Here is a 288,358-nt window from a genome sequence, read left to right as displayed (position 1 = left end):
CGATTCAATTCACATGATAGTATACATGTTAGAATGTCATTCTCCCAAATCATCCCACCCTCTCCCTCTCCCTCTGAGTCCAAAAGTCCATTATACACATCTGTGTCTCTTTCCCTGTCTTGCATACAGGGTCGTCATTGCCATCTTCCTAAATTCCATATATATGTGTTAGTATACTGTATTGGTGTTTTTCTTTCTGGCTTACTTCACTCTGTATAATCGGCTCCAGTTTCATCCATCTCATCAGAACTGATTCAAATGAATTCTTTTTAACTGCTGAGTAATACTCCATTGTGTATATGTACCAAAGCTTTCTTATCCATTCATCTGCTGATGGACATCTAGGTTGTTTCCATGTCCTGGCTATTATAAACAGTGCTGCGATGAACATTGGGGTACATGTGTCTCTTTCAATTCTGGTTTCCTCGGTGTGTATGCCCAGAAGTGGGATTGCTGGGTCATAAGGTAGTTCTATTTGCAATTTTTTAAGGAATCTCCACACTGTTCTCCATAGTGGCTGTACTAGTTTGCATTCCCACCAACAGTGTAGGAGGGTTCCCTTTTCTCCACACCCTCTCCAGCATTTATTGCTTGCAGATTTTTGGATCGCAGCCATTCTGACTGGTGTGAAGTGGTACCTCATTGTGGTTTTGATTTGCATTTCTCTAATAATGAGTGATGTTGAGCATCTTTTCATGTGTTTGTTAGCCATCCGTATGTCTTCTTTGGAGAAATGTCGATTTAGTTCTTTGGCCCATTTTTTGATTGGGTCGTTTATTTTTCTGGAGTTGAGCTGCAGAAGTTGCTTGTATATTTTTGAGATTAGTTGTTTGTCAGTTGCTTCATTTGCTATTATTTTCTCCCATTCAGAAGGCTGTCTTTTCACCTTGCTTATATTTTCCTTTGTTGTGCAGAAGCTTTTAATTTTAATTAGATCCCATTTGTTTATTTTTGCTTTTATTTCCAGCATTCTGGGAGGTGGATCATAGAGGATCCTGCTGTGATTTATGTCTGAGAGTGTTTTGCCTATGTTCTCCTCTAGGAGTTTTACAGTTTCTGATCTTACATTTAGATCTTTAATCCATTTTGAGTTTATTTTTGTGTGCGGTGTTAGAAAGTGATCTAATTTCATTCTTTTACAAGTGGTTGACCAGTTTTCCCAGCACCACTTGTTAAAGAGATTGTCTTTACTCCATTGTATATTCTTGCCTCCTTTGTCAAAGATAAGGTGTCCATATGTGTGTGGATTTATCTCTGGGCTTTCTATTTTGTTCCATTGATCTATATGTCTGTCTTTGTGCCAGTACCATACTGTCTTGATGACTGTGGCTTTGTAGTAGAGCCTGAAGTCAGGCAAGTTGATTCCTCCAGTTCCATTCTTCTTTCTCAAGATTGCTTTGGCTATTCGAGGTTTTTGTATTTCCATACAAATCTTGAAATTATTTGTTCTAGTTCTGTGAAAATGTGGCTGGTAGCTTGATAGGGATTGCATTGAATTTGTAAATTGCTTTCGGTAGTATACTCATTTTCACTATATTGATTCTTCCAATCCATGAACATGGTATATTTCTCCATCTATTAGTGTCCTCTTTGATTTCTTTCATCAGTGTTTTATAGTTTTCTATATATAGGTCTTTAGTTTCTTTAGGTAGATATATTCCTAAGTATTTTATTCTTTTCGTTGCAATGGTGAATGGAATTGTTTCCTTAATTTCTTTTCTACTTTCTCATTATTCGTGTATAGGAATGCAAGGGATTTCTGTGTGTTGATTTTATATCCTGCAACTTTACTATATTCATTGATTAGTTCTAGTAATTTTCTGGTGGAGTCTTTAGGGTTTTCCATGTAGAGGATCATGTCATCTGCAAACAGTGAGAGTTTTACTTCTTCTTTTCCAATTTGGATTCCTTTTATTTCTTTTTCTGTTCTGATTGCTGTGGCCAAAACTTCCAGAACTATGTTGAATAGTAGCGGTGAAAGTGGACACCCTTGTCTTGTTCCTGACTTTAGGGGAAATGCTTTCAATTTTTCACCATTGAGGATAATGTTTGCTATGGGTTTGTCATAGATAGCTTTTATTATGTTGAGATATGTTCCTTCTATTCCTGCTTTCTGGAGAGTTTTTATCATAAATGGATGTTGAATTTTGTCAAAGGCCTTCTCTGCATCTATTGAGATAATCATATGGTTTTTATTTTTCAATTTGTTAATGTGGTGAATTACATTGATTGATTTGCGGATATTGAAGAATCCTTGCATCCCTGGGATAAAGCCCACTTGGTCATGGTGTATGATCTTTTTAATGTGTTGTTGGATTCTGATTGCTAGAATTTTGTTGAGGATTTTTGCATCTATGTTCATCAGAGATATTGGCCTGTAGTTTTCTTTTTTTGTGACATCTTTGTCAGGTTTTGGTATTAGGGTGATGGTGGCCTCATAGAATGAGTTTGGAAGTTTACCTTCCTCTGCAATTTTCTGGAAGAGTTTGAGTAGGATAGGTGTTAGCTCTTCTCGAAATTTTTGGTAGAATTCAGCTGTGAAGCCATCTGGACCTGGGCTTTTGTTTGCTGGAAGATTTCTGATTACAGTATCAATTTCCGTGCTTGTGATGGGTCTGTTAAGATTTTCGATTTCTTCCTGGTTCAGTTTTGGAAAATTGTACTTTTCTAAGAATTTGTCCATTTCTTCCACGTTGTCCATTTTATTGGCATACAACTGCTGATAGTAGTCTCTTATGATCCTTTGTATTTCTGTGTTGTCTGTTGTGATCTCTCCATTTTCATTTCTAATTTTATTGATTTGATTTTTCTCTCTTTGCTTCTTGATGAGTCTGGCTAATGGTTTGTCAATTTTATTTATCCTTTCAAAGAACCAGCTTTTGGCTTTGTTGATTTTTGCTATGGTCTCTTTTGTTTCTTTTGCATTTATTTCTGCCCTAATTTTTAAGATTTCTTTCCTTCTACTAACTCTGGGGTTCTCCAACTCTTCCTTTTCTAGTTGCTTTAGTTGTAGAGTTAGGTTATTTATTTGACTTTTTCTTGTTTCTTGAGGTATGCCTGTATTGCTATGAACTTTCCTCTTAGCACTGCTTTTATAGTGTCCCACAGGTTTTGGGTTGTTGTGTTTTCATTTTCATTAGTTTCTATGCATATTTTGATTTCTTTTTGATTTCTTCTGTGATTTGTTGGTTATTCAGAAGTGTGTTGTTCAACCTCCATATGTTGGAATTTTTAATAGTTTTTCTCCTGTAATTGAGATCTAATCTTAATGCATTATGGTCAGAAAAGATGCTTGGAATGATTTCGATTTTTTGAATTTATCAAGTTTAGATTTATGGCCCAGGATGTGATCTATCCTGGAGAAGGTTCCATGAGCACTTGAAAAAAGGTGAAATTCGTTGTTTTGGGGTGAAATGTCCTATAGATATCAATTAGGTCTAACTGATCTAATGTATCATTTAAAGTTTGCGTTTCTTTGTTAATTTTCTGTTTAGTTGATCTGTCCATAGGTGTGAGTGGGGTATTAAAGTCTCCCACTATTATTGTGTTATTGTTGATTTCCCCTTTCATACTTGTTAGCATTTGTCTTACATATTGTGTTGCTCCTATATTGGGTGCATATATATTTATAATTGTTATATCTTCTTCTTGGATTGTTCCTTTGATCATTATGTAGTGGCCTTCTTTGTCTCTTTTCACAGCCTTTGTTTTAAAGTCTATTTTATCAGATATGAGTATTGCCACTCCTGCTTTCTTTTGGTCTCTATTCGCGTGGTATATCTTTTTCCAGCCCTTCACTTTCAGTCTGTATGTGTCCCCTGTTTTGAGGTGGGTCTCTTGTAAGCAGCATATAGAGGGGTCTTGTTTTTGTATCCATTCGGCCAGTCTTTGTCTTTTTGGTTGGGGCGTTCAACCCATTTACGTTTATGGTAATTATTGATAAGTATGATCCCGTTGCCATTTACTTTATTGTTTTGGGTTCGGTTTTATACACCCTTTTCGTGTTTCCTGTCTAGAGGATATCCTTTAGAATTTGTTGGAGAGCTGGTTTGGTGGTGCTGAATTCTCTCAGCTTTTGCTTGTCTGTAAAGCTTTTGATTTCTCCTTCGTATTTGAATGAGATCCTTGCTCGGTACAGTAATCTGGGCTGTAGGTTATTGTCTTTCATCACTTTAAGTATGTCTTGCCATTCCCTCCTGGCCTGAAGAGTTTCTATTGACAGATCAGCTGTTATCCTTATGGGAATCCCCTTGTGTGTTATTTGTTGTTTTTCCCTTGCTGCTTTTAATATTTGTTCTTTGTGTTTGATCTTTGTTAATTTGATTAATATGTGTCTTGGGGTGTTTCGCCTTGGGTTTATCCTATTTGGGACTCTCTGTGTTTCTTGGACTTGGGTGATTATTTCCTTCCCCATTTTAGGGAAGTTTTCAACTATTATCTCCTCAAGGATTTTCTCATGATCTTTCTTTCTGTCTTCTTCTTCTGGGACTCCTATAATTCGAATGTTGGAGCGTTTCATATTGTCCTGGAGGTCTCTGAGATTGTCCTCGTTTCTTTTAATTCGTTTTTCTTGTTTCCTCTCTGATTCATTTATTTCTACCATTCTATCTTCTAGTTCACTAATCCTATCTTCTGCCTCCGTTATTCTACTATTTGTTGCCTCCAGAGTGTTTCTGATCTCATTTATTGTGTTATTCGTTATATTTTGACTCTTTTTTATTTCTTCTAGGTCCTTGTTAAACCTTTCTTGCATCTTCTCAATCCTTGTCTCTAGGCTGTTTATCTGTGTTTCCATTTTGATTTCAAGATTTTGGATCATTTTCACTATCAATTGTTTTAAAGTACGTTTGAGGTCAGCAGTCTCTCTGTAAACCAGTCCAGTGTAGGGGCCCTTTTTAAGTGGGAAATATGAATCTAAGAGTGAGTTCCCTTTAGTTTGCTGTACATGAACTAGTTAAGAGCTCCTGATGAGGGCCTTTCCACCTGGGTTGTTGTGGGTCCTTTAATTGATGTCTTTTCTGATATACACAATCTTCAGCTTGTAGATCATGGAGTATATGATCTTCATCCAAAGACAGATTACTTTTATGAGCTTCAGAAACAAGCTTAAATGCTCTTTTAAGAGTTTGCTTAAGCTTTTACATTTGTAACATGTCCCCTTTTAATAACACAGGTTCATACAGTCCCTTATCTAGTCTCATTCGTCTTGCTTGGGAGACAAATGATATTTCTTAGGTTGAGGAGGACCAGTGGAAGGGCCTTTGGCCAGGGTAAGGAATAAGCATCTACAGTTTCAGCCAAATGACTTTTAATTGTCCCATTTGTTCTTTCTAATAGCCCAGAGGACTGGGGATGGTAAGCAGAACAGGAATGCTGCATAATTGGCCAGGTTTAGCAAATTTCCTGACAATTCATCCAGTAAATGGGTTCCCCTCTCACTATGCATTTTTGCAAGAACTCTCCAAATGGGAATTACCTTTTCTAATATTAATTTGCCTAATGACTAGCACAGTGGCTCTTCTGCATGGGAGTGCCTCAACCCAATGTGGAAACATGCCACCATGACAAGTGCATCCTGGTAACCTTGAGTGGGGGGCATATGGATAAAACCAGTCTGCCAAAGTTCAGAAGGGTGGCCTGAAAACTATGTAATGGCTTTCCTGGGTTGTGTTTTAGACATGTGGTGCATTTAGAATAGATTTTCTGAGCTTTGATGAAGGAAAGCTTCCAGAAATATTGTTTACCCCATGGTACCACTCCAGTATTCTTGCCTGGAGAATCCCTCAGATGGAGAAGCCTGGTGGGCTACAGTCCATGGGGTCGCAGAGAGTTGGAAATAACTGAGTGACTCAACTTTCACTTTCACCGTCTTATCTGGGTTCTAGTGAGTTAACTCATGAATATATTGTAAAATGGGGATATTGAGCTCCAAACGGAAGCATAGGCTTTCCATTTGGGCCTACCCAGAGCCCTTTGTTGGAGTCAAATATTCTTCCTTTTTGTTTCCACATACCTTTTTCTCCATTTGGTGCCATTTCCTAAAAATTTAACAGGGTGTCAGTAAGGTTACTGGGAGACTGAAGAAAACAGCTGTTAGTTGACTGTTACCATTCTGCAGAGCTGCTGTCTTGGTGGTGCGATCAGCTAAAGAGTCCCCTTTTGTTTCTGTGGTCTCAGACTTTGAATGACCTGATACCCTAATAATAGCCAAGGCACTTGGTAACAGAATTGCATGCAGTAATTCTGCATCTTGTCTTCCGTTTTTAACAGGCTGCTCTGAGGTTGTTAAAAATCCTTTGTTTCCAAAGCACGCCAAAATTAAGTGCTGCCCCAAAAGTGCAGCGGCTATGGGTATAATTCTTAGTGTATTTCCCTTTGGGCACTGGCAGGCTCTTGTTAGTGCTATTAATTCAGCCTGTTGGGAAAAAGAGCCATTAGGTAAGGGAACTTTCTCAAGGACTGATAATGGAGGAATGACAGCATAACTATCCTGCTACTTTCTATGAGATCTCTGCAGATACAAACCATCAGTAAATATTATAGAAGCAGGATTATCCATAGGGCTTTCTTGAAGATGGATCCTGGGAGATAAGACTGTGTCAGTTAAAACAATACAATTGGGGACTTCCCTGGTGGTCCGGTGGCTAAGACTCTGAATTCCCACTGCAGCAGGCCTGGGTTCAATCCCTGGTCAGGGAACTAGATCCTGCAAGCTGCAACTAAGGGTTCACACGCCGCAAACTAAAGATCCCCGTGCTGCAACTAAAACCCAGAGCAACCAAATACTTATTTTTTAAAAAAACCAATACAATCATGTTTTTCATCATTGACATCTGATTCCTCTGGTAGCAAGGTGGCTGGATTAAGCTTGTATCCATGAAAAGTTATATTCAGTGAGAACAATACAGTCTCATGGGAAGTTAATCGACCTGCTGAATAATGAGTGTGTGTGATGAGAGTTTAGTAGGGCTTCCACAGAATGAGGAACAGAGATAGTAAGAGGGTGACTCCTGACTATCTCCGGTGACAGCCCAGAGGCAGGGGGAAGGCCCCTAGCTACCAACTCTAGCCATTGGCTATAATATTCTATTGGTCGATAGTAACCACCATGTTGCTGGGTTAGTCTTCTTAGTAAGTCCCTCTTTTTTCATGAACAAAGAGGGCAAAGGGTAGATCATAATTTGGATGCCTCAGGACTGCGGCCTTGGCCAGAAGTCTTTTAAAGGTCTCCATGGCTTCAGAATGTTCTACATCTCAGCAAAGAAGTTCAGGTTGGTTTTGTTTGAATAAATTATACACCATCTCCTGGAGTTTGCCCAAGTTCATGTTCAGTGTATTGGTGATACCATCCAGCCATCTGACGCACTCTTCTCCTCCTGCCCTTTATCTTTCCCAGCATCAGGGACTTTTCCAGTGAGTTAATCTATTTGCATTGGATGACCCAAATACTGGAGCATCAGCATCAGTCCTTCCAGTGAATGTTCAGGGCTGATCTCCCTTAAGATTGACTGGTTTGATCTCCTTGCTGTCCAAAGGACTTTCAGGAGTCTTCTCCAGCACCCCAGTTCAAAGGCATCAATTCTTTGGCACTCTGCCTTCTTTATGGTCCAGCTCTCACAACCGGACATGGCCACTGGCAAGACCATAGCTTGTGAGCTTAATTCCTCTAGGCATCACCCTAGAATCTCTTCAGGCTCTAGCTGTTTCAGTCTCTCCCTTTAGCAGTCTAAGAGCACTGCAGGTGCTTGAATCATGAATGACCAATTCTTATAATGACCCCCAGATAAGCAAGGACTCTGCCTCCACAATTCCTGTAAATTTCTTAGTTGCCTAAGATAGCTGTAACCAGCCTGAAGGAGTTCTGTCCCTTTCCTTTGGAGCAGAAGTTCTCAGGTAATATCTTCACTTTTATCCTGACAAATTCTACTAAGGCAATTGAGGCAAAGCATCAGATCAGCCTCTTAACCTAACCACTCAGCACAGACCACTCAGTCTCCTATAACTGAGCAAACTCCAATATTTCTCAAGCAGGCTCCCCCAGCACTTTTGACTGCTTGGGTATTCCCTGGTCTCTTTCAACCAGGCCCCCCACTACCTTTTAACTGGGAGGTTATGTAACTGTTGTACACTGCCAAATAAAAACCAGGATCATCAACCAGTATGGGAGATCCGAGAACCAGGAGAGTCTCACTGAAATTCATTTGGACGCCCTGAGGAGATAGACAGTGCAGGGGGCCTCTGCTGATGCCAAGGCTCCAGATTCTTGTAGAGCTCAGACACAGGAGAGAAGTCTGCTCTGGGTCCCTTTGCGGTCACCAAAACTATCAACTCAGAGGGGGAAAAGCACAATATGAGAGTTGTGAGTTAAGTTTTATTTCGGGGCAAAATGAGGACTACAGCCAAGGAGATGGCATTTCAAAGAGCTCTGAGAAACTGCTCCAAAGAGGTAGGGGAAGGTCAGTATATATATGTGATTTCAGTGAAGGGGGAATTCATGCAATCAAGCACATACAATTTTTGCAGAGGGTTGCTGCTAGTCACAAGGAACAGGTGTCACCATTTATGATTTTAGTGTTTTTCTAGATATGAGGAGATACAAGAATTGGGCTTGGGCTTTCCTGGTATTCCAGTGGTTAATTCAAACCTTGCAATGCAGGGGGCATCGGTTCAATCCATGGTCTGGGAAGATCCTACATGTCACAGGGCAACTAAGCCCGTGCGCCACAACTACTGAAGCTCGTGCACCCTAAAGCTCACGCTCCACAATGAGAAGCCACTGCACTGCAACTGGAAAGTAGCCCCAACTCGTCACAACTCGAGAAAGCCTGCACGCAGCCACAAAGACCAGTGCAGCCAAACTGAGCAAATCAGATTTTTATAAACCGGGCTTATCTTCTTCTGAAATATCTTAACTATCTGAAGCCCTCTTCCGCCAGTTTTTCCCAGAGCACAGTGCCTCATTCCTGATCTCCACCCTGAACTCCTTTCAGGGTGTGTTGAAGGTCAGCAACTGCAGTGGCTTCATCCTTCTAGAGGCAGATGGCAAGTGACAAGTTTCAGTTGGCATTCTAGGCCTTGAAGGCCTCCTCGACCAATGCTGACAGTGGTTTGGGGGGGCTCAGCCTCAAGCTTTGGCAACTTTCCCCTGGTATCTGGGGTGGCCTAGATGAGAAAACGCAGAGCCAACAGAGACCTCACTTCGGCAGACTCAGGGTCTCTACTGGTGGACTTCCTGAATGCCTCTGTCACCCGGTTCATGACGACTGCCAGACTCACCTTTCTTGGACCTTATTGTTTACAGGCTTCACCATACACCTTTTCATTCCTTCTTACAGACAAGTAATATAATGTCACATCCCAGCCTGGCCTACATGATCTTCACAGCCCCAGTTGTGAAGTCATGGGTCGTGTTCTGGGATTGTATCCCCACTTGCCTGATATATTTGGTGGTGTGGATTGGTAGCCAGTAGGCCATCTATGTGGTCCCTGGCCTTTCTCAGTATATGCTTCTTTTCATCCAGGATGGAACAGTGGGCCAGAAAAACCTTTGTGGCCTGCCAGGTGAGACAGACTGCCAACCCCAGCCTGATCCATTAGACCCTAAACTTGGCAGTGTTCTCCAAGAACCTACCAAACCTATCCTTACAGACTCCTAACTCCCCCATTGAGAAGGGGAAATGCACTCTAGTAATCCCTCCAATTCATTTGAACTCCGGGAGTTGGTGATGGACAGGGAGGCCTGGCATGCTGCAATTCACGGGGTCAAAAAGAGTCAGACACGACTGAGCGACTGAACCGAACTGAACTGAATCCCTCCAATCACATAAGCTAATTCCAGAGCGAGTGAAGGCCTGTGGGGCCAAAGTCAGTCTAATTTTGAACCTAATTGGAGCTCCACTGGGGAAAACACTGGGGGTTCTGATATGAGGGATTCTGATTGGACAGGGTAAGGGGCGCGGTGTCCCATGGGCTAAAGAAGATGGTGAAACAGAAGAAATGAGGGCCTGAGAAGGAGGCTCAGTAGCAGTTGAAAGAGGGGGTCCATGAGGAGGTGTGGCTCCGAATCTCTTGGGGGCATCACAGGAATAGAGGCTACATACACACATGACAAGAGTCCCTCAGACCAGATTCTTGATGAAGTCTCTACAAGCCTGCACACATGGGACCTCTCTCCATTTTGGACACTGCTTACAAAATAGGTCCAGTTGTAAAATGGTGTGAAAATTAATAGAATCCATTCTGTGTCCACCTCTCCTGGTCACCGGAGGCATGTTAGGGCTGGGCTGCAAAAGAAAAATCAACTTTTAAAATTGTTTAAACTGTCTCTAATTGTTTTTTATTTTAATTGAAGAACAGTTGATTTACAGCATCACGCTAGTTTCAGGTACAGCGCACTGAAATATAATATGTATATTCTTTCTCAGATTTTCCTATAATAGGTTGTTACAAAATGAGTACAGTTCCCTGTGCTGTACAGTAGCTTCTTGTTTATTTTCTATGCATTAATTGCAGTGTGTATATGTTCATCCCAACCTCCTAATTTAGCCTTCCCCTGCTTTCCCATTTGGTAACAATAGGTTCATTTTCTGTGTCTCTGAGCCTCTTTCTGTTTTGGAAATAAGTTCATTTGTATCTTTGTTTCACACATAAATGATATTATATGGTATTTGTTTCTCTCAGTCTGGCTTACTTCACTTCGTGTGATAATCTCCAGGTCCATCCATGTTGCTGCAAATGGCACTATTTCATCCTTTTCATGGCTGAGTAGTGTTCTGTTGTGTAAATATTACCGCATCTTCTTTATCCATTTTTCTGTTGATGGACATGTAGGTGGCTTCCATGTCTTGACTGTTGTAAATGGTGCTGCAGTGAACCTTGGTGTGCGTGTATCTTTTTGAATTATGATTTATTGCAGATAATGTGTCCAGGAGTGGGGCTGCTGGAGCATAGCTCTGTTTCTAGTTTGATAAGGAACCTCTGTATTGTTCTTCACAGGGGCTGTATCAATTAACATTCCCACAGTGTAGAAGAGTTCTCTTTTCTCCACAGCTTCCCCAGAATTTATTTATACATTTTTGATGATGGGTACTCTGACTGGTATGAGGTGATAGCTCATTGCAATTTTGGTTTGTATTTCTCTAATAATTAGCGATGGTGAGCATCTTTTCATGTGCCTGTTGGCCATCTGAATGTCTTTGGAGAACTGTCTGTTTAGATCTGCCCATTTTTTGATTGGGGTTTTTTTTTTTCATATTGCGCTGTACATGCTGTTTGTGTATTTTGGTGATTAATCCCTTGTCAGTCACATTCTTTGCAAATATTTTCTCCCATTTGTGGGTTGTCTTTTCTTTTGTTTATGGTTTCCTTTGCTGTTCAAAAGCTTTTACGTTTAATTGCATCTCATTTATTTATTTTTGTTTTTGTTTACATTACTCTAGGAGACAGATACAAAAATACTTTGGTGTGATTTATGTCAAAAAACGTCCTGATTCTGTTATCCTCTGGATGTTTTACAGTATCCAGTCTTACATTTAGGACTTTAGTCCATTTTGAGTTTATTTTTGGGTGTGGTGTAACAAAATGTTCTAATTTCATTCTTTTACATAGAGCTGCCCAGTTTTCCTTGCCCCACTTATTGAAAAGACTGTTTTCTTCATTGTATATTCCTGCCTCCTTTGTTGTAGATTAATTGATCATAGGTGCATTGGTTTATTTCTGGGCTTTCATTTCTGTTACACTGATCTATATTTCTTATTTTGGGGCCAGTACCATACTGGCACTGTAGCTGTGTAGTATAGTCTGAAGCCAGGGCGCTTGATTCCTCCAGCTCTGTTTTTCTTTCTCAAGATTGCTTTGGCTATTTGGGGTCTTTTATGTCTCCATACAAATTTTAAAATCTTTTGTTCTATTTCTGTGAAAATTTCCATTAGTAATTTCATAGGGATTGCACTGAATCTACAGATTGCCTTGGGTAGTATAGTCATTTTGACAATACTGATTTTTTTCAATCCAAGAACATAGCATATCTCTCCATCTATCTGCGTCATCTTTGATTTTTTTCATCAGTGTCTTGTAGTTTTCAGGATACAAGTCTTTTGTCTCTTTAGGTAAATTTATTCCCAGGTATTTTATTCTTTTTGATGTGATGGTAAGAGGGGTTGTTTCTCTTTCTGAGCTTTCATTGTTACTGTATAGGAATGCAAGAGATTTCTGTGTATTAATTTTGTATCCTGCAATTTGACCGAATTCATTGATCGCTCTAGTAGTGTTCTGGTAGCATCTTTAGGATTTTCTACGTACAGTATCATGTCATCTGCAAACGGGACAGTTTTACGTCTTTTCCAATTTTGATTCCTTTTATTTCTTTTTCTTCTCTGATTGCCATGGCTGGGACTTTCAAAACTATGTTGAATAATAGTGGCAAGAGTGGGCATATCCTTACCTTGTTCCTCATCTTAGAGAAAGGCTGTTTTTCACCATTGAGAATGATGTTTGCTGTGGATTTGTCATATATGGCGTTTATTATGTTGCCAAAAGTTCCCTCTATGCCCACTTTCTGTAGAGTTTTATCATAAATGATGTTGAATTCTGTCAAAAGCTTTTTCTGCATCTATTTAGATGACCATATGGTTTTTATTCTTCGATTTGTTAATATGAGCAATTTGCATATACTGAAAAAGCCTTGCATCCCTGGGATAAATCCTACTCAATCATGGTATATGATCCTTTTAACATATTGTTGGATTCTGCTTGCCAGTATTTTGTTGAAGATTTTTGCTTCTGTACTCATCAGTGATTATTGGTCTGTAATTTTCTTTTTTGTGTGATATTTTTGTCTAGTTTTGGTATCAGGGTAATGGTGGCCTTATAGAATGAGGTTTGGAATGTTACTTTCTCTGCAATTTTTGGAAGAGTTTGAGAAGGATAGGTGTTAAGTCTTTCCTAAATGTTTGATAGAATTTGCCCATGAAGCTATCTGGTCCTGGACTTTGGTTTCTTGGAAGTTTTTAATCACAGTTTGAATTTCATTATTTGTGATTGGTCTGCTTATATTTTCTGTTTCTTCCTGGTTCAGTCTTGGAAATTTGTACTTTTCTAAGAATTTGTCCATTTCTTCCAGGTTGTCCATTTTATTGACATATAGCTGCTTGTGGTAGTCTCTTATGATCCATTGTATTTCTGTGGTGTCAGTTATAATTTCTCCTCTTTTCTAATTTTATTGATCTAAATCCTCTCCCATTTTTCTTGATGAATCTGGCTAAAGGTTTATCAATTTTATCTTCTCAAGAACCAGCTTTTAGTTTCATTGATCTTTGCAATCTTCTTTTCTATTTTCTTTACTTCTACTCTGATATTTATGATTTCTTTCCTTTTACTAATTTTAGGTTTTGTTTGCTCTTCTTTAGTTGCTTGAGGTGTAAGGTTAGGTTGTTTATTTGAGATTTTTCTGTTTCTGGAGGTAGGATTGTGCTGCTATAAACTCCCCTCTTGGAACTGCTTTTACTGTATCCCATAGGTTTTCTGTTGTGTTTTTGTTGTCCTTTGTTTCATTGTGTTCTTTTACTTCCTCCTCAATTTCTTCAGTGATCTCTTGGTTATTTATTTTTGTCTGTGGTGGGTCTTCACTGCAGTGTGTAGACTCTCTGTTGTGATGTGCTGGCTTTCTGCAGTTGTGGCGCATGAGCCCTGGAGCATGTGGGCTCAGCAGCTGCAGTGTGCAGGCCTAGTTGCTTCACGGTATGTGGGATCTTGGTTCCCTGAACACAGATCAAATCCGTGTCCCCTGCATCAGAAGATGGATTTTTAACCATTAGACCACAAGGGAAGTCTTCCTCTCTTGGCTGTTAGTTGCATATTGTTTAGGCACCATATGTTTGTGACTTTCACAGGCTTTTTCCTGTAATTGATTTCTAATCTCATAGTGTTGTGGTCGGCAAAGATGCTTGATACAATTTTCAGTTTTCTTAAATTTACCAAGGCTGGATTTGTGACCCAAGATGTGATCTATCTTGGAGAATGTTCCATGTGTACTTGAATTTAGGTGGGCTGTTTCTAGAAACTTGTCCATTTCTTCTAGATTGTCAAATTTGTCGGCATTTAGTTGTTCATATTATTCTTTTATTTTTTTGTATTTACATTATCAGTTGGTATTACTCATTTTTCATTTGTTTACTTGGGTTCTCTCTCTTTTCTTCTTGGTGAACCTGGCCAGAGGTTTGTCTATTTTGTTTACCCTATCAAAGAACCAGCTCTTGGTTGTTTTATTGGATTTTTTCTTTTGTTTTCAAAATCTCTATGCATTTCCTCTCTGATCTTGGTTTTTTCCTTCCTTCTGCTGACTTTTAAGTTCTGTTTGTTCTCCATTTTCTAATTCTTTTAGGTGGGAGGTAAGGTTAAGGTTTTTCTTGTTTCTTAGAGAAGGCTTATTTGGTCCCATAGATTTCGCATGGTTGTTTTCATTGTCTCAAGGCATTTTTAATTTCCTCTTTGATTTTCTCATCAATGCACTGGTTTTCCTAGTAGCATGTGCAGTCTCTTGTAGTCATTTCTTCTCATTTCTTTTTCTGAGGTTGATTTATCACCTCCCCATTGTGGTCATAAAATATATTTGAATTAATTTCTACATGGTGCCCTAGTATGTAGTCAATTCTAGAGAATTTCCCATGTGCACTTGAAAAGTATATATTTTTATTTTGGATGTAATGTCCTGAAAAATGTAAAAAATCTACCTGTTCTAGTGTGTCATTTTGGGTCTCTGTTGCCTTGTTGATATTCTGTCTAGAGGGTCTCTCCACTGGTATGAGTGGGATGTACCAGTCTGTTACTGTATTCCTGCCAGCTTCTTCCTTTATGTCAGCATTTGTTTTATGTCTTTGGGTGCTCCTATATTGGGCGCGTGTATATTGACACACATAATACCCTCTTCTTGTATTGATCTTTTTATCATTATGTAGTTTCCTTCTTTATGGCATATGTGTTAGTCTGTTTTGTCTGATATGAGTGTGTGACCCTGTTTTCTTATCATTTCCCTTTGCATGAGCATCCTTTTCCCACCCCCTCACTTTCGGTCTGTGTCTTTTGCCCTAAAGTGAATCTCTTGTAGGCAGCACGTTGTAGACTCTTCCATTGACATTTAAGGTAATTATTGATAAATACATTGTTTATTGCCATTTCAACCTTGTTTTCTGGTTGATTCTACATTTCTTCTTTGTTCCTTTCTTCCTTTTGTGGTTTGATGTCATACTATGTTTGTATGTTTTTTATATTATGTTTGTGTTCTTCTTGGTGTTTGTCAATCAATTATATGTTTTTCATTTATGGTTATGCTGTCTTTCAGGCATGTTAACTCCTTCCTATATCCGCTTGATTTAGACTGATAGTTGTATAGACTAAAACACATTCTTTTAAAAAATCTACAAATTTTCTTACTCTCCTCCTCCACATTTTATGATTTGATGTCTTCCCTTACATCTTCATATTTCTTTTTACTATTCATTGTGCTTATCATTGCTTTCACTAGAATTCTGATTTTTTCCTTTTAATCTGTATACTGGCTTTTTAAGTGATTTTTCAGTTGTGAGTTCCTCTTTCCTATAGCTTCTTGCATCTTTTCTATTTAAAAAGACCTTCCAATATTTCCTTTAGGAATATTTTAATATTATTCTTTTTAGTTTTTGCCTTCTGAGTTATCTCTTCTTCCAAATGATAATCTTGCTGGGTAGAGTATCCTAGGCTGCACATTTTTCTATTTCAAGACTTTGAATATATTTTGCAATTCCCTCTTTGCAACATTTCTGAGGCGAAATCAGCTGACAGCCTTATGGGCACTTCCTGGTAATTAACCGTTTGTTTTTCTGTTGCTTCCTTTAGAATCCATTTTAATTATAATCTGTCTTGGTGTAGGCATGTTTGGGTTCATCTTGTTTGGGGCCCTCTGTGCTTTGCAGGTTCAATCCCTGGGTTGGGAAGATGCCCTGGAGAAGAGAATGGCAACTTACTCCAGTATTCTTGTTTGGAGAATTCCACTGACAGAGGAGCCTGGCAGACTACAGTCAATGGGGTCACAAAGACAACTAAGCAACTGAGCACAGACTGCTTTCTGTACCTGGATATCTGTTTCCTTCTTTAGGTCTGGGAAGTTTTCAGCCATAGTTTCTTTAAAAACATCCCTATCCCCTTTTTCTCCTTCTGGAGTCCATAATACACATATATTGGCACATAGGTCTCTTATATTAATTTTTTAAGATTGGCTTTCTGTCTGCTGTTATGATTGGGTAATTTCTATTATTCTTTCAGATCACTTATTCCTTTTTCTGCATTATTCAATCTGCTCTTCATAGCCTTTAGCTCAGTTTTCATTTCAGTAAAATTTCTAGTTTTTCTTGACTCCCCCGTGTAGTTTCTAGTTCTTTTTTTTACAATAATATGCATTTCTATTGGTTACCTTTATTAATCCCTTCAGTATTTTCATTATCTTTTTTGAACTCAGTGTCCAATAGACTGAAAAGATGTTTCATTGTTTGTTTTTTCAGGCGCGTTTTCTTGATCTCTTATCTAGGAGTGTTTCATCTACTTCCCCATTTTACTTACATTTCTCTTACTCCATAAATTTAGGAGAAGCAGTTACCTACCATGGTCTTGGAAGGGTATTTATATGCAGGGGAGTGCCTGTGTAGCTTGTGTGGGTTTAGCACTTTTGGCACCAAGGCTGGTTTTAGTGTGAATGCCTGCCACCTCTTAGAAGGTATGACACTTGTGGTTAGCAGGGCCTTCTCTTTGCTCTGTGGTTGTCACAGCCCTGTCAGTGGCAGGATCTGCTTCTACCGTCTAGTTGTTGGAACAGAAGCCCCGAGACTGGTTTCTGAGCTGTGATGGGAGGTGGGTGGGACTGGAGAGCTCCCACTGGGAGAGGAGCCACTGAGTATCCCTCCACTGGAGCTGCTCGCCTGCAAGTGTCCTGGGTGTCACCTTTCACGTGCTGTGCAGGCTCACAAGGTACACTGTTATTGGTGCTGCTCTGAGTCCCACCTCAACTCTGGGTACTTCCCCACTGTTAATACTTATCCATGGTTAAGCTTCTATAGTATTATAATACCGTGTTTAGACCAATAGAGGGGAATTTTATATTGCAATGTAAATTTACATATCCTTTTCACCTAAAGCATCCTTTTTCCCCCATGTATTCATGTCATTGAAATCAGGATGGATTCACACGATTGGCAGGCTTTTTTCTTAGTGGCACATAGATTATGGTGATGTCTTAAAATCAGTGGTATATGATATCTGATGAACTAGGACACTTGTAGGAAATTGATATGTGTGGGTATTTTTCCTCTACACCACTTTATGGAGCTATAGCCTGTTACACCTTTTTCTGCTACTCTGCCACTCATTACACTGTGGCCATCTGCTGGTCTTTGGGGCTTCTTCCTGAGTACCTTATGACCTCTGGACCAGCTGCACCCGAGCCTCAGGGCCTAAGTGGCTCATCTGGGTCTCTTAATGAATGTAGTGACATTGCACAAACTTGTTGACCATCCCAACTGAAATCAGCTCTATGTCCCAGAAACATTTCCTTTTACCCAGTTTTATGGTCATCAGAGCTATGATAGTTTCACTTATTTGTTTCTTTCCTCACTAAAGCATAAGCTCCAGGAGAATCAAGCTCTGGCCTATCTTGTTCAACACAGTATCTCAGCACCTGGGGACAGAGCCTGACACCAAGTAGGTGCTCAGATATGTCTAGAAGGAAGACTGCAGGAAAATGAGGTTAGGCTATGGATACGGTATCTAGTTGTTTAGCAAGGTTTCAAATTTATAAATAACATTACTTATTTTTCTATGAGAATCTCATCTATAAAAATTATTGTGTTGGGAAGATCCATTTCTGACCACTGTCCCATTAAACATAATTTCAGAAATATACTATTGGCATACACCAAGAATAATTTCCATAGGATGCAACAATTCATACCACATTTAATTAGCACATGTTCCAAATCTTCCTACTCTCGACTGGAACTAATGTCAAAACGTGGCAAACTATGATGAAAAGAAAAAGATGGTTTCAAAAAATTCAACAATGTGATTACCTTCAACTTTTTTCCATTTTAAGAAGTCATCTCTCCCAAAGGAAAGATTTAGTTAAAATTACTGTGTATATCAAAAAAATTATTTCCCATAGCACAATTCAAAACAATAATTGAAATAAAGTTTGTAGAACATCTAATAAGAAAAATAATGAATAATTTACAGTCAATTTGTTTAATACTTATATTTCGCATGTATGACAAAAGGATAAAATAAAAAGGCTGCAATTCTGAAAAACTCTGAATTTCTGCTTTTTTTTAATTGAAAAAAGCCCATGATTCTTTGGGAGGTGATAACAAGGTTGTTTTCCAGTCAGATCATAATTTCTACAATTTCTGTAATAACCATATATTCCAAAGGTTCCCATTCTCCCCACCCCAATTCACTTTTGGCACCTATGTGAAATGTCACTTCTGAAAAATGGGGAAAAATATGCCGAGTGCTAGGTTTTTATCATAGTCTTTTCCTGATGAAAAACTTTCTGATTGCTGAATTTAGAATACTGACACAAAAAAGACGAATGATACGTCATCCATAAAAATCTGGTTTTTTTAACTAGATGGTTGACTCAAAAACAAATTTATATTAGATACAGCAACCAGCTCTCAGATGTGAAGGGGCACTGGCTTTTCTTATCCTGCTCCACTTCTTCTGATTTTAAATTCAGCATTTACTGAGCAATTGTATGAGAGGTAGCCAGGTGTGTGGCACAGCTCTGGCTTCAGGAGTTCAGAACAGTTTTAACTCATCACGTACTTCAGAAGAACTGAGGATACACTGAAAGAAAACAAGAGAAAAGGTCCTCTCAGCCTCTGCAGCAAGGAGATGGTCAGGATGGAGTGTGCTGGTTATGGGTAGAGGAGCAGGGGCAGGACCTTACAACTGGCAATGAGGAGAGGCTTTGGCCAAAGGATTTTTTTTAAATTCTTATTAGAAAAGTATCCTTTATAAAGTATACTGATCTTATATCTTCATTTATTATAAAGTATTGTGATCTTGAATCTTCCTTTATTAAAAAGAAGCTCCTTCACAAAAACCAGGATGCTGCAGAAGAGGAACCAGCACAGCCTGTGACTGGCTGATACTCAACTCTGAAGAATGCAACTTTCATATTGAGAAGGGTTTCTGAGCTTGATATTGACCTGCTTGGCCCAACTCAAAAATTTCTTTTTTTAGCTCTGCTTCCAGTCCGCAGGGTATGGCCAAAAGACTTATCCAAAAAGTCTGAATTTTCCAGCATCATTAGAACCTAATGGGTGTTTCTGAGAACTACTGTGGAGCTGACAAGAGTTGGGGGAGTCTCACCCCACTCCTTGCCTCTCAAGAGCTAATAAAATAAGACATTTTTATTTCAAAGCAGGAGATACTACTGTTATCAAACTGGGGGAAAAAAGAAGAAACAAGGACAGTCTTTTTAACTACACTTGGCTAACCCCTGCACTACATTCATGGTTAACTTTAGGAAGGAAAAGAGAGATCAATCTCTGCAACCTCCTGACAAAGGAGCCGTCCCACGGCAGGGTCAAGGACTTATTTCTTCTGCCAGCCAACGATTCACAGATATTTTCCCCCATTTACAGAAGTGTGTGTGAAGGAGGTTGGGGAGCACAGGAACAGGCTGAGAGGTCAACGGAAGTCTTGTCTCAAGGAACCCGCCCTCGGTCCTCAGTGGCGACCCACTTGGTCCAGCACCTGGGACTTCACAGCAAGCAACATCTTTCTTTAAAACTTTTCTTGTTCTTGCTGCTTTTCTTGCCATTCTTATCTTTGTTTTCTGATGTCTTCTTTGTCCTGATCTCTCTCATGAGGTCAAAGAATACCTGGGGTGGGGAGGAAAAGCCGTTCCATGATGTAATGAAGCAGTTAGACCGAGCAGGGTATGTGACTACATTTCAAAGCATCAAGCCAAACGTACTCTTAGGAACCACGGGCCACCGAAGACAAAAGGTTTAAAGAAAAGGAGAACAATTAACATTAAAAGCATTTTCTGGCTCTACAAAGGAGATCTCTCTGCTCACATCACATGGACAGAAGCATCACGCTGTTCTTGCATCCAGTGGCTTATTGCAGAATGATAAAAGCTGTTCTCAGGAGAAGTATGATGAGGGATAAAACATCACCAGACAGAGCCACAGCAGTTTGTGAAACTTACAGACACTGAGAATGATAACAGTCATCAAACTTCCCAGTACCTCCCAAGCACCAGGAGATGGAAAGAAGGCGTGAATACCCACTCCTAAAACAATGAACCCTAAGGGCAGGAACAGTGGAAACAGTGTCAGACTTTATTTTGGGGGGCTCCAAAATCACTGCAGATGGTGACTGCAGCCATGAAATTAAAAGACGCTTACTCCTTGGAAGAAAAGTTATGACCAACCTAGATAGCATATTCAAAACCAGAGACATTACTTTGCCGACTAAGGTCTATCTAGTCAAGGCTATGGTTTTTCTGTGGTCATGTATGGATGTGAGAGTTGGACTGTGAAGAAGGCTGAGTGCCAAAGAATTGATGCTTTTGAACTGTGGTGTTGGAGAAGACTCTTGAGGGTCCCTTGGACTGCAAGGAGATCCAACTAGTCCATTCTGAAGGATCAGCCCTGGGATTTCTTTGGAAGGAATGATGCTCAAGCTGAAACTCCAGTACTTTGGCCACCTCATGCAAAGAGTTGACTCATTGGAAAAGACTCTGATGCTGGGAGGGATTGGGGGCAGGAGGAGAAGGGGATGACAGAGGATGAGATGGCTGGATGGCATCACTGACTCAATGGACCTGAGTCTGAGTGAACTCCAGGAGTTGGTGATGGACAGGGAGGCCTGGCGTGCTGCAATTCATGGGGTCACAATGAGTCGGACATGACTGAGCAACTGAACTGAACTGAACTGAAGGGCAGGAACTTCATCACAAGCCCCAAGCAGCAGACTTGCGTTTGCAGGGGTCGGGGAGAAGCAGAAAGAGCAGCCTGTCCCCTCCTCCCCACACCTGCACCCCCACTTCCCGATGTCAGCTCAAGGGGCTTCATCAGGAACTAATGAGACCTGTTGTGAATGCTAGTGTGTTACTTAGATATGGATTGTCACTCATCACAAGGTTTTTGCCCTCTGCTCCCAGCAGCCATGCCTGGGTATTGACTATACACCTCCTACAAAGAAATGTTCGTGATTTCTCATGGAGAAGATGGCAAGTGAGACTGAGAGCAGGCTTTCACCTTTGGACACTTGCACAGAACAACAGGCTCCTGTTACTTTCCTAGGGAAAGTGAGATCAAGCTTTCTGAGTGAGGGCTCCACAGGCACTCACCACCAGCTCAGGGTGCAGTGAAGGATCCCACAAACTGGATCAGGCTAACCTAAGTATCCCTTCCTTCCCTTCAGTCTCTCAGGAAAGCACACCCCCTGCTCTGCCCAAGAGTGGCTGAAGTGTCAGTCACTCAGTCTTGTCTGACTCTTTGCTACCCCATGGACTGTAGCCTGCCAGGCTCCTCTGTCCATGGGATTCTCCAGGCAAGAATACTGAAGTGGGTAGCCATCTCCTTCTCCAGGGCAATCTTCCCAACCCAGGGGTCAAACCCAGGTCTTCTGCACTGCAGGTGGATTCTTTACCAGGGAAGCCCAATAGTGACAAAGACAGCTTCAAATATCACAGGTTTTTCTAACAGCAAAAGGCAGAAGGGGGAAGGGTGCATGTCCAACGTCAAATGTTGACATAGCTGTTCACCGGCCAGTCTTATCAACAATCCCCTTTCCTGTGAACTGTTGACAAGTGAGTTCAGTGCTGCCTGTTGGTCATCAGTTTCTGCTGGTTCCTGTTTGGCAGGTCCAGCAGGTCAGGGCAGGAAGGGGAGATGACAAGCCACTCTGTGACAGCCCCTGCAGACCACGCCCACAGTTCCATGCCCGGCAAGTCATCCTGATTTTTTTTAAATGAATTATGTGACTGGATTTCCTGTGTGTTGTAATTCTATGGCTAGAAAACTATTTGATAAAAATGGAAGGATCTGGAAACACAAAAGAATCAACATAAGAGCTAACAAAGAAAAAGGAGCTGACAAAGGAACCTGCTTCACACTCCAGACACAACTAAACAGATTTATGTTGCTGGAGAGGCTTCCAGGGTGAACCCCTTCTGACACCAACATCCTAAATCTTCCAGCATCACTGGCTACAGTAGGGCTTCATATCAGATTTCTTGCTCTTCAGGAAAGAAGCAAAGGAGAAGTGAGAAGGAAGTAGGGGGATTCAGATGCTGTGCAGATGGAGCAGATGTGTCCACTACTTGGCTGCAAAGTGATATGTGCAGGTTTTACGGGAGCCAGGTCATGACGTCAGAGCTAAGGAACAGGGTGACGGCAGAGAGAAAGTCTCAGCTTTAAATGCTCTGGGGTAACCACTGTGAACTTTTAAAAACAAAAACAAAAATACATTATTGACAATACTAAAGTGGGTAGCCATCTCCTTCTCCAGGGCCATCTTCCCAACCCAGGGGTCAAACCCAGGTCTCCTGCACTGCAGGTGGATTCTTTACCAGGGAAGCCCAATAGTGACTGAGACAGCTTCAAATATTGCTGGTTTTTCTTTGTAGAAACTAACGCCTGTTGCCGTAATATGTCTCTAGTCAATAATGTGATAAAGGGCTTCCCTTGTGGCTCAGTGGTAAAGAATCTACCCCCCAATGCAGAAGACATGGGTTCAATCCCTGATCCGGGAAGATCCCATATGCCAAAGAGCAACTGAGCCTGTGTGCACCACAGCCATTGAGCCTGTGCCCTATAGCCTGGGAACCGCAACTATTGAGCCCACACACCGTAGAGCCCATGCACAGCAATGAAGAGTAGCCCCCACTCCTTGCATCTAGAGAGAAGCCCACACAGCAGTGAAGACCCAGCATGGCCAAAAAAATACAGTATTTTAAAGGCCTTGCATCGCTGCAAGGCGGGTTTCAACTGTTGGTGTTTATCGTTGTCAAGGTCATCTTTTCCTTAGCTACAGGTATTTGAATGAGAAAGTACTCTGGGGCTGAGGAAGAGAGAAGAGCTCCCTAGAGTGCCAATTCCTGGGAGAAACTATGATGCAGGGACTAAGTTATAAAGACAGGACTCCTGGGCTCTGCAGGGGGACAGGAAGGTGAAAAGAACAAATCTACCCAATTTGTGAAAGTGAAAAGTGAAAGTCACTCGGTCATGTCCGACTCTTTGCAAACCCATGGACTGTACGGTCCATGGAATTCTCCAGGCCAGAATACTGGAGTGGGTAGCCCTTCCCTTCTCCAAGGCATCTTCCCAACCCAGGGATCGAACCCAGGTATCCCGCATTGCAGGCGGGTTCTTTATCTATCAGCTGAGGCATAAGGAAAGCCCAAGAATACTGGAGTGGGTAGCCTATCCCTTCTCCAGCAGATCTTCCCAGCCCAGGAACTGAACCAGGGTGTCCTGCATTGCAGGTGGATTCTTTACCAACTGAGCTATCAGGGAAGCCCACCCAATCCATCAATGAGCGCAAAACCAAGAGGACCCCTGGCACGGCCAGCCCTGCCCCCAGAGGATACAGGCCACAAAGCGTGCAAGGACATGGCCTCCACAGCCACGGCCTCACCCGCTGGGCTTCCATTTGGCCAAAGGCGCGCACCTGACAAAAGCTGGTGTGTGGGTCGGACCATCCCTGTGCTTCTCGTCCTGATGGTAGGATCCATTCCCAACCCTGCCACCCTGGTCTCCCCAGAACAGCTCCCCCAGGGCAGCAGGTGGCGGGCGGGGACCGACCCACCTTGTCCACATTGGCCCGTGTCTTGGCCGAGGTCTCCACGTACTGCACGCCCCACTCCTCAGCCTTGGCCCTGGCCTCCTCCACTAGCACCTGCCTCCGTTCCTCCAGGTCAGATTTGTTCCCCACGACGAGCAGTGGGATTTTATCTTCTTCAGCTTTAACGCGGAGGATCTGTTCCCTGTGGTGGTGGATCAAGAAGAAAGCAGCTAAGAAGGCTGGATGAGAAGCCCAGTTCTGCCAACCCATGCAAGACAGCAGGCATGGCGGTGGGAGCTGCCACTTACAGCCCCTCCTGAGGAAGCACCCCCTTCACCCTGTGGTTAACTGGAGTTCCTCAAGTCTGGTTTCAGTTTGCTGCACTAGACTTACTAGGGGTGTGCATTACAAATGCAGGTTCCTGGGCCCATAAGTAAATGTCTGGGTAGGAGACCAGGATTTTGCACTTCAACAGCATTCCCAGTTTATGCTTTGCAAAAACAAAACAAAAAAAGGGAAAACTTGGGACCCTCTGGGATAGAAATCCGATAAAAGAAATATCTTCATATACAAAATGTTTAATAATTACGTTGGGAGAAAAAAAAGTAATTTCTTTGTAAGAATATAGAAAGTTCAAGTGGTAAGTTGTAAAGAGTCATGTCTCTGTGATCCCATGGACTGCTGCTCTCCAGGCTCCTCTGTCCATGGGATTCTCCAAGCAAGAATACTGGAGTTGATAGTCATATTTCCTTCTCCAGGGGATCTTCCCAACCCAGTTGAAATTCCCTTAATTCCAACCCAGGGATGGAACCCGGGTCTCCTGCATTGCAGGCAGATTCACTGCTGTCTGAGCCACAGGAATATAGAAGGGAATAGTCTATCAGCAGACCATGAAATCAGTGTGGCAAGCACGACTGGTAATTCTTTTTATCTCAGCGAAATAGAATATTAGAGAAAAGCAAAGAAACACCAGAGAGACACTCAAGTATTAACAGAAAGTATGGTTTGTAAAACTCTAGCTTCAATCCTAATCTGCATGTGTGGGCCTCCTGCCCTTCCCCCTAGTTCTGTGAGGCAGGAACCCTACTTCAATGTGGTAATTTTTCTACTATAAAGTGGTGGGAGAAAATGAGATACTCCAAGGCCTACGGAAAAGTTCTTCAAAAACATCTTCTCTAAAGTAACTGTTACCTTTATGTAGCACATCAGACTTGATCGCTACTAAAAATAACCAGTTTTCTAAATTTTTTTTAAACCACATATTTAAAAAAAGTAAATATTTCACTTCCATTATTTTGATCCAGGGGGAACATGTCTACTTCTATAAAAGACCCCTTCAAAAACATTTTGTGGAGATCTGTATTGATTTTTATATAATATAGGGTGACATTTCATAATAATAAAAAATACTTAAATTTTTTCCATACAGTCAATTTAAGTACCAGATATAACATTTTTTTTGTTGAAGCACACTTGATTTACAGTGTTGTGTTACTTTTAATTGTATGACCAAGTGATTCAGCTGTATATATATATTCCTTTTCATATTCTTTTCCTTTACAGGTTATTACAAAATGTTAAATACAGTTTCCTGTACTATACAGTAGATCCTTGTTGTTTAATTTATATACAGTAGTGTGGATTCCAAACTCCTAATATATATATCCTTCCCTTTAAGAAAAATGAAAAAGAAAAAAAATAAGCAGATGCTTGAGAATTGCCTCTAAGTAGTTTTGCCACATCCTGCATTGCACAGGGTCAAGGAGCACACTGTGTTTAGAAGTTATGTCAGTCTACACAATGAACAATAAAAACTGCTTTCTGGCTCATCAGGCTTACAGAGGCGTGACTAATTATCTCATTGATAAACAAGCACCAAGTTCTGATGTAACAAAACTACTTCTCTAGTTTATGGATTATGTCCAGGAAAAGTTTCAAGGAAAAGATGGTATATTAATGTTTTACTTATGTTGGGGCTTTTCCATTTGGAAGATAAATGCAGAAGTGCTGTTTTTAAACTGCTAACAGGCGCGAAGGGCCTGAGTTTAACCATAAGGGCTCAGATAGCCCACACGCATCCTGTGCACTGTGGGAACCTGGGCAGCTCCAGGGCTTTTCTTTAACTGCCCAGAGTTCAAGCCACAAGCACTAACTTATCCTTTCCCTTCTTTCCAAACAAAGCCTTTCTTCCAGGCGGAGGTACCTGTGGTGACCTGGGGACAGGACATGGTGGCCCTGTTACTCTTGGAGGTGACCTCTACTGTCAGCACATCCTTTCTTGGGGAGTCTTGGGGCCGATGGGAAAGCAAAGACTCAGGACCGGGGCGGGGGGGGCGGGGGGGGGGTGGAGAGAGACAAGCTGGTGCGTGCGCTGCCCTGCTCTGCCTCAAGGAGGCATCGCAGCAGGACTGTGCAATGCAGGCCTAGCTGTGAACATGGGGGCTACTTTCGGAAACCTCTGGCTACGTCAGAAAGAGCTCCAAACAGGATTTCTCCCCAGGAATCCTAGCCATTTAAGTGCTCACAACACGCACACCTTGGTTGCCGAGAACTGTTGATATTCACCCTCGGGAGACTAGAGACCAGGAAGATGACAAGTGAGGCTCTACCTGCCCCCCTTCCCCTTGCTCTGCCAGGGTCCCCAAGGCCTCCCTCCCAGCTCACTGATGCTCATTCCACACCTTGAGGGGATTTTTGGCTTCCTCCATTTCCTCTTTGGCTGATGGCCTTCATTTCTGACCAGAACTTGCTAAAGAGTGAAAAAACAAATCCCTATTTTCTTTTCCCCTTCTAGATTTGGTTCTTAGAATAAAAATTCATCTCAGAATCCCCTGGCCATCCAGTGGTTAGGACTTGGCCCTCTCATTGCCAAGTGACTGTGGGTTCAGTCCCTGGCCAGGGAACTAAGATATCCTGCAAGCCATGCCTAGCAACCAAAAATATGAACAGTCATCTGGAGAGGTCTGCTTGCAAGGAGGGGGATGAAAAACCACAGCTGTGTAAAAGATGGCAAGGGGATGGGGCAGAGAGAGATCTTACCTGCTAGAATCCCTGGAGCACTGAGCCCGCACACTCACTATTTCTTTATAGCAATGAATTTCACGATTTCAAATAAGTGATGGCAGTGAACACTCGCCACGTGCCCACATGGTGAGAAGATACGGGCCACCACACAGTGATGGTTCCACTTGGGAAATATAGCCTAACACAGCATTCCATTTCATCAGTAAGAGATTTTCAGGACAAGAAACAGAACACTAAGTACACTTGCCCTGAGTCACAAGACTGTGACAGGGCAGGGACTCAGACCTGGCTGTGTGTGACCGGAAGCCAGCGCTTCCCGCTCCATGGGTCACGTGTCCCCTGGGAGCAGCACACAGTCACTCTGACCCTGGCGTCCATCTCCTGACATCGGAGGTCTCAGAAACCTCAAAGTAGAGCAGAACTGTTCACTTTTTAGAAAAATTATGAAAAGAGGTAAAGATCGTTAACTCTTACCAACCCCTGCCTCTCAGGATTTACATGAAAACAAAAACAACAGGTTCCTGACTGTATGGAATGGCTTTGTCCTCTTTAGGGACAACAGATCCTTCATCAAGATCATTTATATTTGGAAATTATAAACCGAGGAAGCCCAAAGAGCATATAACAAACGATGAGCTATAATGTGCCAAGATCCATAAAGCCCCAGAAAGTTCTTTAGACAGATTTCTTCCTGATAAGAAGGCTCAACCCCAGAGGTGTATGCTTAACCCCAAACTCCTTCCAAGGCTGAGACACGACCAAGGGCACAGGGCTTGCTGGAGGCGATTTCTCGTCAAACACACCTGAACTCGGCAGTTGCTGTGAATGACTCGTGCTCAGTGATGGAGAACACGAGCAGGAAACCCTCCCCACTCCGGAAGTAGTTGTCACGGATGGCCGCATAGTCCTCCTGTCCTGCCGTGTCCAGGATGTCTATCTGCACTTCTTCCCCATCGAGGACCACTTTCTTCCTGTAACTGTCAGCCTTGGTAGGTTCGTAGTCCTCAACGAACTGAGCAAACAGACAACAGGATCAGTAATTAACAAAGTTCTAAGAGAGAAGAAAAGCTGCCAAAAAAATAAATTTCAGTATATGGGCACTTTGCTTGTTATCAACTGAGTACTGAGTGTGGACAATTATCATACCATGTGTAAGGCACTATAAAATAAACATGATCCCTTACGTAGTATTTCTGTTCTTTGCTCCTTTCAATTCTACCATTTAAAAATTTTGTTTAAAAACAGTAAGAGCAGATATTCCCATTTTACAGATGAGGACACCAAGCAGAGAGCAGAATGCTTGGCAATATTCTTGTTAGTATACAATTATAATTAAACACTAGTGACAGTAAGAAATGGAAGCTCTTGTTCATAATCAACAGAATTATAAAACTCATCTGAAAAGTAATTGGTCAAGAGGCACCAAGAGGCTTAAATAACTGTACAATAAGATAAACTCCAAATGGGTCAAGATTAAACGTTAACAACAAAACACTCGAGAACTAGAAGAAAACATGGGTGAAATCCCTTTATTACCTTGAAGTGGGGAAGGCCTTTTTAACTATGACTCAAAATCCAGAAGCCATGTAAGAAAAAATTGATAAATTAGACTACATAAAAAAGTTTAAAACTTCTGTATGGCACAACACTATAAACAAAGACAAACGACAAACAGGGAAAAAGTATTTAAAACCACATCACAAAGAGCTATATGTTAACTAGAAACAGGGAGAGACAAAAGACCAAGCTGACGGGGAAAAGTGGCAACAGACAAACAACACGCAAAAATAAACATATATGACGCTAAACACAGGAAAAGATGTTCATACCCACTAATAAAATAAAAATGGTAACTACATAGAGATACCATTTTTCACCTACCAGACTGGCAAAAAATCCCAAAGTCTGACAACATACTCTGGGGAAAAGCCCCTCTTGCACATTGCTAGTGGGAGGAGACAACAATATAGTCTGTATGGCGACAAATATGGCAACACCTAATTAAGCTAGAGAAGGTTCGTCCTCCTTCCAGGAATCTAATTTACAGACACACATGCACAGGAGCACACAAGGTTATTCACTGTGGTACCACACGTAACAACAAAAGGTTAAAAACCACCCCACTGCCCAGGCCAGGGGTCTACATAATGGAATACTATGCAGCTACTGAAAAAAAGAGAAGAAACACCCTGGGAGGACAAAGCAAAATAAAAGCTGTTAAACAGGAAAACTGAAACAAACAAATGTAAATGAATATTAAATTGGTAATGTAGCCCAGCAGAGAAATAAAGTAATTCAAGAGACTTTAAAACAGAATATCTGGATAGAATACATCCCACTAAAAGAGACTAAAGACAAAAAAATTTCAAAGAAATGTTAAACTTCCCTCACTGGTTACATTATTTAGTAATTATGACACAGAGCTATTTTCTTTATATTGCATCATTCATAAAATAAGTATTTTAATGTTATAAGTCAGGATATTCAGGGGATAATTTTAATGACAGCAATGTACTATTAAAATTGACTTCATGCTGGTATAACTGGATATCCACATGTGAAAAAATGAACTTGAGACCCTTATTTCACATCACATACAAAAATTAACTCAAAATGGAGTAAAGATTTAAATACAAGAGCTAAAAATATAAACTCTTAGAAGAAAACATAAGGTAGAAATCTTCATAACGTTGAATTTAGCAATGCCTTCTTAGATATGACACCGAAAGCACAAGCAGCAAAAGGGAAAATAGATAAACTGGACTTTATCAAAATTTTTAAATTTTGTGCTTTGAAAGACACCACCAAAGTCAAAATACAACCCACAGAATGGCAGAAAATATCTGTAAAGACTGTATCTAATAAGGAACTAGTATTCAGAATATATAAATAACTCTTACACTCAATAAGAAAACAATTTTAAAGTTAAATACCAATTTTAAAATGGGCAAAGGAAGAAAAAACCAAATGAAATGAAAAAAAAAAAAAAGACAAAGGATCTGAACAGACATTATCCAAGGAAGATATACAAATGGCCAAAAAACACATGAAAAGATGCTCAGCCTGACTAGTCATTAGGAAAATACAAATCAAAACCATGAGCAACTACTCCATACCCACTAACACTTTGGCCACCTCATGGGAAGAGCTGACTCACTGGAAAAGACTCTGATGCTGGGAGGGATTGGGGGCAGGAGGAGAAAGGGTGAGGATGAGATGGCTGGATGGCATCACGGATTCGATGGACATGAGTTTGAGTGAACTCCGGGAGCTGGTGATGGACGGAGAGGCCTGGTGTGCTGTGATTTATGGCATCACAAAGAGTCGGACATGACTGAGCGACTGAATTGAAGATGCTGTAATCAAAAAGATGGACTATAACAAGCATTGGTGGGAATATAGAGAAATTATAACCCTCATAAATTGTAAAATGGTGTGGCTGCTGCAAACAGTTTTGCAGTTCCCAAAAAGTTAAACAGAGTTACCATATAATCCAGCAAATTTCACACCAAGGTACACACCCAAGAGAATGTGAGGTGTCCACACAAAAACCTGTAGGTTAATGTTCACAGCAGCATTACCCGTAATAGCCAAAGGTAGAAATAACCAAATATCAACTGACAAATGAATATACAAAATATGGCATATCCAGACAATGGAATATTATTCAGTTGTAAAAAGTACGGAAATAGATTCATGCTACAACCTGGATGAACCCTGACAAATTTTGGTAGGTAAAATGAAGCCAGACACAAAAGATCATATATGAGTCTGTTTACATGAAACGTGTAGAACAGACAAGTCTGTGGAAACAGAAAGCAGATTCCTGGTGGCCAGGGCTGCGGGAGGGGGTGGAGGGTGACGGCCAGTGGGTGTTAGATTTCTTTGAGGGGAATGGGAACTTTCTGGAATTACATAAGTGGTAATGGTTGCACAGTTTTGTAAATAGACTTTAAAAACCACTGAATTGTACACTTAAAAGGGTCAATTTTATGGTATGTGAATTATACTGCAATTTTTTAGAAAAGAAATGAAACGCTGATACAACTGTAACACTGGATGAACATCAAAAGGTGATGCTCCTTGAAAAAAACAGCATAAAGGTCACATACTAACTCCATGTATATAGAATGTCCTGAACAGCACCTCCATAGAAACAGAAAGTAGCTGCCAGGCTCGGGGTGGGGGGCGATAATGAGGAATGGCTGCTACTGTGCAGGGGGCACTTTTTGAGGTGAAAAGTATGTTCCACAATTACATCATGGTGATGGCTGCACACCCGTGTGAATACCCTAAAAATCGCTCAGTGGTTCAGTTTAAAGGGTGAGTTTCATGGTACATGAATTCTTCATAAAGCTATAATTTTTAAAATCTTGGGGTTCATGTTTGGGAACACATGTAAGAATTAAAGATTTTAAAATTTAAAAAATAAAAACTAAAAAAAAAAAAATCGAATTGAGGGACTTCCCTGGTGGTCCAGCGGTTAAGAACCCTCCTGCCAACACAGAGGACACGGTTCAATCCCCGGTCCAGGAAGACCCTACATGCCGCAGAGCAACTAGGCTTGTGTGCCACAACTATTGAGCCCAAGCTCTAGAGCCCACATGCCACAACGCAGACCCGAAGCAGCTGAATTACTAAGAAATGAAATTGAAAATATCAACATGAACTGATGGACCCCTTTGCAGAACACTGAAAACAAGCCTTGTGTTATCAATCAACAGCTATTAATCCAAATGATTTTAATAAAAGTTTTAGTATTAATTTCTCTTACACTCATATAACAATCTTAAAATAGAGAAAATATGAAAATTTGCCCATGCTTCATAGCAGTATCCTCCTGTTAACATCTTTCCAAAGGGACAAATATATGACTCCCTCAAAAAAACCACCCCAACACCCAGTGTGAACTCAACACCACTGTAAAGCCCCTCAGCTGCTTATTTCTGAACTTTCAAGGATAAATGCAGCAGGAGTTCCACTGAGTCCTCTGACCCTAGAGTCCACATGTCCCCATGTGGCTGCATGGAGGCGCCTCAGTGCCAGGGAACAGTGCTCATTATGAGAACATGAGCTTCATCCTGAGCCACAAGCTGACTACCAGCCACTGCCAGAAGTCTCAAAGCAGTTGCCACCAAAATCTCCCCATTGCCAACCTCACTTATCAGCAAAGCAAATAGCTAAAAGTCTTCACATACATTAGGCTGAGGATTAAAAAGGTGGCTCAGTTGCAAAGAACCCAGCATCCAGGGCCCCTCAGTCACCCATGTGGTAAAGGAACCTCCCCGCACTGAGCTGTCTCTGGCATGGCCTACTATTTAGGCTGGATGATTCCCCGTGTGGGGTCTCCTGTGCGTGTTTGGCAGCAGTCCCGCCCTCTACCCAGTGGGTGCAAACAGCTCCAGACACCGCCCATTATTCGGAGTTAGGAGGGGGCACAGAATCCCCTCCTTCATCTCCACTAACAGCTGCTCCTCTAACCCCTTCTCCTTAAGGAATCTTAATTCCTCTCCTCACCATCTCTTCTTCCCTAGCCTCTGTTACACAAGAAAAATAAGGAGTCTTTAGGAAGCAAATTACATTTTTAAGCAAAAACATAGACTTCCATAGCAGATCCTGAGATTTGCCTCTCTCATGCAAAAATGTTGTGGGTAAATTAAAGAGATTCTGCTAGATTTCCCTAGGTTAGCCTCTAGTATATAATAAATAAAAGCAAGTGTCAGAAACAAAAGTATACAAATGCTGAAGAGGGTGTGGAGAAAAGAGAACCTTCCTATACTGTTGGTGCTGCTGCTGCTAAGTCGCTTCAGTCGTGTCCAACTCTGTGCGACCCCATAGATAGCAGCCCACCAGGCTCCACCGTCCCTAGGATTCTCCAGGCAAGAACACTGGAGTGGGTTGCCATTTCCTTCTCCAATGCATGAAAGTGAAAAGTGAAAGTGAAGTCGCTCAGTCGTGTCCGACTCTTGGCGACCCCATGGACTGCAGCCTACCAGGCTTCTCCGTCCATGGGATTTTCCAGGCAAGAGTACTGGAGTGGGGTGCCATTGCCTTCTCCAACACTGTTGGTGGGGGGAATGTAAATTGGTGCAACCACTATGGGGAACACTACGGAGGTTTTTCTGGAAACTAAAAATAGAACTGCCACATGATCAGGCAGTCCCACTCCTGGGCATGTATCCAGACAAGACAATACTTCAAAAAGACACATGCACCTCTTTGTTTGCAGCAGCACTATTCACAATAGCCAAGACACGGAAGCAACCTAAATGTCCATCCACTGACGAATGGGTAAAGAAGATGTGATACGCATGTAGAGTGGACTGTTACTCAGCCATAGAAGAGGATGAAATAATGCCACGTGCAGCAACATGGATGGACCTAGACATTATCACACCAAGTGAAGTCAGAAAGAGAAAGATGAAGACCATATGATATCGCTCTTAGGTGGAATCTAAAATACGACACAAATGAGCTCATCTATGAGACAGAAACAGACTCACAGAAATAGAATGGACCTGTGGTTTTCACGGGGGAGGCGGGCTTGGGGAGGGATAGGCTGGGAGTTTGGGATTAGCAGATGCAAACTATTATATATAGGATGGATAAAAAACAAAGTCCTACTGTATAGCAGCACAGGGAACTATACTCAATATCCTGTGATAAACCATAATGGAGAATAATATGAAAAAGAATATATGTAGAATTGAATCACTCTGCTGTACAGCAGAAATCAACACATTATAAATCAACTATACTTCAATTTGAAAAAAAGAAATTGGTCATGCAAAAACATACAAACAAAAAGTTTCTCATGATAAGGTTCAGGGGAGTATGACTCAGGAGGTGATGGAGGTTTTGGTCTGAAGCTCATTCACTGAAGGGCACGCTTTAAAGAAACAAATACAAAATCACATACATAATATTAAATACAAAAATGATTATCTCAAAGGAGAAAAGGAATCACAATTCATTATACATTTTATTAAAAGTAAAAATACTCTGGTGAACCCACCGTCGGAGTCCTTTGTGTGACATTCTCCCCTTGACTGTAGGGGACCCCGAGACTGGCTTCGAACCAAAAGAATATGGCAGCTGTGATGAAATGACCTCATGACTACATTTCTATGTAGGAGGATCTGTCTAAACTACCAGAGATTTGCCTGCTGGCTGGGGAAGAGTTGTCTGTGGAATGGACCACACAACAGAGAACTGGGGGCAACTTCCAGGAGCCAAGCATGCCATACTGCATCTGCCAACAGCCAGCGAGCTGGCAGGAAGCTGGATACCCTCCCTGCAGCCTGAGACCCTAGGCAGTGCCCTCAGCTCAGCCAGCCTACACCCCTGACCCCTGGAAACTGGAAGTGATGGCTGTGTATAGTTTGAAGCTGCCGAATGTATGGTAATTTATTACACAGCAACACTACAAATACCACTGACTCCCCAAATCTAGTACAATAACAATCTTGTTAATTAACTGTCTGGCATACCTCTAGAATACTGTCCTATGTTGTATACACTTGCTGGATATGCTTGAACTATCTTGTCATATGCCAGTGATCCTGAAATATTTCCTATAGAGCATTAAAAACTCATGTAGTCTTTCTTCTAGCATAGTTGATCTAAGTTTCCCTTTGATGATGGTTTACAACTTCACAACTACGTGACACTTTTAGTAATGAAGGTTTGAGGACTCTTGGCAAATTTTAGCGACCTCTATCCATCTTCCTTGTAAGAGGCTGTAAGATCTGGAAGAATCTTCCAGGCCAGTTTCTGACTCCATGTTTCGAGCCCATTCCTCCTCTGCTTCCCACACACTTTCCGTGCCTGCTGCATTGGACACACTCGTGCCAGGACATACCCCTGGCCCCGCACCTCCCATCACGATGTCAGGTTGAATCAGGTGGGCGGTAGGAATAATCCTGGTGGGCAGCAGACACTGGGACAGCTGTTGATAATCCAACCACAAGCCCAGTGATTCCAAACCACACAAATGTGCCTCACTGGTCCTCTGCTAGGTGTATCCTTAATCTCACTTCCCTCAGCCATATCCCAAAATGTCACGGCCACCCAACCCCACGCTACACAGGAGGCGGCTGGACAGGGGGTCAGAGTCTAGTGAAAAGAGAGGATGATCTTAACTGACTGTGGTGACAGTATCTTTGCTTACAAATTCTGGAAATCATGTGTCACACAAACACACTGCCGGCAAGAGGCCTCGAGGCTCAAACTCTGGTCTGGGGGCTCTGCTGCAGGACCAGCAAGTGGCCATCAAGCAAGGACACTTGCTGCCACAGGAATCAAGCCTGTGTTGTCACAATGGACTTGCACCAGCGCCGTTACACTCAGAAAGTGATGGAAACTTGGAACTTTACCCTGACCAATGGGACAACTAGCGCACACGTGATGTCTGTCACTTGAGAAAAGATTAATTTCTTAACGACAACTCCTCTCTCACTGTCAGTATGTCCCCCAGATCAACGGTCACAAAGCTAAGCACCTGGCTCACTCTTCAGATACACCTGTGCAAAGGCGCCCCCTATGCTCCTGTCATAATTCAATCATGGGCATAATGGGAGCAGGGACCCCAAATACCCTGTGCCAGAGCTGAAATCATCACCTAACATCAGCAGTGCAGAGCTTACTCTGGTTAGAACCTGCTGGAAAGCTGTTCAGAAGCCACTGTAACATAATTTACCCCATGACTCTAATGCGCACGGGGGAACAGGAACACGAGGGATGGGGCAACAGGAGACCCGGCAGGGAGGCAGCGTGTGCTGGCGTGTCTTACCTCATCGTACATGAACTGCAGAGTCAGGGCCGACTTGCCAACCCCTCCACTGCCAACCATGATCACCTTGTGAAGGGCCAGGGAGCTCTGGCTCTTACTCTTGTTTGCAGCCATCCTGCTGGTTTTCTGCGAGACGCGGCTGGAGGACCCAGTGGAAGAGCTGCCAAGAAAACAAACAGAGACTCAGAGGCGGTTTGGTTTCCACCCAAAGAAGTCAAATGAAAACTCTATGCTCCGTAAAAGCCTAAGCCAGATGTCCCAACAGAGAAGTCACTCATCCAGGTTCCAGGCAGAGATAAAGCCCCAACCACTCCGCAGTCATGGACAGGAGTAGAGTGAAGGCAAGACACAGAGAAGAAATGAGTGTGCGCAGCTGATGGCCCATCACCAGAGAGGCAGGGAGGAGAGCCACCATCAAATCCGTGGAGGGGCCAGACAGTGACCCCGCACCATCTGTGCCCTGGGAACTGTGCAGGGGCCTCAGCCTTGTTCTCTGTATCCTCACGACCCTGCCCCACCTCCAGCACACACATGCACACAGCCCACCCAGGGACCAGGAGGGACTCTGAAAAGGGTGAGTAAACCTGCTTTTAACAATCAGCATCCCTTCACAATACAGGACAGTTAAAAGGAGGAAAACTCAATTTTTTACTCCACATTGATTTACACTGATGAACTAAAGTGAGTTAAACTTTTTTAAAACAACTATTACTCAGTATCAGTTTAGTCTCATCAGAAGTGAGATGACATATGTAGAACAGAACAACCTTGGTGGTGTGGGAAGAGAAATTATTCTGAATAAGTACACTTAACACACAGCTGAAACTTGGGATCTAGTTAAACTTAAAAGCTTCTGCACAGCAAAGGAAAATCATAAACAAAACAAAAAACCTACAGAATAGGTTGAAAATAGGAGAAAATATTTGCAAATGAGGCAATCAACAAGGAATTAATTTCCAAAATATAGAAACAGCTCACACAACTCAAAATCAAAAAACAATCCAACTGGACTTCCCTGGTGGTCCAGTGGTTCAGAATCCGCCTGCCAAGGCAGGGGACACAGGTTCAATCCCTGGTCTGGGAAGACCCCACATGTCATGGGACAACTGAGCCCACGTGCCACAACCACTGAAACCCGAGAGCCTAGCGCCCGTGCGCCACAGCGGGGAAGACAGCACAATGAGAAGCCGAACAGCTCGCCGCAGCTAGCCCAAGAAGAGGCCTGCAGCCAACAACAGAGACCCAGCACAGCCAGAAATAAATACATCTTTAAAAAAAAACCCAACCGAAAAATGGGCAGAAGACCTAAACAGACACTTCTTCAAAGAAGACACACAGATGGCCAATAGACAAAGGAAAAAATGCTCACTATCACTAATTATTAAAGAACTGCAAATGTACAAAAGTACAATGAGATACCATCTCACCCTGGTCAGAATGGCCATCATCAAAAAATCTACAAACAAGAAAAGCTCGAGAGGATGTGGTGAAAAGATGCAGCCACTATGGAAAACAGTATGAAGGCTCCTTTAAAAACTAAAAATAGAGTCACCATATAATCTACATAAACCAAGTGCCCGTTTTTATTTTGAAAGATCTGTATGGAAAATCTCTTTCACATCTGCCAAGGCATAAGGAAAAAGGGTGTGGGCTTGGGCATGTCATGGACCCAAGTCTGGTTCTGTCATTTGTGAGATGTGGACCCAGATGCTTGTTACTCACTTTCTCCAAGCCAGTTTTCTTTTCTGCAAACACAAGTAAACCATCACCCACCCTACAGGATTTTTCTGAGTCTTAAATGAGATAACATGTGTGAAAGACCAAAGCACTGAGCCTAGCATGTAAGAGGAACTTAACAGCTGGCTTCCTTCCTACCTCATTTTAAGAGAGTTCTTTTTTCTAATTAGACATGATGGAAACCTACTTCTGACAAAGTAATTTGAAAATACCCCCAGCTGAAAAATAAAATATGTCTAAACACACATATCATTGGGTAACATAAAACATCATGTTAAATCGGTGGTTCCTAACCTCAGTGGCAAAAGGGAATCCCTGGGGAGCTTTACAAACATCCCTGGAGATTCTGATTTTGGTCTGGGCTCCCTGGGAACATCTAAATGCTTCCCAGGCAATAACAGTAGATGCCGAGGTTGAGAACGTCTATTAAACGCACAGGTGAGCTCAGTAGAAAGTAAGAAATCCCCAAGTCGGGGAGAAAAAAAATCAGAGCAGTAAGAGCTGGTATTTCCACAGTTCTGGATGGCTGCTGCTCTTGTCTGTATAGTCAAAGCTATGGTTTTTCCAGTAGTCATGTATGGATGTGAGAGTCTGGACCGTAAAGGAAGCTGAGCCCTGAAGAATTGATGCTTTTGAACTGTGGTGCTGGAGAAGATTCTTGAAAGCCCCCTGGACAGCAAGGGGATCAAATCAGTCAACCCTAATGGAAATCAACCCTGAATATTCACTGGAAGGACTGATGCTGAAGTTCCAATATTTTGGCCACTTGATGGGAAGAGCTGATTCATTGGAAAAGACCCTGATGCTGGGAAAGACTGAAGGCAGGAGAAGAGGGCAAGAGAAGAGGGCAAGAGAGGATGAGAAGGTTGGATACCAACTCAATGTACCATGAATTTGCGCAAACTCTGGGAGATAGTGAAGGACAGGGGAGCCTGGCATGCTGCAGTCCGTGGGGTCACAAACAGTCAGACACAATTTAGTGACTGAACAACAAGTACCACCACACAGGGCTTGGAGGCCAGGCGCCCCTGCCAGGTGGGCATTAGAACTAAGACTCTTCTCAGGTGGGAATTGAGAAGCCAAGACCCCTAAAGGAATGGAAGAAGTTCCCTCTACCCTTCTGGGTTCTTCTGACTGGTCTGAGAATTAACCTGATGTGAGACAGATTAACAGAGACAATCCAACCAAGTTTAGCAGCACAGAGACCTAGGAGAGACCCACACAGACTGAATCCCTTGTTCAAATGGCCAAGGAGGATGTTGAGGGTGGGGAGAGTCAGCTCAGGCGGTTACCAGGAAAGCCCAGTAAACAAGGTAAGGTTGCCATGCAGGTTGAAATCCTGCCTGCTTCACTGATAAGACATTCTAGAGATTCCATCATCCTCTTCCTGGTACAGCGACGGAGACGCCCTTACAAATGGAGCTGTATTGATAGCGTCAATGTTTCCTACAGAAGTTTAGCTCCTATACGGTTTTTGGAATTTTTTCCATGTCTGTTGTTTCCTGGAAAACAAGCATTAGTATGCCAAAGAGACATATCTGGGGGCAGTAAATTCTGTTCCCCTACAGCAACAAGAGGGGAGGATGACAAGGAAGTGTGTCTGCCTGAGCCCTGGCTGAGGAAAGTGTGCCCTGACACTCTATAATCACAGCACTCCTGCAATGCCAGAAAGAAAAAGTAACCCCAGGCTGGTCAGGGGGCTAAACACAATCCCTGAGAAGCAGGGACAGCATGCAGTGAAGATAGCTCAGGATTGCTACAACCAAAGGCCAGATAGGAGCCCACAGCTCCATCCTATGAGACAGTTAAGAAACTAACCACTCAGGAGAGCTGGCAACTGTGACAAGCAGGACTTTGCAGACAGCCATTATAAAGAGTGTATTTGATCATTTTTCACAAAGACAAAACTAAAATGTGAGGAGGACTGCATTATCAAAAGGCCAAGAGTTGAAGAGAGTTGAGGTTGTCTACAGTATTTTGAAAGTATTTACCACAGAAAGTAATAAAAATGTATTGGGCGGTGGGGGTGGGGGGGAAACAACCCCATCTTAGTTCACTGGCTGGGTCCCTGAAAATCAGACTGACGAAAAACAGATTAAGGAGGAAAAACCAGACGGGTGCATCTTGCACACACACAGCAGAGCTCAGTGGGGGTGGCTCCAAGGGGACGCTTAGAGCCTGGGCTGAGAGCATCTGAACCTGAAAACAATGAGCATTGCAGGGAAGCGACGAGACAAGCATCAGGGGCCTGTACTTCCAGGAGTGGGAAACCCGGGCAAGGTGAACACAGGGGGCCTAAGGCACGGTGCCAGCTCTAAGCAGCGCCTTCTCTGGCTGATTAGGGATCACCCCGCCCTTCCGGGTACAGAGGGGAAGGTGCAGAGTTTTTCTTTGTGTCTGTCACTTTTCAATTGCCTTCAGCTCAAATAAGCATGTCAAAGTGGCATCTCTGGGGGAGGCATACCCTGACCCCCTTCAATGCTCAGCAGAAATTTAGAAAATACACAAAACTGTCTTTAAAAAGGAAAAACATCCTGTCATCCAGAGATAGTCGCTATTATCAGTATTATTTCCTGCTTGTATTTTAATCAATATATTCTTATACTTTAATCCATATATCTGTATATAATCATATACTTTAATTCTTATATTTAAAATCTTTCTAAGATCATATATATATGTAGGTTTTCATTTTACTTTTCATGTATCATATCTACCTGTCTCCTTAAGCAGAGAAGACTGAACATAATCATACCTTTTCTGGATGATTTAAGGATCACAATCTCTATGGAAACCAGCTGTGTGACCAACCTTGGGCTGCTCCAGGTGGGATCACATGTCTGCTTGCTCCCTTCAGGCTGGATCCTCAGTCCACTCCTCCTTTTCTTTTTTAAAAAAAATATATTATTTATTTGGCTGCTCCAGGTCTTCTTGCAGCATATGGGAATCTAGCTCCCTGGACCAGGGATCGAACCTGGGCCCCCAATGTTGGGAGCATGGAGTCTTAGCCACTGGACTGCCAGTTCAGCTCAGTTGCTCAGTCGTGTCTGACTCTTTGCGACCCCTTGAATTGCAGCATGCCAGGCCTCCCTGTCCATCACCATCTCCCGGAGTTCACGCAAACTCATGTCCATCAAGTTGGTGATGCCATCCAGCCATCTCATCCTCTGTCGCCCCCTTCTCCTCCTGCCCCCAATCCCTCCCAGCATCAGAGTCTTTTCCAATGAGTCAGCTCTTCACATGAGGTGGCCAAAGTACTGGAGTTTCAGCTTTAGCATCAGTCCTTCCAATGAACACCCAGGACTGATCTTCCTTTAGAATGGACTGGTTGGACCTCCTTGCAGTCCAAGGGACTCTCAAGAGTCTTCTCCAACACCACAGTTCAAAAGCATCAATTCTTCGATGCTCAGCTTTCTTTACAGTCCAACTCTCACATCCATACATGACCATGGGAAAAACCATAGCCTTGACTAGATGGACCTTTGTTGGCAAAGTAATGTCTCTGCTTTTGAATATGCTATCTAGGTTGGTCATAACTTTCCTTCGAAGGAATAAGTGTCTTTTAATTTCATGGCTGCAGTCACCATCTGCAGTGATTTTGGAGCCCAAAAAATAAAGTCTGACACTCTTTCCATTGTTTCCCCATCTATTTCCCATGAAGTGATGGGACTGGATGCCATGATCTTCGTTTTCTGAATGTTGAGCTTTAAGCCAACTTTTTCACTCTCCTCTTTCACTTTCATCAAGAGGCTTTTTAGTTCCTCTTCACTTTCTGCCATAAGGGTGGTGTCATCTGCATATCTGAGGTTATTGATATTTCTCCCAGCAATCTTGATTCCAGCTTGTGCTTCTTCCAGCCCAGCGTTTCTCATGATGTACTCTGCATAGAAGTTAAATAAGCAGGGTGACAATATACAGCCTTGACGTACTCCTTTTCCTATTTGAACCAGTCTGTTGTTCCATGACCAGTTCTAACTGTTGCTTCCTGACCTGCATATAGGTTTCTCAAGAGGCAGGTCAGGTGGTTTGGTATTCCCATCTCCTTCAGAATTTTCCACAGTTTGTGATCCACACAGTCAAAGGCTTTGGCATAGTCAATAAAGCAGAAATATATGTTTTTCTGGAACTCTCTTGCTTTTCCATGATCCAGCGGATGTTGGCAATTTGATCTCTGGTTCCTCTGCCTTTTCTAAGACCAGCTTGAACATCTGGAAGTTCACTGGACTGCCAGGGAAGTCCCAATTTCCCCTTTTCCAATTATGTGCTTTTTAATAAGCGTTCTAAGCAATTAACTAGATAATTAAGCACATTTGAATTGTGACTAAAATAGGGTAAGTGGGACGAGGAGCAGGCCTCCCCAAAGGCTCAGGTGGTGAAACTGCTTTTGACCGAATGAATTTCTGGGCCACGACCGTCGCTCACTACAGGGCTGAGGCCGGTGCCTGAGGCTGGAAACTCTAGAACACCAGCCTGCCACATGATTTCTGTGAAGGAACCTTGCTTCCATGAATTATTATAGTTGTATGAAAATAGAGAAATCCTTTTCCAGATTAGAGGCAGGGGTACTTTCAAACACATGTAGACATCTAATTCTGAGCTGTTATTTTCAAAATGCAAAGTCAGTTTCTCTAGAAGAAACAATAATAAATGGATTGAGGACTGGTTTGACAAATCCACAGGTAATGCCAAAGTGTCTGTGCTCAGAGCTCAAGAACTGAAATAACCATGGTGGCTATACAGTCTGTATGACCTGTGAGCACCTGACATGAAGAGGGAGAGGGCAGGAGGATCAGCAGTGTCCCCCGCCCTGGACCTGACCCGGAAATGGCAGATGCCAACCCTCCAGACTCCTGTCCCTGGAGATGATAAACCCCTATTTGTTTAAGTCATTCTGAGTCTCTTTATTGTTACTTGCACTGAAAGCATTTCAGAAGGACTCTCTGCACTCAAGAAACAAAGTCTAGTGATTAGTTACAGAAGCTGAGTGAATGATTCTAGTGCGGGGTGACAGATTCTACGGCAGAAGTACAGAGGAGGGACTTCCAAACCAGAGAAGAAGGTCAGGGGACATGACCCTCAGTTCTGCAGGAGAACTGAGCCCTGAAGGAAGTGGCCACAGAGGCTACAGAAGTATAGAGGAGGGACTTTCAAGCCAGAGCAGAAGGTCGACGTGACTCTCAGCTCTGCAGGAGAACTGAGCCCTGAAGGAAGTGGCTACAGAGGAGGAGAAATACCAGGAAGAAAACACGGCAGTGAGGCTCAGGAAGGTCACATTGATGATTTCATGTTTATAACAGATAAGCTTCACCAATAAATGTGTTCTTAAAAAATAACAGCAGTCTTTTCCCCCAACATTTTATTATGAAAAGTTCCAAGTTTTCAGAAAAGTAGAAAGAGTTGCATGGGGAACCCATATTCTTATCACCTGGATTCTACAGTCAACATGTTGCCACTTTTGCTTTATCGAATACCCGGTCACCGGGCATCCCTCTCCCCATCCATCAGTCCACTTGGCTTTCTCACGTGTTTCCATGGAAGCTGCAGACATCGGCACCTGCCACCCCTAACCAGCAGACATCTGTTTTTCACAAAGCAATTATACCTCTCCCAGAACTCTTAATCTCTTTTCATGAACTGTTTGAGTTCGTCACCAATACCCAAAAGCCACAACACAGACTTTCCTTCAGAGCCGGGCCCATAACACCAAGTCCTAGCAAGTTCACACCTTAGAGTAGGACGTCTTTTACTGGGGACTCAAGAAACACACCAGCAGACACCCTTTACTATGTCTCTACCCACCAACAGGAAAGCTCTAAAGCAGGCTTCATTTTTTGTCCAAAAAACATGTAAACACGACTCTGTGCTAAGCTGTGTATCTCTGCCCTTAGAAAACTCAGTCTAAGGGAAGATATATAAACAGGGCATGGAAACAGAACTGCCCACATGCAGTGATAAAGATGGGCCAAGGTCTGATGGAAAGTGTAATGAACTCTGGGAAAAGAAGTAGGGAAATGTTCAACACAGAGTCTGAGTTCATTCAGCAGTGGGCGTGAGAGAGGGATGCTTTCCACTTGGAACAGAGGGCGCGTGCCAAGCACTGGAGGCAGGCAGCATCTTGGCGGGTCCTGATGTCACGTGACAGTGAAGCACAGGTGTGAGGCAGCAAAGTGCCAGGTGTTGTGTCTCAAAAGCTAGATTGTTCATTTACACACGTGTCTGCTGTCTCTTCAGTTGTGTCTGACTCTTTACGACCCTATGCACTGTAGCCCGTCAGGCTCCTCTGTCCTTGGGATTCTCCAGGCAAGAATACTGGAGTGGAGTTGCCACGCCCCCCTCCAGGGCATCTTCCCAACCCAGGGACCAAACCTGCAACTCTTTCGCCTCCTACATTGGCAGGCAGATTCTTTACCACTAGTGCCACCTGTGAAGCCCTGTTCATCTACAAATGAACCTAAAACACTGTCTTTAGAAGCATATCCTACAGAAGCAGGGAGCCACTGCAGGGCGGGTCCCCCGACCCAACCTCACTGTAAGGCTTTGGGTCAGTAAGAATGAACATGTACCCTCCCATACAGAAAATCAAGACACCTGCATTTAGACGGCTTGGCAGGGAAGCAGAGAGCTGGGCAATGCTTGTCCTATGTAATGTTCTATAGGATTCACTAGTATTAGATTGGCCTCGCTACCACTTAGTGTTGATTCAAATACAAGAACACATATTTATCTGAGAAGTAAAATTCTGAAAGTAAATCATGATATACAAACATAAACCAAGCAAATGTGTGTTATGAGGAAGGGGTGGTTTCTACTGCACCCCAGTCCCCTGGACTAACATGGTCATGAGTCTTTCCTAGGCTGGAAGAAAACAAATTGGAAGGTAGAGTCAAAAGGAAAAATATAGTACCTTGCCTGTATCATACGGTTGTCATAAAAATCAAATGAGAATTTGAAAATTCAGGAACAAATTCACTCCTCAGTCCTCATAAAATTCAAGTGTCCTGGGTAACATGGTGCACAAACGTGCACAGGGAGTGATTCAACACTTTACGTGTGCCAAGAACGGCATTTAGTACTTTTTCTTCAGATAGTAACCTGGATATTACTAATAGGCCATCATAATATTTCAGTCTCTCAGAATATTATTCATGTTTTTAATCCTTGAGATAATCAAAATGGGGGAGAATCCTAAACCTGGGACACTTTAAGCACCAAAATAATTAACGGGCAGTAAGGAAAGCAGACACTAAAAAATGAGGAATTCACGAATCCATACCTATAAAAAATATTAAACAAGGGAGACAGGAGGGCCCCCCCTTAGGGAAGAACACCAAGAGCAGGCAAATCAACATAGGGGTTCAGTTCAGTTGCTCAGTCGTGTTTGACTCTTTGCGACCCCATGAATTGCAGCATGCCAGGCCTCCCTGTCCATCACCAACTCCCGGAGTTCACTCAGACTCACATCCATTGAGTCAGTGATGCCATCCAGCCATCTCATCCTCTGTCGTCCCCTTCTCCTGCCCTCTATCCCTCCCAGCATCAGAGTCTTTTCCAATGAGTCAACTCTTCCCATGAGGTGGCCAAAGTACTGGAGTTTCAGCTTTAGCATCATTCCTTCCAAAGAAATCCCAGGGCTGATCTCCTTCAGAGTGGACTGGTTGGATCTCCTTGCAGTCAAGGAACTCTCAAGAGTCTTCTCCAACACCACAGTTCAAAAGCATCAATTCTTCGGCGCTCAGCTTTCTTCACAGTCCAACTCTCACATCCATACATGACCACAGGAAAAACCATAGCTTTGACTAGACGGACCTTAGTCGGCAAAGTAATGTCTCTGCTTTTGAATATGCTATCTAGGTTGGTCATAACTTTTCTTCCAAGGAGTAAGCGTCTTTTAATTTCATGGCTGCAGTCACCATCTGCAGTGATTTTGGAGCCCAAAAAAATAAAGTCAGCCACTGTTTCTACTGTTTCCCCATCTATTTCCCATAGGGGTGGGGAAGTGAAAAAAGCAAAAAATCAACATTTTGCAGCTATCAGAGTAAAGACTGATTCAGGCAAGAATGGTTAGTAGATGCTAAATCTAAAGGGGAGATTGAGATAAGGAACAGGATATATGCAGGGTCTTCAAGTGTCTCCACAGATTCCTTATGAATCCGGCTCTGCACTTTAGTATAGGAGCACTATTCTAAGTGTCAAGACAACTCCCAACTGTTCGTACCACTTTGTTACAATCCAAACTAGGAACAACCTGATCTAAATTAGGTCATGAAGGGCCCTCCCCCAAAAACAGCATTCTCAGACATGAAGGAGCACAGGAAACAGATGGATTGCAGGGACAGTCAATGCTGAACACGAAAAAAGAAGAGCGCAGTGATGCCATCTCTGCAGGCAACATCATTTCCATTAACACTGAAAATCCTATCTCTCGGCACCTAACACCTATTATTACATCTGACACAAAATATTACATCATTGTGACAAAATGACTGTGTATGTGGGTACTCGTGAGAATAGAAATTGACAGCACTGAGTGCCTACATCACTGTCTTTTTAATGATATGACACTAACTTCTGATTTGTAAACAGTCTCACACACATTCCCTGGACAGAGAGGTAGGTAGTATCTTGTTCATGTGTGTGTCTCCAGGGCCTACAGAGAATCAGAGACCTAGACAGGCCCAGAGAATGAATAAAGAGTGAATGAACGATGAGAGAAGAGTTCTGAAAAATAAAAATGAGGACACATTTTAAACAATTTTCTGTAGTAAAAGTACATTTCTCATCTACCTGTCAAGGAAACATTGGCTCGAATGCTACATTGTGAATACAGATTCTAAAAGGTAAGCAATTAAAGCAGCAGCCCTCGCCAGAGGTTTTTATTATAGTTTAGCAATAAATGTTGTTAGCTACAAAAATCATAATTTTTAAATGCACACATGTGCACATGTACACAAACATGCTCAGCAGCCAATCTGAAGAGATGAGTCAAAGATGAATAACTATAGATCAGAAAGATAACTGCAATAGATTGAAACATATCTAGTTTGTTCACAATGATATTATACCAAAAAGCACCTTATTCATCACCTTCGGAGGACTAGTGAACAAGTCATTATTTTAAAAACTGGTAAAGGAAAAGAATTAAAAATGTTATCTTGCTTGTTTCATACCAACTGTACCAAATAATAGATGAGGCAAAGATTCCCTTAACAAAATATTCTAATTAATCAAGAACAACAAAATTTGGGATATCACCACTTTGCAGCTCCTCGTGAGTTAAGAAATCAAGGTATCAGGGGGAATTCCCTGAAGGTCCAGTGGTTAGGACTCTGTGCTCTCACTGACAAGAGTGCAGGTTTGATCCCTGAAAAGGGAATTAAAATCTCACAGGCTGTGTGATACAGCCAAAAAATAGGAAAAGAAGTTGAGTATCAATGGCTGCTAACATTACAAAAAAGATACAACTTGACATCTTGAGAAAGACCCAAAACCATGAAAGATGTAGTCTTTCAAAAAAAAAACAACAACAACAACAAAAACTTCTAAATCTAACTACGGAAGTGCAGGACACAGGAATATGCTGAATATACCACAGACACACCATCAGCAACACAGAAGCTATAGAAGCTCTATGCAATAAGTCACCCAATTTTGTCAACAAACTTCAAGAAAAAAAGATGAAGAGGGAACCTATAAATTATGAGACCTAAGAATCATATCAACTGATTAAAATATATGGACCTTATTTGGAGCCCAAGTTGAACACACAAACACACACATAAGTAGACTAGAGAATTCTGAACATTTGGCTGGATTGGATAATACTAAGGAATTTTTTTTTTTTTTAAATTTCAAGTGACTACATTTAACTTCATTACAAATGAAGCTAAATGAAATATGGAATTTGCTTCAGAGTTATCAAGGGGAAGAGAGTGAGTAGGGATGTAGAGGAAATAAGATTAGCCATAAATTGGTCAGAAACTGTTGAAGCTGATTGATAAACACAAGGCAGTTCATTTTATTAGTCTTTGCCCTTTTGTTTAAATTTGAAAATTTCCACACTAAACAGCTTTTTAAAATAACGAGGACAAAAATATAGGTGCCTGGGTCCCACTCCCTTAGAGATCCAAATTAGGCACACGGAAACCTAGGTTCTTTGTGTCCAGGTGATTCCAATTCACACGTAGACTGAAAACCACCCCATTAGACTGAGTTCTTTGAGAATAGAGTCTGTATTTCGTTTACTGCAATGTCACCCATTACCTATCACAGAAAGCATATGTAAATACTAACTGAATGAACTAAGATCGGAGCCAATTTGTCACCTTAAATTTTATTTTATTTATTTTTTTTTTAATTTTAGTTTTTTATTTTTTAAATTTTAAAATCTTTAATTCTTACATGCATTCATCTGGGTGGAACCAATCTGGAATTCCCACTTTCTAATAACTGTTAGCTGACAATCTCACGGTTAACAGTATGCGACCACCTTCGTTTTTTTCAAGGGCCATGGTTCATTGCTTTCTTAAGAAAATTGATTCACTTTTCACAAACTGATTCAAAATTATTTTCCTGATTTTTCTAGTATCCTGGTGGAGATGAGAAATACCATCACTCAGCTCTTTGATGTCATCCCTAGAGATGATCTCTTTTTCATTCAGCCCATCATATGAATTCTTTTCCTCTTCATATTCACCACCTAACCAGAGAAGCTTATTCACCATACACTTTTCTATTGAACTTCTGTTCTTCAAATTCAAGTACTATAATCATTTCCATATATTCACTCTGCAGTTGTAAAGCCTATTAGAAATAGAGGATCCCTGAGTGAAAAAGAAAGTTTTTAAAAGACTGTCTTGGGAAAGTGTAGAATTTTACCAAGGATCGGGCAAAATCATGAAGGTTTAGAACAAATGCTCACTTCCAAATAATGAAGTAAACTTAAAGAAACAAAGTGATTCTGATTTGAAAATTCATTCTTGAACTTTCACAATTAGAACAGAGTAGAGGAGACTTCCCTGGTGGTCCAGTGGTTGAGAATCCGCCTGCTAACGCAGGGCACATGGGTTCAATCCCTGCTTGGGGAACTTAAGATCTCACATGCTGTGGGGCAGCTAAGCCCAGGCACCGCCACTAGACAGCCCACAGGCCATGAAAGAGAGGGCCCTGAAGACCGCAGAGCCAAAAAAAGGAACAGACAGAAACTCTACACACCAGGAAACATGTCTGTTAACACTTTCAAATTCTATCCATACCTAAATTTTAATTTTTACTAAATCAGGTTTGGAACATTATTAGTGTATTTATAGCAACATTTTGGAATCCTACCTTAAATCATTCATAAAAACAAATGGATAAGCCATGTTACATCATAAATTCCAATTTATGTTTCAATTTTTGATGGATACGCTCCCAGGACTAAATTATTACTTTAGTTTCTTAATGATGGTCTGCTTATCAATCTTTATATTGAGGGGAAAAAAGTACAAATTGCTTCATCTTCTCTCAGCGAAACCTAGAAATTAAATTCAAGGCAGTATTTTACAGATTTGCTTACACACTCAAATCTTCCATATGATATGTGTGGTGGCAGAACATGTCTACGGCAAGACTGCATGTCTCCAGAAGCAATGGTGTCAAACCACACATTTAATCACCCAGTAAAACAATTGGTGTGTACTTTCATATGCTATTTTATTTCTTTCCATAAATCACTAAACTTCTCCAAAGGTCTCCCAACTCTCCTCCAAAATAAAACAAGCAGAGAACTGCTTACAATAACAACACATTAAGAATAACAGGCCCTTTGCGTAATCCCCAAAATATTCAAAAAGCTCATACAACTCAACAACAACCAACCTGATCAAAAAATGCGCAAAAGATCTTAATAGACATTTCTGCAAAGAAGACATACAGAAGGCACATGAAAAGATGCTCAGTGTCACGAATTATTAGAAAAATGCTAATCAAAACTACAGTGAGATACCATCTTACACAGGTCAAAACCACCATCATCAAAAACTCTATGAAGAATAAATGCTAGAGAGGGTGCACAGAAAAGGGACGCCTCCTGTACTGTTAGCGTTAGTCGCTCAGTCGTGCCCGGCTCTTTGCCACCCCATGGCCTGCAGCCCACAGGCTCCTGTGTCCACGCGATTTCCCAGGCAAGGATACTGGAGTCAGTCAGCCATTTCCTTCTCCAGGGGATCCTCCCAACCCAGGGATCGAACGCGGGTCTCCTGTACTGTTGGTGGGGATGCAAACAGATGCAGCTAGTATGGAGGTTCCTTAAAAATTTACAAACAGAACTACCATATGATCTAGCAATTCCAGTCCTGGCCATATATCCCAACAAAACTTTAATTAGAAACAATACATGCACCCCCACTATGTTCACAGTAGCACTATTCATGATAGCCAAGACACAGAACCAACCTAAATGTCAATTCGCAGATGAATGGACAAGGAAGATGGTACATATATCCAATGGAATACTACTCAGCCATAAAAGGACAAAATAACGCCATTTGCAGCAACATGGACGCAAGTAGAGATGATCAAACTAAGTGAAAAAGATAAATACCATATAATATCACTTATACATGGAATCTAAAATACGGCATAAATGAACCTAACTACAAAACAGAAACAGACTCACAGGCGTAGAGAACAGACTGTGGCCGCCAGGGTGGGGAGAGGGAGAAAGAGGGACTGGAAGTTTGGGGTTAGCAGATGCAAACTATTACACAGGAAATGGAAAAACAATAGTCCTACTGTATAGCACAGGGAACTATATCCCATCTCCTGAGATAAATAATAATGGGAAAGAATACAAGGAATGTGTGTGTGTGTGTATACACATGTGTACATTTGTATGTGTGTACTTTGCCATGGCAAAGTACAGGTGGTAAAATGAATTTTAAAAAGATTTCACTATGTAACACACAACATACACAATTAAAGTACTGTCTGCCTAGCATCCTTTTCCAGAGACGGCTCCCCTCCGCCAGCCTCATGGCTATTACAGGAGGAGGACAGGGCTGAGGCAGATGAGAGATCCATGTTAGTATCTGGCCCCATCCCGGGCGGGATGCTGATTCCAAGGAGGGCACCTGACCCAAGTTTGGGTGGGAGGCTGAGAGGCTGGGTCCCTGGTGGCTGCAGCTGGGAGAGGAGCCCTGGGGCAGCTGAGAGAGAAGCAGGAACCACTGAGGCCCTTCAAACCGTGCACTGCTCCTTCCAAAAGGAGGGCAGTCTCCCAGCTGGGATTTGGGAATGTCAGTCATCTGATTTTTTATGAGGCACCAGAAATCTGGGTTTTTATATGCAATCTCCCTTTTTTCAACATCAGTAACTCAAATCTGTTTTTAAAAGCACTGTGAGCAAACAAAGCATGTCTGCAGGCCACCCAGTTTCACAAACTGACAGCTGTCCTTTTTGCCACGTAGTAGAAGCCGATCTACAGCAAGAAAGAGGGACAGAGCCACACACGGCGAGGAACACTGGCCAGGCCCAGCAACATCCGGGGCGGTGGTTCCAGCCGTGCCCGAGCCCTGCACATCCTCTGCTCCTTCCTGTGGCTTCACTTTCTCTCTGAGTCAACGGCAGACACTTGTACCCTCCCAGTGTGCCCTCCTTTGTGAAAGCAGGGGAGGCGTAAGTTAGGAGTTTGGGGTTAACATATATACTCTACTACATATTAAACAGATAACAAACATGGACCTACTGTTCCAGCACAAGGGAACTCTACTGAACAAGTTCCAGCACAGGGAACTCTACTCAATATCTATCCTGCAATAATCTATAACGGAAAAGAATCTTCAAAAGCACACACCTGAATCACTTGTGGTACACCTGAAATGCAAATCAATTATACCTCAATTTTAGGGAAAAAACCCTCTGTGGCATGCTGCTGCTTACCTGACATCTCTGTCCCTTCTTGCCAAGGCTCCAGGTGACAGCACACAGAGCTTGGAAGTGTACAAAGAACTCAAGTCCAGAAACTGAGATCCAGGCAGGGACAGGGGAAAACACACAAGAACACTTCCTCCTGAAGGACTAAAGCATGAACTCCAACATCAATTCCGCTGAAGGAGCTTCCAGGGAATCCCAGCACTCTGCCCCTGTATGTCAGGACTCTTGTCCACGATGGCAGATGCTCCCAGGTGAAAGCAGCTTAAGCAAAACAGTCCTGGACTGACTCACACAGCAGATGTTCAGGAACAGAGATCGCTCCAGGGACCCAGACAGCAACTCTGGGGTCCAAACTTTCTCTGTTGCTGGTCCCCACAACCATCGCACCCACCGCCACCCCCAGATCCCTCGCCATCGATGCTCAGACCCGATGCCTCCTCCTGCGGTTTTCCACAGACACCTCACGTGCTCAGAGAGGCCTCCCAGACCTCACATCCCCCCACTCTGCTCTTTACGTCTTTCGTTGCCCTGACTGCAGCCTGCAGTTCCTTTTTTTTTTTTTTTTCCTCTACTTCCTTGTTTTTTGCTGTCTATCCCACTACAGGTGAAGCTCCATGAGGCTGGCCTCAGGGCTGCCTTTTCCCTCTCATATCCTGCCACTGTAGGGATACTTCCCTTTATCATCAAATAAAGCATGCTGCAACCTAAGTAACATGAACTTTACCCAAACTACGGTCATCATCGGAGAAGGAAATGGCAACCCACTCCAGTATTCTTGCCTGGAGAATTCCCATGGACAGAGGAGCCTGGTGGGTTATAGTCCACAGCAGTGCAAAGAGTCAAACATGACTGAGCAACTCACACTACATAATTATGGTCATCATGAAATCTGCTGCTGCTACTGCTAAGTCGAGTCAGTCGTGTCCAACTCTGTGCGACCCCAGAGACGGCAGCCCACCAGGCTCCTCTGTCCATGGGACTTCCCAGGCAAGAGAACTGGAGTGGGGTGCCACTGCCTTCTCCTCATGAAATCTAGCACATGGCATATATATGACATTTGGGGATTCATCCATATCTTATTTCTGGTCAGTCAGTTCAGTTACTCAGTCGTGTCTGACTCCTGCGACCCCATGAATCACAGCACGCCAGGCCTCCCTGTCCATCACCAACTCCCAGAGTTCACTCAAACTCATATATTTATTATGACTATAAGTACCATTATTTCTGGTACCTGTAGTCAAAAGCCTAAAAACTGTAAGCCACTACTTATTTTAAAAACAAAGGTTGACAAATGAATAATATTAATATATTGTCTCAGGTTTGAGAAGTTGCCACTAAAAATTTTTAATCTCTTAAGGTTGTTATTTCAGTCTTCTTTGAACTTATTCTGAGGCCGTTGTTATTAGTGATGAGATACCCACAAAACAGATTACCAGTACCAGGTAAAGTAAGTTTATTTATTTGCCAAGTCTACACGTAAACAAAAAAACTGTAGCCTCAGTGGTTGGGTGTTTCAATCCAATGTGCAAACTCCCTACAATTATACCAGACATACTCTAAAAATTAGAGCACCTAATTTTTATAGGAATCTCATCATTTCACCCACTGCTTTAAATGAGGATTTATGGTCACTTGATTGCTATCTGATTGGCAGTGACCTTTCTGACTGGCCATCTCTTATGTGACTTTGCCTCTTAAAAGGGAGCCAGGGCCCCTGCAGGGGACAACTGAACCTGAATGGTCAGGTGACAGGAACACCCGGACAGCGGCTCTGAGCTCCAGGGGCTGCTGCTCACCCAGCCAAGGGTCTCTACAACCACAGGTTCATGAGGGCCACTGCTCAGCCTCCAGTAAATCTTTCTAGCAAATGAAGGTGCTCAGACTGGACCTCTCTGGTTGGTAGGTTTGTACTGTCTTATTGCTTTTCATGATACAGGGATTCCAGGAGTGATGATCCTGGCAGTAAACAACTGAAGTCTGAGTCTTTCTGTAGTCTTAGCCTTTCCCACATGGACTGACTCAGAGAAGGAAACTCGAGTATCCCCTCCCTGTGTGTGGCTGCTATAGCCATCAGCACCAGGGAACAGAATATTTTTATCTTCTCATACAGAGAGACCGTTCCCATTTCTATGAAAGTAAGGAAGCTGAATTAAATGATCAAAGCTCCTTTCCAATTTTTTGCAGTTGTGTGTGTGTGTGTTTTTTTTTCCCCCTGAAATTAGGTCTGCAAAACAAATTAGTGCTCCCCTGTGCCTAAGGAAATTTCTTTTAGGTGTTTCTGTTGCCTAAAGCATATCTCTAATCTGTTCTCCTGAGTGGCAAACAAACAAAACTAAATAAAAACAAACTCAATTGACTAAAACAAAAGCATGCTCTGAGTTGCTCCTTGTAAGCCTCTGGTCTATGCCTCTGGGCACAGGTTATTCCTTCCTCTTGATGAAAGGTCCACCTGAATATCACCTCCCTGGGCCCCACACCCCACTGTAGCTGACCCTCCCAGTCCCTGTGGGCCCCCATACCCACCACCACCACCCACAGCTGCACTGAGATGAACAATGTTTTCCTCCTGGATGAGGTCTGTCCCTCCCACTACACTGAGAGCTGCCGTGTGCCTAACACTTAGGAGAAACTCAGACGCTCAGTCCTTGATTTAAAAAAGGCAAGTTCTCCATCTGGGTTGAGAGTCCTCAAAAGGACAAGTGGTAACTAGTAAGATGTGAAAAGTTAATTCGCTTAAAGGGTGATGTTGGTGAACTACAAGCAAAGCAAGGAACAACGGGAGGTAATTTTCAAGCTCTGATATTTTTTTAAAGACTGTGTAATTACTTCTGAAATAAATACCTCTCCTACGAGACTCTCACTCCCAGTAGAATCTGGGGATCTCACAGGCCTTGATGAAGGCCACCTATTGAGACAGACGTAAATTCCTTCTACCTGCAAAGGAGTCACGAAAGCTACTTCACTTCCTGATGGCTGAATGTCAAGTCTGGAACTAGCACACATGGCCCTGTCCTGAATGATGTATCCAAGTAAGACCCTGTCTAGAGGTGTGCTACCACCGTTTCCATTTCTGCATCATCTACTGGCACATCATGTGCACACAAGCAGAGCTGTGTGACCTGGAAGGTCTCTTAACTGGTCAGTGCAGGGCTGGGAATAGCTGCCCACTGTCCTGCCTCAGGGTCCCCACTCTGAGCCCGAAACTGTGTGGCTCCATTAGTGGACTGGGGTAGGGCAAGAGAGACCTGCAAACATGGTGTGAAATCCTGGAATTGATGAATCAGAAAGCTCAATGAGCGGCAGAAATGCACGGGCAACTAGAGTACAAGTTCTCAAACAAACACCTGGGAGGAAATGTACAGTCCCTGGGACAGTCAGGTTCATAGAAATGAAAAGTAGACTCATGGGGGCCAGACTGGGGGCCACGGAGGATGGGGTGAGTATTTAATGGGCACCAAGTCAAGGCTATGGTTTTTCCAGTAGTCATGTATGGATGTGAGAGCTGCACTATAAAGACAGTTGAGCGCCAAAGAATCGATGCTTTCAAACTGTGGTGTTGGAGAAGACTCTTGAGAGTCCCTTGGACTGCAAGGAGATCCAACCAGTCACTCCTAAAAGAGATCAGTCCTGGGTGTTCATTGGAAGGACTGATGCTGAAGCTGAAACTCCAATACTTTGGCCATCTGATGCGAAGAACCGACTCATTGGAAAAGACCCTGATGCTGGGAAAGATTGAAGGCGGGAGGAGAAGGGGACGACAGAGGATGAGATGGTTGGATGGCATCACCGATTCAATGGACACGAGTTTGGGTAAACTCCGGGAGTTGGTGATGGACAGGAAGGCCTGGAGTGCTGTGGTCAATGGGGTTGCAAAGAGTTGGACACAACTGAGAGACTGAAGTTTCAGAAAGGGATGACAGAAATGTTTAGGAGACAGAATAATACTGATGATTGTACAACAATATGAATGTAGTTAATACCACTGAACTATACATGTAAAAACTATTAAAATGGTAAATTTTATGTATATTTTACAATTGTCTTTTTGTTGTTTGTTGTTGCAGAGTGGATCAGGAGGAAAAAACTGCTCAGCTTGAAGTCTGAAGCCTGCCCCAAGGGAGTTAATGACCTTGGTTAAGTTGCCTTTTTCAGCCTCAGTCTGATACATAAAATACACAGATCTGTATCCTCGGGGTCATTATGAAAAAATGAGAAAATACCTATCATGATACCTGGCTCTCAGTAAGCTCTTTGCTTTCTGAACATCCCTCTGATATTCTAGAAAAATTTTGAGAGAGAAATTAGCCAAGGAGCCAAAGCTATGCCATGGCCGGGCATCGCCATCATCAGTGTCCTCTCCTCTACCCGTCCCGCCCCAGCCGCCACCTACCAGCTCACTGGCTCATGTGCCCGCTCGCTGCCACCTCCACCTCTGAGCTTGGGTGCGCTGGACTCCTGCACCTTCCCCAGGTGCCCCACCCCGCCATGGGCCCATTCTCCTCTTCCTGGGCTTGAGGCCCCAAGTCCCTCCCGCAAACACGGTCTCCTCCCTCCCCCAGCTCACGATCCTTCCCAGCACCTGCGCCTGGTGTGCAAATGTTGCTGGAGCGGGAAAGACAGTCACACAGCCAGCCTTAGGAAGCATCACCTTCAGTGTGTTTATGATCACACAGCAGGAGCCAGCGTTCACTCTACACTCCCAGAATCCCTGCGAGGCTCCCCAGGCCCTCCCTATGCTAGCTCTCCACCAGTGACCTTGCCTTATCTCCCCAGACAGAGGCCACTGCCCACCTCCAAATCTACCAGAGCCTGTGCCCACCCCCTCCTCATCTCCTGCTCTCAGCAGAGGCCAGCCTTGCACACAGATTTTGGACACCGTGCTGCCCCCACCCCCACGCCCAAGAATGTCATTCTGCCATCATCTTCTTTCTTCTGCATCATTAATCATTTTCTCCCTACAGGGTCCTCTCCAACAGCACACAGACACATTCTGTTTAACCTGCATCCTAAACACACCCCCTTGGTCCCCATCTGTCCCTCTAGGCAGTGACACAAGTTCTCTGTAGGCCTAGTTATCTGGACCGGTGCCTCTCAGGCAAATTGCCAGGGAATCTTGTTCAAAGGCACATCGGATGCAGCAGGTCTGGGGTGAAGCCCAGGCTTCTGTACCACTGGCCCCCCAGATGCTGCTCCCGCCACAGACCCCACTCTGAACAGCAGAGCCCAGTGTTTCTTCCCTCAGACCTTCATGTACGAAATCCCTTCTAATCCGCCCCAGCACAGCTTCAAGGAGACCTGTCCCATCAAGGTCACCAATAAACTCCACATTGCAAACTCAATCAAAGCATTCCTTCCTCCTTTCCAATCCTCTCCAGTTCTTTTAAAATGAACTGTAGCAACTGGAATAAAACCGTGCCCAGAAGGGGAAGGCCCCTGGTGGATCACCCACAGACCCCTCTCCGTCTCCCTCAGGCCTCTGCACCCTGCACCTCTCACGGCACCTGCTGTTCCTCTGGCAGCAGTGGCACCGGCAGAGGCTCCTACCAGGCGTTCCTTCCGTACCTGGCTTCCTAGTGTTAGTTGCCCCCAGAGCTCAGGCTCCCCCTCACCTCTCTAGACTCTCCCCTCGGGGATCCCATTCATCTCAGCAGCTTCATCAGCAGCCCCAAACTCTCAGAACACGGGCCAGAGAGCTATCCTGACCTCCAGATTCACCCATGCCCCTCTGCCTTGTGCTGCCTCTCCCAGGGAGGGTGTCTCACAAGAATCTCAAACTTAACATTCCCAAAGTACAACTCTTGATTCCCTGCCACGTTAAAACCTACTCCTCCTCCATTCCCCATATCCAATCATATCCAGGTCTCATCACTAAAGCCAAATACATGAGAGCCACCTTTGATTCCCCTGCTCCTTCCCCAATTCAGTCCACGACCAGTTCTACTGACTCCACCTCCAAAGCCACCTGCTTCCTCCACCTCCTCTGCCACAGCCTGGCCTGCCCACCAACTAGTGACCAGTCACAACCTCCCAGCTGACCTCTCATCACCACTTCAGCCCTCTGCGACATCTTCTCCACACAGTCCCTGCTATAAACAAAAGCCCCACAAGTGAACGTGTGTCTACAGCCCTTTAATGGCTCAGTGTGAATGAAATTCAAACTCTCCACCCATCAGGCCCCCAAGACCCGGAGGTACCTTCCAGCAGGTGTGCCTTCTTCCAGTTTGCAGGGTCTGCCATGTGCTGCCCTGCAGGATCCCTCTCATACACTCTCCGCTTGGCATCCTGCTTTTAGGAGGACCGGAAGCAAGAAGAAACACAGTACTGTCGGGAAACTGAAGAATGGCCCTCGGGGCTGCCTGGAGCAGAAAGGAAGAGGCGGAGCCTGGCATGAGATGAAGCTGGAGCGGAAAGTGGGACCAGGGCTCAGCAGTTTAGAGATGTTAGACCTTCTGCCGAGAGCACAGAAAAGCCGTCCAAGTGTTACAAGCAAACGGGCGGCACGATTACTCGCCTGCTGAGGTTCTTGTAGCGATAGTGTGGAAAAGCAGAGGGGCCCAGAGTCGAGGAGCAGGGGCCGGTGGGGCCGGCAGGCCTGGCCTGAGGGAATGACAGTGGACACAGGAAGGTGACCAGACTTTAGGACTGCTTAGGAGGTTATGATATCGTGAGTTATAAAGGATATATATTCGCTCATTCAGACGACCTAATTAAAGTGCTCATGTGTGACAGTGTTAGTCACTCAGTGGTATCCAACTGTTTGCGACCCCATGGATTGTAGCTCACTAGGCGCAGAGTCTTTCTAGGGAAGAATACTGGAGTGGTTGCCATGCCCTCCTCCAGGGGAGCTCCCTGACCCAGGCCCAAAGCTGGGTCTCCTGCACAGCAGGCAGATTCTTTGCCCATGTGCACGTGAAGCTCGTCTTTGTCCACAGTTTCTGGCTCATGCTCCGACTCTTGGAGTCCCCAAGTGACGAGTGCAGGGGGAGCATCTGTCGTTATGTCTGGTCCTGTCCTTAGATCCTGAAGCCAACTCAGAGGGGTAAAGGTGAGATGGTCGCCTCATTGCTCACAAGTCCTTTATGACCACAGCTGGGGCACACCTACAGGCTGATTTTGGGGCTCCACCTCAGGATAAGGGGAACTGACCTGGCAAAGATGGTTGGAACCTTCAGCCCCACCCCGATTCCTGGGGAGGAGGGGTTGGAGGCTGAATCCACCACCAGCAGCTGATGATGTGACGAGCCATGCTTATGGAATGGGACCTCCATAAAAACCCAAAAGGTGAGGTCAAGAGAATTTCCAGGTGGCGGAGCAAGTGACCACGGGAGCCTCCAAACTCCATAAGGACCCTGTTCTGTGAACCTTTTCACTCGGCTACTGATTCATACTTGCTAACATCCTCTGTGATAAAGTGGTAATTTAGTGATTAAACAGGTTTGCTGAGGTCTATGTGCCACTTCAGCAAATCAACCAAACCCAAGCAGAGGGTTTTGAGACCCTGTAGTCGAAAGCCAGTGGGTCAGGCGTACAGATGATAACTGGGCTTGTGACTGGCACGTGAAATCCAGTCAGGGTGTTGTGGGTACCTCCAAGTCGTAGGCGGCTGGGCAGATACACAGCCTGGACCTGTGACTAGTGTCTGAAATGGGGCCAGTCCTGTGGGAATGAGTCCTTGACTTGTGGTGTCTGATGCTGCCTCTGGGTAGCTAGTGTCACGGGTGAGATGATCTGCAGGACACCCCGCTGCAGTCAGAGAATTCCTCAGTGATGTGACCCTACACACAACCCACATTGGAATTGGGTGTAGAACCCTTTTAGGAGTTAAAAAAATGGCACAGTTAGTGAACGAATATATATAACTTGAGATTTTTAAAAGGCTTAATATGCGAGGGCGAGCAGAGGTACCCCTCTGGCTGAAATCCATCCCTACGATGGGATCAGCTCATGCACAGTGAATGACTGGCCACAGATCTTTTCCTGTTTTTACTAGCGGAAGGGGGTGGGAGGAAGGAGGGGGATGATGGGAGAGGCAGGATAAGAGGAGACGAAGATACTAGCTCATAAATTAGGGCAGCGGATGGGAAAGGGGCCAAAAACAGGAAGAAAGGCAAGGCAAACTGTGCTGACTTCTCCAGTCTGCCTCCCAGTGACTCTTAACAGCCTTGAACTGGGTTGGAATGAACAAAAGCAATTCTCAGAGGACTTCATTTTCTGAAATTACAATTTAACATGATTTATGAAGCTTCTTGTTATAAATATGCTTGAGGATATTTGTCACATGAAAGTATTAGAATCATAGAATTTTTAGAGACAGGAAAAATCTGCAGATCACAGGCTTCTGGCTCGGGGTCCCTAAATCCTTGTCTCCACATACAGACACTCCAGAAAGACTTCACTGAGAAACTGAAAGAATGAGGCCCTTCTCTCCAGGTGGATAATTAAAACGTGTTAGGCTTCCCAAATGGCTCAGTAGGTAAAGAATCTGCCTGTGAATGCAGGAATCAAAGGAGACACGAGTTCAATCCCTGGGTCAGGAAAAATTCCCCAGAGGAGGAAATGGCAACCCGCACCAGCATTCTTGCATGGAAAATTCCATGGACAGAGAACCTAGCTGGCTACAGACCCTGGGGTCACAAAGAGCTGAGCATGATTCAGCAGAGCAACCACAGGGTTTCAAAGAGAAATGAAGAATTGCTAGGCAAATACTGTCCAAAGATTTAAGGTAATTGGAAGAGTGGCTTTTTTTTCCCCCCCTGGAATGTCATAGTTTGTTTATTGGTCTTAGTGTCTCTATAAGAGACCAAGGGCTCTATAAGTACTTTTTCTTGTGATTATGCCTCTTCCCTCCCCCCTTAAAAAAAAAAAAAAAAACTTTTTATTGTGGAAAGTTTCACACATACGTAAGGGTAGGAAGAAGTGTTTAATAAACAGCCTTGTACCCATCACCCAGGTTCTCTGAGACTTTTTCAGCTACTTTGCCAGTAAGTTTTATGTTTAAAAAATACACAGATGATTAATGACTAATTTTATGCTGTTTATCAAGATCATTTTGGCAATCATTTTTAACCAATTTGTTTTAGGGTTTAAAAAAATAAAAAAACAACCTCAGCTGTTCCATTTGGTTTAGGAACTAGCAAGATTTTAATTTCTAATTTCCAAAGCTACTGAATATTTGGCTAATTAATCCTAGCATCTGACAATGAAGGACCAGAAGAAAGAACATAAAGTTTCAAGTATAACATTAAAAGTTCTAGAATAGTAATCCAGCTGCATTTTAATCTCCTGTGGCACAGACTTCAGGAAGCACATGAAACAAAACCTTCAAAAAGAAACCGCTGTAGCTAGTGTCCAAGAATGCTAATGGTCCTTAAGCTTCCCCAGGGCAGTCCACTCCCATGGTGCACCAGGCTGGTCCCTGTGCTGGCAGAAGCGACGGTATACTTCCAGATTAGGTACCAGGATACCACACTTCCAGCCTGATCATCCTCCCTTTCCCTCTCAGATCACCTGCTCTCAAGAGAAAGTGAGCTCCCATGTAGTGAAGAGTCCTGTGGAGCGGCCACGTGGTAAGGACTGAGGCCTCCACCCAACAGCCATGTGAGTGCCCCACCCTGGGGCAGTGACTCTGAACAAAAGCACCCAGCCAGGCTGTTCCCAGATTCCAGAAACTGTATGATTATGAATGTCTGTTGTTTCAAGCTGCTAAGTTTGAGGCAATTTATTACACAGCAGTAGAAAATTCATTCAAAAGATAAACTTTAGAGGTAGGCAGTCACACAGGGCCAAACTACTCTATTTCCTTCAACTCATATACCAAGCAAAATTACATAGCCTGGAGTATCAGTATTTTAATTTGGATCAGATCGAACTTAATATTCTGTATGTCAACTACCTATCAGTGGGCCTAAAACATACTACATAAAAATTGCCCACAAGGCACTGACAAAAGCAACAAAGAACAACGTACTAGCAATCACCTATTTTTTTAAGTTTTTTTTTAATGTGGACCATTTTAAAGTCTTTATTGAATTTATTACAATATTGCTTCTACTTTATGTTTTGGCTTTTTGACCACGCAGCATGTGAGATCTTAGCTCCCCAACCAGGGGAGCTGCATTGCAAGGATAAGTCTTAACCACTGGACCACCAAGGAAGTCCCTAACAATTATCAATTAATAGCACCTGTTTCTGCATTTAGGTTTCAATTTTTCTAATGGCAAAAACTCAAAGATCTGTCTATAGCAGTAACAGAGAACACCCAGGAAAATGACAAGCACTTGCTTTTTTTTTTTTTTTCAAGGGTAACATAAACATGACATTGAGACCTGGCTGGTATTCTGTAGTTGCTATGGTAACCACAAGCACCTGCCCTCTTTGACAAGCAGCATTCACATTCTCTCCCATCCTTCCTACTCTCACCCACCCAAAAGCTCCCATGTCCTCCTGCCTTCTTTGCCCCTCTACTCTTTGGAACATCCAAGAATATGTACATATGCACCCATATTTGCATTCATAGGAACCAAAAAATGAGGAGCAAAATGAGACAGCTCATGGTCAAGTGTCCAAGACTAGATACTCAGCTGCCGTTAGTCAGATCAGGGAGTCTGTGTAAGCAGACAGCTAATGCTCAATGAATACCAGTTTCCTTCCTCCTCCTCACCTCCCAGCCAGGCTTCCCGGTTTGGTGAGAACAGCTTCATTTTCTCTGTTTCTTGCTCAGTTCTCCTTCATTCAGACTCCTCAGCAACTTGCACTCACTTTAGAAAAACATCCAAGGGGCTGTCTGTTGAGAGGTACAGGCAGCCCCCAACTTAGGAGGTAACCTACGATTTCTCAACTTTATGATAGTATAAAAGCAATATATGTTCAGTAGAAACCATACTTCAAATTTTGAATTTTGATCTTTTTCTGGGCTAGCAATATATAGTAAGATACTCTCTTGTGTATAGACAACCTATACAGACCTATCTCCCCAAAAGATATACAGATGGCCAACCAGCACATGAAAAGATGCTCAACATTGCTAATCATTAGAGAAATGCTAATCAAAGCTACAGTCATCTCACACCAGTCAGAATGGCCATCATTTAAAAGTCTACAAATAAAATGCCAGACAGGGTGTGGAGAAAAGGGAACCCTCTTACACTGTTGGTGGGAATATACATACATTGGTGCAGTCACTATGGAAAACTGTACGGAGGTTCCTTAAAAAGCTAAAAATAGAACTACCATATGATCCAGCAATCCCACTCCTGGGCATATATCCAGAGAAAACTAATTCAAAAAGATACAGGCACCCCTATGTTCACAGCAGCACTATTAACAACAGCCAAGACACGGAAACAAGCTAAATGTCCATGGGAAAATAAATGGATAAAGCAGATGTGGCACATTATACAGGGGAATACTACTCTGCCATGAAAAGAACGAAATGACGTCATCTGCAGCAACATGGACAGACCACGAAATTATCATACAAGTGAAGTCAGTCAGACAGAAAAAGACAAACACCACATGATGTCAGATACAGGCGGGATCTTAAAGAATAATACAGATGAACTTATATACAAAACAGAAATAGACCCACAGACATAGGAAACAAACTTATGGCTACCAAAAAGGAGGGTGAGGTGGGGGAAGGAGGGGGAAGGGGAGACAAATTAGGAGGCTGGGATTAACATATATACGCGACTATATATAAAGCAGATAAACAACAAGGTCCTACTGTATAGCATAAGGTACTTACATATCCAATATCTTGCAATAATTTTTAATGGAAAAAATCTGAAGATGAATATATATAGACATGTATGTATATGTGTATGTTAGTCACTCAGTTGTATCCAACTTTTGCAATCCCATAGTCTGTAGCCTACCAGGCTCCTCTGTCCATAGAATTCTTAGGCAAGAATACTGGAGTGGGTAGCCATTCCCTTCTCCATATATGCATGTATATATGTGTATATATTTTTTATGTGTGTGTACATATATATGTATCACTGTGTTGTACACCTGAAATCAACACAACATTGTAAACCAACTATACTGCAATAAAAAAAAAAAAAAGACCCTCTCCTGTGATGATGGGCCACAGCCCCATTCAACACGGGATCATGAGGGTGAACAACTGATACAGGAACAGTCCCTACCCTCCAAACCCACAGAGCTAGTCTGCCTTCCACTCTGAATACAGACTTCAATAAGTTACATGAGATATTCAACACTACAAGACAGGCTTTGTGTTTTTTTTTTTCCAAATGGAGGCTGAGGAGTGCTCTGAGCAGGTCTAAGGTGGACCAGAATAAGCGATGAGGTTCAGAAGTGTATTAAATCTTTGACTTATGATATTTGTAACCTATGATGCCATTTGGTAAACCTCCATTTACCAGGACATACCTCACCCTAAGTCAAGGACGATCTGTAATTGGAGCCAGTGAAAAGCGGGCCTCTTGCTATCACCCTGAGACATGTTACAGCTCCTGGGACTACTCAGTACTGTCCTTCTAGGTCGTTACACTGTCTCCACATTTAGCCTTCAGAAAAGAGCTCCAATTATGTTTCTAATATCCACAAATCCACTAAGTGGATAAGAATTTAGTAACTGAATGCAAAGAAGTATTATGGGATGGGGTAATGTAGCACAAAGAATTGTCTCAACTGGGTGATTTAAAAATTTCCAGCATCTCAAGCCAATCTTGGGCCAAGGCAAGAACCTTGAAGAATTAAGGCAAGAAATCAGAACTTTTATGCTTCTTCCACCTTCTATCAAGACTCACTGAAACCCGATTTACAGCTCTAGTTCTCTTTTCCTATCTTTAGATATCCAGTCCTATATCCCCCACCACACACACACACCACAAATAAAGTATCTAATTAACTTTTCCCTCCACTCTTTTTCACATGAAATCTCGGGAAAGGTTCTACTCCTTTGGCATAGTTGGGAAATCTTGCTGATATCTCAGATCAGAATACCCACTGTTTCCAGGGGGAAAATAACATAAATAGAAAGGAAGGAAAGACCCAGATGGTGTCAGAAGACAGACTAGCTGTCCCAACTGAAACCACACAGAAGAGATGTGTGTCCGTGGCCTTTTTCCCACCCCAACAACCATCTACCCTCACTACCACAAACAGCACCTCAAACATTCCTTACTTTGTTTAATACTAACAAGTAGGTCAGCTATTATCACCTTTTCACAGGTGTGGACTCTACAGCACAGAGAAGGGCAAAGCCCTGCTCAAGATCACACAGCGAATGGAGTTTCAGAATCTGGACCCTCCTGTTCGTCCCAATATTCAATGCTACCTTTCATGCTCAGCCCATATCTGATATTTCAATGATACTGCTCCAGGCTGAAGGACCATTGCCTTAAATTGTTTGAATTCTTACATCCGAGAATCTTACTGCCGTGCTTATAACATGAAAAGATACCCTATCCCCTCGGATCATTAGTACCCACTATCCATCCTCAAAACCTAATCCTCCCCGCCGAGCCCGCCCGCCCCAAATGAGGTTAGGAGACCAGGACAAAGTAGAAAGTTCACTGTTCTACGAGGGTTGAAACCAAGTCACAGATAACTCCAATGAGAGCAATCAGCCAAGTCTCCCTCACTGGCAATTCTAAATGAGTCCGCCAGACAGGAGAGCTTCTCCACAAGAATCACCTGAACGCAAGGAGTTCATCGTTTCTACATTTACCTGAGAACCAACACGGATACGAGCCTGGGCGCAGCTGTTGCTGCCACTAGCCGTCTGAATCCACCGCGGATGACCTCCTAGACCTACCGGGGGCGAGAAGAGAAGCACGGGCAGGTTCAGGTGCGCCCAAGGAGGAGCCGCCCAACGCCGGCCTCTCTCGGGAAGGAGCCAGGGGTAGGGGGCAAACTCGAGCTCGTCTCCAACACAGGACCAAATCAAGTCCGCAAACAGACCACACGACTTCCGAAGAGCGGCCCCGGGTCGGTCCACGGCCAAGTTCCTAAGGCACTAACAAGTTTTTGCAACATTCACAGACTCGCCCAGACCACAGCGGCGACTAAGGGCCTGAGGAAGTGGACCTTCCTCGGCAGGAGGCCCGAAGGGCAGGAAGTGGAGGCAGAGGCCACTTGCGGGAAAAGGGAAGAAGTGGCACACTCGGGGGTGGGGGGAGGGGGGAAAAGCGGGGGGCCGCCCCTTTTTCCTCAGCCCCAAGCGGGTCTGGGAGGACACCCACCCCAATCCACGCCCGAGTGGGGCTGCTACAGCCAGGTCGCCCTTGGGCCACAGACCTGCGCGGAACTGGGGGTAGAGGCCACTGGCCCGGGACGCGCACCCGCTCCCCGCGCGCGCCCCACTTGGCCTGAGCGGGGCCCCCCTGAGCACGGACACCCTTACCTGGGACCCGTCCCGCGTCGCCTGGCCGTCCACACCCGCCCCTGCCCTTAAACCGGCTCCGCCCGCTTCTTCGCCTCCTCTGGGGGCCGGACCCCAGCCTTGCCCCGCCGATTTGTCATTGAGCAGCCTGCCGGCTTCCCCACCCCTGAGCGCGCGCCCGGCGTCGCCTAGGCAACCCCGCCCCTCCAGAGCGCGCGCTGCCTTTCGCTCCTGCCCGCCCCCCGGAGGCCGCGCCCCTCGCTAGCGTAGTAGCCAATCTGAAGCGGAACTTCCAAGCCTAGGGCGGGAAGAGCGGGCTCGACACCCTGGCCCCGCCCACCTCCGCTTCTTCCTGTCCGCGACGGACGCGGTGCACGTAGCCGCTGCTGCAGTGAAGGAATCCCAGCCGGTGTGGGCACGCTGGGTGTGGTGGCCAGGGTGTTCCCCGTGGGTTTAGGTCAGGGCGAGGCCAGAGCCCTGGAAAGCATAAGGGAAGGTCAGGCCTGATATAGAGAAACCAAGGTAAATCACGATCCGGCGGCGCGGGACGCGCGGACCAGGGCCTCCCGAGGCGGGACCTCCAACTGCCCCCGGGACTCGCCAAGCTGATAACACCCCATTAACAGTAATGCGGCTGTCGGTGCCAGCAGTAACTTGGCCCAGGTCACGTACAGAGGCTGGAATCCTCACCCCAGCCGTAGCCTTGATGCAGCAAGTTCGGTGGGCCGACAGGTTTTCCACCCACAGTATGTCCCCTTAAGGTCCTCCAAAGCCAGGGAACTTGTTCTTTCGATCCAAATAGGGTTTGGGTTGATTTTCCTAACCGCCCGTTCCTAGAGCTGAGTCCCACCTTCACTCTACTTGCCTCTGTAGAATTTATGGCCCCACTGGTCCCACACAAACCTCACGGCATGTCCATCACACACCCTATGGCAATTAATTGTTTAAATGACCGCCTCCATAATCTCTAGGGATGGAAACTATCTCTTGTTCCATTTGATATCCACAGTAGCTAGCATCAGTATAATTAATTCTTTCCTTGCTGATAATTATACATCAGGGTGCTGTGTGTATTATGAGAGGCTTTGTGCTGTGATTAAATTGCTATGTATAAGCAACAAACAGATTCAGGCACTCTACCAAGAGCTGGAGCAAAACGCACAGAAACTTTTACTTAGTCTTTAAGTAAGGGGCTTAACAACAACAACAAAATGTCACAAGAATATCCTAGTGTTACCCTGCTATCTTAAGGAGTCTGTTTTGTCTTTCTCATACACATTAGTCGTGTGTGTGTGTGTATGTGTGTGTGTTGCTCAGTCGTGTCTGACTCTTTGTGACCCCCATGGACTATAGTCCCCCAGGCTCCTCTGTCCATGGAATTCTTCAGGCAAGAGTACTGGAGTGGGTTGCCATTTCCTTCTCCATAAAGTCTTAAATTGCCTGCTCATTATATGACAGAAATTCTGCTGGATGCTACGAGGGATAAGGTAGAAGACTTCTCAAAAAGGATAAAGATGATAATACTAAGTGAAGTAAGTCACAGACAAATGCCGTATGATATCACTTATGTATGTGGGATCTAAATTTGTGGCACAATTGAACTAATCTACTAAAGAGAAACAGACAGAACAGACTTGTGGTTGCCATAGGGATGGAGTGGGAGTGTGGGGTTAGCAGAGGCAAAGAATTATATACAGAATGGATAAACAGCAGAGGTCCTGCTGTATAGCGAGGGAACTATAGTCAATATCGTGTGATAAACCATAATGGAAAAGAATATGAAAAAAATGTATATACCTGCATGACTGAGTCAGTTTGCTGTACAGTAGAAATTAAAACAATATTGTAAATCAACTATCCTTCAATAAAATAAATTTTAAAATAAAAAATTTTTTTAAACTAACAGAAGCTGTCTAGTATTTATAACCTAGAAGGGGAATCAGACGCAAACTTTTCCTATGAAGTAATGACTAAGTGCACAGGTTTAGAATCAGGAAGCATTGATTCAGGGAAAGCTCTATCAGAGATCTAGCAGTGACTTAATTAGGAAGTCAGCCTCTGCCACCCTCATAGGAGCAGCACCTGCACCCTGCAGATGTGAGGACGTAAATGTGATTACTTGTACAGCTCTCAGTACAGTGCCAGGGACTTGATGAATGCTTAACAAACGGTAGCTTCAACCGTGATGGCCACCAAAGGCCGAGATGTACACTCAAGGCTATTATAGGAGCCTTTAGGAAGCGCTGTCTCACAGAGGACACAGCCCAGGAACACGTTGAACTCTGAGAGGTAACAGGATGAACTCTGAGAGGTAACCTGCCATGGAAGCTCTGAGACTGCTCCTGTCAGGTCTCAGGGGATTCCTTTGTCTGCTGAGCTTCTCCTGAGGGAACCCTGACTCCCCACATGCCAGGGACCTGAACAGCAGGGATACAAGATCCCCAGCAGGACCCTAAAGGTCATTCGCAGCTGCAGAAAGAACATTCTAGATGCTCTCCTGTGGGGCCCTAAATGGGAAACCTTAAAAAAGATGGGTTAGCTTTGCCTTTGGAAACTAAGAAGAGATAGGGGCATGGTCTATGTTAAGGTTTTGATTGGCTCTCGATATCCATGCACGTGGACAGCACCATGATCACCATAGACTCGTTATAATGAAGGCACATGACGATTTGACCTTTACCAAGATTGGTGCAACTATGGCATATTACGATTTGACCTTTAACGTGATTGGTGCAACTATAGAAAATCCCTCGCAAAACCCCCCTGCTTGCCTATTTAAACCAAGAGTTTGTGGCAATAAAGCGGAACTGCTTAGACAGAACTCCTGTCGCGTCTGATTGTCTCTCTCTCGATGAGGGGCTGGGTTGGCGGACAGCAGGCTTGCCTCTCCTCGGGACCTCTCGGCTATGCTGAGGGAAGTTCCACTGCCTCTCTCTTTCTGCAGCGCGCCCCCTGCACTCTCCCACCCCCCAACACCCTCCCGTCCAAAAGCATCAGTTGAGTGTTGTGTGAGTCTTAAGCACCGTCTGACGTATCTTTCCACTTCTTCTTCCCACTTCTTCCCGGGTGCTGAGGAGGCTTGACCTTCCAACTCCCTGTGCTTGAGTGAGGCTACATTCCGAGTTCTCCCCAAGGATTTGGAAGCGGAAGTGACACTATGTGCCAAGTTCTCCGCGGTGATTTGGAAGTAAAAGTGACACACAGATCATTTTGGGGTGGAGAATTTCTCCGTGAGAGACCCATCTCTATGGCCATTGGGAATGTCTGGGAGTGTGGCTGCTCCATCAGCCCAGGCCCCTGCAATGAGAGCAGCCCCTGCCCCACTCCTGACCCCCCACCCCAACCTGCGATGAACATTTAGCGTGGATGAGAAATAAACCTTTGTGGCTTGAAGGCACTGAGAGCTGGTGGGTGTTTGTTGGCTGCAAAGCTTAGCCTCCTCTGACTGATGCCAGGCCTTGATGTGTGCCAAGCTGGGGGTGTACTGGTGAACGACTCAGATGAGAGAACCAGTGAACAGACAAGCGACTGAAGAATCCCAGATAATTCTTATTTAAATTAGATAACTAAATAATTAAACTTAACTAAATAATAAACTAAATTAGATAACAAAAACCTCTTGATGAAAGTGAAAGTGGAGAGTGAAAAAGTTGGCTTAAAGCTCAACATTCAGAAAACGAAGATCATGGCATCTGGTCCCATCACTTCATGGGAAATAGATGGGGAAACAGTGGAAACAGTGTCAGACTTTATTTTTTTGGGCTCCAAAATCACTGCAGATGGTGACTGCAGCCATGAAATTAAAAGATGCTTGCTCCTTGGAAGAAAAGTTATGACCAACCTGCTGCTGCTGCTAAGTCGCTTCAGTTGTGTCCGACTCTGTGTGACCCCACAGACGGCAGCCCACCAGGCTCCCCCGTCCCTGGGATTCTCCAGGCAAGAACACTGGAGTGGGTTGCCATTTCCTTCGCCAGTGCATGAAAGTGAAAAGTGAAAGTGAAGTTGCTCAGTCGTGTCCGACTCTTGGCGACCCCATGGAGTGCAGCCTACCAGGCTCCTCTGTCCATGGCATTTTCCAGGCAAGAGTACTGGAGAGGGGTGCCATTGCCTTCTCCGATGACCAACCTAGATAGCATAGTCAAAAGCAGAGACATTACTTTGCCGACTAAGGTCCGTCTAGTCAAGGCTATGGTTTTTCCTGTGGTCGTGTACGCATGTGAGAGTTGGACTGTGAAGAAGGCTGAGCGCCGAAGAATTGATGCTTTTGAACTGTGGTGTTGGAGAAGACTCTTGAGAGTCCCTTGGACTGCAAGGAGATCCAATCAGTCCATTCTGAAAGAGATCAGCCCTGGGATTTCTTTGGAAGGAATGATGCTAAAGCTGAAACTCCAGTACTTTGGCCATCTCACGCGAAGAGTTGACTTATTGGAAAAGACTCTGATGCTGGGAGGGATTGGGGGCAGGAGGAGAAGGGGATGACAGAGGATGAGATGGCTGGATGGCATCGCTGACTGGATGGACGTGAGTCTGAGTGAACTCCGGGAGATGGTGATGGACAGGGAGGCCTGGCGAGCTGCGATTCATGGGGTCGCAAAGAGTCAGACACGACTGAGCGACTGAACTGAACTGAGAGTGAGTGGTCAAGAAAAGTTCCTCTCAGGAGGTGACATTTTATCTAGGACCTGAAGGATGCAAAGGAATCAATCCCAGCAAAGGTTGGGAGTGAGGCGAAGGAGAAACTGTTTTGAGAGGAATAATAAGCTACACAAACTCCTAAGGCAGAAAAAAGTGTGGTCCTTTTGACAACAGACGTGGGGGTGGGGGCAGAGCAGAGAGAAAGCTGTGGGCCAGGAGGGAAGTGAGACCACATGAGAGGGCAGAGGGAGGTAGGGGCGTCCAGGTTATACGGAGACTGAATTTATTCCAACTGTGACACGAAGCCACTGAGGAGTTTCAAGCCCAGAGGGTGACATGCTTTGATTTAGATTTTGGAAAGACCACTCACTACTGTGTAGAGGATGGGCTATAAGGAGCGGATGTGGGCATGGGGGTTAGAAGGCTGTTACAGGGGTCCAAACAAAGTGAGGTCCACAGGGCCAGAGGTGGGAAGAGAAATCTGCCCTCAGCAGATGTGGGGAGACTGAAGGAGGAGGGGAGCAAAAGCACTGAAGACTGAAAGGAAGATCCTCCTGCCAACTCGCAGAAAAAGCAGAGGCAAGGCTGGAAGCTGGGACCCCAGAGATGTCTTAACCGCAGGGAGATGGGTGCTCAAGAGCCAGGCAGAAGGAGGGAGGCTGTGGATTCAGAAGCTGGCCAATTTCCTAGAACATCAGCCAGCAGAAGAGACTTACTCCCATGAGCTGCCGTGCTACATAAATAGATGGTATTATTAGAAAGAGTCTGACAGCATCCCGGTGGGCCCTTGATACTTGGTGACCACTTCCACTAGAAAAAAGAGGGGAGCCACTGATCTGCAGATGGTGAAGAGCCATTCTCTCCTACTGAAGGTTATGGGAAGAATCTATTGTAAAAGCAAAACCAAACAGGGGTTGATCTCCAGCATTCGCACCCTCTTTCCTCTCTGTTTCCTCAGCTTTCAATGCCCTGCGCTTCCTGCTACCTCATCCTCTTCTCAGGAACAGGTCTCACAGGCTCATTTGCATGCAGGAATAAATGACCAAAGACAGCTCCGTGGGTACCCACTCCTTCCAGGGGGTTTGCATCGTCTAAAACCAAAAGCTGAAGTCTTAGGCCAGGGGAAGTTTTTAGGGGAGGACCAGAGATCTTTAGTTTACACAACCAGGATGGAGTGACTTATCCCTCCCTGCGAAAAGATTTAAGCTCCTGGGTTCTCATTCAAGGCGCCAGTAACGCATTCTTGGGATCCTTTTCCAAAGCCTGGGGAGTAGTCCCAAGCTTTCTTGCCCTTGTAGCCTTCTGCTGGCAGCTACCAACAAAAGTCCTTGGCGCTTGCTTGTTCCCAAATGTATTCAAAATCTTGACTTTGGCGTTCAATTTAGTTCCTGTCATTGAAAAAGACTTCTCAGGTGTGATCTCTACCACTTTTGCCAAGTATTTTATCTAGAACTTCTCTTTCCCCATTACCACTTTCCTATGTGGTCTCTACAGCTCAAGCCCAGTTGCAGGAACTAACCAGGTGTCTCAGGAATCACTGCAGGGAATTAGCTAGGGGAGATGTTTTCATCTTCCAAGAGAAATTAATCCACATGGGAAACATGTTAGAAAAAACTGATTCCTTGCTATTTTGAATAGTTGAATCAGCTGCACTTTTCTTTCTGCCATCACAGCTTACCACGAGCTAGCTCCCCAGAAATGAGGACAAGTTTGTCTTGTCATTAAGTAATGTCTTCATCATTATGACAAAACCCCACCACATGCCAGCTCACGCTCTCCGCTCCCAACTCTGTGGACACGTGCTCTGTGCTTCTGAAACTCTGCACAGAAAACCACTGCCAAAATCCAGTACTGACCTCCATGTATCCAGAGAAAAACCCCTGGAGAGTGAGTGCTGCTAAGGCCTACAAGGGTGAGAGAAAATGAGATCCAAGTGCCTGCATCCTGTGCTGAGCTCGATCCGCCATGGTCTCCCAGGAAGCCAGCCCCCTCTCACAGGGTGAACATGCCCTGCTTCTCTCCCAGCCCAGACATTCTCCTGATCTGCATGAGACCCATGGAGCTAGCCAGCTCTGGGCAGCTAGGCATGCAGACAAGGACACGAGGACACCAAAACCTGAGTTAGGAAAAGGGATGAGGAAATAAGTGATGTCAGCTGTGTAGGGGAGCAAACTTTGCCAACACAGAATGTGTCTCTTTGGCTTGAAGATTATTTTGAGCTAAAAACAATCAAGGCCGAAAAGACTCAGACCCTCCCCCTAACTGCTTAAAAGAACTTAGACAGGGCTTCCCTGGCGGGTCAGTGGTTAAGAATCTGCCTTGCAATGCAGGGGACAGTGGTTCGATCCCTGGTCCAGGAAGACCCCACATGCTACTGGGTAACTAAGCCCGTGCACAATTACCGAGCCTGTGCTCTAGAGCTCGTGAACCGCAACTACTGAGCCCACGCGCTGCAACTGCTGAACCCCACGTGTCCTAGAGCCCGTGCAACAAGGGAAACCACCACAATGAGAAGCCTGTGCACCGCAACCAGAGAATAGCCTCCATGCACCACAACTAAAGAAAGCCCACCTGCAGCAATGAAGATGCAGCATGGCCAAAAATTTAAAAATAATTAAAAGAACTTAGATGGAGGACCTGTTGCAGGATGACCCATCGCTATAGAAAAACATAATAGAACAGAGGACCTCTGCATCCCTACGTCACTGCACAGCCCAGCAGACATTTGTTTACCAAACATTTACTCGTTTCATCTTCCTATAAACTACCTTCCTCCTCTCTGAAGTCCCCACCCTACCCCTTCTCCTCTAGAACAGCTAACCCTCAACTACCTAACTTGTTCTGGGGCTCCACATGCTTAGAGAAGCCCTGTATGTACATAATTAAATTTCATTTCTCTTGCTAAGCTCTCCCATGTCTAGTTAACTCTTAGACCAACCAGAACCTAGAAGGGCCAAGGAAAGCCCTTCCTCCCCAGCAGCTCAATGCTTTCAGGGGCCTGTGCTACGGAGCCTGTCCTTTGCTCTCTCATGCCCTTTGCTGTGGCCTATGGGGCTGCTATTCCTCACTTTACAGATGAGGACCTTGGGCCTCAGGGGCCCACAGGACCAAAGGGAAGAGCCAGGCTTGGTGCTTGGCCTCGACTGGCTCTGTTCTTGCCCTAGCGCAATCACAGCGATCCTGGTGGGGCCCCCTCCTCCCTACTCCCGCCCCCCAACCGCTGCCCCAGCAGTGTGGTCCAGGGAACCCCAGGCCTTTTCATCACCACCTGCCTGCTCCTGGGAGAGGGGCGGAGCTGCATTTCTCCTCCAGCAGCTGGGGAGGAGCCCCACAGTCAACCTGCTCTTCCAGCCACTGTCACTCTGCCCCCCCCACCCATAAATGCCAATCCCCCACCCCCACCCCCCGCCATGATTTTTTCACGGAACAAGACTTTTTAATGTGCTTTTCTTTTTTATGGATAGCCCCATCTCTTCCCTGCAGCTGTTCCAGAAAGCAGGACAAGGCTACCAGGTCAGAGGCCTGAGGGATGTGGGGTGACTGGCAGGGGATAAGGGACCCCTGAGCCAGGAGACTCTTGCTTTCGAAAGAAAGCTAACTATTATCAGCAGAATCACCCCCAGCCCCGAGTCTCTCCTCCAGAAGCAAGACCATCAAAATATTACAATGTCTGCCGCAGGGAACCTGGTTTGAGCCCTGGTCTCAGCGTGGCCAAAAAAAGAACATCTCTGGGCTGGGGCTTGGGGAACAAGTCCCTTTTCTAGCATCCATTTTTCTGGGGAGTTTTAATTCTTTACAATGGCCAAGAAGAAACTGGATAGACAGGAACAAAATGAAAGCGGCAATGAGGTGAGTATGGCCCCAGGGCTGTAAAGCTGCAGGCTCCCAGGGAGGCTGGGCCCCCATTGGGACGGCGAGAAGGAGATGGCAAGAGTCACACTCCCAGGACCTCCTTCCAAAACCCACGCAGGAGGCAAATCCAGCCACAATGGGTGACATTCGGGCCAGAATCCGTAGGAAGCAATCTAGGGGGCTGTGCAGACCCCCTGCACACAGGAAGGGCCAAGCGTCCTGCGGCCAGATTCCTGCCCTCTGCCCCTTGGGCCTCTGCCCTCACCTTAGACAGGCAGGAGATGAGGCCCAGAGCTCAGGAAGCCACAGGGGTGGTTTTGGGGCCATGGGGAGCCTCTCAACTGAGACCGGGGCCTGCCCTGCCCCTCAGCCCTTCAGGCGAGCACATTACCAGGTCTGGGGCTGAGTGGTTCACAACGCCCTTTGGCCTCTTCCATGCAGCACACCCCAAGAGGGAGGTGAGATTTCCTATTCACAGGTAGGTCAGTGAGGTTGAGAGTTCAAACCAGCTGTGCCTGACAAGTCCACACACTCTTTACCCCAGTCCCGCGGCAGCAAGGCTCTGCGACCTTGGCCAAGTCACCTCCCCTCTCTGGGTCTGTTTCCTCTGTCTGGTGACAGTGTCAAGTCTGCCGAGCATCTGCTATGGGCCAGAGCTCCGCCAGACACCAGCTGCAGGAAGCACTGTCTCTCACGTCCTCTGCTCTCACCCCTCCCGCGGGGCTGCCCACACAAGGTGGACACCACTCCTTTGGCAGAGCCAGCTCAGCTCCCTGCTGCTGAGGCCTCCCAAGACTCCTGGCCCCACAGTGTTCTGCTCCCATCTCATCACAGCCTGACGTCTTCTCTAGAAGCTTTGTTAGAGGAGTGGCTGCCATCTAAACGCAAGGCTAGACAATCTCTCCCCAGATGACCTGGTGCTGAAACGTGGGAGATCTGGTCCTTTGGTTCACTGGAGGTCTGATGGCTGTTGTCAGCCACTCACATTTAAATATTAATTCCTTTAGTCCATCCTACAGCTGAGATGTTAAACATCAAAGTGCCTGCTACAATGAAATGCTCGTTAACTAATGGATGGATGGATAGGCAAATCGATGGGTGTGTGGGTGGGTGGATGGATGGGAAGATGGGTGGATGGATAGATGGATGGATGATGAATAGATGGATGGATGGGTGGATGAATGGGTGGATGGGTAGATGGGCGGGTAGATGAGTAGATGGATGGATGGATGAATGAATGAATGGATGGATGGATGGAAGGATGGATAGGTAGATGGAGGGATGGATGGGAAGACAGGTGAATGAATGGGTGGATGGGTAGATAGATGGATGGATAGATGGATGGATGGATGGATGTGAGGATGGATGGGTAGATGGAGGGATGGATAGATGAGTGGGTGGACAGATGGATGGGTGAGTGGACGGATGGGAGGATGGATGAACGAATGGGTGGCTGAGTGGATGGATAGCTGGGTACATGTGTGGGAGGATGGACGGATGAGTGGATGGATGGGTAGATGGATGGATGAACAGACAATTGATTGGGTGGATGGACAGGTGGGCAGATGGCTAGGTGTGTGGGTGGGTGGATGGATGGGAGGATGGGTGGATGAATGGGTGGATGGATGGATGAGTGAGTGGAGGGATGGATGGGAAGATAGCTGGATGAATGGGTGGATGGGTAGATGGATGGATAGATGTGTGGGTAGATGAGTAGATGGATGGATGGATGGATGGGAGGATGGTTGGGTGGATGAAGGGATGGGTAGATGAGTGGACGGATGGGAGGATGGATGAATGAATGGTGGCTATGTGGCTGGATAGGTGGATAGACGGGTGGGAGGATGGACGGATGACTGGGTGGATGGGTAGATGGATGGATGAACAGACAGTTGATTGGGTGGATGGACAGGTGGGCAGATGGCTGGGTGTGTGGATGAGGGAATGGAGGAATTGGAGGAATATGATTAGGAGGCTTTGCGATGAGAGAGTGCCATTCACCGAACTGGAGACACCCTGATGAGACAGCTGTGAGGTGGTGGACACAAGAGAAGGGCAGCCAGAGGGTTGTCTGGAGGTGCTGAGAATACAGGCAGGAGACAGAGAAGACACCTGACAGAGAAGGCACAGGCAGCGACCAGCGTGCCAGATCGGGAACACAGACTCCCAACGTTTCGACAGTGGCAGTCTTCCACTGCAGGCCCTGCATGGCACACAGAGAAGCATGGCCCATGGCCCACCTTACTCATACCTAGTGATCAGGGCCCCTGCTTTCGGCCTTGTCAACTCACATGGGGTGGTGCCTTGACCCAAGGCCACCACATATGTCTCAGCAGAGCTGTGACAGGCTGGGCCCAGGCTTTGATGACAAATGCCAGCAGGTCCCTGATCTGGACAAAGTCCCAAGACTACTAAGGCTGCAACATCAACTAGAGATGCGATGCTGGGGGCATATCTATACTACAAATTATTCATTGGTGAAATTCAAAATCAGCCAGGCATCTTGTATTTTTACTTGCAAAATGTGACAATGCTACCCAAGCCCAGGGGTCTCTGAGTGGGCAGATCTCCATGGTCCACACCTCAGTCTTCCTGTCTGCAGGAATCAGCTAACACAAGCAACACAAGACATGGGGTGGAAGGGAGAGTTAAACAACACAATGCAGAGAGCTCGCTGCCAATCTGGCCTGTAGGAGGCCTTGGTTCACATCCGTTTCCTATATTTTGTTTTGAATTAATTTATTATTTTTTAACTGTGGTAAAATACGCACTATAGGGGACTTCCCTAGTGGCCCAGTGGTTAAGTCTCTGCCTTCCCATGCAGAAGGTATGGGTTTGCTCTCTGGTTGGGGAACTAAGATCTCACATGGCACAGAGCAAAAAAAAAAAAACAAAAACAAAAACATAAAAATAACAAAATACACACTATAAAATTCACCATCTCAACCATTTTTAAATGCACAGTTCAGTGACACTAAGCACGTTTACATTCTTGTACAGCTATCACCACCATCCATCTCCAGAACTCTTCCCATGAAACAGTAACTCCCAGGACCCTCCTCCCCACCAGCCCCTGGCTCCCACCCCTCTTAGGGCTTGGCTCCGGGGGGAGCTATGCCTCTATGGCTCTGACTCCTATAAGGGGTCTTGTGTAAATGGAATCATCCAGTGTCAGTCTTTTGTAACTGGCTTGTTTCACTTCCCTTAACATCCTCAAGGTTCATCCATGTAGTAGCATGTGTCAGAATTTCCCTTCTGAGTAGTATTCTACTACATACATATAATAATCATATACATATATATGTACATAGTTATTTTATTCATCTGACAGTGGACACTTGGGCGTGCTTCCGCCTTTTGGTTATTATGGATGCTGCTGCTGTGGACACAGCATTCAAATATCTCTGAGACCCTGCTTTCAAATCTTTAGGTTTCACACCCAGAAGTGGAACTGCAATCATACAGTACTTTTTAACTTCTTGAGGGACCCCATGCTCTTTTCCACAGTGGCTACACCATTTCACATTCCTGCACACAGTGTGGGAGGGTTCCACTCTCTCCACAGCCTCGCCCACACTTACTTTCTGCTTTTTCAGAGCAGTTGTCCTAGGGGCTTGAGGGAAGCCAGTTCCCCCTATTTCTGGACCTGTTCCCAGCAGGAAGGTGTGGCTGTTAGTCCTGTGAATTTGTCCTGAGCTTCCTCCCCTGGTCCTCCGGGTCCCTGGGGGGCAAACAGGCTTTTTCTCTCCCTGGGAGGATAATTGACTTTGCTCCTAGTTCCCCAGTGGGGGCTTCTCGCTCCCCTTGGAGCTAAGACCTCACTGTCCCACCCAAAAGCAGTCAGAGTAGCAGCTGGAAGTCCCACCACAAGGATGCCATTGCCCCAAGTCTACAGCACTCACACTCTATGCCTGGAAGCTACCCCCTCACTAACCCAGCAGCACACAGGGCAGAAGGCACGACCATGGCTGGCATGTGGTCAAGGTAAACACTAACAGAGGCAAGGCTGGAATGATCCAGAACAAGACTGGGAAGGGGGCCTGTGTGTATCCTGCTGCTCTTTACATTAAGGGGGATGCTTCAGCAGGACTTTGGAGCCACGGAGACCTGGGTTCAAATCCCAGCCCTATCAATACCTGCTGTGTGACGCCACACAAGCCCTTTCATCTCTCTGCGCTTCTCCCTGTGAAAAGGCCAACACCTAAATCCCAGGGACACCATGCAGCCTGGTACTCGCTGCACCCACCCGCCTGCCTCTGTTTCACACAGAAACTGCCCTCTGCCCACTCTTACCCCCAGCTGCCGAAATCCCCCTCCACGTTCAGACCATCAGAAGGAGCAAAGCGCTAGATCGAAAGGACAACACCCTCCTTCTCTGACTCGGGCTGGCCGGTTCTGAAGGGAAAAAACAAGCCCTCTGCAGCCCCACCTCCACTTCATCCTTTCTTTGTGTTCAGGCTTCTAAGGAAACAAAGGGTCCCACAGTGGTTTCCTTCCAGGGTCCCCCCTCCCTCCCAAAATTCCCCAAAGGCTGCCAAACTCGGTGAGAAGAAAAGTGAACCATTTCCTGGAGGAGGACAGCACATTTCAGACACGGAACAGAGACACGGCTGCTCCTGTGTCTCCCCCTCACCCCCTCCACCTTTAGACACTCGTCACCTGGGCCACACACCCATTAGCACGTGGCCTCCTGGAATGTGCTGAGCTGCCCAAAGATAACCTGGTGGGAGTGGAGACGGTCACCTCCTCCAGGCTTGTTGCTCCTGCCCCCACCAAATCCTGGACCCCAAACATATGAGGGGCAGGGGTAGAGACATGATCGGGCACTCACTGAACACCCGGAGACTCCAGCATCCAATAAGCAGTCATTTCATGATGCTATGCCGACCACATGCCAGTGGCTGGGCATTGTGCCGGGAATTCAGGCCCCTGGGGCCGGGGGGAGCCCAGGGATAGGGACCCAGGGAAGGCGCCGCCTGCTCTGCCCCCTTCCCTTTTCCCACATGACTGGCGCTCAAAGCTCTGCCCACTGGAAGCTGAGAGAGCAGGGAAAGCAGGCAGAAAAGCGAAGTCCAGAAAGCAGCCGGCACCCAGTAGACAGACAGACAGGGTGTTGGGTAGGACTGGAGTTTAACCCAAGCAAATGGGCAGGCACAGGGGAAGGGAAGCTGGGGTCCCTCCATCTTCCTTCCCGGGTCGGAGTACAAAACATCTCCGGAGAGGGCTCCAAATGCTCCCCTTTTCATCCCAGGATGGGTGACGGGGGCAAGGAGGCCTGGACCAGAGTCTCTCCCAAAGCCTCCCCTGTCTCTTCCCCTTTCCCTTCCCCCCGCCCCTCCGCAATCAAGGCCTGGCCTTGTCCCCTCAACAGCTTCCATGACCTCGTCTTCCAGGAAAGTCCCAGCTCCCAGCCTCCTCCTGCCTGCTCCCTGACGGCAGCCAGCACCCGGAGGGGCACCTCTGTCATTCACGCCCCTCAGTCTCCCCCCCCCCCCCGGAGCTCCGCACTGTCTACTCCTCAGTCCCTGGGGAGGTGAGGTGCCCCCTCCTCCAGGGTCTTCCACCTGAGTGGCCTCACGCCTGGTGTAAAGCAGGAAAGACTGATGGCTTTATTTAGCACCTATTGTATGCTGGCGCTTCCACGAAGGTCACCGCAACCAATCTTCATACTTGATCTCCGACATGGTACTGTCCCATTTTACAGAGCAGGAAACTAAGGCCTCGAACGAGGAGAGGGTTTCAGAGAACTTCAGGGCGAAGTGGAAACGCAGCAGAATGAAGCAGGCGGCCAGGTGGGCCCCATGGCAGGTGGAGCTTTGCAGAACCAGGCTAGAAAAAGCAAAGAGGACCCTGCCAAACACAAGGGTGGGAGAGGAGAAGGAGGGCACTGGAGGCCGGGGTGCTGAGAGAAACAAAGGCTGGGGGTGGGGAAGCCCAGGAAGGGGCGGGCAAGGCTGAACAGGGCTGTCTCGGAGGAACTGGAATGGCTTTAACAAGCCCAGCAGGGCAAGGATGGTGTGCTGCGGACACGGGGCAATGTTGGGGCAGTGGGAGGTGGTGTTTCAGAGTTGGGGAGCCCTTGCTGACAACCCCACGTGGAAAGCCCTGCCCAGGGGGCTGCGGGGCCAGCAGAAGAAACCCAAACATCCCAGCCTCCAAAGATGGCTCTGGAAGGCAAAGCCACTATCACCACCTTTCCACAGCCCATCTTTGCCCTCCCCAGGAGTCCTCCCATGCTCAGTAACCTCTGACTCAGCTTCTCTCATCTTTAGCTCTGGTCTCTGTGACTGTGGTCAGAACTCCTATGAGGGGTGTGGGGGGGTGGCGGTGGAGGGTGTACCTATCTGTACACAGGCATGAGCCAGGGTGGGCCCGGTGGACTCTCTCTCTGAGGCCCCCCCACCATCTGTACCTGGCTCTGGCTTCAACAAGCTCAGCCCCCTGACTGGCTGCAGCAGAAGCCCCTGCACCCCCACCTCTCTGCCAGGGAGTACATGCCCCCACCGCACGTGGAGAGTGACCGTCAGCCCAGTGACCGAGGAAGGACACCTGTCTGGAAACAGTTGCCAAACCCACCCAAAGGAAATGACCACAGACAGAGGAGGCCTGTTACAATTTGGGGGGCGTCCCAAGTCACGCTCCCTGCACTTGTCCCAGAGCCATCAGAGGGCAGCCCCAGACACTGAGTCTGCACGGAGGCCGGGCAGCCAGCACACCACTGCCTCTGCCCGCAAGGCTCCCCGGGCACCTGGCTCTAACCTTGGCTGATACCTCAGCCCTCACCTTGACCACGCGATACAGCAGCCCTGGAACTGCCCGTTCCTCGGAGCACAAGAAATGTAGAACCTACAGAGGCGGCACAGCTGCCTGGAGAGCTCCTCGCCCGGATTCGGCCCTGCTGCTCTGGGTGGGGGGAAGGCATCTCGGGGGTGGGGAGCCCGGCCCGCCTGGCAGCAGCCAATCCCAAACAATAGCCACAGCGTGCACCCTGCACCTTCCGTCTCACAAGAGCGGGAAAGTCTGGCCATATCGCTGGAAGACAACTTCCCCTCGAGCCCCACATCAGTTGGGCTTTGCATTCCACAACCCAACTGCTGAGTCAGCACTCCTAAGTGTCCTATAAGGGCTTAGATGGGGAGGCCGTGACCCCAAAGCTGAAACTGTCAGACACCTGTGCCCACCTGTGCAATGCGCCTGGGCTGGCACAGGACAGATAGTGTCTGCTATGATTTATCTTAAGAGAGGAGTCCAGCTGTGTCCAAATGAGGGATCAGTGCAAACTAAAAGCTTGAGAATCCTACTCAGCCATAGAAAAGGATAAAAATAATGCCACTTGCAGAAGCATGTATGGACAGAGATTGTCCTATTGAGTAACGCAAGTCAGAGAAAGACAGATATCACATGATATTGCTTGTATGTAAAATGTAAAATATAACAAAATGAACTTATCTATAAGACATACACAGAATCACAGACATAGAGAACAGACTCCTGGTTGCCCAGGGAGAGGAGGTGGGGAGGGATGGACTGGGCCTTCGGGGAGAGCATATGCAATCTATTATGCACAGAATGGACAAACAACAAGGTCCCACCATACAGCTGTATGCTGTGTAGCTCCTACAGGGAACTCTACTCGGTGTCCTGTGATAAGCCATAATGGAAAAGAATATGGGAAAGAAAGTACATACGTGCATAACTGAGTCACTTTGCCATACAGCAGAAATTAGCACGACACTGTAAATCAACTATACTTCAATAAAATGATAATAAAAGAAAGCTTGAACCCAGCCCAAGGCGTGGGGACATTGGTACCACGGGCCTCCACCCTCTCCTCTGCCACCTAGAGACAGGCCCTGGCTCTGAGGAGCAGCAATTTCCTGTGTGAGCCCTGCCACCTCCCTCATGGGCCAACTGCTACAGCAAGCCCCCTGTCATACATGGTCATCGGGTTCTTATCACAGACCCCAAAATAAGATCCCCTGGAGGAGGAAATGGTGACCCACTCCAGTAGTCCTGCCTGGCAAATTCCACGGACGGAGGAGCCTGGCGGGCTACAGCCCCGGGGCAGCAATGAGGTGAACACAACTGAGCACACACACACAAACAGCAACTGTCCCACCAAAGCGGCAGTGAGATCCTACTCCCTCCTCCAAAGCTGCAAACAAGAGACAAGGACTCGGCTGGCGAGGAAACACTGCAGCCGGCAGCGGCCTGCCTGGGCTCTGCTGAAAGGACTCGCCGCGTGAAGATAAAAGGAAGCAAGACTGCTTTCTACACAGGAGGGTGGCTAACCGCTCAGGACGGCTTCCCCACACGTCAGGACTGTTCCAGGGCTTCCCAAGCCTGCCTTCAGCCAGTCCCACGGCTGCCCTCCTGAGTCCCTGCATCACCTCATCCTACAGTAAAGAGAAAAGAGCTGTGTGCCCAGTAAGCAGTAAAGGTGGGGTCTGGACCACGGCTGCCCCAGAGAAGACTCAGACTTGAGCTCACAGCGCTACCACCAACTAGACAGAGAAGCTGCCCCAGGGTACAAGGCCAGGAAGCAGTTTGGCCAGGAGACGAGGGTAGGATAAGTCGATGGGCCACAAGACAGTGGACCAAGGAGCTAGAAGAAGCAGGGCCCCAGACCATGCCCCTCACTGGCTCTGCTGAGGGAACAGCCTGATGTCAACGCCTACTGTGTGTGCTGAGAAGCCAAACCCAGCCTGGGTCTGAGCCCCGCTCCCCCCACCACATGTCCCCTGGTCCCTGTGTTCAGGTGGAAAGGCAGGAGTGATCCATGCAGACCTCTCCACTGAAAGGTGAGGACATCACCGAGGTCAGAGCCTTGCTCGTGGGAAACAGGCAGTCTGCTGGTTGGACCTGCGCTCCCTGGGATAGAAACAGGAATGTCAACTCACAAGAAAAGGAGAAAAACCAGCTCGTCAGGAGTGTCACCCTCCCCGCTCCCTGGCAGCTGTGACCCAGATGGGTGAGCAGGACTCCCAGCAACCCAGGCTGTGCGGGAGGGACAATGACCCTTCCCAGCATCTTCTCAAAATCCCACCCAGAAGCACCACCTGTGTTATGACGTCAGAAAAGGGGTTCCTATCCACTCCTCTCTGTTCACCCAAGGTCAATACACACTTTTTTTCTTAATGGTGAGACATGGTCATTCAGGAAATGATTCTTTAAAAACAACTTCTCACCAGCTGTTTGGCAGAATCCCTCCAGGATTTTTCCTAGGAGTACATCCGACTTAGCGCAAGCCAGAATGACGTTCCGTCTCCTGCCTGCACTTGGTGCAGATAAGGCAGCGCTGTGCAGTGACCCCAAGGTGCACAAGCCGCTGTGACCTTGGTCTCCCTGAGCGTCAGTGTCCTCCTTGGAATGTGGGTGAACCTCCCCCTCCCCCACGAGAATAAGGCAAGTTCTCACTGTTATTACCGCATGGTCACCGTCATTGTACGTGACAGTGAAAACTGGTTTCCGGCCTCTGGCTTCTAGAGACCCTCTCAGCCCGAAACACCTGCTATTTACTTCTAAATGTGTATGTTTTTTCATAAAAAAAAAAAAATCCTAGGTCTTCTTCATACCTCTGCCCCACACACACCCCAGCTCCCAGCCATGTACTTGACGATGTTCCCTTTTGCTGATACATCTGTTGTGATGGGCCTGATAGCCAGTAAAACCATTTCACTGAGTTTTAAATATCACCCACTTAGAAACTGTAAAGTAAAACCTCTTTTCTCCAACCTCTGCTCTGTAAACGCACTTGGGGTTCAAGAAATTATCTGTCTTCATGGGGGAAACCTGCAAGTGCTGATCTGCAATAGGAATTCATCAAGTGAGCAGTAACTCACCGCCCTGAGGGCGCCCTGGATAACACCGGAAGGTTTATAGCTGTTTCTGGCAATTCAGAAAGAACCTCAATAATGGTAAATAATTTTTATGTTCTTACAAGACAAAAAGCCAAAACCAACAGGAACTCTGCAGAATTTCATCTTCTTTGCTTGGTCTTGGTTTTCGTGCTGTAATGCAGGGATCCCCAACCACAGTACCAGTCCATGGCCTGTTAGGACCTGAGCCTCACAGCAGGTGAATGGTGGGCGAGCGAGCCAAGCCTTCATCTGTATTTACAGCCGCTCCCCACAGCTGTGCGAGAATTCTTCTGTAACCATCTCGCCCTACCCCCAACCATCTGTGGAAAAATTGTCTTCTGCGAAACCAGTCCCTTGCACCAAAAAGCTTGGGGCACTCCTACCGTAATGTATCTGCAGCCTCAAAAACACATTTTCCATTTACACTCAGCTGATTCATGGTGAGAAAGCAGCCCCGGGCTGATGTTTGCTGTTCTCTCCTCACAGACGACCACCAGGGCAGGGCCCTGGGCGGCTAGAGACTCAGTTCTAGACTTAGTGGTACCCCCGCCTTGCTGTTCCACCACCTGAGCCAGACCAGGGGCCCCCCCCCATCGCTGATGACAGCAGGTGAGTTCTGGGCCAGGTGCTCCCATGGCAGCACAGGGCATTTGACGGGGACAGAAACACAGACTCTAAGGAGCAACCCCCGGTGGCTCAGTTGGTAAAGAATCTGCCTGCAATGCAGGAGACCCAGATTCAACCCCTGGGAGAGGAAGATCCCCTGGAGAAGGAAATGGCAGCCCACTCCAGTACTCTTGCCTGGAAAATCCCATGGACAGAGGAGCCTGGGGGGCTACAGTCCACGGGGTCACAAAGAATCAGACTCGACTCAGCACTAAACCTACCACCAAGGACTAAGATAACCTGTCAGAGGTCAGCTGGCTGGGGGTTCTGAAAGCTTGCTGCACACTGGAATCATCCAGGGAGCTTTAAAAAAACTTTGGATTCCGAACCCAACCTGCAAGGACTCTGATTCGGGGTGTTGGGGTTGAGTTGAGGGATCTGCTTGTTTAGCCAGCAGCGCTGCATTGGGAGACCCCAGCCCTGTCCTGGTCCCTTTAACTGATAAAACAGACCTGGGTCCAGGTGGAGAAATGAATTAGGTACAGTCACCTGGGCTTATTTACGCTACAGAACCGAAGTTCCCCTTTAGTTGTTACCTGTGCCCCCTCAAGCACGACCCCCTCCCAAGCGTGACTCTGTCTTCGCTTCCTGCGAAGACACCCTTCTCTGAGCTTCAGCACAGGTGAGAGAGGGCAAGCAGCGGGTACGCACACATGGTGGTTGTTGCCCAAATGCGCCAGCCCTGCATCTCTATCAGCCGGCCTTTATCCCTTGAGGGGCAAAGTCATCATCCCCGTTTCACAGACGCTGGGTCATCTGGTCAGGGACAAATATCTCCGTAAATGACAGAGCTGAGCCTTGAATCCAGGTGGTCCCTTCTGCGGTTCGTGCTTAAATCCACTGGGGGCCTCCGGCATCCATCTAGTTCAGGGTTCGGTTCCAGCCTCCTCCCCCATCCCCCAGCCAGCCCAATCTTCACCTGACAGCTTATTCCCAACGCTTCTCTTTCTCTCGTTTCCAGCTGACGTTTAATCAGCCTCAGCCCAGGGACCTCTGGTCCACTCTCTGGCTCTTCCGGGGCTGCTCCGAGTGTCATGTCTGTGCCGTGTGACTGTATGGCTGAGTAAGCAGTCCTTGGGGTCAAGGCCATAGGGCCCAGCACACAACCGTCCTGGGAGATGCCCACGGCAGAGTGACGGTGGATGGCCTGAAGCCCGAGTGCGGAGCCAGGCTCAATCCCAGCTGCCCCCAGAGGGGTATGCAGACACGCAAACCCATGATGTCCCTGAGGCAGCCATGCGGCCAGCAGTCAAATGAGGCCAGAGAGATGGGAGGAGGGAGGCTGGTCAACCAGGCCTCAAAGGGCATGGGAAGGCGCTTGGCTTCGGTCCTGAGAAATGAGAAGCTGCCAAAGCTTTGTGGCAGGGAGACTCCACCCTGTGACCCACTGTCTCCATGTACCAGGCAGGCCAGACTGACGGTCCCCTAAAGACAAGAACCTCATACAGTTCCTGGGGCCACTGAGTGATAGGCAGAGGCATTTCTTGTACTTGTTGGTTTGTTTATTATCATTTGCTACTTTGCACCAGTTAGTAGAATGAGAGGTACTCCAGAGAGAAATCATGATTTAAAGCTGACAAACGTCTTGTTTCTGCCCCAGTGAACACATTATCCATGACACTGCTGCTGCTGCTGCTAAGTTGCTTCAGTCATTTCCGACTCTGTGCGACCTCATAGACAGCAGCCTACCGGCTCCCCCGTCCCTGGGATTCTCCACGCAAGAACACTGGAGTGGGTTGCCATTTCCTTCTCCAATGCATGAAAGTCAAAAGTGAAAGTGAAGTCTCTCAGCCGTGTCCGACTCTTAGCGACCCCATGGACTGCAGCCTACCAGGCTCCTCCGTCCATGTGATTTTCCAGGCAAGAGTACTGGAGAGGGGTGCCATTGCCTTCTCCATGCTCCCACAATTTATGACAAAGCCAGGAGAGAAGAGGAGTGAGGATTAACCCTATGTCATAGAAGACTTTTGGGGGAGTAAATTAATAGTGTACATGAGACTGGGAGAAGAAGACTTAGATTTCACATGTGAACTGTTGAAAATATTCTGGTAGTGCCGATTTAAGTACAAACAATGGATTTTGAGTGGCTTACCATTTTTTGAACAATATCCCATCGTTCAGGACGCTTCTTGCCCACAACTACAAAAAACAGTTTGAATTAATGCAGTTTAACTATATTTGGATGCCTCAAAATAAATTGGAATTTGGAAAAGAACCCTGATGCTGGAAAGATTTAGGGCAGGAGGAGAAGGCGGTGACAGAGGAGGAGATGGTTGGATGGCATCACCAACTCAATGGACATGAGTTTGAGCAAACTCTGGGAGATGGTGAAAGACAGGGAAGCCTGGCGTGCTGCAGCCCATGGGGTCACTAAGAGTCAGACACGACTTAGCAACTAAACAACAACAAATTAAATAATCCCAGGGCTCAGTCTATGGGTTCCTAATATTTGGAGGTTACTGTGATTGACCCCAAATAAACCAATGATCCCACACACACGTCAAAACCAGTCCTGGTTTTTAGTTGACTTTCAATCTTATGCAGCCCAACACCTGAGTCTACATTTGACTGGGGCCTTTTTACCTTATTAACGTTATCCTTCACCTCTGTGGAGTTTTACAGATGGAAAGCACTCGACCAGCTGCTCTCAGTAGTGGCAGATTCGTACTGATTCTGTTTCTGCAAAGACAACCAGAAGAAAGAAAAAGACTCAACCTCTAAAAACACGAGACTTCATATGTCAAGAGCCTTAGGAATATTCATTCCTTCAATCCAGCAATTCGATTTTTGGGAATTACCTGTAAGAAAATGAGTGCAGAAGAAGCTACGTGGAGTAAGAAAGACAACAGTGCCTCTTATCTTAGAAAAGAACAGGAAGAACCCCAAGATGCAACAAGGGAACAGGTGAGGAAAGCTAGGGACAACCCCGTGGGGCCACTAAAAAGACGCTCAGGATGAATTTATGGGGACCTGAGATGGTTCTCCTTATATTATTTCATCACCTTGGAGACATCATTGATTATAAGACATACCACTGTTTCATGTATCATGAAAGAAAAAGAATCTCAGGCTGGGGTAGCTAGTAAGAGGCATCGAAGTAAAATTGGGACCCCACCCCCCGACCAAGGGCTATTCCCTGCGTGGAAGGGGAATGATAAACAGCCCCATCAGACAGAAATGGCATTCGACTTTGACCCTAGATGTAGGGAAGGAACAAAATTAGCCCTGAGAACATTAACAAGCCAGGACTCAGGCAGGCGGGAGTCTGAGTTTGCACTAAAGCCATGGCCTAAAAACACCATGCAACTGAATGTACGTGAAATTTAATGCAAAGTCCTCCCAAGTTGACAGTGCCCCCCAGGCGACCATCAGAAGCCAACAGAACCCCCTTTGGAAGAGCTGGATTTCAAAACAGGCTGACAGTGCTTGTAAGACACCATCAATTGGGCAGTCAATTCATGACTCAGAGATGTAAAAATAAGTGAGTTGCAGGATTAACGTTAAGCAAAAAAGCAGACTAAAATGGTACTTGGATAATGAAATGTCTTTTGCAGAGGTGACCATGTGGAACGCACTACACTGAAGTGTTAATAGTGATTTTGTGTGGGTAGTAAGATGAGAGCTTTCTCCCCCTCTAAACAACGCATTTTCCAGATTTTCCTAAAGCAAGCGTGTATTTAGTGACCATAGAGGAAACAGGAGAAACAAAACAGGGTGATGTACATAGGGAGGGAGTGATCAGGGAGGGCTTCTTGGAGGTGATTCCTGAACTGGGAAGGGGGGCAGCAAGGGAGTAGTCAGAGCTGTGCACAGCTGCATCCCACGTCAGGATGGGGCCCAGGTTATGGGGCAGATGCTGGATATGTATTTGTTAAATGAATACACAAGTTGAGGAAAATCTGCTAAAACATGAGCCTAAGTCTCCAGGAGCCCCAATCAGAGTCTGGCTCTTCAGTAGGTCCACTCTCACTGGACTGAACCACTGCACAGGGCCAGGCTACTAGCTGGGCCAACAGCAGGACTCAGGAAAAAGTCTGCAGCTGAAAATTCAGCAGAAAACTATAGTTGTGTCTAGTTTCCCATCTGTGAAATGAGGGTCATGCCTCTGCCACCCCATGAACTTCAGATGATACAGAGCTTTGAAATATTGAGCCCAGCGCACCTGAAAGGCTGGGGTGCTCCAGGGTATACTCCTGGGAGCCCAGACTCCTCCCTGTAAATGCAGCATCTCTGAGCTTTAGACAAGCTGCTCTGCTCTGTCGCTCAGCACACGGGAAAGCTGCCACATCGGCTGCATCCTTCTTGCCTGCCTGTGCTTTCCTGGACACATCTACTGAACATAGGTCTGACCTAGCAACTGTGCACACAGAGATGAAAGCAGGGCCCTGCCCTCAGGGCACCAGGAACAGCCAGGCAAGCGAGGATAGGGCCCCGGTGCCTGGTGGTGTGAGCCCCAGGACTGACCGCCCGGCACAGAGGACAGGCTTCTAGAAGCAGGGACGCCTCCTCTACGGCCAAAACAGAGACCAAAGTCACCAATAGGACAGGATAAGCGAGTGTGTTCTGAGTTTTTATACAACATTGTTTCATTTCACACTTACAATTCTATGAGTTCATCTCCATCTCACCGATGGGACTGGAGGTGGGAATACTTGCCAAGGTCACGGAGCTTGGGGACAACAGCACCAGGCTTCACAAGTTGGCCTGGGAGATGGAGGAGACCACAGAGCTGACACAAAGGGCCTCGAGGGCTGGGCTTCCTCGTGAAAATGCCGAGGTGAGCAAACCCAAGTGGGTATGCAAGGGAAAACGTCCCTGGGCCTTCTGTACAGACCATTCTCTGGCCCAGGTCACTACTAGGAGGACATTCAGAGGGGGACTCTGTCTCCTGGGGCCAGACTCCTGCCCTGGTCCCAGCTACTCAGGGGAACTGACCGTCCAGCAGGGCCCAATGCGAGTCCTTAAAAACTGAAAAGGCAGCATCGATGCAGCAGAATGAGCCACAGCAATTCAAAGTGGAAGAATGACGCAACCCGATGCTGGTGGCCGTGAATGGGGCCACTGACCAGGAATGGGTGGCCAAGAGCCATCCCTGGCTGACAGCTGGCACGGAAAGGGAGCCTCAGTCCCACAGCTTCAGGGAACTGAATGCAGAGAAGCTAAATGAACCCAGAAGCTGATTCTCATCAGTCCCTTTCAGAAGGGAATGAGGCCCTTGAATCTGGCCAGTGAGACTTGAACAGAGAACCCGCTGAGCACCCCGTGTCCAAGCTCCTGACCACTGTTGTGAGCTGCTATGCCAAGCTGGAATGAAGGGACAGGAGGAGGGGGAAGGGACAGTACAGGGCCCATGATGCTGACCTGGGGACTGGGCCTGGCTGCTGACCCCACATGTTCAGAGCGAGGGGGCAGGGAAGAACCATCCTGAGCAGGTGCAAATGGACTCATTCACTCAACCGACTTCCCTCAAGCACTAGCTGTAACGTAAGTGCTGCCTGGGGGTCCAAGCTCCAATCTCATGGAGAAAAAGGTGGCAAACAGACTCAACCCAGTGAAAGAGGTTCCCCAGGAACAAAGCCCCTGAAGTGAAGGGAGGTCAGAGAAGGGTCATCAACCCACCAGGAGTCGAGAATGTTTTCCTGGGACTGAAGCCTTGTCTTGGGTCTTGGTAGTTCAGGAAGGAGGGAGGCTGGGGTGGTGGGCTGGCCCTGAACAGAAAATGCAGAGATCAGCATGGCAAGTTCTGAGGGAGGGCGGCAGACTAGCAGGGGACCACAGGTGGGCCAAGGCAAGCTCGGGGGACCTCCCAGGCCAGCTGAGGATGCTGAGCAGGGGTGAGATCATGCGACATAGACACATTGCAGGCTGCTGCCCAGAATCAGCATGACAGGCCTGCACTGGGGGGCCAGGGTACTTATGCTCTGGGATGTATGCCAGCCTCAAGGTTGCTGAGTGGTCAGCACCTGGCACAGAACAAACAACCTCTGTTAGCTTGAAAGGTCACTGTAAAGACAGGGGTAGGTCCTTGAGACCCTAACCACATCAGGGAAAGTAGCAAAGGAGAGGAGTCTTGTACAGAACTGAGGGTCCAGGCCTATGGGCACAGGAAAGCCAGCTGTGAGGGCAGCAGACAGTAGCCTCTCCCTGTGGCTCCACCTCAAACGCATAAGCAGGCTCTGATCCCCTCAGGAGGATGCAGCAAGGACTCTTTGGATGGTGACTGGCCATCGTATGATTCCCTCTTCCTGAAGGGAGAGAACCAGGTCCCTGTCCTGAGGAGCTGCAGAGATGGGACAACATACTCCAGACTTCAACCTCTGCCACAAAGACAGTAAAGTATGGGACAACATACTCCAAACTCTAACCTCTGCCACAAAGATAGTAAAGACAGATGACCCTGAGGTCATCTGGCTACAGGATTTCTGCCCATTCCAACAGGGCCCAGAAGACCTGGCCTGGCCACTGCCTCCCTGGGGGGTTGCCAGTCAGTCCCACCCCTAAAGGATTTACTTGCCCCAGTGTGGTAAATGTGGCTTGCATTTCTCTAAACACAAAGTGTTTTCCGTATAGATTCATCTCAACCTCAAAATGGTCCTAAGTGCTATTATTAGCCCATTTTGTAGTTGGACTGGCAGAGGGGTTTGGAATTTTAAATTTTGTTTTTGCTGACAAATCCCTCCTTGAAAGGAAACAGTAAAAGAAAAACCAGGATGCAAAACAGATGGATTAGAGCCTGGGAGGAAGGGGTGGAGGGTGGACCTGGTGTCCCATATAGTCAACAGTCTCCCCACAGTGACTCCCAAGGGGTCCTAACAAACACGGGGCCCTGAAGAATGGAGTCTGAGCTCAAGGCTCACTCAGCTGGAGTCCCTTTCCTAAGGACCACCTAACTGGCTCAGCTGAGGGGAGGGCGGTGAAGCTGTGGGAGAGCTTTGAGAGATGGGACTGTCCACCCTTCACCAGGCTTCACCAACGTCGAGGTGGACTGGGGAAGGCGGGCTCCTGTGTCTGGACCATGGCCCCCACTTTTATCTCTGGAACCCCTTCCTTGGGAGACCCCACACCAGCTGAGCCCCGTTGACGGGCTCAGAGCCCAGCACTTGAGTGCGGCAGATTCTATGGGAGCTGGAGGGCAGAAGGGCGAGCAGCCAGGGCTCTAAAGAGAAAGGCTGGAGAAGGCAGGGAGGGGCCTCCAGCGTCAGCGCAGCTGGCAAGAGGGGCTCCTGGATACCACCACGGCCGGCCCCCAACTTACAGCCCAGGACCCCTGAGGCCAAGAGAGCACACGTCCTGCCCAGGTTTCTCAGCGGCTGGGTGGCAGGACTTGAACTGGAAGCCAGATTTCTTGACCTCTGGCTCCAGCCCCTGGCCCCAACAGTATCTGTGAGAATCAGACTAAGGCAGGGCAAGACAAGTCAAACGAGGACGAGGGACTCAATCGGAATCTCCATTCTGCTCTAAGTTGCCGGATGACCAGCGGCAGGAAGCACCTGCTTGTCGCAACTTCACCAACGGACGCTGCGGGGTGTAATGCCCTTCCATCGCCCACCTTCCACCTCGGGGTTGAGTCACCCCGGCACTCTGCCTCGGCCACTTCACAGACGGCCAGAGAACGGCCGGCGGTCCGCCCGGCGGGGTCCAGCCCCGGAAGCCGCCCGTTCCAGGCACAATCCGGGCGCTGACAGCACACACGAGCGCCTCTCCGCACAGGCACAAGCCCACCGCCTCCCGCGCGCACACACACCCCGCTCTGTGCATTGAGTCAGCAGCACCCAAGCCCTCGCTCACAAACTCCCACACTCCCCCGGCCCCCGCCCAGCTCGCTCCCACGCCGTCCGCCATCAGCGCAGCGGGCGCCCAAGCCTCACCGCCGGCGCCTGAGCCCCTTGGTCCTCTGAGCCCCCTCGTCGTCGGCGGGCGAAGGTGGGGCGCCGGCGGCAGGCCGCGCCTACCACCCTTCGGTCCCGCCCCCTGAGCTGAGCCCCGCCCCCTACCGCTGTTCGGCCCCGCCCCCTGCCCGGCCGGAGGATATGAGCTCACTCCCGCCTCCCTACTCCCGACGCCGCCAGGAAGCGGCCGCTTGAGGTCGCCGCCCGCTCGCTAGCAACGGACCGGCCAGGGAGCCACCAGCGCGCCAGGAACCCGGCCAGAATCCTCTGCCCCTACCCTTCCCGCGCCACACGCAGTAGCTGCTTTCCAAATGGGTACAGAGTGAAGGCGGGCGGCAGGGTTGGCGCTGCTCCCGCTCGCAGACGCCCAGCGCCGCCCGGCCTCTCGGGTCACGGGGAGAGCGCCGGCGCGGACGCCCCGCCCACCGCCCTTCCGGCCAGGCCACGTGACCGCGCGCGCACGTGTTTCGGCCTCTAGGTGCCGCGGGCCGGAAGCCGGTCCCGGCCGGCGCCCCGCCGCTGTCCACCAAGAGAAGGCCCCGGCGAGGCGGCGAGGCGGCGGGTCTGGGAACGGGGCAGAGGCGGCACCCACCGGAAGGCAGGCAGCGGCCTGGCCATGAACCCCAGGGGCCTATTCCAGGACTTCAACCCGAGTAAGTTCCTCATCTACGCTTGCCTGCTGCTCTTCTCAGTGCTGCTGCCCCTCCGACTGGACGGCGTCATCCAATGGAGCTACTGGGCCGTGTTCGCCCCCATCTGGTTGTGGAAGCTTCTGGCCCTCGCGGGCGCCTCTGTCGGCGCGGGCGTTTGGGTGCGAAACCCGCGCTACCGCACGGAGGGAGAGGCCTGTGTGGAGTTCAAGGCCATGCTGATTGCCGTAGGCATCCACCTGCTGCTGCTCATGTTCGAGGTCCTGGTCTGCGATCGGGTGGAGCGGGGGACCCACTTCTGGCTGCTGGTCTTCATGCCGCTCTTCTTTGTGTCCCCGGTGTCCGTGGCCGCCTGCCTTTGGGGCTTCCGACACGACCGGTCCCTGGAGCTGGAGATCCTGTGCTCCGTCAACATCCTGCAGTTCATCTTCATTGCCCTCAGGCTGGACCGGATCATCCACTGGCCGTGGCTGGTCGTGTTTGTGCCACTGTGGATCCTCATGTCATTCCTTTGCCTGGTGGTCCTCTATTACATCGTCTGGTCCCTCCTGTTCCTGCGCTCCCTGGATGTGGTTGCTGAGCAGCGAAGAACCCACGTGACCATGGCCATCTGCTGGATAACCATCGTGGTGCCGCTGCTCATTTTCGAGGTTCTGCTGGTGCACAGGCTAGATGGACACAACATGTTCTCCTACATCTCCATATTCGTCCCCCTTTGGCTCTCATTAATCACATTAATGGCCACAACGTTTAGGCGAAAAGGGGGCAACCATTGGTGGTTTGGTATTCGCAGAGATTTCTGTCAGTTTCTGCTTGAAATTTTCCCATTTTTAAGAGAATATGGGAACATTTCCTATGATCTACATCATGAAGATAGTGAAGATGCTGAAGAAACATCGGCTCCAGAAGCTCCTAAAATTGCTCCAATGTTTGGAAAGAAGGCCAGGGTGGTGATAACACAGAGCCCTGGGAAATATGTCCCCCCACCCCCCAAGTTAAATATTGACATGCCTGATTAAACCTCTCTTCTGGGGAGTGCTCACAAGTGGAAGAGAAGTCATATACACACAAAATCCACCTTACTTTGGCCTCTTTGCCCATCCATGCCAAATCTGGAACTGAAAACAGGCTTCAAAACATCATTTCATGCTTTGAAATTGCTGCCTATCAGTGACTCATCAGTATTCACCAGAGATGCAGGAGGCTCTTTTGCTGTGTAGGTGTGTGTGTGTGTGTGTGCACACGTGCAGTGTGCCTCCATGTTTGAGGAACTTGTTTTCTAGGCTCATGCTTGCAGAGCTAGCTGAGAGCAGTAAATTGAGTTGTTCTGGTAGGTCCTCAAATGGAATAACTACCTGGGTTTTTTTTAAGTGGTACTATACCTATCGAAAGTATTTAGAAAAGTATTTTTATACACTGCTAACGTAAAACTATTTCAGATTGTGCCTGCTGTGACATAATAGCAAATGTAAAGAATTCTCTTTCCCACCACTTGCATATAAACCTCATAGTTGTTATTTTCAGTGTTTCTGCTGTTAAAATGGCTTTTCTTTTGGCTTTACTGATACTGGTCTTTAATAGCCTAATAGGTGAATTTTTCTAATGCAGTGAGTCCACCCATATTTATATGACTATTTTAGCAATGTAATATATATTATGTTGAATTCTAGTTCTGTGCAGTGTATTATGTTAAAGTATTTTAAGTTTGTGAAGATATCTATGTCTACTGCAGATGTTAAAAATTGCTTAAAACATGAATATGTCCTGGTGTGGGGTCTTATCAGTTCTAGGCATGAATACAGGGATTGAAGGTCCCAAGGATCTTACTAGTCAGGTGTTAGATGATTCTAACAGTTGGGAGGTTTCTCTTGGAAGGGACCACTGTCCTTTGGGAACAGGTGACATGCCCCAGTGTGGTATCAGACCCTAAAGTGACAGCGTATTTAGCACCTTGAATTATTCCACACAGGCAAGAACATCTCTTCAGGAACGATCAAAAGAAGCAGATGGTTTGTCCATTTCTAAGAATCATAGAATCTTAGTTGGCCGTGATACAATGGTGTTTGTACTTGTCATTGGAAAGCCAGAGAAATTGACCATAACCTGAAATGGCCAACAGATTCAAGTATTATTTTAAGGCCCAACCTTCTTGATCGGGCAGTGACAGGGAAATAATAGCTCAGGTTATTTTTAAAATAAGTAGTTTTTCTAGGTATTGGTGGTACCAGGGAATCAGAAGGGCGAAAAGCATATCCTAGGAGAGTAATGTTCTTCTGACTAAGAACAAACAAATACTTTCAAAAGGAGGTTACCCTTTAAAAAAAAAACAAAAAGGTTAAAAGTAAAAGGAGTATTGATCTTATTACCAGGCTCCATCTGAACTTAAGTAAACAGTCTACCTGGTGAGAGGACAAGCTTGCAGCAAAAGCCAGCTCTTTGGAACCTAGGTCCCTGGTAGCCTAGGGGCGCCGTAGCTCAGTCTAATCACCTAGAGCTGAACTGAGGTGAGAGCCATGCACAGCTGGCCCCTGCCAGCTCTCAGGATGTGGGAGGTGGCCTGAGCAACAGTGTGTGTAATGTTTCCTAAGCGAGGATTCACTCCCTTTCTCAGTAAATATGTATTGAGGACCTACTCTGAGCCAGACATGTATGTGCAGGTCCATTGGAGAGCAGTTCAGAGGTGGCCCCAGCCTACTCATCACAGTAGCCTGCCTGTGGGAAAAGCTAGGCCAGCACACATGGGAGGATGCCACTGGCTCAGGGTGAACTTCACTTGGAACCTCAGGCCCATATTTCTTTCTGGAGCCCTGCCCTGAAGCCCCTTCCACTCCCAAATAATACCTCAAACGGCTTAGCTTACACTTTGGGAAGATCTGGGAGGAAAGGAGAAGGTTACCTGAGGAATCAAAGGGCAGGTTCAGTGGCGGCATTGGGATAACCCTTCCCTTCTGGTTACAGTTTGAGGCCAGGGACTTGACACCTGAAACAATCCCTCCCAACCTGGGGGGTCACCCCCCACACTTACCCTACCCATCTCCTCACTATCCCAGGGTGGCCTGGAGTTGGAAAGCCAGTGCCTAGATGTGATGACACGCTTGCTCACCCATTGGGTCTTCCCCTGTCAAGCCACTTTCCTGCCTCAAGACCATATTAAGTAAGAACGGTGGTAATGACAGTTGTAGAAAAGTTGTTTCATCTGTAAAAGTGAATACAGTCTCAGCTCTGCCTGGGGCTTACCTAATTGCCAGTGCGACTCTGACTATCCACGGTAGTAGCATGTGTTAAATTCTGTAACTAGTTTGTTCTGTAAGATGCTTAATCAGTTTTTACTGTGAAACATCCTCAAAAATCTCAGCACCCTACCAATTACATATTTTCACCCTGGGGCCTTACACTTCAGGCTGAGACTATGGTCCAGGTCTGTCCCACAAAGCATCCCGCATCCTTGATTCTATTCCAGATCCTGTAGCAGGATTAGCAGTCCCTGGGAGATGTCCTTTCTCATGGCAGAAGCACAAGAGGCCAAGCCAATCCCACAAGCAGACCTGTAATCCCTACTCACACATGGTGTATGACATACTGTTCTGTGGGTCCAAGCACAAGGCCAAAGCCCAACCTCAGGGCGGCCAGTTCAAGCCAAAGGAACGATGACACAGTCTGCACCAATGTTGTGAGATAGTTTTGAAGGCTGGAATCACATAATTTGTGGTAGAGTTATTTCCCCCCTAATGTTTTACAAGCATTCTGTCATGTTTTAAAGTTCACTGTTTACTATTGTAATAATAGAAGGGAATCTTGGGAGGGAGGAGGGGATTTGAGGTGAGATGAGAAAGACCGTGCATGAAGACTCCTCTAGTGTGGAGGGTTCTAGGGGCTCCACACACAATGGGTTTATAACAGTGCTGGACTCAAGAGGGTTTCCCTGGGGACCCTGCAGGGTGTTCTGGAAAGGTCCAGCCTGAGCACAGGGGGACCAGCCAGGGAGGTGCTGGGAAACAAGGAAGAAGCGGAGTCTAGGTGGGCCTCAGCAGCAGGTGAGGGTCAGAGTGGACCCGCCTGTCCAGGCCTCTGACTTGTGGAGGAAGCCATCAGGAGCATCCAGGAAGCTCACACGCTGGCAGGAAGGCTGGGACCAAACTCAGCAGGCATGTGTGGATCAAGGGAAGTTGTGCTGCCGGAAACCCCAGCAAGTTTGTACCTCAGAGACTGTCTGGTGAGGATGCTGCAGCTGGTGACCCCACCATCTGTCACAAGAGGCTGCCACCAGAATGACAAACGCCGCCAGTGTGGCCCTGCTGCTATGAGTACCTCCTCAACCGTCTGCCAGAAGCTCAAGGCTCCAGTACCGGAGGGAAGGTGTGATGGCAATCAGGTGTGCACTCACCCTTCAGACTCTAGGACTGAGAGGGGAAGTGACCTGGCTCCTGTGGAGCTGGGAGGAGGAGGCTGGCCATGCTCAGCTGAAACATGCTCAGTAGAGGATCTGCCCAGAAGAGAAGGGTGTTCAGACACTGGGTGACCAAAGCTACTGACCAAATCAGTCATGTGTCCTTATGAGCTTATGCTTCAAAATCATGGCTCCCGTCTGGCGGGACACAAGTGGCCTCAAGACCAAGCAGGGATCACCCCTCCCCGAGGAAGAAGGGAGACGACGCAGAGCTGCTGCGTTGATTCCCTCATCCACCTCTTAATCCACAGCGTTTAGAGACGTCTCTTCCTTTCCTGTCATGTTCTCTGTATATTCTAGAATGTGTGGATTAAAGTGACTACCAGAGCAGGCCTCCAAATGCAGTCCGAGGATCCCAGGTGCCTGCAAGCATCTCCCCTCCCCACAACACCTCTGGGGGATGCAGATTCTCTTCATGCTTCAGTGGAGACGACACACCACAGCAGGTGAGATGCGGACACAAACCTGAGACGCAGCGCCTTCCACTAAGCCAGATGCTAAAGGTTTGCAAAAATGCAAAAACAATGCCACTCCTCTACTCACTAGATTTCTTGTTATTTTTCATTTTTAAAAAAAGTTAACATGTAATGGACTTTTTCTTTTTAAAAAATAATATTTTTTAAAGTCATAGTTTTTCCTGTCTATCGTGGTAAACGTTACTACTACTCACATAAAAGCACCTTGGGAGCCTCAACAATGTGTAAGAGTGTTAAAGGAGTCCCATGACCAAAAACTTTTGAGAACTGCTGCCCTGTATTCCTATGGGCAGAAGAGAGGAAGGAAAATTAAAACTGGGTGAGATATATTAAAACCCATGTCCATGGCAGGGAGGGGACCGTAAAAGGCACTGGTCTGCCCCACAGCTTATGGGATGCTCCCTCCTCTGCTACCTTCCATGGCCCCATTGGCCTCCGCCAGCACCTCAGGTGGCTGGGTTATGTAACCCAGTAGGGTAACTCATATCTTTGTTCTGGGTAGCCTGAGCCCTTTGCTGGTCTTGCTGGGTTTTCATTTATTAATAATTTCACCTAAAACTAAGAGGGTCCTGAGGGAATGCCTGGAAATGGCCATAATCCTCTTCCCTTTTTGTGGCAGCCACACTTATCCCCAGAGATCCCCGCCCCTCGCCCACCCCACTCCAAGGGTGGCTGTGTTGGCTGCAGGAGGGTGACCCTGACTGCCAGGAGGAAGCAGTGATGGACAGTCATCCCCTTGGAGCTCATGGGCCACCTCTGTGTTCTCAGGATGTCCTGTTGGCTAAATCGTTCACTGAAGGGCCTGAGAGGGGAAGTGGGTTTCAACACCTCCCTCTACTGCAGGGGCTGCAGGCTCCCCAGGTCCCCTACTCCACCCACTGATGCCCTTCCCCTGTCTGTCACCTGCCACCACCCTGTATGCAGAGTGTGGGTCCACTTGGTCCATCCCATCTCGACCCCTGCCAACCCCTGGTGCTCCCAGTAGCCTGGCCACAGGGGCTGTCCCTCCTGGGCAAGGGCCTCCCACCCCCACAAGTGCCTCCTGCCCTCCATCCTCTGCTCCACAGCACAACCCTCTCACATCCTGACCTGAGCAACTCTCTGGAGTGGAAACATGACCAGTTGGATGTGGCTGAAGTCCCACCCCTTGTGGCCCACCCACCCCACTTCCCAATACCCAGCTTGTTTAATGGCAGGACTCTGTCTGGGTGTATGTTGTGGGAGTGGGGGGCTGCTGTCCTGGTGGTTAAATATTCTGAGCATCACTTATGGCCCCTTGTCTACCCAAGGCCCGACTTGCCCTTTTCCTTGGTCCCTGCCTGGCTCTTGTCCCCTTGGACAGGATGGGCCTGGTCTTCCTGCTGACCCTGAAGACCAGGCCAGTCTCAGCCCCAGGCCAGGGGTACATGCTATAACCACAGGACTGTGAAGCATCAAACACCCCCAAGAGTTGGGAGACCAGGGCCACAGCTGCCTAGACCCAAGTCCTAGCTGAGGGAGGTTAACAGGGCCAGAACACACAGGCAGGGCAGTCTCTGAATGGCCACCTTCCTTCCCAGAGGCTTTGGGTGGAAGTCACAGGTTGAGGGGGGGGGGGCCCTACCTGGGATGTCCCAAAGACCCTGCCACCCATAGACCTGCTTAAGGACCCCTGGCAGATGAGAACAGGCCCAGCAGGCCTCCCAGCACTCCATGAGTACCTGGACCAGCCCTGGGGGTCTGTGGGAGGGGAAGACCCAGAAAGGAAGAAGGCACAGGCCCCTCCATCACAGGGCCCCTGCACACAAGGTCAAGCAACAGCCATGTGCCCAATATACAGTCTAAGCTCAGGCTACCACGAGAGAAGACTATAAACGGTGACTTACACAACACTAGTCTATTTTCCCACCATTCTGGAGGCTGGACATCTGAGATCAGGTCCTCTGTCAGATTCTGGTGAGGGCTTCTGGCTGGCAGATGGCCCCGTTCCCACAGTGACCTCATTGTAACCTCATGTGGACGAGACAGAGGAAACCAGATCTCTGGAGTTTCTTCTTACAAGGGCACTAATACCATCGTGTGGCCCCACCCTCATGACCTCATCTAAACTGAATCATCTCCCAAAGGCCCCATTTCCGAATGCAATCACACTGGGAGGTAGGGCTTCAATTTATGAATTTGGGCCGGCAGGGGGTGAGGCTGGGGGGAACAGTTCAGTCCCAGGCACCCACTAAACACGACAGGCCCAAAGGCAGGTGTTCTGAGCACCTCACTGAGTACCTTCTGTCTACCAAGTGCAGTGATATGAGACCACAGAAAACATACCCTCTGGTCTCTGTCCCCAGTCCCTGATACAGGGCTCCTGACTCTTGTAAATTCCCGAGCAGTAAAGAGCACTAAGTAAAGCAGTGCTAAGAGCATCGTTGTTTGCTCTAGCATCTTTTGCTACTCTGGTTAGCTCCTGGGTGGAGCTGGTCACCAGAGAGACAAAACGATTCCATGCTTGGAATTTTCAGGCCCACCCCCATGTACTGGAGAGAGGAGAGGGGCTGGGGATGGAGTCAGTGAGGATCATATCCACATGAGGGAGCCTCCATCAAACCCCACTGGTATGTGGTTGGAGAGCTCCCAGATAGAGGAACCAGGTGGGTGATGCTCCCAAATTCCTCAGGAACAGAAGTGCCTTCACCAGGGACCCTCACAGACCTGGACCCTGCTCCCAAGTAAGGTCACAATTGCAGGTGCCAGGGGTTAGGACTTGACCAGATCTTTCAGGAGGGCACGATTCCACCAACAGGAAGGTCACAGTGAGCAGTCATGCCTCCAGGAACCCATGAGTCTAAGTTATAAGAGGCAAGATTTCTGTCAGTTTGGGGAGACTTTCTCAACTACAAGATCCACCTTCTCTGTCACCTGTCGGGGAGCCTCCCTCTCTCTCTGGCCTGGGGGTGGGAGCCAGGTGAGGGGCAGAGCTGCTCTGCTCACCCCACAGTGACAAGGCCCTGCCCTCCCTGTAAATCCAAGCAGTATCTGCTCACAGCCCCAGAGGAGGGGGAGGAATTCCCAGGTGGCTCCAAACAAGAAGGGTCCCCTTCACAGAGAGGCCATGCTTTACCTGAGGGCCCTGCAGGTGAGGCTTGAGGAACCGGTCCCAGACCTGCCCTCCAGAGGATCTATTTTGGGTCAGCAGATCCTGCTTCAAATCCCACCCACGTAAGTTCAGCCTGGTTACCAGGCTGGAGCAGTGGAAAGGCAGGGCTCACAGTGGGACCAGGGAAGGTGGGCAGGTGACAGGTTGGCTTGTCTGCAGAAGCTCGGGGAGGTCTCAGAGGGAGCAGTGCAGCCCCCACACCACTGCTCCTCTCAGAGGGCCAGGAGGGTAGACCAAAGCACCTCATCCTTTGCTAAAGCTGGCAGCTTCTAGAATCTGGCCATGCCCTTGAGGCCCTGAAACCTAGAGGCCTCACAGCAGGACACTCACTGTTTTGGGTCTTGCTCTTGGTCCGCAAGAATTTCCCTGGTAAAGAATCTGCCTGCCAAGCAGGAGACGGAGGTTCAATCCCTGGGATGGTAAGAACCCCTGGAGAAGTGGCAGCCCACTCCAGTACACTTGATTGGAAGATCCTGATGCTGGGAAAGATTGAGGGCAAAAGGAGAAGCGGGCGGCAGAGGATACTCTGGTTAGATAACATCACTGACTCAATGGACTTGAATTTGAGCAAACTCCGGGAGATAGTGGAGGACAGAGGAGCTTGGTGTGCCACAGTCCACAGGGTCACAAAGAGACACAACTTAGCAACTGAACAACAAACTGGTCTGCAGCTAATGGTAATAGTCAGTACCAGTCAGCACCACTTCCTCCAGGAAGCTCTCCTTGATGCCACCTGCCCACTTGGGATGGATGAATATCTCTGGCTTCCCTGTTTCATAGTGCTCATCTTGCTGTATTAACAGGATCTGTTTCTACACCTGATCCCTTAGAGGGTGGGGGAGGGGCCTCCTGGAGGGCTGGCCAGTTGTCCCAGATCGCTGATAGGCCTGGCACACTGCCAGTCGAAGGATAAGCGGATGAGTGAACCAAGGGCACTGGCGCCAGCTCCTGAGCCGTCACCTCCTGACTGTCCAGAGGGGATGAGGAGTGAGAAGCAGAATCAGATAAGAGAGGTGGGAGGGGGTGATCAAGGGTAGTGAGAAGCACCCAGCACCCCTTGCAGAAAAGTTGCTCAGCAGCTGGAGAGGGCAGAGCAAAGGTCCCAAACCCTCAGGAAGAGATGGATCAAGGCTGGCTGGAGCCAGGACACATCCTCGCGAGGCACAGCCCTGGAGCCTCACCGTGGGTTTAACCGTGGAGTCACAGGGCAGCACTGACCTCATGCAGACGTGCTTCTAGATCTTTGGGCCTCATCATCTCAACTCCCCAGAGGCCAATCAGAGTCTGAAAGTCTTTTCAAGGCTCCAGTGGTGGAGCTAAGCCCAGGGCCCTCTTGGCATGACCTGGACCTTCCTTCTCCCTGGACAGAGCAGCCTCTGCTTGAGGGACACAGGCCCTCTCAGCCAAAAGGAGATGTTGGAGGGGCAGGGTGGGGGAAGTGTATGGGGGGCTGTGGTCTGACCACAGTGTCAGCCTGCGGGAGGCCAGTGAGCTGGAGCAGACATAGCAGCCACTTCCCCCAGGGGCCCATTCACTTGTTGGCCATGGCCAAGCCCTGCTGCCCGCCACCCCCTAGAGCAACCCCAGCGGCACCCTCACAGGTTCAGAGAGCACCAGCAGCACCAGCAGTGAGGCCAGGACCATAAAGCCTCAGTGCAGGGGTGGTGCATGGATCCAGACCAGCCCCGGCGTCCTCCCGACTCTCATGGGGACCCACTGCACCTCTCTGGCTCAGGCACCATCCTGCTGTTTTGATGTACCAGACAGCCTCAGGTCAAAGGCCCACACAGCGTGGGAAAGTTGGGGACCTCAAGGCGGATGAAGAGGCCACACCACCAGGCAGACAAGCCCAGGAGGGGAGTCCTGCAGAAGCAGTGAGCCGCTCTGGCTGCTGCCGGGACTCGGGGCTGGATGGGTCTCCTGTCACTCAAGCTCCGGCTGCCCTGCCCTCCTCTCCAGCTGGGGAGCAGGTAAGCCCCTCCTGGGAGGTTTTCCCACAGACCTGAGAAACAAGACCATTCACAGGGCCTCTCAAACTGTGTCTGGATCTCCATAATGAACTGATGAGCTGGAGGGAAGTGCAAGATGGCACGAAGCCCCATCTCACCCCTCAGTTCTGAGCCTGCAGGCCACCCCCACCTCCCACCAGCCTCCTTGGGACAGCTTCCTTCTGAAAGACCCCCCCCCCCCATTTACCATCATGACTTGTGCAATTCCCGGCTCCCCTGAAGGTGCCCTGGGAGGGCAGAAAGAGTTGCTTTCAGAAAGGTTGGTTACTTGGTGAAAATTCCTCTCTTTTTCTCAGTAAGCCTAGGAAGGACTCGAAGTTTCTGCTGGCGTGGTTTCTGCCTCCTCTTTCTAACTGTGACTTTTCTGACTGCAGCAGGGGTTTCTGTTTGGACATCTTTATATGATCTTGATATGATCCGTTATTCTCTTTTTCAGGTAATTCAGTGTGCCTTCCATTTCCTGTTTCTTTTCTCATTTTTTAAAAATGAGTTATTTGGTTTTTAATTATTTTTGGCCACACTGGGTCTTCATCGCTATGCGTGGGCTTTCTCTAGTTGTGGCTCATGGGCTCAACTGTCCCATGCTCTGCGGAATCTTCCCAGACCAGGGATCAGACCAGTGTACTGTGCATTGGCAGGCAGCTTCTTCACCAGTGGACCACCAGGGAAGTCTTCCTGTTTCTTTTTCACAGCAGTTTTCAAATAAAGGTTGAACTTGAACAAGGGCTCCTCTTCCTGGAGGTCTCTGTCCTAACATCCCACCCCAAGCTGCCCCCTCCTCTCCGTTCTTCCCTCACGATGGGACTGTCCTTCAAAGCATCTTTCAGTGTTGTCTACAATTGTTCTTTCTTTGATGGATTTCTGAAGGATGCTTTGGTCACAGTTACTTGAAATAGGATGTGATTCTGTCCATTTTCTCAATCTTTCTGGCGAGCCTCAGCCTGACGTATCTGAGTACATAGATTTCTCATCTTTCAGGTCTCTTTGAGAAGTCTCTGTTGAGCTCAAGAAAAGACTGAGATTTTCAAGCTTTTTGTTATACGTCTCCAGTGTTTGTGTTGCCTTCAAACAAGAACAATATGCAGTGTCTTATCTAAAGTGACTAAGTCCTGGGGTAGGACTGACTTCTCAGCCCATTGATTCAGCAGCTTGATGACGTCATCAAGGCTCTGTCTGTCTGCTGCTGCCCCTGTGGTAGCTTCATCCTCAGCCTCATCCCCAGAGGCCGCCGCTGTTTCAGACACTGGGTCGGAGAACAGCATCTCCTCACCAGCTCTTAGCTGGGAACAAAGGAACCCTTCTGAGAAGCCCTCCAGCAGACTTCACCCATCTCACTGGCCTGAACTGGGTGAATGGTGAACTACACTGATAGATTTTCATTTCTGGATAAATCCTACTTAGTCTTTATGTCATATTCTTTTAAATGTATTATTGGATTCAGTTTGCCCAAGCTTTGTTAGGAATTTTTGTACTGACGCTTATAAAAAATGTTGATTTGTAGTTTCCTTTTTGTTAAGTCTTTGTCTAGTTTTAATAACAGGGAAATGCTGGTCTTAAAGAATAATTTGGGGGTATTCCCTTTCCCATTTGTTGCAAAGCTGTATAGAATGAGAGTTACGTCTTCCTTAAATGTTAGTTAACATTCTCCATTGAGACCATCTGGGCCTGATTTTCTTTGTGGGAAGATATTTAACTACAGCTGAAGTTTCTTTTGTTTGTGACTTACATGTTGTCTACAGCTCTTTTGTCCTATACTGACAGTAGTTGCAAGAGGCAATATGGGTGGCAAAGCTTAGAATATATATATCTGGCTCTTTTCAGAAAAAGTCTGCTGATTCCTATGCTTAAGACAATGAAGCCTGAGCTTAAGAGCTGACTGACGAAGCTACATGTGAATTTTAGATATTTTACTAACTGAAATCTCAGAGAATGTGACACAGCACCAATGGCTCTTGCTTTTCTTATCTGTAAATTAGAAATACCAGCAGTCAACTTCTGTAAGGCTTATTTCATCTCAGGCCTAAGACTATTACCATATATTACTGTAGATTCTTATTTTCTCAGCACCGCCCCCCCCCCGCCGGAATTTCTTTTATAATTATATGACTACTCAGGTTATCCACGTCTTGAATGAGTTTGGTAGTTTGTGTCTTTGAATTTGTCCATTTCTCCTAAATTGTCAACTTTATTGGGATAAAGTTGTTCATAACATTCCCTTATTATTTAAAATTATATTTTTAGTCTTTTCTATTGAATGAAAGATTCTTTTAAAATTCTATAGTGCTTTACAGTTTTCAAAATTTCATACACACAATTTCATATAATCCCCCTTATCATCCTATAGGGCCTACTGATTCTGCTGTGATGTCATCTTATTACCCAGCAACTGGGTTGGCCTCTTGGTAGGTGTCAAGCCAACAGACATGACCAAACCAAAGCTCAGGAGAAGATAAGGTTTATTACTTGCAGCAAGTAAGAACACCAGGGATCTTTCCCAAAGCAGTGTCTCCCCAGACAGCAAAACCGGGGAAGTTGTAAGCTAAGAGTCCAGGCATATTCATGAGGGGGACTGAGCAGAAGAGAATTCAGCACAGAATTGGGACCAAGAGAGACAAAGTCCAAGCTTCAGTAGATTTAAATCAGGAGCATCAACACCATCATTCCACCCTTTACCTGGGTGGGGGCCTTACTTCTTACAGAACTCAGAGATACATTGTTGTGTGTATCCCTTGACGGGGACCAGGACCCTGACCACAAGGGTGCACTGTTGTTTCCTGGCTGCTCCCCCCTTGGCTCACCTTCCTCTCCCTTCCTTGATTAGCAACTGTTTGAACCTTCCCTTTGGAACTCAACCGTCGTTGCTGGTGGCTCAGAGGGTAAAGAGTCTGTCTGCAATGCAGGAGACCCAGCTTTGATCCCTGGGTTGGGAAGATCCCCTGGAGAAGGAAATGGCAACCCACTCCAGTATTCTTGCCTGGAAAATCCCATGGACGGAAGAGCCTGGCAGGCTATAGTCCAGGCAGTCGCAAAGACTGAGTGACTTCACTTTGGAACTCAGGGGTCATGGAGGCTAAAACCTATTCCCTATAAACAAGAAGGACTTCCCTGGTGGCTCAGATGGTAAAGAATCTGCCTGCAGTATGGGAGACCTGGGTTCAATCCCTGGGTTGGGAAGATTCCCCTGGAGGATGGCATGGCAACCCACTCCAGTATTTTTGCCTGGAGAATCCCCATGGACAGACAAGCCTGGCGGGCTACAGTCCACGGGGTTGCAAAGAGTCAGACACAAATGAACGACTAAGTATAAACAAGAAACAGGGGACACAGAAAGGGTTTGTACCGGGAGCCCCACAGGGTCCTGCTTTATTTCAACCTCTCTACTTGTAATTTTTCATTTCTCCCTTTTTTCCCCTTAGTTTTACTCATTAGAGATTTATTAATTTTATTGGTCTTCTCAAGGAATCACTTTTTGGTTACCTTTATTTCTTGTTACATTTTTTGGTTCTCATTTTCATTGATTACTGCTTTTTATTATGCTCTTTCTTCTGCTTACTTTGGACTCAATTATTTTCTCTTACTCTTTTTAAGGCGTAATCTGGGCTCAATGATTTGAGAACTTTTCTGATAGAAGCATTAAGTGGTATAAATTTTCTTTTACTAATTTAGCTGTAGCCAGCAGGCTTTGAGGTTTTTATTTTCATTCAGTTAAAAACACTTAATTTCCCTTTTGATTTCTTTCCACCACTCAGTTACTCAGAAGTGGGTTATTTAGCTCCTAAGTACCTGAGGATGTTCTGGACACCTTTCTGCCGCTGGTTTCTAGTTTGACCCCATTATGTGTGTGTGCTCAGGTGCTTACATTATGTGTGTGTGCTTTGCAGCCCTATGGACTGTAGCCTGCCAGGCTCCTCTGTGCATGGTTTTTCCAGGCAAGAATACTGAAGTGGGTTGCCATTCCTTCTCCAAGGGATTTTCCTGACCCAGGGATCAAACCCACATCTCCTACATTGGCAGGTGGATTCCTTACCACTGAGCCACCCTGGAAGTCTCTTAATCCCATTATAGTCAGACAACATACTTTGTATGATTTGAATCTTTTAAAATTCGTTTAGATTTGAGGTTGGGAGCAGGGGCTAGGGTTTTATGTGTTTATTCCTACTGATGGACTTAAAACATAAGAGCAAGAATAAAAGTATGAAAAGGGAAAAGCAGTGTCACCCAAAGGCCAGTTATCTGAATCACCCAGGGCTTTCCGAAAGGTAACTCCATGGGTGGGGTGGCCTGGTTCTTTATCTGTGTTGCTGGCAATGTATCTTTGAAATGGATGCCGTGGCAGTGAAAAACTTCATGTCAGACACTTAAAATTTAAAAAAGTGAATTGTAAGGCACTTACATTAGAGAAGTATTAAACTCTCTGGATATAATTGAGGATTTATATATTTCTCTTTGCACTTTTATTAGCTTTGCTTCGCGCATTCTGAGGCTCTGTTGTTTAGTGCAGTCATTTAAGATTCTTATGTTTCCTTGGTGAAGTTTTACTCTTTTCCCATTATGTATTGTCTGTCTTTATTCCTGGCAGTGTTCCTTGTTTTACGAAACTCACATAGTATAAGACAAGCCACTCTAGAATGCACAGTTCATCAGAATCTAGTGTATGCACGATGCAGGGCGGTTGCCACCTCTATCTAGCGCCAGCACTTTCAGAGTCCAGAGCGAAACCGAGTAGGACCCCGCGGGGCTCCCGGGCATGTACGCCTTTCTCTGTACCTGTTTGTTGCTTTTAGGGAACAGGTTCCAGCCTCCATTGAAGAACTCCCTGAGTTCCAAAGGGCAGGTCCAAACAGCTGCTAATCGGGGAAGGGAGGGAATGCAGAGATAAGGGAGGAGTGGCCAAGAGACAACAGGGCAGACCTGGGACAGGATCCTGCTTTCCTCTCAAGAGATGCATGTAATATCTGAGCTCCTCTGCAGAAGTAAAACCCGCAACAGATGGAAGATGCTAACTACCTAATGAAGCATTCTTCATTCCAGACAAGTCACAGTTTGATAACCTCAAGAATCACAGAAGCTCATCAGGAGACCATGAGGCCAGATTAAAGGAATGCAGGCCCTGCGCACACCCTGATCCTTATCAGCATCCCTGCCCTTGAACTACTGCTATTAAGTGAAGTCGCTCAGGCCTGTCCGACTCTTTGTGACCCGTGGACTGTAGCCCACCAAGCTCCTCCGTCCATGGGATTCTCCAGGCAAGAATACTGGAGTGGGTTGCCATTTCCTTCTCCAGGGGATCTTCCCAACCCAGAGATTGAACCCATGTCTCCCACATTGCAGGCAGACGCTTTAACCTCTGCACCACCAGGGAAGCCCTTAAATACAAGAATACAGTCTCTCAGAAAACCTCCTAGAGACACAGCAAAGATTTCAAGGGAGGAAAGGAAGCCAGGTTGAAAGAAGAAGGGGGAGGAGGCAGGAGAGGGGGTGCGAAAGGGGTGGCCTTACAGACATCTCCTGCCACCTACAGATACCCAGGCGTTATGGGACTTTTCCCTGGGCCTCCAGAGAAGGGAGGACTGGAACTCAGCCCTACCAGAGATCAGAACCAGAATCCGAGTTCTCTGCCAAGAGCAGGTGATCAGTCTCCAATCCTCAGCTCAGGCTGAGGGCCCTTCAACCAGCTTCCTGCGTCCAGGACCGGGGGACTAGAAGAAAAGGGAAGGCTAGGAAGGGTTAAGGAGAGGAAAGAGAGCGGGAAGGGGAGAGAGGTCAATGAAGTCTCTTGTTCCTTAACTCCTCACAAATCCCCTCAGGTTGGGAGACGCAGTTTTGAGGGCATGAGCCTGCCGTAACTCCCTTTGCCTGGCAAAAAAATATAGATTTTTTCCTACTGCACTCCAAACTCTGTCTTCGAGATTCAGTTTGGCAGAGGCCAAGCTTTTGGTATCAAAAGGAGACACGACACCTATTCCCCTCATTATCCCACTCCTGGCAACTGCTGATCTGCTTTCTATCTGTATGGATTTACCTGAACTGTACCTTTCATACTGGTGGAATTGTATAGCATATGACTTGTTGTGCCTGGTTTCTTTCACATCAGTTCAGTTCAGTTCAGTCGCTCAGTCGTGTCCGACTCTGCGACCCCATGAACCGCAGCACGCCAGGCCTCCCTGTCCATCACCAACTCCCGGAGTTCACTCAGACTCGAGTCCATCGAGTCCGTGATGCCATCCAGCCATCTCATCCTCGGTCGTCCCCTTCTCCTCCTGCCCCCAATCCCTCCCAGCATCAGAGTCTTTTCCAATGAGTCAACTCTTCCCATGAGGTGGCCAAACTACTGGAGCTTCAGCTTTAGCATCATTCCTTCCAAAGAAACCCCAGGCTGATCTCTCAGAATGGACTGGTTGGATCTCCTTGCAGTCCAAGGGACTCTCAAGAGTCTTCTCCAACACCACAGTTCAAAAGCATCAATTCTTCGGCACTCAGCCTTCTTCACAGTCCAGCTCTCACATCCACACATGACCACAGAAAAACCATAGCCTTGACTAGACGGACCTTAGTCGGCAAAGTAATGTCTCTGCTTTTGAATATGCTATCTAGGTTGGTCATAACTTTTCTTCCAAGGAGTAAGCGTCTTTTAATTTCATGGCTGCAGTCACCATCTGCAGTGATTTTGGAGCCCCCCAAAATAAAGTCTGACATTGTTTCCATCTATTTCCCATGAAGTGATGGGACCAGATGCCATGATCTTCGTTTTCTGAATGTTGAGCTTTAAGCCAACTTTTTCACTCTCCTCTTTCACTTTCATCAAGAGGCTTTTTAGCTCCTCTTCACTTTCTGCCATAAAGGTGGTGTCACCTGCATATCTGGGCTTATTGATATTTCTCCCGGCAATCTTGATTCCAGCTTGTGTTTCTTCCAGTCCAGCATTTCTCATGATGTACTCTGCATAGAAGTTAAATAAGCAGGGTGACAATATACAGCCTTGACGTACTCCTTTTCCTATTTGGAACCAGTCTGTTGTTCCATGTCCCATTCTAACTGTTGCTTCCTGACCTGCATACAGATTTCTCAAGAGGCAGGTCAGGTGGTCTGGTATTCCCATCTCTTTCAGAATTTTCCACAGTTTATTGTGATCCACACAGTGAAAGGCTTTGGCATAGTCAATAAGCAGAAATAAGATGTTTTTCTGGAACTCTCTTGCTTTTTCCATGATCCAGCAGATATTGGCATTTGATCTCTGATTCCTCTGCCTTTTCTAAAACCAGCTTGAACATCAGTGAGTTCACGGTTCACGAATTGCTGAAGCCTGGCTTGGAGAATTTTGAGCATTACTTTACTAGCATGTGAGATGAGTGCAATTGTGCAGTAATTTGACCATTCTTTGGCATTGCCTTACTTTGGAATTGGAATGAAAACTGACCTTTTCCAGTCCTGTGGCCACTGCTGAGTTTTCCAAATTTGCTGGCATATTGAGTGCAGTACTTTCACAGCATCATCTTTCAGGATTTGAAACAGCTCAACTGGAATTCCATCACCTCCACTAGCTTTGTTCATAGTGATGCTTTCTAAGGCCCACTTGACTTCACATTCCAAGATGTCTGGCTCTAGATTAGTGATCACATCATCATGATTATCTGGGTTGTGAAGATCTTTTTGTACAGTTCTTCCGTGTATTCTTGCCACCTCTTCTTAATATCTTCTGCTTCTGTTAGGTCCAGACCATTTCTGTCCTTTATTGAGCCCATCTTTGCATGAATATTCCCTTGGTATCTCTAATTTTCTTGAAGAGATCTCTAGTCTTTCCCATTCTGTTCTTTTCCTCTATTTCTTTGCATTGATCGCTAAAGAAGGCTTTCTTATCTCTTCTTGCTATTCTTTGGAACTCTGCATTCAGATGCTTGTATCTTTCCTTTTCTCCTTTGCTTTTCACCTCTCTTCTTTTCACAGCTATTTGTAAGGCCTCCTCAGACAGCCATTTTGCTTTTTTGCATTTCTTTTCCATGGGGATGGTCTTGATCCCTGTCTCCTGTACAATGTCACAAACCTCAGTCCATAGTTCATCAGGCACTCTATCTATCAGATCTAGGCCCTTAAATCTATTTCTCACTTCCACTGTATAATCATAAGGGATTTGATTTAGGTCATACCTGAATGGTCTAGTGGTTTTCCCTACTTTCTTCAATGTCAGTCTGAATTTGGCAATAAGGAGTTCATGATCTGAGCCACAGTCAGCTCCTGGTCTTGTTTTTGTTGACTGTATAGAGCTTCTCCATCTTTGGTTGCAAAGAATATAATCAATCTGATTTCGGTGTTGACCATCTGGTGATGTCCATGTGTAGAGTCTTCTTGTGTGTTGTTGGAAGAGGGTGTTTGCTATGACCAGTGCGTTTTCTTGGCAAAACTCTATTAGTGTTTGCCTGCTTCATTCTGCATTTAAGGTCAAATTTGCCTGTTACTCCAGGTGTTTCTTGACTTCCTACTTTTGCATTCCAGTCCCCTATAATGAAAAGGACATCTTTTTTGGGTGTTAGTTCTAAAAGGTCTTGTATGTCTTCATAAAACCGTTCAACTTCAGTTTCTTTAGCATTACTGGTTGGGGCATAGACTTGGATAACTGTGATATTGAATGGTTTGCCCTGGAGATGAAGAGATTATTCTGTTGTTTTTGAGATTGCATCCAAGTACTGCATTTCGGACTCTTTTGTTGACCATGATGGCTATTCCATTTCTTCTGAGGGATTCCTGCCCACAGTAGTAGATATAATGGTCATCTAAGTTAAATTCACCCATTCCAGTCCATTTTAGTTCGCTGATTCCTAGAATGTCGACGTTCACCCTTGCCATCTCCTGTTTGACCACTTCCAGTTTGCCTTGATTCATGGACCTGACATTCCAGATTCCTATGCAATATTGCTCTTTACAGCATTGGATCTTGCTTCTATCACCAGTCACATCCACAACTGGGTATCGTTTTTGCTTTGGCTCCATCCCTCCATTCTTTCTGGAGTTATTTCTCCACTGATCTCCAGTAGCATATTGGGCATGTAATGACCTGGGGAGTTCCTCTTTCAGTGTCCTATCATTCTGCCTTTCATACTGTTCACTTTCACATAGCATGATATTTTCAAGGTTTATCCATGTTGCAGCACACAATTAATTCCTTTCTATGGGTAAATGCTCTTCTGCTGTAGAGACAGGCCACATTTTGTATATGCATTCATCCACCGATGGACAACTGAGCAGCTTCCACCATTTGGCAGTACTCTTGCTGCTACAATAAAGCCAAGTGGTACCTCCCCAGCCCAGACTGTTTTTTCCTCTGGCCACCCAGGATCCTCAGCTGCTTTACAGACTGTCCTCTGCCACCATGATCACGTCCCCTCTCTTCACAAGGCACCAGGCTTCCAAGGGGCCAGACCCTACCTACCCTCCCCACACTGGTACTCACGCACAGGCAGGCATGCACACACCTGCACAAGCCAGGGCAAGACTCATTCCCCCCAGGGGAGTGGATGGTGCTTGTCACCCCAAGCCCACATCCCCTCGGAAATAATTGATGAATGAGGATGCTTGTTAAGCCTAGGAAACCTCTTTTGTTTGCCATTTAAACAACATGAGAACAGGATGAAAATTATACACATTTCTTCTAGCAGCTATCTTGACTCCTTTGGACTTAAATTCCATGGTCTTTCAGAGCCATGTCAGTTCCCACACCCTCACTTCAGGCTCCCCCAGATCCCCACCAAGTAGCCGTGGAATTCTCATACTCTTTGGTGTCATTAACCTTGATCTTCCCAGGGTGCCTGGTTTTACCACTATCAGTGCAAATATCAACAAGGTAAAGGGAAAATGTATTTCAACATTATTATATAAGTAGCTTTGACTTCCCAAACCCCACGTTTCCTGAACTCAGCTTTGAAAACCTCTAGACTGAATTGTTTTCTCAGTATCTTACTGTCTCATGAGCCCCCATGGGCTGGGCCTCCCAAAATTGCAGTGAGTGCTGGCTCAAAGGCTGGCATCTCCATGATCAGAGTTTCAGGGATTAGCACATGAATGAAGGAGCTGGGATTTGGGAGTTGAAGTTAAAAACTCAGGACCCTAAGGCCAAAGACACTACAAGTAAAGGAAATTACAGACAAATATCTTTTATGGATATTGATATAAAAATCCCATTAAAAATACCAGCAAACTGAAAATCAGTGAATGTAAGACGCCACATTAACAAAATGAAAGAAAGTAAAAACGTGGTCATCTCAATTGATGCAGAAAAAGCATCTGACAAAACTCAATATAGCCTTTCATGATAAAAACATTCAGCAAAGTAGGAATGGAAGGAAACTGCTTTGACGTGATAAAGGCCATATGCATAAAGCCCACAGCCGACATGATGCTCAGTGAAAAACTGAAGGCTTTTTGTCTCGTCACCTAAGGCTGCTCTAACAAACGATCATAACCTGGACAGCTTAAACAGCAAGCATTTCTTTCCTGCAGGTCTGGAGGCTGGGAGCAGTGTTCCAGCCTAGCCAAATGCTAGGCGAGGGCCTCCTTCCTCAGCGCACATGTGCAGAGGTAGGTGTCTGTGTTTCTTCCTCTCTATAACCACATCTGTTGCATCACGGGGGCTCCACTCTCATGACTTCATCTAAACCTAATCAGATCAGGAAAAAACAAAGATGCCCTTTTGGGGGGGCCACTTCCACTGAATACTGGAAGTTCTAGCCAAAAAAAATTAGTCAAGAAAAAAAAATGACATCCAAAATCAAAAGGAAGAAGGAAAATTATCTCTGGATATTCGCAGCAAAAGAATGAAGTTGGATCGTTACCATACACAACATGTCACATAAAATGAATCAAGACATAAAAGAGCTAAAAACTATGAAACTCTTTGGGAGAAAACACAGGGGGAAATCTTTGTGACACCGGATTTGACAATGATTTCTTGGATATGACACTCGAAAAGCACAGGCAACACAAGAAAAAAATAAGATAAATCAGACCCCCAAAAGTTAAGAATCTGTACACAGTAGGACATTCTCAACTCAGCAAAAATGCATTTCACAGAATGACAGAAGCTATTTGTAGTCATGTATCTGGTAAGAGATTAAAATCCAGGATATATAAGGAACTCCTAAAATTCAACAAAAACAATTAAATTTAATAATGGACAAAGAATCTGAATAGAGATTTCTCCAAAGAATACACACAAATGCTCAACAAACATATGAAAAGATACTCAGCGTCACTAATAAACAGGGAAATAAAAATTAGAATTATAATCAGATATCACTTTTGTGTCTGACTCTTTGCAACCCCATGGACTATAGCCCACCAGGCTCCTGTGCCCATGGGATTCTCCAGATAAGAACACTGGAGTGGGTTGCCATTTCCTTCTCCATTATACCCATTAGGACAGCTATCATAAAAAACTAACAAACTAAAACAGAGAACAGTATCGGTAAGGATGTGAAGAAACTGGAACACTTGTGCATTGCTGATGGGAACGTAAAATGACGCAGCTGCTGTGGAAATGAGTTTAGCGGTTCCTCAAAAAGAATGACATTATGGTTCTGCAATTCTACTTCTGGGTTTATTGCCCGGAGATTTGAAAGCATGGACTTGAACAGACACGCATACATGTGTGTTCACAGCAGTGTTATTCACAATAGCAAAAGGTGTAGGAGAGCAGGATTTTCCACCCCAAAATACATCTTTTGGGCATATTAATTATTTGGTTATTTTATAAGAAACAGCAGACATTTGGGAAACTCTGAAAACCAAGTAGGAGTCACCTTCTGGTAAGGAATATGGACATTTCTAAGGGAAATCTCCATTTGTAAGGCATCTTCCTCCCTGTACCAGGAACAGGGGGATGACCAAATCTCTAGAAACTTCTACCATCAGGGAGACAGGACTTCAACTGAAAACAGATGCAGGAGGGCAGCTGGTGGGGATGCTGCACAGGCCAGTCATCCTCAGTGGCAGGCGAGGGCACAAACACTCTGGTGTACCTTTGGAAGGGGTGTAAGGACGGCTCCTTCAGGATGGATGGGACGAGTTCTGGGTCCCCTGTGGTTCTGAAAGCATGAGTCCATGCAGCCCTCCTGTTCACAGCCAGTGAGTCTTTGCTGGTCACACCCAGCCTGAGCTGTTGTGAAACTCTTCCTGGTGCAAGAACATCTGTGGGCATATCCAGTCCTTGCAGAAAGCGCAATCTGTCCAAATCCACACCCTATCTGTGTCTCCTGGGACATATGGCGTCCATGTGCTCCATCATACATGGTGAGAGATGGGCTGGGGGCTTCCTGTAGCTTCTTCCCAATGCTGGTCCACCTCAGCCTCTGGCCTGACTGCCTGTGGATGCTGCTGACCCACAGGCTGGGTTGCTTCTCAGAAGGGTGACCACAGAGCAGTTTCTCTCTGCGTCACCACCAGACAGGCCTCTGTCTGCCCAGAGCCCTTGGCCATCTCAGCTTAGATGCTGCCTGCCTACAGGGCCTCCTAGGCCCTGCTCTGTGCCCTCAACTGCAGCCCAAGCCTGGGGCAGCAGTTGGCCTGCAAGTCTCCTCTGGGTCTATGGCCAAATGGGAGGAGAGAAAATGTATCTCATGAAGCTTCCCTGGTCCCCACCCTCAGTGGAGCAGGATAGAGGGACAGCTTGGCATCCCACTTGGCACCCCTGGGTCCAAGGTGGAGAGGGCAAAAGCCCTCCAAGACCCCTGCTTCCGTAACTTGGTGATGAGCAGGACACATGCCAGAACAACCCAGTAGCCCTGTGGTTTCTGCACAGTGGTCCCCAAACGCAGCTTTCCCACTCAGCTCTTACAGGCTTCCTGCTCCCAGGACACTAGATGTCCCAGACTTAGGGCTCGGGGTCTGATGCCTGGACCCCGCTACTTGCTGTGTGTTCTGTAGCAATAGTGTCTGCTGGGCACCACTGGCAGGTTTGAAAGGGCTTTCTTGTGTCAGTGGGTGGCGGGAGATTTGCTGTTACTGACAGGGACGTGACACCCTTGCACAGATAGCCTGACACCTCGGAGATGGTCAGTCACTGGGTGCTGTCCGTCCACCAAAGCATGTTGGGCTCGGAAAAGCAAAGCCCTGCCTGTCTGCCTTTTGGGTTAGGCAGAATGGGCTTCACTCTCGGGCTGGGGGGAGAGGGGGGATCTGGGACGCTGGCAGGTAAACCAGGGCTGCTGAGACAGCAGACCATCCAGGTCTCTGGGGGCCTGGCTTCACCCCTCAACCCTGGAACCTGCGGGCGGATGTGCCCTCCTGGATAGAGTCCTGGGAGGTCCAGTCTCCCCCAGCTGCCCACTTCTTTCTGCCTTTGGTTTGTGGGAAGGCCTGTGGTTTGGGGCACGTGGGACAACCCAGCTGGCTGGGTTTGAGCTAGTTCTCAGTTCAAAGGTGTCCTCCCTGGGCCTGGGGTGGCCTGCAGGGGAGGAGAGGGAGGGCAGGGTGCAGGGGCAGTGGCAGTGGCACCGGGATGGCCGCCACCAGGTCCAACGGGTAGCGAGCGGGTTCTTCCTGCACCATGCTGCTCTTCCCAGGATGTGCTGGGGATGGCCGATGGGGTTTCTTAACTTTCAAAATGCCTCGACATCCAGATTTACACCAGTGACACCAAAATGAACACCGCACACTGTGGTTCTGCTCCTGCTCGACTCTTGCCAACAGCTCTGCTGAGAAGAGCAGAGGTCAGCAGGCGTGCATCACATGTCCAAGAAACCGGAATAGCTCACAAAACTGTTTCACAAAAGCTTTATTGGTGGTCAGGTCTACAGCGGTCGTCTCATTGTACAAACAACTCATAGGTGAGTGCAGTGCTTCCAGTACAAGTCATATAAAACTGTGGGACACATTGCAGGAATAGTGCACTTGATAAAAAAATAAATTACACTTTAAAAGCTACTTCAAAGCTTTATACATATAAAAAGTAAACACAAAATAGTTAGTGAGGTCCTCGTAACCGTCTATCATATCCACACAGGAAGATTAAAGAGCAGAGGTCTGCGCCCAAACGCTTTTCTGATGAATAAAAACCCTGGACGGGGACTGAATCATTGTCTCCATCAATGTGATAAAGTGACTCGTGGATCCCATCTCTCAGAGCTGGAGACAATCACAGCTCTGCCAGCATGGGAATTCAGCAGAGTTCAGGGCAAATTTAAATGAACCAAACAAAATTCCTCATCCTGCAGGCTAACACAGGAAAAGCTCCCACCATTTTTCTCAACATTCAGGAACCATCGGTTTACATTTTTGAGAGGAATAAGAGCAAATAATATGGAATGTGTATTATGCGTTAGAAGATTCCAGGTTTCTAAGCAACCAAAACGTTGAGGGCACGATGGACCAGAACTGGGAGCCCTCCCAGCCTCTCAGGGATGGGAGCCCAGGACTGTTTTGTCCACATGGGAGCAAGGATGTCAACGGAGAAATGCCAGGACCTCCAGGGACAGAGCACCTGCGGAGCCCGTCTGAACACCCGCTGGCTCCCGGGAACCATCTGCCGGAGACTGCCAGGAAGAGGTCTCTGCCTGCAGCCAAGCCGGGGCACTCACCTTCATCTACACCACGCACACTCGGGCGGCAGGGGGCAGCCGAGTCTTCACCACCTCCGCCCCTCACTTTCTGCCTGCTGTCCTTACCCTCAATGAGAAGCTGAGAATTTGGCTTCTCAAGAGCCTGACTTACAGAAAAACAAGAGAACTTCCCTCTGTGTAAATGACTGCCAAATAATCTGCTCTGAGGGGGTTTCTGCTGTGACTTGTCAAGGTCTGCAGGGGCTTGTCCAAGGGGAGACAGAGGCAGTGCTGGCCAGAAATGAGATGCATGAGGAATAAGCAGTCAGGAAGCAGGGGGCACCCTGGGGCTTTCACCCTCCAGTGTCCACAGAACATCTGTGACCGCACAAGTAGATACAGGTAAAGACCTTCTCCAGGGGATCTTCCCGACCCAGGGATTGAACCCAGGTCTCCCGCACTGTAGACAGACGCTTCACCGTCTGAGCCACCAGGGAAGTCCTTAGGAGACTATAAGACATGTTTAATAAAAAATTTCTCAAAACAACATCAATATTTTAGGAAAGCACCTAAGGATATTTCTAAATTTATCAAGATCAAAGGAATCTAATCATTCCTTTGTTCAGCAGGGTTTCCACAAGGGCAGGAATGCAATAACAATGAGCCCTTCCTGTGCACACAGATGCTATGACCTTTTAAGGTCCTGAGAAACAGGATTTCATGCGCTACTTCACAAGTTCTCAAGAAGAGTCTGGGGGAGAAAACTGAAACCTACCAACCTGACTTTAAATCCACCCACACACCCAGGCCAGCTCTCCATTCCCCCACCTTCTCTGAGGGCCAGGACGTGAGCTGATCAACATCTTAGCTCTTAACACTGACAACCGCCACCCTCAGGTGGTAGGAGACGAGGGGCTCGGCACTAACTGAACTCTGCAAATCACCAGAAATTGCAGATCCTCACAGACCAACCAGGCAATGGCAAGAGGACAAAAATAGCTCCCACTCACCCACCCTGAGCCCCCTAAACCTGCTCAGAGCCACAAGCACCATCATCCTAGCTCCTAAGGAGTCACCAGAGCGAAAACTGGAAAGAAAGTGACACAGAACTGAGCCTCTGGTTCAAGCAGGCTTCTGTTACTTCCACCAAACAGGTCTATCAGCTCAGCTATGAACCCTCTCCAAGCACCCTCCAAGGCAGGGCTGCCAACCGTGCTCCCACACACTGTCATTCCTGCTCTTTCCAGACACGTGCTCCTTAACTCCTGACGGCGTGAGACACGGCCAGTACTCTCTGCAGCTACACAGGACTAATGCCGAGGAGACTCTAGATATAGCAAAGCTTCCCACCCGACCAGTCAGCAGCACATCACTTCACAGCCGCACTCAGTTGATGGGCTGGTTCCAATGCACAGGAAGATGCGAAGATCTTCCATCATCAGGAACTGTTCCTGAGGGCCAGCAGTCAGCAGGGCCACCTCAGCAGGATCCCCACTGCCCCCTGCCCAATTCAATATAACCACCTGCCCACTGGTCCATCCAGACTCCCCACACACTTGGCTCTCTGCCAGCATCCTGACTCACACCTGCTGCTCCTCCCCTTACCCCCCTGCCCCACGCCCCAGGCTCAGGTGAGCAGAGCAGGGTGACCCTTACAGTTGCCTGGGGATGGCAGACAGCAAAGGAGATGTATACTTGACAGGCATCTTTTCTGTCAGGGCTAATCCATATCAATTTCCATATTTACCACTCTTTGTCAGGACCTGAAACAAAATTTCCTTTTAGCTTGAGATTCAAATGCATTTTAAGAAAGTCTCCTCAGTACCAGAAGACACAAAGGTAATGGAATATTTTCAACAAACTAGTTCCAAAATCTAGAAAATGTCTCAGAGACCAGAAACACAACCTTAACGTTCTACCTGCAGGGTCGTCAGTGTGCTGAAAACACAATATCCAGTTCGGCACGTCCTGCGTCAAGTCCACAGTCTCAGCCTAAGGGCCACAGGAGGTAGCCAACAAGAAGGGCCAGCTCCCTTTCCTTCAGCAAAACTGTTTGGTGGGAAGTAGTTTCCAGCCTCTACAGGTCCCGGGAACAGCACAGGAAGAAAACCCTCTCCAGGCAGACACAAATGTGTGACTGCCTGAGGTCACCATGTTACAGGGAACCCACGACAGTCTAGACCAAGGAGTTTTAAACATCATGTTTTTTTATGGCGAACAGACATTAACACTCAATTAAGTTCTGGTTTCTGCGGGGCAGGAAACCAAAACCAAATTCCAGGAGGTATACTTTAACATCAGCCCTTGATAACAGGGATTAACTTCCCAACATGGTTTCCAGATCACCCTCATTCCCCACGGCAAATGAAGTTTACTTTACACATTCCAAAGTTTTAAAGCTAAAAGAGTATTTTTCTGGGTGTTGAAATTCTTTTCTCTATTTTCTATAATGAGCATATAACACCTTAACAACCAGAACTTTCTGTACAGATGGAAAGTAATGAGGAAATTAGAAAGAACCCCTTTAAACTAACACAAAACCCTAACATTCTCTCAATACCTGCATTTAGTTTCAGATGTGAATCCCCCTAACCCAATTCCCTATTTCTATCCTGGTATTTTTTCCTTCAGTTTATAAAATCTAAGTTTATTCAGCTTACATTAAAAAGAAATAGAGCCTTTATCCAAAGAGGTGCCCAGAAACTACTGTGCTCTCCTTCAGTCCCCAAGTCAACATGGCCTTCAGCCCCATGTGGCCCAGGAAGAAGTGTGGGTGCCTGGAGGAAATGCCTCAGGGTCTCTGCAACCCTCCCCACCCCTTCCAGACCAAAAAGTGACAGGTGTGTGAGGGCCATGTAGACATGCTTCCTGAAGGGAGGCTGGGCTGAAAGCACATGCCAGGCAACTGACTTTTCTGTAGTTCTTCTCAAGGTCTATCTTACCTCGACGTAAACTTCAAGTGTTAAGACAGCCAGTCCAGCAAAAAGTCAAAAGTATGGGAAGCATCTGAAAGTCCTCTGTATTCTAAAAACTTCTCTTTAGTAGTCATTAATCTATCTAAATCCCCGATTTCCAGGCAATGCACAGAAAGGTACAATTTCTCTAGCAGGCATTCAAGGACACTCACCCTGATACCAGCGAGAGAAGTAACCTTTGCCAGGCGGATGATGACCACCAGGGACAGCCCACCCAAGGGGGCGTTGTGAATAGTCACATCCACTAGGTGGAGCCAAGAGCTTGGAGGAAACCACAGGGAAAGGCATTCCCACCGTTAGGAATTCACAACTTCAACAGAATCAGGGAAAGTAAAAGACTGTATTGCGTCACTTGGGCAAAAGTGTAGTGTAATTAGCCCTTCCAGTTGGACGGAAATATAGCTGCTTTTTCACGGAACTGAAGTCTAAACCAGGTGAGCTTTTCACCCACTAGTGCAGAACTGGCTCCAGCAGAAGTGGACTCTGGGATGGACGGCTGGGGGCCCGGCCTTGGGTCACAGGCACAGAGCGGCCATCCCTCAGAGCTCAGTCGTCAGCAAACACTTCTGCTTCAAGGCGGCTTCTCCAGCTGAGGCTGGAGCAGAGCTGACAGGAAGAAAGAAAGTGTTATTCAGTTTTTGGAAAATGAAAAGACAACCCTCCCACAAGAGAGCAACATGCATCTCCCCACCAGTGCCCCATAGAGCAAGGGGAAGTGCCTTGTAAACCTAATTCAGCAGTTTCACACGAGGTCATTTTCTAGATAACCAATGCTTTTTTCATCTTGAAATGGACTCTAAAAGACACTGATTTCCCCTACTTCCTTGAATAAAATACACTGAACAGACACCTAGTTTCGTGCTGAGTCAGGGCTATTACTAGAACACGGACGACATGGACAACGTGGTGAGCAGGATGGCCATATGCTCAGGAAGCAGCAGGGAAGGGGGTCCTGTGCTCACGGCCCAGTGCCCACAGCCGGGTCTGAGCTCCGGGACACCTCCTCTGCTTGATGGAGCTAAAGGAAGAGTAAAAGTACTTGGTCTTTGGGACTTCCCTGGGGGTCCAGTGATTAAAACTCTGCACTTCCAATGCAGGGGATACAGGTTTAACTCCTGGCTGGGGAACTAAGATCCTTCTCACTATGTGGTACGGCCAATAAATAAATATTTTTTTAAAGTGCGTGGGCTCTGCCTGAGGTGAAGAGCATGGATGGAGGTGCAGAGATGTAACAGCACCTACTTCAGTTTCACAAAAACTGAAAACAATATCAAAGTAGCAAGGACAGAGATTAATGTCAGAAGCACTAGCAAGTCATATAAATGAAAAAGCAGTCAGTAGTCACTTGAACCCCCTTCTCCATTTCTACCCAACAGAGACAACACTGCCAGCTGGTTTCTCCTGGTGTTTCCCTTCATGTTTTGGATCTCGGCTTCTCAAAGTGTGGTCCCTGGAACTTGTCATAAATACAAGTTCGCAGGCCTTGCTTCAGGCTCCCTGAACCAGAGACTCAGGGCAGCCCAGTGCCTGCGCTCTAAGCTGCCCTCTAAGCTGCCCTCTGGTGCTGCTATCTATGGCGTCCTGACTGCCCTGAGGCATGTGGTTCCACAATGACACCCTGCCCCAAGGTCCTCCCTTCCTATCTTTTCAACACAGTTTTGGAACAATTGTGATCATGTTAACATTCAAAGCTTGCTATGATTACATAAACATTTTCACAGCTCAGTCTAAGTGTGTTGTATTTCCTCCCTTAGGTAATCTGTTTTCCCTGGACTGAGTAACTGCCTTGTTTTTCACCGTAACTGCTTGCTCAGTGTCCAATACTTGGTTTCCAACAATTTATCCTTAACCTTGCAAACACACCATGGTTCTGTTCTCATGGGATTTTTCCTTAATTTAGGGGTGGGCAATTCTGTGTTTTGTCATTTTCCCTTGGCAACATCCTTCCTGGAATGCTACGTCCTCTTCAAATCTGCACAGGATCCCTTCTAGGCCTGCCTCACTTTCCTCCTGGTAAATTCCTGCACCTGTTTCCTGGGTCCCATGGTTTCTTTCTGGGATAGTCATCCTGGTTTTCTTTTTTTTAAACCTTCTATTTATTTTCAAATTTTAAACTTTTTATTTTGTATTGGGGTATAGCCAATTATAATCACTCTACTTTGATGGAACACATCCTCCAGTTAAGTAGCTTCCTGACAAAAGCCACCTCAGAAGCATATATTTTAGAGGAATTCTATGTTTTTAAATTTCTCTTTTTTTTTTTTTCGGTTATGTCATGTGGCATGTGGGAGAGCTTAGCTCCCTGACCAGGGACTGAACTCAGGCCCTGGCAGTGAAAGCACTGAGGCCTAACCACTGAACCACCAGGGAACTCCTGAAAATGTCATTTTAATCTCACACTGCATTGACAGTTTGGGTATAAAATACGAGATGGAAACGATTCTTCTCCAGATTCTGCAGGCACTGCTCTATTTATTATCTCCTAGCTTCAGTAAAGTCTGCTATCGTCTGATTACCAGTCCTTTTTAAGTACTCTTCTCCTGCCCTCTCTGAAGACCTACATCCTCTCTTAAATCTGATATTCTGAAACGTCATCATGTTCCGTGGTGTCTTCTATTTTCATTGTGTTACTGGATACTGACTGAACTCCTTTAATCTAAAACTCAATACTTATGTTCTGGAAAAATCTTGGTTCTTTTTTATATCTCTGTCACTTTTATTTACTCTGTTTCTTTCTTTCAGCTCCCCAGTGACTCACATATTGGACTTCCTAGACCAATCCTCGAATTTTCTCTTCTGTCCCAATCTCCAGCTCTTTATTCTACTCTTTTGGAGATTTCCTGAATCTTATCTTCCATGCATTCTTTGGATCTTATTTTTAACTTGGTTAATAATTTCTGGGAATACTTTCTTCTTTCCTGTTCCTCTTCTTTTTTAATCTCCTGCTATTGTTGAGTGGATACAGTATCTTCTTTCTCACACTATCATTTTACAAAATTTTTGATACTCACATTCCTTTATTTCCTCCTTGTTGCCTTTTCAAGCTGAACTGCTTTGGTCTTTCCTCACATACCTGATAATCTTTGGCTCTCTTCATATTTAAGAGGGAAGCAGTCTGTTCACACTTGAGCATGAAGCACTGGAATGCTGTCTGGAAACTGTATGTGTGGGCAAAACCCATTAACTACAGGCTTCCAAGATGAGTTATTAGGCAGATTTCCTGGGATCCACAAGTATCAGTCTCTCTGAGTCAGTCAGGTTCTCTAGAGTATAAGCCTCTGAAGCAACTTCTCATCTGAGACTTTCACATGTGACCCACAGCATTCTGGAAGCTGGAAACTGAACGACAATTGGGGGTTTCACACCTTGGCATGCAGGCACTGAGTTAACCTCTGTATTCAGCTCTTCGGGGCCTTCCTCCCAACAGGGTCCCCAAATCCACGGCCTCGCCTGCTCAGCTCCTCCAGAGGTAAGCCTCCAGAATGAGGGCAGTGTCAGCAGCGTGGGGAGGGGGAGCTCTAAATGGGTCTAGATGCTTTCCACCAAGTCTCCGGTTCTCAGCTCCACCTGGACCATCTTCATGATATCTGGTCCCTCTACCTCCTGAGACTTGCCTCAGAGCTACGGTGAGAATGTGCTTCTTACTTTTCCAGTTTCCATTCCCTCCCTATTTCAGGCTTAGACCTCAGTTTTCTCCTGTCAATCGATTTACCACTCCTCTGTCATTTCACTGCTCCCCAAACTTACTCGTTCTCTCCACTGCCATTGTCTCCTCTCCTAAGCCTTTAAAATAAGATTTACATAGCGCAAGATGCAACGCCAGCACCATTCTTTTGAACACGTTACTAATTGTAACATTCACATGCTGAAGTGCACAAAGCAGCAGGAGTTTGAAGAATATTTGTAGTGTAGTTTCACACACTAGCCACACCTGTATCATCAGCACACAGATCAGGAAACAGAACATCACTAGGGCTCTGAAACTAGCTACCTCGAGAGGAATCACTGCTTGGTTCCTCGAGAGCTGGGCCTCTTTCTGGACTTTACTTTGCTCATCATTATTGTGGTATAGACACTATAAGACGACCCCCAGTGACCCAAACTTCCTGGCACTCTTACGTGACTTCCTCCCCTGAGCATTGCAGGCCCCGTGATTTAACCAACAGACTGGAGCAAAAGTAACTGGTTCTCACCCCTGGGTTTACAGCACAGATGGGGACTTTTGGGTGGCGGGCAAGTGTCCCAGTGCCTTCCTGGTTTGCTGGCTCTGCTGAAAGAAAGGCTCCACGGCAAGTCCTGAGGGTAGCCTTTGGCTTCAAGTCAGCTAAAAATGGAGGCCCTTGGCCTGCAGCCCCTCAGGAACTGAATCCTGTCAGCAGAGCCTCCTCCACCTGATCCTTTAGCTGAGAGCCCAGCTCTGGTCAACTCCCCGACTGGCACTTGGGAGAGTCTCTACAGCAGAGGACACAGCTAAGTTGTATCCAGACTTCTGACCCACAGGGATGAGGTTACAGAAACCTGAGCTGTTTCAAGTTGCTAAATGTGTGGTAATCTGTTACACACAATAAATACTTAACATAACTCAGTATAAGCAACTCATTAGTGTTTCTCTGCCACAGTTTGTTAGTTTTCACTGCTCTAGTCTAGTATTTATCTAGTTGACTGCTAATGGGTTTTTTTTTAAGTTTTCAATTTTGACTATGATTAATACAGTTGCTATAAACATTTCTGTACATACCTTTAATGGATGTATATTTGTATTTCTATTGAGCATGCACATAAAAGTATTTTCAGCTTTCATAGATACTGCCAAATCTATGTGCAACACAGTTATTTAAATTTAGAGTTTCTGTTGCCCTATGACTTCATCTCTACTTGGTATTACATGTCTCTTTCACTTGAGCCATTTTAGGTGTATGGAGTGGTATCACAGTGGCTTGAATTTGTATTTCTTAATGACTTGTCAAGATGTACATTATCTAATGATTTATTGGCCATCTGGATATCCTTCTTGTGAACTGCTTTTCAACTCTTTTGCCAATTTTTCTATTGAGCTGCATTTTTCTTGTTGATTCACAAGAGCTCTTTATATATTCTGGATCAGTCCTTTGTGAGAGAGACAGTCAGAGAGAGGGGGAAGTGGCAGCTGTCTTCTCTACTGTGTGGCTTCTTTTTTGAGTGCTTGAAATTGTATCTGTTGATAAATAGAAGCTTTTTTGATACAATCCAAGTTGTCAGTTTTTCCTGAATGAGTACAGCATTTTACGACTTGTTTAAAAAATCTTTGCTTATTTCAGACATTTCTCCAAAGAAGACATACAGATGGCTAACAAACACATGAAAAGATGCTCAACATCACTCATTATTAGAGAAATGCAAATCAAGACCACAATGAGGTACCATTTCACACCAGTCAGAATGGCTTCGATCCAAAAGTCTACAAGCAATAAATGCTGGAGAGGATGTGGAGAAAAGGGAACCCTCTTACACTGTTGGTGGGAATGCAAACTAGTACAGCCACTATGGAAAACAGTGTGGAGATTCCTTAAAAAATTGCAAATAGAACTGCCTTATGACCCAGCAATCCCACTGCTGGGCATACACACTGAGGAAACCAGAATTGAAAGAGACACATGTACCCCAATGTTCATTGCAGCACTGTTTATAATAGCCAGGACATGGAAACAACCTAGATGTCTATCAGCAGATGAATGGATAAGAAAGCTGTGGTACATATACACAATGGAGTATTACTCAGCCATTAAAAAGAATAAATTTGAATCAGTTCTAATGAGATGGATGAAATGGAGCCGATTATACAGAGTGAAGTAAGCCAGAAAGAAAAACACCAATACAGTATACTGACACATATATATGGAATTTAGAAAGATGGTAATGATGACCCTGTATGCGAGACAGCAAAAGAGACACAGATGTATTGAACAGACTTTTGGACTGTGAGCGAGAGGGAGAGGGTGGGATGATTTGGGAGAATGGCATTGAAACATGTATACTATCATGTAAGAAACAAAGTGCCAATCTATGTTCAATACAAGATACAGGATGCTTGGGGCTGGTGCATAGGGATGATCCAGAGAGATGATATGGGGTGGGAGGTGGGAGGGGGATTCAGGATTGGGAGCTTGTATACACCCGTGGTGGATTCATGTCAATGTATGGCAAAACCAATACAGTATTGTAAAGTAAAATAAAGTAAGAATACAATTTTAAAAATAAATAAAGAAAAGAAAAAAAAATCTTTGCTTATTTCAAGGCCCCAAGGATATGTACTTATATTTTTTGCTAAAACCTTTATTTATGGACATTTCAGATTTTCAGTGCACTTACAATAAATTTTGGTGTGCAGTATGAGGTTGGGTCAAGATTAATTTTTTCCCACAAGGATATTTAACTTGTCAGGCTGACTGACTGAGAGACCACTGTTTCCCTTCAGCACTGCACCATCATTTTTCATAAATCAGGGAACTGTATTTGTATGGGTTTGCTTCTGGACTCTAGTGTTTCACTGATTTACTGTCATGTTTTCCTCATTAAGATCCTAACATATTATACTAGCTTCAGGTGTACTATCTGTTATTTTTAATCTAACTCCTTATATGATTATTTGCTTTGGGAAGGAATGGAGACAAGGCCCTGATGTCATCTGTGACTTAACATTTGGAAATCTATAAGCACTCACATTTTACTGTGTAAACTCCATTACAGAGAATTATTACCTGGCTTTCTGCAGATAATCTCTACTTTAACAGTGGGTACTACTAGTCATACAAATTAGGGAAACAGGTCCCACATCCATCCTGTTCACAGCTCTCTTCAATGCCAGTTAGAAGTATGCCTGGTACCTAATATTCAATCAATATTTGTTGAGTAAACAATTATACTGAAAACTATAGAGGTAAGACAACAATTTTAAAATGAACTATGAATTTCTCTCAAATTAACCATCTCTAGTAACTTTTCCTTTATACTTAGGATTTTTTTTTTCTCTAAAGCATCTACTACAATTGATCTGCATTCTCAACACCAGGAAGATGCGAGAAACAGCAAACATACCCATGAAAAAGTCAGAGGTTTCATCACAGAGAAAGCTAACTTCTTTACTACATAAACATTTTTCACAAATCTACAAAAAAATAACTCTGCAAAAAAAATGGACAAAGAATATACACAGAAATGTCACTAGAGAAAAAAAGTTGTTCGGTTTCATTTAAGATACAAGGAAAGTGCTAATATTATAATAATAAACTTCCTTTTACTTTAAAAAAAAAAAAAAAAAAAAGAAATGAAGGCAAAATCTTTTGCAAAACAGGCACAGTCTTGCTCCTAACAAAAGCTGAAGAAGTACATGCTGAATAAAAGCTCTTCTGAGTTCAGTTTCTGTTTGTGGCAAGCAATATGCTAAAATGAGCTTGCAACAAGCAGGCTTCAGTGAAAGCTACACCAGAGCCCTCACCTTGGGAATCCCCTGTCCTACCCTTATCTGCACCTCTTCCTCTGTATTGATGGACAACATAACAGTAAAGCACGATAGGAAAAGACATAAATCAATTTTCAAAGAAATATAAAATTTTAAAGATAGACCTATTAACATCTTTATCTAATAAAGACTTCCAATTAAAAAAATAAGGTCTACTCCATAATTTTGTAGAAAATTGCTACTGACAAGAAAAAAGAAAAAACACTAATTAACAGAGGAAGAGATTTATTCAGTTTCAATTAAGTTTGGTTAAAGAATGGACATTATTGCTTTAAATACAATTAATTTTATTACTTCTTTCCTCTTAACAGATGCCTAAGAAGTGCAACTGAGAAATAACTCCTCACCTGGTCACGGCGTCCACCAAGAATGGCGCTGGGGGAGAGATGAGCTCTCTGCTGCCCAGCCCTTCCTTCCCAGTCAGGGAAAACTCATTTCCTGCAAGCCCATTAGGAAGGACAGTGCTCTGCTGAGAAAGACACACAACACATCTGAGAGGAGGTGATCACACCTCCCTGACAACCAGCACTTCAGCTCCAAGCCATCTTCTCCAATAATTATGGTAATGGGGAGGATGTTTATGATCACAGTTATTTTGTTTTTTTTGTTTCCTTTTATCATCCTTCGCATCAGATTTTTATTTTTATTTTTGTTAGCACCCTTACACATTTACAAACAGAAAAGTTAAATCACTAGTTTGAAGCCAGTAACTTTAATTAAAAGAGCTTTGATGATGACCCCAGGTTTTCAAGGAAAAGTAAGAACCTGGTACTGCTTCAGGCCTCATTCTGTAAGGGGAACAGAAAGAAAAATTCTAAATATCATTAACTTACTGGCACAATCCAACGGGGTGTGATCACTGACGTTGAAGACACCTGAAAAAAACGTGCATACACGTGTTATTTATTTTTAGGGAAGACCGAGTTTTTATAATTACACTCATAATGCTTTCTTCTGCTGTCAAATGCGTGGGTGGGGGTGGAATCCGAATGCTGCTACTGCTTTCAGGTCATTCACTAGGATTTCCCCAATCCTAGCGTTCCATTTAACATCTACTTTCTGAAATTTCATTTCAGTTCATTACAAATGATCACAGCCTTCTTGAACAGGGGCCTGTGACTAATTCAAATGAAACAGCAAAAAAGAAAGTACACAGAAAACAAACCTGTCTCTACACAGTCCATTTTCTAATTCTGCATGCAGCACACAGAGTAAAAACACCCACACTACTGACTCATAGGGCCTTTGTTACAGTCTTTCTAGATCTCACTTTTATGTGTAGAACAGTCATCTAATGAACTCCCAACTCTCCCTGTTTTATGGAAACTCAGACTGGCCCTTGCACTGGTGCCATTCTGATAAGAAAAAATTAATATAAGTCCAGGTCTTAGTAATTTAGGTAACTGCCAAAAGAATAAAAACACAAAATAAAGGGACTTCCCTTGGTGGTCCAGTGGCTAAGACTCCATGCTTCTAATGCAAGGGGCCCAGGTTCTATGCCTGGTCAGGAAACTAGATCCCACATGCCACAACTAAGACAAGGCACAGCCAAATTAATAAAAAATAAATATTTTTAAAATATATAAAATATGACTTTCCCACAAACATGAAGAAATGAACTTTTAACCATAGAAAATAAAAGAGAGAAAAGAAGTACAGTAAAAGTAAACAAAAAATGGTTTGGCAGAAAGAAGTCCTATAATAACAATAATTACAGTAAATATAAGTGGATTTAAACTCAATCAAAGCATAGAGACTTTCGAATAAGATGTAAATAAAAAACAAGATCCAACAAAATGCTGTTTACAACAGGTCCACTTAAAACAAACAGATCCAAAATAACTGAAAATAAATTAATAGAAAATTCGACTTAAGGCAATTCAAACTTCAAGCTACGTAGTCAAATTTTTATCAATCAAAAGGGAAATAAAGAGAGGAAAAAAGGGACAAAGAAGGGTGCTATAAAGTGTTAAAAGGAGCTCAAGAAAGTATAATTACAATCAACAAACATGCATCTATCTTCAAAATACACACAAAATTGAAAGATCCAACAATAGGTTAAGAAATGGATTAACCAATAATTGCAGACAGAGATACTAAACACACTCCCAAAACTGACAGAATATTTGAGAGAATCAGCAGAATGACTACTGAAAATAACTCAGCAAGTTTCCTAAACACAAAATCAACTTACAAATTCAATAGTAAAAAATTAAATACTATTCACAACATCAACAAAACTATAAAGCATTTAAGACTTAACCTAACAAAGAACAGAGAAGACTTGTAGAGGACATTACAGACTGTTCTCTGTTAAGTCCTAAATTCTTTAATGGGTAAAAAATCTTACTAGCAAAAAAACCATAAAGGGTCTGGAAACAACAAAAATAGGAAAACAAAAAATTTATATTGGGAGACTATAACTACATAACTTTTAGGAGAAACAGGAAATCTTGGATGAGAAAAACATACTCTTGGCCAAGAAGATAATCACAAACATATCAGTTCTTTCCTCAAGTTAATTTATGGATTTAATACAGTCATAATTGAAACTTCAAAGGCTTTCAAGGGAGTGAAACTTGACAAAGTTATTCTAAAAACCATCTGAAAGAACTAACAATCAAAACCAGCAAAATATCAGCATAATGATGCTGGACTGGCCTCATCACATATCAAAATCACTTAAAAAGCTCAATTTAGTAGAAGAGTATTACAGTTCTAATAACTATAAATTATAGGAAAGCTTATATGCAGAATCTAAAATGAATCATATTCTATATTTTTATTTAAAACAAAGAGAACATTTCAATTTGCAGGGAAGTAAAAATATACTAGTGATAGAAAATGCTTTTAATGAAATTCATTTTCATCACTGTATCACCCACCCACCTGCGAGAAAGCATAGTCACACAGTAAGTGTTCTGAGCTGGGCCCCAAGGATTCCTTCTTCAGCTTCAGGCTATCTTTTATTAGTCTTAGAAGTTACCTCTTTTATCTGGTTAAAGGATTATTGTGGCCCAATACTGCCAACATCCCTTATATTTTCTGTTTGTGCATCTGGTAAAGTCTCTTTATTGATATCAGCTGGTGGTTCCTGGCCCACATCTGAACCCCCGGGAGCGGTCAGAAATGCAGCTTCTCAGGCTCCACCCCACACACACCATGTCAGAAACTCTGAGGGTGGAGACCAGTGATCTGTGCTTTTTTTACGCTCTCCAGTGATGCGCACACACACACACCTGATACCACCTGTACTTCCAAGCCTTCAGGTGATGTCACAGCAGTCCCAGTACATGAGTCATTAGGCACTAAATGAGGCTTCTGTGTACCTTCCATCCCAACTAGTCTCCATGTCTCTGGAGGGAAGGGACTGTTTTTTATTTGTGTCATGCTCACAGTTGGGCATGGCTTAGCATGCACACACAGAACTTAACACAGTATCTCCCAAACTCAAATAAAGATCAATGTGTTTAATGTCAACCATTCTTATGATTCCATCTTTCTGTAAATGTTTTATTTTTCAATTAAAATTCTTTATTGTCTGAACTCTTTAGAAGCTGGTTTACCCCCACATGTTCCTCTCATGCTGTTTCATAGGATGAAAAGAGCTTCTCTGGTAGCTCAGCTGGTAAAGAACCCTCCTGTAATGTAGGAGACCCTGGTTCAATTCCTGGGTTGGCAGGATCCCCTGAAGGAGGGATAGGCTACCCACTTCAGTATTCTTGGGCTTCACTAGTAGCTCAGATAATTAAAGAATCCGCCTGCAATGTGGCAGACCCGGGTTCAATCCCTGGGTTGGGAAGATCCCTGGAGAAGGGAACGGCTACCCATTCCAATATTCTTGCCTGGAGAATTCCATGGATAGAGGAGCCTGGTAGGTTACAGTCTATGGGGTTGCAAAGAGTCAGACACAACTGAGGGACTTTCACTTTAGTTACAAATAGGTTCACAGTTAACACGTGGTTATGTAATGACACACAGATTCAAGTTGGCAGAACTTAGTATGGAAAAGCAATGCTACGTGGTTACTGAAATATAAATTCATGAAATGAAAAGTCTTACTAAATTATAGACAAGGTAAAAATTGGAATCTAGCAGGGACAATTTCAAACAGAAATACTTTTCCATCTTCCTGTTTTAAAGCATCTTTACCTGAGGTGTGGCTGTGTGGTCAAGGAGATTCTCAGTTAGAGACAACAGCAAGGCATCCAGTTCATCTGTAGCATCCTGTGGAAGACAAGATACACAGATGTCAAATGACCCATTAATCACCAGTTTTTCCCATATCCTTGCAGTGTATAATTTGGACCCATGCCTGGTTGGTGTTAATCTTAAAACAAATGGGGACATTCAGGAGCCATAGTTATCAGTGATTTCACTTGTGTTGGAGAGAACCTAGCCTACAGTCAGAACTTTAAAACACTCAAGGGTTTTGTGAATTTTAATACAGTTATTCCTTCTGGTAAGACAAGACTTGGGTAGGGTTTAGGACTGTCCTGGCTCTCAGCTCTTGAACTAGAGAATGGAGGTAAAAGGTTCAGCCAGCAAGGAGCCAGCAAGTAAGGAGGGGCCTGAACTCCCAGTGCTTCTTTATTCACACGTGTGGGTGCTCTAATGTTCACAAAGGAGTGTAATGTAAATTTCCCCCACAAACTTTAATACTTTTGTCTAATCAATATTTGAAGTACCTTATACAAACAGGGTTCTGTACAGCAGTGCGTGTGTATGTGTTGGGGGAATGCACAGGAAGAATGTTAAAAGGATAAAAGATGAAATTCAAGTCTGGAAATAAGAGAGTAAGTACCCACGGTGTACCCTTTATTTATACATTTCTGTCTGTCTGTCCTCAGGCCATGGTACATCTCCAGTTCAGTGTTAACTGAATTTTAATCCCACATATGAAGTAACTGTCCTCTCCCTTCTCATATCTCCCTCCTCCTATCCCACTCCTTCTTACCCTGTGTGACCTAGTGAGCCCCGAAAGAGCCTGTGCATATCTCCACCACAATGTATTAAAATCCTCTCTCCAACTGTACTATAAAGCAGTTTGAAAGAAGAGGCCGTGTCTCAGTCATTTTTTAATTTTCAAAGCCTAGCATGCTATCCTGGTACACAATATGCAATAAATTTGGAGGACAAATGTCCTTCTCTGTTTCAAAACACATCTGAGGTTCTACCTAATGATTTTCAATGATTAAACATGTCAACATATCATTTTAGGATTTTCATTAGCAGAAAGGAATCTCCGGATTGAAAATATTTTAGGTTCCTTTTTTAAAACACCAAAGTTTTTGACTAGTGGGAATACAAGTAATTGCTAATTTTTTTCTTTTTATAAAATATTTGGTAAATTTCTATGATAAATGTGCTTATGCAATACAAGAACAAATGGTAACTGTTCATTTACAAAAATAATTTGTTGCTTAAATTGCAAATTAAAACATTCCCAGGGCAATGAACTGGGTTTCTATGATTTCTGAACTGGTAGGGGTATGTGGGGCCTCCCAGGTGACTCAGTGGTAAAGAATCCACCTGCAGGTTTGATACTTGGGTCAGAAAGATCCCCTGGAGAAGGAAATGGGAAAGCACTCCAGTTTTCTTGCCTAAAAAATCTCACGGACAGAGGAGCCTGGTGGGTGACAGTCCATGGGGTTGCAAAAAGACTCGGACACAAGTCAGCAACTAAATAATGGGTGTATGACAAGTGGATACAAGAAAGGTAGGATTTGAGATAAGCTGGTTATAACACAATTTCAGAATGTTACTTTTGATCAATTAATACTTATTTACTGCCTACTATGTGCAGTGTTCTGTTTCAGACACTAGGGAAGTAGAATCAGCATACAAAACCAAAAATAAGAGATCATCTAAAAGACAAAATAACAACAAATAACTCAAATATGGAGAAGAAACCCTGAGCTACTCCTGGGTTTGACAATAGGGTTTGACAATAGGATTTGATCATAGGATTCTCCCTAGAGAAGTGAGGTTCAGTGCTTTTTTCACAGCTTAAGTTCTGGTGTCCATCAGAACTCACCAGATGTCCTGTAAAACCAAGATTCAACTCAGTAGAATGTGAGGAGAAACCTTAAAAAGTGGCAGTAATTGTTACCTTTAGAGCAGACCCACTTTCTGCAGGTGTGGTTCGCATCAGAGCCAGAGAGTCTCCACGGACGGGCACAGTGTTCTCATTTAATTTACCACTAGGAAGAGAAAGGTATGTTCACATCATGGAGGACTGATAGAAGTGACACAGGGGTCACAAGCAGCCTCCTCAGGAAGAAGAAAAACGAACTCTTTAAGAAATAAATCCTGCTTTTCAACACACAAATTATCAAAAAGAGATATCAAGAAAACAATCCCATTTAGAACTGTACTAATAATAAAATATCTAGGAATAAACCTAATCAAGGAGGTGAAAGACCTTTATTTTGAAAACTGTATTCTGAAATGAATGAAAGAATCTGAAGATGATGCAAAGAAATGGAAAGATATCCCATGTTCATGTCTTAGAAGAATTAATATTGCCAAATGTCCACACTATCCAAAGCTATCTACAGATTTAATGTAATCCCTATCAAAATGCCTATCAGGCCTTTACACAGAACTAGGACAAGTAATCCTAAAATATAGATGGAAACACTGTTGTTGTTCAGTTGCTCAGTCTATCTGACTCTTTGCGACCTCATGGACTGCAGCACGCCAGTCTTCCCTGTCCTTCACCATCTCCCTGAGTTTGCTCAAACTAAGGTCCGTCAAGTCAGTGATGCCATCCCACCATCTCATCCTCTGTCATCCCCTTCTCCTCCTGACTTCAATCCTTCTCAGCATCAGGGTCTTTTCCAATGAGTCAGTTCTTCTCATCAGGTGACCAAAGTATTGGAGCTTCAGCTTCAGCATCAGTCCTTCCAATGAATATTCAGGACTGATTTCGTTTAGGATTGACTGGTTGGATCTCCTTGCAGTCCAAGGGACTCTCAAGAGTCTTCTCCAGCACCACAGTTCAAAAGCATCAGTTCTTCAGCGCTCAGCTTTCTTTATGGTCCAACTCTCATATCCACACGCGACTACTGGAAAAACCATAGCTTTGAGTATACGGAACTTGTCAGTAAAGTAATGTCTCTGCTTTTTAATATGCTGTCTACAGTGGTCATAGCTTTTCTTCCAAGAAGCAAGCGTCTTTTAATTTCATGGCTGCAATTACCATCTGCAGTGATTTTGGAGCCCAAGAAAATAAAGCCTCTCACTGTTTCCACTGTTTCCCCATATACTTGCCATGAAGTGATGGGACTTCATGTGATCTTAGCTTTTTGAATGTTGAGTTTTAAGCCAGCTTTTTCACTCTCCTCTTTCACTTTCATCAAGACACTCTTTCAGTTTCTTTTCATTTTCTGCCATTAAAAAAGGTGGTATCATCTGCATATCTGAGGTTATTGGTACTTCTCCCAGGAATCTTGATTCCAGTTTCTGCTTCATTCAGTCTGGCATTAGGCATGATGCACTCTGCATATAAGTTAAATAAGCAGGGTGACAATAAACAGCCTTGACGTACTCCTTTCCCAATTTGAAATCAGTCTGTTGTTTCATGTCTGGTTCTGCTGCTTCTTGATCTGCATACAGGTTTCTCAGGAGGTAGGTAAGGTGGTCTGCTATTCCCATCTCTTTAAGAATTTTCCACAGTTTATTGTGATCCACACAGTCGAAGGCTTTAGCGTAGTCAATGAAGCAGAAGTAGATGTTTTTCTGGCATTCTTTTGCTTTTTATATGATCCAATGGATACTGGCATTGGATCTGGTTCCTCTGCCTTTTCTAAATTCATCTTGAACATCTGGAAATTCTTGGTTCAGGACTGTTGAAGCCTAGCTTGGAGAATTTTGAGCATTATTTAGCTAGAGTGTGAAATTAATGCAATTGTGTCATAGTTTGATCATTCTTGGCATTGCCTTTGGGATTGGAATGAAACCTGACCTTTTCCAGTCCTGTGGCCACTGCTGAGTTTTCCAAATCTGCTGGCATATTGAGTACAGCACTTTTACAGCATTATCTTGTAGGATTTGAAATAGATCAGCTGGAATTCCATCACCTCCACTAGCTTTGTTCACAGTCATGTTTCCTAATGTCCACTTGACTGCACTCCAGGATGTCTGGCTCTAGGTGAGTGATCATACCATTGTGTTTATCTGGGTCATTAAGATCTTTTTTGTATAGTTCTTCTGTATATTCTTATCACCTCTTCTTAGTATCTTCTGCTTCTGTTATGCCCATACCATTTCTGTCCTTTATTGTGCCCATCTTTGCATAAAATGTTCCCTTGGTATCTAATTTTCTTGAAGAGATCTCTAGTCTTTCCCATTCTATTGTTTTCCTCTATTTCTTTGCATTGATCACTGATGAAGGCTTTCTTCTCTCTCCTTGCTGATCTTTGGAACTCTGCATTCAGAGGGTTTATCTTTCATTTTCTCCTTTGCCTTTTGCTTCTCTTCTTTTCTCAGCTATTTGTAAGGCCTCCTCAGACAACCATTTGCCTTTTTGCATTTCTTCTTCTTGGGGATAGTTTTGATCACTGCCTCCTGTACAATCTTACGAACCTCCGTCCATAGTTCATCAGGCACTCTGTCCGTCAGATATAATCCCTTTAAACTATCTGTCTCTTCCACGATATAATCATAAGGGATTTGATTTAGGTCACACCTGAATGGTCTAGTGGTTTTCCCTACTTTCTTCAATTTCAGTCTGAATTTGGCAATAAGGAGTTCATGATCTGAGCCACAGTCAGCTCCCGGTCTTGTTTTTGCTGACTGTATACTGCTTCTCCATTTTCATCTGCAAAGAATATGATCAATCTGATTTTAATACTGACCATCTGGTGATGTCCATGTGTACAGGCATCTCTTGTGATGTTGGAAGAGGGTGTTTGCTATGACCAGTGTGTTCACTTTGCAAAACTGTTTTTGCCCTGCTTCATTCCGTATTCCAAGGCCAAACTTGCCTGTTACTCCAGGAATCTCTTGACTTCCTACTTTTGCATTCCATTCCCCTACGATCAAAAGGACATCTTTTTTTGGTTTTAGTTCTAGAAGCTCTTGTACGTCTTCACAGAACTGTTCAACTTCTTTGGCATTAGTGGTTGGGGCATAAAATTTATATGGAAATTTATATGAAGGACTCCAAATCGCCAAAGTAATCAAGAAAAAAAGAATACAGCTAGAGGAGTCACACTCCCTGACTTCAAGCTATACCATTAAGCTACAGTCATCAAAATAGTATAGTACTGGCATAAAAACAGACATATATATCAATGGAACAGAATAGAGCGCCCAGAAATAAAGCCATGCACTTTTGGTCAATTAAGCCAAAATAAAGGAAGCAAGAACATACAGCAGGGAAGAGACAGTCTTTTCAATAACAGCAGCTGGAAACCTGGACAGCTGCATGTAAAAATGAAATTAGAACATCTCATACCATATACAAAAATAAACCCAAAACAGATTAAAAAAATAAAGGTAAGACCAGAAACCATAAAACTAGCAGAAAACACAGGCAGAACGCTCTTTGACATAAAAGGTAGCAATATTTTTTTTGGATCTGTCTCAAAGCAAAGGAAACAAAAGCAAAAATATAAACAATGAGATCTACTTAAACTTAAAAGCTTTTGTAGTGCAAAGGAAACCACTGACAAAATGAAGAAAACAGAATGAAAAAATATCTACAAATGCTACGACCAGTATGGGGTTAATACTCAAAACAGAAATGGTTCAAACATCTCTATTTAATAAAAACAAATAAACCAATTAAAATCGAGCGTGGGCAGTGGGGGGCGGGGGTTGGTGGTGAAGTGGGCAAAGGATGTGACAGACATTTTTCCGGAGAAGATATATACAAATAGGCAACAGGTACACGAAAAGATGCTCAACGTCTCTGCTCATCAGGGAAATGCAAACCAAAACCACAATGAGACATCACCGCACACCTGTCAGCATGGCTATCATCAAAAAGAACAGAAATAACAAATGCTGGAAAGGATGTGGGAATTCCCTGTTGGTGGAAATTCCCTGCTGGTGGGAATGGAAGCTGTTGCAGCCACTATGGAAAACAGTACGGCAGCTCCTCAAAAAAACAAACTGGAACTATTATATGATCCAGCAATTCTGAGTGTATATCTGAAGGAAAAAAAACACTAATTTAACAAGATATGTGCCCCCTCAGTGTTTACAGCAGGGTTATTTACAATAACTAAGATATAGAAGTGACCTAAGTGTTCATCAAGATGAATGGATAAAGAAAATGTGGTGTGTATATATGTAATGGAATATTACTCAGCCATAAAAATGAAAATTTGCAACAACATGGATGCACCTAGAGGGTATTATGTTTAGTGAAATAAGTCAGAGAAAGACAAATACTGTACTTTATCACTTACATGTGAAATCTAAAAAAATTAACAAACAAATGAATATATAAGTGAAGTAAGTCAGAAAGCAGTTTGCAGGTATAGAGAACTAGAGGTTACCAGTGAGATGAGCTAAGTGAGGAGGGGGTGGATAGTGGTAGGAAATCAATAAGCAGAAACTATTATGTATAAAAGATGCTTTACTCCTTGGAAGGAAAGTTATGACCAACCTAGACAGCATATTAAAAAGCAGAGACATTACTTTGCCAACCAAGGTCCATCTAGTCAAGGCTACGGTTTTTCCAGTAGTCAAGTAGTGGATGTGAGAGTTGGACTGTAAAGAAAGCTGAGTGCTGAAGAATTGATGCTTTTGAACTGTTGTGTTGGAGAAGACTCTTGAGAGTCCCTTGGACTGCAAGGAGATCCAACCAGTCTATCCTAAAGGAGGTCAGTCCTGGATGTTCACTGGAAGGACTGATGTTGAAGTTGAAACTCCAATACGTTGGCCACCTGATGGGAAGAGCTGACTCATTTGAAAAGACCCTGATGCTAGGAAAGATTGAAGGCAGGAGGAGAAGGGGATGACAGAGGATGAGATGGCTGGATGGCATCACTGACTCAATGGACAAGAGTTTGGGTAAACTCTGGGAGTTGGTGATGGACAGGAGGCCTGGTGTGCTGTGGTCCATGGGGTCGCAGAGTCAGACATGACTGAGCAACTTAACTATGTATAAAATACATAAGTTACAAGAATATAAATATAACCAATAATTTATAATTGTAAAAATATAATCCATAAAAATATTTAATCATTACATTGTACACCTAAAACAAATATAATATTGTAAATCAATGAATAAGAATCCTGAGGCCAAACCAAAAAAAGAGAGATTAGTCCTATGTAGTTTACACTGCTACAAAACACAGAAAGCAAATGAAAAAATCCTTACAACATATGTGTATATGGAAGAACATGTACAATGTTAACTTGTAACAAGCATTTATTTGTCCTTTAGTAAAAGAATGAATATACTGTGGCAGTTAAAATGAAGAAACCGTGGGCTTCTCTGGCGGTCCAGCGGTTAGGAATCTGCCTCGAAATGTAGGCAACACCAGTTCGATCCCTGATCCAGGAAGATCCCACATGCCACAGAGCAACAAAGCCCATGTACCACAACCACTGAGCCCATGTTCTAGAGCCTGAGAGTCACAACCACTGAGCCCATGCTCTACAACAAAAAAAGCCACTGTAGTGAGAAGTCCGTGCACCACAACTAGAGAGTAGCCCCCACTCAGTGCAACTAGAGAGAGCCCAGGCACAGCAATGAAGACCCCCAACAAGGCCAAAAGTAAATAAATAGATAAACCCTCCAATGTCGGTGGGAATGTAAACTGATACAGCCACTACAGAAGACAGTATGGAGACTGTTTTAAAAACTAGGAATAAAACTACCATATGACCCAGCAATACCACTTCTAGGCATTTACCTGAGGAAACCAAAATTCAAAAGGACATGTGTACCCCCAGTGTTCACTGCAGCACTATTTACAATAGCCAGGACACAGAAGCAACCCAGATGTCCATTGATAGATGAATGGATAGAGAAGCTGTGGTACGTAGATACACTGGAATAGTACTCAGCCATAAAAAGGAATGAATCTGAGTCTATTCTAATCAGGTGGATGAACCTAGAGCCTATTACACAGAGTGAAGTGAGTCAGAGAGAGAAAAACAAACATCGTAGATTAATGCACATATATGGAATCTAGAAAGATGGTGTCAATGAACCTATTGGCAGGGCAGCAATGGAGACGCAGACATGGATAACAGACTTACGGACATGGGTGGCAGGGAGGAAGGAGAGGGTGGGACAAATGGAGACAGTAGCATGGAGCCGTATACACTACCATACAGAATAGACAGACAGCCAGTGGAAATTTGCTATATGACTCAGGGAACTCGAACCAGGGCTCTGCAGCAACCTAGAGTGGTGGGGGAAGGTGGGAGGGAAGGTCAAGAGGGGGGAGACATATGTATATCTATGGCTAATTTATGTTGATGTATGGCAGAAACCAAAGCAATATTATAAAGCGATTATCCTTCAATAAAAAATAAATAAATTTTTAAAAAAGATTTTAAAATTCAGATATATCAAAACAAAAACCACTGAACTGTACACTGTAAATGGGTGAAGTGCATTGCATAGTATTTGAATTTTATCTTAATAAAGCTGTTATTACAAAAACAAATGATTTGAACAGAAATTTCTTCAAAGCAGAAAAAATGTTCAATATCATTATTTTTTTTTAAATTGGAGGATAATTGCATTACGATGTTGTATTGGTTTCTGCCATACAATAACATCATTACTCTTAAGGTAAATGAAAATTAAAACCACAAAGGGTTTTGTAGCTCATATTCACTGGGATGGGTATAATTTTTAAAATGGAGAATAATAAACACTGGCAAGGATATTGAGAAACAGAAATGATCATACATTGCGGATGGGACTGGAAAATGTCACAGCTGCCTTGGAAGATAGTTTGGCAGGTCTTCAGTAAGCTAAAAATAGTTACCACTGAGCAACAACCCTCCTGGGCACATATTAAAGAGAACTGAAAGCAAGTCTACAAATTTTTTGTATGTAAATATTCAAGAACTACCTTATTCAAAATAGCCACAAAGTAGAAACAACAAAGGCTTCCCAGGTGGCTCAGTGGTAAACAATTCACCTGCCAGTGCAGGAGAGGCAGGTTCCATCCCTGGGTGAGGAAGATCCCCTGGAGAAGGAAACGGCAACCCACTCCAGTATTCTTGCCTGGGAAATCCCATGCACAGAGGAGCCTGGCAAGGTACAGTCCATGGGGTTGCAAAAAGAGTTGGACATGACTTAGTGATTAAACAACAAACAACGGAAATATCCATCGACACATGGATCAACAAAATATGGCATATCTACACAATCGACTATCATTCAGCTATGAAGTACCGAAACATGCTACATGAGTACACCTTGAAAACATTATGCTAAATGAAAAAAGTCAGACATATTTGCACATATTTGTACAATTCCAGTTATACGAACCATCCAAAATAGGAAAATCCAGTACAGGCAGGAAGCAGATGGGTGGTTGCCAGGTGCTGGACAAAGAAGTAGAGAGACTCATACAGGGAGAATGCTTCTTTTAGGTGTGATGACAGTATTACGGAATTAACAGTGGTAAGGGTTGCACAACTCTGTCAAAGTACTAAAAAGCACTACATTGCACACCTATAAAGTGTAAATGCACGGGAACGATAACTTTATAAAAAAGATAAAAGAAAAATGATCTAAGTCTACTATAGCAAAATAGGAAAATGTGACAAAGCTTGACAGCTGGTGCACAGACATGTATTATGCAATCTCTAAAGCTTTCTGTATGCCTGAAATATTCCCTTTTAGAAGCGGGGTACAGCAATTTTTTAAAAGTCTAGTATGGCAAGGGGAAGAAAAATCAGAGTAACTGGAAAGGAAAAGACCCAGAAACAGACCCAAGTTTACATAAAAGTATATAAGAACGTGAGTATTCTTTAAAGCAGGGGTCCCCAACCTCTGGGATCTAATGCCTGATGATCTGAGGCAGAACTAATGTAATAATAATAGAAATAAAGTGAACAATAAATGTAATGTGCTTGAATCATCCCGAAACCATCCCCCCTACCCCTGGTTCATGGAAAAATTGTCTTCCATGGAACTGGTCCGTGGAACCAAAAAGGTTGGGGATTTCTGCTTTAAAGGATCCATCTCAAATGTTGGAAGGAAAATAGATAATCAAAACACCAACAGCCATGAAGAAAAATAAATCTGGAAGTTGGATATTCTAACATCTTTCTAGCTTTGGTGAAATTTCTGACAAACAACTGGGTAGTTACATCTTCATTATTCCCCTCTTCACAAAAAAAGTTTATGATTAAGTTCCCCTTAAAGGCTTCAATAATAACAGTAGTATTAAAAATGTTATGTGCAACGGACTTCCCTGGTGGTCCAGCGGTAAAGAGTCCACCTTGCAAGGAAGGGGACTCAGGTTTGATCACTGGTTAGGGAACTAAGATCCCACATGCCACAGGGCAAACGAACCCATGTGCTGCAACTACTGAAGTCCATGGACCGCAACTAGTGAGTCCATGTGCTGCACTGAAAGATCCCGCCTAACAAGACAAAGATCCCTCATGCTGCAACTAAGACCTGATGCAGCAAAATGAATAAATAATGTTTAAATGATATGGGAAAACTGATTCATTAGAATTAATAAAAGGTTAAGCTGGAATTCCAGTTGTACCCTGATCACCAGTGAGTAAGTTTGCTGAGTACTAACTGTAAAGTCCTCTATACAAAGCATGCACTTAAGTGTTATGTTGATGACAGCACCTGGAACTGAACAGCATTAATCAGAATACTCACTCAACAATGTTTAGCACCAACTAAGCACAGAACACTAGATACAGAGAGATGAACAAAACAAACTGGCATAGAGCAGGGGGCAGAAATCTAGTAAGATAAATAAATGGTGTATTAGTCAACAAGAAAAGACAGGCAGAAAGAACTCAAAGGGGACTGTAAAGACACCTGGGTGCGTCGCGTGAGAGCCTGCAGAAACAAAGTTTATAGAAACAACCCATTGTGCTGACAGGATGGCACCAAGACAACTGCCACACCTGAGAGATATTGCACATATACCTCATCAAGTACCTTACATTAAAAATGTCTTCAAAGGTTTCAATCAGCTGAAGAATGAGAATGAAAAAAGACTAATTAGGAGTATCTTCAAAGTAGGGCTTAAGAAGCTATGTATTAATGGATAGAAGAGTGAGTCAAACTATCTTTCCAACAGATACTCTGAAACCATGCAGTCACAAACTTGAAAAGAGGGGAAAAAAAAGTACCCCCCAAAGAAAGGTAAGAGGAAAAGAATATCAGTTTACTTCCATCTCCCCAGCACTCTACCTGTCTGCGGAAGCATCCTGAACACTGGCATTTTTATGACTTAATAAGTGATCTTCTCTTGTAACCTAAGAAAAGGAAATCACAAAAATTAAATCTCTATCGATGATACTAAAATAAGAAGAAATTTATATTCCTTTGCAGTAAAAATAGAAATGCCAGTTTGCTTCTGTTCTAGAAAGAGGTAATCATACCTCATTCATGGAAACATCAGTTAACTGCACCCAGTGCAGTCCTATTCACCTGAACTCATACACCAAGTGCCCATTTCAATATATAGGTATGCAAATCCATATGCTTTACAAGACAGCTCTCCATGATTTAAGACACCACCTGTATGTTGGTCAATATACACAGAATCCAAAAAGATTCAATGCCAAAATTTTTCAAATTTATCAAAAGAAGAAACAGATGTTAAGCTGTGTATTTGGCTTTTTATTTTTCCCTGAATATTTCAGAAGAGAATTCTAAAAACTCTTTCTGAAGAAGTCAGTTTTTCCCTTAATTTTATTGAGGTATCATTTACATACAGCAAAATGCCACACATTTTCAACGTATGATGATGAATTCTGAAAAATATACAGGGGTACCTAATTAACACTACAATCAACATATATAACATGCCCCCTGCCCCTACATGTTCCCTTGAGGTTTCCAATGCAATCCCAGCAAAAACCCACACACGCAGCCAGCCATGATCTGTCCTCTTTTTCTGGCTGGCAGGTTTTTGTGCTGCATGCAGGTTTCCTCTAGCTGCAGTGGCCATGGGCTACTCTTCGTTGCAGTGCATGGACTTCTCATTGTGGTGGCTTCTCTTGTGGAGCACAGGCTCCAGGTACGTGGGCTTCAGTAGCTGCAGCACTATAGTTTATATAAATGGATTTATAACACCTGTCTTCTGTGCTTCCCTCTAGAGAGCCATGATGTTTCTGAGGTTCACCCATGGTGTTGCATGCATTAACACATTCCTTTTTACGTACTGAGTAGCTTCCCACTTTACAGATGTAGCCCGTTTATTTATCTGTTTCCTTGCTGATGGACATTTGAATCACTTCTAGTTTTTACCTGCTACAAACAAAGATGCCAGAGCATTCATGTACCAATATCTGTATGAACCTATGTTTTCAGTTCTCTTGGATAAATACCTAGGAGTGGGACTGCTGGGTCATACAAGAAGTGTATGTTTAATATATTACCAAATTCTTTTCTAAAGTACCTGTAATATTTTATGTTCTTACCAGCCATGTGCATTGCAGGCAGTCCATTACTGCCCACACAGGGATGGTCAGTTGTTAACTTTAGCTATGAAGTATGAGGTCAGCTGTACATTATTTGCATAGACACCCTTTATCAAGCTGAAGTTCTACTCTATTCCTATTTTGTTGTGAACATTTATCATGATCAGGTCTTAAATTCTGTGGAATGTCCTTTCCATATAAATGGAGACAAGTTTCCTTAATTTTTAATATGTTGAACTATACTTGGTTTTTGAATGATAAACCACCTTTTTCCCCAAGATAAACTCTTGGCCATGGTTACTGTCCTGTTTATTAATTGTTGAGTAAGATCTGCTTCTATTTTGTTTAGGACTTTCGGTCTGTAGCAGCTTTTTTTTTGTACAATCTCTCTCCGGCTTTGGTATCAGGGTAAAACCAGCCTTGTAAGTGAGCTGGGACATGCTCCCTGCTCTTCTATTTCCTGCAAGAGCTTATGAAGAATTGTTATTATTTCTTCCTTAAATTGTTCAGTAATCTTAACAGTGAAGGCATCTGGTCCTGAGTTTTTCCTTGTAGGATGATTTTAAACTATAAAACAAAATCTCTTTCATTTAGAGCTATTGAAGTTATTTTTCTCTTGTTTGAGTCAAGATAGACTCAGAAATACAACTGAAGCGTCAGGTGACGACAGCTGCCACCACCTCTGCTGCTACAAGAGGCAGTATCAGCACTGGGATCAATATCAATATAGTGAGTGCTAAACACTCACTATGTGCCTGCCAGGAGTCACTCCATGGCCTTCATATTTATTATTTTATTTCATCCTTATAACCCACCTTAGGTTATGTATTACCATTACCCCCTTTTAAACATAATTTAATTGAGGCTCAGAGAAATAAACTAATTTGCCAAGTCCCAAAGCTAGTAGGTGGTAGATAAGAAACAGGATTCAAACTCTAGCTGTCTAATTCCAGAGCCTGTACTGACATATTTCGTAATTATTTTTATATGTAAACATTTATGTTTTATGTTTACATTTGGGTGAGAAGGTACAGAAAGCACACGAACAACATTCCTCGAGTTCTTCCAGTTCTCTTCAAGGCCTGTGCCTGGGACAGGATGGGTAAGGAGCCTCTTCTCAACAACAAGGTCCTGGGAAATCCTCGTTGACAACAGGATGCAGTAAGACAGGCTTCTGCCCTATTTCAGCACAGAGGGTAAACCTGACAGGTGGGAGGGCCAAGGAAAAGCCGATTTTGAGAGCATGGAGGCCATTAACTTCTTGGGGGCTGGTCTCTACACACTGCATCCTTCACAAGATGTCACAACCAACTCTTCGTCTTGCAACCATCACTCAGTTGCTAATAACATGACTAATAACTTTGCTGAATCAGCTATTCAGCTAATAATTTTGCTGAATTGGGATAGAAGGGTGGGAGGAAAAGTGAATTGATAAAGACCTAAAATCACTCTAGGGTTTTTAGCTATATAAATGACAAAAGATTAGGGACTCACTTCTATAGGAATTTGACTTTTAAAAACCTTTATTCTTCTTACTTCATGGCTGCCCCATCTTAATCCACCCGGAATAGATTTCAGAGATGGGAAGGCATCTGCCACCTTGAGCATGTTTCCTGGCTTTACCCTCTCTGTCTCATCACCAGCCAGCTCACTCATGTCCACCATCTGTGTGTGTTCCTTGTTCCACAGGGTCTCCCTCCACTTCAGTGGGACCCTAGTGAAGGCAGCTTACCTTCTGCACTGCTTCTACCTGAGCCTTCAAAATATTACTCTTCAAGTCAGGAGGAACTCTCCTGGTATTCAGCGCTGGGCTGTCGATGGCATTATTCAGACATTTCTCGGTTAACTTTACCACTTCCTCCTGGATATTAAAAACACACTGTAAGCAACTCTGAGAGGATTCAACTAAATGGAAACAGAAAAGGACTGATGAAAGTTCCTATTCAGACAACCGGGGAGTCGTGTGTCTCAGGCAGCCGTCTTATTCCAGGAGGAGTCAGCTCTTACTTGAGGTTTTGAACTAAGATCAGTAATCACAAATAAGGTAGGGACCCCTGAAAATCATCCAGCCACCTGTTGTCTTTGTCTTTAAGCCAACTGAATAACTAATGATACCACCCTGGAAAAATGCCTGAATTAAACCACACATGAGGAATGTGTGCCATCTGCAGTAATTAATTTCAACTGGATTTTAGGTCGGGCCCTACACAGGCTGATCCCTAGAGCTGTTACTGGGTAGATGACTGTGCTTGAGACTTAAGTTATTTGGCCACAAAGAGGCCACTCGCAGGTAAAAGCTTACTAAAATGATAAAATAAAGCACAAGTCCACTGAATGAAGATCACAATTAAAACAATATAAATTAATCTTAACAAACCCATCACAAGCACGGAAATTGATACTGTAATCAGAAATCTTCCAGCAAACAAAAGCCCAGGTCCAGATGGCTTCACAGCTGAATTCTACCAAAAATTTCGAGAAGAGCTAACACCTATCCTCCTCAAACTCTTCCAGAAAATTGCAGAGGAAGGTAAACTTCCAAACTCATTCTATGAGGCCACCATCACCCTAATACCAAAACCTGACAAAGATGTCACAAATAAAGAAAACTACAGGCCAATATCTCTGATGAACATAGATGCAAAAATCCTTAACAAAATTCTAGCAATCAGAATCCAACAACACATTAAAAAGATCATACACCATGACCAAGTGGGCTTTATCCCAGGGATGCAAGGATTCTTCAATATCCGCAAATCAATCAATGTAATTCACCACATTAACAAATTGAAAAATAAAAACCATATGATTATCTCAATAGATGCAGAGAAGGCCTTTGACAAAATTCAACATCCATTTATGATAAAAACTCTCCAGAAAGCAGGAATAGAAGGAACATACCTCAACATAATAAAAGCTATCTATGACAAACCCACAGCAAACATTATCCTCAATGGTGAAAAATTGAAAGCATTTCCCCTAAAGTCAGGAACAAGACAAGGGTGCCCACTTTCACCGCTACTATTCAACATAGTTCTGGAAGTTTTGGCCACAGCAATCAGAGCAGAAAAAGAAATAAAAGGAATCCAAATTGGAAAAGAAGAAGTAAAACTCTCACTGTTTGCAGATGACATGATCCTCTACATGGAAAACCCTAAAGACTCCACCAGAAAATTACTAGAGCTAATCAATGAATATAGTAAAGTTGCAGGATATAAAATCAACACACAAAAATCCCTTGCATTCCTATACACTAATAATGAGAAAGTAGAAAAAGAAATTAAGGAAACAATTCCATTCACCATTGCAACGAAAAAGAATAAAATACTTAGGAATATATCTTCCTAAAGAAACTAAAGACCTATATATAGAAAACTATAAAACACTGATGAAAGAAATCAAAGAGGACACTAATAGATGGAGAAATATACCATGTTCATGGATCGGAAGAATCAATATAGTGAAAATGAGTATACTACCCAAAGCAATTTACAAATTCAATGCAATCCCTATCAAGCTACCAGCCACATTTTTCACAGAACTAGAACAAATAATTTCAAGATTTGTATGGAAATACAAAAACCTCGAATAGCCAAAGCAATCTTGAGAAAGAAGAATGGAACTGGAGGAATCAACTTGCCTGACTTCAGGCTCTACTACAAAGCCACAGTCATCAAGACAGTATGGTACTGGCACAAAGACAGACATATAGATCAATGGAACAAAATAGAAAGCCCAGAGATAAATCCACACACATATGGACACCTTATCTTCGACAAAGGAGGCAAGAATATACAATGGAGTAAAGACAATCTCTTTAACAAGTGGTGCTGGGAAAACTGGTCAACCACTTGTAAAAGAATGAAACTAGATCACTTTCTAACACCGCACACAAAAATAAACTCAAAATGGATTAAAGATCTAAATGTAAGATCAGAAACTATAAAACTCCTAGAGGAGAACATAGGCAAAACACTCTCAGACATAAATCACAGCAGGATCCTCTATGATCCACCTCCCAGAATTCTGGAAATAAAAGCAAAAATAAACAAATGGGATCTAATTAAAATTAAAAGCTTCTGCACAACAAAGGAAAATATAAGCAAGGTGAAAAGACAGCCTTCTGAGTGGGAGAAAATAATAGCAAATGAAGCAACTGACAAACAACTAATCTCAAAAATATACAAGCAACTTCTGCAGCTCAACTCCAGAAAAATAAACGACCCAATCAAAAAATGGGCCAAAGAACTAAATAGACATTTCTCCAAAGAAGACATACGGATGGCTAACAAACACATGAAAAGATGCTCAACATCACTCATTATTAGAGAAATGCAAATCAAAACCACAATGAGGTACCACTTCACACCAGTCAGAATGGCTGCGATCCAAAAATCTGCAAGCAATAAATGCTGGAGAGGGTGTGGAGAAAAGGGAACCCTCCTACACTGTTGGTGGGAATGCAAACTAGTACAGCCACTATGGAGAACAGTGTGGAGATTCCTTAAAAAATTGCAAATAGAACTACCTTATGACCCAGCAATCCCACTTCTGGGCATACACACCGAGGAAACCAGAATAGAAAGAGACACATGTACCCCAATGTTCATCGCAGCACTGTTTATAATAGCCAGGACATGGAAACAACCTAGATGTCCATCAGCAGATGAATGGATAAGAAAGCTGTGGTACATATACACAATGGAGTATTACTCAGCCGTTAAAAAGAATTCATTTGAATCAGTTCTGATGAGATGGATGAAACTGGAGCCGATTATACAGAGTGAAGTAAGCCAGAAAGAAAAACACCAATACAGTATACTAACACATATATATGGAATTTAGGAAGATGGCAATGACGACCCTGTATGCAAGACAGGGAAAGAGACACAGATGTGTATAACGGACTTCTGGACTCAGAGGGAGAGGGAGAGGGTGGGATGATTTGGGAGAATGACATTCTAACATGTATACTATCATTTGAATCGAATCGCCAGTCTATGTCTGACGCAGGATGCAGCATGCTTGGGGCTGGTGCATGGGGATGACCCAGAAAGATGTTATGGGGAGGGAGGTGGGAGGGGGTTCATGTTTGGGAATGCATGTAAGAATTAAAGATTTTGAAATTTAAAAAATTAAAAAAAAATTAAAAAAAAAACAACATAAATTAACTATTATGAAAAGAAATGGGAGAAAAATTAATAATAATTTTAATTATCTACACTACAGCTGATTTAATTTACCTAATTTAAAATAAATGACAATCAATAATAACAATCACCATCACCATCATCCCTACTATGTGCTGTGCTAAGTCGCTTCAATCACGTCCAACTTCTTGCGATCCTGTGGACCAGAGCCTACCAGGCTCCTCTCTCCATGGGATTTCCCAGGTAAGAATACTGGAGTGGGTTGTCATTTCCTCCTGCAGGGGATCTTCCCAACCCAGGGACTGAACCTGTGTCTCCTGCATCTCCTGCACTGGCAAGCAGGTTCTTTACCACTAGTGACACCTGAGAAGCCCTGTCCTTACTATATAACACTGAAGAAGCTGAAGTTGAACGGGTCTATGAAGACCTACAAGACGTTTTAGAACTAACACCCAAAAAAGATGTCCTTTTCATTATAGGGGACTGGAATGCAAAAGTAGGAAGTCAAGAAACACCTGGAGTAACAGGCAAATTTGGCCTTGGAATACGGAATGAAGCAGGGCAAAGACGTTTTGCCAAGAAAATGCACTGGTCATAGCAAACATCCTCTTCCAACAACACAAGAGAAGACTCTACACATGGACATCACCAGATGGTCAACACCGAAATCAGATTGATTATATTCTTTGCAGCCAAAGATGGAGAAGCTCTATACAGTCAACAAAAACAAGACCAGGAGCTGACTGTGGCTCAGATCATGAACTCCTTATTGCCAAATTCAGACTGACATTGAAGAAAGTAGGGAAAACCACTAGACCACTCAGGTATGACCTAAATCAAATCCCTTATGATTATACAGTGGAAGTGAGAAATAGATTTAAGGGCCTAGATCTGATAGATAGAGTGCCTGATGAACTATGAGGATGGAATGAGGTTCGTGACATTGTACAGGAGACAGGGATCAAGACCATCCCCATGGAAAAGAAATGCAAAAAAGCAAAGTGGCTGTCTGAGGAGGCCTTACAAATAGCTGTGAAAAGAAGAGAAGCAAAAAGCAAAGGAGAAAAGGAAAAATATAAGCATCTGAATGCAGAGTTCCAAAGAATAGCAAGAAGAGATAAGAAAGCCTTCTTCAGCGATCAATGCAAAGAAATAGAGGAAAAGAACAGAATGGGAAAGACTAGAGATCTCTTCAAGAAAATTAGAGATACCAAGGGAACATTTCATGCAAAGATGGGCTCAATAAAGGACAGAAATGGTCTGGACCTAACAGAAGCAGAAGATATTAAGAAGAGGTGGCAAGAATACACAGAAGAACTGTACAAAAAAGATCTTCATGACCCAGATAATCATGATGCTGTGATCACTCATCTAGAGCCAGACATCCTGGAATGTGAAGTCAAGTGGGCCTTAGAAAGCATCACTAGGAACAAAGCTAGTGGAGGTGATGGAATTCCAGTTGAACTGTTTCAAATCCTGAAAGATGATGCTGTGAAAGTGTTGCACTCAATATGCCAGCAAATTTGGAAAACTCAGCAGTGGCCACAGGACTGGAAAAGATCAGTTTTCATTCCAATCCCAAAGAAAGGCAATGCCAAAGAATGCTCAAACTATCGCACAATTGCACTCATCTCACATGCTAGTAAAGTAATGCTCAAAATTCTCCAAGCCAGGTTTCAGCAATACATGAACTGTGAACTCACTGATGTTCAAGCTGGTTTTAGAAAAGGCAGAGGAACCAGAGATCAAATGCCAACATCCGCTGGATCATGGAAAAAGCAGCAGAGTTCCAGAAACACATCTATTTCTGCTTTATTGACTATGCCAAAGCCTTTGACTATGTGGCTCACAAGAAACTGTGGAAAATTCTGAAAGAGATGGGAATACCAGACCACCTGACCTGCCTCTTGAGAAACCTATATGCAGGTCAGGCAGCAACAGTTAGAACTGAACATGGAACAACAGACTGGTTCCAAATAGGAAAAGGAGTACGTCAAGGCTGTATATCGTCATCCTGCTTAATTAAGTTATATGCAGAGTACATCATGAGAAACGCAGGACTAGAAGAAACACAAGCTGGAATCCAGATTGCTGGGAGAAATATCAATAAGCCCAGATATGCAGATGACACCACCCTTATGGCAGACAGTGAAGAGGAACTAAAAAGCCTCTTGATGAAAGTGAAAGAGGAGAGTGAAAAAGTTGGCTTAAAGCTCAACATTCAGAAAACTAAGATCATTGCATCTGGTCCCATCACTTCATGGGAAATAGATGGGAAACAGTGGAAACAGTGTCAGACTTTATCTTTGGGGGCTCCAAAATCACTGCAGTTGGTGACTGCAGCCATGAAATTAAAAGATGCTTACTCCTTGGAAGGAAAGTTATGACCAACCTAGATAGTATATTCAAAACCAGAGACATTAAGGTCTGTCTACTCAGGGCTACGGTTTTTCCAGTAGTCATGTATGGATGTTGAGAGTTGGACTGTGAAGACGGCTGAGCGCCAAAGAATTGATGCTTTTGAACTGTGGTGTTGGAGAAGACTCTTGAGAGTCCCTTGGACTGCAAGGAGATCCAACCAGTCCATTCTACAGGAGATCAGCCCTGGGATTTCTTTGAAGGGAATGATGCTAAAGCTGAAACTCCAGTACTTTGGCCACCTCATGGGAAGAGTTGACTCATTGGAAAAGACTCTGATGCTGGGAGGGATTGGGGGCAGGAGGAGAAGGGGACGACCGAGGATGAGATGGCTGGATGGCATCACTGACTCGATGGACTCGAGTCTGAGTGAACTCCGGGAGTTGGTGATGGACAGGGAAGCCTGGCGTGCTGCAATTCATGGGGTTGCAAAGAGTCAGACACAACTGATTGACGAACTGAACTGAACTAACACACTCATTCTAAACATTTTCTTAGTCTCAGATATAGCTTTTGTTCTGTAAAACTGGCCATCTGCCAACATACAGGATTACACATTGCACCGCTTGTTCAGATTTGAAAAAATTTAACTATGTGCTTCTTCTAATCTGGTTTTTCTTAGTGTGGTCTCCACATACCTGCCTCTGGGTAGGATCCCCAAATCTGAATGTTTAACAAGCTTTCCCATGTGACTCTGATATAAAACTTTGAGAATCACTAGTTTGTACTAGACTGTATCTTCCAAGACTACAGAATGGTTCCCAGTGATTGAAAGAAGACCCTATATCCTTTTTCAGTCATGACTACTTCACACCGTATGACCCAGCAATGCTACTTTTGCATACACATCCAAAGGAAATAAATTCCCGATCCCAAATAGGTATCTGCACCCCCATGTTCGCTTCAGCGTTATGCACAGCAGCCAAGACATGGAAATAACCTAAATGTCCATCAACAAATGAAAGGATACAGAAGATGTAAAAGGCACAGACACACACACATAAATATACATACACAATGAAATATTGTTCCACCTTTAAAAAGAAGGAAATCCTGCCATTTTTAACAACACAGACAAAGCTAGAAGGAATTATGCTAAGTGAACTAAGTCAGATAGAGAATAACAAACACTTCATGGTATTACTTAAATGTGGACTCTTAAAGTAGATCTCAAGTGTTCTCACCAAAAAAAACAAACAAAAAGGAAACTAACTAAAGTGAGGTGAGGATGTGTTAACCGTCAATCTGACTGTAGGAATCATTTCACAATGTATACTTCTATTAATTTATCAAATGGCACATTTAAAATGCATTTAAATTTTGTCAATTATACCTCAATAAGAGGCCAGGAATGTTAGGTCCATACATTAAAGTTTATTGGAAGTGGTCAAACAGGAGATGGCAAGAGTGAACATTGACATTTTAGGAATCAGTGAACTAAAATGGACCGGAATGGGTGAATTTAATTCAGATGACCATTATATCTACTGCTGTGGGCAAGAATCCCTTAGAAGAAATGGAGTAGCCCTTACAGTCAACAAGAGTCCGAAATGTAGTACTTGGGTGCAATTTCAAAAATGACAGAATGATATCTATTCGTTTCCAAGGCAAACCATTCAGTATCACAGTAATCCAAGTCTATGTCCCAACCACTAATGCCAAAAAAGCTGAAGTTGATAGGTTCTATGTAGACCTAGAAGACCTTCTACAACTAACACCAAAAAAAAGATGTCCTTTTCATCACAGGGGAATGAAATGCCAAAGTAGGAAGTCAAGAGATACCTGGACTAACAGGCAAGTTTGGCCGTGGAGTACAAAATGAAGCAGGGCAAAGGCTAACAGAGTTTTGCCAAGAGAATGCACTGGTCATAGCAAATGCCCTCTTCCAACAACACAAAAGACGACTCTACAAATGGATATCACCAGACAGTCAATACCGAAATCAGATTGATTATATTCTTTGCAGCCATAGATGGAGAAGCGCTATACAGTCAGCAAAAAATAAGACTGGGAGCCAACTGTGGCTCAAATCATGAACTCCTTATTGCAAAATTCAGACTTATTGAAGAAAGCAGGGAAAACCACTAAACTTAAATCCTTTATGATGACAGAGTGGAAGTGACAAATAGATGCAAGGGACTGTTTCTGACAGAGTGCTTGAAGAACTATGGACAGAGGTTTGTAACATGGTACAGGAGGCGGTGATCAAAACCATCCCCAAGAAGAAGAAATGCAAAAAGGCAAAGTAATTGTCTCAGGAGACCTAAAAATAGCTGAGAAAAGAAGAGAAGCAAAAGGCAAAGGAGAAAAGGAAATATATATCTATCTGAATGTAGAATTCCAAAGAATAGCAAGGAGAGATAAGAAAGCCTTCCTCAGTGATCAATGGAAAAAAACACAGGAAAACAATACAATGGGAAAGACTAGAGATATCTTCAAGAAAATCAGAGATACCAAGGGAACATTTCATGCAAAGATGGGCAAGATAAAGGACAGAAACACCATGGACATGACAGAAGCAGAAGATATTAAGAAGAGGGGACAAGAATACACAGAACTATACAAAAAAGATCTTAATGACCCAGATAACCATGACGGTGTGATCATTCACCTAGAGTCAGACATCCTGGAGTGCAGTCAGCTGGACCTTAGGAAGCATCAGTAAAAACAAAGCTAGTGGAGGTGATGGAATTTCAGCTGATCTATTTCAAATCCTAAAAGATGATGCTGTGAGTGTTGCACCCAACATGCCAGCAAATTTGAAAAACTCAGCAGTGGTCACAGGACTGGAAAGGGTCAGGTTTCATTCCAATTCCAAAAAAAGGCAATGCCAAAGAATGTTCAAACTATTGCACAATTGCACTCATCTCACATGCTAGCAAAGCAATGCTCAAAATTTTCCAAGTTAAGTTTCAATAGTAGGTGAACCAAGAACTTTCAGATTTCATGCTGGATTTAGAAAAGGAAGAGGAACCAGAGATCAAATTGCCAACATCCACTGGATCACAGAAATAGCAAGAGAATTCCAGAAAAAAAATCTGGAACGTGAAACATTCTGCTTCACTGACTATGCTAAAGCCTTTGACTGTGTAGATCACAACAAACAGTGGAAAACTGTTAAAGAGATGGGAATACAAGACCACTTAACCTGCCTCCTAAGAAATCTGTATGCAGGTCAAGAAGCAGCAGTTAGAATCAGACATGAAACAACAGACTGCTTCCAAATTGGGCAACAAGTACAAGAAGGCTGTATATTGTCACCCTGCTTATTTAACTTACATGCAGAGTATATCCTGTGAAATGCCGGGCTGTATGACTCACAAGCTGGAATCAAGATTGCTGGGAGAAATATCAATAACCTTAGATATGCAGATGACACCACCCTTATGGCAGACAGCGAAGAGGAACTAAAGGGCTTCTTGATGCAAGTCAAAGAGGAGAGTGAAAAAGCTGGCTTAAAATTCAACATTCAGAAAACTAAGATCATGGCATCAGGTCCCATCACTTCTCAGCAAATAGATGGTGAAACAATGGAAACAGTGAAAGGCTTTATTTTCTTAAGCTCCAAAATCATTGCAGACGGTGACTGCAGTCATGAAACTAAAAGACACTTGTTCCTTGGAAGAAAAGCCATGACCAACATAGATGGCATATTAAAAACAGAGATATTACTTTACTGACAAAGTTCCGTATACTCCAACTATGGTTTTTCTAGTAGTTATGTATGGATATGAGAGTTGGACCATAAAGAAAGCTGAGCGCCGAAGAATTGATGCTTTTGAACTGTGGTGTTGGAGAAAACTCCTGAGAGTCCCTTGGACTGCAAGGAGATCCAACCAGTCAATCTTAAAGGAAATCAGTCCTGAATATTCATTGGAGGGACTGATGCTGAAGCTGAAGCGCCAATACTTTGGTCACCTGATGACAAGAACTGACTCATTAGAAAAGACCCTGATGCTGAGAAAGACTGAAGGTGGGAGGAGAAGGGGATGACAAGAGGATGAGACGGTTGGATGGCATCACCTACGCAATGGACAGGAGTTTGAGCAAGCTCTGTGAGTTGGTGGTAGACAGGGAAGACTGGCATGCTACAGTCCATGGGGTCGCAACCGGACACGACTGAGCAACTGAACTGACTGATGAAGGCAGGAAAAATAGCACAGCATAGCTAGTTCAATCACTCAGTTGTGTCTGACTCTTTGTGACCCTATGGACTGTATACTGCCAGGATCTTCTGTCCAAGAGGATTCCTCCCTTCCTCCTCCAAGGGATCTTCCCATCCCAGATATCAAACCCAGGTGTCCCACATTCTAGGTGGATTCTTTACTGTCTGAGACACCAGGGAAGCCCACCGAGGACAAAAGATGAGATGGCTGGATGGCATCACTGACTCAATGGACATGAGTCTGAGCAAGCTCTGGGAGATGGTGAAGGACAGGAAAGCCTGGCATGCTGCAGTCCATGGGGTTGCAGAGTTGGATATGATTGAGCGACTGAACAAGAATGGCTAGTTCAAATGCACTGACATTTTCTTTTCAGAGAGAATTACATTGCAGACTTTCTATTATTTGCTCAACATTTATATCTGCATATCACAGCATCTCAAAGCAACCTGCCACAGACCTAGGCAGATATTTCTCTTCCTGCGTATATTAAAAATCAAGGATTCAATGCACACATCACAAAAGTACCTGTGATTGTTACCATCTTTCTGAAGGCAATTTTGCAAAAGTACCAAAGGCCTTAAAATTATTTCTGAAATTTGACTTAACACTTCTGTCATGCCAAGTGGTTTTTGCAGGATCTTAGCTCCCAGATCAGGGATTGAACACAGGCCCGCAGCAGTGAAAGAACTGAATACTAACCACTGGACCACCAGGGAATTCCTGAACCTAACACTCTACTTCCTAGGAAAATAATCAAAGATAATGCAGGATATTTATTTATAAGACTGTTTATCACAACACTGATTATGACAGTGAAAATTAGTGAAATGTCTAATAGGAGACTGAGTAAACACAATGTTGACCTATGCATGCCATTTAACTATTAATGATCATGTGTTATTGAAATAAAGAGATTACAATTGATTAGCTATAGAACCAGAGAAGGCAATGGCACCCCACTCCAGTACTCTTGCCTGGAAAATCCTATGGAGGGAGGAGCCTGGTGGGCTGCAGTCCATGGGGTCGCTAAGAGTCGGACACGACTGAGCGACTTCACTTTCACTTTTCACTTTCATGCGTTGGAGAAGGAAATGGCAACTCACTCCAGTGTTCTTGCCTGGAGAATCCCAGGGACGGGGGAGCCTGGTGGGCTGCTGTCTATGGGGTCACACAGAGTCGGACACGACTGAAGCAACTTAATAGCAGCAGCAGCAGCTATAGAACAATATTATTGCGTTTTTAATTAAAAAAATATTTATCACATATCAATGGCTGGAAGTATGTATCTTTAAAACGTTAAGTATAGTTATCTCTTAGGACTGGGATAATGGAAGTTTTATAATTACTTGCTTTTTAAAATCTACATTTTGTGGGGAATTTCCTGGCAGTCCAGTGGTTAGCACTCAGCACTTTCAGCCAGGGCTCAGATTCAATCTTTGACTGCGGAACTAAGATCCTGCAAGCTGCACAGCATGACCAAAAAAACCCAGAAATAAACATAAATAAAATCTGTATTTTGTACAATTACCTTCCATGTATATAAAAGAAAAAGATTACTGAAATACAAGTTCAGTGTAATAGCTATAAAATATTTTCATATAGTTTTATTACAGGATGCAAATCCAACAATATCCAGTTACTATGCTGTTGATATGTCTGCCTTGAATGGCCAAAATGTGCAAAGAGAAGACCAAAATAATTTAGAACACACCCTGATTCCTAAACACCCCAAGTTAGACCTGTTCTAACAAGACTAGATGTTCAAACTCTCCTACAGAGCAGTCCTCACTGTCAAAATCAGCTTAGTTAGGAGCTAATGTCAGGTTAAAGTGGATCCAAAGTCTACTTCAGTTTGTTAACGAGCTGCAGCACAGAAAGCCAAACCGACAGCAGGAGTTTGAGGAAAACTAGGGGTTTATCTGTAGGGCACCAAGAAAGGAGAACACGCAGCTCACATACAAGAGATCAGAACTCCCTAATGGCTTTCTGGCAAAGGTCTTTAAAGATGGTGTGAGGGGACAGGGTCCAGGAAGTGTGATCAGCCTGTGGACGTTCTTCTGATTGGTTGTACTTAGTTGCTCAGTCATGTCCAACTGTTTGCAACCCTACGGATGGTAGCCCAACAGTCTCCTCTGTCTGTGGGATTCTCTAGACAAGAACACTGATGTGGGTTGCGATGCTCTCCTCCAGGGGATTTTCCCAACCCAGGGATCGAACCCAGGTGTCACACATTGCAGGCGGAGTCTGAGCCACTGCAGAAGCCCTCTGATTGGTTGGTGATGAGGTAATAGGGTGATGTCTTGAGAACCTCAACCTCCTGGCTCCAACCAGTCTGGGGACTACCTGCCTGTGGTCATCATCCCCCACCTGGGTGGGGCGGTCTTAGTTTTTGCAGAACAACTCAAAGATAGGCACAGATAGTTATCCACATCCCTTCAGAACGAACCAGGAGTCCTGTGACGCTCTTGTCCTAAACATTAACTGCTAGACTCTGCTCTTTGGAACATGGGGAAGGCCCAGGAGATTACCGCCTTTTTCCTACAAACAGGAAACAGGGATGTGGAGAGGCTTTTTGTACCTGGGATGGCCCCACAGGGTCCTGTTTGGGGTCTAATTCTCCCTTTTTTTTGATGCTTCTCAATTCTGAGGGGAAAGGGGGTAAAATTAGGAAGGGAATCAATTTTTAGATAGATTAATCACAAACTCAGCAGGGGAAGTCAGTTTTAGGGGGATTTGGTTTCAAGTTCTGAACCAGAATGCCATTAGATCCAGACTCAAAACCACTCTTGAAACAATCTTAGCTAGAAAACATAGGTAGGCCGTTTATACAGTCAAACACATAAGGCAAAGAATTGGTGTAAGTAGTAAAACTCAAAAGAACAATGGTACTTTTTTTTTTTTAACACAGAGAGATCTTATTTCTGACAGCTCCTTCTTTAAATGCCTCAGAAAAATTGAAATTACTTAATTTTAAAAAATTATATAAGCCTTTTAAGTAAAGTGAAGTTCTTTTTAGCTCTAACTTTGGGAAGATGCAAAGAGTTATTTCAAGGTTGGTGTGGTTTACTCTTTTTGAGAATTTAATAAAATTTGGACCCACTTTCCTGAAAAATATGTAACTGAATTAAAGCAAGAATAGGAGCTTCCTTGGTGGTCCAGTGATTAAGAATCCACCTTGTCCAATACAGAAGATGTGGGTTCAATTCCTGCTCAGGGAACTAGATTCCACATGCCACAGAGCAACTAAGCCCATGCACCAACTACTGAACACAAGCACTTTAGAGCTTGTGCTCTGAAACCAGAAAGAAGCCCCTCAGTCACTGCAACTAAGACCCACTGCAGCCAAAATAAACAAAAGAAAAAAGAATACGTGTTCAATTGCACAGGGTTTAAGACACCTCTTATAATTATTCTTGGGTAGATCCATGATCTGCAAGAATCCTGCTTTAGAAGAATAAATACAATTTACCTTGAATTTTTACTAAATATACACAAAGGTTTTAACCACTTTACCAGCAGTTAAATAGCCTGATTTCCAGACTTAAAAATTATTTTTTAAAACACTTGCACCAATATTAGTATAATATTAGTAATTATTGTTTCAGGCTTCCCAGTTGGCACTAGTGGTAAAGAACCTGCCTGCCAATGCAGGGGACACAAGAGACGTGGGCTCGATCCCTGGGTCAATAAGATCCCCTGGAGGAGGGCATGGCAACCACTCCAGTATTCTCATCTGGAGAATGCCACGAACAGAGAAGCCTGGTGGGCTACAGTCCATAGGTTCGTAAAGAGTCGGACACAACTAAAGTGACTTAGCAAGCAACTATTGTTCCAGCTGAAAAAGTTATGGCAGTGAGGGTAGCAGAATGTGCCATCCCCAAATATGCCACCTTGTGGCATGTTATTTTGAGCTGAAGGCAAATGAGAAGCAGCAGATATAAGAAAAGCTTTGTCCTTCTCCTATCTATCTAAAGGCAGGACAGAAATTTACAAAGGAGTCCCTCCTTCCTTTATACTAGGAAAGACTAACATTCATCCCTGCCAACAACTCAAACTCTTATCATTGAATAGCAAGGACTCAAAGCTGCGTAAGAAGCCTTACTTCTGTTTACCCTGCTTTTCCTTGAATCCTCCCTAGACTTTAGCTGAAGATGGAATTTAACTGGAATTCTAAGCCTGAGAGTTACTCATTCTCCCCTGGTATCTCCCATCTGTACATGAGATACACATAACAGTAAACTTCTGTTTTTCTCTTGTTAATCTGTCTTTTGTTACACAAGTCTCAGCCAACAACTCAGAGGAGTAGAGGGAAAAATTATTTTTTTCCCCTACAGCAATTACTGTTAGAGTATTAGCCTTTGTGTTTGTAAAAGTATCATTTCTACTTAACTTACATAATATGCAATAGCTCACTGATCCCTGGATAAGTGTGGCCTTTGTACGGCGAACATCTGAAGACTGACGCAATTTCCCAAAGGGAGGTCAGACCAACTGCCATACTTGTGTGTCCAAATTGAGGGTGGAGGGAAAGAAAGTTAACTACTTATAGAACCAAAGTGAAACACTTGGAGTCACTTATTTCAGGAACAGAATGAAGACAGCCAATGTAGGCACACAGAGGACACTTACCCTCCTGGGGATGTACAACCCTTCCCAACGGCTGGCACAGGACACCAGCCAAGCCCCCATGCAAGTCTGTTCATGGCAGCTCTATGCTTCCTTGTTCCCCTGACTCAGCTACTCTGATTCAAATAAGAAAGAAGACCACCAGGCAACTAATCAGCCGACAACAACAAATAACTCCTTATCCCATAAAAACCGCTTAAATTTGTCAGCAACTCAGAACTTACTATGTTCACAGTCTTGAGTTCTAAGGTTCGTGGGTCAAAATCCAGGTAATAAATGCATCTTTGTCCTTTGTTTTCTTCAGAGTGCAGATTTTTATTTCTGATATACTTTTTGGTTATATCTTCTTAAGGTTTGGGTACAAAAAAATCAAAAGATTGAAAGTGACAAAGATTATTCCAAGTCACATGTGGCAGCAATCTGCTGTAGTATTACATTCCCAACAAAAAGAGAAAGACAACCTACAGGTCACACCTGGCCCACCATCTGTTTTAGTAAGTAAACTCTACTGGAACGTGGCCACGCCCAGGCCCACATGATGCCATGGTGGCACAGTTGAGTACAATGACAGAGGCTGTACGCCTACTATGACTTAAACATTTACTGACCTTTAATGAGTGGTCAAAAGAACACAGTCATCACACCTTTCTTTTAAACCTTTACACTAAAAACCTTTACACTAGCTGTGAAAGGATATGCCTTAATCACATCCCCATCCTCACTAACAAATGCAGCTTATATTTTGTAACTTTAAGCATTTTAAAAATTTTCTGATCAAGGACCAAGAAAAAAAAATTCTTCAAATTTGAAGATAGAGAAAATTCTGGAATTGTCTCAAGCAATTAGGAGGAAGGTAACTCAAAAGTCTTCAAGTCTTGACACAGCATAAGCCCTAAAGGACTCCAAAGACACAGATCAGGCAGACACTGTGAACACATTCCCCATACCAGGAGGCACCCAGAAAGGGGAAGAATTCCAACAATGAACCCAAAATTCAGGGTGTCCCAAGGTGATAAGAATGCCCCAACCTCCAAGTACATCCAACCTCCAAAATATCCAAAGGCTGACGTTAGCCTTAGCCTGAGGAACTTCCCGCCTTAGGGAATCTGCTGCATTCTTAGCCATCTGTTCGATTCCCAGGTGTGTTAGGATGTGTTTTCTTACACTGAGGTGAAATCTGCCTAATTTCATCACTCACTGACCTTAGCTCTTCTCCAAGACTGTTAAAACACCAGTTATCAATACTTTACTTCCTGTTATATCATAGCTCCGCAGATAACTGAAGTATTCTTTCCTGAGACTGCTGAGCCTCATTACAACCGTGCTTCAAGATTCTTAACTGTACTCCTTCTCTTCTCAAACCGCTTTAGTTTTCTGAAATCATGTTTCTCTCTCTTCCTTTTTAATACTATGGTTGGAGCTCCCCTTTTAAGCCCTTTCAGTTAATACAACGGAGATGTTTCAGCAGTTACACTTCATGTTTATAAAATTCTCAAACTTTTTTTTACACATACCTATTACATTCTACCTCCTGATCCTAACCCCTACATTTGTGTCAGACTTGTCATGATATATAGTCTTAAATCCAATCCATCATTCCAGCCTTTCAAGTATTCATAGATCCTGATTTTGCCTTTTACTCTGTACTTTCCAGTTGTTGCCATCTGAAAATTCATTACCCTAAGAGCTTCTCAGTTACCCAATTTTTAGAGCTAAACATCTAACATCTGACACTTTGCTTTAGAATATATTTTATTTACAATAGGCTTTTCATCCTAAAATTACTATACTTAGTAAAGCTGATATTAAGATTAATTTGCATTCCTTAAGCAAACATTAACAGTTAGTGGCAGAGGCAGAGAAATCAGAGTGGATTAAAAGTGCATCACATAAATAAAACATGAATCAAGGGAACTTCCATGCTGGTCCAGGGGCTAAGACTCCTGACTCCCAATACAGAGCGCCCTGGTTCAATCCCTGGTCAGGGAAAAAGATCCCACAAGCTGTAACTAAAAGATCCCATGTGCTGTGACTAAGATCCAGCACCATCAGGTATAAGAAAACACATGAATCAACTTGAGATTGCTGCTGTGTGGGTAGACAAAGGACGCTGCAGCCATCAAGCCAGTGCATTTCAGCCCCTGGACAGGGAGCCCGGAAGGAACTCAGGACGGAGACAACCAACCGGCCCACTGTGAAGCCCACGCAGTAGCCAGCCTCTGCAGCCACCGTGATGGTGCTTCTGAGGAAACTCACGATGCTAGCCCCAGACAGCTGAAGTGCGTATCAAGGAATGACTGCAGTGAACCCAGACTCTCACATCTTCCTATACACAGTAAACCAAGGGCTTCCCTGACCTGCAGTGCAGGAGATCCAGGTTTGATCCCTGGGTTGGGAAGATTCCCCTGGAGAAGGGAATGTAACCCACTCCAATATTCTTGCCTTGAAAATTCCATGGACAGAGGAGCCTGGCAGGCTACAGTCTATAGGGTCAACGTATTGGTTCAAAATTGGGAAAGGAGTACATCAAGGCTGTGTATAGTCACCCCACTTATTTAACTTATATGCAGAGTACATCATGCAAAATGCTGGGATGTATGACTCACAGGCTGGAATCAAGATTGCTGGGATCATATCAACAACCTCAGATATGTAGATGATACCACTCTAATGGCAGAAAGCAAAGAGAAACTAAAGAGCCTCTTGATGAAAGTGAAAGAGGAGAGTGAAAAACCTGGCTTAAAACTCAACATTGAAAAAACAAAGATCATGGCATCCAGTCCTATCACTTCATGCCAAATAGATGGGGAAAAGTGTAAACAGTGACAGATTTTATTTTCTTGGGCTCCAAAATCACTATGGATGTTAACTGCAGCCACAAAATTAAAAGACACTTGTTCTCTAGAAGAAAAGCTATGACAAGCCTAGACAGCACATTGAAAAGTAGAGGCATCACTTTGCCAACAAAGGTGTGTACAGTCAAAGCTATGGTTTTTACAGTAGTCATGTATGGATCTAAGAGTTGGACCCTAAAGAAGGCCGAGTGCTGAAGAATTGATGCTTTCAAATTGAGTGATGGAGAAGACTCTTGATAGTCCCTTGGACTGCAAGGAGATTAAACCAGTTAATCCTAAAGGAAATCAACCCTGAATACTATTGGAAGGACTCATGATGAAGATGAAGCTCCAATACTTTGGCCACTTGAAGCGAAGAGCTGAGTCACTAAAGAAGATCCTGAGGGCAAGAGGAGAAGGGGACGACAGAGGATGAGATGGTTGGATGGCATCACCAACTCAATGGCCGTGAGTCGGAATAAACTCCAGGAGACACCGAAGAACAAGGAAGACTGGTTGTGCTGCAATTCATGGGGTGGCAAAGAGTCAGACATGACTTAAGAGACTGAACATCAACACACAGAAAAGTACTAAATTCCTTAATGTGAGATAGTCGGTTTTCTTTTATTAACACTAATCTTTTTATGATTATGACCAGGTCTTCGTTGCAAAAACTCCTATGAATCCGGGTTCATCCTCCCCTCTTTGAAGCAGTCTCTCAGGGTTATTTGAGATAATGTCTCCCAAGCTTGAAGTCCTAAGAAAGTCTGTCAAATAATACATAACTCTCAACTTTCAGGTTTTTGTTTTTTTTTTCAGTTGACAAACTTGTACACAGCACTAGTTGAAGAGCTGAGGTAGGGTAGTCTGACATCTCTTATTTGTCAGTACAGCACTGAACTCTTTCTTATTATTTCTGCCTGGCATAGAGTAAGCCCTCACCAAATATTAGCTATTATTTTCCTAGCTATGTGAGCCCCACACACTTCTTCATGGCACACCATCCTTCACCTAACCCTCTCTCATATTCCCTTTCCTGTCTTGAACCCACACTTGTGCTCATTTTTCCAAGGTTTCATTACTAATCTAATAGATCCTCTGGTAAATATGCAGTGAATGTTGCCAAAAAAACAAGCAGATGCTCAATGAATTTCCTGTGCAACAATTACCCTTCAACTCCCTGTCAGGATTTACTGAGCTTCAATCTTCTTCAGGATCACTCCAGGCCTCCACTAAATTTCTGTCAAACTGCCAACCACCTAAGCTTTCACTGACAGCTTTCAGTTAACCCTCTGACTTTGACCCTGCATTCCCCTACCTTACAAAGACAGTAGAAAAACTGACAATGTGAAGGAAAGAGGCCATATAATTGAGAATTACTGAGGGGTCAAAAATGGAAAGGCTTTCTGAAATTCAATCAGCTTCTCAAATACATTTCAATGAAAAATGTAATAGGATAAAAAAAAAAAGACATATTCTAAAGGACAGTTATAACAATGACTATGAAGGAAAGAAGAAAGTCACTCTGTGCTCCATACTGGTCTCTGAAGAAGTCCAGCTAGTTATCCAAGGATGAAAGAGAACTGCAAGTCAGATGTTCCTTTTTCCTCTTTAAAATCAAGCCAAAACAAAATTCATTCAGCAAGTCTTTGTTATCTATTGCCTAGATATAAGTAAAAAATAAAAGGCTGTCTCCAGATTATTACCTAAAATCCACTCTTCCATTATTGGGGACAATTATTTTTATCCTATTCCCACTTTAGTTACTGCTATAAGTTACTTAATGTAGAAATAAAAAAAAAATTTAATTACAGTCAAATAGTTAATTGAGGTTTAACTGGTTTAACTGGTATGTCACCCCACCACATGCCTAAAGACTCCAAGAGGACAGGATGGTGAAGGGTATGAGGGATGATGCTTTAGCGTCTCATCCTCAGTTATTACAGAGCAGTTCCCTTCCAACAAATATGTTTACAATTTAAAAGTCTTTCAATTAATTTTTTCAACTAAATCAAGACTCACTGAACGTAATTAGAGAAGGGATAGGCTGAATCTAAAGGAAAAACATGAGATGACCTTATAATTCTTAACGTTGCTGTCCAAGTTTCCTCCTAAATATCCACAAATTTCACCTTTTAAAATTATATAACAAGTTTTAAGAGTTCAGCACAGATAGATTTCCCAGTGAAAGAAAAGAAAAAGTATTAGCTTTGGATGGAAAACATTTCTGGGAAGTCTGGGGCTGTATGACAGGCATGTGAAAGAGATCGCTGAATACCTGGTTGTTAATATTAACATCCACGTTGGGGTGAGGAGCTGGCACAGGACTGCTTTCCATTTCAAGGTGTTTGAGCTTCTCTGAGGAATCTATGAATGCTGGAGGGGAAAAAAAAAAAGGAAAATAGCCACTTAGGCTGCCATGCTGTTACAGCTTGTAAGTATACAGACTCAGGCTTTCTTCACTGCCTCCCCTCAATACCAGTTACCATCAATAAAAGGTAATAATCCAGATTACCTTGGACTAGACATTCCTTCTATAACCAGGAAACTCACCACTGATTTAAATAAGAGTTAACCTAAACAGGAACATTTCCTGTATCTACTCTGCTCCAACAATGCCACTCGATGTAGACCCTCCATGGCACAAGGGGTTAAGAAAGCTCACCAGCTAAGAGATTCAAAGAAAAGGCACAGAGCACCTGTGATACCACCCTTCCTTCCTAAGCACAACACACGCTCCTCCTGCAAACCTTAGCACCTAGCCATTTCTTCTCCTTGTTTCCTGACTGTATGGGGCCTAAAACTAAACTGATGAAGAACACACATTTATTAACTCACTGACTCAACCTATCACATACTGGTGACATCAGTCAGGCGTGATGCAGGACAGCATCTTATCTTCACTACCTGCAACCAGGCTGTACAATACAAGTAAAATCCTCCAACCACTGAAAAGATGATACATTAAATACAATGAATTCTATTTCAACTAACAACTGTTAGTTGTTCTTACTGTGCAGGAATCAATTTGGTAGAAATTTGAATTTCTACATTGTCCACATAACCAAAAAAGCTACTGAATGCTTAATAATTTCTAAGCAATCAAGGAGAAGAAAGGAGGGAAAACTATGAAGTCATTTCCTCTCAGTCAGAGAGATCTTCTAAAGTGTTCATCAATTAACTCTGTAAGTCTGTCCCTTGGCTACACATTAGAATCAGATTGGTAACTTTTAAGATATACTGATTCCCAGAGCTGACCCTAGAATAACAATATCAGATTTCTGAAGGTAGTTTTATGGCACTAGTAGTTTTTATTATTTTTTAAATTAATTCATTTTAATTGAAGGCTAATTATTTTACAATACTGTAGTGTTTTTTCCCATACATTGACATGAATCAGCCATGGGTGTACATGTGTCCCCCACCCTGAACCCCCCATCCACTTCCCTCCCCATCCCATCCCTCAGGGTTGCCCCGGTGCACCAGCTGTGAGTGGCACTTGTAGTTTTTAAAACCCTCTAGGTGATTTTAATGTACAATCAAAACTGAGAATCACTAATTCAACATTAATCTCAAAATCTTCCATATTCATTTTCTTACTCAATTGCCACCTCTTGTTTTTCTTATGCTTCAAATGATTTGACACTAAATTTTAACATGATGATGCTGGGACCACAACATTTTAGCTTATGCTATTAAATTAATACTGCTGGCTTGTGCTGGTGAGGGAGAACTGGTTAAAATAAAGCTTATTCTGCTATTTCTGTTTGGCTGAGAAATATCCTGAGACTGTAGGATAAATGCTTTTCTTTTTAAAATTACTATGTATTAACTATTTACCTAAGTCAATCAGGGTTTTGACACCATCACCGAAAGAAAATACAGAATAAATTGGACACCAAGATTCGTATCTTGGTATAAGACCTTAATTCTTAATATCAAAATGCTCTAGCTTCATTGATTGACACTGAGTAAATGTATTGAGTCTCAACTGGATAAGTCTTACTAATGAAACCCCTACATGATTCAAGAATTTCTTCTGTCATAACTTCCAACAGTATTTAAGTTCTGCTTGAATAGTTTCTGTAATGGGGGGCCCACCCACTGTAAGATATCTATTTCTGATATATGGCAAGAACAGTTTAAAAGATTCTCCCCTAAACTCATTTCAGTTTGGCTTTGCTATATTTTCAAACTGCTGATTCAAGATTCACCTTCTTAAGGTGACATAAATTCCCTGATATAAAAGGCTTCTGAATATTTGAAGCTATTAAGTCTCACTTGGTCTTGTCCTTTCTAAGCATCCTTAGTTTGTTTTACCAAATTCCTCAAAATCAATATAATCTCCTAGAAAGTGTGTACTAAATAAACATTGTTTGTTCATACAACACTACTGCAGTGCTCAAAGAATTTTAAACACTTTTCAAATCCAGACAACTGTTGTTGTTCAGTTGCTTACTCATGTCCAACTCTTTGTGACCCCACGGACTGCAGCACACCAGGCTTCTCTGTCCTTCACCATCTTCCGGAGCTTGCTCAAACTCATGTTCATTGACTCAGTGTTGCCATCGAACCATCTCATCCTCTATTGTCCCCTTCTCTTCCTGCCTTCAATCTTTCCCAGCATCAGAGTCTTTTCTAAGGAGTTCACTCTTTGCATCAGATGGCCAAAGTGTTGGAGCTTCAACTTTAGCATCAGTCCTTCTAATGAATGGTCAGGATTGATTTCCTTTAGGATTGACTGATTTGATCTACCTGCAGTCCTAGGGATTCTCAAGAGTCTTCTCCAAAACCACAGCTCAAAAGCATCAATTTTCTGGTGTTCAGTCTTCTTTACAGTCCAACTCTCACATCTATACATGACTACTGGAAAATTCATAGCTTTGACTAGACAGACCCCTGTCAGCAAAGTAATGTCTCAGTTTTTTAATATGCTATCTCAGTTTGTCACAGCTTTTCTTCCAAATTAATTAAATTAAAATTTTAAGCATCTTTTAATACATACAATGGACAGACATAAAATGAAAATAGAATTAATGTTGCCATTCTATAAAACAGACTTTTTATTTTAATCCTAAAAATACTTCACATTAAGCTAGTCTTGCTTCTGGCTGAATCTAAACACTGATGGACTCTATCTGTTACATATCACATCTTTCTAGTGACAAAGAGTGACTATTTCTAACAAGAGATAGAGTCCAGAGCAAGGCTGTGAAAACTGGAAAATAACCAAAAACAATTGCTGCAAAGAAAAGTACATGAGAAATACTGGCATTCCTTGGAGATACTGTGGGTTCAGCTCTGGATCACCACAGTGAAGTGAGTCATGTGAATTGCCTGGTTTCCCAGTGCATGTAAGTTATGTTTATACTATATTGTAGTCTACTTATTAAACATGCAGTAGCATCAGTGTTCTTGCCTGGAGAATCCCAGGGATGGGGGAGTCTGGTGGGCTGCCGTCTATGGGGTCGCACAGAGTCGGACACAACTGAAGCACATTAGCAGTAGCAGCAGCATTATGTTTAAAAAAATAATGTGCATACTTCAGTTAAAAAATACTTTATTGCTAAAAAATGCTACCCATTATCTGACAATGCAGGGTTGCCACAAACTGTCATTTTGCAAAAAAGCACAATATTTGCAAAGTATAATAAAACAAGGTGCTCTGAGTAACAGAGATGTTGTCTTAACCCGATAACTATTACTTTTAAAAAATCAAATTAAAACATCATTCTGAAATTATGAATAAATCAAAGCTAATTTATGTTTGACACCACCCTTATGGCAGAAAGTGAAGAGGAACTAAAAAGCCTCTTGATAAAAGTGAAAGTGGAGAGTGAAAACGTTGGCTTAAAGCTCAACATTCAGAAAATGAAGATCATGGCATCTGGTTTCATCACTTCATGGGAAATAGATGGGGAAACAGTAGAAACAGTGTTGGACTTTATTTTTGGGGGCTCCAAAATCACTGCAGTTGGTGACTGCAGCCATGAAATTAAAAGATGCTTACTCCTTGGAAGGAAAGTTATGACCAACCTAGAGAGCATATTGAAAAGCAGAGACATTACTTTGCCAACAAAGGTCCATCTAGTCAAGGCTATGGTTTTTCCTGTGGTCATGTATGGATGTGAGAGTTGGACTGTGAAGAAAGCTGAGTGCTGAAGAATTGATGCTTTTGAACTGTGGTGTTGGAGAAGACTCTTGAGAGTCCCTTGGACTGCAAGGAGATCCAACCAGTCCATCCTAAAGGAGATCAGTCCTGGGATTTCTTTGGAAGGAATGATGTCAAAGCTGAAACTCCAGTACTTTGGCCACCTTATGCGAAGAGTTGACTCACTGGAAAAGACTCTGATGCTGGGAGGGACTGGGGGCAGGAGGAGAAGGGGACAACAGAGGATGAGATGGCTGGATGGCATCACCGACTTGATGGACGTGAGTTTGAGTGAACTCTGGGAGTTGGTGATGGACAGGGAGGCCTGGCGTGCTGCGATTCAGGGGTCGCGAAGAGTAGGACATGACTGAGCGACTGAACTGAACTGAACTGAATTGAATTTATGTTTCCCAGACCTCAGACTCAGAATAACAATTTAAATATGGTAGATGTCAATAAAAACATAACATATAACATGCCAGAACATTTGTTTAACAATGCATTTGTAGTGGTTACTTCAGGAACAAAAGAACAGATTTTTTAAACCAACTGAAAGTGAAAGTAAAGTCATTCAGTCATATCCAACTCTTTGTGACCCCGTGGACTGTAGCCTACCAGGCTCCTCTGTCCATGGGATTCTCCAGGCAAGAATACTGGAGTGAGTTGCCATTTCCTTCTCCAGGGGATCTTCCTGACCCAGGGATAGAACCCAGGTCTCCTGCATTGCAGGCAGATGCTTTAACCTCTGAGCCACCAGGGAAGCCCACTATCAGCAGTAATTCAGCATGTTCTATGAACCAGAAGCACTGTGAAATTTTTTATCATGTCTTTCTAAATTACTAAATCCCATTGCTGTATTTTACACTCTTCAGAGAGAACAGCATACTCATTGGCAATTTCCTATAAGTTGTTTAAAAGATGGTGCTTAATTTTAGAAAAAGAAATCAACATTGCCAAGAGCCATGTAAACATAAGCTGCTTTTAAATGCTCACACTTACACTGAAATTCAACAGAAAGCTTTTGTTTAAAGACAGTTATGTTTTAATATCAAACCAAACTCACAAACAGATAGAAATATGTGCAACTTCTTATTTCCTTTTAACCTTTTAAAAAGTTAAGGAGAGCAGCATTCTTTCTTGACTATTTATTTTTGTGGGTCTGGGCAACAACAGCTCTCATTAATAACAAAATATTTCCTATACACTAATGGAATGTCCAAACATTTGTTCAATCCTGTGCCCTAGATAATCTCTAAGGAAACATTTTTCTCTTAATTTTCACTCAAGAAACAAAAAGCAAATTTGAAAATTCAAAAATGTTTAATGACTTATAAATGACACAAATGTTTAATGGTATCAACTATGTGATCTTAAACATTTCAATGGATCCTTAGGCCAAAAAGGCAAGAAGGCATAACATTAAATTATGTTTTATGTTTAAATTATGTTTAATGTCTATTCTACATTAACATTTCAAATTCAACTGCTGCTGCATAAAATACTCTTGAAGTGACTGACAAACAGCTCATTTCAAAAGACGCAGACTAATGTCACTGATTTCACACAGAACATTTACTTACTCCTGCGCTCACCTTCAGGTCCCTCTAACCCAGCCTGCCTGGTGGCTGTGCTCACTTCACCTGGGGCTTGGGGGGTGTCCATGGTGTCAGGTGCCCCAGCTATGTCATTAGCGGTTGTTTCCAGTAAGTCTGGACTATCTAGCAAATCAATCCTCAGAGGCAAGCTGTGAAGGTAACAGAAAACATTCTTAGACCAAGACATTTATCATGGAAAGAATTTAAAACACTAATAAAAATCTGTCAGAAAAAAAGTCATTTATGCCAAGTGGTTTATTCATCTGTCAAAACCTTTAGGCAGATTCTCGTCCATCCAAATTGGAGAAGGGGCTGAATTTAGCTTCCCAACTGAAATAACCTAAGGGGAATATAAACAATTCTCAAGATATTAGACATCAGACAACAAAAAGGCAGAAATTGAGATTCAGAAAACAATGAGGAGTCCTTGTTTTAAGAGAACCTCCATGCCGTAATTCAGAGACGTCCTGTGGCTGACAGTCCAGGGAGACCAGGACAGCTGAAGTTCCCTGGCCAGGGTACCAGGCAGGAGAGAATCCTGGAGGTGTGCAGAAGGCTCCTCTCAAGATGCAGTAGGGTGCTCATCAGGGAACATGTGGCTTCAGAAAGAATTAGTGGCACTCAGGCTGGGCCACAGTGTCCTTCTTTAGAGACTATCAAAACACATAACAAGGGTACTGAGTATGAAAAAGATTCTGCCTCAGGAGTAGAGAATGATTTATCCAGACAGCCTGGTGACAAATCCACTTAACACATCATAAAAGAAAGAGCTAAAAGGATCAAAGTGTTTCCAAGTAATTTAACTGCATTCTAAAACAAATCTCAAGACTGAAAGGAATACAAAATGATCCAGCATCCAACAACGTAAATTTCAAAATGTCACGTATCTAGTCAGAGATTATTAGAAACGCTAACAGGCAGAAAAAGACATCTATACTAAAGAGAAAAATCAATCAACAGGAATCAACATGTTAGGATTAGCAGAGAAAGACACTAAAAACATTTATTATAGCTGTATTTCATATGCTCAAAAAGCTAAGCAGAAATTAGAACATACAAAAAAGACTCAAACCAAGCTTCTAGAGATGAAAACCACAATATCTTAGATGGAAAATATATTGGGTGAGGTGGACAGCAGATTAGATTTTTAAAAAGATACTGAATTTAATAGAAACTATCCAAAATAAAACACACAGGGAAAAAGGATTCCCCCCTAAATGAAAAGAATGTCAGTTCTTCTTTGTGGGCCAACTTCAAGCAACCAACTGTATGAATAACCGACTGGATGGAGTCCCAGGGTGGTGGGGGAAGGGGAGAAAAGGTATTTGAAGAAAAAAAATGACTGATGTTTACAAATCGGATGAAAACTATAAACCCACAGATTCAAGAATTTCAGGAAACTCTAAACACAAAAAAACATGAAGAAAACTACACCAAAGCACATTGCAACCATACTGCTTAAAACCAATGATGAAAAGAAAAATTTAAAAGCAGCCAAAACACTGTACATTCAATAGAATAAGATAAGGAGGAAAGCAGATTTCTTATCAGGAATAATGCAAATTAGCGGACAGTGGAGGAGTGTCTCAAAGACTTGTAAAGAATGAAAGCCTACCAATCCAAACTTTATATCCAGTTAAAAAGCTTTCAAAAACAAAGGAAAACCTATATATACACCAAAGAAAAGTGAAAACATACACTCAGAGATGTGTACCCAAATGTTCATGGAATCACTATTCATAATAGCCAAAAAAGTGGAAATGCCCATTAACTGAGGAATGGATAAATAAAATGTGATCTGTCCACAGAATGGCATAATAATCAGCAAGAAAAGGAGTCAAGTACTGAAACATGCTATGACCCTTGAAAATACAATGTTAAGGGAAAAAAGTCAGACACAAAATACCACATATCATATGAGGCCATTTATATGAAATGTCCAGAATAAACAAGTTCACAGACACAGAAAGTAGATCAGTGGTTGTCAGAAGCTAGAGAGGAATGGAGATTAACTGCTGTTATTTAAGGTCTGAAATTAGGATTCCATAAGAAGGCTGTCTTGATATCCTTGAGCCTCATGGGCCCCCAAGGCCCAACCATGAGTTTCCCAACTCTCATCAAATATGCCCTCCCAGTGAAAAGGATTCCAAAAAACTGTACCAGCTGCATCCTACCAGATTCTTAATCAAGTAAGTTTCATTTCTCTGCCAGCCTGTGAAATTATTCACACAAGCCAATCATATCCCCTAGTGGGAAACAAGGGTCAACTCATTCTCACATTCCTATAAAGCCTGCCTCCCAAAAAAGCCCATGTTTGTTCACTTTGCTCCTGAGAGAGACATGATGTATCCCCATTGTTGTGAGGTTTCGTCCTCCTTAGAGACATGAGTATACGTGTTTAATAAACTGCTATCAGGGCTGGGCATTGTATGTTGGGCCATCTAATAGTATTTAGGGTAGAGGATCCCTCCCTTACCAAAAGGGTGAGTGAGTGTGGAGAAGAACAACTGATAGTGGGTACGGGGTTTCTTTTTTGTTGTTTAGTCGACAAGTTGTGTTCGACTCTTTTGCAACCCCATGGACTGTAGGCTGCCAGGTTCCTCTGTCCATAGGATTTCCCAGGCAAGAATACTAAGTGGGTGTTTGTTTTTTTTTTTTTTTTTTAGTGAGGGGCAAAATATTCTAAAGTAAAATTGTAATAAAGGTTGTGCAATTCTATGAAAGTGCTAAAAACACTGAATTGTTGGCTCTGAATGGGTAAACAATGTGAATTATATCTTAAAAAAGAAGACAGACAATAGGAATTCATGACCAAAAGACCAGCACTGAAAAAATATTAAAGGAAGACATACAGACAGAAGTAAAATGAACAATGTATTATAGGGTCTAAAACACACATAGAAGAAAAATGTTTGACAAATGACAGTAAAAAGGCTGGGAGAGGAGAAATAGAAGCACGCTACTGTAAAGCTGTTATACTACACATGAAACAGTATAACAGTCCTTGAAAGTTGACTGATTAATGCTAAAGTAACCATTAAAGTTAAAAAAAAAACACCAAAGAGTTACAGCTAAGGAATAAGAAAAGGTCATAAATGAAATTTTTAAAAAATTAATGAAAAAAGAAGATGGAAACAAGAAATATATGGGACAAACAGAACACAAACAGCAGGATGACAGACTCAACCATACCAATAATCACATTAAAAGGAAACAGTATAAACATACCATTAAAAGAAAAACTCAATCTCTGCAGAGACTGTCAAAAATTGCCAATGTCAGGACTTCCCTAGTGGTCCAGTGGCTAAGACTCTGAGTTCCTAAGGCAGGGTAGCTGGGCTCAACCCCTGATCAGGGACCTAAGATGCCACATGCCCATTAAAGAGCCAACATGCCTCAACTAAGACCCAGTATAGTCAATAATTTGATACTTTTAAAAAATTTCCAGTGTCAACTCATTTCAAGTCATCATGGCAGAGGATTGGGAAAAGTTTTCAATTAACAATAACTGTGCCTCATATAAACCTCAGTGACTACACTGCCACTGTGCAAAGATGAAGCATACCAATTTTCAAATGCAGAGACTATCAGTTAAAATTTAAAAAGCAAAACCCAGTTATGTGGTGCCTACATGAAACAATTTAACTATGAAGAAACAAATTAACAAAGATAAAAAAGGACAGAAAAAGATATACTATGCTAACACTAGTCAAAAGAAAGCTACAGTGGACATACTGATATCAAAGTAGAGTTAAGAGCAAAGAATAGTACTTAAAATGAAGATGATCACTTCGTAAGGATAAAGGGGTCATTTAATCAAGAGAACACAAAAATCCTAAATATTTATTTACTTAATGGTGGCATTTTAAAATGCATGGGGCCAAAACTGAAAGAACTGCAAAGAGTAATGAGCAAATCAATTATGGTTGGAGATTTCAACACCCTTCTTTCAATAAGTGATAGAACAGAAAATCAGCAAGGATATAGTGGACGTGAACATCATTAACCATCAACTTTACCTGACTGACATTTAGAAAATACTCTACCCAAAACATCAAAACACATGATCTTCTCAAGGGCATACAGAATAATCACTAACATAGGTCATATTCTGGGCCATAAAACAAGAGTTAATAAATTCAAAAGGACTCAAATCATACAAAGTATGTATGTTCTTTGACTGGAACATAAATTATAAATCAAAACAGAAAGTTCCTTGGAAAATCGCCAAGTATTTGGAAACTATAAATGTACTTCTAAATAACCACTGGATCAAAAAAGATATGAAAAGGAAAATGAGAAAAGAATTTTAAACTAATGAAAGCAAAAGCGTAACACATCTATATTTGCAAGATTCCACTAAAATAATCATTAGAGGAATATTTATAATATCAAACATCTACATTAGAACAAAGTTTTCAAATCAATGACCTCAGTTTATACCTTGATAAATTAGAAAAAGAGCATATTAAATGCAAAGGAAGAGGAAGGCAGGAAATAATAAAGATAAAAGGAAAAATAATACAGAAAATGAATTAAACTGAGAACTAGTTCTTTGAGCTCAATGTAATAATTGATTTATGTATTAATAACTTGTAGCTAGACTGATAAAAAGAAAAATAAGAATATGTATATACAATATCAGGAATGGGAAGAGTGACACCACTACAGATACTACAAACATTAACAAGATATAAGGGAATATTATGAGTTATATGCCAATAAATTCAACAACTTAGATGATATGCAAAAATTCCTCGAAAGCCACAAACCATCACAGCTCATTCCAGGAAAACAGAAAGTCTGAATAGATGCAGAAAAGAATAGAAATTAACTAGCAATTAAAAATCTTCAAACAAAGAGAAGCTCAGACCCAGAGAACCTCCTGAAAAATTCTATCAAATATTTAAAAGAAGAAATAATTCTAACCATCAACAAACTATCTTACAAATAGAGGAAAGGCAACATTCTCCAAGTCATTCTATGAGCCCATTATTATCCTGACAGTGGAGCAATACCAAACATACAACAAGAAATCAAGCAAGGAATAAAAAGGACTGTCCACCATGATCAACTGGGACTTTCCACAGGAATGCAAAGTTGGTTTAACATTCCAAAATCAATTAATGTAATATTACTTATTAATAAAAACAAACCACATGATCATCTCAATAGATACAGAAAAAGCGTGTGACAAAACCCAACAACACTAATGGTAAAACTCTCAACAAACTAAGAATAGATGAGAATATCTTCAATCTGATAAAAGGAAATACACACACAAAAAATCAACAGCTAACATTACACTGGGGCTTCCCTGGTGGCTCAGACGGTAAAGAATCCACCTGCAATGCAGGAGGCCTGGGTTCGATCCCTGGGTTGGGAAGATCCCCTGGACGAGGGCATGACAACCCACCCCAGTATTCTTGCCTGGAGAGTTCCATGGACAGAGAAGCCTGGTGGGCTACAGTTTATGGGGTCACAACTAAGCACAGCACAGCACAACATTACACTGAACGATGAATGACCAAGTTATTTCCCCTATAAGTCAGAAACTAGACAAAGATTCCACTCTTATCACTTCTATTCAACAGTACACAGGTTTTAAAAGGTGCAGTAAGAAAAAAAAAGAGTAAATTAAGGGCCCAAACTAAAAAGAAAGAGATACAAAGGAAGAGGTTTTTATGTGCAGATGACAGAATCCTATATGTAGAAAAGTCAATGGAATCCACAAAATGCTCCTGGAAAGTAATAAGTTCAGCAAGGAGGCAGGACACAAGATCAACATGCAAAATTCAATTATGCCTATACACTAGCAATGAACAATAGAAAACTGAGATTAAAATAAGTCTGTTCACAACAACATCAAAAGAATAAAAACAGGAATAAATTTAATAAAGGATATGCAGAGCTTGGGCTTCCCACATGGCGCTTGTGGTAAAGAACCCTCGTGCCAATACAGGAAACACAAGAGACTTGGGTTCAATCCCTGGGTCGGGAAGATTCCCTGGAGAAAAGCATGGCAACCCACTCCAGTATTCTTGCCTGGAGAACTCCATAGACAGAGGAACCTGGCAGGCTATGGTCCATTAGGTCGAAAAAGCTGAACATGACTTAAGTGGCTGAACACACATGCAGAGCTTATACACTTAAAACTATAATAAATAAAGGATATCTAAATAAACAGAAAGACACTTTCTTTTAGATGAAAAAACGTGAAAATTCAGGAGCTAGAACAGCCAAGTGCATTCTGGAAAAGAAGAAAGTTGGAGAATACATACTGTAACTTGCTATAAAACCACAGTAATTAAGACAGTGTGATACTGGCACAAAAATAGCTATGTAGGGGGTTCCCTGGTGGCTCAGTGGTGAAGAATCCTCCTGCCAACACAGGAGACATGGGTTGATCCCTTGTCTGGGAAGATCCCACATGCCACAGAGCAACTCAGCCCCTGCACAACTATTGAGCCTGTGTCTAGAGCCTGGGAACCACAACTACTGGGCCCATGTACTCAACTACTGAAGCCCACGTGCCCTAGAACCCATGCTCCACAAGAGAAGCCACTATGAGAAACCCAAGCACCATAGTAAAGAAGAGCCCCTGCTCACCACAACTAGTGAAACCCTGCGCAGCAATGAAGACCCAGCACAGCCAAAAATAAATAAAAAATTTTAAAATAGATATGTAAATCAACAGAATGAAATTGAGAGTTTGGAATTCATAATACTTATGGTTGATTTTTTCCAAGACAAATCAATGGATAAAAGAATAGGCATTCAACAACTGGTGTCAAGACAACTAAAAATATATGCAAAAATATGAATTTAGACCCTTACCTCACACGACACAAAAATTAAATCAACATGGATAACATACTGAAATGTTAAGAGCTGAAACTATAAATATCTGAAGAAAACACAGGAGGAAAATATCTTTGTGATTTGAGGTTGGCAAAATGTTCTCATATGATACTAAAGGTACCACCCATTAAAAAAAAAAAAAGGGAAGCTGGACTTTGCTTGAGCTTCAAAAAAACACTCTTGATTGAAATGAAGAGAGATGTCACAGATGAAGAGAAAAATTTTGCAAATCATGTATCTCATAAGGAACTGGTATCCAACATATACAAAGAACTCTTAATATAAAAAAGATAAATAACATATAAAAATGAGCAAAAGGTTCAAATAGACATTCCTGCAAAGACAACTGATTAACAGCTGACAAGCACATGAAAAGATGCTAAGCATCAGTAGCCCTCTGGAAAATGCAAATCAAAACAAGGAAATGCCACTATTTACTCTCTTAAACAGCTGTAACTAAAAAGATAGAAAATAACAAATGTTGGCTAGGATGTGAAGACCTGGAACATTCAAGCATTTCCTCTCTGGAAAAACGTTTCTCAATTTCTTGAAAAGTTAAAATATAAATTCACCATACAACCCAGCAATTTTCCTCCTAGGAGTCTATTCAAGAGAAATGACATTTTATGTCCACACTACAATAGGAATGCTTATAACACTATTGACAGCCAGAACATGGAAACAATGCAAATTTCCAACAATTGGTGAGTGTAAAAACAAAACACCGTATATCCATAAAATGCATTATTAATCAACAACTGAACGGGGCTCACTAGAATACATGGATAAATCTGAAAAACATTATTCTAGGAGAAAACCAGACATAAAACCTTGTATACTATATAATTTCATTCATATAAAATGTCTAGGAAAGTAAAATTTATAAAGACTGAACTTTTGGAGATCATGAAAATGTTCTAGATTGTGTGATTGTACAATTCCATACATTTCTAAAAATCATGGACTTGTACATTTACCATAAATGAATTTTTATATTTTATTTTTTGGCCATGTTGGGTCTTTGTGGTTGCTCTCGAGCTTTCTCTAATCGCAGAAAGCAAGGGTCACTCTCTAGCAGAGGTACATGGGCTCCTCATTGCGGCAGCTTATGTTGTGGAGCGCAGGCTCTACTGCGCTCAGGGTTGAATAGTTGTGATTCACAGGCTCTAGGGCACAGGTTCAACAGTTGAGGTGCATGAGCTTAGTAGCCTCACAGCACATGGAACCCTTGAGGACCAGAAATCAAACTTGTGTTCCCTGCCTTAGCAGGCAGATCCTTAATCAATGGACCACCAAGGACGTCACAATAAATGAATTTTATAATGTGTACAAGTATTTTTGAATATATAAAAACCTTAGTCAAGAGGAACTAGAGATCAAATTGCCAACATCTGCTGGATCAATGAAAAAAGCAAGAGCTCCAGAAAAGCATCTATTTCTGCTTTATTGACTATGCCAAAGCCTTTGACTATGTGGATCACAATGAACTGTGGAAAATTCTTAAAGAGACTGGAATACCAGACCACCTGACCTGCCTCTTGAGAAACCTATACGTAGGTCAGGAAGCAACAGTTAGAACTGGACATGGAACAACAGACTGGTTCCAAATAGGAAAAGGAGTACGTCAAGGCTGCATATTGTCACCCTGTTTATTTAACTTCTATGCAGAGTACATCATGAGAAATGCTGGGCTGGAAGAAGCACAAGCTGGAATCAAGATTGTCGGGAGAAATATCAATAACCTCAGATATGCAGATGACACCACCCTTATGGCAGAAAGTGAAGAGGAGCTAAAAGCCTCTTGATGAAAGTGAAAGAGGAGAGTGAAAAAGTTGGCTTAAAGCTCAACATTCAGAAAACGAAGATCATGGCATCTGGTCCCATCACTTCATGGGAAATAGATAGGGAAACAGTGAAAACAGTGTCAGACTTTATTTTGGGGGGCTCCAAAATCACTGCAGATGGTGACTGCAGCCATGAAATTAAAAGACGCTTTCTCCTTGGAAGGCAAGTTATGACCAACCTAGATAGCATATTGAAAAGCAGAGACATTGCTTTGCCAACAAAGGTCCATCTAGTTAAGGCTATGGTTTCTCCAGTGGTCATGTATGGATGTGAGTTGGACTGTGAAGAAGGCTGAGCACTGAAGAATTGATGATTTTGAACTGTGGTGTTGGAGAGGACTCTTGAGAGTCCCTTGGACTGCAAGGAGATCCAACCAGTCCATCCTAAAGGAGATCAGTCCTGAGTATTCTTTGGAAGGAATGATGCTAAAGCTGAAACTCCAGTACCTTGGCAACTTCATGCAAAGAGTTGACTCATTGGAAAAGACTCTGATGCTGGGAGGGATTGGGGGGAGGAGAAGGGGATGACAGAGGATGCAATGGTTATATGGCTTCACCGACTCAATGGACATAATAGTTTGAGTTAACTCTGGAAGTTGGTGATGGACAGGGAGGCCTGGCATGCTGCAATTCATGGGGTTGCAAAGAGTCGGACACAACTGAGCGACTGAACTAGTCAAATTTAGGATTTCAAAAGTAAAAATAATCTAGTTCTACTTGAAATAACAAAGTTGCAGGATACAAAATCAATATACAAAAATCAACTATGTATCTGTATCCATGAAATGAACAACAGGAAAATGAAATACAAAAACAATTCCAGGATTTCCCTGGCCGTCCAGCAGTTAAGACTCCACTGCAAGGCGTGCAGGTTGCATCCCTGGTCAGGGAACTAAGATCGTGCATGCTGTGAAGTACAGCCAAACAGGAAAAAAAAAAAAGGAATTCATCTAGAAAAGCAAGTATTCTAACAGTTATGTTCTCTATAATTTTATTTATTCGGCTGTGCTGGGTCTTCGCTGCTGTGCAGGCTTTTCTCTAATTATGGTGAGTGGGGGCAACCCTCTAGCTGCAGTGCACAGGCTTCTCGTGGTGGTGGCTTCTCTTATTGTGGAGCGTGGGCTCTAGGGCGAGCGGGCTTCGGTAGCTGTGGTTCCTAGGCTCTAGAGCACAGTCTCAACGGTTGGGGAACTTGGGCTCAGTTGCTCCATGGCATGCGGGATCCTCCCAGACCAGGGATTGAATCCGCGTCTCCTGCATTGGAAGGTGGATTCTCTACCACTGAGCCATCAAGGAAGCCCTCTAACAGTTTTTTGAAGAATAAGATTTTCAATTTATCTTCTGTGGCAAAGCTCAAAGGTTGATGTAGACATTTTATTTTGTTGACCTAATACTGAGTTAAGCGGAAGGAAACAAACTGCCACTGTTGCATGCTTTCCTAGAGGAATGAAGGCCGTGCTTTAATCACCCTGGGTCTGGGAAACAAATAAGAAAGGAAAAAAAAAAAAAACAACTTTCAAAAATTGATGAGAGTGAGAACAAAGAGAGCTTCTTTGCAAGTCAAGACCTCTGTGTCCCAGTCCTATCTCTGCAACCACGTGGCTGTACAGTTTCAAACAACGTCCTTCACTGTGGTCGTCAATGTGTGTTCTACAGAGTCCAGAGGATTTCAGACTCAAATGAGCTACACAGAAAGTGGAGAAGATGGTAGAATTTTGTTTTTTATGGTAATTTTTTATGAGATTTTATTTGGAATTCCCAGATAAACTTAATTAGAAGGGTTTCTCAGTTAAAACTCACTTGGAAACCATGGGAGTAAAGGCACTTTTCAACAGCTGTAAAAATCTATTAATATAAAACCATCTATTCAGCTCATTTTCAAGTCTTTTTGTACTGCTCCAATGGTTATCTTTTCTAAATGTGAATCAGTGCAACTTGTGAGGCTTTTTTCTTTTTTAAATAAGGTTAACAACATCAAAAGAAGAAATGATGATGATGAGGAGGAAAAGATGAAACAAAAATGACAGAATACAGGAGTTTGTTGAAGCTGACTGATGAGAACGCTGTGGTTCACCATATGTTGGACCTATATATAATTTTGAAATTTTCATCGTAAATTCTTAAAAATACGAATACAAATATTTTGGGGCAAAGGAACATGAGAACTGGTAGTTCATTTCTTGTGGTCCTAAGATGGACATATAGAAATTTTTTATTTTAACTACACCCATATGTCTTAGCCTGTTCAGGCTACTTTAACAGAAATATCATAGACTGGGTAGCTTATTAACAACAGAACTTTATTTCTCCCAGTTCTAGTCTAGTTCTAGACTTGCTGCCAAGACTTAGCAGCAGATACAGTATTTGGTGAGGGCCCTCTTTCTAGTTCAGAGACTATCTGTTTGCTGCATCCTCATGTGGCAGAAAGACATGAGGGAGCACTCTGGGGTCTCTTTTACAAGGGCACTGATCCCATTCACCAGGGCTAAATCCACCTTCATGAAATCACTTCCCAAAGGTCTTACCTCCAAATACAATCACACTGAGGACTAGATCTCAACATATGAATTTTGGAGGGACACAAATAGTCCTCAGTACTCAAAAATAAGATTAAAAGCTTCATGAATCAGAAATGAAATAGAAGTTCATATCTAAAAGAATGTTGAATTATTTTGGAATTTCTGAAGAACATGGGTTAAACTGTGTCCCACACCAAATTCATATGCAGAAGTCCTCATGCCCATGACCTTGGATTGGGATTTTACTTGGAAATACATTTCCAGGTATACACTGCTTAGGTCAAGATGAGATCATACTCAAGTCAAGTGGACCTTAGGAAGCATCACTATGAACAAAGCTAGTGGAGGTGATGAAATACCAGCTGAGCTGTTTCAAATCCTAAAACGTGATGCTGTGAAAGTGCTACACTCTCTATGACAGCAAATTTGGAAAACTCAGCAGCGGCCACAGGACTGGAAAAGGTCAGGTTTCATTCTAATCCCAAAGAAAAGCAATGCCAAAGAATGTTCAAACTACCACACAATTGCACTCATCTCACACGCTAGTAAAGTAATGCTCATAATTCTCCAAGACAGGCTTCAACAGTACATGAACCATAAACTTCCAGATGTTCAAGCTGGATTTAGAAAAGGCAGAGGAACCAGAGATCAAATTGCCAACATCCACTGGATCATTGAAAAAGCAAGGGACTTCCAGAAAAACATCTACTTCTGCTTTATTGACTATGCCAAAGCCTTTGACTGTGTGGATCACAACAAACTCTGGAAAATTCTTTAAGAGATGGGAATACCAGACCACCTTATCTGCCTCCTGAGAAATCCATATGTAGGTCAAGAAGCAACAGTTAAAATTAGACATGGAACAACAGACTGGTTCCAAATCGGGAAAGGAGTACCTCAAGGCTCTATGTTGTAACCCTGATTATTTAACTTATATACAGAGTTCAGTTCAGTTCAATCATTCAGTTGTGTCCAACTCTTTGCGATCCCATAGACTGTAGCATGCCTGGCCTCCCTGTCCATCACCAACTTCCAGAGTTTACTCAAACTCATGTCCATTCAGTCGGTGAAGCCACCTAACCATCTCATCCTCTGTCATCCCCTTCTCCTCCTGCCTTCAATCTTTCCCAGCATCAGGGTCTTTTCAAATGAGTCAGCTCTTCTCATCAGGTGGCCAAAGTATTGGACTTTCAGCATCATATATACAGAGCACATCATGTGAAATGCCAGGGTGGATGAAGCACAAGCTGGAATCAAGACTACTGGGAAAAAAATCAATAACTTCAGATACACAGATGATACCACCCTTATGGCAAAAAGCAAAGAACTAAAGAGCCTCTTGATGAAAGTCAAAGAAGAGAGTGAAAAAGTTGGCTTAAAACTCAACATTCACAAAACTAATATCATGGCATCCAGTCACGTCACTTCATGGCAAAAAGATGGAAAAACAATGGAAACAGTGCCAGACTCTTTTGGGGGGCTCCAAAATCATTGCCTATGGTGACTGCAGCCATGAAACTAAAAGATGCTTGTTCCTTGGAAGAAAAGCTATGATCAACCTCAACACCATATTAAAAAGCAGAGACATTATTTTGCCAACAAAGGTCCATCTAGTCAAAACCAGTAGTCGTGTATGGATGTGAGAGTTGGACTATAAAGAAAGCTGAGCACCGAAAGAACTGATGCTTTTGAACTGTGGTGTTGGAGAAGACTCTTGAGAGTCCCTTGGACTGCAGGGAGATCCAACCAGTCCATCCTAAAGGAAATCAGTCCTGAATATTCATTGGAAGGACTGATGCTGAAGCTGAAACTCCAATACTTGGGCCACCTGATGTGAAGAACTGACTCATTTGAAAAGACCCTGATGCTGGGAAAGATTGAAGGCAGGAGGAGAAGTGGACAACAGAGGACGAGATGGTTGGTGGCATCACTGACTCATTGGACATGAGTTTGAGCAAGCTCTGGGAGTTGGTGATGGACAGGGAAGCCTGGTGTGCTGCAGTCCATGGGGTCCCAAAGAGCTGGACATGACTGAGTGACTGAACTGAACTGAGATCATACTGGAGGGGAAGGCAGGCACTTCATGCACCATGACTGATATCTTTCAGTTCAGCCCATTTGAAAAGACATCCATCCTTATGAAGGGGCAAGTACAGACACAGACATACACCCAAGAAGGCCATGTGATGATGAAGGCAGAGACTAGGCGGCACTTCTGCAGTCCACCCTGCCGGCAAGCCACCAGCAGCCAGGAAAGAGGCTGGAGCAGATCTCACCGTTCTCAGAAGGAAGCATCTGGCCCGCACCTTCATCTCTTGAACTTCTGGCCTCTAGCATCATGAGACAAAATTCTGCAGTCATCCAGCTGTAACAGCAGTCCTAGGAAACTTAATACATGTCACATTCCAAAGATTTGAGCAGCCCTTATAAAAAGACTCTGAGCAGATTGCACTATCCATACCATAAAAGACAAGACAAGACATCCAAAGGGACATTCTGCAAGGGCAGGACATCAGGGCAGAGAAAGTCACATGAAGTAAATGAAGGCTCTGAAAGAACCTGTGAAAGCAGATGATTCCATTTTACTTCAAGGGGGAACGGGGATCGCTAAGCATTAGCAACTACTAGCCCCACATCACGGAGAAGGCGATGGCAACCCACTCCACTGTTCCTGCCTAGAGAATCCCAGGGATGGGGGAGCCTGGTGGGCTGCCGTCTATGGGGTCGCACAGAGTCGGACATGACTGAAACGACTTAGCAGCAGCAGCAGCAGCCCCACATCATGTGTGGTGCTAAGAGAGCTCATAGGAAACATGATGCATGAACCTGTAAGTTTGGGAGTATAAAAAAATGTATCTCCCATGTAGGGAAGTGCATCTCTTAGCATGGAGCGGTCTAGCTCCACGAGCTGACTGAAGTTTACCTTAACAACCTGGGGGGAAAGGCCAGTGGCTGGACAAGCTACATTTACAAGAATGTATAGATTCATTCTGGGCAGGGCAGGGCAAGGGCAAGAATGTATAGATTCCCAGAGGCCAAATTTACAGTAATCCACACATCAAGATGAGTAACAGGGCAGGGCAAGAATGTATAGATTTCCAGAGGCCAAATTTACAGTAAGCCACACATCAAAATGAGTAACAGGAGTAGACGATAATATATTCTTAAAAATCCACAAATCTACGAGTAACAAATTATTTCCTTGACAGGTGAGAGGAAAGAGGAAGCCCTCTTTTACAGAGGAATGCCACCTTTGTAGAAAGAAGGACAGAACTTGAAAATCAACATACTATAAATACCAAAACAATTACTGATTCAGGTAAAAATTATCAACGGATGCAAACCCCCCAGATCAAAGACTTCAGGGAATAGGATATCCACTCTCAGTTTTAAAATGACACTCCACAGATTAAAGAGGGAAAAGGTACTTTTATAGAGAAATCTGGTGGACATTGCCTTAACCGAAATATCAGTAAAAATGTTTAACCTGAGTCTAAGATAATCTCACAGATCTAAGTTGCAAGGTATTCCACAAAGAAACCTGCATAGGCTCTTTAAAAAATACATCAATGTTATTTGTTAACTGGCTATCAGTTCAGCCGCTCAGTCATGTCCGACTCTTTGCGACCCCATGAATCGCAGCACGCCAGGACTCCCTGTCCATCACCAACTCCCAGAGTTCACTCAGACTCACGTCCATTGAGTTGGTGATACCATCCAGCCATCTCATCCTCTGTTGTCCCCTTCTCTTCCTGCCCCCAATCCCTCCCAGCATCAGGGTCTTTTCCAATGAGTCAACTCTTCGCATGAGGTGGCCAAAGTATTGGAGTTTCAGCTTTGGCATCAGTCCTTCCAATGAACACCCAGGGCTGATCTCCTTTAGGATGGACTGGCTGGATCTCCTTGCAGTCCAAGGGACTCTCAAGAGTCTTCTCCAACACCACAGTTTAAAAGCATCAATTCTTCAGTGTTCAGCTTTCTTCACAGTCCAACTCTCACATCCATACGTGACTACTGGAAAAACCATAGCCTTGACTAGACGGACCTTTGTTGGCAATAATGCAATACAAAACAAAAAGTTTGAAAAAAATGTCAATGTCATGAAATGCAAAGCAGGCTGAGGAATGAGCCTCATGAGCAATGAAACATGAGAAACTAACAGAAATTCTCACTGGATCCTGTATCAGGCAGGAAAACAACTATGAAGGGCATTTATCAAAATTTCTGGAAAAACCTTAGTATGGACTTTAATAGTTACAATAATGTTAAAATCTCTGGGTGTAGGAACTTCCTTGGTGGTCCAATGGTTAAGAATCCACTTTCCAATGTAGGGAACATGGGTTTGATTTCTGGTCAGGGAACTTAAGATTGCCACAACTTTTGAGCCTGCACACTGTAACTAGAAAAAGGCCATGTGCTGCAACAAAGACCCCCAGCACAGCGGGGAAAAAAAATTCTGTGTAATAAATACATCACATATAAGATTATCCTTGATTTTTGGAGATAAAGGGCTTCCCTTGTGGCTCAGACGTAAAGGATCCGCCTGCCAATGCAGAAGATGTGGGTTTGATTCCTGGGTCAGGGAAGATCCCCTTGAAGAAGGAAATGGCAACCCACTCCATGATTTTTGCCTGGAAAATCCCATGGACGGAGGAGTCTGCAGGCTATAGTCCACGGGGTCACAAGAGTTGGACATGACTTAGTGACTAAACCACCACCATGCAAAAAGCAGTATTAATGAATACAGTATTGTAATGTCTGTGTTGTGCTCAATTATTCCAGTTTAGAAAAACTCAGTGTCAGCAAATAGGCAAATATTAACAGGTAGAAAACTTAGGGGGAAGGGCATATAACTATTCCATTCACTATTCTTTCAACTTTTCTGTGGGCTTGAAGTCTTCCAAAATAAAAACTTAGGAGAAAAGAAAAAATGTATGCTTCCCTTGTTCCACATGTGAGTCCAGTTTGAAGCACATTCACTGGAACTCTACCTATGGGACAGGTGTCTCAGAGTAAGATGATCCAAGCAGAAGTATATTCACAGTTAAGAGCCAAAGCCAGCAACATGGGAGAGAGAGTGTGGCAAAAAGTGAAGTATGAAGAAAACTGCCTCTCTGGGGAAGTGATGGATGTGTTCTATAAGGGCCTCTGAGAAAACACTGAAGTGTAGCACACAAAACCATGGTTACGTTCATGCCACAACACCTGGCTGGATTACAACAGCATCACCCACATTAGACCCTGCTCCTTTTCTCTTTCTTCTTCCTCAACCCTGAGAGCACGCATCACAAAGAATAAGTGGGAGAATGTGAAGATTAAATGAACAAACCACCACTACCCTATGTATGAGCAAAGGAGAAATCTTTAAATTAGGTTTAAGATTAGAACTGAACTTTCTGTAACTTAAAGTATACATCAGTTATTGAAAATAAGATAGTCTTTGTATGTACAAATGATGGGCTAGAAAGGGAAGAGAGGAGTTGACTTTGGAAAAACAGGTAAACACAGTAATTCAGTTCAGTCGCTCAGTCATGTCCGACTCTTTGCGACCCCATGAATCGCAGCACGCCAGGACTCCCTGTCCATCACCAACTCCCGGAGTTCACTCAGACTCACGTCCATCCAGTCAGTGACGCCATCCAGCCATCTCATCCTCGGTTGTCCCCTTCTCCTCCTGCCCCCAATCCCTCCCAGCATCAGTCTTTTCCAATGAGTCAACTCTTCGCATGAGGTGGCCAAAGTACTGGAGTTTCAGCTTTAGCATCATTCCTTCCAAAAGAAATCCCAGGGCTGATCTCCTTCAGAATGGACGGGTTGGATCTCCTTGCAGTCCAAGGGACTCTCAAGAGTCTTCTCCAACACCATAGTTCAAAAGCATCAATTAAAATCACACAAATAAAGCAGAGGATTCAGTCCTTTCCAGACACAACAGTGATAAACTCCCAGTAGTGAACTGGTGCTGGAGCCAGGAGGAACTCAGGGAGCTGAGAGGGGAAACAAGCGCTGGGGTCAAAAACCCAACTCCTTGGAGGAAACAAAACCTGTGACAGGTCCTGTGAGGCAGAGAGCAAGAATCAGACTCAGCCCAGAGTCAGGGGACTGGATCTTCTGGAAAGGAACAGAGGTGAAAAAGCTCTAGTCCAATTTCAAATGAACACAAAGTACCTATCTGTGACAAAGGGAAGAATCAGAAGTATTTGTACAAATGACAATCAAACCTCTGTATCCCTACTCAGGACTGAAGGCAGTTTTCCTGAAAGATCCTATTGTAAGACTTCTTCAGAGCTAAGGATATAAAATGTCAGGCTGGGGCAATTTCAGAAGTGCCTTAGAGGAGAGGGTGAGCATGGGAAGAAGGGAGTGAAGGCGGGGGGAAAAAACACAACACTGAAAGAAAACAAGGGAAGTCTATGAAGTCACAGACAAAAGCCTGCAAAGCAAGTTAAGAAATGTGATACTGAGACAGACAAACAGAGGGACCCGAGAAGTAGGAACAGTTATAGCTGAGGAAGCAGAAAGGATAACACGATCTAAAAGAGGGTTTAAAGTAAGTATATTAAATGTGCTGAAAGATAGAAAGCAAGGACAGAATCAATAAAACAAGGAATGAGCTTATAAAACTTTAACAGTAGATTCTGAGAAATGAGAAATTAAATGAGTCATTTGACATTCAATAGACGGGACAAAGTAGACTAAACAGAGCTAAATTATTGAATTAAAAGATAAAAATTAAGCAAACCACCAAGAAGGCACTAGATAAAAAGACATGGTAAACATGAGGCAGGAAATAGACAAACATAGACTGAAAGTTACAATATACACTTAATGGACATTTCAGAAGGGAAAAGGGATAACAAAAGAGGGGCAGTAGTAGAGGAGATATGACTAAGAACTTTGCAAAAGACATTCATGGGGATTACGTGCTGCACGCTGAACATGCAAGATTTACTCCTGCTTTCTCATAAAACCACTCGAAAATGACAGTATACGGTCATAAAATCACATTCACTCATAACAAACAAAGATAAGGCGCAGGAGGGGAGAGAAAACAGTTTGAAGGTAGTGGAGCAGATGGACAAGTGTTCCTTGATTAGAAAGACTGCAGAAAGGCAAACCCTCTCCAGGAGTAGGGAAAGCCTAGAAAAAAGCCAAACCACTCCACAGAACTCAATAAAAGCTGTGAATATTTTCTCTCATACCTCAGGACGTTTTCCACTTTCCTGATGACATCCTCTGAGACACAAGTTCTCATGTTTGATGAATTTCAGTTTATCTATCTTTTGTTTTGTCACATGTGCTTTTGGTATCACATCTTAAACACCATTGCTGAGCCCATGGTCACAAAGATCTGCTCCCATGTTCTCCTCTAGGATTTTCACAGCTCTAGCTATTAACTTTAGGCTTATGATCCATTTGGAGTTCACTGTCTATATGATGTGAGGTAGGGGTCCAATTTCATTCCTTTGTATGTGGATATCCAGTTATCTTAGCACCATAATGAATTTTTAAAAAACTAGCGTGGACATAACTGGAAAGCCATCTGAAAATGAATAAAACAGACTCATTATTCACACCTAGTAATGAGGCAATTCTAAGTGGATCTGAGATTCAAATATATATTTTAAGAAAATGAAAGCACAGAAGTGCCAGAAACAAAAATGGCTAGATTCTTCTAAAATGTGGCATGGGGAAAAATTTCCTATTAAAATCCAGAAACTACTGAAGAAAGAGAGACAGATTTGCTTACATAAAAATTTAAAACTTATTAAAAGCAAAATAAAAAGACAAATGACTAATTGAAAATGTACTTGCAATTAGTATTACATGAGTTAGTTACAGATATCATGTGTGTGTATGCGAGCGTGCATGTCCAACTCTTTGCAACCCCAAGGACTGCAGCCTGCCAGGCTCCTCTGACCATGAAATTTTCCAGGCAAGAATAACTGGAGCAGGTTGCCATTGCCCACATAAAGCTAATATCCTTAATATTCATCAAAAACTTGTTAAAAATAGAAAAGGGACACTACAGATAAAAAGTCGATTCACAAAAAAATATGCAAAAGACCAGTAAACATATAAAAATACGCTCATAAATAGAGAAATCTAAATTAAAACTACACTGAACATATCCATCATTAATCCTGATTATAGTGTTGGTGCCACAGGTGTCTAAGTGCCAAAACTTATCAAACACTTTCAGTTCAGTTGTTCAGTCATGTCTGACTCTTTGCGACCCCGCAGACTGCAGCATGCCAGGCCTCCCTGTCCATCAACAACTCCTGGAGTTTACCTAAACTCATGTCCATTGAGTCAGTGATGCCATCCAACTATCTCATCCTTTACATAAATGTATTTTACTGTGTGTCAGAGTACATCAGTAAAGCTGTAAGAAAAATATATATATACTTCATCTGCAATGAAAGGGAATATGGCATCATCTACAAAAACGAAAATGTGTTTACCAAGAAAGAATGCCAGAAATGGAGAAAAGAAAAAAAGGAATTAATGCAAGTGAATTTTAAGCATCATACTGGAACTATTTACTCTTAGCCTGGGGAGGAAGAACTGTGAAGAAATACTGAACTGTACTTAGTAGGCTTGCTGTTGATGGTGATATGAATATAGCAACTCTGAAACTATGCAGCGTCTACAGCATGACTGGGTGAACACAGAGGTATCCTTGTTAAGTCAGGTTTTTCACCAGGAGAGAAGGGAGATCGAAATAAGGAACCTGGGTGGCAGAGAAGAGCCCAAGGTACTAGACTGGGGTTAGGAGTACCTGAATGTATTTGCGATTTCAACATTCTGTTGTTTGTTGTCTAGTTGCTAAGTTGTGTCTGACTCTTTGCAACTCCATAGACTGTAGCTTCCCAGGCAAAAATACTGGAGTTGGTTGCCCTTTCCGTCTCCAGAGGATCTTCCGGACCCAGGTGTCGAACCCACATCTCTTGCACTAGCAAGCAGATTCTTTACCACTGAGCCACCTACGAAGCCCTACATTAGTTTTTAAACTGTCCACTGGTTAGTGACAGTTATATCAGCAACAAACATAAGCAGTACCCAGATCTTGGCTCCTAAACACCATTTTAACTTTTAGGAATCAGGGCTCTTAAATAAATGGCTGATTTCAGGCCTAAGGCAAGGAAAGTGTAAGATGAATATGGAAACTCTTATGCTGAAAAATAAGCGGTTAAAAAGTGGGAGGACAGGTTAAGAGGTACAGGATGCAGTGCATAGGGTCTCATTGGCCAAATGTGGGACAGTTCTTTGGACTTCCTTGGTAGCTCAGTTGGTAAAGAACCCGCCTGCAAAGCAGGAGACCCTGGTTCAATTTCTGAGTTGGGAAGATCCCCTGAAGAAGTGATAAGCTACCCACTTCAGTATTCACAGGCTTCCCTGGTGACTCGGCTGGTAAAGAATCTACCTGCAATGCAGGAGACCTGGGTTCAATCCCTGGGGTGGGAAAATCCCTGGGACAGTTCTGACTCTCAAAAGCAGTAACAGTAAGTGGCATATACACACTAGGTGGCGCTAGTGGTAAAGAACTCACCCGCCAAGGCAGGAGACATGAGACATGTCAGTCCCTGGGTGGGGAAGAGCCCTTGGAAGAGGGCACGGCATGCCACTCCAGTATTTTTGCCTGGAAAATCCATGCACAGAGGAGCCTGGCAGGCTACGGTCCACAGGGTCACAAAGAGACATGACTGAAGCCACTTAGCATGCATTTATAAAATGGATAACTAATGAGAACCTACTATATAGCTCAAGGAACTGTTACTCAATGGTCTGTGGTGACCTATATGGGAAGGAAATCCAAAAAAGAGGGAATATACATATACACATAGCTGATTTACTCTGCTGTACAGCAGAAACACAACACTGTAAAGCAACCCTACTCCAATAAAAATTAATTAAAACAAGAAATAACAATGTTCGTGGATAACTGAACTAAAACCAAATAAGAGTATCCTTGAATCCGTGTGTAAGTAGAGAGATAAAAGTTCTTCCTGTAGAGTACTAATTGGTTTAGAATGATGGGTAGCAAGTCGCCATTTCTAACAACTGTAATAACTCATTTTCACCATTAGGTGCAAGTTTGTTGGGAAAGAATATTTACACAAAGTATCTGACATTTTTTCAATTACAAAGGAAAATAACCTTACACAAGGAATTTAATAACTCTTCAATTACCATAAAAAAAAAAAAGAACTTCCTTAGTGCAAAGACATACTTTAACCAAGTGAAGTAACACTATCAGTAACGGACAGAGTGATGTCAAGTACCCTGTGACATGATCCACTATAGACACACGGTGCCTGAGAGAAAGACATATATAGATGCATCAAAATTTTCTTGCCCAAAATGCCTAACTTGAATAGTGAGTAAACAGTTAAATCCAAATTAGGGACATTATATGAAACAATAACTTTGTACTACTTAGGAATACTAATGTTACGAAAGATAAACAGAGGCCAAGGAACTGCTGCAGATTAAGACGCTCAAGAAGCAACACAACACTGATGTAGAATCCTGAGTCGGACCACAGAAGTTGCTCTGAGACAGTGTGAGGACACTGAGGAAGCCTGAATGGGGACCGTGTGTATTACACTCGATTCCCTGGATGCACATGGTAAGCGCTTTGTACATAGACCATAGAAAATAATGTTATCATTCTAAAAAAATACACCTGCTGAAGAATTTGGGTGGGAAGGCTCAAAATCTATGGAAATTAACTCTTGGTTGGTCGGGAAAAAAATCTAGCCTTGCCTTAGATTTCCCTACCACAAAGTATTCTTCTAAGAGTGTTATCATAAAAATAAGAAAAAAGAAAAATAAAAAGAGCATGTAAGAATACATCCCTCCCCTACTTAAAATCCACCATAAGCTCCCCAGTACACGTGGAATAAAATCCAAATTCAGTCCAGTTGCTCAGTCGTGTCCAACTCTTTGTGACCCCATGGACTGCAACACGCCAGGCTTCCCTGTCCATCACCAACTCCCCGAGTTTACTCAAACTCATGTCCATTGATTGATTATTGTCCCTGATATACAAGGTCCCACCTGCCTGGTCCCCTGCCTAGCGCCCTCAGAACCTTTATCACACCAGTGTCTTCCTTACTTATGCTCCATCCACTTTCCTTTCTACCCTCAAAAGGCAACTCAAAAACCCCTGTGGCAAGAATAACTGCCCGAGTTATTCCTCTTCTGGATGGCTGATCCTTATACGTGTCAACTGAAGCATCTCCTCGAACGCCTGCCTGCCCCTCCCCCTACAGTCACTCACACTGACATTACCTTATTTTCCTCACATTTACTACTACTGAAACCCCAGCACCTTCATCTGTTTGTATAACAACTATCAGCCTCCTTCACTAGAATGTAGGTGTCGTGAGTAGGAATTTGTCTTTCTTGCTCACTACTGTTTTCTAAAATACAGGCCAGTGACTATATACAGCAGGTACTCACCAACCAGTCACTGAATAACTGAGTTATTAACTTCTATGTGTACCAAGACACAAACCATAGTTTAATGATAATGAAAATCCTCATGAAATCTCAAATGTTCATTTAGGAGCCATTCAAAACAGAACAGTCCAAAATAAAATAGTATAACTTTAAATGGTTAGTACTAAGGAGGAAAAGTTATGAGCAACCTAGAGAGCATATTGAAAAGTAGAGACATTACTTGGCTGACTAAGGTCCGTCTAGTCAAGGCTATGGTTTCTCCTGTGGTCATGTATGGATATGAGAGTTGGACTGTGAAGAAGGCTGAGCGCCAAAGAATTGATGCTTTTGAACTGTGGTGTTGAAGAAGACTCTTGAGAGTCCCTTGAACTGCAAGGAGATCCAACCAGTCCATTCTGAAGGAGATCAACCCTGGGATTTCTTTGGAAGGAATGATGCTAAAGCTGAAACTCCAGTACTTTGGCCACCTCATGAGAAGAGTTGACTCACTGGAAAAGACTCTGATGCTGGGAGGGATTGGGGGCAGCAGGAGAAGGGGTCGACCGAGGATGAGATGGCTGGATGGCATCACTGACTCAATGGACTTGAGTCTGAGTGAACTCCAGGAGTTGGTGATGGACAGGGAGTCCCGGCGTGCTGCAATTCATGGGGTCACAAAGAGTCGGACACGACTGAGCGACTGAACTGAACTGAAGGAGGAAAAAGGAAAGTAAAAACGAGGTCAACTTTCTATAGTGTAAACACACCATCACCAGGTCAGGAGACATACAAAAACAACACTCCACACATCCCCTCTGACTCCCAATCTATTTCATTTCAAGGTAAAAGAGGGGTTACGGAGGACAGAACGCGTGTAAAGGAGAGAGGGATTAAAGGCAGCACACCCACTGTGAGTGACCTCAGCAACGTTTTCAATCTTTTCCAAACTTTGTCTCAAAACAAAGCCAAAAAGGTAATAGAATTCATTCCCCGCCCCCCATCTTCTATTAGAACTGTGGTTGATACACCTGAGTCACAAAGATTCTGAGCAAACAATCTTTCCTCACTCACCACCACACCCCTGCCTTTGAGTACAGGCTGTGGTTTATCTCAAGGATGCTTGTGTGGGTTACTGAGATTTTAATAGTTAACTTCAGATAAAACACCTCTCCTGACTGAAGCCTGTCTGCAAAAACCATGTGAGGATTTATCTCATTTTTTGATAATTTGTTACAGGCCTTACCCCTAACCACCCAAACAGGCTCACTGCAGTCTCTCTTCTCAAGGGAAATACACATGTCATTCAAACAGAATATTCTTACTGCCCTTCATCCAGAAAGATGAATTTAACTGTCCCACTGCAACTCACAAATAGACAGGATTACCATCTACAAATAGGCAAGGTTCAACAGGGAATTTTTTTAAATATAATTATATAAAAGTGAGTAATTCATCCCTGAGCATCCCATCTTCTGTAGATGTAAACTACAAAACTTTTTATTCTCTTTAAAACAGAGAAACAACTAACTGGACTGGAATAAGAGTTGTTCATACACTGAAGACTTATTTAATGTAAACGTCACTGTGCACTATTTTCACTCTGTACATTCTGTCTCACATAGATAAGGACAAACACAGACAATGCACCAGAACATTCAAGCAAAATGTTAGTTCTTTGAAAAAACTTAATACTCAGATTTGCCTCCAGGGAAATTAAAAAAAAAAACCACACAAACAAAAAAGGAGACAAAATTTCAGAAGCTACAGGTAAGTAAGATTATTATAGCCAATTTTTAAAATGGGCAAGGACATGAATAGAAATATGCAAATGGCCAGTATGTTTACAAAAATTCCAACATCATTAGCCTCCTGAAAATGCAAATCAAAGTCACAAGGAGATATATCACTCTCACAACTACTGGGATGGCTGTAATGAAAATGTCACGTAAACTGGTACAACTGCTTTGGAAAACAATTTAGCAGTTCAAAACATTAAACACAGTTACCATATGACTGGGCAATTTCACTCCTATCTATGTGCATGCCTGAAAGGAATGTTCTTCTTTAGAAGAAAAGTTCTTCTTTAAAGAAGAACATTAAAGTTCCCGGCTGCCAAAAGGTAGAAACCCAATGTCCACCAACTGATGAACAAAATGCTGTATACTATATAAGGGAATTTATTGAGCCGTTGAAAGGAATCAAATACTGATATAGGTTACCACATGGATAAGTCTTAGAAACACCGTGCTAAGTGAAAGAAGCCAGACACAAGAGGTCACATACTGTACGTGTCTATTTATAGGAAATGCCCAGAATGAGCAAATCCAGAGACAGAAGAAGTAGATTAGTGCTTGCAGGCCTGGGGGAGAGAAGAGTGGGCAGTAACTGCTAACAGGTGAGAGTTTCCCTGGAAGATGATGAAAACATTCTGGAATTTGAGAAGTGGTGATGGCTGTAACACTTCTGTGAATACACTTAAGTCTGTAAACACAAGTGAGATGTTACACTTTCACTGTGCGGCTTCTGGCAATGTTGCTGCACACATCCATTCTTCAACATACACAAAGGAATATACAAGGGCATTATCACATCTATCCACCTCCTTCCTTTTCATGGACACTTACCTGAATACACTGAAGCAATCTGTCTTGTTCCCCGTGACATTGTAATCTGTATTTACTTATTCAAAGTAGTACATGCTAGCTAAGAAAACCGATGTCTCCTTCACCCCACTCTCTGAAAATTCACTCTTTATCCAGGTGCATTTTCCATGCACCTTACAGACAGACACATGGCTTGGTGGCTTTTAGAGAAGTGGGGACACACCTCAAGGAGCCACTTCACTAGAGGTTGTTAACTCAACAATGTAGCACTGACACACTCCAATAAGCAGCTCCTGTAGATTTTCCTCATTTCTTAACGATTACAGTATGGATACAGCATGACTTAATTATCCCAATCTCCCACCAACTGACATTCACTCTTCACAATGCCTCCAGAGTGCACTTTCTAAAGAAATACAGGCCTCACAGAGTTTTTCACTGTGATGGAGCGAGTCAGCACAGCAGACACCAAGTCTAGGGCCTAAGACTAACCTGAGTCTGAAGCTCAGCCATACCCTCTACTAGCAACATGACTTTGGAGAAGTTACACGCTGTCATTGTGCCTGATTTCTTCACTGGTCTAAACGTCTTACAGATTTGTATTAGGATTCAGTGACTTGCTGGGATAATGATAACTGTCGTTAACTCCAGAATGAGGCCAGGCACAGAAGCACTCAAATGTCAGTTTGTCATTATTACTAAACATCCTCATGAATTCTTGTACTAACTACTCAAACCCTATTCACCACTCTTTGACTGTAACTTGCCCTGAAAGAAAGTGAAAGTTGCTCAGTCGTGTCCAGCACTTTGCAACCCCACGGATTATAGCCTGCCAGGCTCCTCTGTCCATGGACTTCTCCAGGCAAGAATACTGGAGTGGGTAGCCATTCTCCTCTCCAGGGGATCTTCTCCAACTCAGGGATGGAAACCAGGTCTCCCACATTGCAGGCAGATCCTTTACTATCTGAGCCACCAGCATAACTTGCCTATGCTACCTTAAAATTTTCTTTTGCTACAGTCCTCTGCTCCACAAGTGTTCCTGCTTCTATGTGTCCCTCAAAATCTGATGTAAATGTTAGGAAGCCTTCTTTAGCTTCAAACTTACCTACCTTCTATGACCTTACTTACTTAAAGACTTTGCACTTGTACATTATTTGTAAATCTACTCTTCTCCATAACTAGAGTGTAAACATCTTGAAGCCAGGAACATCATTTTGACTATCCCTTCATCATCAAGTGTGACAAGCCATCAGCTACTGTTTACGGAGTGCTGAGCCCAGGACTGCTCCAGGGATGGGGGAGTACACAAAACGCTTTCCCTTGACAGAGCTGACATTCTATTAAAGGATGTAAAGATGACAAAAAAGAAAACATACCCAAAAAATAAAGAAAGAAAAGAAAACATATATGTAAGATGAAACAAAGAGAAAAAAATGAGCAAGGTAACGGGACACAAAATGCCAAGAAGGTTGGGGGCCCATTATTATTTTACAGAGGTCAGCAATGTTCTCTGGTAAGAAGCCTGAAGGTGTCAGAATGAACCACAGGAGATTCAAGGAAGGAATATCTAGGCAGAGGTAAAGTGCAGAAATCCAGAGATGGAAAATGCAGAGTACGTCTGATCAAGTCTTTGGAGGAAGGTGAGCAAAGTCAAGGAGTAGGAAAAATTATTTTTTTGTCAACATGTAGATTTTGGGTTTTAGTCTGAGACGAGGACCTTGGAAGGCCTGAGCAGAAGCAGAACATGATATAGTCTAAACTACAATTAATGGGGAGTATGAGACAGAAAGGCGCCAAGGGCGACGGGAGACCAGGTTAAGACAAATTATATGGAAACAGGGCAGGAGCAGTAAACAGTGACAAGCAAACTCTGGATACAGAGTCAGAACTGGCAGAATTTATTGACTGATGAGAAACAGGAAGAGCCAAGACGGTGACAAGGTGCTGAGATCTAAGCCAGCGCTTCCCGTGCCTCAGTGTGAGTAGCATCTCCAGGAGAGCATGTGAAACAGCACTGGGCCTCACTGGGGCCAGCCCATCTGGACACAGGAGGGCAGGCCGAGCACAGATGCTCTGACAGAGAGACATCAGTCCACCATCAGACTGCAGGATGCACAGGAGCTCACTTCCCATGGCCCGTCTTCTCAGTGAGCAGGAAGCAAGGCCATGACCTGAGACCAAGTGAAAGAGAACCAAGGAGATGGTGGAGGTTACTGCCGCCAAGTGGGAAAATCAACAGATGTAGGAAACGTGACAGGATTTCAGCAGCATTCAAGGTCTGAAACTTGAGCTCAATAGCCAACATTTAAAGTGAGACCATTTAATGATAGGGCATTTCACATTTTCCATCCAAATGCAGAGGACAGAATTGGACTTGCTCAGGATTAGACCCAGAGTTTAGCTAGACATGTACAATTGGCAGGGGTGGTGGGCTGGGGCTTCCCTGGTGGCTCCGTGGTAAAGAATCCACCTGCCAATGCAGGAGTCGTGGGTTTGATCCCTGGGTTGGGAAGATCCCATGGAGAAGGAAATGGCAACCCACTCCAGTATTCTTGCCTGGGAAATCCCAGAGAAGTCTGGCAGGCTACACAGTCCCTGGGGTCGAAAAAGAGTTGGGCACAACTAAGCAACTAAATAGCACAAGTACATTAGGGGAAGGATCATGCAAAGTGACTGTGTGTGAGGAAGAGAAAGGAGGCGGTGTTCCGGTAGATATTCAGCAAATGCTGAGGTGAATCAGAAAAGACGACAGCGATACGAGATCCCCAAAATCTTTCACTTAAAACCCTGCAGTAACGGCCCCAGGTCTCTTCACCAAATCCAAACTCCTCCAACTGCCTGTCCATGTCTTTCCAACCCATTCAAGCACTGGTTGTTGCTACTGCTCCAACATAACTGGCGTTTCAGCCACAGAGTCAATCTGCAAACCCTCTGGTACCAAGGCTTCCCAGGACTCTGCTGGAAGAAGTTGGTCCCCAACCAGAAAGAATTAACACAAGTTGTTAAAAATGAGTCTTATCTCCAAACTAGCGGAAGTGAAGTGAAAGTCGCTCAGTGGTGTCCGACTTTGCGACACCAAGGACTGTATCAGTCACTCAATCTTGTCCGACTCTTTGTGACCCCATGAACCACAGCACGTCAGGCCTCCCTGTCTATCACCAACTCCCGGAGTCCATCCAAACCCATGTCCACTGAGTCAGTGATGCCATCCAACCATTTCATCCTCTGTCATCCCCTTCTCCTTTTGCCTCAATCTTTCCCAGCATCAGGGTCTTTTCAAATCGGTCAGCTCTTCGCATCACGTGCCCAAAGTACTGGAGTTTCAGCTTCAACATCAGTCCTACCAATGAACACCCAGGACTCATCTCCTTTAGAATGGACTGGTTGGATCTCCCTGCAATCCAAGGGACTCTCAAGAGTCTTCTCCAACACCACAGTTCAAAAGCATCAGTTCTTCGGTGCTCAGCTTTATAGTCCAACTCTCACATCCATACATGACCCCTGGAAAAACCATAGCCTTGACTAGATGGACCTTTGTTGACAAAGTAATGTTCCTGCTTTTAAATATGCTGTCTAGGTTGGTCATAACTTTCCTTCCAAGGAGAAAGCGTCTTTTAATTTCATGGCTGTAGTCACCATCTGCTGTGATTTTGGAGCCCCCAAAAATAAAGTCAGCCACTGTTTCCCCATCTATTTTCCATGAAGTGATGGGACCGGATGCCATGATCTTCGTTTTCTGAATGTTGAGCTTTAAGCCAACTTTTTCACTCTCCTCTTTCACTTTCATCAAGAGGCTCTTAAGTTCCTCTTCACTTTCTGCCATAAGGGTGGTGTCATCTGTATATCTGACGTTACTGATATTTCTCCCGACAATCTTGATTCCAGCTTGTGCTTCCTCCAGCCCAGCGTTTCTCATGATGTACTCTGCATATAAGTTAAATAAGCACAGTGACAATATACAGCCTTGATGTACTCCTTTTCCTATTTGGAACCAGTCCGTTGTTTCATGTCCAGTTCTAACTGTATAGTCCATGGAATTCTCCAGGCCAGAATACTGTAGTGGGTAGCCTTTCCCTTCTCCAGGGGAATCTTCCCAACCCAGGGATCAAACCCAGGTTTCCCATATTGCAGGCAGATTCTTTACTAGCTGAGCCACAAGGGAAGTCCAAAGTAGCAAGCCTGCAATTAAATAATCACTGAAACTAGTGGCTGGGCTTCAACTCTAACTTTGCTGTAGGAAATTCTTCTGTGTAATAATATAGATTCTGATGGTATTTACATGCTGGGTGTGTCCACAGTTCTCTGGATGTCCCTCTAACTAGCTCCACAAGAAAAGCCAAGGTAGCACCTGTCTTCCTATATCATCTCACCTTTCATTCTTTTCTTTTGTTGCATCTCTAATAATTTAAATAGTTTCCATTATATATTAACAATAATCAGTTGTGTCCGTAGATCAAGCCTTTATTAAGAAATCTGCAACTTCTTACAAATCCTAATCATATTCTGGTATACACCTTGTTTTTAACATATTAAAGTTAGTTAAAGACAAACAAACAAGAATTCCTTTGACAACAAGAAATGAGGTCTGTAGCTGCTGAACCTGTTTTCAAGAGGAGGAGGTATAGGTTTGTTACACCACCAAGGGAGGCTCCAGTCACACTCCTTAGAGAATGTTGTTCACTGAGTCAGGTATCTCTTCCCATGCCAATGTAAACAAAATGCTGGCCAGCTGTCAGGAGCAAAACAGAAGAAGTTCACTCAAGCACCACCACTCAGAATTAAGGCCATGGCTTGCTGTTAGGAGAAGAGAGGCTTATGTAATCTTCTAAAAACAACTCTGTGAGAACAATTTCTTCACGAAAAAGAGCAACACTTATTTTTCCACTTCGGCATAAGTAATAAAATATATCATTAAAACTTTTTTTTCCTTTCTGCAATCTCTTTTGAAATTTTCTCTTCTCTAATTTCACTCATTATCTGAGGCTCATATGATCCTCCCACCAGCGCAAAGAGCTCAAAAGAGCTAGAGTGTTACAAATTAGCAGAGGTCAAGAACTGAAGAAAGAACTGAAGTCATATAACACATATTCCACAAGTCTGTGCCCTAGTATCTTTACCATCGAGGTAAATGCCAGCTGAGCAAGACAGAATTCTCACAATGATTTCATGTGACTAAAGTAAAAGTTAATTTATATGAAGAGAGGAGGAGAAAGATTTATGTTCTTGAAAAGGAGAAGCTGAGGAAGAACACCATACCTAAATTCACATGATTCGTAACATCTAGAAAAGGTCTGACAAATCACATTTTATGCATGAGACAGAGGCACATGGAGAGAGGGACTTCCCCACCACAAACGTATCTTCACATTCTGTCCCTTACATAAAAGCATCTCACATGCAAGCAATTCACAGCAATTCTGGAAGCAAGGTATAACTGATAATGTGGTATGATGTATATTAAAATTAAGAAGTATGTGGGGGTAAAGAGATTAAATGTCATTGGCACAAGATGATTTTATTTCTCCAAATCCATATAAGTCCTATATACCATGGATATAAAATAAATTAATGCAATGTGATATTTTCAAACTCAATATTCAAAGCTCAGCACACAAAACATAATGGTCTTTCAAAGCAGTTAATGATGATTTACAAATGAAGAGTTTGCTCCAACCAAGACAGAGCACTGTGGTTCAAGTGCTGACCACTCCACCATCAGAGCACATGGCCGTAACACAGGACAACCATCTTCCCACTTCTCTCAGCTTACATCTGTGAATATGCACAGAAAGGGGATCAAAGCAGAGGGGATCAAAGCGTCTTCTTCTGCCTATAAAGCCCGTCATTTCATAATACTCTTCTTCCTCCTCAAACCCCAAACACTAGAGCCCTCCACTCCTTACCCTTTCATCTATTTTCCTGTTTGGCAAGACAGAAAGATGAAACATGGGATATCAAGACACATGAAAGTTATAAGCAAGGTTACTAAATTATTTTTTAGCAAATCAACAAATATGAAAAAATCTAGTACGTAGGAGAAACTCCCATAATTAAGGCTCAGCTAATGTTTTTATCCCATGAAATAAGCTGCCTCTCTGTCCTCCATTCGGGACAAACATAAGCTGTACAACCCTGACATGTTTACATGGCACCTTCTACATCCTGAACAATTTTAACAATAAAGAATGATACAAATGTCATGAATACCAATAGCTCCCGAGTCAACACTTTAAATAGAAGAGCCCCCACTTAAAAATGATCTAAATTATACTGATATTACAATATTTGTACACGGGTTGCTTTTAAAAATAGAAACATAAAAGCTTTTCTCTGTAAAGTTTTTCTCTGTAAAATTACAGACACATATATAATAGGATAAAGTTTGTTTTTCTCTGTAATATACAGACATATATAATAGGATAAAGTTCGTTTCTCTCTGTAAGTTCATCTAAAAGTGTATGTGTGATTACCCTATCAAGATCAGAAATGTTAGCCTATACTCAGAGATAGGTAAATGCATCAGAAGTGCTTTTACCATCGAAAGAAATAATGATCTTAAGCGCATTTATTTTCATGCATCAGTGTGTAAAGGTCACTTCGCTATCTTTGCTGTTTCTATAAAAATGCAGCTGACACAAAACCAACTTAATTCAAGATGTTAAAATTAGTTAAACAAAATTAGGCAAAGCCCTGAAGTTGAATCACATGATCTTGGTGTTCTGGGCTGATGGATCTCTCTGATCAAAAGGAGAGTAAACAGCCAAGTAAGGTGCTTCTGGAGTGTATTAGGTCCCCAATCAATGATGTAGGATCACTGACCTTTTAGACAGAATAAAATGCAGAGTATAAAAAGGCTGGTGACAATTTATTTAATTTAGGTTGAGCTGCTATTAAACTCTTCATACCTCTGAAAACAATTTGTATATCCATCTTGAAAATATCAGCAGGAAATATTCCCAGCATTTGCACTCTGAGATCCTGGAGCACAGGAACTTGTATGAAGTAGAAAGGTTTGAGGCTGCAACCATTCAGCCTTAGCCCTTCATTCCCCTACCCTTTGCTACCTTCTTGCCCCGTCACCCCTCCAACCCAGTCTCTATCAGCAGGATTTTACAATTATGATCCTCCCACTGCTGCAAAGAGCTATTTTATAACAATGTTTTCAAACAAAGGAAAACCATGCGATTCTTCCATTATTTAAATGTAACAATATTAAGTTAAATTCCAAGTACAGAAATGACCACTTTTACTATAAACAGAAGAGTTTATTCTTCAATCACAATCCTTCTATACTTTCCCAAGTTAAGATTCTGGGTAAGACGAATATGAGGCATTATATCCAGAGTTCAGACTTTAAGATTAATTTTAAAGTGAGAGAAGTCGATCCTTAGGACTTTCTAAGAGGCCAGAATGCCTCTTTTTGGTTTCTATTATAAAAATAGTAAGGTTTTAATCATATTCATACCCATGAAATCTTTTTTTAAATGGAACAAATCAGAGTTTCTGTGCTTGAAATGTTATGATTCAAATTCCCTTAAAAAAACAGAATCACCACTGACAATAAGAATCTGAGCTATGTAAAATCTAGCAGAATCATGAGAGGTACACATTGGCGGCCATGTTTAAGCATGCTATGATGACAGCCTTCCAGAGTTCTCAGCTGGGCTATTTAAGGTATGTATCTGCTCATATGTAGACACATTAAAGAATACTTATATACGACTTAATAACTTCAGATTGAAACCTGCCTATAAATTAAATTCCCTAAATATTACTTACTTCTGATTTATGTATTCTATTGACAAGCTGTATTATATCTGCAACCAAGAACCCACTAATATAAGGCCCTCTGAAACTTCACCTTCATCTAGCAGAGACAGTAAGACTGACCACTGAGGTGAGCAGAATGGTACACAGGTTATGTTATTTTTAATTAAATCTTCATTATCTTGATGTATTATGAATTCTCAGACTATAAAATGACTCTCTCTCTTTCTATATATATATATATGTATATATATAGGTTAAACATTTAAAAGTTTTGTTAAAATTTTTTAAACTCTAAAAAGACAAAAGATATTCTTCCCTTTACATCATTTCTCATTACATCAGAAATATATTTCTTCCAGTTAGTTTGCCTCTATGAGTTAAATCAAAGAGCACAATTACATTCTGAAGTTCATAAAGGACCAAAAATAATAACATATGCAAAAAGTGATTAAAAGTGATATGCATTAAGTATTAAAAGTGATATAGTTTTGGTCTCAGAATTTTATTTTAGAGGTTGTGCAAGGCCAGATTACGAGCCTATTTGCAAACCTGGGAAATCTATCAGATGCATGAGATAAAAGAGAAAAGGCAAAAGGCAAAAGTAAATACATGTTCCATTTGTACAACCATTCAGTAGTAATATAACCATTCAGCTCACCATTGATTAATCAGTTAATCATGCAAAAGTAAGCATTCAGACTCCTCTCTTTACATGAGGCACATTATAGTGATTTCTAGACCTTCTGTTAGTTTAAAATACTTGTGTTTATTAAAAATTAAGTTTTAAATTTAATATTACAGTAATTAAATTATAGAACCTCAGGCACTCAACTGAAATTAAGACTTAGGTCACTTCAGAAGTATTAAAAATAGTGTGTAAGAGTGGTCTATAAAAGTATCACCAGAGGCTGATCCACCTGGCCTGGACATGCTCCCTTCTGTGTGTATTTTCAGTGGGACTGGTTCTTCTCACTTCCATCTACTGGTACTGCATGGAGGTTGGGGTGATAATGGGCAGCTTATTCATAAACACAAATCTTCTCCTGAAACATCTTCTAAGTGATGTGCTAACATGTTAAAATCACGAAATATCTTCCCCAAATACCCTCTGCAACACAAAAATATTTGTTACTATCATTGATGGCATATAGCTTCTTCAGATCCTTTTCCCTTTCACAGAAGATTTCAATTACAAACAATACTACCCAATGAGTGATTCAGTATAAAATATCTTCTCCCAAATTTTCTTAATGTGATTGATCCTCTATAAACTCTAGAAATGTATACCGTCAACTTGCACAACAGAGTCCCAGTGCCCAAGAGGCTCAACACTCATATGTCAGTCATGGCTGCAGGGCCAGGAAAATGAGCGTTCTGCTGGGCTCCTGCATTCTTCACATTGTGCTCATGGACAAAGGCAGGATAGTTTCTAGGTGCAGGATGGGGTGGGGACAAGGCCCTTGTGTCCCACTGGTTTCCACCACGTTGAGAGCGATCACCGGCAGCCGAGAGCCTGGATGGTTGGGGTGGGAGGGGAGCACAGTTAGTCAACAGGAGAAGATGAAGGTGTAAGAGGTAATAAAGAAGGCCATGTGACCAGCATGCACCACTGCTACGAGCAGTTACCAGCATCTACTCCATGCAATGAGAACATCCAAGAACAACAAATGGGGAGATCCACAAAGTTACATGTAGTGGAAAATGGTAATATGGAAATATGTACAAGTAATCAGAGTCAGGTGAATTAAATAAAGAAGACATTTCACAGAGAGCAAGACACTCTGTATCTGTCCCTGATATTCCTATCAAAATCAAAGGCAGAAAAGCTGCCTGAGGTCCTAATGAGAAGAAAAAATGCTTATAATCTACTTCATTCAAGCATCTGAAAGGACAATTTTATGTAAGGACAAAGCCACATACAGCAAAGGGCAATTGTGAAAAGTTATTTCACAAATCAAGTGGCATAAAACTGAAGTCCAGGAAACAAAATTCAGAAAGAACATTAAAAAGAAAAAAATCTGCCCTCACAGAGGCTGTGTAATTGGACATCAATGTTTCCAATTAGCAATGGAGAAACACTGTTCCTTCTACAGTGAATGCAATTCAACAGGTACAGATAATGTGATGAGAAAAAGCCCCTCCAAGAAAGTGTTAGTGCCTTTTATCACAAGCGCTATAAACAAACATATGAAAGTAAGAGAGTGAAACATGCAAAGAAGCAGTTTCTGATTAGAAATGATCAGAGTCCTCCAGTAGAAAGAACACATTTGCCAGAGTTCTATGCATGACCGAAAGGGCAGCACACATTTAAGGTAACTACAAAGGGAAAATATCACCCCAATTATAAAAATGTCTAAGGACATTCTATTCAACTAAGGCATGCATATTCACCTTTCTTCCTTAAGGAAACTGAAAATAAATTAGCTAAAAGGATTTTCAGAACAAATTTGGAAGCCTTTTTGGTTTTTTTTAAACAATAAAAGTATCATCTTTCCTTCAACTGCAATACAAGCTGTTCATCAGATCTAACCCAGAAAATTCACAGCCCTCAATCTAGGGTCTCTAAAAATTTAGAAAATTAGGTTTATATTCTCCCCTACATATGCAAGATTTTCCACATAGTATTCAGTTTTGTTTATAAATAGATAATGGGTTTTAAATACATAAATTCTCAAAAGATAGTTTAAATATTGGGTAATTCTATACTGACATACCAAATCACTCACTCAAATAATGGTGTCATTTAGAAGATATCAGCAATAAAAATCTACAGAACTGAACAAGCAGTACATTTAGATTAAACTGGTTAAAAGTTATCTGCCAGAAATAGAATAGTCCATTATTTCACCCAACTGTCCAAACCCAGGGAGCATTTCCAAATTTTATTAACATCACTTTCTAAAGGAGGACTGTTTTATATTCATGTGAAAGTATTAGAATCAAAGCATGCAGAAATAGAAATTAAAATGTAGATTCATCTTAAGGCTGGGGAACCCATCAGCTCCAAGACAGGCCAGCTCTATGCTTAGTCCTAGGTCTTGCTGACACACACCGAGGCATGCTGGGCCTGAGGGCCACCACTGTGCTCCATTTCCACAAAAGCAGTCACAATACAGTTATATAAAGAAGGACATACAGCTCCAAATTTATTTTTCTTGAAACTCAATATTCAGAGACTCAGCATTCTCTTTTTAAATGCTGCATCAAAGGAACTGAGTAATGCCTAACAAATCAAATTAAATAGATTTAAATATGTACCAATTAAAACTGAAAAGCTAAAGATTTAAACATTATACAGATACAAACAAACCAGACTCTCATTCTATATTAACATAAAATGTAAGCATGTATTAAATGAGCTCTTTTCTAGTTCAAATCTCAGTACTATGTTTCTTTGCCAAAGACTTGGTGGTAACAAGGCGACAAAACATAGCCTCTTACTGGAGCTGCGTTTTCAGTAAGAAACTAAAGAAACTGTTTTTAACAGCTTAAAAAAATAAAGACTAAACTTTGACATGTAGAAGCCTTGCTGTTTATGCTTTAAGTGTGTGCCCACATGCACACACACACACACAAAGTACCCCTGCTATATTCTCAAGTAGAAAGGGGTTGGGGGGAAGGGTCATGGGAAAAAACGAGGGCAAAATCCCCTTGATCTTAGAAACTTATCAAGTTATTTGGAACTGAAGCAAAAATATGCCCAATCATCAAGAGCAAAGCACCCTGCTGTTAGTTAAGCCAAAATAACAGTGAAAAACAATTACATAGCAAAGACTAAAAATAATCACCAACCACTGTTGACCCACCACCATGAAGGAAGAGCTGGTTGCACAGAAAGCTGACCCAAACCTTGAGATCACCAACAGAAACTCATTAGATTTCAGGTACTAAACAAACTGAGAGCAAGAGAAAAAGAGAAAAATCCTATCAATTATCAAAGTTCATTTCATAAACAGACAAAATTTGAACAGATGATGCCTAACATGAGCGCTCAATCAAATAATCCCCAAGGAGCCCCCCCAGGCCATATACATTCATTTGGGAAGGGATGTAACCCATGGATTAACCCCATAAGCAACGAAGTATCCATATTTGTGCACTCACTGTTAGTCTAAAAAAAAAAAAGACCCTGGGACTCTAAACAAATGAAGTATCTTCCCATCATCAGATTATTTCTCCACCTATTCCCCATGGAATATTTCATGCTTTGTTCTATTGGACTATAATTACGGTTCTGTTTTGGCTTTATCTCCAGTCTTTAATAAAGAAACCACATCCAAAGCAATAGCATCATGTTGTGTAGAGTAACATGGAATGAAGACATGATCCTTACGGATCTGGGAAAAGGTCCTATTGAGTAGCACTAAAGTCTTTTTCAACGGAAAACCACCGCCACTCCCAGCTCACACTAACCAGTCAGGAGAGCTGTCTCACAGGCTTCACTGACACTGTCACCCTGCTTCATCTGCATCCCTTACTCATCCCAATATGACAGCTCAACAACATGCTTTTTTTGTCAGCTTACAAATATTAATAATTTGCTTTCAATCATATTTCAAGTAGTCTAAGATTATGGCTGGGGATTCAGAACACCCTTAGGCAAGCAACACTTTATTTTGGTTTAATGAATAAACGAACCATTTCTTGTCGTGCTGGTCTGCTCCAGGACTCCTTGGAAGATTCTCGACCTCCACTACCACAGGACCAGAGGGGACAGAAGGAAGCACAGGCACAGTGGACCTCACACCCCAAGCCTTTGGACACAAATTATAAAAGATCTCTTCACCAGAAAGTAGAATATGAACATGGAATACTAGCTACACAGTGAACAGATACGACAGTAATAAACATAGCAATAAATGTTTGAAAGTTATATACCACCTTTGGGACAGATAGTTATCTAACTGAATATTGCTATTTTTTTCATTTTACAGGATTTACAGGGTCAGAAAATGTTTTATTATAACATTAAAACCTTTTCTATTATAACATCTGAAGAGAATAAAGTAACAGGTCCCATATTGTTGAGCCATTTTACAGATAAAAAGAAAATGCACAAAACTTTCCCAAGGTTACACCAGTATGAAAACTGAGTTAATAATACTACTGTTTATCATACTGATAATTAACTGCAGTGTTCTAGTGTTTTAGAAGCTTAATATTCTCTTACCTGTTGGGAACCATTACTCTGAGCTGAAACATTGTTGTGAACACTGTAATGGGGAAAAAAATAAAGAAAAAAATGACCATGAGCACCCCAAACTAAGAATGATGTCCAGAACACATCTGTTTTTACTGGCAAACACTTTTCTGCTCATTTGATATTCCCATATACCTGTATTCTACTTGTGCTTTAGATATATACGTCACTATTAATCTCATTTATTCATTGGACAACATCTGTCAAAGACAACAAAATAAAGACAGCTGCATAAATGATTCCCTAAGGCATTAAGTACAAACACCCACATAAACTTACCTGTCACTTCTTCTGTATATTCCTACCCTCTCAAGATTTTCCAAGGTCACTCAGGATTTTATAACTCAATAGGCCTTACTATAAACTTAGAAGCTTCTCTATACACTCTTCTCCTCCAAATGATTTGTAAGTATGCCTTTAAATCTTTAGTTTAGGCTGTGCTCATTCCCTTCCCACTACCCCCCAAAAAGCACTTAAAAAACCTCAGCATATAATACAACATAATAAACAGAAACAAACCTCAAAGCTGGCAAGAAAGAACAAATATTCAACAAGAACCCAAAGATGAGATGCTGACACAACAGAATAAAGTAAATAAAAGAGTTTACTGACTTCAGACCTTCTAACATGAGCATAACTAGTATCCTGAGAAAAGGAATTCAGCTAAGGTAACTGAAAATATATTCAGTGTCATTAAAAAAAAAAAACAAACTTCTCTGAAAGTGAGAAAAATAATCTATAGATTTAACGAGAACATTTCATTCCAAGGAGATGAAATGCAGAATTCAATACATTCATTTCCTTAATGTTCTACTGCTGACCTTCAAGGACAAGGAAACACTTCAGAGAAGAGTGTAAGGAGATGTAAAAGCACATCACTGCCAGTATCAGGCCAGCACAGAGTTCTCCATGGCAACCTTCAAAGAATACCATACCCAGCCAGGATGTCATGCCAGCAACAGGAAGTGGGCAAAGCTTCACAAACACAAAATAAACTCTGAATTCAGGATCCAGGAGCCTTCTCAGAGAGGGAGAACAAAACAGAAGTAGATGATGATGAAAGACAACCAATTAAGAAAGAAATCAAGATGAAAAGGCCTTGCGAAAAGGCTGGGGGAGGAGGAGTAACCATTTTATATCTTGTATTTTACTAACCACAGCTCTATTACAAGTCAAGTCACCAGAACAAACACCTCTACTGCCTGGGTTCAAATCCAAACAGCACCACTAGCTTTGCTCTCTGAACTGCAGTTTCCTTACTTGCATGGGGCTCTTAGCAAAGCACAAAGAACAGTCACAAATACAACTGAACAAACAAACACAATCTTTAAAAAATATATGTTTTGGGGCTGGTGCACGGTGATGACCCAGAGAGATGTTATGGGGAGGGAGGTGGGAGAGGGGTTCATGTTTGGGAACGGATGTACACCCGTGGTGGATTCATGTCAATGTACGGCAAAACCAATACAGTACTGTAAAGTAAAATAAAGTAAAATAAATAAATAAATAAATAAAAATAAAAAATATATGTTTAGTGTAGAATCTGTTGCCAAGGCCAGTGGGGAAGGAAACACCTGTCAGGCAGAATTTCTTTTACTAATCTTGCTGTAATTCCCAAAACACACTGTATTATATTAAGGAACTCTTAATCTCCACGTTAATGAAAACCCACTCTATCTGTATGGTTCAGAAATGACACATTACTCCGTGGCCCTTTGGTTACACTCTGAAGCTTTTCCTTGAACTGGGAATAACTCAAGTAGGTGATAGGTAAAAGATGAAGGAATATCATGAGAGAAAAAAAAGCACTTATAATAAGTGGCATAGAACGCTAGCTCCCTGTTTAGAACATGGAAGACAGGAAGCACTATTTTCTTATCACTGCACCTATCCTTTCACCTCCACTAGTATGAAAGTAGCAGATTATTTTTCATTACTGACCCAATGCAGCTTCCTTCTTAAAGAAATGTTTTGCTCTAATGCCTTCTCTATGCATCACTTCTTCCACCATTTTCTTTCCTCTTTTCTGTCTTCAAGTCTGTTCACTAAGTCTGTGCAAGAAGTACTAATAAATGAAATGTGAACTGTCCTTTAAAATGTCCCCTCTTCCTAAGATAGCTTACATTGTCAAGACTCATGAGGGAGTAGTTAGAAACTAACCTCAGCCAATTTAAAAACCTGTTATTCAAACAAGCACAGTTTTTCAGGTCAAATAGTTGTGCTTTTTCAAACAGTACTGTTTTCCATGGTTCACTGGAGCACAGCTGCTCATGCAAACAGAAATCCAAGGGCAGGAATGAAAGGGCATTCCTGCCAGTCCCAGCTCAGGCGCTCTCAAGCACTGTCAGAAGCAGGGCTCCAAAACTTTCAGGAGAGTGGCCCTCTGCTACATTTCATTCCTAAAAATTTATTCTAATTAAAAGGTAATAAAGTATCTGCTTAAATACCCCAGTTTTGCTCTGTTTTCCAGAGCCAAGCATTGCTCAGGAAGACACAGTAAAATTTAACTACCAGAGAAGGCAATGGCACCCCACTCCAGTGTTCTTGCCTGGAGATTCCCAGGGACGGGGGAGCCTGGTGGGCTACCGTCTATGGGGTCGCACAGAGTTGGACACAACTGAAGCAACTTAGCAGCAGCAGCAGCAAACTAATCTCAATTATAGAAAAGAGACTATACAGTCATATTCACTTTTTGGTCAGAAATCTGTATTTCAGAAAAATTAAAAGGAGGACAAACTCCTGCAAGTAAAATAAGTTAATTTTCAACTACATATCACTGCTTGACTGCTTTCTTTTACATTTCTGCAAGAACCTCTTCACTTTAAGTTCTAATATTCTGTCACAGCCTGTTTGTCAGGGAAGTAAGACATGATTAATTAAACAAACAAACAAAAGACAAATAAAATACTTTACATGGGAACACCTCTTAACATTTCTCCACCATTCTTAAAAGCATAGCTTAAAAATAAACCCAAGAAAAACTAAAGTGCATAGCTCAGAAAATGCAGAAAATGTTTTTACCTAACTAAAAATTCACAGGGCTTCTCTGGTGGCTCAGGTGGTAAAGAATCTGCCTGCAATGAGGGAGACTTGAGTTCAATCCCCAGGTTGGGAAGATCCCCTGCTGAAGGAAATGGCAACCCACTCCAGTACTCTTGTCTGGAAAATCCCATGGACAGAGGAGCCTGGTGAGATACAGTCCATGGGATTGCAAAGAGCCAGACATGACCGAGCAACTAACACTTTCACTCTCAAAAACTTACAGTGGACAAAATCCCTCACCTTTCTCCCTACTCTACTGATTTATTTATTGTTAACAGCTTACTGACAGCTAAAGGAACTTTAGAGGAATCCTTACTCAAAAAGCAGAGTGCTTCTGTGATGAGTCACTAATCATAGCCTGGTTTACTGGCTTTCCTGGCTTTCTAAATGAAAACAAAACTGAACACGACATCGCAAGGTGAGACCAACCCTACTCAGCACCCAAAACAACTCCTTCTGAAGCAGCTCTAGTTATACATCTGCCGCATAAGAGATTATACAAGTTTTATTTTTTTTTTAAATGAGAACAATACTAGATTTGTATATCTTGAATCTGATAGTTTACCAGGCATTCCAGGAGGCTCTGCTTCACACCAATGGTTGAGAAGCATTACATTAAACTATACTAACACTACTAACTGAGTCATCAGAAGAAGGACTTTAAGAATCATGGTCTGAAGACGGGGCAGATCCTCTTTCCAGCAAAACAAACATTTGGCTGGGGAAACTTATTTTTTTTTAAATCATTAAAAGGAATACATCAAATGGAGACATTTATTCAAGACAGTCTACTCAGTCTGAAAGCTGAGTCTGGCATCTGAAACCCAGTTTTCTCTCCTCCTGGTTCTCTGGTGTTCAGTGTTGTGGGAGCCTTACTCTAGGTGGGTGAGGCCAAGAAGACAATTTGCTCCCTGCATCCAGAATGTAAATCAGCTATTTTAAATATACTTGAGAAGTAAAGAAACCACATATGAAGAAATAAAAGAATAAATGTATGACAACAATGCATTCACAAAAAAGAATATTTTAAACAGAGAAATTATCTTTAAAAAAAAGAAATTCTGGAGTTGAAATGTTCCATAACTAGAACAAAAAGTTCACCAGAGGAACACACAGCAGATTTTAGCAGACAAAAGAACCAGTGGCTTGAAGGTAGGTCAAGTGAGATGATGTGGTCTGAGGGACAGAAAGAAAAATAATGAGGGAACATGAACAGACTCGGAGGTCTGCAGGTCCCATAAGGAGAGCAATAGGCATGTAATGGGAGTCCTGGAAGGAGAGGAGAAAAGAGCAGGGGAAAAAATGTGAGAAATAATGAGTAAAAACTTTCCAAATTTGATAAAAACAGCTAAGCCATGGAAAAGCAACCAGAAGGGAACTGGATTGACCACACTCATATCTGACTAAGTGGACTTTAATACAAAACAGTTACTAGAAAAAGAGAGGAAGAATAAAATAATCATAAACAATACATGCACCTCACAGGAAGTTCCAAATACATGAAGCACAAAGAAAGAAGCAGACAACTAACTGGAGACTTTAACAGTCCACATTTAGTAAAGGGTAGGACTGGCCCAAGATCAGTGATGAAACGGAAGTGAGCAACGGTGACAAGCAAGCAGACCTAACAGCCGCCGACAGGACGTGACCCTCAACAGCAGAATACATCGTACCCTCAAGTACACAGACATGCACCGCTGTCCAACACAGACTGCACGCCGGGCCATAAAACAGGCCTTGACAACTGTAAAGGGACCAAAATCACGTGAAGTACATTCCATAACCACAATGGGATAAAACAGAGAGAGAGAGGAAAATTTAACATACAAATGTGTATGTTAAGCAAGATACTTCCGAGCAGTCAATAGGCCAAAGAAGCTATCACAAGAGAAATCAGAAAATAATCTGAAGGAATAAAAATGAAAATACAACAAACCAAAACTTATGAAATACGATTACAGTAGTGCTTGGAGAGAAATTCACAGCTATAAACGTTATATTAAAACAATAAAGATCTCAAATCCCAATAAACTGATATTCCACCTAAGGACACCAGGGAAAGAAAACTAAATAAAAAGCAAGCAGAAGGAATGAAATAATATACCAGAGAGAAAGTTAATGAAATAGGATATAGAGCAAAACCAAAAGCTGGCTGAAACCAAATGAAACCAAAAGCTGGTTCTTCAAACAGGCCAACAAAACTGACAAACCTGTATCTAGAGTGACCAAGGGAAAAAGAAACTCAAAGAACCAAAATGAGAATTAATGAGGGGTGTGTATGCTCAGCCATTCAGTCGTGTCCAGCTATTCTTGACCCCATGGACTGTAGCTCGCCAGGCTCTTCTGTCCATGGGATTTTTCAGGCAAGAATCCTGCAGTAGGTTGCCATTTCCTCCTCCAGGAGATCTTCCCCACCCAGGAATTAAACCCGTGTCTCTTGCGTCTCCTGCATTAGCAGGCAGGTTCTTACCACTGTGCCACCTGGGAAGCCCTGAATGAGGGGACATCACCACAAAGCTTACAAAAATAAAATGGAGAAGAGAAAATTATGAACAACTGTATGCCATAAATTAGATAATGTAGTAAAATGGAAAAATTCCAGAAAAACACAAACTCCTAAACTGATTCAAGATAAAAATTAAATGTGAATACATCTACAGCAAGAAACTGAACTGGAAATTTAAAAATATGACATAAGTAAAGCCCAGGCCAGATGGTTTTAATGGTGAATTCTATCATATATTTAAAGAATTCTTTACAAATTCTGCCCTAAAATTAGAAGGAAATATTCCCCAACTCATTCTATGAAGCCAGAACCACCCAGATAAACACAGTACAAGAAAACTACAGACCAGTGTCTTTGATGATACAGACACATAAATCCACAACAAAACTAGTGAACCAAATCCAGCAACATATAACATAAAGAAAGATTATACACCATGACCAAGTGGGATTTACCCCAGGAATAAAATGAACTGCTTATCTACAAATCAGCCTTTGTTCTTTGAGTTCCCTGAGAGCAAGGGTGACAGTTTATTCATCTGCATATCCTCAGTCACACACCAGTAACAAATGTATGTCATTCTCATTATGAATAGCACAGCTACCCAAACCCACTCTTCCTCTTTAAATTGATTTATTTTTGTTGTGCCAACTTTACCTGGCACCATGTATTCATTTGTTCCCTGTCATGTCCACCATGCTCAGGGACAAGGGAACACTCTGACAGGCCTTCACCAAATATTTGTTGGATTAATGACAGCAACTACAGAAATGTTAAAACATTCTAGTATCAACCCCTAAAGAGCAAAACATTACTCACCTGAGTTCTTCAGGTTTTCCTGTACTTGCTGACAGAAGAGAGAAAACATCCCATTAGTCTCCCTCCAACATGATAAACTGCTTTACCATTATTTTTTTTAGTTTTTTGTCCCACAGCACAGCATGGAGGACCTTACTTCTTCAACCAGTGACTGAGCCCGTGCCCCGTGCACTGGAAGCACGGAGTCTTAACTGCTGGACCACCAAGGGAAGTGCCTACAAAAGTAAACCCTGACTAACTGCTTTGTAAGCTAATTTCCACTATATTCAAAAACCTTCATTTCACAAAAGTGTTCTAGGGTTCATGCCATTAAAGTGAGTAATGACAATTATTTCCAATTTTTAAATAAGGCAATAAAATAAGTATACATTAAAAAAAGAAAAGAATCATCTGCAAGCCTCCAGAATAAGCTGATAGTAAAAAATCATCAGTGGAGTCTATGAGGTAATTAAGGATATTAAACAAACTGAAATGGTTTCATTTATAGCTACATATTATGTAATTTATCGGTACATCAAAACATATGACTATAAGTCAGATTTTTGAAAAAATTGATACTGCCAACATCAGGTGATGGCAATTATTTATAACTCTGACACTGGACATATGTAAATTGCAATCTGGGGACTTCCCTGGTGGTCCCGTGGCTGGGACTCTGTTCCCAATGCAGGGGCCCAGGTTTGAGCCCTAGTTAGAGAACTAGATCCCACATGCTGCAACTGAGAAGTCACACGCCACAACTGAAACACACACATGCCGCCACAGGGACTGAGGACCCGAGTGCCACAACTGAGACCCAGCACTGCCAAATAAACAATCTTTAAAAATTCAACTCTGATTGGAACACAGTCACAAGTTTTGCTTACTGGTCAAAGTAAACCACTCTTTGCACTATATAACTAAAGTAACAAACAACAAGGAACATTTATGAATTTGGAAATGTCTATGTACAATATACACTGATGATTAAATATAAAAATTACATTTACCAGAATATTTAGTACTATAACACAATACAAAATAATCTTTACTTAAAATTTATCCATCATATACCAATGTTTTAAAAAATACTTAAGGGAGATCTGAAAGTCAAAAAGGGAGGGAAGATGTTGTTCTACAGAAGAACTAAAAGAGTAAGAACAAAAACTGAACACAAACTTAGCACAGTGCCTGAACTGTGATTAGTTTCAAGCTTAACCTCAGCAACAGTATAGGCAATTTTTCCCCTTGTATTTTTCAAAACTGATTATGCCAGAAGCAAATTCAATTACTTAGATAAGAGTACTTTAGTACTCTTGATGTAACAGAGGTAAGAAGACTGAGACATCTTTCCCTCCAGTCAACAACACAGCAAAAGATAAACTGTCAGGAAGAACAGTCCTTGAAAACAGGGCTGCATTTCACCTTTCACTTGCAGAGTTCGTCGAGAATACCGCTTGCTGGGCCTTCTTTCAAAGGATGTTGATCTTCTTGCTTTATTGGTCTTAGTGGTCTGATACTCAGTTTTCCCACTAAAATAAAAGAGACATTTAACAGGAACAACAGAATTTCAGGCTGACAGTAACCAGATACACAAAAATGACAGAAAGTCTATCCTGAGGTTTTCCTTAAAAGAACCCTCCTGAACTTTATCAAAATAGTCTTGATGACTCTTTATCACACCATTCTTTTCACTCTTCAGGCTTGTATGAAAGATGCAACACATGTTGTTTTTTCCTAATTATGCACATCACCTAAGAATATATTAAGTAAGTTTGAAATATCTGTGCTTTTATAGATATTTTTATAAATATCCTCTTTCCTACCCACACTCCTCAATGCAAGATGTACAATTAATTCAAGATTTTCCATTACTTTTTCTAATTGTGATATGCTTTTCAGAAGACTTTTTCAGAAATATTAAAGCTATTTTAATATTTAATGCTTATCTTCATTGCCATTTAAATTCTGCCAAAATGCCCCCCCCCTTTTAATGTAAGTAAAACAGAAGCTCTCTTACATGAATTCCACACACAGTCAACTTGCCACATTACTGATATTATCCATTCCTTCTTTAAGTCACACTGAAACATGCTGAAAGCTCACCATCAATAAGCTACTCTGAGTAAACCAAAACATTTCTAGCTTATGACTAACAAACACGGAGTATGCAAAACAATGGAATGTCAGGTTTATAGGGACCAGAAATATTATCCAGATTAATATCCCACTAGTACACCATACCCATTTTCTACATGGTATCTAGCTGCTGGATAAAGACTACTTAAAACTCCTACTACGTGGATTTAAACTAGGGGTTAGTTAATACATAAAGCAGACATTAATGTCCATCAACAGATGGAAGCATAAGGAAGATGTGGTAGATGTACACAATAGACTATGACTCAGCCATAAAGAAGAATGGAATAGTGCCATTTGTAGCAACATGGGTGGACCTGAAGGGTATTATGCTACGTGAAATAAGTCAGAGAGAGAATGATACTCTATGACAGCACTTATACATGGACTCTAAAAGGTAAACTAGTGAACAGAACAGACTCGCAGACACAGAGAACAAACTGGTGGTTTCCAGTGGGGAGAGGGAAGGGAGGTGGGCAAAAGACAGGTAGAGGATTAAGAGGTACAAACTACTTTGCATAAAATAAACAAGCTACAAGGATATAGCATACAATGCAGGGAATATGGTCAATAATTTATATAACTAAACTGTTTTTAACAGGAAAAATTCTGTTATATTACTCCTTTAAAAAAAAAGAAAACATCAAGAAGGATATGGAATCCACTACACCATTACAATGTTCTCTTATCTTTTCAGGAAATTACAACCAATAACAATATATACCATTTTTTCTTTTACTTTGGCAAATGAAAAACACTGGCAAACTGATTCATCTTTCTATGCTCTAGTTCTCACATCTGCAAATGAGGAACTGGGCTACATTTTCTGGCCTCTATGAAATTATGAAAGACACAGCAAGCAGCCACAAACAGTCACCTGTATCTAAACCGTGATCCTAATCGAATAAATCCTGATCGATGAGAACTCTTTTGGACAGGGCCTCGCAGGCGGAAGAAGGCATGATGCTCCACAGCACATTTCCATAAATGTTTGCACGCTTTGGGATGGTCCAGCCTAAAGACAAACGTATGCTCCTGCTCCTTGCCCTGAAAAAGAAACGGATGTTAACAGAGGTAATTATTAACTCAGATACTCCTGTCACCTGTTATTCAGCTATAAATACAACCACAGCAATATCAAGAATCAAATACTAATAAAGCATCTGGTTTGCTCCCTGAAACTCTGACACTCTCTAGAGCTACCTACAGAGAAAGGCAGAGTTAAAATCAAGCTGTCCATTTTCTCAGCCAATATAAAATTCTTCCTAAGAGTTTCCTCTCTAGTTACAAGATCTCATTTCTCAGAGATATTAAATGAACCTTTCTCTGCCATACTTCAGGATAAATGAATGTATAATTATAATTAAAAGGTTCACAGAAGATATGGTAATATACATAACAGCCTTAAAAATGGCCACATTCCTGGTCCTAGTAACCATACTCACAGAAATCAAATTACACTAGTTAATATCCATAGCCACTTTTCTAAGAATTTCACATCAATTGTCTCAATGAGTAGATACCATCAACAGCTCCATTTTACAGATAAGAAAACTGAGCATCAAGAAATTAAGCCCAACATCACAAAGTTAGTAAGAAAAGAACCTAGACTTTGAACCTAACCATTGAGATACCAGCATTTGTAATAACTAAGCTATAATGTGTCTCCAGGGGAAAAGACTTTCAAAACCAAAATTTACACCCCAAGATTTTCTTCAATCTCATTTATAAAAGTAAAAACTGGCATAAAACCCTAAATGTTCAAAACATGAGAAATGTAATCAAGTAAACAATAACATTATTTAAAAAGTACATAGATAGATCAATGAATAACAGATAAATGAACTAATGCACTACTGGTGATTCATGTTGCAGAATGTGATAACATAGGTTAAAGTGAATGAACTAGAACTACATGGCTACAGATGCTTAGGTAAAATGAGCAAGTTACCAAAAAAAAACATTCACTTTAATGTATATGATATATGTAATATACATACACATGCAGATTTCTAAAACGTTCTACCATGTGTCATGATGTGGTTATATTTACAAAAGGTTAGAAAATATGAGACTGATACCCTAAAAGAATGAGGAACAAACGGACAAGCTTTGGCTTAGACCTTAGCTGTATCAAATATACTTTTATTAATTTATCTAGTTCTAAAAGGGATCTGAAGCAGCAAAGCCAAAAATGTTACATCAAAATGAGTAAAATGGTTAACAGTTTCAATTATACTTCTCAGTATATTTTTTAATATTTTGTCATTTAAAATACTTCATAAACTTCATATGTAGTTTCTTAATAACCTTGATACAGGCAGAGATCCTTACACTTTAAGACACAAAACCTACACTAGTCACAAAGGAAAAAATGCATAAACTACATTCCATTAAATTACAATCTTTTTTATCCAAAAGATACTAATAAAGGAGTCAAAAGGCAAACCAAAGTGAAGCTAGTTACAACATATATATCTGACAAAGAAGTGACACCCAGATATAAAAAGAACTTCCTTAGTGAGATGAAAAATACACAACCCAACAGAAAAACAAATGAAAAACTTAAAGAGGCATTTGATAAAAAAGAATATCCAAACATCCAACAAATGTAAGTAAGTGCTATACTGAAATTGTCATCAAGGAAAACCCTAAAATGATTCCTCTACCAGAGTGGATGAAATGAGAAAGAGAACACTGAACACAAGCAAAAGAAGGACAGATTAAACCCTCACACTTTCCAGGTGGAGAGCAGTTCACTTGTTTAGACACTGGCAAACAGTCCGGCTGTTTCCATAAGAGCCAAACACACGCACATCCCAGGGCTCAGGGTAGCACTCTTATTGCCAGGCAAAAATTTAAAAAAAACCTCAAATGTCCATTAGCAGCAGCATGGATAAATACTGGTCTATTCATATAACTGTACACTATACAACAGTAGGAATGAGCCAACTACAGCCACCTCCTACCGCAGGGCTGAAAGCTCACAATCACAGCCCCGAAGTACAGAAGGAAGACTCAAAGAGAACAGTCAGTCAGGTGTCATTTATACCAAGTTCAAAAGTCAGGTGAGTGGTTATCCTTGGTCAACTGGACCTGGAGGGGCACACAAGGGAAATTCCCTAATTCTGCTGGGATTCTATTTTCTCACCCTGGTACTGGTCATAAAAGTGTACATAAAAACTCAACAAGCTGTACATTTATTCTTACACTTTTCTGAATGTGTATTTCAATGAAATGTACCAACAAAAACTACACAAAGAGAAAATAAAACAAAAAACAAAACATGAGAAAATGTCTTTCTCAAGACAGAGAAAAGCCTTCTGTGACATAAAACCCAGGATCCATAAAAGATGAATATATTCGCCTATTTAGAAGTCTTAAAGTGCATGACAAACCCCACAATACGCACCGTTAAAGGACAAACAACTATTAGATAAACTATTTATAATGTCAGTGACAAATGGCAAAACCTGTAAGAAAAAAGCCAATAACCCACAAGGAACAGACAGTTTGAAGAAAAGGAAATCAAGTAATTCAATGTATGACAAGATGTTCAGTATCACTCACAAAACCAGAAATAAAATTTAAACCTACAATGAAATTCCATTTTTTTTAACCTTTCAGATACAAATGCGATTAATTCCCTCCTGGAGGTAAGCCTGAACACTGAAAACTATGCAAGCTGGTAGGATCCCTCTACATCCAGGACAAACGCACATAACCATTCAATCCCACAAATCCCCCTCAAGGACATTACTCTATAGATACTTGTCAATGTATAAATTATATGTAGTTAATAGTGAATAAATGTCAATTAAGGGATAACTGATTAAATAGAGTACACCATACACTAGAACACTATGCATTTTAGTTTGCTTTTATAAGAATCAGTTCAGTTCAGTTCAGTCGCTCAGTCGTGTCCGACTCTTTGCGACCCCATGAATCGCAGCACACCAGGCCTCCCGGTCCATCACCAACTCCCGGAGTTCACTCAGACTCACGTCCATAGAGTCAGTGATGACATCCAGCCATCTCATCCTCTGTCGTCCCCTTCTCCTCCTGCCCCCAATCCCTCCCAGCATCAGAGTCTTTTCCAGTGAGTCAACTCTTCTCATGAGGTGGCCAAAGTACTGGAGTTTCAGCTTTAGCATCATTCCTTCCAAAGAAATCCCAGGGCTGATCTCCTTCAGAATGGACTGGTTGGATCTCCTTGCAGTCCAAGGGACTCTCAAGAGTCTTCTCCAACACCACAGTTCAAAAGCATCAATTCTTCGGCGCTCAGCCTTCTTCACAGTCCAACTCTCACATCCATACATGACCACAGGAAAAACCATAGCCTTGACTAGACGGACCTTAGTCAGCAAAGTAATGTCTTTGCTTTAGAATATACTATCTAGGTTGGTCATAACTTTTCTTCCAAGGAATAAGCGTCTTTTAATTTCATGGCTGCAGTCACCATCTGCAGTGATTTTGGAGCCCCTCAAAATGAAGTCTGACACTGTTTCTACTGTTTCCCATCTATTTCCCATGAAGTGATGGGACCAGATGCCATGATCTTCGTTTTCTGAATGTTGAGTTTTAAGCCAACTTTTTCACTCTCCTCTTTCACTTTCATCAAGAGGCTTTTTAGCTCCTCTTCACTTTCTGCCACAAGGGTGGTGTCTTCTGCACCTCTGAGGTTATTGATATTTCTCCCAGCAATCTTGATTCCAGCTTGTGTTGCTTCCATTCCAGCGTTTCTCATGATGTACTCTGCATAGAAGTTAAATAAGCAGGATGACGATATACAGCCTTGACGTACTCCTTTTCCTATTTGACACCAGTCTGTTTTTCCATGTCCAGTTCTAACTGTTGCTTCCTGACCCGCATACAGATTTCTCAAGAGGCAGGTCAGGTGGTCTGGTATTCCCATCTCTTTCAGAATTTTCCACAGCTTATTGTGATTCACACAGTCAAAGGCTTTGGCATAGTCAATAATGCAGAAATAGATGTTTTTCTGGAACTCTCTTGCTTTTTCCATGATCCAGCAGATGCTAGCAATTTGATCTCTGGTTCCTCTGCCTTTTCTAAAACCAGCTTGAACATCAGGGAGTTCACGGTTCACGTATTGCTGAAGTCTGGCTTGGAGAATTTTGAGCATGACTTCACTGGCATGTGAGATGAGTGCAATTGTGTGGTAGTTTGAGCATCCTTTGGCATTGCCTTTCTTTGGGATTGGAATGAAAACTGACCTTTTCCAGTCCTGTGGCCTCTGCCGAGTTTTCCAAATTTGCTGGCATATTGAGTGCAACACTTTCACAGCATCATCTTTCAGGATTTGAAACAGCTCAACTGGAATTCCATCACCTCCATAGCTTTGTTCATAGTGATGCTTTCTAAGGCCCACTTGGCTTCATGTTTCAGGATGTCTGGCTCTAGATTAGTGATCCCATCATCATGATTATCTGGGTCATGAAGATCTTTTTTGTACAGTTCTTCCGTGTATTCTTGCCACCTCTTCTTAATATCTTCTGCTTCTGTTAAGTCCAGACCATTTCTGTCCTTTATTGAGCCCATCTTTGCATGAAACGTTCCCTTGGTATCTCTAATTTTCTTGAAGAGATCTCTAGTCTTTCCCATTCTGTTCTTTTCCTCTATTTCTTTGCATTGATCACTGAAGAAGGCTTTCTTATCTCTTCTTGCTATTCTTCGGAATTCTGCATTCAGATGTTTCTATCTTTCCTTTTCTCCTTTGCTTTTCGTTTGTCTTCTTTCCACAGCTATTTGAAAGGCTCCCCAGACAGCCATTTTGCTTTTTTTGATTTCTTTTCCATGGGGATGGTCTTGATCCCTGTCTCCTGTACAATGTCACGAACCTCTGTCCATAGTTCATCAGGCACTCCATCTAGGATGGAGATCTAGGCCCTTAAATCTATTTCTCACTTCTACTGTTTAATCATAAGGGATTTGATTTAGGTCATACCCGAATGGTCTAGCGGTTTTCCCTACTTTCTTCAATGTCAGTCTGAATTTGGTGATAAGGAGTTCATGATCTGAGCCACAGTCAGCTCCTGGTCTTGTTTTTGTTGACTGTATAGAGCTTCTCCATCTTTGGTTGCAAAGAATATAATCAATCTGATTTCGGTGTTGACCATCAGGTGATGTCCATGTGTAGAGTCTTCTCTTGTGTTGTTGGAAGAGGGTGTTTGCTATGACCAGTGCATTTTCTTGGCAAAACTCTTATTAGTCTTTGCCCTGCTTCATTCCATATTCCAAGGTCAAATTTGCCCGTTACTCCAGGTGTTTCTTGACTTCCTACTTTTGCATTCCAGTCCCCTATAATGAAAAGGACATCTTTTTTGGGTGTTAGTTCTAAAAGGTCTTGTAGGTCTTCATAAAACCGTTAACTTCAGCTTCTTCAGCGTTACTGGTTGGGGCACAGACTTGGATAACTGTGATACTGAATGGTTTGCCTTGGAGACGAACAGAGATCATTCTGTCATTTTTGAGATTGCATCCAAGTACTGCATTTCGGACTCTTTTGTTGACCATGATGGCTACTCCATTTCTTCTGAGGGATTCCTGCCTGCAATAGTAGATATAATGGTCATCTGAGTTAAACTCACCCATTCCAGTCCATTTTAGTTTGCTGATTCCTAGAATGTCGACGTTCACCCTTGCCATCTCTTGTTTGACCACTTCCAATTTGCCTTGATTCATGGACCTGACATTCCAGGTTCCTATGCAATATTGCTCTTTACAGCATCAGATCTTGCTTCTATCACCAGTCACATCCACAACTGGGTATTGTTTTTGCTTTGGCTCCATCCCTTCATTCTTTCTGGAGTTATTTCTCCACTGATCTCCACTTTACATATTGATATAGAAAACATTCCAAGTTAGAACATAAAGTTTAAAAAGGATAAGTAGGAGAACAGTGCGTAAGCATGGCAACCTCTGCACAGAAATGATATACACATTTGCTTGTATATATGTATAAAACACCTTCAAAAAGATATGTAAGAAGTTAATACTGCATTAGATTAAATCTGAAATTTCATCAATTCTAAGATGTACAATTATTTTATGGCCAATGAAAGTGAAAATGAAGTCGCTCAGTCGTGTCCGACTCTTTGCGACCCCATGGACTGTAGCCTATCAGGCTCCTCCGTCCATGGGATTTTCCAGGCAAGAGTGCTAGAGTGGATTACCATTAAGTATCACCAATAAAGCTATGACCATATTTTTTTATCATACAGAACTGTATCTTATTCTTCTTGAGTGATTTCTTTAGATTCGATACAAATATCATTTAATCACATCTGTGCTTAAATAAAAAGGAAAATATTTTGTAAATAGATTGTCTTTAGATGTGAAACCTGACTCTTCTGAAGCATTTTCAACTCATTTGTCAATAATATAATAATCATGCGTGCCATCAAGACATTTCTTTTTTAAATGCTCAATTACCGTCTCTGATATTCCTCCAAGCTGTGTGACAGGGAAATCCTTTGCACGTATCTCAGTAATACAACTGAAAACTTTCCAAAAACTTGGAATTGTTTTATCTAATTTTCAGGATCTCCTTTTTCCAGGTTCTGCTAAGTAGCCCTACTCACACTTCACTGTGCATATACATCTTTTTAACATTTGACCTGTTTGCTTTTATTTATATCTGTCTATATATTTCCAAGGTATTATTTGGCGTGCAATAAAATTACTCACAATTCCGTGGCCTTTAAAAATGTACAGAGTCATGCAACCACCATCAAAATCAGGATATAGAATAGTTCTGTCAACCTCCAAATTCCTTGTGCTGTTTCTTTGCAGTCAAGCCTCCTCACATACCCAGTTCCAAAGGATCAGTGAGTGATTCCCTACGCCTGTAAGGGCTGCCTTTCCTAGACTGTCACAGAATGGAATCATATAGTCATAATCTTTTAATCAGGCTTCTTACCCTTAGCATAATTCATTTGAGATTCATTCATGCTGTTATGAGTTTATCAATTAGGAACTAGATTTAACTGAAAAACAGATAATCCTTAGTATAGAAGGCTTTATTAAAAAATATTATTAGATACATCTTTTTGATTAATCTTTTTCATCAGGAACTAAAGGCAAAAAGCCACATTTAGATATAATTTTTTATACACTTAAGATACACACTCATCAACTAAAGAACAAGAACAGTCTTTTATTTAATCTTTAATCTTAAAGACAGAAAACTACAGTTTGAAGATGGTTTGACATAAAGCAAGGAATTACGTTATTAATTATACTAAGTTTCTGTTCTATGATTATAGAACAGTGTGTTTCCCCTTTTAGAGAATTAAGTTACCATGTAACACAGTCACTGTTAAATATGTAATACAATATAATTCCTACCTGATCATCATCTTCTACAACCACCAACGTTAGTTTATTCTTCTTAAAATCCAATCTGGTTATCTTGGGCCTATAATATGAGAATAACAGCCAGATTTCAAATAAATATCCTCGAAGTTTAAAAAATTTGCTGTTACTTCAAGCGCATTGATCATCTAACTTCTGAATTGAAAGCTGGTAAGAGGGTAAACATAACCTGTACTGCTCAGCGAAAACATCTCCAATCTAAAAAATAGTTAAGATAACAAAAAAAAATTTCAAAAGCAATGCCTTTGGCAAAACTTATGCTGCACATATATAAGACATTAAAAACGTTAAGGAAAAAGTTGAATGAATAAATATATATATATCATATATAGTCACAGGTTCCTATGGTGGAAGAAATTTTCTGAGCTTAATAATGTTACAGCAGCAGCACAGGAACTGGACACAGGAAAAAAGACAAAAGCTTTCTAAAAGGCATTTTTAAAAAACCCAGATTACTGATTTTCAACTCTTTTCTATAGCCACTTTATGGTCAAAGACATCTTTAATTTAAAAAATTTAAAAAAAAAAAAAAACATTTAAACCTCACTTTATGGCCCACTTCCCAACTTCATCTCCCACCTGTATTAGTATCTCCTTCCTATACAGTGAGCGGTGGGATTTCCTGGTAGCTCAGCTGGTAAAGAATCTGCCTGCAATGCAGGAGACCCAGGATCGATTCCTGGGTTAGGAAGCTCTCCTGGAGAAAGGATAGGCTACCCACTCCAGTATTCTTGGGCTTCCGTGGTGGCTCAGGCAGTAAAGAATTGGTGGCAGAGCCGCGTTCAATCCCTGGATTGGGAAGATCCCCTGAAGGAGGGCATGGCAACCCCCGCCAGTATTCTTGCCTGGACAGAGAAGCCTGGCAGGCTAACGTCGCAGAGAGTCAGACATGACTAAGTGACTAAGCGCAGCACAGCATACAGTGAGGAGCAGGGAGTAACAGGACTGCGGAATGAGAAACACTAAAAAACAGCCACATAACCACATGACAGAGGGAGTGTCCATGTGAACAGTTAATACACAGAACTAGATAATATTTATGTTAACATACGTATTTTAGCATATGTTGAAACTAATGGAAAATGCAATTAAGAGTTTTAAAAATTGGCTTGGAAAAGCAGGATTACAGATAAATAGGAGGATAACAGGAGAGAGTTGCAATTCATTTACAAGCTTGTCAGAACTATGTCCAAATTCTATTTTATGTTCTAACTTCATTTAAGTGTTTTTATTCATTTAAAAAGCAAAACAACAGTAATTATCTTTGACATTATCTCTGCTTACCAAAAAAATAAGCCAATTTTGGTCTCTCCTTCAAAAACAAGGACTCCTGTTGGGGTCAGTCCCAAGCTGTAGTCATTCCCATCTCTGGCCTAATTTCAGGGGAGCAACATGTGTTAGCTTTATCTGTATAAAACAGGGTTCACATTTTCAAAGGACTGTTTTTCTTTTCATACTGAATTATATTAATTACATACAGGCTAATATTAATGTGAAAGGTGCTTTCAACAATTAAAACATCCAAAATAACATTCTTAGGAAAACTCATGCAGATTTAGTTCACTGAGACACTATATAGTTTTAATGTATGTGTTCACTGGAAGACATACAGGTAGTGACACTGCCACACGAAAGAAAGCTTTCCAGAGTCTTCCCAAATTCTAGTCACTATTTAAATCACAGATTTTGAAAAAAACTGCATTTTTGGGAAAACTGAGCTTTTAAAACTAAAAACAACAAATCACTCCGTAAGTTATACTAGACTAGAGCTTATCAATGCAGAAGAGCATGGCAACCCACTCCAGTATTCTTGCTTGGAGAACCCTATGGACAGAGGATCCCTCAGGCTAAAAGTCAGTAGGGTCACAAAGAGTCAGACATGACTGAATTGACTTAGTATTTACGCAGGCACAGCTTATCAAAGTCCCCTCAAGCTACAAATTTTCAACTTTACCTTCTAAATTATTTTCATTTTTACAGAGCCTACTCAAGCTTACATGATAAAAGATGATATGAATATGAATCAAAGAATAAAAAGTGATTCAAAAACTAAAAAAAAGAAAACAACAGTGACAACTCAAAACCACAGACACACCTTTTTGGAAATTTTGGCTGTCTTCTTTCTTATAACAAGTTTTTGTGTGAGACTCTCATCATTCAGTATTTACTCTCAATCTTCATAACCACACATCCAAAGTACCCAGTATAGCCCCTGCAAATTACACACTCTCCTTCATACTAAGAGATTCCATAGTTACCTTGAGTCTTAAAGGAATAACTTTCTTAAAAAGCATCACAACACAGTGCTTACCTTAACCACATGCATATCAACCCCATACATTTCTAACCACTTGGCTTTATTCAGATAATTGGTTTCAGCTTGTGCTGGTGTCTGACCTCTGAAATTTAAAAAATAATAAATTTTAAGATGATTATAAATATACACTGAATTCTATGCTAAGTAAGAGAAATAGAAGAAAACAAACATGAAATCACTGTTGTGGTGATGTTAAAGTACCTGTATTCTTTCCATTTCTCAAATATAGCGAGCTCCATCTCTTCTGTCTGAATAGGCACAAACCTGAACTCAGACACAAGTTCAGGACTGTGCTCAGCAAGGTCGTAGTCACCAAGTTCAGCTACAAATGTTAAGTTTCACAAGGTTATGTTTTGTTATAGTTTACTTCCTGCTGAATCCTTCTTCAATACACTTATTAATAGAAGATTAGACTTTCTTAAACTAAAAGGCATTCATAACACCCAGACCATTACCAAAAATAAATCCAGCTTAGACTGTGACTTACCTGTCTGTATGCACAAATCATATAATTGTGGCCAGTAGTCTATTTTCAATTAAATGTCTTACTCCTAATTGAGTCATACTGTACAATGCTTAGCTTCTGAAAATCTTTTAGCCTTACACAGAGAAATAGCTTTCGACTGTATATTGAAGAAACAAAAATATTCAGCAATCCTTTTAAAAAAAACAATTAGCTGGTATCTACTAAGCAGCTATTATGCACAGAACATGACATTAAACATCACTGTAAGATATAATTGCTGTCCCCCTGGAGTTTTAAATTATTAATCCCACAGAAATAAAAAAGAAAAGCTACTGGATAGTGCACACACATTTATGTGCCCATCTGTGGTTACCTCTGAACTGGGTTTGGGGATGGAGGGAAAATGATGATTCTCATTTTCTGTTCTTTATAGAAAGTTTTCCTTTAAAAAATATTTTACTTAAATTAAAACACTTCCATTTTGATAAAAAATTCAGCCATGGAGAGAAAAAGTACATGAGTCCTACTTTGAGATAATCATAAAAATGGTAATAACTTACGGTTTACTAAGCATCTACATTACACAATAGTCATATTGCAGACATACTGTCATTTAACTTCACAACAACCTTGGAAAATATTCTCACCCCCACTTCACTTGAAGAAACTGCTCTTCTGTCTGGAATGTAAGTTTGTTTTTTCTTTTTATTTTATATTGGAGTATAGCCGATTAACAATGTTGTTCTAGTTTCTGGTAGACAGCAGAGTGACGCAGCCATACCTACACATGGATCCACTCTTCCCCAAACTCCCCTCGTCTCCAGGCTGTCACGTAACACTGAGCAGAGTTCCCTGCGCTGTTCAGCAGGTCCTTGTTGGTTTTTCATTTTAAATATAGCAGTGCGTACATACGGATCCCAAACTCCCTAACTATCCCTTCCTCCCATTCTTTCCCCACTAACAACCATAAGTAGAACACAAGTTCTTTAAAAGCCCCAAACTAAATCTGCTACATAATGTTGTTCAGGATATATACTAAAATGGTGAAGAAAAACTAAACTTGAGTGTGTGATAAAACTGATAAAGATTATTCTGATAAAAAATCATAAATGAGGGCCTCTCTGGTGGGCCTTAAAGACTCACACTTCCACTGCAGGGGGCACAGGTTCGCTCTTTGCTTGGTGAAGTTCCACATGCCACACGGTGTGGGCAAAAAAAAAAAGTCATAAACAAGAAGCAAGGAGCTAATTTTATGAAGAGGGAGTAATACTTCAGTTAATTTACTCTGGAGGACCTTAATAATCAGTAGGATTTGGTAAACTTTTAGACACAGGACAATGAGACGCGTAAGACACAGTATGAAGTTTCCAGTAATCACAAAAACAGTTGCACCACGCCCACTCTGCAGCCACAGTGTCAGATGAGTATGAGCAGCTCTCCTCTGAGGCCCCGAAGGCTGCCCGTATTTGTGCTAATAAGTACATGATGGAAAGCTGTGGCAAAGATGGTTTTCATATCTGAGTGGGGCTCTATCCCTTGCACCATGCTGTCCTACATTGGAGCTGATAAGCTCCAGACAGGGATGCAGGGCACCTTCGGAAAGCCCAGGGCACAGAGGCTAGGGTCCACATTGGCCAAGTCATAATGTCACGCTGCAGAACAAGGAGCTTGTGATTGAGGCCCTATTGAGAGGCAAGTTCAAGTTTCCTGGCTTCTAAAAGATCCACATCTCCAAGAAGGGGGGATTTACTAAGTTTAATATGGACAAATTCGAAAACACAGCTCATCCCAGATGGCTGCGGGTCAAATACATCCCTAATTGTGGCTCCCTGGATGAATGGTGGGCCCTGAACTCATGAGAGCCCTGGCACTGTTCCCTCCTTACTCGTGCCTGCCAGTAAATCCTACTTTCCTGTCCCCTCACCAAAATAAAAATGGTAACCATGGATAAAAGAGAAAGTAAGAAAGAGATTTTATTTAGGGAAAAAATATAAGTAGGGGTTAAGAGATAATATAACAGAGCTATATGCATGAATCAGACAGTAAATATTTAGTGAGCATTACTTTAAATAAGTGCTTTGTTAAACACACAAAAATGCACAAAGACCATTTTCAAGAAGTATAAATTTTGGCTGTCATGAAACTTACAAAATGAGACAGAATGACAAAGCAGTAAGTGGTGGAACACAGATATTGAAAATGACAGTTTTTCTATAGATCCTAGAGTTTCAGAATTCTCACACAGCAATTAGCAGAACACTAAAAACGTGCTTTCAAGAAAAGATGCATGCAATTATGCACTGTAATCATTACAGTTCTAAAGGTACAGCACTTCCAAACTAGTATCCATTCAACATTCCAGAAGATAAAAAACAAGTTTCAGTCTGTAGACAGACTAAAGTTTATATTAGCAGCAAATTTCTGAAGTACAGAAATTTCCTTCAGTCACCAATTACTCTAGCAACAGAAAAATATGCTTTCCAAAAGTACAAAATCAGCAGATTAGGCTTATCATAAAACATGAAAATATAGTCTATTACCCATACAATGGAAAATAATACTACTGATTTAGAGATATTGGGGATAATACAGAATCACCCAAAAAAAGCATAAAATTATTAATGTCTTAATTATTAAATATTATTTTTATTCTAATATATATAGATACTCCAGCCAAAATGTTTCTTTCCATTTTATGAACAAAGATAAATTATCATTTTCCTAAAATGTCAATTTTTTCAGAAGAAAATGCCTAAGTTTAACAAATATTTGATCAGTGTAACAAGGTACAAAAGGGTAAGTTTTTCATTAATCTCATTGACTGGAAAACACTTTTTAAAAAACTCTTAAATAACCATCAGAACTTTTAAATACATGCTAAGTATTTCTTTTCATGGACTTATTCTTAAGAATAAGACAAAAGAAAGCAAGCCAGGTGGCCACAGCAACAATTTACTCATACATCCCTGCATTCTTTATAAAAAGAAAAAATTTGCTGAGGGTCCAACCATATCATGTACTGAATTATCAAGCAGATGGCAAATTCTGCTTGAAAATACTATTAGACAGAAAGATAGCAAATAAAGTTAAGGGAAGGAAAAGAAGGCAATGCTCTGAAACAAGAGAATCAGAGCTGGATACTGATGCAAGATTACACAAACACAGGTGTTTCTCTTCTGGCATGTCACAATGAATCTTCTGGGAGGCATCAAACACACACAAAGAAGAATTATGCTTCACTCTTAACAGCGAACATAAAAACTGCTTACCTTGCAAGTTGTAAGCTGCCAACTGAACCGCTGTATCAAAGGGACACTCTAATCTGAGACCAAAACATAAATGTGTTAAATAAGCCTTTGTCACAATCTGTTTTATGATAAATGGAAATAAGACATACTTTATGTTGATTGCTTCTTTTTCATATTTAACTATGAACTTATTTTTTCAACTACTCAAGAAAACATGGTTTACCTTAAACTAATACTCACTTTCCACTGAGAATATCTTGTTTTAACTGAAGAACAAATAAATACCTAAGAAAAATAAAAGGCACAAATTTAACTAAAAAGAACAATCTACCGTGATAAATAATCCTGCCCTTCTAATTTGAGAAGAAACATTCTTAATTATAAAACTTTACCCACAATAGAGTCTATAAAGGAAAAAGAATATGAAACAAGGGGCATTCAGCATCAGAAGGATGCACTGGAGTTCAGGACACTCTCTCAAAAGACAAGGTTTAAAGTAAATTCTGAGAATGAGCTCTGTGATCTGACAACACAGTCACCTCGTATGTAAAGGGATACAGCTACATACACACAAATGACAGCCATACTCTTATCCATCAGGAGAATATTCAAGAGGAAACCCTTCTAAAGGGATTCAGCAATTCAATTTTTTACTTAATAAAAGTAGTACATGTGCATGAGTTATAGAAATGCAATATAGACTCAATGGATAAATACTAAGGAGGCAAGACAAAATAAAAATCAGTTTCTGTAACTTATATAAAGTTATTTAAGACCATTCAAGAGAAATCAGGATTCAATATTTTCATTACTCAATGGTATGTCAAAAAAGAAAGTCAGGAGCCAACCTGAAGTAACTCTCTGGTGGCCAAAAATAGATAATTTTGACTATCAACAAACATAAAAAGGTAATATATTAAAACACAACGGCCCTGTTTAAAATTCATGAGTTGATAGTGATACTTCAGAACTCGCTAGTTACTTTTGCAGAATGTCAGAGAACCAACTGTTTTGAAAATTGGTAAATAAAGGAAAACTTCCTACACTTAAAAAAACACTGTCTCAAAATGAAATTCCCTTGTCAGGTATCCTGTTACCAGGACAAAGTACCCATTTCATAAACCGTCTGTAAAACTGAAGGAATTACTGAGGCAATCTTCCAACATCTTTAGCTAGTCTAACTGAAACTTGACTCTTGTACATAACTCTAGATAGTGGTCTTACCGGGTCAGCTCTTCACGAAGGTTGTTTGGTTCTGAGGAATAAAACTTAACTCGAAGATGCAGACAATAGGGTGAACCAACTGCCATTAAAAGAAAAGGGGGGGAGGGTAATTTTTTCAATATAGCTATTTAAATAGTAAGGATTTTCAGTCAGTAAACTTGTCAAAAATCTACTGAAGTAGACAGAAGAGAATAGATTATTACAGCAATAATTCAGGTTACACTGTAGGCTTAAACCTAACACAATCAGTAGACTTTTTAAATGTCCCAACCACCATGTAGCCCTATCACATCATCTGTGCTCCCAAGAACAGACAGCTCCAGATGAATTCCAAAAGTTTAGGGCCAAATATGTCAAATAAAAAGGTCCTGACTGTGTACGCTAACAGCCCTACACAGCTGCCGAGCTGTATTTCTTGAGAGCAAAAAGAACACCTGTTGTTAACTGCACCTGGCAAATTCACTCACATCCTTTCCAATTCACTTCACCACTTCACTAACCTCTATAGTATCAGAGATCCCGTTATTTTGTAAAAAAGTTGAGGTGCCCTAAAATCTGGTACTACAAAAAACATGATGGACTATGGACTGGACACTGGTACTTTTCCCTATCACTAGGAATAATACTGACATTTTATGTGAATAATTTCTTTTCATTAGTCTTAACAAAAAAAATAAGGTTACAGCCTTAAAGTCTCAAAATGCTTTCTAAAGCAGGGCGGATAGCAAACAGAAAAATTCCAGCGTAAGTAACTACTAAACAGAAGTTAAGCATCTCATGGGAACTCAATCTCATTTCCAAACTACAAGCCTTTATCCTAGAAACAAACTACAAACAAACAAACAAACTACCTGAATCTAGATTACCATCAACCCTATATAATTTAAGGGGTGGGTCGATATATCAGATTGAAATTATCTTTAGAAAAATGGAGATGCTAAGAAACTGATCAGAAACACGACTTATGTCCCGACTATGAGAAACCAGTTTCTAATATGCAATTATATGTAATTCAGTTTCCAATTTTTTTCAAAATTTTTTCAACACTTACTTTTTACTTGCTTTTTGATGCTTTTTGTACCATCTAACCAATGCTGAAAACAAAAACAAAAAGTTAGCTGTTAAGCAGAGGGAGAATTTAACATTTTAATTACTAAAAGTTAATTTTCATCATGCTTTTGCTGAAGGAAATATTTCACAAGAGAAAAACAAAAGTGAGACTAAAAACTGGGTGCGGGTGAATGCTCATCTACCCGAACACAGAAACATAGGACACATGTGAACAAAGGAAAGACCTACAACCAGATACATGACTTCTTACAAACACTTCATCTGCTCTTAGTAATAAACATGGTATTTTAAATTTTGCCCTTAGTTTTTCTCACTGTTGCCAAAAAAGAGGACACTTTCAAAACTGGTAAAATTACAACTATGTATCATCACATTCTAATTCTTAGTTCAATTCTATAATAAAACTATGAATTTATTAACAGATCATAACCCCAAGTTAGGTGAAATAACAATTTCACTTATTGCAAATAGATACTACTAAAGTAGTAGTCTTTGAAAGAGCTTATGCTATAAAATTGGATCTTTCTCACAACAATCTATTAAATAAGTGGTCTTTGCTCCTTTGCTTTATCAAAAAAAAAAGGTAAGTCTTGATTTCCGTAACCTTTTCACTCTGAAACACACAAAACACAAACAGATCTAAGAAGCAATTCCAGAGACTTGCACTGATAAACCATTCCTAGCCCACTTCCTACAATTAATGCCTTTATACTAAGTCCTAACAGGGACAGGATATACTCATCCCACTAAGATGCACATGACTGTGTTCTCTTCAGCATGCTTACAGTCGCAAGCACCCTAAACCAAAGGAATGCTCTTGTGCTACAGTTCACAGAGCTAAGGAATCCAGTCTCAGAACTCCAGACAGGCCAAGCATGGGCAAACAAGACTTCATTGTTAACAGACTTGTAACTATTTGCTTCTCTTGCCAATTATTTGCCTAGCCTCTTCTCCCCCTTCTCTGCCAAGATCCAAAAGTGAAATTCACAGAACCACTAGTGTGCCAGCAAAGTACCTCTGCACGTCAACACAAGATGGTCAGTAAACATTTTGAGAGACAGTTAAATACAGTGCAATATCTTCTCTGGATTCAAGTGTGCAAGCTACTTAGTCAACCATCTCTCATCTTTTGATAAATTCAGTTGGACATCCACTTTTAGGAATATTTTAATCTAGCAAATGTTCAGTTTTATACATCCTTCCACTATAATGCTTAGCCAGCAGTAGGCAGAATACAATTCAATCTATCAGCTGAGAAGAGTTCAACTACGACAGTGAAAACATCACCCATCATGGCTAAGTGCAGGAACCTAATATTCAAATACTCTAGACTTACATTGTGCAAAATACCTACTACAGCCTAAGGGCAATCACATACTGGGTACGAGATCAATTTCACTTACATGCCCTATATTGTTTTCTCCCCACCACCAGGAATCTGGGGAATTGCCTATCTTTAGGTTCCATTTATTATACTGCAATGAATTCGTAAGTGAGTGGCTGATCAACTGGGCATGTCATGCAGCCACAGTGAGATGCTCATACACATAATGAGCACAAATGAGCACATACCTTCTGGGAGGCAATCTGATTACGCCTTAAAAATAACTATGTGGCTGGATGGACCTAGAGACTGTTATACGGAGTGACGGTAAGTCAGAGACAGAGAAAGAGAAATATCATATGACATCCCTCATATTATGTTAAGTCGCTCAGTCGTGTCCGACTCTTTGCGACCCAATGGGCTGTAGCCCACCAGGATCCTCCATCCATGGGATTCTCCAGGCAAGAGTACTGGAGTGGGTTGCCATTTCCTTCTCCAGGGGATCTTCCTGGCCTAGGGACTGAACCCAGGTCTCCTACATTGCAGGCAGACGCTTTACCCTCTGAGCCACCAGGGAAGCCTCAAGAGAAGGAAGTGAAGTGAAGTGAAGTGAAGTCACTCAGTCATGTGACCCTGTGGACTGTAGCCCACCAAGCTCCTCTGTCCATGGGATTCTCCAGGCAAGAACACTGGAGTGGGGTGCCGTTTCCTTCTCCAGGGGATCTTCCTGGCCTAGGGATCGAACCCAGGTCTCCCACATTGCAGGCAGACGTTTTACCCTCTGAGCCACCAGGGAAGCCCAGTATGGCATCCCGCACATGTGGAACCTAAACAGGAAAGATACAAGCGAACACAAAACACAGACTTAGGGAACTAACTTGGGATGCAGGGAAGAGGGCAAGGATGGGGAGAAGGGATAGTTAGGGAGTCTGGGATAGCCATGTAAATATAGCTATATTCAAAATGGATAACCAACAGGGACCTACTGTATAGCACATGGAACTCTGCTCAATGTTATTTGGCAGCCTGGATGGGAGAGGAGTTAGGGTGAGAATGGATACATGTATATGAATGGTTCACATGAAAATGTCACAACATTCTTATTGGCTATACTGGTATATATTGGGTATATTGGCTATACCCCAGTGCAAATTAAAAAGTTAAAAAAAAATAACTGTGACTTTGACTCAGCAATTCTGCATCTAATAATCATTACTGATGATTTAATTCACAAGGAATTATAATCAAAGAAAAGTAGGACAATCTGTATATCCAACAATAGTGAACTGGTGAAATCAAGTATTTCAACATGATAGAACTATGCAGCAATGAAAAAGAATGAAAGCAAAATAGTTAATAATCTGGAAAATCAAATAATTTTTTCAGATCAGTTCAGTCCCTCAGTCGTGTCCGACTCTTTGCGACCCCATGAATCTCAGCACGCCAGGCCTCCCTGTCCATCACCAACTCCCGGAGTTCACTCAGACTCACATCCATCGAGTCAGTGATGCCATCCAGCCATCTCATCCTCTGTTGTCCCCTTCTCCTCCTGCCCCCAATCCCTCCCAGCATCAGAGTCTTTTCCAGTGAGTCAACTCTTCGCATGAGGCGGCCAAAGTACTGGAGTTTCAGCTTTAGCATCATTCCCTCCAAAGAAATCCCAGGGCTGATCTCCTTCAGAATGGACTGGATGGATCTCCTTGCAGATCAAGGGACTCTCAAGAGTCTTCTCCAACACCACAGTTCAAAAGCATCAATTCTTCAGTGTTCAGCCTTCTTCACAGTCCAACTCTCACATCCATACATGACCACAGGAAAAACCATAGCCTTGACTAGATGGACCTTTGTTGGTGAAGTAATGTCTCTGCTTTTCAATATGCTATCTAGGTTGGTCATTACTTTTCTTCCAAGGAGTAAGCGTCTTTTAATTTCATGGCTGCAGTCACCATCTGCAGTGATTTTGGAGCCCCCCAAAAATAAAGTCTGACACTGTTTCTAGTGTTTCCCCATCTATTTCCCATGAAGTGATGGGACCAGATGCCATGATCTTCGTTTTCTGAATGTTGAGTTTTAACCCAACTTTTTCACTCTCCACTTTCACTTTCATCAAGAGGCTTTCTAGTTCCTTTTCACTTTCTGCCATAAGGGTGGTGTCATCTGCATAGTTTTTATCAATTATTTTGCTTTCATTCAAATAACACATTATAAATTGTTCTGTCAAAATGTACAAATTTGTACAGGTGATCCTTAAACAACAAGGAGCTGACTTTCATGGCTCCACTCATATGTGGACTTTTTTCATTAGAAACGCACCACAGTACAATCAATCACAATACATACAATCCTTGGTGGGTTGAACTCACAGATCCAGAACCCTGGACACAGAGAAGACTATGAAAGTTACACGCTGATTTTCACCTGCTTCCCGAACCCTAACACTGGCCATGGGTCCACTGTATATGGGCTTCCCAGGTGGCTTAGTGGTAAAGAACCCGTTTGACCCCTGGCTTGGGAAGATCCCTTTGAGAGGAAACGGCAATCCACACCAGTATTCTTGCCTGTAAAATCTCATGGACAGAGGAGCCTGGCGGGCTACAGTCCACGGGGTCACAAAGAGTTGGACATGACTGAGTGACTGAGCACCAGAGCCAACACTATATATATAAACATGACTTTTCTTTCAGGCCGAAGTAACCTATGAGATGTTACATCTAGATGGTTGAGATTGTTGATTATAATTTTTCTTTGTATTTTCTTATATTTTCAACTTATTCTATAAGCACGTTTTTACTCAACAATTAGGGCCCCCCTTATTTTAACATTGTATATAAATAATATATTTATAAGGTTAATTTTTTGGTAATATTGAAAGGTGTACAGTCAACAGTCCCTCCAACTCCTGCAATACCAATTTCTATCACCATATGCACTCCCCACCTCCCAAGACTACTGGTTTCTGATTCCCTCGTTTCTTCATAGGCAAAAAACAAAAAAACCCTGTGTGTTAGTAAAGACATTAACAATGGATTGAGAATCAACAGGCTAAATACAAATTTTGACAGAATAAACTTTAAGGGATATTGAGAAGGCAACATTAACATAAGCTAGACCAATACTATTTCAAGAACAACCTAGTCTTCCTTGAATGGTTGTAACAAAATTTTTTCAGTTTAAGAACATTTATGGCTAGTTTCAAAAGCAAACCTGTAGTCTCTAATTTGTGCCATGAAAGTCTAAGAGCACATTAAACACACAATTCTCCTGGTGAGACAAAGGATCAGAGTTTTCTTCCAAGGAAGCATTTTAGTCTTTCCACATGCATCTAACAGCTTCTACACTCTGCTCTCCCTTAACACAAACCAAAACTCAGATAAAGCATCAAGCACATTCTAAAGTGAAATCCAGGAACTGGGGGAGTTCCTGGTGATGCTCTGGGGAAGGTCTGAGTTCATGTTTGCATATTTTCAAGTCTGTTTTCTTTCATCTCCTCCACATTCCATGCTCTGGGACTGGAAAATTCAGAGCTCAGAGACAGGCACTGATAATATTTTCCTTGAATCAGGGTCTTTAGGGGTTGAGTTTAAATTACAGCAAAAGATAAAGGTAAGAACATGCAGATATAGACTTTTGGATGCACAGAGTGAAGCTAATATGGCTCTTCTTCCTCATAAACAAAATAAATCTCCTAATTTCCTAAAGTGTGGTAGGTAAACTTAGAATTCAAATATGGGAAGCTACATTTATTTCCATCCTATTGAGCTAGGAACAAAAGAACAATTATTTACTTGTGTATCTTAAAAAATAAAGAATACGTAATTACAAACATAACAGCCATAGCTAAACCAGAGAGTCACCTAAGAAGCTTCCAAACACTACCATACATACCCCCTCACCCCAGGCCCTATAGCTCTTCAAACGAATGACTCCTGACCTAACGCCTACACAGCTAGCAGCAGATGCACCACCACTTCTGCTCAAAGGGCGAAGAGCTGGTGAGAGAGAAATGCAAACTGTCTTTCCAAACAACTGCCTCTGCAAAAAATATTTCTCCTGGCTCATGCTCTACATTAAATTATTACTTTAAAGCAAATTTTAACACTTTAACCAATTAACAAATGGTAAAAATCAATGCCATGAAAACAGAAGATCAATCTAACTGAAAACACTTCAATTTTCTTTAGATTCCATCATAAACTCTACCTGGGTGATTACCCTTTTGGTGTTAAAAGTCTGTGCTGGGCTTCCCTGGTAGCTCAGTCATAAAGAATCCGCCTGCCAATACAAGAGACACAGGTTTGATCCCTGATCTGGGAAGATCCCACATGCCACACAGCAACTAAGCCTGTACACCACAACTGTTGAACATGTAGTCTAGAGCCTGGTTACCGCAACTATCGAGGCCTCGTGCTGCAACTACTGAAGCCCGCATGCCCTACAACCTGTGCTCAACAACAAGAGACACCTCTGCAATGAGAAGCCAGTGAAACAGAGTAGCCTGGCTCACAGCAACTAAGAAAAGCCAACACAGCAAGGGAGACCCAGCACAGTCAAAAATAAATAAAATTATTTTTTAAAAGTTCTGTATTATAAGAAATTCCAAATGAAGGCTCAGAGGAGCCATTAAAATATATTTTCCACAATACCTTTCTGTGTATTATTAGTATGCCTTCTTAGGATTCTTAAAAATAAAATTTATAGTGGAAATGAAGATGACTTAAGCAGATTATACATTCACTCTATGGAAAGAAGAGCACATAATCTATTTTGGAAATATACTTATTTTAACAAAAACAGTTCCTCCTTGTTTAGCAAACATATGTGCCTGTGTGTCTGTTTCTTACAATATACAATATATATGTATACTTAACATATAGGTTATTTCTATGGATTTTTTACTCCCCACTACTTTATTGAATTTTATTGTTTAAGTTCTCAGTAACAATCCAATCTAATCAGCTGCCAACAGTGATCATTTCACCTCCTCCTTTCCAAAGTTTATAATGTTTACAACTGCATTTGCTGTTACTTCTATTAAAATAATTTACTAGCAGTGGTAATAAGATCTTCCCTGGTGGCTAAGATGGTAAAACGGCTGCCTACAATGCGGGAGACCTGAGTTCAATCCCTGGGATGGGAAGATCCCCTGGAGAAGGAAATGGCAAACCACTCCAGAACTCTTGCCTGGAAAATCCCACGGACAGAGAAGCCTGGTAGGCTACAGTCCATGAGGTCGAAAAGATTCGGACATGACTGAGTAACTTCACTTTCACTTTGTCACCTGCCTGTCTTTAATAGGGGCTTTCCCGATGGCTCAGTGGGGAAAGAATCCACTTGCAATGCAGGAGACACAGGTTTGATTTCTGGGTTGGGAAGATTCCCTGGAGAAGGAAATGGCAATTGGCTCCAGTATTCTTGCCTGGAAATCTCACGGTCAGAGGAGCCTGCTGGGCTACAGTCCATGGAGTTGCAAGAGTTGGAAACAACTAAGCATGCAGGTATGTTGTCTTTAGTAGGAATGCGTCTATTGTTTCTCTATTAATCTAAAGCTGTTTGTTGTATTTAAATCATGAAAACTCTGTACATAAGGAGAGTACAGCCCTCGAGCAACCACAGGGCCTATTCCCACAGGTGGGCCACCTATCTGCCCAACATCTACCACCATCCCTAGAGATGAGCACACCTTCCAAAGCTAGGCTAGACCCACAACACAAAGAGAAGGAAGGTCAGTTCCACACAGGTCAAAGTCCATGAGGTTTATTCAAGGCACTCTGGTGCCAAGAAGAAGGGGCTTCACAGGCCACCAAAACCATCTGATAAGAATTTGAGAGAAGAGTATTATCTGCCCGACCTCAGATGAGCAAGCGTCTGCAGGCCAGACAGAGCTTACCACATGACATCTGCAGTGTTTGAAAGAGTTGCATTCTAACCCCGAACAAGAACTGCCTCTTCCCTTAGCTCAGTGATCTGAGATCCACCATGGAGGGATCCACTGCCGCAGCCTCCAAGGGTCCACTTGTGGAACACCTCCCCTCCCTGAGGTCCCCCCAGTCAAGTGTTCTCCAGCTCTCAACTTTGGATCAAACACCTCCATTTCCATTTGCACTGAGTGCTGTGTAAATTAAAATGCCTTAAACTTCAACTCACTGAGTTATTTATCTTTCTTTTGTGGTTGATATTTGAGTGTCCATCTTTTTTAAATGCAGTTTCACTTAACTATATGGTAGAGGCAGAAGAGCATACATGAAGCGTCAGGTGCCTGTTCAGAAGTGGTACACATCACACAAACTCACATTCTATCACCAAGAGCAAGTACAATGGCCAAAACCTAGCATCAACCGAGCAACAAAGTAGCAATGTCTTACAGCAAACACAGGAACCAATCCCATGATATACAGTGATAGACATGATGTATGTGATGTACATGATACATGATATACATGATGAATTATATCAACTAATACTGAATCATCTTTGCATTTCTGAAAATACACTCCACCTGATCATTATGTATTGTTCAAACTTTTAATAGTATATTTTATTTTATTCAATAGTATATACTTTTAATAATGTAAATATGATACATATTAGTGATACATATTAGTAATACATATAATGTATATTAAATATAAATACATTGGAAAATGTTATATTAAATATAATAATACATACACATAATACATAATAATAAACATAGTATGCTGCTATTTTCCTTAGGATTTTTACCCAGAGACCAAGTGAAGTTTTACACATATAAACAAACCAATACTTAAACTGATTTAAGAAAAAGGCAAAAAATAACTACTGATGTGGTGTTCTTCCTTTTTTTCCAAGTATTAGGAGAAATACTACCTTTGTTTCCCTTTCCTGAACATAAATGTCTACAATCTACCTAATTCATTCTTCTTTAAAAACTTGATTGGGCCAGTTAAAATTCTAAGCTGTAAATATGAAGTTTTAAAAACTTCCATCAACCAGAGGTCACAAACATATAGACAGATCAGAGGGTTAAATCTTTGCTGAGACATGTTTTGTTTGGTTCATGCTATATTTTTCACATTCTTTTACTGAAATGTTCACAGAAAGTTGCAATTATAATAACAAGAGGTCCTGCTATTTCCCCTTTCTCCCTCAACGCTTCCACCTTACATAACTACAGTACAATACTAAAATCAGGCACTGCACACTGCACCTATACAGTTCTATGTCACTTTATCACACATCTCAATTCCTGACCTGATACCACAATCAAGATAAAGATATATTCCATTATCACCAATCACTCTCTCATACTTCTACTCTATAGACACATCCACTCCTACCTCCAACATCCCTAAACCTCAGCAACCATTAACCAGATCTCTAATTTTGTTGAGACTGTTACATACACGGAAGTATATGGTCTGTGACCTCTGGAGATTGACTGTTTTTACTCCACATAATGCCCTTGCTACTAAGTCACTTCAGTCATGTCTGACTCTGTGCGACCCCACAGACGGCAGCCCACCAGGCTCCCTCGTCTCTGGGATTCTCCAGGCAAGAACACTGGAGTGGGTTGCCATTTCCTTCTCCAGTGCATGAAAGGGAAAAGTGAAAGGGAAGTCGCTCAGTCGTATCCGACTCTTAGCGACCCCATGGACTGCAGCCTACCAGGCTTCTTCGTTCATAGGATTTTCCAGGCAAGAGTACTAGAGTGGGGTACCACTGCCTTCTCCGATAATGCTCTTGAAATCCATCCAAATTGTGTGTGTCAACAGATTTCTTGTTTTCTATTGCTGAGTAGTATTCCAAGGTATGAATGTGTCACAGCTTCTTTAATCATTAACTTACTGTAGGACACTGGCTTTTTCAAGTTTTTTGCTATTACTAATAAAGCTGTCATGAACAATCATGCACAGGTTTTTGTGAAGAAATAAGTCTTCTTTTCTCTGAAATAAGTGACCACACATACAATTGCTGAGTCATATGTAAGTTTCTTTTTAAGAAGTTGCCAGACTATTTTTCATACTGGCTGTACCACTCCCAAAACCAATGTTTGAGAGATCCAGTTTCTCCACATCTTCATAAGCATTTAGAGTTATAGTAACTTTTTATTTTAGCTGTACTCAAAGATGTATAGTGATGACATCTCACCAAAGTCGTCTTTACATTTCCCTGATGTCAAGGGATGCGTAACATCTTTTTGTGTGTTTATTTGCTATCTGTATATATCCTCTTTGGGGAAAAGCAAAATGTTTCAATTTTTATAAAATCCATTTTATTGATTAAAAATGATCATGTTTTTGGTATCATGCCTAATAACTCTTCTCCAAGCCCCAGGTCTCAAAGACGTTCTCATACATTTCTGAGTTTATAGTTTTACATCTTATACTAATGTACACTATTTCTGGGTTAATTTCTATACAGGTATATGGTTTAGGTCAGGGTTCATATTTTGCTTGATATCCAATTGCTCCAGCACAATTATTAAGACTACCCTTCTTTGACTGAATTACACTGGGTATGTTAAAAATCAGTTGCCTGGCCATACTCATGCAGAGCTCCCTATTTTGTTTCATTGATCTATGTGTCTGTGGTTCTGCCAATACCACACAATCCTATTTACAGCAGTTACAGGTCCTGAAGCTAAATAGAGGCATTCTTCCCACTATTTTTCTTTTTCAAAATTGTTTTTTAGGTATTCTAGATCCTGTGGCTTTTCATGTAAGTTTTCAAATAATTTTGTCAGTAACTACAAAGGATTTTCTGAAATTTTGACACAAATGGCATTAAACTTGAATATCAACTAGGGAAGAAATTATTACTTTGCCAAGTCTTCTAAGCCATGCACACAGTATGACTCTCCATTTATTCAGCCCTCTTCTGATTTCTTTCATCAGTCACATTGTTTTTTAAAATTTAACCAGTGTTTTTAAAAACGAAAGATTTACTCTAAAAATATGGATCTCTAACTTCTCTTAAAATATTAATACTTGAAGATCCAGCAAAGTTATTTCACAAAAAATGGCTAGAGATAGGTGGTATCTGCCCCTTCAGTTCCTTTTTTGAGGGGAAAGTGATATGTTCCCTACTTCACCACAGTTCCTCTACAAATCAACAGATGGCTACTTGTCAGCTACAATTTATCAACATGTCAGTGTTTTTCTCTCTGAATCTATCAAAAAATGGGAAAAGAAAACATATCAATAAAAGGAAAACACATTTGAGTCAGTTCTTATGAGGTGAATTAGAATTGCCAACATCTGTTGGATCATCGAAAAAGAAAGAGTTTCAGAAAAACATCTACTTCTGCTTTACTGATGACGCCAAAGCCTTTGACTATGTGGATCACAACAAACTGGAAAATTCTTCAAGAGATGGGAATACCAGACCACCTTAACTGCCTCCTGAGAAATCTGTATGTAAGTCAAGAAACAATTAGAATGTCCAGTTAGACCTGGAAATGGGAACAACAGTTCAGTTCAGTCCCTCAGTCATGTCCGACTCTTTGCGACCCCATGGACTGCAACATGCCAGGCCTCCCTGTCCATCACCAGCTCCCAGAATTTACTCAAACTCATGTCCATTGAGTTGGTGATGCCATCCAACCATCTCATCCTCTGTGGTGCCCTTCTCCTCCTGCCTTCAATCTTTCCCAGCATCAAGGTCTTTTCTAAGGAGTCAGTTCTAACCATCAAGTGGCCAAAGGATTGGAGTTTCAGCTTCAGCATGAGTCTTTCCAATGAATATTCAAGACTGATCTTCTTTAGGATAGACTGCTTTGATAGACTGCTTTGATCTCCCTGCAGTCCAAGGGATTTTCAAGAGTCTTCTCCAACACCACAGTTCAAAAGCATCAATTTTTCGGTGCTCAGCTTTCTTTATAGTCCAACTCTCACATCCATACATGACTACTGGAAAAACCATAGCTTTGACTAGGCAGACCTTTGCTGGCAAAGTAATGTCTCTGCTTCTTAACATGCTGTCTAGGTTGGCCATAACTTTTCATCCAAGGAGCAAAAGTCTTAATTTCATGGCTGCAGTCACCATCTGCAGTGATTTTGGAGCCCCCCAAAATAAAATCTATCACTGTTTCCAAGTCTATTTGCCATGAAGTGACGGGACCGGATGCCATGATCTTAGTTTTCTGAATGTTGAGTTTTAGGCCAACTTTTTTACTCCCCTCTTCACTTTCATCAAGAGGCTCTTTGGTTCTTCTTCGCTCTCTGCCATAATGGTAGTGTCATCTGCATATCTGAGGCTACTGATATTTCTCCCTACAATCTTGATTCCAGCTTGTGCTTCATCCAGCCCAGCATTTCACATGATGTACTCTGCATATAAGTTAAATAAGCAGGGGGACAATATACAACCTTGACGTACTCCTTTTCCTATATGCAATCAGTCGGTTGTTCCATGTCGAGTTCTAACTATTGCTTCTTGACCTCCATACACATTTCTCACAATGCAGGTAAGGTGGTCTGGTAGTCCCATCTCTTTTAACAATTTTTCAGAGTTTGTTGTGGTCTACACAGTCAAACACTTTGGCACAGTCAGTAAAGCAGAAGTAGATGTTTTTCTAGAACTCTCTTGCTTTTTCGATGATCCAGCAGATGTTGACAATTTGATCTCTGGTTCCTCTGCCTTTTCTTAATCCAGCTTGAACATCTGGAAGTTCACAATTCACGTACTACTGAACCCTGGTTTGTAGAATTTTGAGCATTACTAGCGTGTGAGATGAGTGCAATTGTGCAGTAGTTTGAGCATTCTTTGGCATAGCCTTTCTTTGGGATTGGAATGAAAACGAACCTTTTCCAGTCCTGTGGCCACTGCTGAGTTTTCCAAATTTGCTGGCATACTGAGTGCAACACTTTCACAGCATTATCTTTTAGGATCTGAAATAGTTCAAATGTAATTCCATCACCTCCACTAGCTTTGTTCATAGTGAGGCTTCCTAAGGCCCACTTGACTTCACATTCCAGGATGTCTGGCTCTAGGCTGGTGATGAGAACATCATGATCAGTTAGAACTGGACATAGAACAACAAACTGGTTCCAAATAGGGAAAGGAGTATGTCACGGATGCACATTGTCACCCTGCTTATTTAACTTATATGTAGAGTATATCATGAGAAATGTTGGGCTGGATGAAGCACAAGCTGGAATCAAGATTGCTGGGAGAAATATCAATAACCACAGATATACAGATGACACTGCCCTTATGGAAGAAAGCAAAGAAGAACTACAGAGCCTCTTGATGAAAGAGAAAGGAGAGTGAAAAAGTTGGCTTAAAACTCAACATTCAAAAAACTAAGATCATGGCACCCGGTCCCATCACTTCATGAAAAATAGATGGGGAAACAGTGGAAACAGTGGCTGACTTTATTTTGGGGGGCTCCAAAATCACTGCAGATGGTGATTGCAGCCATGAAATTAAAAGACACTTGCTCCTTGGAAGAAAAGCTATGACCAACCTGGACAGCATATTAAAAAACAGAGACATTACTTTGCCAGCAAAGGTCTGTCTAGTCAAAGCTATGCTTTTTCCAGTAGTGGTATATGGATCTGAAGGTCGGACCATAAAGAAAGTTGAGCACCAAAGTATCGATGCTTTTGAATTGTGGTGTTGGAGAAGGCTCTTGAGAGTCCCTTGGACTGCAGGGAGATCCAGCCAGTCCATCCTAAAGGAACTCAGTCCTGAATATTCACTGGAAGGACTGACGCTGAAGCTGAAACTCCAATCTTCTGGCCACCTGATGGGAAGAAGTGACTCACTGGGAAATACCCTGATGCTGGGAAAGACTGAAGGTGGGAGGAAAAGGGAGCAACAGAAGATGAGATGGTTGGATGGGATCACTGACTCGATGGACATGAGTTTGAGCAAGCTCCGGGAATTGGTGATGGACAGGGAGGTCTGGCGTGCTGCAGTCCACTGGGTCACAAAGAGTCGGACACGACCTGAGCAACTGAACTAAACTGAACTAAATGAGGTGAATGAACCTAGAGCCTATTATACAGAGTGAAGTAAATCAGAAGAGAAAGACAAGTATCATATACTAATGCATATATATGGGATCTAGAAAGATGATACCAATCAATTTGTCTGCAAGGAAACAAATGAGAAACAGACATAGAGATCTGACTTATGGACATGCGGAGAAGGGAGGAGAGGTGAGATGTATGGACAGAGCATCATGTAAACTTACATTATCAGATGTAAAATAGCCAATGGAAATTTGCTGGATGTCTTGGGAAACTCAAACAGGGTCTCTGTATCAGCCTAGAGGAGTGGGATGGGGAGGGAGATGGGAGGGAGGTTCAAGAGGGAGGGGACATACATACACCTGTGGCTGATTCATGCTGATGTTTGACAGAAAACAACAAAAATTCTGTAAAGCAATTATCTCTCAATTAAAAAATACAAAAGTTTTTTAAAAGTTTTTTAAATAAAAAAAGAAACATATCAAGCATACAGTACAATTCTAAAAAAGAGAAATCCTGTTCTTCTTAGAAGTAAATAAAACTCTCATTCTTTAATATGCATGACATCTTCTTTCTCTTTTGTTCTCCTGATTCCTGCAGACATTTCAAGACTGAGTATTATTCCTTCAAAGTAAGTCATACATGTTCTCTGGCAAATTGTTACCACTAACTGAATTAATTAACAACTAATTGTTACAGTTATTTTTCTCAAATTTGGCAAATTCTTACTGTACTGACCTAAAACCACTTAGTAACAAAATAATAATTCTTTCTTGCCTGGCTTAAGATATATTACTTACACACTGGAAAGTTCTATTGTACAATAAAATTACCAAATTATCATTTTTTAAAACCATCAATATTGGCAGTACTGCTGTCATAAGGCAGACATATCCTGTCATTTTCATAGAAGAAAGTTTCCCTAAATTGTTCATCAAGAAATATTAAATTACCATAAACTTATAGAGTCACACAATGAGATTTTGTAACAAGGTTTCACCAACAGTATAAAAAGATAATAAATTTTCAAACATACTATTATCATAAAGACTTGAAGGAAAAAAAAAAAGACTTGAAGAAAAATCATGGAAATGAATACCACCATCTGCTTTTCTTTAAAATACAGGTTATTTATTTACTAAAAAAGAGTTACTAAACAAGAGTCCATATGTGGGCTTCAGGAATACCTGAATTAACTATATATGTGCACATCAGGTTATGTGTACATGCCTTTTTCTAGAGAAAGCATCCACAGGCTTCATCACCATAACTTATGGTTTAAGATCATCATTACACTATATAAAAGGATACTAAATTAAGTTTACATCTGAAAACAGAAGATGGGGCAGTATTGTGCAGTCAACTAAAACAAGGGTAACCGTATATCCTAGTATGCAATATTGTTCTTTACACCATTAGACTTTACTTTCACCACCAGATACATCCACAACTGAGTGCCATTTCTGCGTTCACCCAGACACTTCATTCTTTCTGGAGCTATTAGTAAATGCCCTCTGCTTTTCCCCAGGAGCATACTGGAACCTTCCGACCTCGGGGAGTTCATCTTCCAGTGTCATATCCTTTTACCCTTTCATACTGTTCATGGGGTTCTCACAACAAGAAAACTGGAGTGGTTTGCTATTTCCTCCTCCAGTGGACTACATTTTGTCTGAAGTCTCCTCTATGACATGTTCACTTTGGGTACCCCTGCATGTAATGGCTCATAGCTTCACTGAGTTACACAAGCTCTTTTGCCACAACAAGGATGTGATCCATGAATGTTCAAACTACAATACAATGGCATTCATTTCGCATGCCAGTAAGGTTATGCTTAAAACTCTTCAAGCTAAGCTCAGTAGTAGATAAACAAAGAACTTACAGGTGTACAAGATAGGTTTAGAAAAGGTAGAGGAACCAGAGATCAAATTCCCAACATTTATTGGATCACAGAGAAAGCAAGAGAATTCCAGAAAAACATCTACTTCTGCTTCATTGACTACACTAACGCCTTTGATTATGTTCAGTTCAGTCACTCAGTCGTGTCCAACTCTTTGTGACCCCATGAACCACAGCACGCCAGGCCTCCCTATCCATCACCAACTGCCAGAGTCTACCCAAACCCATGTCCATTGAGTCAGTGATGCCATCCAACCATCTCATCCTGTGTCGTCCCCTTCTCCTCCTGCTTTCAATCTTTCCCAGCATCAGGGTCTTTTCAAATGAGTCAGCTCTTTGCATCAGGTGCCCCAAGTACTGGAGTTTCAGCTTTAACATCAGTCCTTCCAACAAACACACAGAACTGATCTCCTTGCAGTCCAAGGGACTCTCAGGAGTCTTCTCCAACACCACAGTTCAAAAGCATCAATTCTTCAGCACTCAGTTTTCTTTATAGTCCAACTCTCCATACATGACCACTGGAAAACCATAGCCTTGACTAGACAGACCTTTGTTGGCAAAGTAACATCTCTGCTTTTTAATATGCTGTCTAGGTTGGTCATAACTTTCCTTCCAAGGAGTAAGCGTCTTTTAATTTCATGGCTGCAGTCACCATCTGCAGTGATTTTGGAGCCAATAAAATAAAGTCAGCCACTGTTTCCCCATCTATTTCCCATGAAGTGATGGGACCAGATGCCATGATCTTAGTTTTCTGAATGTTGGGCTTTAAGCCAACTTTTTTACTCTCCTCTTTTACTTTCATCAAGAGGCTCTTTAGTTCTTCACTTTCTGCCATAAGGCATGGTGTCATCTGCATATCTGAGGTTACTGATATTTCTCCCAGCAATCCTGATTCCAGCTTGTGCTTCCATCACAACAAACTGGAAAGTTCTTAAATATGGGAATACCAACCAGACTGCCTTACCTGTCTCCTGAGAAACTGGTATCGGGTCAAGATGTAACAGAACCTTATATGGAACAACTGACTGGCTCAAAATTGGGAAAGGAGTAGGTCAAGGCTGTATATCGTTCCCTTGTTTATATGCAGAATACATCACATGAAATGCTGGGCTGGATGAATCACAAGCTGGAATCAAGATTGCCAGAAGAAATATCAACAATTTCAGATACACAGATGACACCACCCTAATGGCAAGAAGTGAAGAGGAGCTAACGAGCCTCTTGAAGGTAAAGAGGACAGTGAAAAGGTTGGCTTAAAATTCAACATTCCAAAAACGAAGATCATGACATGTGGTCCCATCACTTCATGGCAAACAGATGGGGGGAAAGTGTAAACAGTGACAGATTTTATTTTCTTGAGCTCAAAAATCACTGTGGACAGTGACTGCAGCCACAAAATTAAAAGATGCTTGCTCCCTGAAAGGAAAGCTATGACAAACCTATGGTGTATTAAAAAGATGGTGTTACTTTGCTGACAAGGGTCCATATAGTCAAAGCTATGGTTTTTCCAGCAGTCATGTATGGATGTGAAGGTTGGACCCTAAAGAAGGCTGAGTGCTAAAGAATTGATGCTTTCAAATTGTGGTGCTGGAGAAGATTCTTATGAGTCCCTTGAATGGCAAGAAGATCAAACCAGCCAATCCTAAGGGAAATCAACCCAGAATAATCATTGCAAGGATTAATGCTGAAGCTGAAACTCCAATACTTTGGCCACCTGATGTGAAGAGCCGACTCATGGGAAAGACCCTGATGCTGGGAAAGACTGAAGGCAGAAGGAGAAGGGGACAACAGAAGATGAGATGGTTGAATAGCATCACTGACTCAATGGACATGAGTTTGAGAAAACTCTGGGAGATAGTGAAGGACAGGGAAAGCCAGCATGCTACAGTTCATGGGATCACAAAGAGTGGGACAAAACTTAGCGATTTAACAACAAATCCTAGTATGCCAGAATAATCCTGGTTTACTCCTATTATCCCAACCTCTCATCCAGTAAGCCCACCTTTGGCTCTCTAAAGTTGCCTGGTTTAAAAACTGAAGAAACAGAAAATCTGAATATACCTGTAACAAGTAAAGAGACCAAGTCACTAATCAAAAAGCTCTAGAAAAGCCCAGGGCTTCACTGGTGAATTCTACCGAGTGTTGAATTAAGAATACCAATCCTTCATGAGAGCCTCAGAAAAATAGAAGAAAGAAGACTTTCCAACTCATTCTGATGCCAGTACTTCTCTTGTTGAAACCAAAGGTAGCACAAGGGAAAAAAAACACAAAAAAACTATAGACAAATATCCCTTATGAATATGGACATCGAAGTACTCAACAAAATCAAAGTAAGCAACATATATAAAGAATTTTACACCACGAGTGAGATTTATCCCAGAAATGCAACAATGATTCAACATACCATCAAATATGGTCAATGTAACATATCATATTAACAGAATACAGGAAATATACCTTATGATCCTCTCAGCAGATGCATAAAAAGCATTTAACAAAACCCAACACCATTTCATGATAAAACGATAAAAGGCATCTAGAAAAATCCCACAGGTAACATCATACTTGATGATGAAATACTGAACACTCCCCATAAGATCAAGAATGAGACAACAATGTCTACCCTTAACACTTCTATTCAACATTTTACTAAATGTTCAAGCCAGGGCACTTAGGCAAGAAAAAGAGATACGTGAACAGAAAAAAGAATAAAAGGCATTCAGATTAAAAAGGATGAAGTTAAAACTATCCTTTTTTTGTAGATAACATGATCTTATACATAAAACACAAAAAAACTAATACACAAGTTCAGTAAGGTTGTAAGATATAAGAAACATATACAAAAATGGATTCTATACACTAGAATCCAAACTCCAAAATGATATTTAAAAAATTACATATTACGATAACATCAAAGGAATAAAATGTTTATGAGTAAGTTTAGCCAAGGAGATGAAAGATGTGTAAACAAACTATAAACTATTGCTTTAAGAAATATAAAAACATAATTCATGTGTAAGACTTAACAATTGTTAAGATGACAATACTTCCCAAACATATACACAGATTCAGTGCAATTCTCGTCAAAACTCCCAACTGCCCTCTTTGCAGAAATAGACAAGCTGATCCAAAATATGTATGGAACTATGAGTGACCCAGAACAGCCAGAACAACCTTAAAGCAGAAGAATGAAATTGAAGGACTCACATTTCCCAATTTTCAAACTTACTACAAAGTAAGTAAGTTTGAAACTTACTACAAAGTAAGTAAGTTTGAAACTTACTGCAAAGTAAGTAAGTTTGAAACTTACTTCACCACATGAAGGCAATGTGGTGCTGGTATAAGAATCAACATATACATGAATGTAACAGAACTCAGAACCCAGGGGAAAAAAACAAATATCTATGCTCAAATGACTTTCAATAAGTGTGCCAAGACCATTCAACAAGTGGTTCTAGGATCACTGGATATACACATGCATTCACATGTAAAGGAATGAAGTTTAACTCCCTACTTTAGAGCTTATAACAAAATTAACTCCAAATGGATAAAGAAGAAAATATGTATAAATGTTTGTGATTATGGACTAGGTAATAGTTTAACTCTTACAACTCAATAAGAAGGAAATAAGTGAATTTCAAGCAGATAAAAAGTCTGAACAGACATTTATCCAAAGAAGATATACACATGATTAACAAGCACATGAACAGATGCTCACATATCTTTTCTATCAGAGAAGTGCAAATCAGTACTACAATGAGACCACTCCATACCAACTGGTATGATCAGAATCAAAAAGAAGGGGACGACTTGACTGGTTAAGAGTCTGCCTTGCAATGCAGGGGATGCAGGTCCATTTCTGGTCAAGGAACTAGGATCTCACAAGTTATGGAGCAGCTCTGGAGCCCACATGCCGTAAGTAGAGAGTCCAAACATCACATGACGCAAATAAGGCCCAAAACAGCCAAATAAATACATTGGGGGTGGGGGGAGGAAGGGAGGGATCTTTAAAAAAAAGAAGGGAGAATGTCATGTTGGTGAGGACATGTAGAAATTGGAACCCTTATACACTGCTGATAGGAAGGTAGAATGGTACAGTCACTATGGAAAACAATTTCGTAGTTCCTCAAAAACTTCTACATAAAGTTACCTTATAATCCAGTAGTTCCACTTCTAGATGCACACCCAAAAGAATTTAAGAGTTATGTTGAGTGCAAAAACTTGAGTGTGAATGTTCACAACAGTGTTATTTGTAACAGCCAAAAATGAATAAACCTAAATGTTATCAGTGAACGAATAAAACTGTGGTATATCCATACAGTGGATTCTTATTCAGCTGTTAAGAATCAAGTACTGATATATGCTACAATATAAATGAACCTTGAAAACATTATGCAGACTCAAAAAGCCGCAAATTACATGATTCCATTTCTATGAAAGTCTCAAAATGGGCAAATTCACACAAACAGAAAGATTAGCATTTGCCAGGAGCTGTGGGAAGGAGGAATGGGGAGCAACTGGTAACAGTGAACCTCTGGCTATAAATGACACTCTCAGGCATAATTTGAATGGGGTCTGAAGATTAGATAGTGGTAATGTCACAATAACTTCCTGATTTTGATGACTATATTGAGTTGTGCAGGAGAACATGCTTGTCTGTAGGAAATTTAAGCAAAATGGGATATCATACTTGCAACTCTCTCTCAAATGATTCCAGAAAAATAATTACTTGTATTATTCTTGCAACTTTTCTGTAAATGCACTACTGAATTTCAATTAAAATGAGTTAGTGCAATCAAAAGTAACTTAAAAAACAGCAAACTCATCTGATTACATAGGAAGAAAAGTGAACTATGACCTCATCAATTTACTCTGACTATCTCCTTAATGAATGCATAATTCTAATCATACATATCTTAGACTGATCTAAAATGATCAATAAACTAAATTTTAACACATTAATTTTACAAATATGGACATGCCACATATCCAAGGTTAAACTGTAGCATGTAATTCCTTGGCTCTTTTTCACCCTCACTCCCTTTAGATTTCATAGTTATGTCAACAAAGGAAGTATGATAAATAGTTACGGAAACCACGGGTTAACTTAGTTTACACAGATGATCCTCACCAAAAAAGCCACATGATCTACTAAGTTCACTATCTTCTGATAAACTGAATTGTTTGTCAAGTATCAATTTTGTTTACTTTTGGGGTTAAATCTGGCCATACTATAAACAACTGACAGTCATCTATCTCTATGTTTACTTATGTCCTAAGACCGTTATGGAATGAAGTGAGTCAACACTTTAAGAATATTTAAAGTGTTGTCTAGAGCTGATTTTTAATAGCTTTCATTCCCCAATTATTGTTGTTACAGTTTAACTCACATAGTATTTGGCCAGAGTAGAGACTGGAAAATGTAAGCCTATTTAAATGTAATCTTAATGCCTAGATTTCAGTGCATTGGGAGGCATAAACTAAAACTAAAAAGAGTAGGGATTACAAGTTCTAATGCTGGCTTTACCAGACATTTGTTATAACTATGTGAATCAAATGAGAGAAAAAACTACAGGATCTAGTAATTCAGTAAGTACTGATATTAGTAAAGAACAAATAATGCAATTTAGGAACAGCTGCATGTCTGTTTCTTCTTGTAATTACTTAAATATGTTAAGGAACGGAAAGAAAGTACCTAAAACCTAATATTGACTCCTCAAAAAAACAGGAAGCTGTACAAACTATCTACCCCCCAAATCATTTGTTGTTTCATCTGAATGTAAGACTCTGAAGATGAGAGTTTAATGATATTAAACTCAATAGTCAACCAACCCTGTATCAAACTAAGTAGCAGACCAGAGTTAAATACAATAAACAGTCTAGTTTATTACTTAATACATACTGGATAACAGAGGTAACTAAGATTCATTTCCTACCCTTAGTGGATTTCGTCTAATAGAAAAGAATTAAGATTAACAAGAAGAAATAAGAGAAATGCCTCTTATACAACATCCATCCAGAGATCAAAACTCAAACTAGAGAAAATAGCTTTTCAAATTTTTTCATGTTTATGTGTGAACATAAACTCAGGATTCCTTAAAAATAGAAAAATTCAGTTATTTTATATGCTTCCCTGGTGGCTCAAGTGGTAGAGTCCACCTGCAATGCAGGCAACCCAGGTTTGATCCCTAGGTTGGGAAGATCGCCTGGAGAAGGGAATGGCTACCACTCTGGTATTCTTACCTGAAGAATTCTATAGAAAGTTATTTTATAAATCTTTTTAATTTTTACATCATTCATGTCAATTAGCACACTTAAAAATCACCATTTTTAATAAGCTGCAGATATTCCATTGTAAAAAATTTATCAAAATTTACCTAACCAATTCCCTGTAAATAAATGCTCATGCTTTTTTAAAATTGAGGTACAGAGGAAATGAGAGAAAACAAGTGAAGTTGACATTATTAACAGCGGTACATTTACTGAAGATGCTCTGTAAAACCAGTCTAGGAGTTCATCTCCAAGAAATGTGGGTTCTGTGAAGTATCTCATAGAGGTATTCCAGTTAATTTATCAATCAGATCATATCACCCCCTCACACACAAACACACACACACAGACCCACTCGAAAGGAACTTGAGATTCTTATAGAATATATATTGCTCCTATGGTTCTAAACACTGCGGTTATTGTGCCACTAAACACAGAAACACCATCACAGATGTCCAAAAAACAAGGCTCAACGTCCTAATATCCCTCTTCTGCCCCCCAACCCTGTGAACGCCCTACTCTAGACCCTAGTATCACTTTTATCCCCAAAATGTTTGCACTGACTCTAACTTTCACCTCTGTCCACTCCAAACAATCCTATATAATATTCCTATGTAAAACTTCCTAAAGCAAAATATAACCTCCCTGACTGAAAAAGCCCTAATCCCAATTATTAGAGAATACTACCAATTTATTATTAACACTTCTGCAGCTCAGTGTGGATGATGTGGCCACTGATTCATCTTCCAATCTTAATGACTACTTTTTTTCAAATACTGGACAAATTCTTTGAAAAGCCCCCAACTTCCTATCCTATTATATACACTGTTCTCTCACCTAAAATGCACGTCAAAGATCATCTATTTACAGACAGAGAATCACAGAGTTGGAAGGGATATTAGGAATATTTTAGTTCAATATTCACCTTAATTGCAAACTAGGAACTTCTATCATTCACCCAAGAGCCCAAAAAACTCCCATTTCCTCACACAGAGTTCACTCTAGTCTGCTCAAGACCAATCCAGTGGTTGAAATTTCCAAGCCTCATTTGCAAAGATCATGCTCTGGGAATGTGGCTTAGGGTTAGACCTTTTTTAAAATAATAATAATAATAAGCACTTCAGGTTATTCCGAGAAAATTACAGGAAAAAAGAAGACACTTAAGTATATGTAACCTTCTAGCACTGAGAACATCATCTGACATTTTCCATTTCTGTCCCCATTTTAAAGCCTCCAAAAACCAGATACTCACCGCTACTTGTGCTGAATCCATAAATCTCAGTCCAAAATAGTCGCTTTCAATAAGGTCCAAGTGGTACATAATCTGATCAAATAGCTCTTGTCCTTTGGCTTTTTTCTGAAATGGCAAGAAAATAAATCAGTGAGTGGCTTATAAGATCAATAAGCCTCCACTGAAGATAGTTTTAATTACACAAGAGCTCTTAAAAGAAATATTAATTGCAACACCAAAAGCATAACCATGTAGCAGGTAATGGGAAGACACCATGGTTTTCCAATAAGCCGTTTAAGACCAGAAAAGAGTTTGTGATCTATTATTTGCTTTTCTGGACAGTGCTACTGCCTATCAACCAACAAGTATTACTTTCTACACCTAACACTTAATGTAAGGAGAAACTCTTGTTTTATATTTTCAATTTTTAGGGTCCCTATTTTAAAGAAGCTTTATAATGTAGCTGGAAAGAGAAAACAAGAAAACTTAAGCACCAACCATGTGAAACTAACTGTATTTGCCATAGAGAAGAGTCACTGAAACTAGAGTCGTCAGGGAAGACATGAAGATCAGCCTTAAACTGGACTTGAATGTAGGGTGGGAAATAACAAAAGCAGAAATGGAAGGTGGGAGGGAAAGCGGACAGCAGTAAACTACAAGATCAACACGACGTCACCAAACTGGAGGGAGTCAAGGTGATAAAGAAACTTGCATGGAAAAAGCAGGTTGTAAAGTATGATCTCAGGACCTCTGAGGGACCCCCACACAAAAGATCCACATGGTCCCAGGATTCTCCTAATGTACCCTCAATAAGAACATATTGCAACAGAGTGTATTATAACAGCAGGTAAGAGACTCTAAGTACAGTCTATTAAATTAGGCATTAAGAAATTTGCAAACATTCTTCTCAATAAATTCCTATGTTGTTCAGTAAGACTCTTCATAAAAATATTACTTCTGTTAACCTATAAAAGGTATATATTGCTATTTTTAAATTAATCAGTAAAGTTTTTATTTTTGGCAGTACCATGTGGCATGTGGGATCATAGTTCTCCAACCAGGGATGGAACCTGTGCCCCCTACACTGGAAGTGTGGAGTCTTAACCACTGGACCACCAGATCAGTCCACAATTTTTCAGCTGTAATTTCTAATATGGTAACTATCCACAAATATAATCCATATATCCTCAATCTTTATATATGTCCTATCCATGTCCTTCTCTTATATAGCTTTAAATTATTTAAGACTATTTCCTATAAAAAAAGTGTAGCTGACTTTTTTATTGAATCATCAGTTTCTGCTTTTTAACTGATGACTTACAATTTGTCCACTGCTTTTCCTGCACTTTCTATTGTGACATTTCCTTTCTATTTGATAAATTGCCATCCCTTCATCAAGACAGAACACCATGCTCAATTTTCTGGAATTGAGCTGCAGGAGTTGCTTGTATATTTTTGAGATTCTTTGTCAGTTGCTTCATTTTCTATTATTTTCTCCCATTCTGAAGGCTGTCTTTTCCCCTTGCTTATAGTTCCCTTTATTGTGTAAAAGCTTTTAAGTTTAGTTAGGTCCCATTTGTTTATTTTTTCTTTTATTTCCATTACTCTGGGAGGTGGGTCATAGAGGATCCTGCCATGATTTACGTCAGAGTGTGTTTTGTCTATATTTTCCGCTAGGAGTTTTATAGTTTCTGGTCTTACATTTAGATCTTTAATCCATTTTGAGTTTATTTTTGTGTATGGTGTTATAAAGTGTTCTAGTTTCATTCTTTTACAAGTGGTTGACCAGTTTTCCCAGCACCACTTGTTAAAGAGATTATCTTTTCTCCACTGTATATTATTGCCTCCTTTGTCAAAGGTAAGGTGTCCATAGGTGTGTGGATCTATCTCTGGGCTTTCTATTTTGTTCCATTGATCTATATTTCTGTCTTTGTGCCAGTACCATACTGTCTTGATGACTGTAGCTCTGTAGTAGAGCCTGAAGTCAGGCAGGTTGATTCCTCCAGTTCCATTCTTCTTTCTCAAGATTGCTTTGGCTATTTGAGGTTTTTTGTATTTCCATACAAATTGGGAAATTATTTGTTCCAGTTCTCTGAAAAATACCATTGGTAGCTTGATAGGGATTGCACTGAATCTACAGATTGCTTTGGGTAGTATACCCATTTTCACTATATTGATTCTTCCAATCCATGAACATGGTATATTTCTTCATCTATTTGTGTCCTCTTTGATTTCTTTCAGTGTTTTATAGTTTTCTATATATAGGTCTTTTGTTTCTTTAGGTAGATATATTCCTAAGTATTTTATTCTTTTCATTGCAATGGTAAATGGAATTGTTTCCTTAATTTCTCTTTCCATTTTCTCATTGTTAGTGTACAGGAATGCAAGAGATTTCTGTGTGTTAATTTTATATCCTGCAACTTTACTATATTCATTGATTAGCTCTAGTAATTTTCTGGTGGAGTCTTTAGGGTGTTCTATGTAGAGGATCATGTCATCTGCAAACAGTGAGAGTTTTACTACTACTTTTCCAATCTGGATTCCTTTTATTTCTTCTGACTGCTGTGGTTAAAGCTTCCAAAACTATGTTGAATAGTAGTGGTGAGAGTGGGCACCCTTGTCTTGTTCCTGACTTTAGGGGAAATGCTTTCAATTTTTCACCATTGAGGATAATGTTTGCTGTGGGTTTATCACATATGGCTTTTATTATTTTGAGGTGTGTTCCTTCTATGCCTGCTTTCTGTAGGGTTTTTGATCATAAATGGATGTTGAATTTTGTCAAAGGCTTTCTCTGCATCTATTGAGATAATCATATAGTTTTTATCTTTCAATTTGTTAATGTAACACTTGTTATTTTACGTACTTTCTTTTTCTGTGTGGGTAATAGCCAACACAATGGATGTAAAAGGGTAACTCATGTGATTAATTTTTTCTGGGGGGAAGGGGACTGTGCTGGGTCTTGTTCCTGTGCTCAGACTTTCTCTAGTTGCAGCAAGTGGGGGTTACTCTCTAGTTGCGCTGTGTGGGCTTGTCACTGCAGTGGCTTCTCTTGTTGTGGAGCACGAGTTCTGGGGTGCAAACATGGGCTCAGGGCACTGGCTCAGTATTCGTGGTGCAGAGGCTTAGCTGTCCCGTGGCATGTGGGATCTTTCTGGATCAGGGATCAAACCTGTGTCCCCTGCATTGGCAGCCAGATTCTCAACCATAAGACCACCAGGCAAGTCTCTATGTTGTGATTTTGATTTACATTTCCCTAATGCCTAGTCATGTTAAGCATGCTTCTTCATGTGTTTACTGGACATCTGCATATCTTCTTTGGAGAAATATTTATTCCAGTCTTTTTTCCCATTTTTGATCTGACTTGCTTTTTGTTGCTGAGTTGTTTTTATGTATTCACTATATTAATCTTTTATCAAACACAATTTGCAAATCTTTTCTCCCATTCTGAATTGTCTTTTTACTCACTTGATAAGTGAATTTCCTTTAAAGTAAACAACTTTTATTTTTGATGTTGCTGTTCATTAGCTAAGTCACGTCCCACTCTTTGTGACCTCATGGACTGCAGCACGCAAGGCTTCCCTGTCCTTCACCATCTCCCAGAGTTTGCTCAAAATCATGTCCATTGAGTCAGTGATGCCATCTAACCATCACATCCTCTGTTGTCCCCTTCTCCTCCTGCTCTCAGTCTTTCCCAGCACCAGGGTCTTTTCCAACCAGTCAGCTCTTTGAATCAGGTGGCCAAACTGCTGGAGTTTCAGCTTCAGCATCAGTCCTTCCAATAAATATTCAGGACTGATTTCCTTTAGGATTGACTTGTTTGATCTCCTTGCTGTCCAAGAGACTCTCAAGAGTCTTATCCAGCACCACAGTTCAAAACCATCCATTTTTCAGTACTCCACCTTCTTAATGGTCCAACTGTCACATCTGTGCATGACTACTGGAAAAACTATAGCTCTGACTATAACTTCATGGGCAAAATGATGTTTCTGCTTTTTAATACGCTGTCTAGGTTTGTGACAGCTCTCCTTCCAAGGAACAAGCATCTTTTAATTTTGTGGCTGCAGTCACTGTCCATAGTAATTCTTGAGCCCAAGAAAATAAAGTCTGGCACTGTTTTCACTTGTTCCCCTTCTATTGGCCATGAAGTGATAAGACCAGATGCCATGACCTTCATTCTTTGAATGCTGAGTTTTAAGTCTACTTTTTCACTCTCTTCTTTCACCTTCATCAAGAGGCTCGTTAGTTCCTCTTCACTTTCTGCCATTAAAGTGGTATTTTCTGCATATGTTCAGTCGCCCAGTCGTGTCCGACTCTTTGTGAACCCATGGACTGCAGCATGCCAGGCCTCCCTGTCCATCGCCAACTCCCACAGTTTACTCAAACTCATGTCCACTGAGTTGGTGATGCCATCCAATCATTTCATTCTGTCATCCCCTTCTCCCGCCTTCAATCTTTCCTAGCATCAAGGTGTTTTTTCTAGTGAGTCAGCTTTTTGCATCAGGTGGCCAATGGATTGGACTGTCAGCTTCAGCATCAGTCCTTCCAATGAATATTCAGGACTGATCTCCTTTAGGGTGGACTGGTCGGATTTCCTTGCAGTCCAAGGGACTCTCAAGAGTCTTCTCCAACACCACAGTTCAAAAGCATCAATTCTTCGACACTCAGCTTTCTTTATAGTCCAACTCTCATATCCACACATGACTACTGGAAAAACCATAGCTTTGACCAGATGGACCTTTGCTGGCAAAGTAAAGTCTCTGCTTTTTAATATGCTGTCTAGGTTGGTCATAGCTTTTCTTCCAAGGGGCAGGCATCTTTTAATTTCATGGCTGCAGTCACCATCTGCAGTGATCTTCAAGCCCCCCAAAATAAAGTCTGTCACTGTTTCCATTGTTTCCTCATCTATTTGCCATGAAGTGATGGAACTGGATGCCATGATCTTAGTTTTCTGAATGTTGAATTTTAAGCCAACTTCTTCACTCTCCTTTTACTTTCATCAAGAAACTCTTTAGTTTCTCTTCACATTCTGCCATAAGTGTGGTGTCATCTGCCTATCTTAGGTTGTTGATATTTCTCCCAGCAATCTTGATTCCAGCTAATGAGTCAACCAGCCCAGCATTTCTCATGATGTACTTTGTATATAAGTTAAATAAGCAGGGTGACAATATACAGCCTTGACGTACTCCTTTCCCAATTTTGAACCAGTCTGATGTTCTACAGCCAATTCTAACTGCTGCTTCTTGTCCTGCATACAGGTTTCTCAGGATGAAGTCTAACTTATTTATATTCTCTTCTGCTGCCTGTATTTTATCGTCATTTCAAAAAATCATTGTCAGATCTAATGTCATGGAAATTTTCCCCTACCTTTCCTTCTGAGAGTTTTACAGTTTTAAACCCTCACACCTGAAAGTCATTCTGGGTCTACACCTATTCTAATTTGTGTGGATTTCTTCCTCACAACCAAGCAATTAACTCCATTCTCTAAGAGACCGAATGGGTATCAGACACACTCAACTCTGACACTCTTATTAGAGACACCATCAGACTCCATGGGTTAAGCTCAGTCCCACAAGACTGCCCCTACTTCAGATGCCAGTCACAGTCCAGTCTATTACTGGTGCTTCTGACCAACTGGCTATTAAATGGGTTCTCATGACCCCCTCCTTGGTTTCAATTACTTTGCTAGATGGACTTCCCTTGTGGCTCAGATGGTAAAGCATCTGCCTACAATGCAGAAGATCCAGGTTCAATCCCTGGGTCGGGAAGGTCCTCTGGAGAAGGAAATGGCAATCCACTCCAGTACTCTTGCCTGGAAAATCCCATGGATGGAGGAGCGTGGTAGGCTACAGTCCATGGGGTTGCAAAGAGTCGGACACAACTGAGCGACTTCACTTGGTCACTTGGTCTTGGTCATAACCCCCTCCTTGTTTTCAATTACTTTGCTAGAATAGTTCACAGAGTTCAGGAATCAGTTTACGCACTGGATTCTACAGTTTATTACAAAGGATATCAGCAGAGACAAATTAACAGCCAGGTGAGAGGATACACAGGTCACGGTACCAAACACAAGAGCTCCTGTCCCAGTGGAGTTTGAGACCAAGCACGTGGAAGCGTTCTGGTTCACCAACCCAGAAGTTCTCCAAACTTGTCCTTTGGGGTTTTTATGGAGGCCTCATTAATTAGGCATGATGGATTAAATCACTGGTCACTGGTGACTGAATGCAATTTCTGGCCCCTCTTCCCTCCCAGCTTGTCTGGGGGTAGCGGTGGGTGTCAAAGTTCCAACCTTCTAATCACCTGGTTAGTTCCCCCAGCAACCAGCCACCATCAGTTGGTTACTAAAGGGCTTTCCAAGTCACACCATTAACATATCAAAAACACTTTGGGGGCTCTTATCACTTAGAAAATTCCAAGAGTTTTAGGAGTTCTGTGCCAGAAACAGGATGAAGATTAAATATATGTTTATTGTAAATCACAATACTACAGTTGTCTTTGATCCATTCTGAATTAATATTTTGGGCTTCCCTAGTGGCTCAGTGGTAAAGAACCCACCTGCCAATGCAGGGGACATAAGTTCGGTCCCTGGGACAGGAAGATCCCCCGGAGAAGGAAATGGCAACCCACTCCAGTATTCTTGCCTTGGAAATCCCACAGACAGAGGAGCCTGGAGGGCGACAGTCCACGGGGTTGCAAAAGAGTTGGACACAACTTAGGGACTAAACAACAACATAAGAATCCAATTTAACCCTTTTGCATGTGGTTATTCAATTTTCCCAGCACCACTTGCTGAAAAGACTCTTGCCCACTGAATGGTGTTAGCATCCTTGTGGAAAATCATTTGGCCATATATTTGAAGGTTTATTTCTAGACCCTGTAATTTGCTCCACTGATCTGTATGTCTGTTCATATCCCAGAACCACACTGTTTTGATTACTATAGCTTGATATCAAGTTTTCAAATCAAGATACGCAATGGCAATCTTTCCCTTCTTTTTCAAGCCTGTTCTGGGTATTTGGAATCCCACGAGATTCCATATATATTTAGAATAGTCTGTCCTATGTCTGCAAAAAATGTTCTTGGAATTTTGATAGGGATTGCACTGAATCTACAGATCACTTTGGGCAGCACTGTCCTCTTAATAACATTAAATCTTTCAATCCACAGATATGGGCTATCTTTCCATGTATTTAGATATTCTTTTCATTTCTCTTAGTAATGTTTTGTACTTTTCAATGTACATGTTTTTTGCCTCCTTGGTTAAATTTATTCCTAAGTATTTTATTCTCCTTGATGCTACAGCAAAGGAATTATTGTCTTAATTTTATTTTTGGATTGCTCATTACTAGTGTACAGAAGGGCACTTGACTTTTGTTGCTTGATTTTGTATCCTGCAACATTGTTGAATTCTTTTATTAACTCTAATGGTTTTACTATGGAATCTTTAAGGTTTTCCACTTGTAAGATCATGTCATCTTCAACAGAGGCAATTTTACTTCTTCCCTTAGAATTCGGATGCCTATCATTTTTTTCTGCCTAGCTGCTTTGACTAGAACTTCCAATATTATACTGAATTAAAGTGCTAAAAGCAGGCAACCTTGTTCTAGTCTTAGGGAAAAAGAAACTTCTTTTACCTTCCATTTCTTAACTTGTCTCTTAAGCTTCTTATTTTGCCTATATTCCTTCCTCTTATGAGAACAGTTTCTAAATATGATCTTCCAACTCACTAATTTGTCCTTTATCTTAGATTTGTCTCCTTATTTTCACCATAGTCATCAGGATTAATAAACTTCTCTAGATTTAAGTATAACAAGAGAACGGGCTCAACCCTAGTCTGTCAGCTCCATTTAGCTATGAGAAATTAGTAGAGGTGTAGACGAGTTCTAGGGGAAAGTTCCAAGAATTAGAAAACCAGAGTCAATCACTTCCCATTCAACAAACAACTTTTCAGATCAGTGAGTCACACCCATTGCAAAGGAAAAGGTAATATAACACTGAAAAGGATATCTTTTCATTACAATGTATCACTCCCTAAGAGTTTGATGAAAGAGGGATAGGGAATTTAGGTTAAGAAATTTCAGAGGTGAAGACTTACAGAGGTAGAGAACTTTGGGGAGTGCTATCATGATTTATTCTTGAGGACACAGTCAGGAGGCAGATATATTAGGATAACAATGGAGATGAAGAATAAGACATGAATTCAAATATTTGAACATATTTGTTCTACTAACATGGTGGAAAGGAGAAATATGGACAAAGGAAGGGAAGTAATAACTGTTACTGGAAATGACAAAGAAAGCTTTTGATTTTAAATCATACTTACAATCACTAAGTCCCAGAGCAGTGCTAACAAACTTAAATAGAAAATACCAATTATGCAAAAAAAAATTGCAAATAGCAATGATCCTAAAAGGAATACAAAGTATTTCTAAGTTAAATCAGGAAGTCACAGAAACATCCCACTGCATTTACTTATCTGGTGCCAAACTTTAATACTTTCGTCATCTTCATTTTAAGGTGCACTTCTAGAACCAATTTCATATTCCATCAACATTCTTTATTTGCTTCAAAGAGCAAAGGGGAGCCAGGCTCCCTTACTTGGCTCTCTTATTCTGCCAAAGCATCACCTGCCAGCCTCATGAAACATAGGGATTGTGTTTTGAGAAAAGAGAGAATGAGCTTCTGCCAGCTGGATAGCTGCCTTCTCAGAATAAAAATCTTTTGAAGGATATGTATTAACTCCTTAACAAAGGCTAATGACAGCCAACCAATAGTCAACACAAGGCATCTGTAGGTTCCTGACATTCATAACAATCTAACAGATATCTGTCATCTCAAAATGAAAACCTCCCAAACATCTTAATCTGAAATTCAAGGATAGCATGAATATTTTAAAAACTTTCTTCTGAAGTCTAGTCAGCATGAAAAAGAACTATATTGTTGGGACTTCCCTGGTGGTCCACTGGTTAAGAATACACTCTGCAAATCAGGGGACAAGGACAATTCCTGCTACAGGAACTAAGGTACCATATGCCACAGATCATAAGTCCATGTGCCATAACTACCGAGCCCACTTGCCACAACGAGACAGGCTGTGTGCCACCATAAAAGATTCCACATGCCACAACTAAGACCCAAGGCAGCCAAATAAGTAACTTTTTACAAAAAGAACCATACTGTTTTATGAAAGTTAAGTCTCAGACAAGAAGTAAATAAGCTAACTGCACTATGCTGATCTCAGATTTCTGATTCTCAGTTCAGTTCAGTCACTCAGTCGTGTCCCAACTCTTTGCGACCCCATGACTGCAGCACACCAGACTTCCCTATCCCTCACCAACACCCGAAGCATACTCAAACTCATGTCCATCGAGTCAGTGATGCCATCCAATCATCTCATCCTACGTCATCCCCTTCTCCTCCCACTTCCAATCTTTCTCAGGATCAGGGTCTTTTCAAATGAGTCAGCTCTTTGCATCAGGTGGCCAATGGATTGGACTGTCAGCTTCAGCATCAGTCCTTCCAATGAATATTCCAGACTGATTTCCTTTAGGATAGACCGGCTGGATCTCCCTGCAGTCCAAGGGACTCTCAAGAGTCTTTTCCAACACCACAGTTCAAAAGCATCAATTCTTCGGTGCTCAGCTTTCTTTATAGTCCAACTCTCACATCCATACACAAACACTGGAAAAACCATAGGTTTGACTAAACGGACCTTTGCTGGCAAAGTAAAGGCTCTGCTTTTTAATATGCTGTCTAGGTTGGTCACAGTTTTTCTTCCTAGGAGCATGTGTCTTAATTTCATGGCTGCTGTCACCATCTGCAGTGATTTTGGAGCCCCCCAAAATAAAGTCTGTCACTGTTTCCATTGTTTCCCCATCTATTTGCCATGAAGTGATGGGACCAGATGCCATGATCTTAGTTTTCTGAATGTTGAGTTTTAAGACAAATTTTTCATCAAGAAGCGTTCTCTTGGCAAAACTCTGTTAGCCTTTGCTCTGCATCGTTTTGTATTCCAAGGCCAAATTTGCCTGTTACTCTAGATATCTCTTGACTTCCTACTTTTGCATTCCAGTCCCCTATAACGAAAAGGACGTCTTTTTTGGGTATTAGTTCTAGAAGTTCTAGTTCTGATTCTAACCCAGGAAAATAATCTATCACTGATGAGTTAGAAATGTGGTCTTCTTTTAAATATTATTCCAGTTTATTAAATAATGATACAAGGTTTATGCCACATAGTCCGATTATGTTTAAATGAAGATCTCGAAATATAAAGGCTTATGAAAAGTTTTATAGTCTTTATATAACATACACTATTTCCAACACATGAACAAATACAGAGAACAGAAGTTTTTTATCTCTCAATCAGGCAATACTTAGCATCAATGATTAAACAAATCCACAAGCAAACAAAAAAATCCACTTTCTTCATTTTGATTATAAAAGGTGAAAATTCCTTTGCCACATTAACCAAAGGGAATGGGGGGAGGTGGGGACCTGTAGTCACAGCCCTGGAAATAAGGGGCCCGAGCCTCCCAGTTCTTCAAGTTCTTTTTCGGCTTAGAAACTTCAACAACTGTATTACTTTTTCAGAAAGAAGCAAAAGAAAAAAAATCAAAACAAGACTGTTCCATAAGGTAGTTAATAAATCTGTTAATAAAGAAATACTATATTTTTATTTTAAAAACCTGCTTTTACAGTGAGGCTTGGCTTTCTTTTCATTCTGGTGTGAACATGGACAGAGGAACCTGGTGGGCTACAATCCCTGGGGTCGCAAAGAGTCAGAACTAACTGAGCACACACACACACACACACACGAACATGTACATATTTGAACAAACTGATATAATGAATATTGCATGGTATTCCATCTTTACATGGTCTTCAAAATTAACTTGCTTCTACTGTCCTAGGGGTTATGTGTACACTTAAAACGTCTTCTACATTAAAAGAAAAAAAGGGGCTCATAAAAAAAAAATCTCATAAAATAGTCATCCTTTAAGCTCAAGGAATGCAAAAGTGAAAGCCTTTCTATAGAAACCCTTACACCTCAGTGGAACTGTTCTGGTAAGAAAAAAAAAAAAATTCCTCTGTAAAGATATGATTCATTACAAGGGATGAGGCCTGAAAGGGCTCTGCTCTTCAGCATCACATTTGGAGCTGGTCAGGGAGAACTGGCGGCAAAGGCAATGGCACCCCACTCCAGTACTCTTGCCTGGAAAATCCCATGGACGGAGGAGGCTGGTAGGCTGCAGGCGCCGCCTAGTAGGCTGCAGGCCAAGGGGTCACGAAGAATCAGACACGACTGAGCAACTTCCCTTTCACTTTTCACTTTCATGCATTGGAGAAGGAAATGGCAACCCACTCCAGTGTTCTTGCCTGGAGAATCCCAGGGACGGGGGAGCCTGGTGGGCTGCCGTCTATGGGGTCGCACAGAGTCGGACATGACTGAAGTGACTTAGCAGCAGCAGACAGAACTGGACTTCCGCCTGAGTCTTGAAGCAATCAACACCCACTTGCTCTTCCAACCTCCGTTCGTGCCTTGAATCTTACTACTGGAACTAAAATTCTGCTTCACAAAAATCTTGTTTTCAGAGTCAGCATTAACAAAGAAGACAAGGTAAAGGTGATTGGGAGGAAAATTGTCCAATCTCCAAGAAAAACCTGTGTGGCTTCCATGTCACTTCAAGGGAGGAAGCAGCCCAGGAACTGGGCCGACTGGGAACCCACATTTACTGCAGAAGTGTCTGTCCTAGAGCCCCAGTGAGTATGTATTTAAGTTACTCTCAAAGGGTAGCACCGAAGGTACCCAAGTAAATATTAAATATTTACTTTCCTGGGGATGTCTTCTTGAAGTGTAAAGGTCATGGGGCGCTCAAAGTCACTATTTTGAAAAGAGTAAGATGAACACGGCAAAGAAGAATGATATACCATTTTCAGAAAAAGAAGGAAGATACTACATACCTCTTCTCAAACTCTAGGTATACGAAAAATCGCTTTTCAAATTTCAAGCAATCACTTTCCATCCAAACCGATTAGGAAGTTCAAGATTAGAAATACTTTAATAAACAGGACCAGAACTAAAGTGAAACCTGGGAAATCTGGAAAAATCAAGTCTTTGATTCACTTGCAACCTTTTGCTAAAGAAAGCATAATAAAACCTTAACCACTTTCTCACATGGCTTTTATCAAAGAACCTCATGATAAAATAATTCTCTTCAATACACCAGACCATTTATTTTTGGATTATGGCTTTATGAAAGCATGATGTAAACACACTTATCCTACAAGTCAAGTAGTAGCAACTACTATTTTCTTCATTTGATTCTCAGTATCAGTAGAGGTACTGATACCCTCATCTTACAGACTGGGAAACAGAAACTTGTTAAAATCTAAAATTAGGAACATTACCTAAGGACCCAACTTGCTTAAAAACATCTCCCACCAACACAGACTTTGCCACCTTCCAAGCTAACATATTATACCATCCCGAGTTTAGAAATCAATACTTTGCAACAATTCCTCACAAACCTCAAGGGGTAAAGGTTTAAAAATTACTTACCATAAGTGAAAGACCCTGCCAAAATAAGAAATTGCAAAGCACTGCAATGTTCCAGGGATCTATATCCTACATTGTTCATACCTGAGGTATACCAGGTCTCTATGTGTGAACTTCAGCAGACACAAAGCCAAAGGCCCCCGAAGTTCAGAACAATGACACTTTCTCAGAGGCTCTACTCCATGGTTCGGATGAGATGTTTTAGAACGTCTGGGAGTCTCGGCTACAATCTGAGATGCATCAGGAGTTACTCCCTCCAAAGGAAACAATCCACAGTTCCTGACCTTCATGCAAGTTTTCTTCAGCAAGAAATGTGCATTTCATGTTATATTTGATGTGGAAGGGTACTTGGATGGTAAGAACTAGTGTCTGGATGTTACAGTTAATGCCATTAAATGTCTGGTACAGAGCACCCAAGGCCAAGACACAGCAATTCACACTAACACATTCCTCACCTGTTGCTCACACCTAAGCATCTGTGGTGGGTAAAGCACTAACACAGTTCTAACCTGTTACTCACACCTAAGTATCTGTGGCGGGTAAAGCAGTGGGAAAGACTGGAAGCTTTGATATTTCAGAAGTAAGCATTTTCAGAAGGATGTCTCATGCAGTCTTGTCACAAATTCAATTCCTTTAACTGCTTGTACGTCACAAAGAAAATAATATTCCAAGGACCAAGTCTCAACCAACTTGACCAAAACCCTTTACACAGAGCAAAAAACCCCTTCATTCTTCCATGTCTATAACAAGCAATGCAGGGTACCTGTGAAACCAGGGCGTCTGCCATTGTGAAGGACTCCAATTCATCGTACATGTTCTCACCACATTGACAGGGTTTGAGGCCAGGGCCCCTGCCAATCCAGAGCTAAAGCTTGAGAGGAAATGGGTCACACAATATCTCCCATCAGGTGCGAGAAAATCAGACGCTTCTCAGTGAGGTTGTAAACCCACAGCTCCATGCAGCCAACATTGGTGGCCCTCTGAGCAATAAGGGACACGCCTTTCCACAGTCCTCTTGTTCCCTCTTGCTAGTAAACGTTAATGAAGTTGCCTATTGTTCTCCTTGAAGAGTGCTGTTTTGTGCTGCCATCTGAATTTTCAGTACATTAGCTGGAATGGAAATGGTTGAGGATATGACTCCAGAGAGAATTCCACAGACCACATTTATAAGAAGGGTCTCATCTTCTGGGCACTTGACAAACAGCTGCTTCAAGCTCTGGTAGGTGCCTATCTTGATGGCGCCACAGGAAGCCTGGTGTAACATTGAAGGGTACTCCTCAAATACAGTGTTTTCAGGCCTTCCTCTCTGCCTATCCTCACTAACACATTCAACATTGCTCAATACTTGATTTCTTTAAAGTTTGCATCATTTTTCTGGTCTTGAATCTGGAGCCGTGTCTTGGTTAAATCAACTGGAAACTTACTGAACTCAGCTAGAGTGGTCAGGCCTCTGTATTCGAAGGGCTTCCAGTTCAGGGCCAACAAGCTCACCGCTGTCCCTTCTCCTTTGGTTCACAGAAGCATAGCCTCCAACAGGATTTTTCTAGGCAGAGGCAGCCCTGCACCTTCTCCTGCCCAGGCTTAGCAGCAGTTGGACAGAAAATGTGATCTTGATAATATCCTGAGTAGGTGAACACCTGACTCAATCATAATTTTTAAAACTATCAATCTGTTACTATCAACCCTGGAATTCCTAAAACAATTGGATCTATCCCATTATGTCTCTTTTTAACATAGTGTCTTTAAAAAAATTTTTTTATTAAAGTATAGTTGATGTACAATATTATATAAGTTACAAAAGTACAATATAGTGATTCACAATCTTTAAAGGTTATATTCACACTTATCGTAAACTACTGACTGTATGCCCTGTGCTATACAATACATCCTGATTCATTTCATACAGAGTAACGTGTACCTCACAGTTCCCTCCCCAGGCCTGCCCCGCCCATCTTTCCTCTCCCCACTGGTAACCACCAGTTTGTTCTGCACATCTGTGAGTCTGCTTCTTTTCTGTTGTATTCACTAGTTTGCTTTATTTTTTAGATTCCACATATAAGTGATATCATACAGTAGTTGATTTTCTCTATACGACTTACTTAGCATAATATACTCCAAGTCTATTTGCGTTGTTGCAAATGGCAAAATTTCATCCTTCTTATGGCTGAGTAATACTGCATTGTATAGATATACATTCCTCTCTCAATGGACATTTAGGTTGCATCCATGTCCTGCCTATTACTGTAAATACTGCTGCTATGAACACTGCAGTGCATGTATCTTTTTGAATTAGTGTTTTTGTTTCTTTCTCATTCCTTACTTTAAGATTTTTTACTTCATTATGCACTTACTAGTTTATAGAAAATATTTTTGACATAGTATATCATTCAATTCCATTTAACAATTACTGAACAGACATCTATTATGTACTAGCCGCTAGAGATGTATGGCTGAATATGCTTTATTTCTCATCCTCAAGGTTCTTAGTAAGAATAAAAATCATTCACAACTAGTTTAAACACAATAAATATGTGTGCTATCCTTGCAGTATAAACAAAATGCCAAGGAAATGCAGGTGAGTTAAATCTGCCTAAAAGTACTAAAGGGTTAACACAACTCTGTCACCTTAGGCAGAAACAAAATGAAGATAGGTACGGAATCTTGACAGTCTATGGTGGGGCTGAGAACAGAGACACTCAAGACAGGCAAGAGTCAGAAGATCAAGAGGTAGAAACTGCCAACGTAATTCTTTCTAAAACTGCAAAACAGAACATCACTCTCATCTTTAAAACCCTTTAATTATTCCTCTTTCTCTACAGATTAAGATGCAAATTCTAGGACATAAAATAGTTTTTACTAACTGTTCCCTGAACTACCCGGGTGGCTCAGTGGTAAAGACTCTGCGTGTTAATGCAGGAGACACACGTTTGATCCCTGGATCATGAAGATCCCCCTGGAGAAGGAAATCCCAGGGACAGAGGAGCCTGGCAGGCTACAGTCCATGGGGTCCAAAAGAGTTGGATAAGATTTAGCAACTAGAAAACAACAACAACTGTTTCTTGCTTACTCTTACAGCCTTCTCTCCTATCACTTTAGCATTTTTACCTGTTTATAATTTCCCCCAGTAAGTCTTATCTGAGCCTTAGCAAAATGCAGTTCTTTCTGCTTAGAATGTACTTTAGGTCTCCAATGAACTCTGATTTCAAGAATCAGTACATCTGTGTTACTGTCCAAAAAGCCAGACACTAAATTCTCCTTCCTGTGCTACTCTGTAATTCTAGTTAGTATAAACCTGTGCAAAGGCACAGGGTTGCAAAGTGGTCTACTATGCCTGGGCAAACAATAAGAAGGTTCACTAGTGTCCAGAGTGTGTAGAATATGGATGTGAAATACTTGATCCCAGGATCAACATCCTGTTCATTTTCATATACTCTCTCACCTTGCAGCTACTGAATATGAACCAAGCAGAAAACAGAGAGTGAAAACAAAGATCCACACAGCTCTGGCAAACTACAATTTTTCAGTTAAATCTAGACCAATGCTCATTGCTTATATCCTTTTCTCGCCTAACACATTAATCTAGGTCATCACCTCATTCAGACCCAGTGCTCACTTCACATCCTCTTTTTGATGAAGACTAAGAGCATCAAGATAGCATCTTCCCAGACTCCTAGAGCACTCCTCCTATCATTTCCACCTGTGTATATAAATCCATATAAACAAACTCAGATCTCCCCATGCAGCCATTCTCTACCTGCTGTGTTCTGTCTTCCTTTTACTGTGTTGTTTTCCTGTCTTCCTTTTATTGCCAAATCTCGTTTTTCCCCATTCTCCAACCCTTCATTTTCCCTTCATGCATTTCCTCACACAACTAAACAATATTTATTTATTAAGCACCCACTAGGTACAAAGGACTATAAAACATCCAAAAAATAAAAGACAGTCCCCAATAATTCCTTTAGGCCTTCTAAAAACATCCCACTGAAGCTCTTTTCCCCACTTCACCCCTTATTTCCAGGACAGCCCGACTACCCTTTCATGATCTTCCACACAATCAACATTATCCTCTATACCAGAGTGTGAATTATATTTTGCTCATTTCTAATCTTCATTCTCCTCCTCCCATATACACATACAACATATTTCTTCTACTGCAAACTCACAGCCACAATTAGTCTGCAGCCCCATTATCTTATGTCTTTATTACTGTACAGGGGCTTCCCTGCTGGCTCACACAGTAAAGAATCTGCCTGCAATGCAGGAGACATGGGTTCAATCCCTGGGTCTGGAAGATGCCCTGGAGAAGGGAATGGCCATCCACTCCAGTATTCTTGCCTGGAGAATTCCATGGACAGAGGAGTAAGGCAGGCTATAGGCTATGGGGTTGCAGAGAGTCAGACATGACTGAGTGACTAACACTCTTCACTTTCACTTTATGTTACTGTACAGTCTCTTGCTTCTCTCTCCTGTAATAAATCAACCATATCACTTCTAAATCAAAGCTATGTATCATCTTTATCATGTTCCTTAACTACTGAAAAACCTTAAGTGGAATAAAACATAAGTATACAAAAAAAATCTATGTGTTCTTTTTCTTAAACAGCTTTGAGATATAAATCACATACCAGATCATTTATGACAAGGCTGTATATTGGCAACTCGCTTATTTAACTTACATGCAGAGTGCATCATGCAAAATGCTGTGGTGGATGAATCACAAACTGGAATCAAGATTGCTGGGAGAAATATCAACAACCTCAGATATGCAGATGACACCATCCTAACGGCATAAAGTGAACAGGAACTAAAGAGCCTCTTGATGAATGTGAAAGAAGAGTAAAAAACCTGGCTTAAAACTCAACATCCAAAAAACTAAGATCATGGCATTTGGTTCCATCACTTCATGGCAAACAGGAGAGGAAAAAGTGGAAGCAGTGAGACTTATTTTCTTGGGCTCCAAAATCACTGAGGATGGTGATCACAGCCATGAAATTCAAAGACTCTTGCTCCTTAGAAGACAAGATATGATAAACCTAGACAGTGTATTAAAAAGCAGAGACATCACTTTGCTGACAAAGGTCCGTATAGTCAAAGCTATGGGTTTTTCTAAGGAGGCATATGCGGATGTAAGAGCTGGACCATAAAGAAGGCTGCATGCTACAGAATTGATGCTTTCAAACTATGGTGCTGGAGAAGATTCTTCAGAGTTCCTTGGACAGCAAGGTGATCAAACCAATTAACCCTAAAGGAAATCAACCTTGAATATATTCATTGGAAGGACTGATGCTGAAACTGAAGTTCCAATACTTTGGCCACCTAATGTGAAGAGCCAACTCACTGGAAAAGATCCTGATGCTGGTAAAGATTGAGGGAAGGCGGAGAAGCGGGCAACAGAGGATGAGATGTGTGGATGGCATCACTGACTCAATGGAATGAGTTTGAGCAAACTCTGGGAGATAGTGAAGGACAGGGAAGCCTAGAATGCTGCAATCCATGGGGTCACAAAAAGTCAGACATGACTTAGCAACTGAACAACATCATTTACCCATTAAAACTATACAATTCAGGACTTCCCTGGTGGTCCAGTGGCTAAGACTCTGTGCTCCCAATGCAGGAGGCCTAGGTTCAATACCTGGTCAGGGAACTAGACGCCATATGCTGTATTAAGACCTGGCATAGCCTAACAAATATTTTTTTAAGTATACAATTCAAAGACATAGTCAAACTAATTTCAGAAAATCTTCATCACCTCAAAAGAAACCTCATAACCTTTAGCTATGGCCCTAACTACCCTTTTCACCATTCTCTAACCCTCTACCCTGCTGCTAAGTTGCTAAGTTGCTTCAGTCATGTCCGACTCTGTGCGACCCCATAGACGGCAGCCCACCAGGCTACCCTGTCCCTGGGATTCTCCAGGCAAGAACACTGGAGTGGGTTGCCATTTCCTTCTCCAATGCATGAGTGCTCCATCCATGGGATTTTCCAGGCAAGAGTACTGGAGTGGAGTGCCATTGCCTTCTCCAACCCTCTACCCTAGGAAACCTCTAATGTAATTTTTCCCCCTTTTGGATTTCTCTCTTGGACTTTCACATGAATGGAATCACACAGTGTGTGATCTTTTGTCACTGGCTTCTTTCACCCAGCATAGTGCTTTCAAAGTTCACCTATGTAGCACGTTACCATGTAGAAGCTATCAGTCCTATTTCCTTTGTGGTCCAGCAGTACTCTATTTACAGATGTAACATATTTTGTTAGTCCACTGGTCTGCTGAAAGGTAGCTGGGTTGTTTCTACCTTTTGGTTATCCAGAATAATGCTGCTATGGATATCTGTGTACAAGTTTTTGTGTAAACATGTTTTCAAGTCTCTTGGGCATATGCCTAGAAATGAAATTGCTGAATCACATGGTAACTACATTTAATCACTTGAGGAACTGCCAGATTGTTTTTCAGAGCAGCCTGACCACTTTAACATTCTTGTTGAAACATATAAGAGAGTTCAGGTTTCTCCATTTCCTCACCAACACTTGATATTATCTGACATTTTTACTCTAGCATTCCTAGTTGGTATGAAATAGTATGGTTTTTATTTGCATTTCTCTGACAACTAATGTTGTCAAGCATTTCATGTGCTTGTTGTTCATTTGCATATATCCTATTTGGAGGAAGCTCTACTCAGATCCTTTGGCCATTTTTTTTCCCCCCTTTGGCCATTTTTAAATTGGGTTGTCTTTTTATTATTGGGTTCTAACAATTCTCCACATATTCCAGCTACTTATTAGATATATAATTTTCAAATACTTCCTCTCATTATGTGACAGTCTTTTCACTCTCTTGATGGTGTCCTTTAAGGCACAAAGGTTATAATTCTGATAAAGTTCAATTTATTTACTCTTTTATTGTTCATGTTTTTGGTGTCATTATCCAAGAAACTAGTATGAAATCCAAGGTCATGGAGATTTATTCCTATATTTCCCCCTAAGACTTTTATAGTGTTATGTTTAGGACTTTGATCCATTTTGAGTTAATTTTTGTATATGTAGGAGTTAAGGGTCCATCTTCATTCTTCTGTGTGTCTTGCTCACATACAAATGGCTGTTGAAAAGACTTTTCTTCTTCTCTCCATTGAATGGCTCTGGTAGCCTATCAAAATTCAACTGAGCATAGACGTGTGGGTTTATATCTGGGTTCTCTATTGTGTTCCATTGGTCCTTGTACCAGCAAAGCACACCATCTAGATTACTACTGCTTTATAGTAAACCTTGAAATTGGGACATATAAGTCCTACTACTTTGTTCTTTTTCAATATTGTTTTGGCTAGTCTGGTCCCGTGCAATTGCACATGAATTTTAAAATCAGCTTGTCTATCTCCACAAATAAATCAGCTGATATTCCGTTGGGGATTATACTGAATCTGTAAAGTTTTGGGGGTACTACCATCTTAATAATGTTAAGTCTTACAATCAGTGAACACGGGGTGTTTTTCATTTATTTTGAGACATAAAGGTCTATATAATTTGAAGACTTCAGCATCTGTACCAGTAGATATATAAAAATTATTATGTAATGGTTAATCAAATATTTCCTATTAATTTAAAACTCAGGAAAAGCAGAGTTTACTAACCAATTCTAAGCTCATAAATCAAAGGACATACTGTGGCATTTTCAAAGAGAAAGTTTAAATGTCAGGGATAATTAGCAATTTCTCCCTGATGCCTTCATCATTCACTAAAAGGTATTAGTACCTTCAAAAAAAAAAAAAAGTAGAAGATATTTAAATCCCTCCTCCAATTTTGAGAGGAAAAGAGAACTTAAAGAAAATGACCATTACTACCAGTATATATTAATTTGAAGTGTATAGATCACTGACTCAATGGACATGGGTTTGGGTGGACTCTAGGAGTTGGTGATGGACAGGGAGGCCTGGCATGCTGCGGTTCATGGGGTCGCAAAGAGTTGGACACGACTGAGCAACTGAATTGAACTGAAAATTGAACAGACCTAGATTTCTGTATTTAATTACAGGTAACCCCTTATAGATTGCCTGGGCAATCATCTGAGTTCTGTGTTGATATCACGATCAATACTGACGCTAACCCCAATGGGAAATAAGCATGTGCTTCATTCAATTTCCAAAATTAACTCTAATGGTTCAAAAGCTAAATTAGAAAAAGATGAAGACTTCTTCCCAGAAATCACTATTCCTCTAGCCTTTTTCTGCAGTAAGGCATTTAGCTGGGGCAAGGAGGAGGGGTAATATACCCACTTTATATCCACACAAGCACCTAGAGTTTGCTAACTCTAGGGTTTCACCTGCACTGCAGAGCTGAAAAGGCAAGTATTCTACTTCCACAAAGAGTCAAATCTAAAACTCTTGGCTCTTTCACTACAATTGTCTGCATTAAGAGAGGCTGGCTAACATTCTGGGCCTTAATCAAGGATCACAGGCCCTTACTGAGCACACCAAGCAAAGGAAACCATTCCATACCAGTCACTAGCCGTTTATTCCACTACTTTAAAACCTAGTGCTGTTTTCTCCTCCACAATACATTGGCTTTTTAAAAAACTCCTTTCCAAATTCTACTTTCCTAGTATCTTTTCCTCCATCAGCAAACTTGAGACTTCATACTTCAAATATTAGGTAATAAGAGTCTTCTTTTCACTCTCTTATACAGCAATCTCAAGTTTTATGCCACATACCTAAGAATATTTTAACGAACTAGTACACAGAATTCTTAGGATACTTGTCAAATAAGAAATGAATATGCAAACTATCCTCACAAAGTATCACATATTGGAATACTGGACAATACTGCCAATGCAGGGGACATAAAAGACGTGGGTTCAATCTCTGGGTCGGGAAGATCCCCTGGAGTAGGAAATGGCAACCCACTCCAGTATTCTTGCCTGGAAAACTCCAGACAAGAGAAGCCTGGTGGGCTACAGTTCATGGGGCTGCGAAGTCAGGACATGACTGAGTGACTGAGCCATGTATAAATATAATAAATACTCATAACATGACTTCAAAACATTTCAAGATATCCTGTGTCTTAAGTGTAATTTCATCATATGCCATTATTTTTAAAACGTAAAAAATATATTAGTACATTCTAAATTATTCAATTAATCAGAATATTCATTAAAACAAGTCATCCAATTCCTTAACCTCTCACTCTGTGAGTTGAAGGTCTTCCAGAACTTACTGGACTATATATTATAGCAGCACCCAAGCCATCACCTCGCACAAAGCATTTTTTAAAAATTGCATTCTGGGTAAAGGAGTGTGTACTAAAAAGAATCTATGGGGAGGGAAGATACTAGAACATTCAATGACACCTCAAATCACACATTTTACAGCTTAGTTATGTAAACCTTTTTATACAGGACAAAGGCATGAGAAAGAGATTTGGTATTAGCAAACAGCTCAGAAAGAAACTCTACTTCCCCCCAAACCATACAGCTACCTCTCCTCCCTCAGAAAAAGACCTGCTAGGAATAAGTGAAGTCCTTTCAAATACATTGGACCATCTCACATTGAGTTATGATTATCCATAACTGCAAAAAAAAAAAAAAAACCCAAATCTGAATATAATTACAACATCCAATCTTGAAATAAAGATTACAGTGTATGGAAAAACCATCCTGCAAACTACTTTGGGAAGAAAGAGATGGGCAGTCAGAGCTGAGGGATTATCAACAAAGTCCTTTTCCTCACTTCATTCCATTAAAATTTCTACAAGCACACCCAAGGGTGGAGAAAGTACTTGTATGCAAGGAAAGGAAAGTGTCTTGAAAATTACCAAAAAGTTCAGAGAACTGTGAGTTTTACGGGATCCCTGTAAGTATCATTATTCTTCCCAAATAGTCTCACTGCTCAACCAGGACTGTGAGAATTCCCCAGAAAGAATGCGCACACACACACACAGAGGACTCAGTCAGCCACTGCGCTGACATCTGAAAGTTCCGGTTAGCTGCCACTAATTCCAGCGAAGCATTTACTGTCCCTCCAGGTATCTCAGGCCACCTGATCCAGGCACCTGTGCACCTCGGCGCCTGACCAGCACCAGCTGAACTCATCCCCCAGGAAGGTACCAGCTCAGAAGAAGCAAATGACCTCAGGACGAACACACAAGTCAGCCCACCCTCCGTACCGGCAAGTCCACGCTGACGTCGGTCCCATCCAGAAGAGACACCCGGCAGGTGATCACGGACCGCGCGTCCCCGGCCGCAGGGATGTGCGTGGCTGCGCGCTGGGCCTCACGGAGCCGGTCCTTCTCCGCCTGTTTGCGCATCGAGCGGCGCCCGAGCGTCCTGCGGAAGAAGCTCAACATCTTGTCACTGCGGAACCAAGAGAAAAAGGGGTCAGTGTTCTCCCACAATCTGCTCTCAGACAAATGGCGTAGTTTAGTAAAGTTCTGTGGACATTAGAGATATGTTATTTAAAAAAACACCTGGTCAAGTAAATTGGAAAAAAATTAAAACTGGCGACTTTAAAGACCCTAACATAAAATAGAGCTCACGGCATTGAGCTCACAGCAATTTTAAGTTTTCTGGACTATGTTGTAAGGAGCTAATCTGCCAAGAGAGGGGTAAACATTTATTAAGTTCATCAGGTCTTTTGGGTCAATAAATTATGTGTACAACAGTCATATACCTCTACAAACACTAGGATACGATGCCATACACTAAGGTGCCCTTTGATAATAACAACTATCCTAAGAAGTTTCCTTCCTTCTCTCACCATTTATAGTACTAACACAAAAATGATCACCTATTTTAGCTAAAATACAAATATAATTCAAATGTAAGTTTTTATCACATATTCTACTATTACTTACAGACTTTAAGCTGCTACAGAATATAAACAATTCTTTACAACGTCAAATTAATGCTAGTTTCCTTACCTCCATTAAGAACATTAAAGTTAATCAAAATAATTAAGAAGTTAAAAACAGCACATATAAAATGAAAACATCATAAAAACTACCTTGCTAATCTAAAGTTTAACTTCCAAAACTAAGAAGAGTTTTAGAAAAATAAGTACATGTAACTAAGCCAAGAAATAAATTATTAATTACAGAGAAAACAAGTTGTGCAGAGAGGGAAATAATCACAGTGCACTTTATGACTCAGCTAATAATTAAGTCATAATATATTAATATTAATACTGATCTAACCGTAAGTATAAAGTAAATTCAAGAGGAGGTGGCTAATACAGGTAAGGGTGAACAGAGAGTTAATCCCTCATCTTGCCTGGTAGGAATTCAATAGGTAGTTCATGAAACTACGCCAAACTAAAAATCAAGAAGCAGCAATGAGCTTATTATTTAAAATATGGAAGTGGTTGCCTTAAGGAGGAAGAAAAATTCAGGAGAATGCTCTTTTTTGGAAGAAGACTTCATATCAGATGACTCTTACCACTAGATAAACTTGATAAAAATAAAAGCTAATTTAAAAATAAACAAATGCTATTACATGAAAACATAAGTATCCATAAAGATTACTGTACATATATTACAAGTAATGACTTAAGTGAAAGTCATTCAGTCATGTCTGACTCTGCCATCCCATGGACCCCATGACATTCTAGAGGCCCGAATGCTGAAGTGGGTAGCCGTTCCCTTCTCCAGAGGATCTTTCCAACCCAGCGATCGAACCCAGGTCTCCTGCACTGCAGGTGGATTCTTTACCAACTGAGCCACCTTCCAGCATAAAAAACTGGCAAAGCCACCATACCTGTCATTTGTACATTCATCTGTTTATACCTTAAAGAAATAGCTAAAATTTCAGATAGTGTTTCAGTTTACAAAGCACTCACACATAACATCTGGGCCCAGTCTCTTCCGCCAGGCTTCTTTTCCTGTGGACAATGCTCCCTTTGGACCTTGCTAGCCAGTCTCATTTCAGCTGCCTACAAAAGGCTGTACTTATCACCCCAAGGCTTCTAACCCCCTTATGTCAGAGGATCCCTACTTGTTCCTTTTAACTTAACTCTACCTGTATCTCCCCTGAGCAACATTCTCTGACATCTGAAGAGTTAGTCATTCCCATAAGACTTTCACTGAACCACGAAAATATTTTTGTCTCACTAATCGCATTTTAATTATTCATTTACATGCCTGTCTCCTTTACTATAAGCTCCTGAAGGATACAATTCCTACTTTGAATAGTTAGCCACTTAGTACATTTCATCATCAAATGCAACAAATGTTTACTTTGGAGATTGGAGTAAACAATCTCCATTGGTACTCAGAAAAACTCCCTAAAAATACTGTCTTATTTTGATAAGCAAACTAAAAAGTCACAGAAATTAAACCACTAACCAGGTCCATTATGTAGTAAATAGTGAAGACACGGGCTCAAACTGATTTTCTGACTCCAAATCTTGGTCTTTCATGCAAAACTCACATTGTAGAAATAAGAAAGAAATTATCAAAGACCACAGCTAAAAAGATGCTGAGTAAAAATACAATCATAAAACATACAAGATGAATTTGTTTTTTAAAACTTAATTCAGCATATTCAAGAAATAAACAGCAAGCAGATTAAAAAAGAAAGAGATACAAAGGAACTACAGATTCAGAGATAATCACAAAGTGTGGAACTATTTTAGATTCTTCTTAAGTTATCAGATGTTATCAATGAGAGAAGCTAGGTGAAAGATACATGGGAACTCTACTACTGTAACTTTGACATAAGTCTAAAATTATCTCAAACTAAAACATTTTGTCAATCATATTTACTATTATATATATATAACTTATAAGAAGTCTTGCATAACCAGCTGATGTTTTAAACTAAATGCATTTGTAAACATGATGAAAATAAAAGCTGAAATATTAAATTATATAACATTTTAAAAATAATTCAGTAGCTATATATTGAGAATTACAACCTCATTTTACAAGTATGAATACTCCTATGTAATTAGATAAACTTGTAAAACCATGACAGTTGTCATCTGAACTTTCTAAAGACACAAATTATACACATACACATCTGAACACCAACTGGATTGTTTATGATAATCAAGGAAGTACTACCAACTTTCTTTTGGATAAAATAGTGGCATTAAAATATGTTTTTTAAGAATAATCTTAATCTTTTAAAAATACATACTGAAACATTTATAGAAGAAATTATATGATTTCTAGGACTCACATCAAAATAATACAAGGAAGGGAGTTAAGTGGGAAGAGATGAGACAAACTGACCAGATTACTGGCCATCAACTGTTGAAGCTGATGGGTACATAGAAACTAATAATATTCTTATGACTACTTCTGTATATGTTGAATTTTTCCATAATAAAAAAGCTTTTTTAAGGGAAAAAATGCTCAAAATGCACTACAACTTTGTGCTTCCTACGAAGTAAATGAATTATAAAACAAGTTTTCTTTCACCTCCTCCTACATCTTAAAACTAAAATTCATTATACAAGTAGAGTTAACTTGCTAAGGAAAAATACAACTTCTTTCTTATTTAATATCTATGTATTTTGGTTTGTTTTTTTTTATTTTTAATTTTAAAATCTTTAATTCTTACACTCCCACCTCCCTCTCCATAACATCTCTGTGGGTCATCCCCATGCACCAGCCCCAAATTATCTATGTATTTTGAACTATGAAACTCAATACCACAAACAAGTTTTTTTATTAAAAAAAATATGAAAACACTTATAAGAAAACAAATTTCAGATGTGCTAAAGAAGTAAAAGTACTAGGAAAAAACAAACATTATATTAGGGTGATGGGCTGTTAAATTGTTTTCTGCAAAAATTTTTTTTGAAGGATTAACATGCAGTTAAAGAAAGAACTATTGTACATAGTTAAGATAAACAACCCAAAGAGAAAAAATGGACACGATATGAAGAAACAAGCTCTAAAAGACGACATGCAATACAGAAACACTCATTACAAAGATGTGCGACCTCAGTAGTAACCAAGGAAATCCAAATTAAAAATATAAGATACTGTCATTTAAAAGACTCTAGATATCCAGTATTGAAAAGGATATGTGAAAAACAATGACGTTCACACACACTCTTTCACACAGCAATTCTATTTCTGGTAGGATATCCTAAAAAGAAATGTCCCATATGCGCTTCAAGCCATAGAAACAAGAATTTTCAGGGCATAATTAAGAAAATGTTAAATGCCTCTACCAACATGCAAGTAGTTATAATACTTAATAATGGTTATAATGGTTTATCCAACGGCATAGAACACAGCTGTTTTTACAAAATACAGCTGACAGACACTTTATATATACACACACACAAAAGCATTAGGACACACAAACTTAAATGAGGCTATCTCTAGAAAGGGTCGTGTGGAGGTATTTAACTTTTCTATAATAATATATTAATATGTTAGTTTATTTTTTTAATTTATTGTTTTTAAAAGCTTTGCCACATTCACTTTTCCCCACCCCGCCCCCACTCCCAGCACCCTTCATCAAGCCACAGCAGAGGATTTAAGCAACCACCAATCAAATTCCTGTTAACAATCTTTAACTGCCTTGCTCTCGGCTCCAGCTCCTCCTCCGCCCCGACCCTTCCGGCGCCCACTCCCCTCAGCTCGCTCCGCTCTAGTAACTCTTCCACTCAGCCCAAGCGTCTTTCAACTGGGGCCCTTTTTTCCGCCTTAGCTGCTCCAGCTTTCTGGAATGCCCCTTCCCCTTCAACTACCCGCCCCTCCCACCCCCTTACCCTAACCCCCGCCTCCCACTTCACAAGGCCATCTTCAGATTTCTGGCTTAAATGTCTTTTCCTCAGAAAATCATTCCCTCCTTTCTAAATCAGGGTCTCCTTTTAGTACCCCTAGAGTGCTCTTTGTAACCCTCAAGATAGCAACTTGTATTTTACTGGGTATTTGCCCCACCAAGACGCAAGGAGAGACCTAGTCTGACTCGTTCCTCGCGGTGACCCAGCAGGCACTGCAATATGCCTATCAGGCGCTCAATAAGGAGCTTGTCTGAAATGACACAATGGAATTTTTGGATGGTAGATATATATATATACACACACACACATTTTTTTTAATAGTATTGAATCTATTACGCCTGACTTTTCAGCTATGAACTAGGAAGAGTTTAAGTTGGAAACTGCAAACCGAAGTCATCCATTTACCACCTAAATTAACTTTTTCATACATACCTAAAATTCAAAAGTTTGTCGTGACATGTATACACTCTCCTGTGACTGGCGGACGCAACCTTTGATGAACAATTGCTACCCTCACCCCAAGGAAATATTACTTGCAGCAAGTTAAGAACACCCTGGGTCTTTCTAAAACCCTGTCGCCAGTACTTGCTTTCTGACAAAGCTATAAGCCAACCTACAGCGAACACCATCAGGATATTAACACCCTTCATCCTAGTCATCCCAAGACAGAAAGTATCTGCAAGGGACTAATTAAACAATTAATCACACATGTGGTTTCCAAGTGAACTTTACCTAAAGAAGAAAACCTGCAAACTAGCTTATGTACAAACAATCCACTGTGTCAGATTCAGCAACCTGGTACAGGACAGAAATGGAATGAAAGGAAACTTTTTCCTAACTCTGAAAAACACACTTGACATTAAAACGTAGCCTAAAGGTATAAAAGACTCGGCTATTGCTGGTCAGACAGCAGAACCATAAAGGTTTGCACTACTGAAGCCGACCCCAGGAGCCATGCATTGGGCCCGGCCGCGGGGCGCAGGGGAAAGCAGGTCCCGGAGCCCCCACACCCCTACCCCCACGCCGGACACCTGCCGGTCTGCCTCCAGTGCGCGTCAGCCCTGCGCACTCGCTACCAGTCATCGGTAAGTCCCGGAGCGGCCACGTCCGCCCGCAGGTGGACGCCCGTCCGGCCTCCCTCCCTCCCTCCGCGCCGGCCCCTCGGCCGCCGCCCGCCCGCCCCTCGCGGGACATGTTTGGCTGCCGACCTCGAAGCGCCGGGCGGCCTGAGGGTCCTGGGCGAGGCCACAGCCCCGGTGCAGACAAGGAGGGCGTGAGGAGCCAAGCGGGTCGCGCGCTTACCTGGCGGCGACCACTCGAAGCCACTAGAGGGGAGAGGGCCGCGTGAGGCGGCGAGGGGGGCGGCTCCGGGGAAACGCTGAGAAATGGCGGCCAGAGGCGCGCCCACCGCACTAATCCCGACGGACCCCAGCCGCAACCGCCCCTCCCTTAAAACCCCTAAGCTCCGCCCTAGAGGCCGGGCACGCCTCTCTTAAATGGGCAATGACACCGCCCCGGAAATGGCGGGGCGGGGCGATGCTCGGGTTAAAGCGGCGATGCCGACCTGGCTCAAGAGCTGACCGCAGGTTTAAAGGGGCGCTGCCAAAGCCGGGTCCCCTGAGGGTGCGCGCCCGCGGCCGCCCCCACGTTAGTCCTGTCACAGAGGCGGCTTACTCTGCAGACGGAGTCCGGCGTCAGGTACCGCTAGGACATGCTGTCAGCCCTTCAACAAATTACTTCACTCAGCAAATATTTACTTGCCGGGTTGTATTCTGGAGACATGAACAGCAAGGCAGCGGCGGGAAATAGGAAATTTCTGTTTAACAGGGAACATTGCATCCTTTCTGTGTACGGAGAATTCAGGGAAGTGCCTGCGGTGGGCCAGGGTGTATTCTGGACAGTGGCGATACCACGGATAAACGGGGCAAAAAGAGCTCTCGTAGGCCTTCAGAGCTGGCAGGAAAGACAGAAAGTGAATGTCACCGGATAGTAAAATTCAGCACTATTCGTGATTCTCCGTAGGCACTAGGGTTGCGTGCGTGCGTGCTAAGTCGCTTCGGTCGCGTCGGACTCTTTGCGACACCATGGACTGTATCCCTCCAGGCTCCTCAGTCCATGGGATTTTGCAGGCAAGAATACTGGAAAGCGAAAAGTGAAGTCGCTCAGTCGTGTCCGACTCTTTGCGACCCCGTGGACTGGAACTATAGCCCACCAGGCTCCTCCGTCCATGGGATTGTCCAGGCAAGAATACAGTCCACCAGGCTCCTCCGTCCATGGGATTCTCCAGGCAAGAATACTGGAGTGGATTGCCATTTCCTTCCCCAGAGGATCTTCCCGACCCAGGGATCGAACGCCGGTCTCCAGCAGGCAGACGCTTTAACCTCTGAGCCACCAGGGGTTGCCATTTCCTACTCCCTGTGGTCTTCCAGACCCAGGGATTGAGTCTGGGTCGCCTGTGTCTCCTGCATGGGCAGGCGAATTCTTCAGCACTGCGCCACCGCAAAAGCCCCAGGTACTAGAGTTCAGTTCAGTTCAGTTCAGTCGCTCAGTCGTGTCCGACTCTTTGCGACCCCATGAATCGCAGCACGCCAGGCCTCCCTGTCCATCACCAACTCCCGGAGTTCACTCAGATTCACGTCCATCGAGTCAGTGATGCCATCCAGCCATCTCATCCTCTTTCGTCCCCTTCTCCTCCTGCCCCCAATCCCTCCCAGCATCAGGGTCTTTTCCAATGAGTCAACTCTTCGCATGAGGTGGCCAAAGTACTGGAGCTTCAGCTTTAGCATCATTCCTTCCAAAGAAATCCCAGGGCTGATCTCCTTCAGAATGGACTGGTTGGATCTCCTTGCAGTCCAAGGGACTCTCAAGAGTCTTCTCCAACACCACAGTTCAAAAGCATCAATTCTTCGTGCTCAGCCTTCTTCACAGTCCAACTCACATGCACACATGACCACAGGAAAAACCATAGCCTTGACTAGACGGACCTTAGTCCGCAAAGTAATGTCTCTGCTTTTGAATATGCTATCTAGGTTGATCATAACTTTTCTTCCAAGGAGTAAGTGTCGTTTAATTTCCTGGCTGCAGTCACCATCTGCAGTGATTTTGGAGCCCAAAATAAAGTCTGACACTGTTTCCACTGTTTCCCCATCTAT

General features: G+C 42.4%; 3 protein-coding genes, 1 non-coding gene and 1 pseudogene across 41 annotated transcripts; 1 reads left to right on the top strand and 4 right to left on the bottom strand.

Moving 5' to 3' along the window:
* Positions 1 to 8,351: 8,351 nt before the first annotated feature.
* On the bottom strand, positions 8,352 to 92,950 carry RALB (RAS like proto-oncogene B). 33 transcript variants are annotated; one of them, XM_042243976.2, is made up of 9 exons: positions 92,822 to 92,950; positions 90,275 to 90,363; positions 89,257 to 89,359; positions 87,239 to 87,334; positions 65,983 to 66,119; positions 64,989 to 65,071; positions 35,642 to 35,801; positions 27,654 to 27,862; positions 18,331 to 24,028 (listed from the first exon to the last, which is right to left on the bottom strand). In XM_042243976.2, the coding sequence occupies exons 7-9, from the start codon at positions 35,753 to 35,755 to the stop codon at positions 23,266 to 23,268; spliced, it is 1,086 nt and encodes a 361-aa protein (XP_042099910.2). In that variant the 5' UTR covers positions 35,756 to 35,801; positions 64,989 to 65,071; positions 65,983 to 66,119; positions 87,239 to 87,334; positions 89,257 to 89,359; positions 90,275 to 90,363; positions 92,822 to 92,950; the 3' UTR covers positions 18,331 to 23,265. The 33 variants fall into 33 exon arrangements, with proteins under 33 accessions (XP_027820843.1, XP_011995620.2, XP_011995655.2 ...); XM_042243977.2 differs by lacking the exon at positions 92,822 to 92,950 and adding an exon at positions 92,524 to 92,580; XM_060411194.1 differs by lacking the exons at positions 89,257 to 89,359; positions 92,822 to 92,950 and adding an exon at positions 92,524 to 92,580 and having other exon boundaries at positions 18,331 to 19,910; positions 23,851 to 24,028.
* TMEM185B (transmembrane protein 185B) lies at positions 92,714 to 98,269 on the top strand. The gene has a single exon (XM_012140208.4). The coding sequence runs from the start codon at positions 93,161 to 93,163 to the stop codon at positions 94,211 to 94,213; it is 1,053 nt and encodes a 350-aa protein (XP_011995598.2). The 5' UTR covers positions 92,714 to 93,160; the 3' UTR covers positions 94,214 to 98,269.
* Positions 98,270 to 117,003: 18,734 nt separating this feature from the next.
* On the bottom strand, positions 117,004 to 286,629 carry EPB41L5 (erythrocyte membrane protein band 4.1 like 5). 6 transcript variants are annotated; one of them, XM_004004756.6, is made up of 25 exons: positions 286,509 to 286,629; positions 280,633 to 280,819; positions 257,952 to 258,056; positions 235,233 to 235,275; positions 234,182 to 234,260; positions 233,198 to 233,242; positions 232,979 to 233,031; positions 229,445 to 229,565; positions 229,238 to 229,325; positions 228,211 to 228,299; positions 226,900 to 226,969; positions 219,410 to 219,579; positions 217,819 to 217,925; positions 216,415 to 216,442; positions 210,018 to 210,060; positions 209,486 to 209,601; positions 171,791 to 171,954; positions 166,338 to 166,435; positions 146,598 to 146,726; positions 143,631 to 143,695; positions 134,367 to 134,457; positions 132,407 to 132,481; positions 129,088 to 129,129; positions 128,602 to 128,723; positions 117,004 to 121,362 (listed from the first exon to the last, which is right to left on the bottom strand). In XM_004004756.6, the coding sequence occupies exons 2-25, from the start codon at positions 280,810 to 280,812 to the stop codon at positions 121,296 to 121,298; spliced, it is 2,190 nt and encodes a 729-aa protein (XP_004004805.2). In that variant the 5' UTR covers positions 280,813 to 280,819; positions 286,509 to 286,629; the 3' UTR covers positions 117,004 to 121,295. The 6 variants fall into 6 exon arrangements, with proteins under 6 accessions (XP_004004805.2, XP_011995566.2, XP_011995575.2 ...); XM_012140176.5 differs by having other exon boundaries at positions 128,602 to 128,720; XM_012140185.5 differs by having other exon boundaries at positions 171,803 to 171,954.
* Positions 175,225 to 175,361, bottom strand: LOC114113460 (U4 spliceosomal RNA). Its single transcript, XR_003588484.1, has one exon. It is a non-coding gene; the product is annotated as a U4 spliceosomal RNA (small nuclear RNA).
* On the bottom strand, positions 260,182 to 280,374 carry LOC132659326 (kidney mitochondrial carrier protein 1-like; annotated as a pseudogene).
* Positions 286,630 to 288,358: the final 1,729 nt, after the last annotated feature.

The sequence above is a fragment of the Ovis aries genome, chromosome 2 (genome assembly GCF_016772045.2).
Source record: "Ovis aries strain OAR_USU_Benz2616 breed Rambouillet chromosome 2, ARS-UI_Ramb_v3.0, whole genome shotgun sequence".
Classification (NCBI taxonomy): Eukaryota; Metazoa; Chordata; class Mammalia; order Artiodactyla; family Bovidae; genus Ovis; species Ovis aries.
The sequence above is the reverse complement of the archived record's forward strand: the minus strand, read 5'-3'. Positions and strand labels throughout refer to the sequence as shown.

Excerpts from the sequence above, each read along its gene's own strand:
- RALB (XM_042243976.2), bottom strand. The coding sequence starts at position 35,755 with ATGGCTGCAAACAAGAGTAAGAGCCAGAGCTCCCTGGCCCTTCACAAG. Across the intron at positions 27,863-35,641 it reads TGCAGTTCATGTACGATGAG|TTCGTTGAGGACTACGAACC; the intron begins GTAAGACACGCC and ends CTGTTTGCTCAG. Across the intron at positions 24,029-27,653 it reads ACAGCAACTGCCGAGTTCAG|GGAACAGATCCTCCGCGTTA; the intron begins GTGTGTTTGACG and ends CCACCACCACAG.
- TMEM185B (XM_012140208.4), top strand. The coding sequence starts at position 93,161 with ATGAACCCCAGGGGCCTATTCCAGGACTTCAACCCGAGTAAGTTCCTC.
- EPB41L5 (XM_004004756.6), bottom strand. The coding sequence starts at position 280,812 with ATGTTGAGCTTCTTCCGCAGGACGCTCGGGCGCCGCTCGATGCGCAAA. Across the intron at positions 217,926-219,409 it reads GGATCACGGTTTAGATACAG|TGGGAAAACTGAGTATCAGA; the intron begins GTGACTGTTTGT and ends CTTTTATTTTAG. Across the intron at positions 210,061-216,414 it reads GGAAAACCTGAAGAACTCAG|TGTTCACAACAATGTTTCAG; the intron begins GTGAGTAATGTT and ends TCCCCATTACAG.